At 39.2% G+C, this 288,358-nt stretch overlaps 9 protein-coding genes and 1 long non-coding RNA gene across 25 annotated transcripts; 3 read left to right on the forward strand and 7 right to left on the reverse strand.

The window, feature by feature from the left end:
- Positions 1–18,150: 18,150 nt before the first annotated feature.
- MYRFL (myelin regulatory factor like) lies at positions 18,151–53,430 on the reverse strand. Its single transcript, XM_063155875.1, is given in 26 exon segments — positions 18,151–18,344; positions 18,438–18,512; positions 20,562–20,670; positions 21,637–21,711; positions 21,976–22,063; positions 23,599–23,673; positions 28,062–28,226; positions 28,344–28,390; positions 28,513–28,584; positions 29,366–29,451; positions 30,152–30,215; positions 30,813–30,976; positions 34,362–34,471; positions 34,933–35,041; positions 36,023–36,223; positions 39,028–39,118; positions 39,689–39,799; positions 40,301–40,377; positions 40,836–41,031; positions 44,183–44,330; positions 46,161–46,252; positions 47,043–47,301; positions 47,392–47,459; positions 50,423–50,516; positions 50,519–50,615; positions 53,404–53,430. Coding segments are annotated over 26 exon segments (2,787 nt in total). The 3' UTR covers positions 18,151–18,257.
- Positions 53,431–59,627: 6,197 nt separating this feature from the next.
- On the reverse strand, positions 59,628–97,604 carry RAB3IP (RAB3A interacting protein). 7 transcript variants are annotated; one of them, XM_063155061.1, is made up of 12 exons: positions 92,517–92,546; positions 86,221–86,328; positions 83,966–84,238; positions 83,503–83,764; positions 76,616–76,711; positions 74,097–74,174; positions 73,517–73,720; positions 68,633–68,761; positions 66,313–66,425; positions 62,824–62,923; positions 62,650–62,719; positions 59,628–59,995 (listed from the first exon to the last, which is right to left on the reverse strand). In XM_063155061.1, exons 3-12 carry the CDS (start codon positions 84,211–84,213, stop codon positions 59,913–59,915), a joined length of 1,383 nt encoding a protein of 460 aa, XP_063011131.1. In that variant the 5' UTR covers positions 84,214–84,238; positions 86,221–86,328; positions 92,517–92,546; the 3' UTR covers positions 59,628–59,912. The 7 variants fall into 7 exon arrangements, with proteins under 7 accessions (XP_063011131.1, XP_063011134.1, XP_063011133.1 ...); XM_063155064.1 differs by lacking the exons at positions 86,221–86,328; positions 92,517–92,546 and adding an exon at positions 97,520–97,604; XM_063155063.1 differs by lacking the exon at positions 86,221–86,328 and having other exon boundaries at positions 92,517–92,578.
- A 5,681-nt stretch (positions 97,605–103,285) lies between these two features.
- Positions 103,286–127,895, forward strand: BEST3 (bestrophin 3). 4 transcript variants are annotated; one of them, XM_063155069.1, is made up of 10 exons: positions 103,286–103,549; positions 107,244–107,413; positions 109,074–109,168; positions 109,712–109,945; positions 115,106–115,260; positions 115,961–116,038; positions 116,456–116,608; positions 119,885–119,965; positions 121,262–121,413; positions 123,781–127,895. In XM_063155069.1, the coding sequence occupies exons 2-10, from the start codon at positions 107,262–107,264 to the stop codon at positions 124,685–124,687; spliced, it is 2,007 nt and encodes a 668-aa protein (XP_063011139.1). In that variant the 5' UTR covers positions 103,286–103,549; positions 107,244–107,261; the 3' UTR covers positions 124,688–127,895. The 4 variants fall into 4 exon arrangements, with proteins under 4 accessions (XP_063011139.1, XP_063011140.1, XP_063011142.1 ...); XM_063155070.1 differs by lacking the exon at positions 107,244–107,413 and having other exon boundaries at positions 103,289–103,549; XM_063155072.1 differs by lacking the exon at positions 107,244–107,413 and having other exon boundaries at positions 103,289–103,549; positions 109,088–109,168.
- Positions 127,896–129,176: 1,281 nt separating this feature from the next.
- LOC134417630 (cathepsin E-like) lies at positions 129,177–140,779 on the reverse strand. Its single transcript, XM_063155077.1, has 9 exons — positions 139,179–140,779; positions 138,824–139,001; positions 136,102–136,219; positions 135,482–135,600; positions 134,836–135,035; positions 134,053–134,175; positions 132,981–133,125; positions 130,464–130,562; positions 129,177–130,379 (listed from the first exon to the last, which is right to left on the reverse strand). The coding sequence occupies exons 1-9, from the start codon at positions 139,232–139,234 to the stop codon at positions 130,200–130,202; spliced, it is 1,218 nt and encodes a 405-aa protein (XP_063011147.1). The 5' UTR covers positions 139,235–140,779; the 3' UTR covers positions 129,177–130,199.
- Positions 140,780–143,740: 2,961 nt separating this feature from the next.
- Positions 143,741–150,190, forward strand: LRRC10 (leucine rich repeat containing 10). 2 transcript variants are annotated; one of them, XM_063155076.1, is made up of 2 exons: positions 143,741–145,383; positions 149,269–150,190. In XM_063155076.1, exon 1 carries the CDS (start codon positions 143,795–143,797, stop codon positions 144,629–144,631), a length of 837 nt encoding a protein of 278 aa, XP_063011146.1. In that variant the 5' UTR covers positions 143,741–143,794; the 3' UTR covers positions 144,632–145,383; positions 149,269–150,190. The 2 variants fall into 2 exon arrangements, with proteins under 2 accessions (XP_063011146.1, XP_063011145.1); XM_063155075.1 differs by lacking the exon at positions 149,269–150,190 and adding an exon at positions 147,980–148,364.
- On the reverse strand, positions 147,077–157,640 carry CCT2 (chaperonin containing TCP1 subunit 2). Its single transcript, XM_063155074.1, has 16 exons — positions 157,539–157,640; positions 156,724–156,798; positions 156,208–156,273; positions 156,003–156,114; positions 155,106–155,182; positions 154,281–154,393; positions 153,536–153,738; positions 153,239–153,339; positions 153,031–153,158; positions 152,515–152,618; positions 150,878–150,997; positions 150,187–150,315; positions 149,999–150,102; positions 148,880–148,979; positions 148,034–148,175; positions 147,077–147,391 (listed from the first exon to the last, which is right to left on the reverse strand). Exons 1-16 carry the CDS (start codon positions 157,539–157,541, stop codon positions 147,361–147,363), a joined length of 1,608 nt encoding a protein of 535 aa, XP_063011144.1. The 5' UTR covers positions 157,542–157,640; the 3' UTR covers positions 147,077–147,360.
- Positions 157,641–159,307: 1,667 nt separating this feature from the next.
- FRS2 (fibroblast growth factor receptor substrate 2) lies at positions 159,308–210,924 on the reverse strand. The gene is made up of 7 exons (XM_063155078.1): positions 210,878–210,924; positions 177,913–178,018; positions 175,479–175,570; positions 173,478–173,664; positions 170,286–170,444; positions 169,325–169,488; positions 159,308–166,997 (listed from the first exon to the last, which is right to left on the reverse strand). The coding sequence occupies exons 3-7, from the start codon at positions 175,542–175,544 to the stop codon at positions 166,047–166,049; spliced, it is 1,527 nt and encodes a 508-aa protein (XP_063011148.1). The 5' UTR covers positions 175,545–175,570; positions 177,913–178,018; positions 210,878–210,924; the 3' UTR covers positions 159,308–166,046.
- Positions 210,925–230,076: 19,152 nt separating this feature from the next.
- Positions 230,077–235,416, reverse strand: YEATS4 (YEATS domain containing 4). 2 transcript variants are annotated; one of them, XM_063155080.1, is made up of 8 exons: positions 235,332–235,416; positions 235,121–235,240; positions 234,485–234,551; positions 234,301–234,395; positions 232,805–232,897; positions 232,640–232,727; positions 231,828–231,899; positions 230,527–230,659 (listed from the first exon to the last, which is right to left on the reverse strand). In XM_063155080.1, exons 1-7 carry the CDS (start codon positions 235,380–235,382, stop codon positions 231,853–231,855), a joined length of 561 nt encoding a protein of 186 aa, XP_063011150.1. In that variant the 5' UTR covers positions 235,383–235,416; the 3' UTR covers positions 230,527–230,659; positions 231,828–231,852. The 2 variants fall into 2 exon arrangements, with proteins under 2 accessions (XP_063011149.1, XP_063011150.1); XM_063155079.1 differs by lacking the exon at positions 231,828–231,899 and having other exon boundaries at positions 230,077–230,659.
- Positions 235,417–235,528: 112 nt separating this feature from the next.
- On the forward strand, positions 235,529–240,789 carry LOC134417633 (uncharacterized). The gene is made up of 2 exons (XR_010027601.1): positions 235,529–236,159; positions 237,481–240,789. It is a non-coding gene; the product is annotated as an uncharacterized LOC134417633 (long non-coding RNA).
- A 5,851-nt stretch (positions 240,790–246,640) lies between these two features.
- On the reverse strand, positions 246,641–276,619 carry CPSF6 (cleavage and polyadenylation specific factor 6). Of its 5 annotated transcripts, none has more exons than XM_063155083.1 (11): positions 276,500–276,619; positions 265,795–266,004; positions 264,533–264,636; positions 263,651–263,796; positions 262,824–262,997; positions 261,226–261,730; positions 259,932–260,024; positions 258,820–258,935; positions 258,354–258,507; positions 257,568–257,759; positions 246,641–250,117 (listed from the first exon to the last, which is right to left on the reverse strand). In XM_063155083.1, the coding sequence occupies exons 1-10, from the start codon at positions 276,557–276,559 to the stop codon at positions 257,573–257,575; spliced, it is 1,749 nt and encodes a 582-aa protein (XP_063011153.1). In that variant the 5' UTR covers positions 276,560–276,619; the 3' UTR covers positions 246,641–250,117; positions 257,568–257,572. The 5 variants fall into 5 exon arrangements, with proteins under 5 accessions (XP_063011153.1, XP_063011151.1, XP_063011155.1 ...); XM_063155081.1 differs by having other exon boundaries at positions 257,568–257,762; XM_063155085.1 differs by lacking the exon at positions 259,932–260,024.
- Between the last annotated feature and the right edge of the window lie 11,739 nt (positions 276,620–288,358).

Raw genomic sequence — 288,358 nt, forward strand, 5'->3', positions numbered from 1 at the left:
TGTGGTGCCATGACTCTAAACACTGGCATGTGCTGCAGACAATTTGACTCACAGAAAAAAAGCTTTACTCCTTTACACTGGTCACGGGTTTGAGCAGTGGAAACCACCATTTTGGTCCATTTTCACAAACTCACATGAGAAGAACAGGAAGAATTACTGAATATCTTCTCTAAATCACATGCAGTTGTCACTACTGGTAGCTCCTGCATGACAGTGTCTGTGTCTCCTGAAGGTCTTTCTGGCATCTGCAATGCACATGTCACTGACAATCAGAACCAAACCAAACCTTCTTTGAGTCCTCTAAGACGAACAAGAGAAGAATGGGAAAGTATCCCAGTATTCTTCCTGGGAAAACTCTACAGAGGCTTAATTTTTATCACCATCATGGAGACTATGTCTGTGAAAGTAAGCAAAACAAAAAAAGGGAAAGGTTTGTCCAAGAATATGCATGTAATTTTCACAGCAGAGTAAGTCCTTGAGTCATGCAAAGGACTGAACTGTGATAAAGCTAGGCGATATAACCCAATTTTTCAGCTCTACATGCTCTAAATATTTCACATCTAGCAACATTTATGCATACTCCCAAAAGTAAAATGAGCATTATGATACATATACATGCCTGTTTGACTCATGCCTGGGAAAAAAAATATTTGTACATTAAATTGGAAAGCCCCACAGTCCAGAATATGGTTCCAGTATGAAAACAATTAAAAGAAAACTGCGCTCCAATAGACTATTGTCGAAGTTTGTCCTTAGCTGAAAGCAAATTCATGTTTAATTTTAAAGATTTGTCATTAGGACATATATATGTAGTAGTCTGAGCAACAGACAGGAAAGGGGATTAGATTTTGTTACTTTTTCTGGTGTTGCTTTTTTCTTGGTAGTTAATCCATCTACACACTTAACTCTTTGTACAAAAGGTTTTGTAGAATTTACTGACTTTATGCTCTTGAAGATTATCATGACAGAGCCAGTAACACAGAGCATTGTTTTGATGATGGCAGTGATGTTGAAAATCAGTAAGATAACCATTTCCTTTCCTGAAAGAACACACAGCTTTTATGAGCATTTTTAGAAACAAAATAATAACAGTAATATGGCATTTGAGAAGAATGCGGAATTCTTTCAGAATAACACTAAAGGACACTTAAAGCATGTTGAGATGCTGGAGCATGTCCAGAGAAGGACAAGGCTAGTGAAACAAGCCTTGAGGCTCCAAAGCTGGAGCACATGTCCTATGAGGAGCCTCTGAGGGAGCTGGAGTTGTTTAGCCTGAAGAAGAGGAGGGTCAGGGGAGATCTTACCACTCTCTACACCCACCTGACAGGAGGTTGTATCCAGGTGGGAGTTGGTCTCTTCTCCCAGGCAACCCGCAACAGGACAAGAGGACACAGTCTTAAGCCGCACCATGGGAGGTTTAGGTTGAACATCAGGCAGAAATTCTTCACAGAAAGGGTGACTGGGCATTAGAATGTGCTGTCCAGGGAAGTGGTGGAGTCATCATCCCTGGAGGTGTTTAAGAAAAGACTGGATATGGCACTCAGTGCCATGGTCTTGTTGACAAGGTCGTGTGATGTCATAGGTTGGACTTGATGATCTCAAAGGTCTTTTCTAACCTCATTGATTCTGTGATTCTGTGGGTTTGGGGAGAACAAAGAAAGGACTCAAGTCCTGGAAAGACAAATATGATACCAGAATCCAGAGTAGGATCCATATGGGATTACTTACACAACAGGACAATGTACACAAATACATCTGCACACTGCATTACATACTATCTTTTTCTAAATCTAGGAAGTTTTCCTGCTCTCTCATACACATACAATTTTCCAGACTGGTTATTACAAGGACAGAAGTCATTTAGGTAACTGTGCCAGGAAATCCCTCAGGAAGGATGAAAAGCAGGAGCTCTCTCTGCAGGGCCTCCTGCCTGGAGCCCTTTGATGTCAGCCACACGTCCCTGCTGGGCAGCAGGCAGGTACTGCACACGAGGGCCCTGTGCCAGTCCCACTGTGCATCCGTGGCTCCTGGCAGGGAAAGCTGTCATTCCCGGGCAGGAAAACCTCCTCTGCATGCCAGAGGAACAAAAGAGAATCACTCCTGGCAGGATGCGGCACAGGGATTGTTCAAGCACAGTGGATCCAGGTATCAGTTTGCAGAGTCAGAGATTGAAAAAGTGAGAAGGCAAATGACTGGGAGGAGGAGAGGGGACAGACAGATACAGAGGGATCTCCTCCCTTGCAAGCCAAATATACTGCTTTTGGCAAAAACATAATTAAAATTTAATTAATTACTAGGTAAGAACAATCTTAGAATCCCTAAAGGAAAACCTTGAGTTGTTCAGCAGGAATAAACCACCAAATTAATTTTTGTCAGCACTTGCATAATCTAGGCTAAGGCAGAACTAACATTAGACTTCAAATTCCCTGTAGAGCAAATCTTGCCTTATCCTAGACAGGATTAAATAACGATAAACATGCTTAGTTGCGGTATCACAAACAAATAGGTTTTCTGGTAAAATAAACATGGAACAGGTTTTATTTAGCTTATTTCATAAACCAGAACAGGCAACAAACTCAGAAGGGCTGCCACTGAACACAACCTTGCAGCTTCACTCTGAGATGGACAGGGAGACACATTGAATGACAAGTGAGAACATCTGACTTCCATGACCAGCAAACTCTTTTCCCCACAGCCTCAATTTCTCCTCCAGAAAGATGCAAGGTACTGTGTTTTCCATGTTTTTGAAGAGGACACAACAACAGAGTAAGGCAAGTTTGTCTGCTTGGCTGATGACACATAACATTGAAACCAAAAACTTTCAACAGTCTTAAGAGACAGAGGGACTCCCTATTGTGCTGCATGTGCCTTCTAAGCTTGGGCAACAGGGACTCTGTTCTAGTGTTTCACCACCTCATCATAAAGACCCTCTTCCTCCCCTCTTTAGTTTAAAACCATTACACTTTGTCCTGTCAGTTTGTCCCCATCTTCCTTATTAGCCCTCTATGGGTATTGCAGAGCTGCAGAAAGGTCTCCCTGGACTTTGGAGGCTTCTTTTGTCCCAGATGAATAACTCCAGCTCTCTCAGCTGTTCCTCACAGCAGAGCTGCTCCAGCCCTCTGATCATTTTCATGGCTGTAGTCTTGACTTCCTCTAACAGGTCCATATCTTCTGTGCTGGGGATCCCAGAGCTGGATGCAGTGTTCCAGGTGGGGTCTCACAAGAGCAGAGCAGAGCAGAGGGACAGAATCCCCTCCCTGGCCCTACTGGCTATGCTGCTTTGGATGCAGTCCAGGATAGGTTTGGCTTTTGGGGCTTCGGGCACACATTGTTGGCCCATATCCCACCTCTCATCCACCAGCCCCCCACAAGCCCTTCTCCACAGGGCTGCTCTCAATCCCTTCATCCATCAGCTTCTATTGGTACCAGGGTAATCATGGCAGTCAAATAAACACAAGCAGCAAAGAGTAAAGAAGTTTTATAAGAAGCTGCACACACATGTAAGCAGGAAAGGATCATGAAACTTGGTACACCTCATAGTACAAACTTGTAAATACTTCACCAGCAAGTGAAGCTGTTTTGGCTTGCATAAAAGCAAAACTAGCTGCCACTGCTTCAGGTATGAAATATTGCTTGCGGATCCAAGCCCATGTCTGTCAGATCAGTTGATACAGCTGGAAAACACAGACACAATACCTCCTCTGACCCCCAAGCCTCACCTTGCTCACATTCACTGTGGCGAAGCTCAGTGAGGTTCCAAGAACCAGGCACATGGGCCTGCCAGGACTTGCAGGGCAGCCATGGGACCTGGGCAATTCTAATGCCCCACAGTCCTGTGTCACAAATGACACTCCACTCCAGAGACAAAATAGTCCTGCCAGCCTGAGGGCTGCTCTGGACCAAAGCACCATAGCTATTTGTGAGGACCACGCTTGGACAGGGAGTGTTGACATTCCCTCCCCAGGGACACACCAGGCTGCTCAGCAGCAGCTTGTCTAGCTCAAGCCTGCCATCTGCACCCTGCGTGTGTAAATATGCCCTTTGCAGCTGTGCAGCCCCTCTGGATGTTTCACTGACCTATATTCCCACATGTACTCCTCACAGAGCAGCACCAGTGCTCTGCAAGCACCATTTCTTCCCCACATCACGGCAGCTTCCCACTGTGCCCACCCATCACCTTGAACACTGCAAAAAGGACCACTTCCAGCATGACCTCAGGCCTCAGACAAAAGCACAGCTCTTTGGATGAGAATTTAGGCGTCACCTCAGTTCTGACACGCTCCCAAAAGGAGTTGGAGAGATGAAGCAGCACAGCACAGTTCACCAGATGTACAGCTGTGTCTGAACAGCAGCGGGCCAATATGTCAGGCACTGCAGGAGCTCACTGAACAGGCCCATTAGCCAGAAAAATAGGGCACTCTGCCAATTAAATTATTAACCTCCAGGCGTATTTGCATGCATCGAACATACTCAGCTTTTTCAGTTTTACTCCTTTTGCTACACTCAGTGACCCATACATGTCACAGCACTCTATGTGGCTAGGAAAACATTTTTATAACGTTTTGTAAGTGAAGAATAGCAGACACTAACTCCTGCAGAATATCTTATGGCGAGTCAAGGGAAGAGCCTGGAGAAACGCCTCCTGACTCACCATACAGTGCTCTGTCCATCACATCACATTACAGTGTAGGGACATTGCTGGGTCTCACACACGCTCATAAAGTTGTACAACTACAAACAGACGTAGTAAGTATGAAATCTTAAATCATGTGGGATTTTTACCTAAGTAAATCGTCTCAGTTTTCTGTTCAGCTTCTTACATGGATGAAGTAGTATGCACCTTAAACCCTTCATCAGTCTCGCTTTAAAAAGTGCAAAGATCTTGCATTTCAAAATCTGTAAAAAAAAAAAAATTTAAATAGATAAAATAGATTAAAAAATAAAAGATAAATAAGAAACTAAAAGAAAATTTAAAATAAAAATAAAATAAAAATAATTTTAAAAATAACATTTAAAAAAATTTAAAATAATAAAAACATTTTTAAAATTAAAAATAAATTTTAAAATTAATAAAATCAATATAAATAAATATAAATAAATAAAAATAAATAAATTTTAAAGACAGAAATTATTAAATTAAAATTAAAATTAATGAAAAATTAAAAATTAAAAAATAAAAATAAAAATAGAAAAATAAAAATAAATAAATTATAATAACTAATTTAAAAATAAATTTAAAAGTAAAAAAAATAAAAATCAAAATCAAAATTCAAAACAAGTAAAAAGTAAATTTGAAAAGTAAAAACAATAAATAAAAAATAAAAGTAAAAATTTTAGAAATAGAAAACCCCTAAATAAGTAAAACAAATTTAAAAACATTTTCAAAAATTTCAAATTAAAATAAAGAAAGAAAGAAATGAAAAATAAGAAATAAATTTAAGAATTTTTAAAATTTTTTTAAAAATTATAAATTAAAAAAATATTTTTTAAAATGTAATTGTTCAACTTGCATGGTACTTTTTCCTTTTCCTTTCTGCTCTGAAGCAAATGCATGCTTCCAATCAATGGCATTCTGGGTTCTGTTGCATGGGGTAAATCACCCTGAAGTGCTATCAAAATGCCCAGCAGCAACACAGGCTCCAGGGGCATGATTAGATCCTCTGACTACATTTATGGTCCCAAATTTTTGACTATAGTTACAGCTGAAATAGTGACATTCTTTCATTCCTCAGGTCAAACTAATTCATATTTTAAGCATATCAAAACTTCTAAAATCATGTAATCATTTAAATCACAGCCATAGGTGTTTTTTCCCCTAAGTTTGCATAGGGGATGTACAGACATAAGCATGCTGGGGAAAGCTCTGCAGCAGGGAAACTCCTAAGTACAGCTCCCACTGGTTTTCAATGGGAATTATGCCCTTCAGTCCCACAAATGCTTTTGAACACTTACTCCACAATGCCCATCTTTCTTTGCAAGCTCCATGCCGAGCAGCGCTGCCCTTTGGCAGAATGTCTGACTGCCCTCCTGATGTAATGCAAATAGAGAAGTGAAAGAGAGAGACAAAACCAACCTTACTTCAAATCACAGAGCAGGGTTGTCCGTATTAATCAGTTCAAAATAAGAATATCAAAGAGCATTTTCTGTAAGTTGATATATTTGACAGGGCATTTTGAGAGGCTCAGGGATGCAGAAACAACTTTTATATAGTCAGAACAAAAGCAGCAGACAAAACCAGGTGTTAAAAAGCCTCTAACACTGCAGAGGCTCCCTTAGTGAAGTCTGTTTTGATTATCATATTTTAAATTCACACAGCTGTTAGGTGAAGAGCATCTTAGCCATATGCTCTAGCACCATCTAGCTTGTACCTAAGGTACTTTCTCCTCAAGTAGGGAAATGGTAAATTTGTCATAAATGTGTCATTTCCTTTAAGTATGACTGTCTGTGCTTCAGGTATTTTAGTTATTTTGACATTATAATCCAAATGAAAGCAAAGGTAATGAGTACAAAGCAGCCTCATACATTAAAGAGGCCCCTTCATGGATAAATTCCTTCAGATGCATCTCTTTCCATCTGTCAGTTTATCTGTTCCCTCTTTTCTGGGCTTCAGTCCTGCCAAAAATACATGTGTGTTAGATATTTCTAAAGTTTACACTTCAAATTTTGTTTGCCCAAGCAAGGTTTCTTAGAGGAACTCATTAAGAAAAGCAACAAAGAATGGGTCAAAATAACACAACACCAATTCTTATTAACAAAGGAAAAAGCACCAACAACATTGAAAACAGAGAAGAGTTGCTGTTCCTCACAGGCAAGGCTGAGGGTCAGCATTGGGAATGGCTTTTCTCATGGAGGATTGAGGTGGCTCCCAGTGGCCCTTGTGCCCCACAGAAGTCACCTTGATGCACTCTCTGGCTCAGAGCTCAGATGCAGGCAATGCAAGCAAGAAGAAAAACTCCAATGAACCACTTAACGGTGTGGGAACTGACGTTTAGAAAATGATACGTGATTGCATTCAATACTCGGGCTGACATAAGCTGTCCTGCCCAGATTCCCAAAAGTGAAACTCATACTTACAGAAACTGTGATAAGGACCACCATTAACCTGCAGTGGATGCCAGAAGACCTCTCCTAAGGAGTCAAGAGGGCTGTTCTTCTTTCCCTAATCCTTGATGGATATGTTAGGAGAGTTTTTACAAGTTCTGAGGGCTCACTAGTTACACTGCTCATCAGCAATATTTGTAGAGACCTTGCTAAAATTTTGGAGGGGGCTTCTAGCCGTCATGTCCACTTCTCCCTGGAAAGCACCATGGAGCTGAACACTCACTCTTATGGCACAGGTTTACACTGCAGCAGAGTTTAACAGAGGATGAGGCCTGCAGACAGCTGTGTGCAGCACCACTGGGGGAGGTCACATTGAACTGGTGCTCATGTTATCTCCCTGCTGAACAAGAGCAGACAGAACCTAATGCACTGTGTCTGCCATGGCAGCCCCAGGGAGCAGTCTCAGCTCCTCCACTGCAAAGGACTTTGGCAAAGAGCAGCCGGGGCAGGCATTGATTTTGGTATTGTTTCCATTTCTGCTGAGCCAAAGCTTCAGGGAGGAACTCAGCTGGTTAGTTTTCCTGTCAGCAGCTTCATGACTAAATTAGCCAGTGAGTTACAAAGTGGTGATGCCAAAAGTGCAGCAACACAGGGAGCCTGGTCATGAGCAGGTGTATCTGGAGACCAAGCAAAACCCTATTCTTCTGCCAAAGCTGCACGTAGCTTTATGTGTTTATGTGAAAATCCCTTAAGGCTGTCACTCAGCTTTCAACTTAATTTTGCAAACATGATAAGTCTCCAAGACTTGAGCCTTTCTAATACAAGGCGATGAAAAACGCAGGAACCAGGCTCAGCAGGGACATTGCCCTTCAGAGGGATTTAGAGATCCCCAGCTCAGCACTACACCAGGGCAAACCACTTCCAAGCACCGCATTTTCCTGCCTGCAGGTTACAATATGCTCACAGAGGCAGAAAGCTCATTACCGGCCCCAATCTAGAGGCCATCCTGCCTGGCTCGGTGTCGGCACGACCCGCCCGTGCCGCCGTGTCCGCGCACAAGGGCCCTGGGAGCGCCTCCAGCCCCGGGAGCTGCCGGGGGGAGCGGGCACAGGGACGGAGGGCGCGGCTCTGCGCCGCCTTTGGCAGCACGCAGGGATTTCACAGAGGATGCTCCATCTGTCACCGCGCTCTGCTGCAGAGCTTGACCTCGCTAGCACTGCTAGCACTAAGGAAGCCCCAGCAGATTAACATTTAATGATGCTTTCAGTATCAGCCCTTGCAGTTTTTCATCTCTCAGAGGGCAGACACGGAAGAGAAAGAAAATCGTATGCTATGTACAGCATATGGGTCTTCTTTCAGCCATCTGCTTTAGAATGCTTGACTTTGACAGATTCCAATTTTTAAATTATTTCTACTTCGAAAAAAAAAAATCTACATATATCTTATTCCAGAAACAGAGCATTGTTGCTTGTTGTATACCTAGACCATTTTTGTTTAGATTTGTATAACCATCATACCTAATTCAGTTTAAATAAGTAAACACAGAGGATATGGTTCTTGGTAGCTGTCTGAACAGAAGCAAGGAAACTAAACCTTGCCAAGACAGATGGATTAAATGAGATCCCCCATGTCACTCTTTGTTGTCTTGAAAAACACATATAACCACACGATTTAATGCAAAAATAAATCCATAAGGGACAGTAAAGTGAATCAGAAACACAGTTTCCATTCTCTTTGTTAAGCGCTTCTATTCTTGTTTTTTTTTCTGTATTTTCTGCTTGTGAAGTGTCCAGCTTGTGCCCTGTGCCCAGGAGCAGGTGCAGACAAAGCACCTGGAGTTCTGCTATATGTTCCCAGAGGCCCATCAGTGCTGCCTGGAGCACAGGCTGAAGTCAATAAGATCATCACAAGCACAGAAAATGTTGGAAAAACAAAACTGTGGTATGAAAGTTCACACAGTACATACTTGGTAGCATGGCTGGTATAGTATTATAGTAAAGTACAGGTTAGTATTTGTAGGAAATAATGACCTGAAAGAGGGATTTACATGAGAAAGTGTAGGGACAAAAGTGATGGAGAAACACAAAAGCCAGCAGAGAGATCCCAAGCCCATTGAACATTTCTGGAAGATAAAGGTAAGAATTTTAATTTTGGGATTATAGTTACCAAGAGACAAGTCAGTAGTCAGATCCTTAAAGGAAGTAGATCACCCAGGAAAGTGAAAAAACAACTGGCAAGAGGATAATTGGTACTGCTTCAGCCATGGTACTGTAGGGGAGAGCTAGATGGGAACACAAGAGGCTACAGGGGGAGAGAGAAGGAACTGAATACCACTACAGTCACTTCTGCAGCCAGAGTCCAGCTGTTATGTGCGCTTTAGTAAAGAGAATATATGAGATGGCAAAAGTCCAGTGAAAGTAAGTGCTGTGCAGTCATGAGGGTAAAAACAAGGCAATTAACCTGTTCCATGCAATAGCTTTCATAGTTTGTTTTTTTAGTAGTGCCCATGAGGCTTCAGCAGCCAGCCAAGCAATGCTCACCAGCACCGTACTAGCAATGAAGTTACCTCAACATGTTGCTAGTGCAAGTTTTTTTGCCTGGATAAATCAGAAAACTATTATCACTTCCTAAAAACATTGACCAAAGTAAATTGGGAAGACAGTCACTTTTTTGCAGCCAAGACCATCCAAAGGAAGAAAAAGAAATTGCTTCTTAAAGTTTAAAATTGCAAAATCATAAGGCGGCAGCAGACTCCCAAGCAGCCTAGAAACTGAGAATCATGAGTTTGCAGAAAGGGTGCCCAAGAAAGGCTTACAACACCTGCAATAATGTAGAGAACAACTCCATTCACAGATAGAGCTTGTGCTCAGCTGCCCAAGTCACAGCAGATCTGGCTCAGAGGAAACTTCATTCACCCTGGTATCTGGCAGGCCATGGCTGCAGCTATTTCCTGTCTTCCTGGCCCATCTCTGTCCTGCTCTTCTGTAAGGTGGATACCCCTGCACTGGTGAGAGACATGCTGAGCTGAAGCATATCAGAGTGAAAGAAAACCTTCTAGAAAAATCTGGGGCCTAGACTCTTCAACCTGCACATCTCACATCCCCTTGCTAAAGCTCAAAGCAGATAGCAATTGTACAAAATCCAAAAGGAAATTTACTCTGAGTAGTAAAAATGGGTGTTTGCAGTTAAATGCAGCTAGAGGAATAAAAGAGTAAAGCCTAACACAAAACTGAACCCCCTGCAGCAAAACCCTGAAGCATTAGTAGGCACTTTTTATGAGCATCATCACAATGTGTTGTTTCTGCCCCAAAGGTATGCACTGACACAGTCCCCAGCAGCAACAGAGCAGGGAAGGGAAGAGTGCAGCAAAGCCCTGAAAGCACATCTGTCTCCCTGTGCAACATTCTCAGAGTAACACCCTTAAGTGTAGGGTCTTGGTCCATGCATGGGTGGACCAAGACCCTACACTTAACTATTAACCATATAACCTTTATAACCACCACTAGATGTAAAGATATCCAAACACATCAGCAAGAATATTCAGTCTCTAATTAACACTGGGAGAATTCAGAAAATATAGATCATGTTTAGCTACTGCCTCATTTTGTTAACAAGAGATAATTGAAAAAATACATGCTGTAGTGATTGCCTAATCATCACATCAAATTTGTTAAAAATTCAATTCGCTGTGATCAAATAGTTTTTTACAAAAAAGCAACAACACAAAGAGCACATTACTTGTTTGGGGCCTATCTCGCCAAGTCTGAACTAGCATCCTTAGTGCAAAGATTTTACAGAGGAAGGAAGATCAAAAAAATGTCCCAGCAGCTTTTGGGCTAATTTTGGGCGTATCCTTCCTGCTGCTCCATCACTTCCAGTTTGAGAATTGCTCATGTCCCTTTGCTGTGCATCCTGAGGAATCTCTGATAGTCCCCCTTGCAGCACAACCCTGACCCCAACCATTCTCCCTCTATCATCAAGGAAAAGGTCGTGAGGGTCCACAGGAAAAGCTTACACGACTCTGTGCCTCCAAAATGCAGGATTAGGCCTACTGACAACAAAAGTCCTCTGTCATCTTCACCCCCCCAATGATATTCTCCTTATCTAGGTTTTCAGTGAGAAAATGTGTCATCCAAATGCGTAACAAATTATTTGTAAGTCATTTACCAATGAGCTTTATTCCAAATTCATGTCAAGCTCTGCAGATATAACAAAGTAGTCAGGACACAACTTATTTTAAGAATCAGCAATATGCTTTAGGCAGAAATCTCAACTTGCAAATATTGCATTCTGGCCCAGCAGATTTCCTTCTTGATAGACCATGACCTGGTCTATCATAATTCCAGGGCAAAACCATGAAGATTAATAAAAAGCAGAAAAAGGATTTTAATCAACACAGCCAGCTGGTCTGTGGTTTGGATTATGTTGTAGAAGGCAAAGTGTAACATTAAGATCAAATGAAAAATGCAAAGCACTGATTACCCTGCAGACTACCTACCAGCTAAATTAACATTAAACTCATATTTGCAAATCCTGTGCTTATATTACTGCATGTAGGCAATTGTGATACTATTAACATCAACCAGAAATTTTTAAATCTGCCTTTAAAATAATGAGTTTTGTTTCAAATTCTGTTCATAGAAGTCAGTTTCCACCAGTTACTAAGAATATGACCTATTTTAGATGTCATCCTTTAAAAGTATTGAGATGAGTTCCTTTTCTGGAGGGGGTAAAGCAGGACACAGGATGTCTGGAAAGCAGCAAATGACGGATGAGGAGAGGGAGCCTGCTTAAAAGCCAGGAGCAGGAAGATGAAGGCTTATCCAATAGAAGGGCATGCAGCCAAAGGATGGGATTTCTGGTCTGCAGAGGAGCAGCTCTGGGTGCCTGGGAGAAGGTGCCTCCTCCAGGACACAGACCAAGAGAGGCATCAGAGGCTGCAGCCTGACCACTGCTCCTCATCAGCAGATGCAGGCTGCTGCCAGCTGCTGTGGGGTGGAGGGAGAAGGGGGGAAACAAGCTGGCTGGACCCTGGCCAAGGAACAACAAAAGGCTTGTGTGCCAACCCCACATCATCCTGCCCCACCGGCCACCCAGCCCGCAGAGCACCATAGCAACCAGAGCTAAAATTGGGTCAGGACTGCCAGTGCAAAACCTGCCATTTGAATATAGGCTTGGCACTGAAAATATTCACTCATGTGCTGTTTTGACAGAGAACATGCTGTTTGGTGAAGCTGAGGAGGGGAGAGGAAACCGCTTATGAGGAAATCAGTGTCCAAAGTGTTGTGAGTGCATGACTTTTTTTTTTTTTTACTGGCACTATACCTGGACAAGACACACTAGGACTATCTGAAGTGCCATTACACATCTTGAATGTCACTGAGGTTCCAGGCAATACCCACAGTGCCCTGGGTGCATCAGCCAGGCTGCTCCTGACCACCTGCCAGCATGGCCCAGAAAAAAAGCAGGAGGGGAAGCAAGTCACTGGACAAATATATGTGATCTAGGGACATACTTATGCCTTGGCCTTTCCTTAGAAAGCACAGTTCTTTCTGCTAAATGCATGACTCATAGCCAGCAACTGCCACTCCAGGTATTATGTGATGGTTTGCAGATGTTAATTAAAATTATTCTAATATGTCCATATTAGAAGAATTTCACAAGTACTATGCATGCATAAGTATATGGTGTGGAAGTGTAACAGTGAAAACAGTTTCTTTCAATTACTTTATCCCCACCATACAGAAAAAAAACCTTTCATACTTTTTCTGGAGAAATATTTCTGTAGCTTAAGAAAGATATTGAATTAACATGGCAGAATCCAAACATTCAAGTTGAAAACCTAAATCTAGACTTAGTGCACTCCTCACTGGGCCTGATTTTTCTGAAGTGCTGAGCACATGGTTTTAACAAAACAGGACCTGTTTGATTAGCGCAAGACATACATAATCCTGACAACATCTGAGCAACTCAGTGTGCCTGATTCAGTTACCTTTACAACACTGACTCACTTCCAAATCCTCTCCCCCTTCATGAAGTAAAAACACAATTAGAACAGTTTTATTAGTGAGCAATGGAGGCATGAAGGCTTTATCAGTGGTCCCAAGTCTACAGAAGAGCAGGACTGCATCCCAGCCTCCTTGTGCCACAGATGTTATCCAAAGCTTTGGAGCTATGAACTAAAACTTCCCAGATATCCTGTTTCAAAAAGAAGCATCTCCCTTGAGAAACCTGGGAGACATTACTCAAGATTCTTTTGTCTGGAATGAACTAAATCCTGGCTTTTAACCCAACATCAAATTCACAAGCTGATATGATCAACTTCACTATTCTGCTTACTAATAATTTTAAGGTGTTGACCAATTACAATCAAATTTGACAAAGGCTCAGCCAAATTATGTTTCTTTAGGATGCAAAAGCCAGGAAGCTGAAAAATACAAAACTTGTGCCCACAGAAAGAAACAGGAACAATTGAATATTTCCAAAGGCAAGTAAGAAATCCCTGTGTGAGGGAGCATCCAGTTATACACCATCAGTGTGAGAAAAGCTCAAATCAAAGCCAATCCTTCCTTTTGCCTTGTCCAACATGTAGGGAACATGGGAGGAAGCAAACATCTTGAGGAGGAGCAATCCACAAAAGCCAGCAGAGCAGCTGGGAATTTAGCAGTGACAGACTATCAGTGATACAGGACACAAATCTGAAACACATTATTTCTCTGTAGCACAATTTATCTGGGACATTAATAGAATTACTCCAAGATGAAAGCAAGATCAGTAAATGATTCCTTATCATGAGTTTCCATCAGTTGTTCAAAGCTTCCAAGTATACTATAATGTCACATATAAAAGCCATGTCTTCATATAAAGTTACATGTCATATAAAAGTCTTACAGCACTGCAACTGAAAAATAATTATTAATTTTTTGTGTATTTTGAAAGTAGTTTCTATACCTAAAATGAAATGGCTTATTTAAAACACACTGTAGCACTCAAAATCAGGTTTGCATTTTGCAGATACATTGGCCCAGGTTCTGTGCAACAGATTTGTAGTTCAAGAAATCAGTGACTCCTGAGTGAGGGACTTCTTGTATGTGAGCAGAATTTAACCCAACAGCAAATCTTAATGAAAGTATTTTTCTGATTTTATAAAGCAATCTAAAATCCTAGAAAAATGTAGACAATCAGGACTTAATAAAAAGCTCACACCCAGGTCTTCCTTCAGACCTGTGCTGTGCAGGACTGCAAACCCAGTTTTGGGATTGCTAACTCTCAGGTTGGGCTCACATCCTCCCCCCAGGCAGCCTCCTCACTACCTACCAGGCATCTTCTGAACAAAAGAGTCACTCGAACTGAGCTGTGGTAAGAGACCAAAATGCCTCTTTGCTCACAGCTGTCCACAGATGTGCCAAAGGCCACCAGCAATTCCAGCTGCAAACTCACACCTCAGAACTGCTCATTCTGCTCCTCTGCCTTGTCCTTGGTTTCCATGAAGTGGCCATGCAGGATTTTCTGCCTTTTCTTGGCTCAATGCACTGGGCTTTGAAGTGATCTCTGGCTCTTATTTCAAATGCTGCTGCCGCTGCTAGATCGAACTCAGAAAAAGCACAGTGCAGTAATCTGTGTTAGAGTCAAGTAAAAACACGAAGTGCCACATCATGTTCTTGGTATGCACAGCATGGTTTGAAAGCCAGATCAGATGGCACAAGATCACCCCATTCTATCCCTGCATTTGCCTTCTGCAACTTACAGCTGTGACTTTCACCCAGTCTGGCAGTTTGCCTTGCCTCAGGTCCCTCTTAAATTAGGCAGACATATTCCAGTGATGGATATCTGAAGGTCTCTTACAACCACATTGTGGTAAAAATAGATAAGGGAAAGAGAATTTCCTATTCCAAGTAAAATTTACGTAAACCATTAATAATTCATTATTCAGCATTCACAAAAATTCTTTCAACTTAGAATGACCACTATTAAAAAATGTTGTAATTTTGTTACTGAGGACACAGAAATGGATAAAAAAAACCAACCCAAACCAAAAAAGCAACAGACCTATTTATTTGGAAAGGTCAATCCATACTTCCTTTGTCGGTACAGGATGGAAAATGCTGCTGGTCATATTTTCCCTGTGGTATTCTTTTCTCTGGTAGTTCTAGTTCAATGCCATACAAGGGAGAAGGACAGCAGGAGGCCAAGAATGTCACCAGTCCAGTGCTGTCAAGGTGTGTTCCACTTCCCCAAACACACTAAAGTGAAGGCTTGGCAGTTAGGGGAGTGAGAATCATTTCTAGAGCTTCTATATTTCCAGTCCAAAATGGATCAAAATCTGGTCACGAAGGTCAGTCACTCACTGAGTTTCTGGTGGGGCTGTGTCACAGTCTAACCCCAGTAAGCAGCTAAACATCACCCAGCCACGGTTCTTTAAACACCAAGTATTTAATTTCTGCAATGTCTTCCCTAGCTTTTGCCAAGATTGATATTTTTTATCTCAGATGTGTTAGAACACAGCCTTCATACAGCCACACCTTAAACCTGAATGAAATCGTCAACAGTACTTTGCTACAAACAAATTACAGGACTAGAGAACAAGTTGGAAATTCTTAAATGGGCAAACTGATGTGCAATTAAATCACCACAAGCTTTTTAAGAAATAAAATATGCTATCCCACATGCACCTCACCCTAGACTAATTACAGAAAGTCTTTTAAAGACAGGAAACACTTAAGAGTTTATATTCTCCTGCAGTGCTCTGAGCCACTGCGAAGGGAAATACAATCCTGAATAGTGTGATGAAAACCAGGTGGGCCTAAAATGTAGAGTTTCTGTTCAAAATGCACATGTTATCATCTGTGACAGGTTGACTCTACCCTCAAGTATGGACTACAAAAAATTAAAGGCACAAATTTCTGACTATTTTGTATCTAGGGTTCCAACACCAGTTAGTCTCTGGAATATTATAGAACACTGGTTTACACCACAAATTCTTCCCAGGAAAAAAAAAAAAGTCCACACCACAGAAAAACCCTTACACCTACATGGTCAAACAAATTAGTTATTTAAGGAAAATAAGCCAGACATTGCAATTGACCCCAACTAAGCACATGCATCTAAAAAAAATTCAGTGAGAAGGACATTCCTAAAGGAAATCCCAAAATAGCGACAAAAGAAATGCCAAATCAAGGCAGAGAAACAAATTAAACTCTCTCATCACATTGTTGGGCAATAAATATATAATTAAGGCACACTGGTGTTTACAAAGACTGTGGCAAGGTCTTTTTTAGACATCAATTTTTCTTCCTAATGTTTCCCTTTCACTGTTAAATAATTTCATTCAGAGGACATTTTTTCAAATGTAGCTTTCACATCATAAATCTTTAAAAGCCTACAGTCAGTCTATTATATTTAATTTCTCTTCTCTACACAAAAAAAGGATTGATCTAAACATACCCTACAACACTATTTACACTTTAGATGATTATTATATCTGATTTCTTTCTGAGCAACTAATGTAAAATTTCATTTGAATAGCTCTTCCTTAAAAATGTATTTCCAAAATATAAATAGAAAGAATTTTCCCATGCAGGTGTGTATACATACGCAACGTAGAAATCCATGAAGGCAAGACATTCTTCTTTTCAATATTTCTATTCTTTTATCAATCTAACACAAATCACAAACACCAAGAAAAAATATGACGTGAATTTAGTAGTAAATAGTTCATTCCTGTTCCAGAGGGGAAAAAAAACTCATTTAAATAGCAGTAGCATTGTTAAATCACACAGCTTGGTGGTAATGATGGGACTGCTTTCTGAAATGGAAACATTAGACAACTGAACTGACCTGTTGTGCTACATTTCTCTTTTAGAGTTTTGGTTGGTTTTGGTTCTGTTAGCAAAAAAATAAACGGATTTACATCTAAAAAAGGGCAGCAGATAATAAAAGAAGGTGCATGCCTATAGGACAGAAGCAGGTTTCCTTATTGCAAAGGAATAATATTTTTTTAAAAAGTAATTTAATCATCCTCCCATTTTCTGAAAACTTAAGGGCATCTCAGCTCAGCTGTTCCTACCCATTTGCTCTTGTCTACTGTACATACAATATCATATAACTTCTCTATGATCCATACAATAATTTTATTTACACACCTGTAGCAGGATGCTCTGTCTGGGATGCAGTGAAGATTTGAGCAATGCAACATTTCAAAGCTATCGCTGGTGAACTGAGTGGAGGTGTCATGCTGCTTTTGCTGCTAAATTACACAAAACCAAATCTGACTCATCAATTTCAAAGTTAAACATCCTGATAGTGAGGTGAAGGTGTGGCAGATATGTAAAGTATCCTTATCTAAAGATGCTGAGCTGACACAGCTGACTTCTCCATAACCATATGGAGACATATGGCTGACAGTGAGCCACTTATAGTATAAAGAGTACCACTTATATATATACTATAAAAGTGCCAAATGGCAGGGATTTCTAGCACACTCCTTCTTGGAGCATGTGTGGAGATTCCTCCCTTGGGTGGGATGACTCTTAAGGTGAGCTAAAGATGTTTGCCCACAATCATTGGTATGGGTGAGTAACATTGATCTCTACTCAATAACTGTTTCTTTTTTGATGACTTTAATACCGTTGCTTTAATATATTATCATATACTATACTAGCAGTGTTAGCTTTCATACCATGTAGTAATTCTGATTAAGATCTATTTGTCTAATCATTTATTGTAATAAATCATTCATTTTGGTACATCTGGCTTGCTATCCTTAATTCTGCATGACAAAATTGTACAAAGGTTCAATCACACATGTATAATTCCTTAGACTTAAACCATTGAACAAGTCTGGGGCTAAGATTGGATCCAATCACATCCAGACTCCTCTCTGAGGAGTTTAGAAAACCAGAGGTCATTCTGCACCCTGTGAGTCAATGGGAAGGCTTCTCTAATAAGCTTTGAAGCTCCCACTCCACCCACAATAACATCATATACTCCATTACCTCGTGTCTTTTTAGAAACAGTTTCTGGAACTGCAGAGTTGTTGTTAACACTTTATTTTTCTACTTTTTTTTTTTTTTTTAATTTAAAAGTGAAAAAACCCAAGAAAGTCCCATACAACCCAGAAAGAGGTTTAAAAAATATCCAGGATTATTTTCACGTCTCTTTTTCATATTAAGCGTTTCCTCATCTTTTCCCCAAAGAACAGAATATTTGGCAACATTTTAATTACACTGCCGATAAAAGTAGAAGTAATAATCAGTGAAAAACATTCCAGCAAAGTAACGGTCTGTTGAGCAGCTAGCAAAACCCTGCAAAAGAAAAATAAAGGAGGTTGATAGAGGAACTTCTTTCAGTTCAAGTGCTGTTTGTCTTTTGCCACGTTGCCATTTGCAAAGGCTTACCGGCACGGCCACGCGGAAGGAGTATGCGCTGTCATACAGCTTAGCTACGGGGAGAGCCCAAATGTGCTGCCGTCCCTAGGGGACAAATGAGACACAGATCAGATAACCTCATTCCAGGGGAAACTGGAGAGAAGGACAGACTCTGGAAATGTTTCATTGACACATGCAGTGCAAGGTCATTATGATATCGAGACATGATAACTACAGGCAAATGTATTTAAAGATCAAGTGCTGACTTTAAACCCTGCAAATGTGGTTTACTCTGATCAGCTCCACATGGAGGAGAACTGGCAGGCATCTGACTCCCAGCGACACTCAGCTGGCTCTGAATAAATGGATTCCCTCACTCATTTTCTAAGCAAATCCCCCAAAAATAGGGATTCTTCCTGATATGCCAGGTGACCCGAGAGCTTTAATTTGTAATACTAGCAAATGGCAGTTCTGCTGATTTTGGGACAGGAACTTTAGCAGTGCTCAGAAGACAGAATTTCCTCCATATATTCTAAAGATACGGGTAGAATCTTCAGTCACTATTTCAAAAGCAGATACCTGCAAGGTTTCATGCTAATTTTTATTACAGTGTTCTGCCATGCAAAAGTGAAACAACATATTTTGTACCTGAAATGTTTATGCTACAATGAATAAAACAAAATTCAATCCTCACCTCTCTTTCACCTAATGATCCATGGTAATTTACATTTCTAGTGTCTCAACTCCTTCATCTTTTTCTCCTCACTTCACTTTCTGACACATCCTCTCTGCTGGAGAAAATATGTTCACATGACAAAACTTATGTGGGGCTGGTGAGCCCAAATGATTGCTGTTCTGCCTTTTGGTAGGGAATAAGCCTTCCCATCCCTAGAAAAATCCTCTTAAAAGAAACCTCTTCAACTAGGCAGCATTTCTATTCTGAGTCACATCAAATCTGAATGCTCACTGCTGCTGGAGGCTAGTTAGCTTTAGTCTTTTCATGTGGATTTCAGGTTGACACAGGAAATCTCTTTGACCAGTTTTGTCAGTAAGCTTCAAGGACATTTCTGCATTGTGAAACTCTCTTTGTCTGACTTAATTTCAATTCTGTTAAAATTACAGCAGACAGGTCAAAACTTGGAAAATCTGAGCTCTTGGATGACTATGCCACTGTTACAAAGAAGCCTGAAACTTTTTGCAAAGACATTCGAAAAGTTGAGCAAAAAGTCAGCTGGAGGTATCCCAAGTGCTGTAATCTGATTAAGCACAAAAAAACAAACAAACAAAATCAATTAAAAACATGTTATGTATGGGATCACAGATCAGAATTCTGAAGACTCTTCTCCAAAAGAACTTGGAAATTACTTCCAAATTCAGAGATGTTTCTGCTACAATGTGTTCAGAAATGCTATTATCATTGCTTCTGCCTTTCCTACTGTTTTAGCCAGAATAGACATTTCTAAACAAACATTGACAAATGAGCGCCTTGAAGGAGGCCTGTATGTTCAGGGAACCTGAAGAAAGTTTAAAGCCTTCATCAATTTACTGGAGGTGTTTCAAGATTTGCAAGACCTGGTCACTAAATATTTTTTATTGGGAAAAGCCAACCTGTTTCACCAGATTTTATCCCCATTGAGGGAATCCAGAGAATGACACATAAACAATTTTGCTTTTAAAATGAAGAATTTTCCCTAAGGGATTTACCTTTAAGCTCCTGTTCACACAGAAATAAAGCAGAACACTACCATTGTTACCAGCAAATTCTAGACTTTAAAACTGGAATTAATTACGCGTAAAATAATAATAGAAGCCATAAAGTAGATGAGAGGTTGGAGAACTCCCCTAAAGCTCTCAGTGATAAATTACTCCCATTTCTCTGGAGTTATAATGAGTTGTAGTGGTGGCTTAGTCTGAAGTAGAATCAAAACTGTCCTTTCAGAGAATTATTGGACAGGTTTTTATAAAAGTCAGCAGAAAACTGACTCCAACAAAAAGACTGCATCTCATTATGGTCATGCCAAAGCCAGCCATGACTGACAGACTCAAAGTACCAGCATTTGGATTTCTAGTACTTCAACAAAGATCAGAATTTTGTAGCCATTAATTTCATAACAATTTTTCCCAAACCCCAGAGTATTGCTATACAAGTCTTACCTGTGTGGTTTCTTGGAAATTCTTCCTACTGTTTTGGCTGGAAGAATAATGGGAGCAATAATTTCCAAATGTGACTTTGCAGAGAAATATAATTAATGGTTCTGTGGTGCTTCAAGAAACAGAGAAAAATAAGGATAAATGACTTTATTAAAAATAAAATCAGTTATCAGTTATCCCAAACCACAAACCAATATTCAAAATACAGTCATACTCAGTGAAACTCTGTATATGATGTATTAATCCCTACATGAGAGTGCTATACTATTGGATTATAATGGCATGCATTTAAAAGACAAATTTTCAGTGGCTGTACAAAACAAGTAGACACTTCAGGGGTACTGTTATATTTCATCTTATTTGAAAAATGCAGATGTTTACAGGGATAACATTGAAGATCAAAAGACTGGACAAGTCCTTTGTTGCAGACATGGAAGTCATGAACTGTTGTGAAGCAGATTGTTTGGCAGCTGTTCTGGTTAGTGCTGGCCTTTCTCAGAATAAAACTCCAAAATAAATTACTTGTTCCCTCTGGGAGAACATGGTGGAGGTGGGCTTTTGAGGAGAAAAAGCTGCTGAAAGGAATAAGTCTGCTGCTTTTCCCTGCTGTAAGTCACAATTTTATGCAACACCAGAAGTTCCTGCACAAGAACCCCCCTTTCACAGTGTTGGCACAACAGTCCCAAAGAAGGCACTCTCTGGAGTTACTCATGTTATGTTCCTAACAACGTTTCTCTACAACAAAAGAAAACTCTGATCCCTAGGCGAGAGACCACAATCCTACCAACACAGACATATGTGTGTGTCCAAATGCTTATTAGGAGTGAAGCTCAAGACTTCTGGATTTCAATACCTGCAGCATCACGTGAAGTCTTCCTTGAGCTGAGAGTGGTATTGGACCTATGCAACAGCAAGGAATCTACCCAAAAGGTCTACACTAACAATTTAGTTGTGCACTACATTTTTCCCACTCCTCTGAACAGGATGGATTTGTGTAGCAATAAGCATCAGGCAAGAATTTCTATCAAATGAAGAACCACCGTTGTCTTTTGCATGTATTCCTTTTAATTGTACTTACTTTATTTCCAGTGAGATTTCTATATCCATGGGCGTGTATTTGTTAATAGGAATAACATAGCTGTAGTTTCCAGAGCTGAAAAAGGATGTATTAATACACATGAGATTTTGATATAGACAATATCTTCCCCAAAACATGGAAATTGCATTTAAATTTAAACGGAAAAAAACATTAAAAGGTATCAAAGACTACTGCATCCGAGAGGAAATAACTGTGAGCAGAAGCCAGCCAGGCAGCCAGGCCACAATAATGGTCTTTTATCCTACTATAACAAAATAAAACAATTATTGTTATTATTTTATTAAATAATAAAATAATAATTATTAAAAATTCTCTTACCTGCACTGCAGATTTTTACTACAATAGCGGTTGTCAATGCTTTGCTGAGTTTGCAAAATCTGTATGGAACTGATTGTTGTGTCAATCCCTAAAAATATTAAGAATAATAATTTTTTTCTTGATTATTTCTGAAATAATAGATAAGAGCATAGTAAAACTGCAGTTAGTCTACTGCCTTGACTGCCACTACAGGACTTGCTCCAGGTCCAAATGAGCACTCAGTTAAAAGCCTCTGGTTGATTACCATCATTCTGCCATTGCAGATAAGAACCTTGTTCAGTTTGCAAGGATGAATATCCTGGGAACCTAACATTGCACCATTTTCTTTTGCACAGATGTTGAAGGCTACTTTGATGGCAACCCAAGTAAAACTCAAATGTGTCAATATTCATTTTCATGTACTAGAAGTCATACCCATTCAAGTTACCATAAAGTTGAAAAACCTCATCTTTGTTGAGAGGAATAATATGGAATGCAACAAAATTTTTTCTAATTCCCTGTGGAAGAAAATTACCCAGCTTAAATGAAAATCATAATTTCTTCATATAATGTTGCCTTGAACTTGCAAGAACTTTGTTTTTTTGCAAGAGATTTGTAATATACTGCAGATAGATGATGAATATAGCCATGGTAACATTGTTTTTCCCTTAGGTAGACACCATGTGTCTGAGAGCGCTGTCCAAATCCTTGCTGAACTCATCTGAGGTGTGTGTGCACATGCAAAAAATCAGAAGGGGAATGATTTTTTCCCAGATCATCCCACTGGGGCACATCCCAGCAACAGGCAGAATCTGTGTTCTATTCCTCACCTGCTTTAAGTCCATGGTCTAGATGTCCAAGTCTAGATGTTTTATCATCCAAATATTGCCTATTCTTTAATCAAATATTTATTTCAAAAACCCAAAACCAAAAACAACCAAGCCTTAAAACAGAGGATCCACATAAACCAAAAAGACACAAGGCATAATCCTGCTCATACTGAATGAATGCCAGAGCATGCTGTTATAACATATGTAGTCAGCAGATACTCATCTGTACAGAAAAGAATCAATATTTTCAGCCCAGACTGGCTCTGACAGCAGTGCACAGTCACTAAAAGGGGAACCTGAAATCAAGCCAAACTTTCTGTGTCAAGGAACTTAATTTCATGTCCTCTGAAGGCAGTGTTAGGATCTGAAGGTAGGGATGGCCCCTTTGAGCAGCTGACATTTTAATCCCTTAGGTGAGATGAGGCAAACCCCAAGCACTTCCTTCACACTGTATCATGAGTTTCCTGCACATGAATATCACATTCATATCCTTAAGCACAAGATTTTAGCTCCTGTCAAGGAAAATGCCACTTGTCATTTTATTGTATCTGAAGCCAAGCCTAAGAACTCTCTAGAGAGGGTAGTCAGAATGTCTATAAAAACCTAATGAAGATGTAAGAATAAACTGAAAATTATAGTGAATCACAGGTTTCCTGTTGTTCACAGGAACTAGACTCACAAGTGGTAATTTTCTATAATGATGAAATACAGCTGAAACTTCCCTAAATTCCAGAAGCACAATTCAAAGCCTAAAAGTAGATCTTGAAAGTTATACAAGTAACCTTTTATTTTTTCATTTAAATATAGAACTTACAGTCATTTCCAAGATCAGGTCTTCCACGAGGTTTTTTGATGGAATCTCGTTTGGGTAACATGTCACTTTTGTTTTCTGTGAAAGGGTGAACGTACAAACATCACCAAAATCAGCCTTGCACAATTGTAACAGCAAAGTATATTCCAAAGTATACCATACATAACCAGAAGATAATTTTGTTAATTATCTCTTGAATAGATATGCATAACCACGAGAGAGATCTTTAAAATACAAAGCACCTCCATTCAGAAGAAGATATACACAGTTAAAATAAGTTTGCAGATAAGAAGAAACAAGTTTTTGAAATCTACAGAATATCAAAAACATTTCCAAACCATAGCCTAATAGAAAAGACTTCGTCACACACAGAGAACATCACCAATTTCTATAACAGAGAGCCAAGCTGAAAGTCAATATGCAGCCAGGCACTTCAGCACAAATCTGAACATAAAGCCACATCTTCCTTATTAGTGAGAAAATCGTGTTAGGAATTATAGGCATCTGGTATGCCTATAATTCCTAAATACAGGCTGTATTTAGGCATCTGGTATGCCTAAATACAGGCTGAGGGAACAACTTCAATTTTTGAATGTGTGTTGTAAAGATACTGAGGACTGAGCCAGTACTACAGTGAGAGGATGCACAACCGAACTTAAAAAGCTAATACATGTCTCTAACAGCATGATCACCATGTTCACTGATATCACCTCTGTAACTTCAAACATGGAACTAGGCTGTGTAATATAAGCTGATGACTTCTGTTTTTAATTGTTATTCTATTAATTTGCTCAACACTTGCCTAGAAAAGTGAATTTAAAAGATCTTTTGAATAACCATCATATAGTACAACCTGGGGAAGGCAAATGGCCCTTCAGACCCTTGGGAAATGGTCTAATGCTATTCCTGTGCCTCTATACAGCTTGCCAGCTAAGAATCTGTTCAGACATGTTACCAGGAAACTGGCACTGGGAAATCCTGATATTGCCTAAATTAACATGCTCCATCGAATGTCATTTCTAGAATACCAAAATACTCCATTACTATGTTTTCCAAAGGAAATTTTCTGATTTCAGAATGACTGTTTCATGATAGGAAGCAAGGATCAAAATGCATTATTACTGAGATTGAAGCGAGACAGCTGGATTGACCTTTTTGTTTTCTTATTCACTCCAGATTTGGATTTCATTTCAGTACTGGGAAGTAAGAAAATCCAGACTTTTCTCATGCTAGTAGGTTACCAAGAGCACGGAGCAACATTAAGAAATGGAATCCAAGGGCCCAGAAGCAATGTAATACAAAATCATCTTTGGGATTTTAATCTGTCTTGTGTTTTTTATAAAACTCTCATACTGCTGCCAGCTATTCCTTGAATTCATTTCCTATTTACTAACTCATCATACAGATCTACATGTTCTGCCAGATGTGGTGGTAACTGCTGCATTTAGCAGTCATCTGCTGTCCCATTTCATTGTACAGTTCCACACACCTAGTAAAATGGCTACTGAACACATGCAATCACTTATACAGTACAGTCATCTTGGGGCAGATCTAATAAAAGCCTGTTCATTCTCTCATTCCTCCCTTTAATTCACAAACTAATAGTCACACATTCATTTCCTCCTGACTTCTCTTAATAGTCCAGTTATGCTAGCAATGCATTAAACACTGTAATTTTGTATTTTCATTAATAGAGAGCTATTCTGTAGAAAACCTATATCCCCTAGTAGAGGTAAAAGATTGCTCCATGTAGATAAAATAGTTCAGCCCATGCTTGCATGGTAGGAATATTTATTAAAACTTGGAATTAGTAAACACCTAAAATTGTGATTCTTTTGCAGGTGTTGGAAGAAGGCATTAAGCAGTATCAGAATTTTGTACAAAAACCAGGACAAAGACAGATTTACTTCACTAAGATTTTAGACCGAGTCGGTAACCAGCATAGAACTTTATTTTCACTTGGGTTTTTACTCATCATAGAATTACCATTTCATTGTTCTTTTAGATATTGCAATCTAAATTTTGAATACAAGGTGCCAATTGAGAACACCAAGAACTACCACAAAGCACCACAGCAACCTTCAATAAATTGTAAATAAAATTCCACTCTTTCACATATAGTAACACTGAGGGCTTTCTCAAAGGCCCATGTGGGCTGTGAAGATCCAATTCAATAACAAATATAGAAGTACAAGCATGGCAAGAATGTAATGAGGAAAACCATCATCTTCAGATAAGATTAAGAAAAACTCATCCAATAAATGCAGTATCTTTTTTTTTTCCTCTCAAATACTCTATGGTTTTAATTCAAGTGAGTGGTAATATTCCATAAGCAGCGTGGGAAAAATCTACTGATGGTTTCTCATGGTGGTGGTACTTTACTATGAATCTGTTAACTGCCCTCTGAGGCTGACCAAAGTCCAGCAGGAGCTCTCACCAACCTTTTATTGTGCAGGGAGGGACACTGGGGAGAAACAACCAGTAAGGACAGCTCCTGGTTATCGGTGGCACTTAACATTAAGGGGAGAGCAGTGAGAACTAATGGCATGGAAGCAGAGAGCAGAACAGGCCCAAACACTGAAGGGTATTCACATTCCTCAATTCCACTGAAATCAATGGAAGTTCTGAAGCCTAAATCCTCCAGAGAAATCAGTTTCAAAAAAAATATGAGGAAAAAAAGGTCACATTAAGTTAGGTGACTTAAAGATGTGCTAAGTTTTTGTTTAATAATTTTTCTCTTGCTTATGAATGCTTTTGCTTCTACTTGAGCTTTCCAAACAGCCTGTTCATCAACAGCTCTGGGATGCAAAGGATTAGGAGCTACAATGAATGCAGTAGTCTGCACCCACAGGATTCAAGTATTGCATGTGGAGAAGGAAAAGGTCTGTAGTAAATCCTAAATTAGCATTTAATTTAATAGCAATTTCAAACAGCTCTACCTTTCCATGAATCAGACTAATCAGCTGATTCTAAAGCATCCACTTTTTATCATGATTATTCCCCATATTTAATGCTTAGCTTTTTTTCTGAAAACATTTTCCTTTTCATTTGTCTTGGCTACAGCTACATTAAACAGCTTGTTGGTTTTCCTTCTGTTTGGATTTCATATTGACATTGTTACCTTCCATCTGGGAATATATTCAGGTTCATTAAACTTGTGCAGAACTGAAATCTTTCAGTAGCATGTGTACTGTGCTGATTTTTCACTCTTGGATCCACTCTTAATGCTATTTGGAGCATAAAACCTTGAGAAGGTAATGCTTTGTGTTTATTCTTATCTTCTCTTTCCACCTAATATCAGAAGCAGCCAGCTGAGGACAGAAGGTTTTCATATTTCATTTTCATCCATCTACCATTCCCTCATTTATAAATGAGATTAATGTCTTCTTAATTAATCAATACTCTTTCAGGCTTCAGAGCAATACAAATCACTCAGGTATGACCTCTTGAAAGCTGTGCTGGGTTTTATCTGCCACAGGGCTTACTGCAGCACTGATCACAAGAATCACAAGGACCACTCAATACAGCTTGTCTGCAGAGTACAGAATGGCCAGTGGGTGAGACCCACTGAAACAGTTCATGCTCACAGTGTCACAGCAATTGGTAAAGCCTGCCCTGGCAGGCATTTGTACTTCAGAGGCTGAACTGCATCCAGCCCCAGGTTCACTTCACTTTGTCAACTGTGCAATTATTGCTCCCAAGGCCAAGATAGGAAGAGTGTGAAAGCTGGTTTAGTAACATTAACACTTGCTTCCAGACGCTGGATGTGTTAAGGACTGGGAGAGAGGAATATAGATTCCCACAAGTTATTAATACCTTTATGCATTAACCCTTTCTTATAAATATTGTAAAAGTTGTAAACAATGCATCTTCTCAGACACTATGCATACAACACCTGGCAGACAGTATCAGTAAAATAATTAATTCCAGTAAAAGTATTTTATTTTATAGAGCTCTGCCTTCAAATACTACTGTTCAAAATTCCTGTCTTAATAATCAGAGTTTTAACTGTAAGTTTTATGTTTCCAGGAAGTTGGCATTCTGTCTCTGCCCATGGAAAAGATGTAGTAGCACCACATTGTGATACAATTCCATTTCTTGGGGGTTTTTGCTTCTGTCAGTCAATTCTCTACTACCCCTAATCAACTCACATCCACCCGTAGCCAAAGGTCAATTAAATGGATTAGTGATTTTCCAGTTCACATCAAATAATTTACCAAGAATGGCCAGGAAAAACAGTGACAGCAGACAAGACACCTTAGGGCCCCGAATTCTTAAGGGTAACCAGACTGGATTTTTCAAAAACATATTGACTGCAGTGATGATTAGTTATATCAAGATTTTTTAAATCCTCTGGAATAAGCTCTTTTGTAGAAAGCTAACTACCTTTAAAGATTCTTGCCCCTTTTCCCACACTTTCCATACAGTCTCTGCTCAAATTATATAGAATTATATTTTCAACTTACGTTTTTCCTTTGCATTATTCTTTTCATAGCTTAGAGATTTGACTTTTGGTTGGTGAATTGGACAACAATAGACCTTGTCACAAGGTAAAATGCCACAGAAATTGACTTCAGGGATCCTGCTGATGGGCTGTGTGGTCTGAGAAGCTGTGCTCTCACTCTGTAATGCTAAAAAAAAAGCAAACAACAACAACAAAAAAACCAAAATATAATTCCCACAAAGGCTGCATACTGGCATTTTATAATAGCCACTTATGTGTATGCAGACCAGCAGAGAGACAGTACCTGCTGTGGTAGTAGAGGGAGAGACTGGAACAGGACTTGAGGTGCTGCTGAGGAAGAAAAACAATTCATTAAGAAATGGACATTAGAGCTGAGGACCAAAACAAATTGATCCACAGTCTATTACTGATTCTACTAATTTGAATTCACTAATGGTAATTTAACTACTTGCCTGTAAACTGGATGTTTTGCAAAACGTCTGTCATGAACGCTAAGTAAATATAGGCTCCATATTGTCAAAGCACTGTAGAAAGAGAATTGTTCTCTAGATTTACATTCATCTTTTATGCAACACAATAGGAATAACACCTTGACAGCATTGTGGGGAAATGCAGTCATGCAAGTATTAACTATCTGATCACTTTCCCTTCAGAGGGAAAAATTTCAGCTGAATTTAATGGGGTTTAGATCAGATACTTGTATACAGTATTGTGTTCATTATACTTGTATTCAACACAAAATACAGCCACTTTCCAACCTAAATAGAATCACACCACCAGTTCAAAGCACTCAGGTTGCAAAGAGATTGATTGTAAGCCACAAGTTTTTGGACTGGAGACAGAAAATGGCAATCTCAGGAGTCCAGAGCATACTTTCCTTTCCACAAGTCCAATGTCACAAGTTGAACTTCCAGTCACATAACTGCCCACCACAGTGGGAACAGTTTCAACTTCATTTCACACAACAGAATCACTCTGTACATCAGAAATTGTACTTAGGCACAGAATGATTGGATAAAACATGCAGTTTAGCACCTGTAGTACAAGCCACTGAGGTAGACTCAAGGTGCATTGTGCATGTCACCATATATTGTGACATGGAGAGAGATCAGTTGTGTGTCCATCCCATGAGTACCTTACTTTTATACAATGGTTTCAACTTTACCAAGGATATTAATTGTTAATTTTAATACATTGTGTTCTTCAAGTAGGAAGGGAAAAGAAGATGAAAAAGTGCTATATTCTTTCAGATAGGTAGAAAGCAGAAAGGAGAAACAAGTCAAATTGTTGCTAATTAATTTTTACCATAGTGCCATAATAGCAATCAAAGCTATTATAGTCACCCGGAAAATCCTCACGGAGCAAGATTCTTTGGTCTTTGATAAACAAACCTATGGTAAAAAAAGAGTTTGGTTAATTCAAGCGGCACATATCTAAGCTACTTCTTGTAGATTAAGAAATAGTACACTGGGTTGACTTTACATCATCCTTGTTTCTTTCATGATCACCCTTTATAGGGGTCAATATCTACAGAGAGAAAATTAAAAGGTCGCTAAGACTGTTAGTCACTGTGCTTTGTTGATAGTTTGGGGGCACAAACATAGAGGAAGAAAAGATAGCTAAAAATAACAGTTCCTTGTCCTTTCTTCCTGCCATTTTTCATACTTTTGAAATATTTAAAAATCAAATAAAGAACTCAGTAAGTGTCCAGAACTAAAAGCTCAGCAGCTTTCAGTATGTGCTCAGACCACATTAAAGCAGGACTGGTACAAATACAGAAGAAAGGCACTTTCCAAACAAGTATGATAATCTTGGGTGATGGAGCATTTGACTGTCATTATGTTATAAAGCACATTTGACCTTGCTCTTTAGCACTGGCAAAAGATAAGTAGTCAAATGAACATTGGTTCATATTAAAGGACAGGGCTTGGCACCCCAGGACGTCTGTCTTGAAAAAGGTCAATATATGTATTTCTTCACTCATATGATCCCTTTGAAAAGGGGTATCCACTTCCCATACCATGATACAGGCAAGAGAAAGTGAAAGCAAATCACAGTGAATGACTCAGACAAGGATTTCATTTCACTCACCTTCCTGGATTTTAGTGGGACTGATTTTACTGATGGCAAGAGACTATTAGCTCGACTGTACCTGCTATAAGAGACAAGATCTCTTTAATATTCAAATGCTTCAGCAAGTAATTAATGAAGAAAAGACATTTTTAACGTGTTAATGTCACTTGCTTTTGCAATTTTAACATTTATAAAGGGAAAGGCAGAAGTGTCAGCAGATTCATTTTCAAGGATAAAGGTTCCAGTTAACTCATTCAGGTGAATGCTCTTAAATGCTACATTTGATTTGGGAAGAAAGAAAACTTGGGGAAATTGCTTAGAAACAGGAAAAACTCATCACTTCCACTGAAGCATCAGTGAAGATCCTTTCTTGCAGAAGAAGCTCTGCAGATTTGCTTTAGAAGCAATTTTCCCAGAGCTGTTACTGGACATAATCTACCCTTTACTTTATGCAACAGAAGCTATTACAAAAATTACTGCAATTTAACAGCCATTTCAAAGATTAATTACATCAGTGACTAAAAACAATTTGAGACATTTGGGGTCTTTTGCATGACTTAAATACTGGAAAATAGCTGAACCCTACTGTCAAGCAAAATTGGTTTTCACTTCTATCACTTTAGAGATCACTTTAACAACTTGTGTGACAACGATTAGAGAACATCCCAGGCAGAGGTACCTGACTTTGCTCTCTTCACTGACTGTTGACTTTAAACTGTTGATCCGTTTCTGCCTGGCCAGTTTCCTATTCCACTGTTCCAATTCTTCTATTCTGACTTCAAGATTGTTTGTTAGTTTACAAAGCTGCTTTACAGCACCGACATTCTCCATAAAGATCTGATCCTGAGAAGGAAACAATGACAAAATTAGTAGATACATAGTATATTCATCAATCAGGTGTAACAAGCAGAAATTAGTGCAGAATTCACCTATATAAACACAAGTTATCTCACTGTAGATGGGATGCTGTATAACCAGAAAACCCTTTTGCTAGACATTTAATTTGCAGTAAATTGAAAATGAGGACTTGCAGAAAAATTTGAAGCTAAAGGGCTTTTTGTACCAAGAATTTAAACTGTATTTTTACCTTCATACCGTGTTGAAACCTTAACAGTGTGTTCCAACAGACATCTACTACTTGATTGTCAATGCTTTAGCTGAACATCGATTTTAGAATCCCTTAGTAAAATGTACATCCAACCATCTTCCTACAGGCATTAGGTAGGCTCAGACAAATCAGAGTTTCTATCCATGTTTTACACATAATATTAATCACACAGAGATAAGTGACACAGATTAAAAACCAAACCAGATGTCAAGCTGTGATTGCGTAAAATTTTGCTCTCCCCTTCAGCCTCTCCAGTCTCTTACAGGAATCTTGTAAGTTCTAATACCATGATCATCTCTGCAATTAAAACAGTTTAGACACCCTCCATTTACTCGTTCTGGATATTTTACCCAGGAAAAGCTTCTTATTCTCCTACCCCTTCTTATCATCTAGGTATCAATCTGCTGCTGGAAATGCCTTCAGTATAATCATCCAGATAGCATTTTATCCATTTCTGAGTCAAAAATGGTTCCACTGATCCACTGCAGGAGAAGAGTAGAAAAGTACTTTGTTTGCTGTGTGTGAAAGAATGGCTTTCTCATTCTAAAGTCCAACCAGACTGGTGCCATTGGATGAAGCTATTTCTGCAGTTAATGTTGCTGTGTTCCAGTCTAGTCAAGTTATGCAGAAGTAAGATAAAAGCAGTTTTGCCTTTCTCATTGTAAAAGCCATGCACACCTTTCTTTTAAAGGTGACTGCATCCCACAAAACCCAGACAGCATTTCAGGAAATCAGAATCAGAGCACACTATCAGTGGCAAGTCAAAAACTTCCTATTGCCACAAGAGCCCATCTAAATAAAAAGTGACTTCAAAATAATCTCTTGTACCTAGAACTGTGAAATCACTTATATGGACCCTTGTATCAATGATACACAGCAGCTGCCCTTTCCATTGTCTTCAAATCAAGCATGAATTGCTTCAACTAGCTGAGAAAATTGCTCTTCTCACAAAATGAAGGAACACTATTTGAAGGAAAAAACCTGATCAGAGTTTTACTGCCCCTCTAGTGACAAAGTACTGAACACAGTGTGACTGAGAAGAAAAGGTTCTGTCTCAAAAAAACAAATTGCATATAGTTGAGACATTTCTCTGGAAAGCAGCAGATCCTGGTTCAAATGTAATGTAATCAATTAGTTTTATAGAGATCAACAGCTCCAACCTGACAAAGACACACAACACCAGCCAACACCCTACTTATCTGATATAAACTTGGAATATGAGATAACAAAGTTCAAGGTCTCATCACCTGCCAAACTGAAAAAAAAAAAAGAAAATGAAGCACTGTCCATTTACTTTTCAAGCTGCTGAGCTATTCTGGAGCTGGGAGCTCCAGAAATTTAAATCAGATGTTCCACCTGAACAAGAAATGTTACAAATCCCTGCATTCAATATACATCTTAAAATGTTAGACACAGATCTCTCCTGATCCTGTCACCCCAAAGGTCATGGAATTGACCTTCATAGGCTCTGCCACAACTGTTAGGAGCAAGAGGAGAAAGCACAGATTCACCTGACCATATTAAAACACCAAAGTGCCTCAGTAATCTCAGGCCCAGATCTAGACAGGTAGTCAAGAAAATGTAAGTAACAAGTAAGCCATTGCTGTAACAATCCACTCCTGCTTGGGCCACATACACAGCAGAATCACATTCTACAGGCATGAATAGAAAGTAGGTATTCTCCATTTGTAGATCACATCCCTGGAAGCACTGGCAAGCACCCTCCAGAGAGAAGAAAGGGAACATGATGGGCCCAAATGGCAGTGCTGTGAAGGCACCTCTCAAGCTGGTGTTTTGTGTGATATTCCAGTAAGGAAGAGATATGAATCAAAAGCTCAATTCTCCAACCTAAACTTCTGCCAGGTGAAAAACCAGGCTACCCCAAAGAAATTTTGGAGGCATTCAAAAATGCAAATGATGCTACAGGTGTCATACCATATAATTGGAAGGCCTAAAGGGCAAAATTAACTTGGAGTCACCTACCATAACTGCTCTTCTACTAGCATAGAAATCAACTACAGGCTGGAACCCTGACCAAATAGAGCAAATTTTCTAAAAGTCGCTTTGTCCACAGTATTGGCAGAAGTGCTCTTTCCACAGCTTTATTCAAGGTATCTAGTTCATACTTCTTTTATATGGAATACAACCTAGAAGATTTAATTTAAATTATTTATAGCCTATCAAAAGATGACAAGTGACATGCAATATTTTTGTAGATATTTTCTCCAAGTTTGGTGGTGTAAACCTGTGTTTTCTATAGAAAAATGAAAGAATGCATTATGACAATGAATGCAGGATTGTGTTCATGGTATCATTCAGACAAGACAAGGTCACCTTTATCTAAAACCTCTCTCTTCTCACCATCAGCTGCAAGTGGGAAAAAGCTGGGAAATGGTCTTTGGCATGAACCAGCACTCAGCAGAGGGGCTGCCTTCAGACAAGTGCTGTCTGCAGCCTTGTGTGACTGGACTCTGTGACTGACAGTCCCTTGCAGTTGTATTTCCACAGAAAAAGGAGGAGAAGAGAGCACAGGACAACAATACCTCAGCAGTGTTTCCAGCCTATGAGCATGGTAACTATTTTGTGTGCCATTTCATAGCATATGATTTTGAACCTATAAAAAACATTTCAGATTGCCAAAAAAAAAAACACCCACACACATAGCTAGTGCTTGGATTTGGTATGTGGAGGTTATACCAGGATTAGAGTCAGGAAGTTTTTATTTAACAAATTGAATGCCATCATTGCTCATTCACTTGTGGAACACTTAATTAACTGAAACACTTAAGCACAAAATAATGTTTTGGAGTACCATTTGTTGAACCAATGCTATGAAATCACTATCCACTTCTATTCAGAAAAGTTAGGGCTTTTACTTTTTAACTGTATGTGTATATAGTATTTTAATCAGTTTTTAATATAGATACTTCTTGTTATTAAAAGATTCAGCCCTTTACTAACAGCTGGTGGTTCAGTTTTTTTCAGTGATTCACTGAACACCATTTCTGTAACACATGTGGGGGGGCTACAGCTTTTTATGGGGCACAGCATGTGTTCACAGCTCCCCACAGGAAAGAATAGTCTAAATACATATCCCCACTTTCTCCCTCAAGACCATACCTTGTCAACCATGAGGAAGTTTTCTATTTTTTCTCCATCATTACAAGCAACATCTCCAACTTCTCTAACAGCTTCAGGTAAAAGCCTCTTCACTTCCTGGGCTATTATTCCTGTTCAGGAGGTCAGAAAAACTAATGTCAGGAAACACACTGCCATACCTGCTGACCATTCTAAAAACTACAGGCAAAGCAAAAAAAAAAAACTATCTAGAATTTCACTGTGGTAAGAAAATCCAGGGTTTCTGGTTTTTTTTCTCCATTCCACAAAAAAAACCCCAGGAGCCTTTAAAATTCTCATCTTTCTGCGGAAAGAACAAAAGTTTGTAAGCATATACTTCGTTCTCATTAAACTTCTGGAAAATAAACTTCCCATCTTTAAGAATTGAAACAGACGTTATAAAATTACAAGCAACACCTACTTTTGGCATTTTTATGCCACAAGAGATCCACAACTGTGTGAAATTGCAGTAAACTAAAAAATGAGGATGAAATAGCAGGATATTAAAAGACACTATGGCCCAATAAATATCAGTAGGTGTTAATGAAAAATGGGAAGAGAGCTGATTTTATACCTGTTTCATGGGTATCTTTTATTCCCATAACAGATGCAAATTCAGGCTTGTAGTCATATTCCACCAGCCTCATTTGTGTTATTCTTTTCAACTGCTCATTTGTGTCGACCTAGTTGGAAAAATACCAAGATTTGCGTGTTGAAACATTAAGCATGGCATCTAGGACACCACAGAGAGCAACTGGCCTGACACAGTCATTTGGTCAATCATCACACAGAAAAATACAGACAATCTTCCCATTCCCCTCTACCAGAGCGCTATTTGCATTTGTACTGCCCGTTACCCCTCTGTTTGACAACTCCCAGCTTCCACAAAGAGCCTTCTCCAAAGTCTGTAGGTGATGGTTCTCAGAGCACAATGGCACATCTGCCCTCCTTAGGTCAGTATTCCAGCACAGCCAGGATACAAGAGCTGCTCTGCCAGGACCCAGGACATCCTTCTGGCTGTCCTGAGCAGCCAAGACTCCTGTCAGCCCAAAATGCCTGTGCTTCTGATTATGACCCGTGGAACAAGTTACCAGCCTTAGATGAAGATCTGCAAGCCACGAAAAATTAAGTAGAATGATAGTGAATTTATCATAAGGTGAAAAAGTAGATTTTGGGGTTTTCTAGAATGGAAGTTCAGGGGGCAAGATGGAGGGATCTGGGTGTGTCCAGCCTTTCTCCTTCTTCTTGGCCTCCATCTTCTGCTGTGATGTTGGCATTTTTAGATTGGTTTAGAGTAGAAGCTCACTGTCTAATATAGGTGATAGTATTGGAAAGTAATTGTAAACATTGTATACATAGTATTTAGCATAAAAAGATAACACCGCCCCAGGGGCAGGCAGAATGCCTCTGACTGTTGTGCTGAGTGGACCTTGGCAGGACAGGAGAAAGAATTTTATAGATAAGATACAATAAACAACCTTGAGGCCAAGAAATGAAGAGGCCTGACTCTTTTTCAAGCCCTGGGCTGGGAAAAGAGACTTTCCAAGTTTTCTTGGGGTCACTCTGACCAGCGAGAGATCCCGACAGCTCGGCGTGTGGGAACAGGGATCCATCCCCAGCGCTGCAGAGCGCACAGAGGTGCCCTAAAGGCTGCCCTGCCTCACCTCGCGGATGTTCTGCTTGGCTCGGCTGTCAGAGGGGTGCATGACTCTGCCCATCACTTTGGCGTTCCCGCAGACCACCAGCGCCTCGTCCGGCGCGTCTGTGTTAATCCCGACGCGGCCGTGATACGCGATGGTCTCTGGAGCGGCTCCTCGCTGCCACTGCACATCGCTGTCGTGCTCAAACTGCCCCGGGTTGGATGCCTGCAAGGAAATGTTTTCATTAAAGATACAGCATAGCATAGACGCACTGGTGTTTATTCTATTAGAAATACGGGGAAAATGAAAAGTCAGATCTTAAAAATTGAAATTGTATTCAAGAAGTTTTTAACACACTAACAGAAAAAAACAGAGTGGAGTTATTTCTAAGGGTTTCTGCTCACACTGCACCAGCTTCGTGCTTTTTTCCCTTGAATTCTACTTTATTAGCACCTTAAGCTAAATTGGCAATGTCCAAAGCTTTCCAAATTTTAATTTTAACATTGTACCACATAACCATTCTTTATCTACCACTAAATTTTAGCTGAGACTGGAAATCAGAAAAGAGAAAGCAAGGCAGAGATTAAACACATGTGATTCATAAAATCCTCTGTAATGCTTTAAATTATTGAAAATTTCATAGCATATTGAAAATTTCATGTCAAGGAAACTTTTAAAGAACACCAATAAAACAATAGAATGAGTATAACAAGAAAAGGCATTTTATTCCAATAGTTCATTTTGGGTTGTTTGTTGTTCTGGGTTGTTTTTTTTTTTTTTTGTTTTTTTTTTTTAATTTGAATTCAGGCCAACAATCATGATAAAAAGAAGCCAGGCTTTCACAAGGCTTTGCCAGCTACAAGGCCTGGCACTGTGTACTCACCACTGTTTGACACAATTAGAGCATGATCTGATAAGCCTGACAAGCACCACTCAGCTGGTAGCTTTGTTGTGCTGGAGTGTATAAAGGGCCAGAAGATGAGCTGCCTTTCCTCACAGTGCACTTGCATGGCTTTGCCACTTTAAGGTAGCCAGTGGCTGACTTGCTCTACCCTGCCACTGAAGCCCTGTTAGACAGCTAGAAAATTTCTTATTTTCCCTTCTATCTTTGCTGTTGATATTTTCATCACTTCAGACCCATCCCTCTTGATCTTTCTGACTTACTGCCTTCTTTTTTCTCTGTTTGAAATAGTGGCCAGGTTTGAAAAATTTCATTCCATGAATTCCTGTTCAAAACATGTCTCACATGCATTGAAGGAGCCCTCTTCATTGAAATTTCAAAATAATCTAATATTAAAAATTGTGGGAAAATGTAAATTTCTAAATCTTACATAAAAATATATATCTTGTAAAGTAACAAGAATGAGACCATTGTGAGAATTCAACAGTGTTCCCAAATTATTAATGATGTGATATCTGTAACACTGTCAGATCCAGAAAAAGAAAATCAGATGAAAACAGGATTGTGGAAATTAATGGACAAATAAAGGAAAATAACAATATATGCAGGAATGATGCAAACACACTGCTTCAGCATCCAGCTGAAGCAAAAACACCACAGCAGCAGCCAGGATGATAAAACTTCTCAGCCATGCAGAAAACTGCTGAACTCCACACATTGTTTTCAAGGTCTCTTCACAGCTCCACCCAGAAAGGAGCTCCAGGCCATAACACCCACCAAAACCTCACTATAACTACAGAAAGAGGGTTTATGGCACAAGAGGATGCTCAGATGAAGGAGCCAGGACTGAAACCATCTGAAAGCCCCCATCTTCCTTTGGAAACCCCTGAGCAACACCCCACATGCTGGAAATTTGCCCTTTTGCTCTCCCCAAACCCAAATGCTAAACCAGACCATAGTCGTAAGCCTAGGCCGATGATGGGCTGCCAAAAAGGATGCAAGCAAGGCCTGCACAAAACAATGCCAGGACCAAGAGCTCTTGATAGCCCTCAAATTTCTTTAGAAGCATCTTCCCAGCTCCACTTAATACACCAGAGCTTTGCTTGACTCCAAGCCAAAATGCTAAGCCTGCTCCTCTCCATAAGCCAAGGGCTAGAAAGAGTCCATGCAAACAAGAAGCAGCTCTTAAACAGACCCACATGAAAAAGTTCAGTGGACTGCAATCTTCCAGAGGCCCTCTCCATCTTTTGCAGCCCCATCACATGGCACCTTACATATTTCCCATCTTTCTAAGTTGTAAACTTAATACTCACTCTAGAAATAAGTATAACTCCAGACTATGCCCAGTTCAAACATTAGCCACCACCTACTGATGACAAGAAAAAGCTGCCAGGACTGAAAGCTTTCAGCAGCCCCCACCTTCTCTTGGCAGTCACCTTGCAATCCCACTCATTTTGGGAGTCTGTGTTTTCTCTCCTAACTCCAATTCTCCATAGCTCTTGTTACACTACAGATCTGGGGTTTTTCTCTTTTCTGAGTCTAACTGTAGGCTAAAGCTGAGCACTAAAAGAAAAAATTTCGGTGAACCAGGCAAGTGAAAAATAACAGTTAAGAGGAAAAGAGATTATTCTTCCTTTTTTGCTAATTTGAATCCTATATTACTACCATCAAATTGAGAGGTGGGACACTGTGGAAACACACTGGAAAAGTGAAGCTATGGGTCTTAAACTTCTTAGAGCTGCTTGACCTTCTTTCCTTCATTTCTTTTTCCTTCTCATCCTCCTTGGAAACTGAAGACTCTAGCTAATGAAAGCTTTTACAAAATTCCTGGGAAGTGAAGTAAATTGTTTCACTGCAAATAAAAAAAAAACTGGAAAAATCAAGATATTTTGTATTGGAACTCATAACAAGCTTTATTTTAAAATCCTTCTATAGCACTACATATAACATGTTTAATTTCTGATAATTAAAAGATAACATACTCATACAATATGCAACTGTAGATTTTTTCCTCAATCTTTTTTACTCAGTGATAACTTTTATCCCCAAGTATCATGACCCCTCAATCTCCTGTGAATATCAAAACAGTAAATCCTTTTACATGAAAGCAATACAAATTTATACCTACCCTCACAATGATCTTTTCAGAGACATTTGCAGATAGTAAGTAGAACTGGTCCTGAGATACAGCATACAGTCCAACCACCAGCATGAAGTATCTAATTTAAAATTGATTTAATCAAGACAATAATTGAAGTAATTCTTTCTCACAGAAAAAAATGTTTTAAATACAGCTATTATTCTTGATACAGAAAAAAGACAATGTTTTTTAAATGTGTTCTTAAAATATAGAATAATAAGTATTTCCTTCACTTTTAATAAATATGTTCTTACAAACCCCACAATCACTACAAATTAGCAAAGAACACAATAATTTAAATTAACAAATTAAGGTAATGAAGCTTCAAAGATGAAAGTCTTTCCTGCCTCAGAAGAAAATGGTCATTATTTGGGAGTTTTTGCTTCCTGATTTTGTCAGCCATTATTCTAGCTATGATTTCCTGAAACTATCTCTAACCACAAGGATAAAATTAGGGGTATTTTATTTGCATATCATTCTGTGACTGCAGAGAAAGAGGCTTTTAAGAACATACCAAGTGTTACAAAAGTATTACAGAATTGGAGAAAAACCACAGATCTGATGGCAGAGATTTTTCACAAACATTGGCTCCTTTCTAAAGCAGACCTTCTCTTTTCTACTTCTAACACACAGCTAGCTATAGCAATACCTCTGATCAGGATTAGGTTTCCCCTTTTTTCTCATATTATTTGCTGTTGTTTCACTGAAATGCAGTCGTCCCAGTGTTACTTTAGTTATCTGGTCCCCTGGCAGATCAACTCTAAAACAGAAAAGAAAACAAGATCAGGGAAGTTAATATTTGGAGATCAGAAGAACAAACATTGATTCTGCCAGTGAGTTAATAGCTCAAGAATGGCAAAGAGATGCTGCATGAGTGTTTCTGAGAGGCACTCCCCCTTAAAAAGCACTGTAAATGTATCTCCTGCTCATATAGGGCAGGAACATTCTGCCATTTTTTTAAGACTGAAAATACATCTGTCATACAGCTCTAAGCAGCATAAAAGAGTGTTTCTCGATGACTGTAAATATTTTGGATAGCCATACTTAACACACCTGTAAAGCTATTGAAAATTTCTCTTAACGAATTGTGACCAGGTATATATTACTACTGTGATTTTATGTGTGCAACCACAATGAAATCTGGATAAAAATCAGAAAACTGGCTTAGAGCTACTGTAAGATTTCAAGAAACAACTACTTCATATTTCAAACCAATCATACACATTGAAAGAAAATGGAATAATTTTCTCAAAAATCTTACTTTACAGGAGGAAAAGTTTTTTTGCTTCGATCTGATTGAGACTGTTCAATAGCAATTGTTTCATTTGGAGCTTCCACCTATAAAACAAACAATTTTCAAAAATGACAAGAATATAAAATTTTTCAACACATGAAAATTGAAATAGACATTAATAGGCAAATTGTGCCTAAAACAGTGAAAATGCATTCATTTCTAATGGAATGACATAGAAATCAATAGAGGAACTGACTGCTGATCAATTGATAATTGACATCTAATCTGAAGGCCCAAGTCTTTCTGCAGATGTAATTTGAAAGAGAAAAAAAAAATGAAAGTGCATTAATTTACAAAAGAAAAAATGCTTTCTGAATCCAGACTGTTATTAGCTCATTCCATGCTCAAGCATAAGTGCAGATATTCTATGTGAGAATAGAACCTATATAAAGTTATTAGATGTTCTTGGTCAAAAAATTACCAAGAAAAGGATTCACTTCAATTATTTACCTCATTACATGGATAATTAAAAGTAATAATCTCAAAGAGAAGACACACTTGCCTTAATTCCATAAGCTTTCAAGTAATACTTTTCTATTGGTTTCCTCCCCTGCTGAGTTTTGACATATTTTGGATGTCCAGTGATTCTAATATGAACTGTGATTTGGAAATGATTTTTCTTTTGGCACACAAAGGCATCATCTGTTGTTGAAAAATTAAATCCTTTATCTGTGACAATGTGATATCCTACAGCAGGTCTACAAAAACAAGGAGAAGAATGGCAACTTTAAGTACTGACATACTTAAGTGATATCTTGAGCTCCTTTCCATCTGATTTTTAGTGACAAACCTGGACTAAAAATACAATGTTACAATCACCAGTTCTACAGTATTTTCTTCTTAGACTGTCAAAGGTATGAAATGTCTCCTAATTCTAGTCTGAAATCCAAATGTTTGGAAACTAGAGGTTGAGAGGCTTGCATAATCCTCAATTACAAACCTGATATCGAGGAACTCTGTGCACCTAAGAGCACAAACCAACCTTTAGTGTATTCAATCATTCATTACAACAGTGCTACAAACCCCAGTCTGCAGCTAGTGCTCCAGACAACAATGAGCTAATGAGCCAGCAAGACTCCCCACTTTTTGTTTGGGGAGTGGGAATTTTTGCTGTGGGAATTTGCTGTTCACAAATTCCCACAGCAAGTGCTTCTGTAGAAGCTTCTGGGATTCCAATGAGGCTTTACTTAAGCTAAAAGAAAAGCCATCAGTACCAACCCTACAGTCTGACTTCAAGTTGTCCATCCTACTCTGGCTAAAGCAACTCTATTTTATTTCTTCAAAGGGCAATTTTTCACCCAAAGAGAAAGAGAATTATGTGTTTGTGATTCACAGTTAAGGAAAGGTATCGAAAGGTCTTTCTATTAGAGACAGCGAACTCACCATCCCAACAATGCTTCTAGTCCTCTGACTTAAGTGATGGATAATTCTGAAATAACTACATGGCAAGGTTCTCTTATATAGACATTGGCTTTTTTTGTTAATGAAAGTTTGATTATGATAATCTTGTATGATGATACTGAGAACCTCTCATTTACACAACTACTGAAGATGGATTTTCATTACTCTTCCATTATTATTTGGAAAAATCAAAATGTACAGACTTCATAGGATATATACAGACCTTATTATTGTTTTATAAATTATGAACAGAAGTCCCCTTTCAAACAACTATTGATTACCTCAGACAGGGAATAAAGAGAAGACTACTTTGGAATTACCTTGCAACTACCTCAAAACTACTAAGTTATGTGTTACTTAATATTTAAAATTATAATGAAGATTCCTACCATCTCCTCAAATCATCACTATTAAAGAAGTAAAACTTACTGAGTTTTTCCTACAATGGGTATTTTTAAATTTATTTATATAGAAAATAGTAGGGAAAGGAGTAGTTTTTCATATTTAGGTGTCAGCAAGGTCATTAGCTGATATTCTTTATGCAATTTCAGACTATTTTCCTACACACAGGAAACAAACAGCTTGAGAAGCAAAATTACAAACGCCCACATCTCCGCAAGCTGCAGTGTTTGGACCAATGGCTCCCAAAGAGCAATTTCATATTATAACTTTCTGAGTGTGTCATTTATAGTAAATAAGAACAAACATATATTTTATTCCTAGTCCACAAAGAATGATGAGTCAGACCAAGCAGTACATCGAAATTTGGAATAATTTTTATGTTGTAATAGATATTCCTGTCACACAAGCATCCCTACTAGAAATATGCTTCAAATTCCTCTTTCTATTCAGAATTTAAGTCTTCAGACACCTTTGGGACAGAGCACTACCAATATCAGGGGCCAAGAATGTGCCAAGCAGACAAAATGAATGGCAGAATTAATGGTAGAGTAACCTTTCCTAATTAATCCACCTCAGCTAACAGCATTTTTGTTGTGAAAATGAAATAACTAAAATGTTCAAGTACTGTATGAATAAAATGGAAAATAAGAATTAACCTGAGAAATACCCTTCAAATGGGTACAGCAATTTGAAGGCATGGGATCAATTCCTCTACGCTAAGGAATGAGAAGCATGTGAGTGTTTTGAGGCCAACAGAACACAAGATCCCTACTCAGAAAATCTGTGCAATGTGCTGTATTTACAGTGCATCTTGGAACAACAGCATTGCCATTGACCTCACTTAGAAGAAATACTGACTTCCTCTGCAAATAACACCTCAGTCCCCTCTCACAATAATGGCAACAGAGTGTGTATTAGGATATTCTATTGCTAAGCATCACAAAATCTTTGTTCACAAAGAAATGTGTCTGGAATCTTAATTTTAGGTGTATGGGAAGCAACAAGTAACTGGGTAGTGGCAGAACAGCAATCTCCCACCATCAGCACACAGCCCTCATGCAGTCATTGACTGAAAGTGCAACCAGGAGTTGGAAGTCTTCATTTAGAGTGAATGCTCATATCACAAATTCTGCTGGAGGTTTCTGGGTCCATCCAGCTCCCAAGGAGTGTAAAGGTCTGCTGTCCTGCTGTGTCAATCACAACCTGAGGAGAAGGGCAGTATGGGGCATAGTAAGATGTGCAATGCCCCTGTGCCCCTGTGCAAACAGGGAACATCAGTGTCCAGCAATGACACTGATACACACCCAGATCACATGGGACATTTTGGCAGGTTAGGCGAGAGGAGCATTAAAATATACTGTGCTATGTAAGTCCTATGTAGACAGTGACAAATATTTTGCACCAATCCTGAAGAACTAACCAGATGCTGTAGAAGAGGGTTAATTTGTTAAAAGGGTTCATATGCTAAATATTAGAATGGAAAAATCAGGGATGTAAAGTGAATTTAGAATTACGTTTTCAAGATCATGTGCCAAGAAAAAAATTATTTACAGTTTGATTAACACAGCAAAAATCTAAATCTTTGACTGAACAGCTGCATGTCACCCACATACCTATAATTATTAAGACTTAAGTTGTATGAGCCCAGAAGTAGTACTGATAACTTCTAATGTTTTCCTTTAATATTTTAGACCACTAGAGGGAAAAGTGCCATACGCTTTGTAATTACTTGCCCCAATGCATTTGACAAAATAAACAAATTTACCAGGCATCTTAACTCACTTTTAATTTGCCTCTAAATCCCTGAAGGGAAATCAGAAAAACTGATTTCATTAATTTCAACAGTGTTTCAAGTTCAATTTATCTGATATAACTGCAAGTTCATATTTCATCATACCTGTTATACTTCCTTCTCTGTTCTTATTTCCAATAAGAACAAGAGATGCCAAATGTATCATTTATTCCTACAAAACTACAACAGATAAAAAAGGGGGAAAAAAGGCAGAAGAAACTAATTTTTTTTCAAGTGCAAACATCAGTGCTTACAGTTTTTCATAATTAGAGTCAAATAAGCTGTTCCACTGAGAAGTTTGATATGGTTGCCATGTAAGAGCTTGACAGCATTTTTCCAAAGCTGCATTCTGTCCATCACTGTCATATTCTTGCACTTCAGCAGCATAGTCCTTTACAGTTGCTGTAGAAAGTGATAATTCAGTTATTTCTTTTGGGACTAGAAAAAAATCCTGCACAGACGTTTTTACAAATATATTTACATAAATGCACATATATATAAATCACAAATGCATTGCATGTATATTTAAATGTGATTAACCTTTGCAGTTATTCCACAAAATTGTGTTATATTCTCTTGCTTTAGGAAATAAATTTTTCAGCCTTCCTGATTTGCAAAACAAATGTTTGATTGACATGACAAGTAGTACTTTCTATTTTTTATTCTCTCCAAAAGGATGAATAGTTTCCTTCAGGGGAGGGGGAGAGCAGGAAGAGAACGAAAGCTTAGAATTCTACTGTACATCTGCAACACTGCAAGAAGCAGTTAAGCAAAATAATTGCATTTGTTTCCCATTCCCTCTACCACAAGTTTGAATTGAAGAATATACTACAGGAGGAACAGTTTTCCAATAGCAAGCACATTCACCACTACGTCTGGTCAATCTCCTGACTGCTTTTTGCCTATACATCAGAGAATTCTTTGATAGACAGGGTCAACCCCAATTCTCTGAGATATTATACATTTTATGAAGACAGAGGAGAATGTGATAAGAGAGACAGATAAATAGAGTGCAGTAAGGATAGAAGGAAATCTGTCATTGAGCATATAACTAAGATCCATCCACAGCCAGCAACAGCACAGTAAAGCAGTCTTCAGAATCACTTCAGGCCCAAGCTTCATTTGCAAGTCCCTGCTTCTGACATACAGCAAAGAGACAGAGATAGACAGACAGATAGATAGAAAAACACCACAGTAAAGAAATTCTCACCTCACTTCTAAATTATCCTCATGCCATTTTCACCCATACCTCTGTTCTTTTTCCAATGCATGTGTCAGTGAGATTTTATTAAGAACGACACCCAAAGAAAGCTTGTTTCAAAGCTATATATTTCAGTATTAAAAACAGCAAGAGCAATTTCAGATATAGAAGTGTCTGCTCGTCTTCTATTTTCAGCAGTTTACTTAGAGGACTAGTCACAATCAAGAAACACTGATTAAACAAAATCAAAAATCTTTAAACAAAAATATCAAAGAAAAAGCAACTTACTAAATCCAGCTGATACTTATTAAATGTGTTCCAAAAGGTTGATTTAATCCTGACAAATAACTTACTCTGAAGAAATAACAAGCCACTCAGATTTTTCACTAACAGACATGGCTAAAATTCCTCAGGTAAATTGGTCATTACAAACTAACCATTCAGAGAGAGCCTCACACTTCACAGAAGCTCATTCCTTTCTGTACATACCTAATAAGGTTTTTTGTATCAATCAGTATGATTTTTTTTTATCTTGATAAAACAATGAACGAAAGCAATATGGGCAAGGTGGGAAAGAGCATGCTGCTTTTACCAAGCTTGTTTATGCACACACTTTGTAGAAAACAAAACATGGAGTGAAGGAGATAATGGGAAATGGCAATTTCTTTGCTCATCCACCCCACTAATTCCCTGTTCAGCTGACCCAAAATTGTTTATTTGCCCAGTCAAGTTAGTGCCAAGCAAAGTAAGCCAAATATATTACCATCTCTGTAGTGGAGGTTCGCATATGGAAACAGGCAGAATGTTCTATCAAGAAAAGCCTCAGGAAACATGAACCTCTAATACTCTTTTCTCTTGGCCAAATAGAAATAAATCCTGGTTCTCCAAAAAGGTAAATTCCTCCAAACTGGGTAGTGGAGTACAGACCAATAATACCATTGCATTTTCTGAGCCAGCAGGAGCTGGGCTCCTCAAGTATTCACTCGTCTATGGCATAAAACACTAAATTTCCTCTTCACACACTTGCTCACCTTGTCTGGAATCCTGAGACTGCACCGGAGAATCAATCCCATCTCCTAGTAATTGGGAAAGCTTCCTTTTTTTGCTTGATGCTGCAGAAATACTTTTGTGAAAACACATGTTGCATTACTCCTTTATAAGTTTAAACATAGATATTACAGAATCGTAACAAAAGAACACCCAGGTACCTCTTATCTCATTATAACTGCACTGTCATGCAAATTCTGATTTGCTGAGGGAGGAGGCTGTTGGTGGGTTTTTAAAACAGAATTATCCAATTTTTTCCTTCCAAAATGTCTTCTTTTTTTTATTTCACATGAATAAAGAAGTTGATTCAATTTTAAAATTTATACAGTGCATCGGTGGCAGGGTTTTATTTTCATGACATTTGCATTAAAATTACAGATTTTATCTTGAATAATTTTCCTTTTTTCTAGTTAATGTTAAAAAACCAGAACATTTAAAATTGAGCATGCAGAACACATTTGTGGGTTAATATGGCACATAGTATACGATTGCTGCTTCACTTGCTTACATGGATATGAAAATTCCTTTCTCTTCTGCTATTTCCTAGAACACTTACAAGATCCTCATGCACAAATCTCTACAACAGGTATTGAAAAGCACCTCAATATTTTTATAATCCAGTTATGAAAAACCCATTGATTTCTCATTAGCCTTCTATTGTTTTAAAAATTGAAATGCACTACTACTTACAATCTAAACCTCAATCAAGGTATTTTAAAGAACCCTCAACCACAAGTGTCTCAAAAATGTCTAAACACTGCCATCCTGTGGAAAATCCTACACCCACAGGGACTTAAAACCAGTCTTAAACCAGTTATACTGGTTTTTGCATGTCTCACCCCTTGCATAAAAGCTCTATCATTTACCCAGAAATCTGAGAGGCATTAGGCTGGAAGTATGAATAATTAAAACCCGAACAGCTGGAGGATGTGGAATGATTCCATGGAGGCACAGCATTTTCTGTCTTCAGGCAGCAGCCTTGGGAGATGGTGCAAGGATACCCCGTGGCACTGGGGTCAGGGTAGGTCTCCAGGAACCTGCAGGGAAGCTTGCTGGGTGCCCTGACAGATGGGCATGGGAGAGGAGGCTGCAGCCCACTGGGCCACACAGCATCACACCATGGGGCTGAGAGAAATAAACAGACAACATAAGAACAAGGAAGGGGAGCTGGAGATCTTCCTACAGGCTTGGGAGAGGCCAAATTCATTCACCTACTTTGTAGCTGTGGTGGGGAACACGGTTCTGAGCCAGAGTCCGGTGGGGAGTCTGGCAACTGGCTTTGCCTGGGGATGAAAAAGAAATTTTAATTTCTTCTGGAACAAGACACAGAAGACAACAACAACAAATGCTGAAAGCAAGTGGAGGGGGACCACCAGGCTACTGACAAGGGTCATCAGGAAGCATTGCTCACCATGTTTGCTGGCCCTTCTTACAGGAGAAATGTCACCTACACTTCATCAGACCATCTCCTGTGGCTCTCTGCCGTGAAGGAAGACCCACTCCCCATCCCTTCTCACCCAAATCCCCCCTTCACAACCTGCTCATTTCAATCCTCCTTCCCATAAGTGGTTCTTCAGTTACCTCCAGGCATGTCAGTGACTCTCAACATATGGCCCTCACAAGGGATTTAAGCCCCATTCTCTCTAAACTAATGGTTAAAAATCTGTGGCATCTTCATCCCTCTTAAGGAAGAGAAAATCCTATGCCATCTTGCTGCCATTCAGAGAAGCTACAGAGGCTTCCTCTGTTACAATTAGGAGTAGATGGAGGTTCAAGAAATGGATTCTCAATCCTTTCCTATGAATTGTCAGCTCAAACACTGCTCTGAAGCCTGATCTGAAACACAAGTCTTAAGGTGCTTGTTAGGCTAAAAATGCAGCAGCAGACGAAGGATAACAGAAATCTAATGAGAAACAGCTCCTGTACCAAAGCTGAGTGTTCTCTTAGAAGCTGAATAAAATAAAATTCCTTGAAGAGACACCCTCATATGTATAAAAGGCGTGATCACACACACAGAGAAAATATTTTCAAGTATCAATGGAAAATTTTCACTCTATTGTTTCTACTGCAGGTTTTATATTTCTCAGTTTGGATAGAATTAAAGAGAGCAGTTTCATTTTTGGCTACTGCCTATTACTTTTGACATCTGCTTGAGTATTTCTTAATGGTATTGCTACTGGTCTTCTAACATGTTATGTCCACAACCCTGCATTTTGGGTTAGCTTCAACCACATGGCTCCTCTTTAAAAATCAATTTTAAAATTCCACATTAGAATATTCTTTAAATTCCTTCAAAATAGATTCTCTGATGCTTTTAAATATCATGACTACAACACTCTAAACCTTGTTTTCAACTTTGAATAGTTAGTAAATATTTCTTTTTTCTTTTCCCTGTGGGATATTAGATCCATATATACTGAATTCCAATTTGCTTTGTAAAATTTTAAAAGATACATACATAAAAGTCTAAAACTTTCCTTCTGCACATTCAGTTCATATTCTGGCTTCAAATGTTGCCTTGGTACTTGATTTCTGCTTTAAGGTACATTATTTCAGTAAAATAGAGAGAGATACTTCTAGGAAAAAGTATTTATGAAGTAAAGAGGTAGTAGGGATATATCTCCACGTTAGAATTTTACTGAAACTGATACTGTGCTTTTTGAAGGAAAAGAAAATAATCTGTAGTTTATATGATTCTACATTACAAACATAGTATATCAATGAAATGCCCACTCAGCAAAGGACATGGCAACCCTTTTTCTCCTTTCACTGATAATGTGGAAGGTATTACTGTGGCAAAAGATGAGGAAATCACATGGTGCTTCACATGTAATGTAAGAGAAGAATAAATGTAATGCTGATGCCCTTTCTGATGCAAGATGATCTTTAATGGAAATTTCAAGGTACATCCAGACCTTGGTGGTAACAGCACCCTTTTCATTGCACATGGCATTATGGAGTTTTGCATTTTGTATGTATATATGGAGGCTTTTAATATTTTTCTCCTTTGAAGTATTTTGACATGTCCCTTTATGATATTCTATTCTGTTTATGCACAAATTTTCTGCACTACAGAAAAATGCTTAATAATTTGACCTGTACAGATCTAATGATTCAGTAAATGTTCTTAATCCCATAAGTAACAAAATAGAACTCTAGTGTAAGTGTAAAATCTTGTTCAGCCTTGAAAACATAATAGTTTTACATATGGTTTTCTTGTATGTAAGTACTTTGTAGCACTGTAACTATAATATCTAACTTACTTAATCTACATAATAGCATATATATACACATATTTACATTTTGGATATATTTTAGGTATAAAAACAAAATAATAGCATTTTTAAGTTGTCATACAGGAGTTCAATAATCTTGTTAACTCAAAACACATTTAGTCACTCTAAAAATAAAAGTTATTGATATTTACATACAATCTTCTCTTCATTCTTCTTTACTTTAATACTGTGGGCAAAGAGAATCAATTCATTATTCATTATTTAGAGCAGGTAGGAGCCTATTTGGCTCACTTTAAGTAAACGTGCTGCTGAATCTGTCTAGAATGAAAACTTCAATGTTCAATTATTTTTAAAACATCCCTTCTTGCTCTGCTTCTTGGCAAGTGTGAGTGTCACCATATTAACAGTATTTTGCCTTGAACAACAATCATCTGACAGTTGTCTAGATGAAAGATTTGGTGTTTAAGTCTTTGATAGATGTATACTACATAATTTTCCATCCCTGACCATGAGCCTTCACACTATGTGTCCTTTGATAGTTTTAGTCTTAAAAGTGACTGATGGACAATTTCTGTTCTAACTAAGAATTAGGGTGAAAACAGTAGCTCTGCTTCCTTCAAACTGGGGGACTTCTGTTATTCTCTCAATTTACTATACAGTAGTCTCACTTTTATCACTTATTCTGTACATAAACAGTAAATTAGCACTTACAGGAACGTTAAAGTAACAGCTCTGCATTTAATGTCACAATTAGCTCAACAGTTGTGAATCAACTCAGACTTTATTATCACTCATTCCATTGAACAAGAAGACTACCATATTTCCATTACTGGCTGTAGTTCATTTTTTCTAAGTCCTCCTATGCAGCTTCAAGAACCTATGCCAAGATAGTCACAATCCTCTTGAAACTCAGATTGCATCACGGCATAGATAAATTGTTTTTATCTACTAATGAAACAATTCAAGACCTGCGGCTAAGGAGAGGAAGTACATTTTGTTATAATACTTACAAAGTTCCAAACTCTACGTCACTACTAATGAATTCTTCCAACAGGCTTGTATCTACCATGGGATTTTCCAAGGCTCCATGGACATCTTGCCCTAAGTTAAAAGTAAAAAAGGCAGAAATTCAGAGGGCATTGTCAGTGTTTTAGAATAAGTGATGCTACCAATGGTCCTACACGAAGGAAAACCAAATCTGTCCTGTCTCGTGTAACAAAAGTGTTATTCTTCTGGTTTAGTTACTCTGGGAAAAAGGATGATGAGAAATGCAGAGTAATTAACAATGTGCAGGGGCACTGCAGATGACAGTGCAGCACCAGGCAAACAACACGGAATGCATGGCATTAAGGCTTCAGGGAATTACTACAGCAGGAGGATGAACAACCCCAGTCTGCAATTGAGAAAAAGGGTTTTGAAGATAGTTTCCAACCTCTTTACATTGAGGTCTAAACAGTTTTTTGGACTGAAGCTCAGATATTACACAGATCCACTTGGTACATTAGTACTCGCAGGTACTGCAATGAATTTCTGATCTAAAATTCCATTTAAAAATCCACCATCTGAGTTTAAATAAAGCCCAAATAAAGCTTTTAAAATGTTTGATTGGTAGCTTCCTTTTATTGTAAAAATATCAGCCCACTAACACGTTAAATGTATTAGCGAATAGAAAAGTTCAGTACTTTGTCCTGTGTTGCTTAGTAACTGAAGGCTATAAACAGATTTTATGATTATAAAGTTTCCGGAATTCATGACAACTTTTGTAGAAAGTCAACGGGCACTCATTAAAAAACCCAGCCATGCAGCCCTACTCTGCAGGCTCCCCACCTCTGCAGCAAGCCTTCCATAAATACAGGTGTGGCCAGTCAGAATGCAAACAAGATAAGGGCCTTGATATTCCTGCTTGAGCTGCAAGTACTTCTGTCCCAACTCACACACGACACAATGGACCAGCCCACACAGTCAGAGATGTGAGGCTCAGCCTAGAGTCCGACACCAACCACGTCCCCCCAGCTCGGCAGCAGCATGTGAAAACACAAAAGGTTAATCTCTGCCTCTGAGCCAAGGAGTAGTCACTGCCTTTGGTGCATTTGCTGTCTTCTCACTGTACTACCTTGCAAAGGACACTTACCCTAATGTATCTTCATTTCCTTCTCTGGTGTCTTTGTCTGATACTGTTCCTTCTTGATCCAGTGTTTAGAAAGGACATTCATGCAAGCAGAATCTAAAAATCCACCACCTTGCACAGGATTCCCTCAATACATAAATCCTCATTGCTACTAAACATTTCCCAAATTGCTTTGTGGTTGTAGATTAATTTAGGTACTGTTTACTTGGTGTTGTAGCCTTAATTTTGACTGCCTTTCACTGGGGGACAGCAACTTGGAGGTGTGCTACTGATAGATCCTTGCATCTCAATTTATTGATGACGTAAACAAAACTGTCCCATGCGCACCAGAGAACAGATTCAATAGGTGCAGCCCACTAGCTTATCTCAGCAAACCTGGAACACACAACTTCTGGAAGCAGCAGCAGATCGCTCTGCAAAACCAGCTAGAGAGTGCAAAAGAGATTGGGTTTCCCTAGCAGCCTTCCTCAAACCTGTTGGATTCTCATCATTTCATTCTTCATGTCTGAATGTAAGGTCCCCTTACCTAGAATTATAAACCTTTCTCCTTTTGCTAACATAGTCCACAGGAAAATGATTCTCTTCTCCTTCTTTTACCCCACCTGTTTTTCCTGTTCAAACCACCAAACCCTCATGAAGAATGATATACTTTGATTACTAACTTGAGGCCAGAAGTCAAATACAAAATGTTTTTCCTGTACCATACAACCAAGAATCCTTTATTTTGACCAAGATCAGAGACAGGTTCTTTTGAATCAAAGAATACAGCTCTAAATCAAATATGGACAAGGCTTTTCAAGTGGACATCCCACAGTTCAGAGATTAGCTCTGTTGCTAAGTGATGATAACAGAAATATCTATAATTTCTGCTTAATGTCTCCACTTTGCATGAACAGCTAAATGGTGAAGAGGAGAATGAAAGAATAAGCAGTGCTGGGAGAGGAAGGAAGTACACACTAGGAAGACAGGCCACCACAAATGAATGTTTGCGACGTAGGTACACGGAAGAGTGGGCACATTTTGCTGCCCTGTAGAACTCTGTTAGTGTACTTTCCAGGTCAGTGGCATCACGTACTAGCATCTGTTTCAGCAGAGGAGGACCTCTTGAATCATATGCAAATTTATTTTAAATGGTGGCATCCATTTCACAGGCATTTGATCACAGTAAGTACTTACAGATATGGGCACCATGCAAGACAATCACTCGCCTGAATGTTACATGCTTGTGAGAGCAGGGAACTAACTGTGTGTATGTGGCAGGACAAGCCCTGCAGTGAGGCCTCTGGGAAGCACAGAACCATGTGCCTGGCTAAGAGCTGCTGGAGGATATGTGGAGTCAGCAGCCTCAATCATCAGCTTGGCTCTGCTTGCAGTTTAGTTTATGCTGCAATATGCCCAGAAGTCTCTGGAAGAGTCTGCACTGAGTGACACATTCAACTTTGGTGTCACTGTGCAGAGGACTACCAGCTACCCAACCAGCAAGTGAAGATGAAAGGACAAAGCAGTGCCATGGCAGGGGGTTCACACACAGATGTTTGCAGAACACACACTGCAGTCACAGCATGCATATGATTATATATTTTTCTCAATTCTTCTTAAGCTTGATACTTCTGTTGTTTTGTCCCCAAGTGCAAAACCTGCCAATAGTACCACTGTCTTCTCTTTCCTGTCCATTCTCACCTAGCCTGTCCCTAATACCCAGCCACAGGCTCCCAAGGAGAAATATGAATTTCAGCCTATTAATTTGGCAGCTACTCTTTGGCAGACATCCCCTTCTTTCCTCCAGACATGAGGCTCTCATCACTTGGCTCCTCAGCTTGACTCTGTGGCCCTGTGACCAAGTCTCAATCCCTGAAAACCTACCTTGATCAATTCTCTGAATACTTTCATGTAGCCTTATGTATACCTGCATTTAAATCGGCTGCCTCCTTTTCACTGGTATCTAAATGGAAAGTGAAGGATGGGGGACAGAGAAATAGTATTGACTAAAAATCAATACTAAACTAATAATTTCCTGACATTAGAAGAGGATGCCAGGAAGCTCCGGGCCAAGTCCAGCTATCCATAGTAAGATCAGTATTAAAATATCACCTACTTTACACATGAAACAATCCTTATATACCAGCTCAAGGGGTAAAAACAGCACAGAGAACATGGTCAGTGTTCAGCAATGCTTGTTGAACAGACAAATTCAAGCTTGCTACAAAGCCTTGCAACTTGAGGGATATGTTTCTGCTTGAGAAATAATAACTGATTTCCAGCTTAAGACACTTTACCATGAAATAAGTATTTTTTTACAAAAAGAGGTTTCAGCACTTGATGAGCTCCACTGTCCAGGCTTAATGGCCCAGCTGAACTTCATTGACTGACACAGAGGTAAGTATTACTTATAGGGCTTATAGGCCCTTCTTTCCTGGTAATGGACTCCAAGATTGGTTGGCATTTAAATTGTGTACAAAAGTCCAGCTCAATATGACTGGAACAGACCTGCTGTCATTGACACAAGCTGCAGAGCTACCGGTTATAAGTATAAACCAGATGCAGCCAGCCAGGAGGTATCACAGCCTAGGTTATTCAACTTCAGAAGGACCTGTTACTCCAAATTGTAAGGAACGAGTTTGTGTTAAGATACACTTTTTTTTCCCAAAGTAACATTTTCTATAGAAACAAATCTTACCATCAATATTTTATATATTTCATTTCATCTTTTATTCCTGTTCCAAACTCTCATCCTTCAAATTATATGTGGCACCCCTGAGGTTTTAGTGTTTTGTATTTTAAGGGCATGTTTCTTCAGTGGCTTCATTATTTACCACAAACTCTAACCCATGTTCCATGTTACCCATGCATAAGTATGAGTATAGAGAGAGAGCTGATGATTCCACTAAGGAAGAGATTTCTTTGGCTCACAGACAAAACACATGCATTTCAGACACCTCAGAGTACCTTACAACAGAAAAGACCAAGTTCAACAGTAACTAGGCTGACCTTCTACCAGATCTCTCTCATTGATAACATCAGCAAGAACAGATTGTTCTGCCACACACAGGTGGAAGAGCTAATCAGGAGCTCTGACCTTCCCTTGACAAATAGGAACTTACAGACTCTAAAATGCAGAATGTTTTAATTATAAATATTCATTTCAACAAGAGTAATAGGAAAAAAACTTGCATCAAAGATGAGATCTCTAATGTGCAAGTGAAATGAAACAGAAAAAAAGTGAAAACTTCCCAGCAACACTAGACAAAAGCCATTTACTTGAATGAGAAAAAGCCATGGTCAAATCCCAGAGTCATATCTAATCTAAAAGTTCTGTCAACTATACAAAGAAGTGATTGCCAGGAAAACAAACATTATCTCACTTTCCTTGAGAAAAAATCCTGTTTCAGACTGTCCCCTCCCAATACAGCAGATGCAATTTTGTCTTACTAGTGAGTGTCTAAACCAATATGGAAGTAAGGAGCTAAAGCACAAGGCAGAGGGGACTCTTTTCGTTCATGAATTTCAAATAATTTTACCAAGCAGATCTACAGATTCTTTAACTGCCAGCTGATGCGTTTGTACTCCAAAACTGAACCACTGAGGAACCCTAGCATCATTCTCCACTTGATATCACAAGATCCAGTTTTTCTTAGCCATGAAAAACATGTTCTAACACTGCTATGACTAATCACTGAGACCACCAAATCAACACAGGCAATTTATGACCCTTGCTTCATGAGGTTTTGCCTCATTGAGGTGTTACAAAGCCAGCCCACAAGCTGTAGTGCTAAGCTGCAGAGATGCCACTACTTGAAACTGACTTTATGCTCAGAAAACACAATCTCTGCTTGAAAAGAGGTTAATCCACCTCTCTACTTCAGCTTGCTCCCTTTTCAGACTTACCTATGGTTTACAAAAGCAAGACAGCCTACTCCATGCTGAATGAATGATTGGCTCTTGCAGCCTTGACACATATCCGTGTCCAGATAATGAAATTCAGCCATCTAACAGCATCACTGTGTGCTGTATGGCCTCAGCAGACCTCTGTCACATTCTAATGGAACAGAGCACAACCACATATTATGGAAGGGCCATCACATCCCAAAATGTTTTGTTTTTCCTGTAATTAAAAGGAATCAACAGGGCTTCTCACCCTGGCACACATTTCCAAAATACCTAAAAAAGAGCTGAGGTAATAATTATATAATTTAAAATAGTAATTCTTATTAAAGAGCTTATACAGCTAAAATCCCTGCCACACCTTCTACCATCCAAGTATTGTCACAAAAGTCAACAGAATCTAACCTATACTTGCCTAGAAAGTCATGTTTTCCAAGAGACTTCCTTAAAAATGTGCTTTTTTGTAATATAATTTGTATTCAACACCATTTTGATATTTAACTGGTATGCAATGAAACAGTTGGGAAAAAATGGAAAAAAAAATCATGATAAAAACAAGTATTATGCTGCTGAAAGCAAAGCCAAAAGAGTTTGTTAGCCTTTCAACTCCATGACGTAAACTAAACTTCAAGAACATGGTATGAATTTCCTACCACCCAAAACCACCACATTTGCTTGCTAGCAGCTCTAGACTGTAGCTCACCCATTTAAATTTCTTGGCTTAAATATATCTCTTTGATCAATTTTTTAATATCTTAGCTTGAAATTAAAATTTAAGTTACAGTTGCCACCTCTCACCCAGGCCAACAGAGGGGCAGGGAAAAGAATAACACAGAAAGCAAATCACAAGAGTGATTTTTCCCAAGTAGTTAACTTGGTAGTTTCCCAAGGTACTTTGAGATCAGTGAATACCTGCATTTGAAAACAAATACAACAAAAGCAGCTTGGAATAGAACAGTTGACATATTAAAAACAAAAAGCAAACTGGAGAGAGAGAAAAAAATAGTAAAAAAACCAAAGTAAAAAGCCTTTGAACACATTATCAGAGATAATAATAATAAATAATAAAATAAATATTATAATAATAAAAATGCAGTTTTATTATGGGATCTATTAGGAAGTGAATTGTGTAGTAAGAGAAAATGATGAAACTAATTGGACCAGCTTGAATAGAAAATGTCTTGGAGAAAAAGGCAGGACAGATGATCCCAGCCAAAAGACAAAAATATCCAGGTTTAACTCCTCAGAAGGGTCCTGAGGATACTGACACAATTAACATTTTACCAGTTACAATCAGGCCATTTCAGCTGGTGGAAAGAAAACCCTCTTTACCTGACATGCCAAAACTGAGGAGGAAGTGAGATCTCTAACCAGATGAAAATCACTAAGATTTCAGAAGTATTACACTGCAACAAGCCATATTGCAGATTTTGCTGGATGTGCCTTCCCTTTGGTATTCTGGCCAGAGCACAAAGAAAAAGGCACTGCAGCACATCTGTACTATTTGTAATCATTCTGGTACTGTCTTCCATAATAACTTAGTGTAAACACAGCTTTGGGTTTCAGAGCATTTTTTCTTCCTCCTTTCTTCCTCAGTTACCCCCAAACAATTACTGGTTTTGCTGACACTAAAAATTGTTAAGGCTTCTCTTGAAACTAGTCTTACCTTCAAAGAACTGCTGCAAGGCCTCATTTTCTCCCACCACATCCATGAAAAGCCAGTAGAAGTGTTTTGCTTTGCTACTACTTGAAGAGCTCCCACTGGGACAAATGTAGTCTCCTCCAGATGATTATGAATATGCCAAGGAATACGTCATGATTTTGTCAGGGATTTCAATGACTCTGTCTCAGCTGATTTCATTCCTCTGTAACTAGATTCAGGGTTATACTTAGGCTTTATGTAAAGGACTTAAACTACAAAAAAGGAGAATCTAACAAGGCTTTTGAGGCAATATGATATGGGTTCTAGCCTGTCAGTAAGTCTAATGTTCTCGTTTTAAGGACCTTTGGTCCCAGTACTAATTACACATGCGCAAAAAAATGCAGCAATAAAAATTACTTATCTTGTCTTTGTACTTTCACATAGGTCATGTAATTAGTACTACCAATAGAAGCGATAGTAATCAAAAATGCAAGAGCAAAGCCATCACTGGTAGGGAAGCAGAACTTCTATGCTGTTACCATTATAAAAAAAACTAACACATTAGCCTGTTTGTCGAAGGTAACACTGGAAAACATATGGGAAAGCAGAACATGGAACAAAGCTCTTTTAAGGCTAGCAGCAAACCCTACTACACTTTCTCTGAGTTCATCTTTAAACACTGAAAACCGCCCATTCTGTCACCACTAAGCAAACAGGAGAGAAATACTCAAGTGTTTTGAGCAGACATCAAAAAAAGGCATTTGGTTATGAACAGAAGTTCCAATGAAGTCTGACATTATGACATTTTTGGAAGTAATTATATTCATTAGACAAATAGTTGTCCAATTTTTACAAGCCCCAGGCACTCACAGTGACACAGGTTTCTCATGATAAACTGCTCATGTGAAAAAAATAGAAAATAATTTTGGATTAGGACATGAAGACAGAAGTCAGTCAGCATTTACAAGATGTTGATGTAATTGAGTCAGTCATTACTACTGAGATGCACTACATGGGGTACACCTTTGTACAAGAAAACCACCTCAGCATAGTACATTTTAGATACTACCATGTATTAAAAGGCCCCTTCTTTCTGCTTAACTATGCAACAGGATTTTGTTTTATAGTAAGTCCAAATGGTAGCTACTGGCTACCATTTGCCTACTGTTTGCTAATGATGGAAACCATTCTATCTCATTATCTAAACTAAGGATTAACAAGCATTTAGGAAGCATTTATGAGCCTAACATAAAAAAAAGTAATACCAATAAACACAGCTTGCTTTCTAAGACTGAGTAAAGCCAGACTTCCTTAGCATTATTGAATGGATAAACAATCCTTTAACAACTGCTGGTAGAATTATTCCAGGTTTCTACAACAGCAAGTAGTAGCCAGTGATGGGAATATTCCCTCAGTACTAAAATTGCCCAGGTTGGACCTACATACTCCATTACTAATAATATCTAGGTTCAGTTGTTTGTTTTTATCTTAGCATTGAAATGTCTGGTCAAAGCCAACACTTGCCAAGTGTTTTCATGTATATACAAGCAACACAAGCATGGTATTAAATTTCACTGCCCATTCTATTGACTCTTATGAAAACAGAGAACATTGCAGCGAGACAATGACAAATAGTGTTGGTTTTGTTCAGCACCAAAGAGATCCACTGAGATTATGCTTGTTAGAAAAAAAACCTGTATAAAGCTCACCTTCTAGTCAGTTTACCTGTCAAAGTTTTAATCTTGTGTGCAACTGATAAATAGTTGCCAGGACTGAGATCCAATGTTTTTCCAAAAAGGCAAGTCCAGTTCATACCCACAACCATGTTCCTTGTAACATAATAACTGTCTGCTTTCAGCTAAGACAATGCCCAGGAAAAAATGACCACTTCAAGTGCCAAAGAAGCACTTCCAACAGAAAAAGCATCTCTTAAGAGGCCAGGATCCTTGGGGGTTTTCTGACACCAGTTTTTTCACACACACAAATTGTAACATTATATGGAAATCATCATCAGCATGTTAAAGAAATCACATAATGGAAATTTCTGAGTTTCAAGAACAACTATGGGGGAAATTATGTATAAGACATTGAAAACTGGAAATCCCAGAAGACTGGGGGGAAAAAAGCTAACTTAAAGGAATGAAAAAATTCTAGTAAAAGAAAATTAGAGGGAAATAGAAAGTTTTTAGCAGTCACATATGGGTCAAAATAGATTTCTAACCAAAAAGCAAACAAGATTATTTTATTGTTCCTTCATATTTGAGAAGCACCCTTCCCTAAAGAGAAGATACTCAGGTTTATTGTGCTGTGACTCTTCGATATGTTTCTCTTCCTACATACATATTTTTAAAAATTGCAAGTATAGGAAAGCAGCATTTCAAACAATTCCATGTTCTCCCAGCTGTCTGTTAACTGTAATGGCATACATACATAGAGAGCTACTAAACACTGCAATGAAGAAAATACCAGGCATTTATAAAAGTGATTTTATGAAGAGCAAATATTTTGGAGTGTCCTACTGGGGAGGTTCACATTCTACATCACAAAGAACAGAAGACAGAGATTGTTTCAGATTAACACTTTAATCAGAAGATTTGTTTTTAAATGTAAATTACAATCACTAATACACCTGCAAGTGCTTACCACATTTGTTCAACTAAGTATTATATGTACGCATATACAGCATAGGTCAGTTTAAAACAATCACAGTACTTCTTAGTGCCATCTGCAAATGGAGAAAGATCTTGGACCCACTTTGTGGAAATAAATATCAAGTGACAAAAAGAGGTTCAGCAATTTTAGTTATGTATATTCAATGAAGTTCATGCACGCGCAAGAGTAAAAAGTTTTAGAGCTCTTCCTTGTAATAGCCAAGTTTTGCTAGCGACATCTCTCGTCTCAGCTGCATAACTTCCCAGAACATCTGATCCACTAAAAAAGACAAAAATATCATTAAATATACCAAATTCACATTTTATTTCAACTGATGTATTCAGGCTGCCTTACTCCACATAAATTTAGGGGAACTTCATAACAAACATTTGGTAAAACCAACATTAGTATGTGTAAAGGGAAATTGTATTCGGTTATGACACAATTTGTTTAAGCACATATTCTAAACATTCTAAATGAGAGTCCTATGAAAAATTCCTCACATTTTAGTTATCTTTAAAATGGAGAACAGAACTATATCAGTATTCTTGGCAGCTTCAATTAATTGCAGTTTCTTATTTAAGCTTCCCTGCCCCTTGAGTCATTTTCTGTGAAACTAAATGACTACAGAAAGAAAAAAGAGCTCGCTGAATAAGAATTGTTTCAAAGAATCTGCAATTTTACCTTTTATAATCCTTCTTGCTCCCTTTTTTCCTATAGTAATCTACTAGCAACAATAAATTGGGTAGGAAAGACCCTTTTTTCTTATCTCATCTGTATCTTTCTAAATGTGATAAGCCTAATTCATAGCCTAAGCTTGTAGTTGTCACAGCAATACAAATCAAAATCATGGGGTAAATAATTATTCAAGACAAAATTTCCATGCAGTCAAGATCCTGATGTAGAAGGTCTACAAATATCATAAACCTGAACAACAAGCACAAGGTCTTCCCTACCATAGTTCAAAACCACTTTTGCATAAGTGACTTCTGTCTTAAAAATTACATGGTGTATTAGTAGTATAGTAGCATAATGTGTATGCAGCACATTATACAGACAATTATGATGAGTGCCTACATTCCTGTGAATGTATTGTTGAAATCCTTACATAAAGTTAGAAATGCAAATGCTATGTTCTAGTGGTAAAGATGATAACTGAGCTGAAACACCAAACTTTGGGGTTTTTTTTACAAACTTCTTGGGAAGAATAAATCAGTCTGATAATGTTGAAAATATTTCATTACATGATGTAAAAAACCCATTAATTTAGGGTTTTTTAATCTCAATACAAAGTAAATATTTTTTAGTTGAAACTTCACAAGTCCTTTTGGTCAAAGTAAAAGCCTTTTGACTACAAACCATATTCAAACTTAAATAACACATTTTCAAGATCTTCAGTAATGCTAGTAAATCAGTAAAAATAACCACCATCTGAAGGTTTTATTAAACATAATTTAGTAAATAGCTGAATTTCTGGTGAATTCCATGACCCTTTAACATTGAAAATTAACAGCATTATTTTTTGTAATTAAGTCTATCTATCACCTCAGGTTAGAAATATTTGGGTGTAGCTAAAATCCTGAGCTCTTGAAATTTGGAAACATCAGGAAGAGATGACTATAGGTGAGGTAGGAAAGCAGGGCTAATTCTAGCCAAATTCTTGATGGAGGAAATCCACAGACACTTGAAAACTGGAATAATGAAATGCACAAACATCCATAAATATTACAATGTTAACTGGTTTACTTTACTTCCAAAAATGCAACTGAACTAAAAAAAAATTACATTTTCACAGTGAAAGCAAATATTTTCATTTACTATTGACATGGGGCTAATGACACTTTTTCCACTATCTGTGCTCAGTGCTTCTGGAAGCCTGAGTGATATCACCCGTTTCAAAAAAATTTGGACTGAAAGCTGTTTGGCAATATTCTTTGACCTGGACAGGAAATACAATTGAATCAACTGTGTGCAGTTTAAACACAGGTAAAATGGTCTTGAAAATGAAGACAAAGCTCTGCCTCCAACATGCAATATATTTTTAAATTCCAGAATCAAGTAACTAGGTGTACTGAGAATATGTTTTCACAAACGTCTTCTTTCATATGGACAGATCAGAACCACATAGCCCAGCTAAGCAAATTTCTGAATTACTGTGCAGAAACAGTTTAAGTAGGCAGTTGCTGGATATGATATTTTGACATGACCAAAGCAACTGGGTAACAAAGGTAAGGAACCCCCCCAAGCCACAGCCTGAGGCAATGGCAGCAACAATCATATTTCTCTTTTGAGGTGGAGGGTGATCAAGCCTTACATTTATAACCAGAGCCCTAATCAGGATTTGGCCATGCCACTGCAATGATCTCAATTCTCACCTGCACTCAGATGAATGATTACAGGTTTGCTGTATATATAAGAGGTTACCTGTTTACATTTTGCAATTTCACCCAAAATATTGTCTTTCTTGCCAGTTCCCCCTGAAAAAACAGTCTGACAAGAACAGCTGTCTCAACTGCCACTGCACAATACCAGAAGACATACCAAGACACCAAGCTAAAGAAAAAATGGTCCAGATCAAACCAAACTGAAGTTTTTGCACTGAAAATACCTCCACATTTTGTGACAGGAATTTGATTTTTGACCACTGTGTGGAAAAACTGTGACTACCTCCCCTAGTTAGATTTTATTTTAACATTGCTTATTGCATAAGGGGTTTTTAAATGAACCGAAAATCAATGTATTATAATTTGTTGTTTTAAAAAAGAACTTTATTGGAGAGTGAAATATCAACATATTCTCAAAATTACAACTATGACTAACTGATAACCTGTAATGTCATAGATAGCAACTTTGTTACACAGAGAGCAACTTTTAGGAACAGGCATTATATAAATGTCTCTTCATATAGGTCAAATATAATTTTTTATACTCACCATCTTGCTGCTTCAACAGTCCTTGCTGGATGTATCGAATATATGTAAAGAAGTTACACACAGAAGTGATCTAAACTCATAAAAATAATGGTGGTTAATGTAATTTTGTATAGAGGCATGGAAAAATAGTTAAATAACTACTATACAAAATTAAATAATAGTAAATCTACTTACCCTGTAACGACAGAAAGGAGAAATGTAGTAATAACTGCTTGAATCTCCTAATTTGATTCTATGCTTGCATGACTTACTTTGTCCACTGAGAGCACATTTCCTACAAATATAAAGGTCACATGATTCAATAAGCCTATCTGACATTAATGTCTAAACAATTGCATGTGTTTATGGTGTCAATGTAACTGCTTCATATTGGCACAGATAGATGTGTCTACTTCATTTTACAAGCTGCAATTATTACATTATGTTGTCAATTATTTTAGTCCCACAAGGTCTAATTTCATTTCAATACTGGTGCATTATGATGCCTTTTTTGAATTCCAAAACTTTCTTCAGCTCTGGGAAAGCACTTCCATATTCACTAATTTAAATTGGCTTGACAACTCTGGCACAGTGGGATTTCTTTAATTAACTCTTGATATGTCAAATAAACATTTTTAAAAGTATCAGTTGATGCCAACACTTGAACAGATTTTTTTAAAGTTATGCTTAATATTGTATTTCATCCTAAAAAAAAAAAAAACTCAGCCTCACAGAAGAGCAGTCAATTCTCTGAGATGCATTTTAAATCCAGTTTTGTATTTATGCCCAAATTGAAATCATATTTTACATTCAGAGTATAAAATCTTCTGGGACAAAGGAAAATGGGCTGTCTGGCAGTAATTCTTTCTGTTACCATTATAAAAAGTGAGAGTAAAATAATCAAATTTACTTCTGGTGTATTGCAACTATGCAGTATTCAGAAAAGGTCATTAGTCACCACAAACTGTTCCCAAAAAAAACAAGTTAGGAAACCAATGAATTTTTAAAGATGAGAAGAATTTGATTTATTCTGAATGTCTGTATTACAGCCTCTCAGATGAATTGGGTTGTCATGGCAACCACTGTTTCATTAATTTTAAAAGCTGCTGGCTCTTCTTTCTCCCATTTCTACCTCATGAAACTGGGGAGTCTAAGAACAAGCTGCCTTTCAAAAGTGAAACAAAAATTACTAAGCTTCTGTGGTTCTGAACAGTGGCTCATAGGCTTTTTTAAATTGCCTGCAACTGGTCCACAAAACCATGTAAAACAGGAGAAAATGGAAGCGTGTATACAATTTTCCACAGCAATTTATGAGGACTAACATCAGTTCATTGATACAAGAAATCCTAAAGTAGCTGAAGCAAGCTGGATCACAATTTCAGTCTAGCTTTTGTCAGAAGACAAACTTTCAGTGCTAGGAAAATAAAACTGCTTTTTTCTTCTGGTTACATAATTGCCTTCTCTGTGTTGTCTTCCATGACAGCAGTGAAAGCCGAGGGCTCCTGCTGGTGACTCATTCTGTGCTGTACAGCACACACAGCTCAGCACTTTGTTCCCCTTGGGCACAATGATGTGAATCTTGTGGGGAAACCCAGCTGCCTTTTGTTACAGCAGCACTCCCTACACACCATCACAGTTACTATTCACTAACTTCTGTCTATTCAGAACCCTTCTGTACTACTATCACAGCTTTCTGTCCTCCACCCCTCACTATGCTATTTGGGCTGTTACTCACTATTTTATGCATCTTTTTAACTCCACACAAATGTACAACAAAATGCAAAGGTACAACAAAATCACTTCTTTAAAAACATTACTCTGGCTTTTGTTATTGTTTATTTTCAGTTTGTCTATATTAAGTCACCCATTTAAGCCCATAGTTTCAATTAAAAAAGCATTTTGCACCATATAAAAATATAAACGTGAAACTGCTATGCTGATTCAGTGAAAACTGCAACACCTGTTTCCCGTTCAGTGCAAGTAATAATAGATAAGGCAAAGCACAACTACTGTAAAATTACACTTAAATACTGCAGATTCCTTACCTATTACTTATCTACAAGCAGCAGCACAGAACTTTTTGTTGGTACAGAAGAGTTGGAAAAGGGAGAGAAGAATTTGCCTGACCTTCTGGTATATGTAAAATAAGTAAGTTACAACTTATGCATTGTCATCCCAAAACATGAATCTCTATCTTGCCAAATATGTAAGGATTTTCTAAGTTCTGATTTAAAAGTTATCCTACACTAGAGAAAACAAGTTAAAAATCTCCAGAAATTTCTGAATGATGCAGGTGAGTCTCCCGTTTGGGTTAAGTACTTCATCACATCAAGATGTGGCAAAGTTGCTTGAACCACAATGATTTCAAATCCATTTGTCAGTTGTTTTTTAATGACACATGATTTGTTTCAGTGGTTTCTGACTGTCCAGATTCTCTACTGCTTTCATAGAACACAGATTACAGTGGCAGATCTTGGATAGGAATTCCCTACTCCTTGACTAGCTCCATTACTGGTGTAGGCCCTTTTGATGAGTGTGTTCTAGTGACAGGAGGAAGTTGAAAAAAATTTGAATGGTTGAACTTTGCAGACTAGAAGGGATCAAAGTCTAAGTCATAAAAGACACAAAACAAATTTTCATTTTATACAGCTTCTTTAAAGAGAAAATAAATAATTTTGAGATGCATCAGTTATAGTTTCTATTACAGTCAGAGGAAAAACAATTAAAAAGCAATGGCAATAAGAAAGAAAGAAATCTTAAGAGTCAGATGAAAACATTCTTATGAAAAGTTTCTATTATAAAATTGAACTCTCGCAAATCAAATATTACAGAGTAAATTGTCAACTTGTCCAAAATACTTCCAACAAAATGGTCAAGTCTTTCTCAAGATTTGGAAGGCTTCAGATTAATATCTAGACTGACCTTGCTTTCTTACTCCAACATCCACTAAGGCATCCTACAACCCCTTTCCTTCTCCACATAATCAAAGCCTCAGTGCCTCAGGCAAGTCCCTCCTACCCAATTTCAATGTTTGTATCAGCACCTGACAAGTCTTGCTTCACATTTCTCTAGGACCATTCCAGAATTTCTAAAATAACCTTCCTTCCTGTCATTCAAGCATACTTCCTATGTATTTCAGATTCCAGCTCTCATCCATCTTCATTCCCACTTACATTCCTCCTGCTCAAATTCAGAGGATCAACTCTCTCTATATTTCTCAAATATTTCAGCTACCTTTGTTAGTGTCCTACGTATGTCCTGAATTTTTTATGCCACAAGTACTCCAGATGTCATAAACCCAGCCTGTACTATTTCAATACCTATTCCTTTCATGATGCTTTCCAGCTGAGAGCCCCCAATTCAAAGCCATCTGGTTTAAGTATCAGAATGCCCTTCTCTGAAGAGGTGAATGTTACTTTCAGGGTCAATGCATCAAAACAAGCAAAAGTCAAGCTCTCCCCAGATTATAAGGTTTGTTCTATATTAGGGGATTTTTTTAAAGTTTCATTTATTAGTTGCTTACTTTCCCACAAAATTTGTAACAACAATTTTGAAGTCCTAGATTTTTAGGGAATTAAATTTAAGATACACAAATTTGACTGAGGTAATCAGTTGATAGCAGTTTTCTCAAGACAAGAGAACTCAAATGAGTCAAGAGTATCCCCCTGTGTCAGCTCAACATACTTTGGTCCCCCACATTCAACTGCAGAAGCTTTCACAAATCGAACAGGTTGCAAGCCAACAGGTTCAATGCTCAGAGTGTTGTTTTCAACAGCTTCCAGAACAGCTGAGGCCAACTGCAAGAGAAAATTAGAAAACAGTTAAAAACAGCTCTGCTTCATCCATTGCCTCAAAGCAGTGACATATTTCTTATTCTGGAAAGTTAAGACCACAGGGGAGAAAAAAAAAATATCAACTCACCAAACAAAAATTCTATTACAAATAAGATTTCGCTTTTACCATGAGCAAGAGGTCCCATTTCCAGGCTCATGTTTAAATTCTGCCCTACAAATAACCCTGCCTTCCCTGAGGCAACCTAGCTTCCTTTACAGCCAGGAATGTAGTAAAGCATGTTTAAAACACTAACTGTATTTCAGCCTTTCCTCATACACCCAAATAGCACATGTATTTATATATGCTATGCTCTTGTCAGAGACTGAATATCACACAAATTTTATTTTTATAAAATGGTCTGATTTTATTGTGCTCTATGAAAAATACAAAATTATGCTCCATACATCTTTATCTTAAATAAAACAAGGAAATGTTATGTCACTGTTTTCAGCTGAAGATAGGTCTAGCAAGGTGTTCAAAGAAGTAAGACTGAACAATATATAGAAAAGCCAGTTGCAACTTTCAAACACTAGCCTACTTAAAGGGCAACTTTGCGCAGGTTTTTTTATGTTCACTCCTTACAAGCAATCATAAGACACTGGAAATGTGACCATTTTGCTTGGTTGGACTGAACATTTGTCCAAGACCACCGTTTCAAATAATAGTAATTACTTGATTTAAAAAAAGGTGCAACTTACATTACTAATGAAATAATTTTGTGCCAAGGTTCTTTACCACTAAGTAATAAACGTATTTTTTTCTATTGCACTTTAATTATTTTAAGACCAGAATGTTACTATTAAAGTAGTTCATATGAAATACTCTTTCTGCCAAAAGCAGAACACTACACATACACACAAGAGGCTACTGAGAGTTAATGTAATACTTCAACCATTCACACAGCTGCAATTTCAATTATTCAATAACACAATACATGTGTAATTTACTGCTTGGTTTAACTGCACACTAGCATCAATAGCCAAGTAAAACAGAAGTTGGTCACTACCACAGCGTTTGGAAACAATAAATGGTGCAACTGACAAGTGCTAGAAGCCTCATTCTTCCCTTAAAAGGCAATACAAATCTACAGTACTTATATTACCAATGAAGAACACATTCCAAAATTAAGTCACTGCAAAAGACAACAGGATGGCCTACTTACATATACTGCAGAAGCAATTTAATTCCCATAGTAACCAAGTAAATTTTTAGTGGGAGAGGTTCATATGATGCTGTACACTAACCATAATAAACTGGTATACAATTGACTAAAAGACTGCATGTGCTTACAGCCAGCAAGTAACAGTAGATGAAAAGCACGGGAAAAGAACATAACATCCCCTGAAAACAACACATGAACATTATGAAGAAAATGTAGGGTTTTCTATGTGAGGTGTTTAATTTTATTGGGAAAGAATATCAATACTTAGGACTTTAAAATGTCTTGTTCTGATTTTAATAAAGACCTATGAATATGGTCCCTTTTCCTACTGACAGGTACCACAAGTACAGCCTATAAATGGTGCTTAAGGACAAAAACTCAGTAAAGCAGTTGGATCTGCAATCAGTTCCATGTTATTCCCAGGATAGGTGAAACTCCAGTATTTCCTCTGTATGGGTGAGTGTGTGGGAATAACACAAGGAAAAAAGCCTCCTAATTTGATTCCTTTAAAACCATATTCACCAACTTCCCCTGTTGAATCTTAAATCCCTAAGCCTAATTCTTGTAACTCAAACCTCTCCTCAAGAAAAGGCCCAGACTATGCTTGCAGTCTGCTTTGACTGATATGAGAGAAAATCAGTCCACAAAATTAAGTATCTTTGTCTCTACTACCCCCTATATAAACAAGACATAGAATACAATTTTTACACTCTATTTGAAGTATCAGGAAGAAAACTTCCATCCATTCCAACAAAGATCAGATTCCAACAGACAGGCATAACATTTGAAGAAGTAGACATAAAAAGGCCATATCTGGAAGAGCACAAATGGAATAGAATAGTGAAGAAAAAAAATGGTCAAACTTTAGGACTTCACTGTAAATTGCCACAGACTAATGAAACAAAAATGGTTAAACTTCATATTGAAAACAATATAATAGTCTTTTTGTTCCATGTAACATATTTAAGGGGAAGATATCAGTGAGCACATTTTGACCATTTCCATTACCTCACTTTTGGAGAAAGTTAAACATGGAAAAATATCTTCCCGATAAATTTTGTCCAAGAAAGGACATGTTCTGTCCATAGTAGGCTCATCCTTCCAAGACCTGAAGTCATTGTACAGAGACAGGTCAGCCTAGAACACACAAAAATTCATATATTTTAGTAACATAATTATAACACTAGTGTCAATCATTTGCAAACATCCACAGGTAAATAATAAGCATGAAAATGCTTTCTATTGTAATGGAAAAATTGAAAGAATGTGATGTGTAAATTGAAAGAATGCTATCATGGTTCAGCTATGAATACCTTCCTCAATCCACTTTCCTAAGCCTGTAAATTCAAGCAAATCAAAACATGTGATTTTCAATACACAGAGATAATGCCTTTACTGGTTACCACTGCACAATACCACTACAAGCTAATGACCTTTCCCCCATTTCCTATGCTTACAGACAGCTTTGAAATACTTAGGAAAAGTCAGAAAGCAGTTTCCATCTTCATGCATCTTCCTTAAAGTACTTTAGTTCACCTCCATTTATGTAAGTTAAGAAAAGCAGAGAAATTCAAAGAAAACAACTGCAATCCTAGACATCTTACATGTTCATGCTGCTTCTGACTCCAATTTGCTGCTATCCAAACACTAAAAGAAAACATACTAACACATTGAGTATTCTAAGAAAAGAGGAAGTCAAAGTACAACTCATTTAAAAGTACATCGTTATTCTTCACTTTTCCTCTTTATGTTAAAACTCTCTCCTACACCTCCCTACAACAGAAAGGCAATGATGGTTGCTGGGAATGATTTCTGAGCCTGCTCCCCCAACAGCTCCTCTAGGCAAAGAGGAAATGCTAAAATTACCTATTAAATCATGCTCAGAAGAACTGTATTCTGTGTTAGGAAAAGATAATTGTATCTTCTTTGAAAACACCCTGTTTTGTCATCTCAAGGCTGAGATCAGCTAGCAGCGGGATGGCACCTACCCAGTGTGGTGCTCCAGAGATGGGTACTAGGTTGTTATGAAAAATCTGTTTGCATTATGAGGCACTCTGTCCCACAGGCTTGCTACCCACTAACAGCTCGAGCACACTGAGGTGCTCCCAGAGCACATCATCTGCTTTAGGGTTACTTGGGAAAAGACATTTCATGGGCTCCAGGCAGAGTGGGGGTGAGTGCTTCTGACACGTGCTCCTAATCCAACACATAAAACCAACTCCAGTCCCAAAGGGACATGCAGCACCAGCCCCAGACTGGTTTGGACATTCTGCTTCAGCACCTTCAGTCTGCTGAGCTACAGCAGCCTGTACTCCTAAAACTAAAACTATTGAAAGGATGTACACTGCAGGAGAAAGACAAGCCAGGATGTGAATCTAAAATTTTGTACAATTAAAGAAAAGACAGATAAGATGGTGAAATGGGGAAATAGCACATACTAAAAGTTGATTTTTAATCCTATTTAAAAGAACAATATGCTGCTTCGAACCAACCTCAGTCTCTTTTTCATTCCCCCTGCATCACCCCTCCTGAGCTCTCAGTACTTTGCCATTCTTTTACATGTATGCTTTGGGGAGTTCTTTTCAACATTTGCAGGGGGTTTTGGTTAAACTTTTTTCTTTTTTTTCCTTGAAAAATAACTTACAAAAATTAGACTGGAAATTTTGTTTTTCATTAGAGCCACTTGCATTATGCTCAGGTACAATCAGGAACAACTATCTTAATTAAGCTAATCCATAATTGTTCTGGTTGCTAAGCCACCAACTTCATGGTACAAGTGCAATTCAATAGGTGTAACTTGCTCCCCAAAGGAACATTTCCCATAACTTAAACCCATCTCAGGTCTGGCTTTAAAATTAATACAATCAAGAGTTACCAGCAGAAAAACATCAATTTTTTACTTGTACTCTAGAATTCTAAAAATTAAGATGCATTTCTTATCAACTTGGTTATTTTCTATATTTACTCAATTTTACCTAAACCAACAGTTTATAACAAGCTGCCTTGAGAAGAATTGTTCAGTGACCACAGCCTGATGATCTTCATTTTCAATCTACAATGTGTGATGTGTATCTCCTCCCTGCCTTTATATATGGTTTCACTAGATCCCAGTTTTGATTACCTGAAATTAAACTTACAATTGAATGTAATAACAATTCCAGTTAAATTTTTTATGCTTTCATTACAGTAAATATGATATCACCAAAATATCTCAGCTCTTTGAAAAACTGTGATGCATTTATCAACATTTCTGGTGAGGCAGATACTTGTTTGAGATCTGGGCAGCTTATCTCAATCTTTTTAATACTGAAATTTATTAGACATGTTTATTTATCTAGAGCTTACTACCACATACTAGGAAATATTTCTCTGAGATGTTGGCAGCTTTCTAGCCCCACTGCAATTTAGGGTGGACAGTGACTCTCGAGGCTCTGTCTACATTCCACAAAGAAATCTGAGAGCTGACCATATTTACACCCAGCTCCATCCCACAACTCAAAGCTCTAGGTGGCAGACTCTGCAGAAGGCTCCAAATCTATTGGCTCAGGGCCAATACACAGCCCTGAGCAAGGGTACTCTTGACCCCCTTAGAAGTCAAGTCACTCAGAAGAATAAGATCCAAAAAGTAAAAACTCAGTGGCATGAACAAGCAAGAATGGGACTGAACTAGGGTTCCAGACCCAAACTCCAAGAAATGCAAAAAATTTACCTTAGAGCAGCCACAAATAAAGCCAGTAAACAAAATGCCAAAGCACTAGATAACAGGAACGGCTGGGAAGGCATGTATCCCCTGCTTGAAACAATGTCTTAGCTAACATGCCAAAGGTATTCCTGGTTTTTTTCACCCATTCTACATTCCATTAAATACTCTCACTCAGAAGAGAAATAAAAATGCTCAAGTCCCAGTGGGTGGAAAGCCAATGTGCTTCTTAGTGATTCCCTGGGCTGTCACTGGTAGGAAAGTCACCAATTTGAGCAGCCTTAGGCAGCCTTGAAGTGTCTCCTTATGCAGCCAAGAAAAAGGTGAATTAACTAAAGAAAAGCATCAGGCAGACTGGTTCTTCTGCAGCATGTGCTCCACAATCACCACCTTCTCTCCATGAGAAACTGTGGCAAAACAGATTTTTCTGGTCTCTTGCTCTTGCCCAACACTAAAAAATTTCATTGAGTCATGACCTCGGCGTGATGCTTACAAAGTAATTAGATTCCATTCCAGTTCTCCCTTTTCTGAAGGGCAACAAGGATTCAGTTTTAGTAAGGAAAAATCCTTGATACCACTGAAAGTGGGCAAGTAGGTTGCAAATAATCTGATTTTTTTTGAGTATGAAACATCAACTAGAAGATGCCTTAATTTTCTAGTAAAATATTTCTATAGTAACTTTCCAGTAAAATTTTTCTATAGTAAAATGGTGCCCAATACAAATGCAATTAATGGTAAAATGAAGTGTAAGGATCCAGTCAGCATATCATCTGTCTGACAATAGCCAGCAGCCACAGAGCTGGCTGAAGAGACATCTGAGGGGAAGGATAGTGATGTGTAATCTTTGACAGTCTCACAACTTCTAGCAGTCTGTAGCTAAAGAAGCTTTCCAAGCCAAATGTCATATCTATCTTCTATATATCTTGAGAGGCTTTTTTTTGGTCACTTTCCATGACTCTTTTGAACGTATTTTTAATCTTATTTCCTCATGAAAATATTTCATTAAGTAATGACTAAATTATTTTCTTTTTAAGTTCCAGAGTTTTCATTAATTCATTAATAAGTGTTCATCATTCATCTTCTCCATGTCACCTGAGATGGCAGAGATTTTTCTTCTACCTCAAGTATCTCTACACAGAAATCTTTCCATCAGGTTTGACCATCTATGTTACACTTCGAGCTATTTTCAGTGTCCCTTCTGGGATGAATATATCATAGCTGCATGTACAGAAACACTCTTACTACATGTTTATAGAGCAGTACAATACGATCTTTTGTTATTTATTCCTTTCCTAAAAATTCTTAACTCTCTGTACGCCTTTGACCATCACTGAACACTGAGATGGGGTTTTCAGACAATGATCAACAAGGATATTAGGTTTTTTTCCAGCACAATGTAGCTCTTTCCAAGAGCTTTCTTTTCCAAGAGCAAGCTTGCTATTTGCATTTTTTTCCTAAATGCCTCATTTCTCATTTATTGATTTTAGGATTTCATCTGCTGTTTTACTAACCATCCAATAAAATAAGCTCCTTCTCCACACTTTGGTCAATTTTTGCTACTACCATTCCAAGTACCAACCCCTTGCCACATTATTTCCCTAATTTCAGTGACATGAGTAGATTTAAAAAACAAGCAAACAAACCAACCAAAAAAAACCAACCAAACAAAAAAACTCCAACCCACACAAAAAAAACCCAAAAAACAGATAGGACTCGGGATTCCAGTGACTTAGCACCTGTTCTCTAATAAATTACTGATTTCATCTTTTCCCTGGCCTCTTTCACCCACTACTGATCTATAAAATTACTCTTCCTCTTTTCTATGACAGTTTATACAACCTTTATGAAAGTTTATGAACTTTCAGTGATGGATTTCATGAAGTTCACCAGGACCTATCATTTAGTTATATTGTTTGGTTTATTGTTTAGGGTTTTTTAATCACCAATTAAAATTTTTAATGCAATTTCAATATTTGAAATCTTATCTCATCTTCCCTTAATGATTTAAAGGTAAATCAGACTTGGAAAAATCACTTCCTCTTGGTATGTAAAGAAAGTTCTTTCATTAATGAAAAATATCTCTAAGATAATAAGCATTAAATGAAGATTTAAGATATACTCTATTTATTATGAGTAAAACAAAACAATAAAGCCAGTTTATCAGCAAAAAGAGAAAGATCCTTGTACATTACCTCTTTACAGTCTTTTACAATTGGCTGCATCATGGTAAGGTCCTGATGACTGCCACCCATAGCACTGCTTGTACTCTTGTTCCTTGCATGGCCTTTCTTAAAAGGAGTTCTTCCACCAGACTGGAATTCCTTAGTTGGAGATGTTGGTGAAGTAGACAATACGAGTGTTTTCAATGCTGCTACTTCAGCCTGCAGGACATCAATCTTCACAGGGTAGGGGGGAATAAAGTAATTAACAAACAAAAAATATATTAGTTTATAAATATGTTAAATCAATTAAAAACACCCCCAGCTATCTCGTTGCAAACCAAAACTTCATCTTCCAACAGTACTAACACACAGGTGCCCAGGCAATTGCATACTGTAGTAGCACTGGCTTCCTATGCACCTTGCTGGCTGACATGACACTGAAACACCGTGTCCGTGGGTGTTCGCTAAGAGTATGTAAAGCAACACAAAACAATTGAGTATACATTCTAAAAATGCATACAGGTAATCCTCTACCTATAGCTTTATGATTCACACTTCAGATTTAAAACCATGTGAACATACAAAGCAAACAAGCTGGGAAAAAACTCACCTTTCCTTGTGCTTCTTTTAACTGTTTTTCTGCTGCAGCTTGTTTGACATTTGCTTCTTTAACCATTTTGTGTGCTTCCTATAAAAGATGTTTAGCTAGTGTAAATGCTTCACACAAATTTATGAAAAATCCAACAACTAATAACATACTTTTGCTTCATGAAGACTACTTGTGACTATTAAGATGTGCAACAGTCTGAAACCAAATAGCTATGTTAAAAAAAAAAATCCCTACAAATCTATGATTTTTGATTCATCATTGGCCAACTATTTTGGGTCAAGAGCCCAAATTCAGAAATTCAGCAACTCCACCTACCCCACTGCAGCAGGAACAATACCTGTCATGAACACCAGGCTCCAGACACACTCCGGTGGCTGACAAGTTCCTTGACCCCCAAGAGAAAGACTCAACCAGTAGCAACAAAAGCAACATAGGCACAGTAGCACATTCAAAAGAACTTCTCCCTTGTAGCCAGAATAACCAGTTTCAGACAACTGTAAATTTCGGCATGAAGGAACCAGTCAAACTATGAAGTCTAAATTCTTGCCATCAATAAAAAAGACAAAACAACAGCATAAAAACACTTCATTATTTAATAAACATTTTTTAAGTAGAATGGAAAAAGCACGAATAAAACAATCCAAGTAAAGAAACAAGGCTAAGCCAATAAAGCATAAAAGGACTGAGGGTTTTTCCAATGTCCTTTTACCTCATAACTCTAAGCCTTTTGTCTGTATATTGTATTTGTTTAGGCTCTGATCCAGCAATTTGTGCCTATGATCAAATTACTGTTCTCACATGGTACTTACTGAAGGCCACAAAAATGGAAATATCAGAGCCAGCAACCAAATTACTTGGGATAGGATCCTTTTCATATCTGTAAAGCGCCTAGCACATCTGGACACTATATAAATAAAACAAAAAAGTTCATACATTGTCATACCAAAAGATCTGGCTCCCACTAGCATACAACACAGCTGTATAGTATGGGTTTGTAAAATTCTCGTATGTAACAAGACACATGCAAGAATGGGAACATACACATTTATACAATGTGTACAAATACATTTAACATTGACCATGCAGTTTCTGCTTAGTGATGGATCTTTGAAAGCAAAGCATGTCACTGTGCTATTACAGAGTAATAATGTAATATATGCACCCAGCTGTGCAAAACAAGTCTCAATCCTCCACTGGGATGCAGCAATATAAGCCCTAGCATATCCATTTATATGGCTGCTGAAATTAGTGGGATGCAAAATTAAACATGAATTCAAGGACTGCAGATCCCAGTGCAAAAAAAAACCTCACCACTGTGTCTTGTTAAAGCCTCTAAGTGAAAAGAAATCACAAAAGAAAATTTAGGGCAACATGCCTATAACAGTCTGGACAATTCAAACTCAAACTATTATTACTAATAAAATGTATTTCAAACATATTTTTACAAAGTGACCCACTGTTCTAAGCAATGCAATGTTATAAATAAAAAATGTCACCAATAATTTTCCTTTTACTCCTCCACAGTTACCTTCCCGACACTTTCCTCCCCCCAGCACACACAAGTATCTCTACTATAAAATACCCTTCCACTCTTCTATTTCTTTTTTTATACAACGGGACTGCTTAATATTTTAAGTAACCTTGCTCTACCAGGATGTACTTTGTAATTTGATTTTTGAATGTTTAATAGCACTTTTATGCAACATCATAGGCTTAAACACTTCTTCTAAAACATAACTAATGTTGTATCTTTATGCATACGCTGAAAGCCAATACTTACAATTCAGTAAATGTATAAATCATCCATGGATTATGAAATGTATTCTGACAGCTAAAGATACCACAATTTAGGCCCAAAGCATTCCTATATATATTCTTAAGATAAAATGAGAACTGATCCTACTACAAGTTATGGATTTAGCATTTTATTTCTGTGTAATACAATCTCACAATCTTTGCTGGTACTACTGCCTTTTCCTCAAATGCAAGGTCCCACTGAAAGTTCTGGCTTCTCACTTGGTAACCAGGTTTCATCCTGGTGCATCACTCAGCAGTAATGCTTCTTTTGAAGCCTGTGGGTGTAGCATGCTGCCAGAGCCAAAATTCAGAAGCTGAAAGCATGGTTAAGTTATGTACTTGCTACCTCCATTCATCTGGAACTACGTTATTTTTTTGTTTAGTCACCATGGCAACCCCAAATTTAGCTCTTATCTAGATAGCCTTATTGTCAGACAGAGAAGCTGTCTCAAAATAGTTATGCCAAAAAATAAGCTGATTTATTTCCCTTATTTTCTTCATTTTGTGTCTAGGCAGATTGACAAGCTCAATACAGTGTCTCGCATCTAATTGAAAAGTCTGCTGCTTTCTCTTAAGCCTCTACTTCCACACACCCAAGTCTTCAGGACACAAATCCTTTTATGCACTTATTGCAGAAAAATTCAGCATACAATACACTGGTTCTACATAAAACATCTGGCTCAGCTTCCCTTAAGTATATCACATGGAAGACTCCAACAAACCTCAAACAGACTAGCTGTAAGTTCTTCCAATTCCTGTCCAAGTTGATCTCGCACTTTAGAAAGCCTTTCACATTCTTCATCTTTTAACTTCAGCTCCTATGGAAAATTGAAAGTTATTTATTCTGACTTAGAGTAGTAATTTGGCCTTTTAAAGCTAATACCACAAGAGAGGGGGGACAAAAAAATTAAAGCAAATAATCAGAGGAGCATAAAACCTTTGCTACACAAAGCCTTTCAAAATAGTCATCATAACACTAAAAGCAATTAAATTAATGCTATGCATTTATAGCTATTTCTTCCTGCTGTACAGAATTATACCAGGGCAATCTAATGTATACCTAAGCTAAACACCACTTCCACTTTTTTTTTCCCCTGGAAGTATAAAAGACTGTATTCACATAAAATATAGATCAAATTAATTATTGGGACAGACAGAACACCAGTTCATCTACCCATTCCTTAAAATACGTTTAAAGTAAGCCTTTTAAAAAAAATTATTAAAAAATAAAAAAGCACTGGCTCAAAACAGTCTGCAATTCTAAACAAATCTTAAAACATATTTTACTATAAATACTGTCTTCCAAATATCTCTTTACAATATTTCTAAAATTGTTCTTTAATTATATCCTTGCCCTTGTTTATGCAGATTTAGAAATAAAATTAAAGCAACTTTATGAAATTCAAAATGTTAGTGTCCACCCCACTAAAATCTGAGTGAATATCTGACCATACCCATTCTTGCAGTAATATTTTAACACAGATTTGGCACTAAAATAGTGACATATGCCCAATCTCATCCATACTGAGGATAAAGTGGGGTACTTTGCAGAGAAGTAGAAAAAAGCTGACAAGAAATTTGAAAGAACATTCTTCTCCCCTTCTGTATCCATTAAACCCTGGGATCTTGCAGAAAGAGAAAGATGCAGAGATAAAGTAAAAGAAAGAAAAGTAGCCAATTCTGACCTTTCAAACTCTTTTTGGCCCTAGCTCCCTTCTCATCCCCATCCATCTCCTCTTTTTCCACTTCTCCCTGCCAAGAAAGGTATTACACTGCCACCGTTCCTGAAATGCAAGACCAAAGACTGTCACTAGTAGGTTAAAGATTTCAAATACAATCTAGCAATGATTTGCTCCAAAAACCTCCACAAGCCAGTAAAAAATAGCTGCCTTCAGAAAACTATGGGAGGACAGTCACAAGAGAGTCATAAAAAAGGCCCAAATTGCAGCTTCTTTGGTGTTTTTGGAAGGTGGTTAGTATTTCCTTCAAAGTCTTCATGACTGAAGAAATGTTGCATACAACTATGTGGGAAACTGCATTTTGCTTTGTAGCATGCTGGTATTAGGTCTTGCTCTCAATTTAGGCAGTAAAATTGGCAATACACTTTTATGTAAGGTGAAGGCTTCTGTTTGACTTCAGGTCTTAGACTGGACAAGAGTTTAGGGACTCTTCTGGAATCATTTAGTATCAAAGGCATTATTCTATCCTTCTTTTATTTGGTTTTAACTTCGGACATTTTGATTGATTTTTAGTCTAGTTTTTTTGTCATTTGGATTTTTTTGCTTCAATTTGCAACTATTTTCAGAGGTACCACTTAAATGATGGGGATTTTCCCAAACTTGGTATTTCTCAAATTCTATTCAAATCTTACTTGCTAGCTACTACTCTGCACACAGTGACCTATCTCTTTCTCAAAAAAAAAAAACCCCAAAAGGCAGCAGGAAAATAGCTACAGATGAGGCATGAGAAGGAGAAATGAATACAAAAAACTAAACAAAAAAAAAATAGAAAAAGAAAGACACTAAAAAAAAAAAGCGGGCGGGGGGGAATTTAATTATTTTGTGTTGGTTTAAAGTATTTTCCATATAAAGTATGGTTCTTAATCAGGAAAAAGAAGATTCTGAAGCAAAATGCTTGAAGCTCAAAAAAGAGTTGAAACTTTTCCTATAAATGCAGAGGAAACATCAACATTTCTTTTGGCTTACTTCCCTGATTTATAAGAACAATGCTACATACCTCTTAAAAGCAGATTGTATCAATATTCAGGTAAAGGGTTGTCAAACTAACAATGCAAGTAAAACAACCCCAGGTTCACCTACCTCTACTGATACACTACTTACTTTAAACAGTTACATTTTGCCTGCAACTGGAAAGATCAGGAGAGATTAGACTAAAATTTAGGGAGATGAGTAAAGTTTCTCAACAAAAAGACATCATCAGGCAGTCTACTATGCATGGCTGCTCAGCTGGATTTATCAAACACTACACAAGTTTCCATGACACGATTCAAGAGCAGCATAATGAAAGACATTTTTGTCAAGCAAATTTAGGTTCAGGGTTTTTAGGCAAGGCAGAAATGAAGAGTGCTCAAAGCAAAAAGCTTGGCAGTTATCAGAAACATTACTACTGCCTGTGACTTAAAGGCATTACTGGAGACTTCCCAGCCATACCCAATAAAGAAGCAGAAACGACAGCTCTGTGTGCTAGACTAACCATTCATGCTGCAGTCCTTTACACATTAGACTTCTGAAAAAGTAACTACATGAAGATAAAGAACTATTATAAAGCACACTACAAACACACTTACAGAAGGCAAGAAAAATTTAACTTCAAGAGAAAAAAATCTTACAGTTAAAAAAAGTCTCTATCAAAGGGTCATATTGTTGTTTATTTCTCTTTGATCTTCTCAGATTATGGAGTGGGTATTTAAAAACAACTGTGAAATAAGAATTGCAAATTACTTCTTCAAAACAATTCACACTTTACATCCTAGGAAGAAAATCATCCTACATCTAACTCAGCAATTTAACCAAGTCAGAACTAGATGCATAATACCAAGGAAAGAACGTTTTCTATAGATATCACCTCAATTCTGAACTGTGGGATATTGCTGAACTCTGAAGTTGTCAAAGAAGTATTTATATTAAATGCACTCCTATTTGACTGGTCTTCACTCAGCACACAAGTTTAAAAAGCTACATAAAAATCAGTCCTTTGCAACCAGATTCACAAGGGAGTGATCTGATGTGACAGAAGATCCAGAATCTCCTTGCAAACTTAGCATAATTTCACAAGCTATTGAATTATCTTATGGTGTGGGTGAAGATGTTTCCATTTTGCTTTCATGTAGTCTTCTTTCTACTCTCCTGAGAAAATTTCACTGCTTACAATGCACTGCAATGGCACAAGAGGTGTGGAAACTTTCATCAAAGACAGCCAGAAACTGCTAGAACACCTCCAGAGAACCAAGACACCTTGAACCATCACAAGCCTGTGGCCTTACAATTCAACTGGAAATTGATTCTAGAAAAGATTGAAAGCATATGTTTCAGTACAGTTCTAACACACCCTCATTTTTATTGTTAACTTATAAGAAAACAGCAGAAATTTTAAAACATTGAATAGTACTGTATAGTACTACTGGAATTCCTGGGTAGTTATTGTGAAACTGTTTATTATTAATCCATGCAGATTTTAAAACATCATGTTTTACAGCAGACCTGAAGACATGAGATTTGTTGTAACACTCTGTTTGTTTCTGAGATGAAAAATGCATACAGAAATTGAAGCCTTTGAAAGAAAATTCTAAATTTAGGAATCAGGCTCTCAAACTATGTTGAAATTTACAGTACATTCTGTACTATCACCGCTTTCACAAGAATTACTGTATTATGGGAAAACAAATCAATTTTACTCTACTAGGAAAATATAATTAATTCACATTTTACTACAGAAAAATCAAACATGGTTTTACTTGTTACTAATTATACAGATCTTACTCTAAAAGATCATGGGAATCATGGAAACCAAGCACGTTGTTACTATCACCTCTGGCAGACTGCTCTTTCCCCAACAAAGAGGGCTAAAACATCTGTTTCTTTGACATGGAAATAGTTTTGGGTCAGATCACACAAAAACTCAAAAAAAAAAACATGACTATGAAATGCTAAAGCTCAGAAACTACAGGTAAGCTACCTAAAACACATGCAGTATGCTGGTTAATTCAGAGGAAAAGCAAAAGATATTCCCTTGCAAGGACTCCACTAAATTTGTGTTTCCAACAAGTACCAAGTATGAAATGTATACAGTGATGTATCAAAATATCATCCCTACTCTCTGGAGACTCTGCTGTGCTTGACCTACAGTCAACAACCACAGTGACAGAGCTCAAAGCAACATGGAAAATATATGAAAAATACAAATGCATAGAGACATGAGGACATAAGGTCCCAGGCATTACAATCACTGAGTCTGTCAACACCTTCTCCATTCCCTGATGCTGCTTTGGAAGATTAGTGAAACAAGAAGGGTTCAGATGATCTAAAGCAAACATTCATCTTCACTTTTAGAACATAGCCAGAAATTACCACTTCAGTGAAAAAATAAGCAAAAAATTATCTGAATAGTCTGAGAGATTGAAAAAAATCTGTCATTTTAATTAAGAGAGCATTTGAAGGCAAACATAAAATCGTAAATGCCCCATTAGTACAGAATTCAGAACTGCTGTTTACCTCTGACCCAGCCTTCCCTCCCAATCTTATGACATGATCTGATGCTGCAACTAATCTAGATTGAAGTAGAAAGTGTATTTTCTCTCATCAAGACACAAACTTTTGAAAGACTTTTTTTAACAATCTTGCCAGCAACATCTTTCATTTTAAGAAGTCTATAGTCTTAAGAAATCCAAGGCACACACAAAGCAGGAAAAAAATAATACTTATTCTATTACTATTACTGAATAATTTATTCAGGAACCATATTGAAATGTCTAACAAATACATGGCATACATGCATTATCTAATATAAAAAAAACTGACAGCACTTTTAAAAAGAAGTTGCACTCCAAGCAAAGGGAAAAAATTAGTGGATTCCTAAACTTTAAAGTTTCATTTTCCTTTCTAGTTCCCTTTCTGATCACAACTGCAACAAATTCAAAACAATCTTTAATGTATAGTACAATAGCACACAGTTTGAGCAGGAAATTTGGAACAAATGAAAAATGCAAAATAGCAAATTTGCATTTACTTTGTTCACTCTCTGTAGCCTGTAAAGCTTCCAGGCTCAATAAGCTTCAAGTGCAAATTGTAATTCTCATTTTTCTCACTAGTAAACAGCTCAGAGAATTACAGAGAATTTAAAGCCATTACACAAAAGACAACCAGTTACACAAAGACACTACCTATTCATTACATCCCTAGAGGTCTTGAACTGAGCTCTCATCAACAGAAGTGAGTGTGCTTGGAAACAGAAGTTTAAAGATTGCATGACACATGAATATCACAGAGAGGATGCAGCACTATGTGAACAGCCATGAGTTTTGGAGGAAAGATACCAGAGATGAGTTAGGGATGGGAAAAAGTAGTCCTCATGCAGGAAGAGGAAGAAAGTGGGTATAATGGAAGGAAGAGGTTTGTGGTTGTAGAGTCTGTACAGACCCCTGCCATGACTAAGCAATTCTGAAACAGTGCAAGGTTAGAAAGACAAGCAAAGCAAGTTACCTCTCCAGTATAACACTGGTAAGAATCACATGAAGAATTGAGAATTAGCAACAACTCTGACATCAACAGTCACAAGTTAGTGCTGAATTGCTTCTGTTAAGACCACACAAAGAGCTTGAAAACATATAACATGCAGTTAATTATGTCCTAGCAGCCTTCATGCCACTTCCTTAAGAACAGCCTTAACAAATTTTAGAGTGAAATAGGAAACATTTCCATCTTTAAGAGACAAAGTGGTATACATTGGAATAAGATTTTTAGATCATTCCAAGATATCAGCAGCAGATCCAAGTTGTGGTTCTCAAGTACATGAGCTGTAATTTCATACACTGTAAAGAAGAGCTTTTCTAAAGTTTGGATGTTAATTTGTTCTTATTTTGGAGGGTTCCAAGTTTAACTGCTAGGATTATATATTCACATGCAAGGTCCTCAAGTTTAGCTCAGGTAAATGTTTTCTTTCAGTGGCCAAAAGCTAAGCAAACACACACATTAGCAAAGGAAGCCACTACTCAGCAATACAACAGAAAAAGCAATGTCTGAATCCATAGTTAAGGTTCACTATGACAGTAATGATGACTGCATTCAACAAGATAAGGTAACAAACAGAGGGTAGCAAGTTCAAACACAAGATGAGCTTAAACCTCAACAAGAATGGAGTCACCTAGAGGAGGAGAAAGGGCACAGATACAAATAGCACAACATCTACTCAAAAACTTAAGCACAGAGAAATGTTAAAATGATAAATAATGGTTTTGCATTTATATAGCACCATCCATCCAAACAAGACAAAGCGCTTTACAAATATTAATGAATTGAGACACAGTGTCTTCAAAGGTATCCATATTCAATTTGAAGTGTAGTGTAACAGTACTCTAAAGAACATCAGAGGCATTTTTACTGCTTCCTTCCTATGCAAGCATTCCCCTATGAAACACTTCTGTTTCTAAAGCATTTATGAATTCCATGACACATGCTACACTTTTAAACTCTAGAGGAAAGAAGACTCGAAAGGTATATAATCAGTGTCTATAAATACTTATTCAGTAACAACAGAATGACAGAAAACTACTCCTATTCTCAAATGTCAGAATGAAGGAAAGCCTACATTTCAAAAAGAGGGTGTGTTTAACCAGATATTGCAGCAAAAGCTTCCATGGTTAAGTAGCAGCAGCAGCACTAGAAAAAAAAACATTATCAAAGAATAATTCTAAGACATCTGTACTGTCTTAGAAAAGTAGTTAGAAAATTTTACATAAAATAATTACATCATAATAAATCTAGAAGAAATGAGCAGACTTCAAATGCACCTTCTGGCCTATCTATCATTCTGCAATATTAGAATCACTTGTGAAGAGAGAAAAAGAGGGAGGAAACAAGACAACGAACCTTACCCTCTGAGCTTTTGCAAGTTCTTCTTTCAATCGCTCATAGCCCTTTTCTCTTACTTCCAGTACAGATGGGCTCCGTAAGTGAGATAAACTGTCTGTACTCAACCCAAAAATATCTTCATTTCCTTCAGCAACATCTGCTACTGTAGTACCCTGCAATAGCTCTCTCTCCACGTTATTGCTCTCCTTCCTGGCATTACTGTGATTGAATGACCCACTCTGGGGTCCAGAGGTAGAACAAAGTACTGTGTCGGTAACATTGATGCTGTAAAGAGAGCAATATAATTTTTATTTATATAATACATTAAGAGTAAGTATTTTAGAAGTGGCAGTAGTGATGTTGAATATATAATTGTGGACACAATATTGCAATGTTGTAAATAACATTAAAACTATCTTTAACGATGCAAATAGTTTATATGCAACAGACATCAACAATTTAAATAAAAAGACACTTGGCATTTACCTGACACCTGACACCTCTCCACAATTCAGTTGTCTGGGAGATGAATAAACAGGTTGTGTAGGAAGGTCAGAAACATTCAATGCATTGGGTTGGATTGGTGTGGACACAACAGAAGGATGTGGTCGGTAGATTACGCTGGGTGAGGTAGTTTGTTCCTGAGTCCCTGGCTCATTTACGCCAAGAAGATCTGGTGTAGTAGGCGAAGCGAGGTTCACTTCATGAAAGCCTTCCAAGGGGTCACTGGCCATAATAAAAGCCTCATTATATGAATCCCTAAATGAAATAATCACATTATCAGAAAGCAAACAGGAAATACTTAAATATATCTGACAGCTATTTGAATCTTAAATACGTTCACTCAAATGGGTTCAGAATACTTTGTGATAGAATAGAAACTGTGAACTACTCCAGCAAAAGTACAAACTTCAACCACCAAAAATGTTTTTTCCCATCCACTGTACTGCTGAGTCCAGAAGATCTAACAGCAGATTCTGTTATCCCATCTAAATGGGATGATGAAATCAAGAACATACTCTACATCATAAAACAACGTCATTCTTAATATAATCTAGAGCTGTTTCATATCAAAACAAATATATTTCATTCATGAAAGAGGGGCAGATCTGGGAATCAGTGAAGAAAAGAAAAAATTTTAAACCTAAAACTTCCAATTTTCATCTCAATGAAGCAAATAATCTAGGACAGAAATCAGTGAACCTTTATATAAATTACAGTCCATAGTGGTTTTGGCTCAATTACACATCTGATCTTTGAACAGTTAACTGAAATGACAGACTTTGCTAATAAGATTTCTCATGAACTATGATGGCATATATTTAATACATCTCATGATTAAGTGAACAGACAATTGTGAACAAGTATACCAAAAATATATTATAGGTTAAAAGTACTATGAATTGGCAATTCCACTGACAATCTTTCAATTTATTTTTTAATTACTATGGTTTTCATAAAATCAACATAAAACACGTACAACACGTTTACAACACGATTTTTACAAGTCCTACTTCCCAGCAATTTCTGAGAGATTACAAAAATCTTAGCATAATTCAAAACTGTATGTTGGAAGGAGTATGAAGAAATTTGTGAAGGAATTACTTAGCACTGATTATTCACTGCAAAAAAACTCCACCTTTTCCATGTTACATAAATACAGAAGAGAGAAAGTGCTCAAAAAGTTACCTAATGTGCAAAAAAAATCTAAACAAAATAATACATATTTTACAGAGAAAGTTTCCTGGATCCTACACTTGAAAAGACAAGGCAGGAAGAAGATCTAGAAAGATGATGGTGATAACCATGAAAAGAGGATGCCATCACCTTACATGTACATCCACTTCCTTAGCTACTTCACAACACACACAGGAAGACATCAAGAACAGAATCCCAAAATTACATATGAAGTAACATTTTAGTTAAATTAAGACTTTCTAATCACCTTAAACTCAAAGACCACTATTCAAAACTGTTCTGCATCTCAAGGATTGTGGTGTGTATACACCAGTGTGAAACACAAAGCTTTGCCACATCAGCAGGTACATGTGGGAGAAATTCAACCATTCAGACAGCAAGAACATGTTAATTGCTCAAAAAAAAGGAAAGGTAAAAAAATAAAAGAAAAAATTCACCCTCCTCTAAGAAACTTAAGAGACAAAAAGGACCCTACATGAACAAAAAGGAATGGTTTTGTTTCGGGCTCCTTTTCTGCAGAAAACTTTATGCAGAAATTTCTTTTATTTTGAACTATCAAGAGCAGTTGCACAAATATGATTTACGCAGAAAAACACTTTGGGCTTTGAAGCTTTCCTATAACAGACATGAAAAGCTTATTTTTGAGTAACTTTGGCAAATACTGCTGTTTGTTTCCCCTACAGTTCTTAACTATTAGAAGCCTTATAATTACATGCTCTACATGATGATAAAGCCTGTTAAGAAGACAAATTAAAATGAAGAAACTGACACAGCTACAGGACATTTCTTCAAAGTTTAATTTCAGGAATGTTTTCAGCTCTACAATGCAATTATTACATAATTGCTTTACATTTAATAAACTAAATTACTTTATAGTTCATCACACCAGCTGAAAAATATCCAAGTCACAGATCTTAAAGTCAGGGTCACATCTACACAAACATCAGTAGATGTGACCCTGACTTTGAGATGTTCCCACCACTGTCCTCTTCTTTAACCAAGCCAGCCACACCCAGCACCACTACACTGGCAACAATACCAACCTGCCACTTAAAATTCTCAATTTTTTGGATTCCAGTCTTCACAAAAGACACAGGCTCTGAACATGGATGTGGAAGGGCTGTCTGGATGCCTTGTCTTTTCCACAGCACCTAGGAAAGTGCACCCAAATCCACAAAACAGAAGCAGAAATTGAGACCCACCTGAGACTAAAACAGGAATACACTTTTGCCACATACTCCCTGCTGTTGACTAGTTTCTATTTCAAGTTTGAAAGATGTTAGTCATTGCTAGTTATTCTTAAAACTCACAGTCTGCCTTGATATTCAGCAGAGATATCATGGAACTTCATATCACCACTGGCTGAACTTTGCTATGCAAGGCTTTTTTCAAAAACCTTTTTTTTTAAAAAATACTACTTAGCCTTTTCAAAGAATAAAAAAAGGCTCAAGAAAAGCTTATTTATTGTTGCTTTCATTTATTTTACTATTTCTGTACAAATATTAGGGCTGTCTGTTTGGAGCAAATACTTTAAGTACACAGAATAAGCAACAGGTTAAAAGATGCACCATTCCATATATACCTGTGATAACTGACACAAGTTTGTCTGTATTCTGAAGCACAGAAGGACATGCTGGCTCACATAAAGAAAAAAACAATTGAAAGCCTACTTATTATCTTTCAAATATTCAAATGCACTTCTAACTGTCCCTCTGGACCACCACATCAATTTATCCTGGCAAAATAATAGGTTCAGGGCATGGATGGGAGCAATCTATCCTACCTACATGGTCCCACTCCTCTGAGAAATGTCCCACCCAATTCTTTTCTACAGCTTTTCCACCTAACCTGCCTGTATCCTGCAGTATTTTTAACAGTAAAAAAAAAAAAAAAAAAAGAAAAAAAAAAAAAAAAGAAAGAAAAAAAAGAGCCCAAACCAAAAAGATTAGGATATTTACAAGACTATCACTTAGCTTATACATTAAATATTGACCTCAGTCTAAACAGTAAATAAATCCATGCATAACTTCTCAGCTATCCAAAAACAAGCTATTTCTGATACAAGAAGTACAGTTTTAAAAGTTATATAAGTTATTCCTGGAAGAGCTGAAAATAAAGTCCTTCAGCTATATTTTTCCCATAGCCTGTCAAATGGGCACTCATAAGCAAACCATCTGTGTAAAACACTTTCCAGTCACAACTTTTTTCTTTCCTAAGATTACTTCTCACTAGGCAGAAGCTGGGTACACCACCCAGACAAGAGAAAGGAGCCCAAATTCAGTATCTCAGTTTCAAGACTCACCAACACCATTATGAAGACATGTTACACATTCATGAAACCAAACACAGATGCAAAAAGAATCATATTTTCATTTTAATTAACTTGGTTTGAGAGTCTTTGTTAACAGAGCAGCATTCTTTGAATGTGGTTGTAAACCTAAAAGCTCTCTCTTGGGAAAGAACTTTTCAAAGCAGTGGTAACCAAAAGGAGAAGAATTAAAAATGTACATTAAATTTCAGTGCCATTGAAGATCAGAGGCTTCCTAGAGGCTTGCAGGAAGGATTCCTATAATTGACTAAGGCAGCAATGAACAGCCTTGCTGTGAAGGAACACGAAGCAAATGGTAAGCTGAGAGCTTCACTAGGAGCCAAGCTGACTGTGTGCAAAAAAACCACACACTGTTGACACAGCACTCCTTAGTAGTAATTCTGCTACTGTGAACAAAAGCTGATATTCTGACATTTCAGGGCAGGACACGTGTTAAATAAAATAATTAATTTTCTTAGTAATTCTTCTACTACATTAATATAAGGTGAATGCTTGGAATCACATTAGTGCCTACCAAATATGATTATTTTTTTTTCTTAGGTGATACTATGCAATTAGCATCACATAAAAAAGTCAAGTACTGTAATAAATCAGGATGAAACAACAAAATAATTCATTTCCTTATGCTTTCATCAGGAAATAATGCAAATTTGGAGGGAGCTGACAAATGTCACTTTTTATTACCTCTTCACTGCCACACCTGCACTGCTGACTAACCACAGCTTCATGAGGAAACTATGCTCAAATCTGTTACTTTGTCTAATAGTAACTAAAATGTACTACAAAGAAACCAGTTCAACAACAGTTGGTTTAACACTTCCTAAAGCTTCTAACAGAAATTGAGAAACACAAACATTTTTAACAGCAGTCAAATCAAAATACTTAAATTAATTTTTCTGTTATAACTCTAAGAGAGGTTTAACTACTTGTCTGAACCGAAGCACTCAATAACTAAATACTAAAAAGGCCCCTGAAAGGCAGTAATTTATTAAGGTTTGTTTCCTTTTGAAAAAAAAATTGTTGAAAATCACCTACCACAAACTCTGGAGTTTGTCTTTCACAGATTGCTTTTGAATACCAGACACTTGGAAGATAACAACTCTGAACAATCTCCTGATTGTTATAGTGCATTTAAAAGCAATGCCAACACCAAACATTTCACACACCAGTAATCTCATTTTCAGCTTTAATAGTAAAAGAGTACAATCATAACAGAATGGCTACCTGCTCGAGTAGGAAGGAAAAAAAAAACCCTAAAGGAAAAAGTTAACACCTCTAAACATTTACACCAAGAGCAAATTCTGGTTAGTAGTCATCAAAAGAATGTGCCCATTAGCCAGTGTGGTTTAACCTCCACGCAGCACACCTCTAATAGGTAACTGAGTCTCAGAGACTTCATTTATTAGACTCCAACACTTGATTCAGCTGATTTGAGAGGGGTCTGGAAAGTGGATTTTTCCTCAAAACAACTGCCATTAGCCCACCACTGGGCCTGCATTCTTCTCAGTCAGTTTAGGGGGAAAAATTTTGAAATATGTGGCATTACCAAGCCTGGAATGTAATATATTTTAAATTCCAAAGAACTCAGTAGGGAATTAAAAACAGTGGATTAATGAACACCTTTTAAAGAAACAGTTCAGTTAAGTACTGCTACTTCAAATCTATCAGATGCAAATAGGTGGTTTCAAATTTAAATTGCTGTAAGGCATCTGCAGGCAATAATTTCAAGTTCAAAACTAATTCAATTACATCTATCCAGTATAAGATATTCCAGAGAGGTAGACCCAGGAAAAAGTGTGGGACATTTTCTTCCTAAACTGTTTTGTATGTAAGCTTAGCCAGAGATTTCAAGTAAGTTTAAATACCATTATCAATGCCAGTTGATTGCATGAACACAACTCAAGATTTGGCACAGGAATTCCATTAAGGTTTGCAAAAAAATAATTCCCAGTCCTAAAATCTTGCAATTGTGATAGAAATTTCTTCTCCAGGAACCCAAAACAAAGCTTTTTCTTTTATTTGGTTTTTTTGAGCCAGTAAGATATGAGAGAAAAGAAAGCACTGGACTATTCCAGTCTTTACATATTCTACTTTTATTTCATTTTCAAGTGACCCCACCCTATGTATTTGCCAACAAATGATAAAACAGGGCAAGACAGTAAATTGAAGGTAAGGTGTAAGTTCAGCAAGTTTACAGAATTTAACAGCTAGCAGAAACACACTTGGTTTAAGGTGAGAATATTTTTCTACTGCATTCCCTCTACTGTTGCCATAGAATACTATGATGTGGGTCTATTTTTACTCTCACTTTATGCATTGAAAACACTATTTTGCACTGTTTTAAAAGAAACACACTCTACTTGATAGCAGGATTTTATGAAGTTACAAGGATTTTTGTTGAGATGAACTGATGATTAAAAAAATCTCTTTCCAAAAACTTTTCTTAGGTATATCTTCAACTAGAAAATTATAGGTACAGACAGCAAGTGTCTCTCTTACAGAAACCAGCAGCACACAAGATTCAATGACCTATATTTATGAAGTGCTTGTGAAACTTATAAATAAACATGGTTTAGAGGCTGGGAGATAGTACACCTCTTACTAGAGTGAAAAGCCAGTGCTTTGCAAAGGCAAAGAATACCACGAACTTTCATTGTAAACAAACATTCAAAGAATGCTGTTCTGTTAACAAAGAGTCTCAAACCAAGTTAATTAAAATGAAAATATCATTCTCTTTGCAGTTCCTGTTCTTTTTAAAGCAGAGCCTTGTTCTGCCTTATCTTGGAAACAATTTCACAAGCCCATCTCAGGTTTAAACCTGATCACAATGACTGTAGTGTCATTCTTGCCAAGACTTGGACCTAAAGATCCTCTCGTTTTCAGTTAACACTGAAAATATTCAGTAAGTAAACTTGAACCTCAGCAAAATTATCATGAATTTCCTGACATTGTACCTGCGAATGCATTTAAAGAAATATTTTCTTAATTTATTAAAAAATGTTTAGTGGATTAGTGCTAATAAAGTCTCTAATACAAGTCTTGAAGGTTATAATAAGACAATATTTTACATGGCATACTTAAAAAGGTCTTAAAAATAAAAATCCAAAGTACACATCTCCTTTCTGAGAAAATCCATAAACCTAAGTGGAACAGTGAGTGACCATCTCATTTGGTATTTTACATGAATTTTTAAACCAAATCAATAACAGCTATGAAGAAAGCTGCAGTCTATAATCAAAATGCTTCTTGTGACTGTTCTGTTCTCCTATGGAAAAAAAATTCTCCTTTTAAATATAGCATAACAAGATGGATATTCCAGTCGCAGCTGTGAGGTGCACTCCCATTTGTTATTTATTAAAAGCATAATGAGAACAGTAAATTATTTATCCTTCTTTGCTCACTAGGTAACACTAACCAAGCACAACGGATGAATGACTGCCAAGAGACAAATACAGAAGGCCAAACTTTAACCCTTCCAAAAACTCATTTAACAGATCTATAATAGAAACAACAATAAAAATATTAAAGCAACTAGATTTCAGGTTTTGCCCTACAGTGAGGAATACAAATATTTGAACAGATGGTAGCTGCCAATACATACTTCTAGTCTGAATAACCTTACATCTGCTTCAAAAGAGAAGCTGATAATTTCAGTTATAGCAAGTCTATACAAGAGTAATTATTTTATCTATTTAGACAACTGTTTTTGAGGCTTCCTAAGAACATGCTTAAAAAGGAATGCAGCAAACAAAGCAACCAACATAAAACTTAGTATATTATCTGCAAACAAAACAGACCACACTTTCAAACTCATGAAAACACTGTAGCTTTTTGTCGGCAAGACAAATTCTGACGGTATCATTAAAGCTTGGTCACTCTGTTCCCTTACTTCCAAAGCCCTGCGACCCTCGGGGAATTACTGGAGCATCAGCACTCTGGCAGCACAAATTTCTGCACAGCTCATCGCTTGAAGTCAACTTGTACCAAAATTTACTTTCTGAGCCTTACTATCCAACACAACTACATTAGAAATTAAGGCAAAGTCAAACATGCTACCTAACTACTTCAGCTTACAAGACCAGTTATCGGCGACTTAAGTGTGGCCCTCAATATCGCTCGACAAACCATAAAGAAAACAACAAAAGCTACAGGCGGGCGCAGCCCCCCTGTCCCACAGCGCAGAACGCCGCTCCGCTCCCTGCCCAGGCTGCTCTGGCACCCTCGAGGGGGGCGAAATCTGCGAACCCCAAAAGGGGCCCTGCCCCGCTTCTCTCTCTGACCCTTTCGGCGCTCTCCCCGATCCGCACCTGCCGCCCCGCCGGCCGAGAGCTGTGGCGGCGGAGGCGAAGCGTTCAGCGTCCAGCACCAGCTCAGCTTGTCCCCGCATCCCGCCTGCGCTCGCCTCGGTCACCGCCGCCGGGCCGCCCTTCCCCTCGGGCCCCGCACAGGCGCGACCCGGGGAGCCCGGCAGCTGCTCCGACCCGCCGGCCCCGGGTACGCCACGGCTCTTTGTCCGCCGCCGCTGCCACCGCAGGAGCAGGTGCTCCCGGCACTTCCCGGGGTGACCCCTGAGAAGTACTTTTGCCCAGTTTTGCCTTCGACCGCGACTGGACTCGGGGACAAGCGCATCCCTGCCGCCGACTGCCCCTTCCGCGCCCACGCAAGCCCCGACGGATCCGGGGACGCCCTCCCGCCGCAGACGGGCACAGCGGCATAGCCCGGGCCGTCACCCGTCCCCACGTTCTTCCGGGAAGAGTCCCACAGCCGCCACAGCCAGCCCGCGCCCGGGCACGGCGCCCCGGCTAGGGGCAGCGCTCCCGGCGGCGCCTGCTCCGCCCGCCTGGGCACAGGCTCCCGGAGACGCGTCGGCGGGCAGGTGCAGCAGCACCAGCGGGGAGCCACAGCCCGGGCAGCCACCCCACGCTCCCACTGGCGGAGCCGGAGCCGGAGCCGGGGCTGGGGCTGGGGCTGGGGCTGGGGCCGGGGCCGCGCAGCCCCCGCCGCACGTACCTGCCGAGCCTCGAGAGAGGAGCGGCCGCCGCCGCCGCCGCGTCCCCTCAGCCGACCTGCGGGGCCGGGCCGCGCATGCGCGGCGCGGCGCAGCGCCCGCAGCGGGGCGGGTGGGGGCAGGTGTGCGCGGCCCCACTGCCGCCCCCTAGCGGCGGGGCGGGGGTGACGGAACGGGGGTGAGCTCCGTGAGGGGAGCGGGGCGGGGGCCAGGGAGCGAGGGGCCCGGGCCGCGGGGCCTCCGCTCCTCACCGCGCCCCAGAGTCAAACACTGGAACATCGCTGCTCCTCACGGACAGGCGAGCACACGGCTGTCCGACTCTGAGCGTTCTGTTGCCGCGAAAAACACAAGGAAGTTAATAATTCTGTGTTTAATGGTATGCAGTAACAAAGGCACGGGATTGCACAATTGAAAATGAGAAAATGAAAAATATGCCAGGTGGTTATCCAGCAATTTTCATTCATGGGGCATGCCCTGCTCCAAATCAGTTTCCAAGCCTCTCTAATGTATTTATAATTTCATAATTAAAGACTGAACTGTACACACAAAATTTCTGAAATTAGGCCATGTATAGAGCTATAAAAGGCCTCACTTGCTAAGGAGAGGTGTTTTTCCATCCCCAGTAGTTTGATTAAGAGCAATTTTCTATGCCTCACCTGGGCTCGCCTCAAGCTGTCCCCATTGCCACCCTGACACAAGCATGGAACTTAGCGCACTTGAAGTCCCGGTCTGTACTGTTCTGTGTGTCCTGTGTCTTAAAGGTGATAGGCAAATGTTATAAAGCTGCTATAAATAAGACTCCATTTCACCACTGGTCTGATTACAGTGCCAAAAATGACAGCAGTATTAGCTGGACCATGTACTTTCCTTGCTTTTAGTGCAGCTGAACTGAATTGTGCGCTGCATGGTGAGGAACTTGAACAAAAACTAAGGTAAATAAGACCTTGTCCCATACATCAGTTAAGGAATCTAGGCCACATTCCAGTCAATAATTGAAACTTTAATTATCTTGACAGCTTTCCACTGAATGTGAAAGAATCCTGCTTGGCCAGTCCTGCAGGACATAGCCACAGACAAATAATGTTCTCTGTGGCACATTCCTCATGGCATCCACCAAGAAAAAAGTTCATTGAGAACAAAAGATTATGACAAAGGTGATGTCCAAAAGCAAATGTATCAATGCCATTCCTCATAAAGTAAATATACAGCGCCTATAAATACTCATATTTTCTAAATTATTTTCCAGTATGTAAATCTACATGGACTACAATGCGGCTCAGGCAGAAAAATGGCTACAGAAAGTCTTCATCTATACCTTTTCTGGAAGAAATCTGAAAACCAAGAAACCAAAGTGCCAGAAGTGGAATATTCAAACAGCAGTATAACTTAAAGTTTGTTATAAAACCCCAGAAGAGCAGAGCTGTTCAGTATAAGGACCTTGAACTTTAAATTATTTAATTTGCTAATATTGACATGAGATAGAATCCAGGCAGTGCTGTCAGAATACAGGTTTGACAAATTAGAAGATGCATCAGAAATGTATTAAAAACATGATTGCAAAAGAGAGACAAGTGGAATCATAAGTTGAAAACAACCTATTAAGACATAATAAACCAACAAGAGTCTATAATTAGGATCTGTAATCCTATAGTTCTTAATCCTGTACAATGACTGTGCTTGGCATGACAGTCTGCTGTCTTAACCAGATTAGACATCTTGCATTTCAAGAAATAAAAGCAATACAATTCTAAAGATATTTAACTGCTAAAATTAATCACCAACACAATTATTTTGTCAAAGTACTCCTGAATTTTGCTGTAATACTTTAAAGAGTCGGGCAGCAACAAACCACAGAAAGCATAATTTACATGGTTAAAATTAAAAGCTAAAATAAATTGAATAAAAAAATTGAATTAAATCCAGAGTCATAAATAAGAGAAGGAGTCTTTTGTGTGGGGCTGGGGGAAGAGAAAAAGATATTTTAAAAGAGTATTTTTATGCAGGAGCCCTTTGCTCCTTCCTGAGCTGCACATCAGTGTCAGGGCAGGGCTGCTCCTCCAGGCATCATGAACTGAGAGCCAAGGTCACCAATGAGGGCACAGCCAAGGGCAGAGCCAGGTGGCTTTGCCATACACCAGTGACCATCACCCAAGGTGAGATGTCAAATCAAGTCCAGGATGCATTCAGGAAGTCTTGTCAGGAAAAGCAGGAGGCAGTACTGCAGACATGTGTGACCTGTGTGCAGACCTCCACCTGTAGTGTAGGTCTGGGGCTCATCCAAGGAAGAATCATCCAAGACAGACTCACACAAGACAGTATGGTTTGGCTGTTTGTTTTGAGCTCCATAGTGTGGTCAAATGCCCCAGATCAGAAATTCCCATTCTCCAGCTAGATAGAACACTGAATAGGTATCTTGGCACAGGCTTGGCTGGAGCAATGTATATACTAAAAACTGAGTCTTGACTGAGTCTTGTGTAGATTCTCTCCAGTCATACTAATGGAAGGTGTGATAAAAATCACTGCAAACAGTTCCTGCACTGCACAGAGTCCTCCTGAGCTGCAGTTCTGTCTGTCAATGTCTTCTGTCACATTGAACCATCTGAGAGACTCTATCTTCAAATGTGGTTGTTTCCTTTCCTAACAGTTACAGTCCACTCATCCTAAGAAATCTGTTTCAGGGAGGAGAAAACAGAAGAGACAGGGCTCTCTGTTGAAGGCAAGGATTGCTGCAGGACTTCAGAAAAAACAAGTGTGCAGTTTTTCTTTGATCTGAATTTAGTTAAAGTTTCTCATCTCCACATAGAAGCGCAAATGCCAGCTAATGTAAGTTTTCCCCCTACAGGTTGGGAAGTGTTAAAGAGATAGTTGTTCTCTTTGTAGAAGATGTTTAAGTGTCTAGTAGGGGAGGATGTCCCAGCAATGTCATGGATAAATAAAACAAATAAAATTTGAAATTTCACTTTCTACTTACCTATGGTACTTCTTACTTGTTTATTTTATTACTTTTTAAATATTGAATGAACTATACTTATTAAACTGTACTCCCTTTTTGTCAAGATGTTACAAAACAATAAACTCAAGAAAGCCAAAGGATAAATCTATTAATAGCAGTCACACATGCATTGAAACCCCATAGTACAATGAAAAAAAAAAACCAAAGAATGGTCCACTATATACAAAAGAAGGTACAGAGACTGTAAGCCTTACCTATTTTAGAAATTCTCCCCCCATTTCTACTAGCTCAGCTGAACCAGTGCTACAGTACTGGAAACTGTAGTTCCCCACTCAGGCACATTTCTTCAGTGTTTAGCTAACCATTTTGAAAGCAAATCCAAATGGTACATTAGCATAAATAAGGTTCCAGCTTATTGGAGCTCTAAAACTTCTCTTTATGCTGCCCTTCCTGTCCAACTAACAGAATGTTAAAACTGGTGAGATCTGTGTTATTTTTCAAATCTACCCACTTAAAAAAGGCCCAGAATGACAGAAAATAAGCAGGATTGATATTAACTGCTCCTGAAGCTCTTTCTCAAAACTTCCAATGGTGAAAGACAGAACAGCCTCCCTAAGCAGTACATTCCAGCGCAGAACTAACCTTGGAGTTACAAGTATCTTCCAAAGTCTAACCTCATCTCCTGTGCTGCAGTATAGAGGAGGTAACGAGCTTATCTCTGTGAATACAGGAAGCAGAATTCAGGGCATTTGATAGTATCATTTATACCCTCAGTTTCACCAAAGAATAAACAATTATTTTAATCTTTCCTCGAAGGTGATGTTTTTTAGACCTACAATTGTTTTTATTGTTCTTGCTGGGTATCTTCCTGTGGGTCTTTATCAGAACAGTGCTCAGTTCCAGGCACAGCACTCCAGCTGGGGTCTGATGAGCACTGACTTCAAGATATCACACATCTGCTTATACATCCCACCAAAGATCCTTTGTTTTTTCTCTTCTGGCAGGAGAACAATGCTTAACCAGGTCTTCTCCAGCTTGTGTATAACCTCACTAGTGAATTTTCTTCCATGTCCATTGATTCTTACTGAATTCTAATCTTGTTCTGAAAAAAGTTTAAGATCTTTCACATCTTGCAGATTTGATGATAAGTGCACTGTCTATTCCATCAGCCAAGTCATTAAATAAAATACTGCATATTATCAGATCCAGAATGATCCTCTGAGCTGAGACGCTCCTCTTGAAAAACTGACCTTCTAAAAACCTGGTTTGAGCAGGGTTTTCATACCCATCTTGTATTTTTTTTACAGTAGTTTATGCTGGACAGCATGCCTCTCCCTTTCTTATGAGATGTCACAGGAGGGAATTTCAAAAGCCTTAGCAAACTCTGTCTGTATCACACATATTGATTCTGTCCTATTTGTCTTCAAATGATGTGCTCAAATCATGCAAGAAATATGTTGCAGCATCAAAACCTCAAACTGCTTTATAGTCTTCACCTCTGTTACCAATGTCATCAACTCTGCAGTCCGTGCACTAAATTAATGTAGAAACAAGAACTTAAAATGATGTATAAAAACGAAATACTCATTAAAGCTCTGTATTCATTAATTGAAAGTCAAGACTTGAATACTAAAAAATATTAACTTCGCAAATAAATTCTTTTATACACAGCATATATCTATACACAACTGGCAGAACTCACTGACAAATAATAAAACAATGGCACATTCTTTACTGATTAAAAAAAAAAAAAAAAAAACAATGTTAAGAGAATACACAGAAAACAGCCCAACCAAGGAATGTAGAAATTAATAAAAATATACATTCTTCATTAACTATTAAAATGGCAAGGATTAAAAAGAAATTTCTCCTTCAGGCACGTTAGATTACAATTGCCCACTTTGACCGTAAGACTGATTCTGCAAACAAGCTGCCAAACTAGACAGATTCTACTGTTGAATATGAAATAATAATGCCTCTACATTTTTTTGAAGATGCTTATAAACTTAGCAGTACTAAATAGAAGAAACATAACAACTGAAATGGGCTTACCATCTTATGTAAGAACTGACATGTGGCTTCGTTTATCTTTAGAAGCAAGCCAGGGACGGATCCAAAGTGTGATTAAAAATAGTACAACGTGTTCATCCCTAGTTGGAAGACAGCAGACATAACAAACCTGAACTCAAAAATCAGAAAATAAAAATAAAAAATAGATTTTCACATGGAAGTTACCTTTCCATAAATCCAAACAAACTTTTAGCCCCAACAAACCTGTGGTTAAAACTCAAGAATTCTTTTACTTGATGAGACTCCAGAAACAGCTCCACAAATACTGAAAATAGAAGCAGTGAAAGGCACCAGGGAAGAACTCAGGAATCCTGTGTTTTCTTCACAAGCCTGCCTTGGACCTTGGTACCTTCCCTGTGCTTTATTTTTTCCATCTTCAAATGAAATTCATGAAACTTCTTCCTCCTTCCCCACAACACGTACGTGATAAATTTTAAATACTTCTTCAAAGGTCTTCATTCTTTCATACTGAAGTTACTGTGAAAATTCAATATGTGGCTTTAATGAGCTGGTTTTTCTTTATTTTGCTCAACAGCACAGAGATTCAAAATCAGGCTTCAGTCAAGCCTGACAGTTATTGCTGAGTTGTGCTCTATGAGCCCTATGAGGTGAAGCTGATCTCATGTAGAAGTTTCTACAGGTACCAAAGATTTATCTGTGTGATAGAAATACCATTTTATTCACCTTCTGTTTCGAGTTACCTAGTTGGTACAGGCATCACTCCACTGGGCATAGGAATGCGTCCCAGTTTAGAGTGGCCTTTTCTTCTCCTTCTCTTCTTCTCTCTTCTCAAGCTCAACACACTCATGATGCCAAGGCTCTGCAAGTTCAGTGCAGGAGAGAGGCATTTCTGAAAAGCAATCTGAGTTCTTTACTCAGTAGATGGTAAAAAATGCTTAAGTAGTATTGAAACTAGAGCAGTTTCAGTTGCACAAAATAAAGGGATTACTGTTACACTTCCCAAAGTGACCTTAAAAGTGCTAGGCCTCCCGGGAGTTTAGTCTCCAGTATCATATACATCTCTGTTACCTTGATTGGAAATGTTCTCTCACACTCACCGTGGTAGGAAACATTTTCTGTCACCTCATTAAAATAGTCAAAGCATGGATTTACCCAGAGGAGAGTGAAGGATAAATTCCCCAGCTAGCACCATTCAATGCCTGTGCATGTTCTGGGCCAGGCACTGGCTCAGCAGCAGCACAGCAAGCAGAGGGTTTGTTTCATCTGCTCTTGGCAAATTGATTGAACCTCATGTCTGGGAAACAACGAGGCTTTAGGTGCTGTTCAGGCAGTTTTTCTAAGTGAAAAGGTGCAGAGAGCAGAGAATGAGAGGATTTGTTGAAATTCAGGTGGAAATGAGCAGACTTGCTGTCCATAGAAAAAGGTTAGTTGTTTATCTCTGTTGGTTCACTAAACATGTTATTCTTTTTCCTGCATGCTACGTGATCTTTTTACACTCTTTCTGGTTTATTCCCTCTTAAGCAGTATCTTAAAAATGAACAAATGAAGTTCTGAGGGAAATGTGTGGCATTGAACTATGCGAGGGAGGAAAGCCAGAGTTTGCTTTAATACAGGACTGGCAGGACAGGCTGATGAAGGAAAGTCCTCAGCTTCATCCTTTTCATGTGTGTATTACTGCTGCTTTGAACACCAGAATATATTATTAGGGTTCTTTGAAATAAAACTAATTAAATAAGATAAAACTCATGTGAGTTGTTCCCTTTACAGAAAGAAATTGATGATGGTTAGCCATCTCAATGTAATCATTTTTTATCACAAACACCAATAATCCTATTCTCACAAATACAGCAACAACAATTCCAAATTCTTTCCAGGCAATAAGTAACAAAAAAGAACTCACCTTTTCTAGACACATTTCCCTGGAAATGCTTTTCTGTTCTTAGTTGTTTTCTTGTTCTTGGAATCTCTTCTGTCTTATCTTTCCCTTTGTCTCTCATACAAGCAGATACTCTGACAAATCTCTCTGCCCAAGAGACAACTCAAGAAAATCCTTACAAATACCATTTGCATTTGCCGGTACCATGACTCTAAATTTTGGGTTGAGGTTCTCTTTAATTTGAACAGAGGAAATGAAGGGTGTACTTTCTCCAATCAGCTGCCACATGGTTTAACCACACCTCTAGCAGTGTTATATAGGGTGAATTGCTCCACAGTTTTGTATCGCTCATCACTGCATGGTGTTGTTATCTTAAATAGTGCACTAATCTGGATCATCATTCTTGTAGGTGGATTTTCATAAACACAAACCGAAATATCATCCTATGAAGAATTTCTCCAAATAAGCAAGGCTGTCCTTGTCAAATGGTAGAAGCAGAATGGCTCAGTTGTACTGTTATGTGTATTGCCCATTTTTACATACTATTTTTATTGTTGTTTTGTTGTTGTTATTATCTTTCCATGCAGGGCACATGGGTCATCATTTGCTATTCTGAGATGTAACATCTCTCACTGAAAACCTAGGCCATTAAGCCATAAAGAGCATGAGTTTTTGTGGCTTCCAGTGATACCTCAAAAATCTTGACTAAGAGCGCAGAAATGCCTATTGAGCAAACAACGATGCATTATTAACTCTAATATTAATATATTAGGTGAATATTTGTGGTGCAAAATAAACATTTAAATGGGAGAAAATATTTGTCTTTCTCTAATTTAACTTCCTTAGAAATGCAAGAGATATAAGTATTAAGTACATATTATGAAGCACAGACTATCAACTATCAGTACTCTTCAATGTCCAGAACAATACAAAATTTTGTTAAGATAAATTCTTCATTAAAAAGAAATTACAGTTTTGCAGCATCAGCATGTTAAAAAAAGAATGATTATGCAAATGGCTGTGCAATCAACTGCATTTTTAGGTAAGTAAAGAAATTGTCTAATATCTAACATTTGATAATGTGCAAGAAGTTTTAAAACCCTGGTTACATTGCAAAGTACACTGACACTTCAGAAAAGCCAGTTCACAGAGCAAGATCAAGCACCTCTCCTTCTGTGATTGCCTTTAACCATTTAGCTTTCACTTAAACTGTGCTAGCGTGTATTAAATAACCTGCCCAGATTGTTTCAGATGAACATCATATGGAGCACTTTGGAGGCATAAGTCTTAAGTCATGAGAAAGCTCTCCCAGTCAGTCCAGGCACTGGCTTCTGAATCCAGTTTCTGGACACCTTATTCCTGGGTGCCTTGTTGATCTCATCTTCTGTCTGATGAGTCCCATGGTGACATCGTGTGTCTGTGCCTTTTGCCAATAAAAGGATTGTTGAGGCTGATAAGAGTCACAGTAATAATATTTCTAATAGCAAACTCAGCACTGCTGCATAACAAATGATGTTTATTTCATTACAAGGAAGTTGCAAAGCATAGTATTTTTGATTGCAGTTTTACAGTACTCAGAGAATTAATCTGTCAGGACAGCAGGCTTTATCCTGCAGACAAATTCATTTGTAATCCTCTCAAGTATTCTACCATGTGACTTCAGGAGATAAAAGAGCCTCCTTTAAAGTATATTTCCATAACCCACATTGAGTGATGCTAAGTACAGTGGTATCTCTCCCACTAGATTAACTTCTAATTATTGCAATTTTTCTCATGAAAGAGACTGTTAGATAGCACAGCAAGTCTCTACACAGTCATTCTGTGGGCAGAGGACATTTTATGTTAATTTACTGATTTATTTAAGACAGGAATTCCAGCAGCAAGTGACAGTAAGTAGAAAAGTATAGCAAAACTCAATATATTCTCATTTGAGAAAATCTGACAGCGGATTCTTTAATGCTGCTCTCTTCCCAACACTTAAATTATTCACTTCCTTTCAATAAGAAAAGTCTTTCATGTTGTTCAGATCATATTTTAGCCTTTTTTTATGGCATTTCTTTGGATATTGGCATTATGTGATGTTACAGATACTGAAGTGCTTGCTTGAAGCTTCACTAGCACATGATATGTATTAATGTCTCTTCCAGAAATCTTCCAGTATAAATGGGCTGAAAAATCAAGAGAAAAGAGAAGTCAAAAATCATAAATATATTAAATAAGTTTTATTTGCTAGATTTCTATCTGTTACACTCAGCTGTCTTGTTAAACATCCATGGATGATACTAGCAGAAACCTGTCTAGTTACACAGTGCTAAAATGTTTTTTTTCTCTTGTGTGTGTTCAAAGTACATCAAGAGAAAATTAATGCAAAATACACCATTATCAGTGATCATTAGTAGAACTGCATATAGAAAGGGACTTCTGAAAACTTATTTTTGTAGATGAATGTGGATGAAACTACATTTCCCTAGAGGGAAACAGAAGAAGAGAGGTAAAAACATTGCCTATCTTTGGAAATATCCGACAAGGAAATAGGGACACCTTAGAGATAAAAAAAGGAGTACTTCCTACAGAACCAGTCCCAATGGAGCTACACAGATGGAAACCTGTATTTATTTCTGCCTCTGAAAACACAGGAGCTCTAAATCTCATGTCTTCTGCAAAACAGCTCAGAGCCAGTAGAGCAATCTCAGCCACTCCAATCTGCAGGAATACTGAAGAGCCGCCAGGAAAACCACCTGATACCCCCTGACACATAGAGGTGCTATTATTTACCGCTCAGTAAGACCAGCAAACTATTATGCTCAGCAAAGAAAAATGTTTTAGGTCTAAGTAATAATTTTCCCAGTGACCTTAAAATATCCCTGTTGTTAAGAATTTTCCTTGCACAGGGCAGTCTCTGTAATAGGATCAGGCAGTATGTTTCTCCATGCCAAGTCACTGAATGCTAAAATGATTTGTCATCTTTTGCCACAGGCCACTGCCTGACACACACATGCCACAGTCTAATATCTCGCCTGCTTTGACATCAAAGTGTCTTTCTTCGGCCATTAACAACAAGAGGAAAGGTAAACAATGGCAGAAACTTCCATTCTTTCTGGGAGAGTTTTAATTAAATAAAAGGCCTCAAATAGCTTAATGTGACTAAGGCAGGGGGGAAAACGTTTCATCATAAAATGAATTAAATCTATAAATCTCGCTTATTCTCTTCCCCTGCATTTTTTTAAATTTACTTCACAGTCACATTATTTCATTCTCTGCTGAAGTTTATGACATTATATGATATCTCCTGGGCTTTCACAGTCTATCACCTTTTACAGCTCATGCTTAATGCCATAGGTCATAAAAGACAGAGTTCATCTCATTTTACAAAGGGGAAAAGGGAAAGAAGTCCTATGTAAAACCTCCAGTTGCAGAAGGATTTTCATGTGCTGAAATATACAGTTGTGAATAGGTCCACTGAGTCTTTTCCTAGCAGCAACTCTGCCTGTTTTGAGGGATGAGTGATTTCTACAGCATGCCCCAGAGACCTGATTTCCCAAATCATATCAGCAAAGCAGAAAAGCAGCAAATGCTGTGGTCCAGGGTGGGACCAAGGTGCAGCTGGGGAACATTTTCAGGTTTCGTGGGGTTGTCTCTGGTCTTCCTATTTAGATGTAGTTAATCAGTGCTATTCATTGATGTGTCTTCACAGGACCGTGTTAGAGACATATCACTTTTCAAGACAAGTCTCAGAGCAAAAAGCTCACTTCTTGTCCATCCCATTTTGGAGGAAATAAAATTCAAAAAAACTGTATGTGCCAGCCAGAACCATTGCAAGATCCTTCATTCAAATGAAAGAGGTCCTTCCGATGGCAAGTGGCGTTATAATTATAGACTAGAAAAGAGCAAGATCAGCAGCTGCTGCTGCTGCTGCTGCTTGCGTTTGTTCCCTGTGTAACTGACAGGACAGAGTACTTGGCAAAAACAGACTTCCAGAAGTGGAAAGACATTTTAACCCCTGTTCTTGTCAGTCCACTCCTCTCAGGGCTCGGCAGCAGCAACCCCTTGCTTCAGGTTAAGGGAAGAGCAAGGTGATTTTTGCAGATCTGAAGGGGACTTGGTTAAGGACGTCTGAGAAAGAGGAAGGGTCCAGGATTTGCCTTTGGGCTTGGATTGCTGAATCAAAATAGCAGGTCAGTGGATACAGCGTAAGCTTAATATGTTTTTATACTTGGCTTAACTCAAATCTCACTTTCTTTTCTATGCCGTAAACTAAAACATAAGGTGAACAACGACAAGGGGTAAATCTGCATAGAGGTACTATTTATTTATATATTCTGTAAAGAGCCTTTCATGGTCAGTTAGGAAACATTGATGGCTGTTATTTTGTATTGTGGTTTCTCTCTGAATCCTAATGCATCCAGAAATTTTCAGCCAGGCAAAAATCCCATTTACAATTGGGTTCAGTATTGACAGAGAGGACACACTTATATTTTTAGCTGTTTATGCCCAAGGTCTTCTAATGATCTTTTGCAAAAGTGGAATAATATATTACTCTCATTTCAGTTTGTGCTTGAGAAAGTTTCAGAAAGGAAATAAATACTGAGTAAAAAAAAAAAAAAGCAGCATCATAGATATGAGTCAAGGTCTCTACAGGCATCAAATGGGCATAACTTGTGTTATGTCCTCAAAACTCACAAATCCATACCAGCAAAAAGCCTAACCCTATATCTGCTAATGAATTTAAGGGCAGCATGATAATTAGGAATGTTTTTCATTACACTGGTGCCTGTGGTATCTGATCTAATGTACTCTGTCCTTCTTCAGCCCTGGCCAAAAGAGTGCTTAGGAAGGAATGTGCTGGGGGGAATCGTTATGCTTTGCTCTTCCTGTTCATCTCAGTTTTAGCTTTTTAATTTCCTGTGGCCATAAGTAATGTAGGAAGGACTCTCTGCCAACATGCTGCCCATGAACCAAGGGCTTGGGACCACTCTGCAAGAGCCAGAGTCAGCCCAAGGCTTTACTCCAAAACTTCCTGTTGCAAGGGGAGGCCATACCTAAATGGTTGTTGTTGTTGTCAGAAAAAAAAATAAACCACAAATGCAGATTTAAATTTCTGTTTGCTGTGTTGAGAAATCTAACCAGACAAACGCAGAGCTGTCTTTCATAGCTTTGCATAGTCAAAACTGTTCTGTAATCGTCTAATCTGACCTAATGTACATTTTAAGACATTGAATTATATTATCCTGAATTATCCCTATATGAACCCAATGATAAATGTTTAGGAAAGCATTTGCTTAGCAAGAGGATAAAACAGAGCATACAATAGGCAAGGAAAGGAAACCAAGGCACCAAATTTCTGTAACAGTCTTTGCCCCATTTCAGAGGCAGAAAGAATAAGAAGGGGCATCCAGTGTCTTCCAAGAATTTCTGTTCAGAGTCAAGGGCATTGAGTAAGGTGCTAAGAGATGGCTGGACTGTGATTAAATGAAATATAGTTGCTGCAAGCAGAGAAATTGCATTTGGTGGATAAAAATCTTCTCCCAGTCTAATGCATGTGGAAATATTCTTAATCTTGATTCCTGTTATTACTACAGCACTGCATTTGTGGCCAAAACCAATCTACTAAGCCTTGCAAGACAGGATTTGCTTCAGGTCTGTAGAGAAGGTAGACCCACTTTGTCCAGCTTAGCTACTGACCAGTTTTTGGCACTTTCCACTTTCTGATAGCTGGGAGACGGAATCCTTCCTGAACCTCCAATGCAGAAACTGAGAGTCATGTTTTTGACACTAATGGCTGCCTTTCTGCAGAGCTGCAGAAGCTCCAAGGGTGTTGCAAGCAATCTTTTTTCCTCTGTGGCCCACTACAGATGCCCAGATACCAGGAGAGACTAGCAGAACTCCTCAGCCCCTGCCTGTCTCAGTTATGTGAATTCTTCCCAAAGGTCATCTTCTGTACTACAATTTGCCCTCAGCCTAAAGATCCTAAACAAGAGGATGACTGTCTAGTCCTCTGTTCTGATATTTGGCTGCCCCTACTGTTAGCAGTTTATGTTTTGTTTCATCCTGCATTTGTCTAACTTCATCCTCTGATTGTAGCCCTGTGTTGTGCTGAGGGTCTGGGTTCCTGCCAAGCTACAAGCCCTCCCTCTATCAGACATCTTTCCTAGATCCAAGTCCCTGCTGGAGATTTCCCACTGGCGATTTCCATTACAAAGCGGATACTAATGGAGAGATAGAGGCACACTTGTTGGTGGCATGGCTTAGGCACATACTCCACACATCAATGGGCAAGATCTAAAGGCTCCTACAATAGTTCCAGGAAAGGCAGTATATTTTTAAGCATATTATTTTACCCCATTCCTCCCAGTCACAGATTTCTTTCATTGTTCATAAAGTCCCACTTTTGCTGGAGAATGGACATCTTTGCCTCCATTTTCTTAAGTATTGCATCCTAACCACAAGATTTTTTGCAGACAGGACTGCATTTCCATGCATGCCAGTCAGACAAGTTGGCTCTTGCATTGAACTTCTTAGAGTACAACAATGACAACAAAAAATTTAAAGGTCTGTGCCAAGGCTCAGGAAAAGAAAAAGTACCATCTGGATTCTAAAGACCAAAACCCATGGTTTTTTTTTTTTTGTTTTTTTTTTTTTAAGAAAGAAAAAAAAACCAACACAAAAAATAATCTTCAGCCCCATGCTGTCAAATATCAAGCAATCATTCTGCAGAGGAAAAGAGGCAGCCTGTCAGCAATACAAGGCATATAGTGTCTTTTCCCTGCTGAGTCCCTTGGTGACTAAAATAAAAACTGGCACATTTACAGGTGAATTTTAATGGCTTACATTATGCTCTGCATCAGAGACACAGCCAAGATGCACAAAATATTTGTCATCTATTAACTAGGAGTTCAGGTTTTTCTCCCCCATCCCCCCAATATATTTACTACAGTGGCATCACAAAAATATAGACAAGAATAATATTTGTGATACACAGTAACTTTCTTGAGATTTTGTGATTGTCTTAATTACTCTCTTTCTTGCATGCTGTATAAAACTGTTTTCATTCGCATTTGAAGCTAGGATTTGTTTTGTAAGCATGTGAAAGTTCCTGCAGCATCCCCCTGTACTGGGTAAGCAAGTACCAAACCCAGCACAAAGTATTTACCTGTGTATTTTCAGTTGTACTTTAATTACACTGTGTCTCACACTACCTACCTGAGCAGCCTTAGGGCTTGTTTTGCATGGCAATGCAATGCTGAAGTATTGAGGAGCAGTCTAGCTGCCAAGGGGAGAAATAACAGCATTCCCCAGCCAATTTCAGCTGCTGTCATAATTGTTAATGAAAGAGGCAGTCCCCAAATCTCATTTGTTTTTTCAATTATTATTATTTCCACAACCAATTAAAAATACTGGCTGGGGATGTACCTGCATTTGCGGAATTTAGCTTCACTGCTGTAACCAAGAAGTTGAAAATTTTGAAAAAAATGTCAAGCAAATTTGTTTCCTATTCTTTGCTCACACTAGAGTGGAGCAAACTGAGTATAAGCAGAGAATGCAGAGGTGTAATATGTCCCAGCCACTGCCACCCAGAAAGGTGGCCACATTCAGTGCTAACTGCTGGGTTTGGGTGGTCGTAGACATAGAGCCCAAATACAGCCTTGCACCAGTCAATCTGCAGGTCTCAACAGGGCTTGTAACTGCATGATTTTTATTTTTCCCTCTCTATAGATATATGAATACAAACACCACGTATTTATGTACACATATTTTATATGTTTAAATTTACATGTATATCCATGTATCTATCTATACAAGGGTGCATTCAGGTTAGGATACGCTGTCTAAAATGCTGTTGGTGTCCTGCTTCTCTTCTACTGTTTCTAGGCCCAGCCTACCACGACGATGACAGTCACTTATTCCAGCAAAGTAGCAAATGCCACTTTCTTTGGATTTCACAGATTACTCCTAAGGTGGAAAGGCAGCATCTACAAATTGCTGTACAGAGAATTTATTGTTTTTGCTACTCTTTACACAGCGATAAGTGTATTATACAGGTACACTCTTTCCAATTCACATCTCATTAAATGTTATGCTGAAGTTTCAGACTTCCTAGAGTTAGGCTGATGAATGATGGGGGGAGGTTACTCTTTACTTATTATCTTTTCCTTGGACATTTTCCAATGTGTTTACCTTTCCATGTTTGCTTTAAGGTTCCAGAGGAAATATGTAGAGTGTCAATACCGTTTATCATATTCAGCTGATTGTACTTTTAGCCTAGCATTGAGCAACCATCCTACTGAAGTTAGAATAAATAAAAATTAAGAGCAAGCTTAGGTTATACAGCTTTTGTCATTCTGACATTGAGCTGTCAGTTGTGAGAGTGCCTCCCTGCCTTAGATCAAAGGTATAGACCTTTTGTTCTCCCTGCAGAACTCTGTCTTTGGTTGCTCAGTGGGAATTTAACAACACTCAGAGGTAATCATTTTGGAGTGAAGTTATATAGCCAAGAAAAGCAAATTTTGCTTCAAGCTAGGAAGGCATGCAAACTTGATTTTTAACCTTCCAAAGAACCAAGTAAAACTGCATGGAAGCCAGACACGGTTATTATCTGTGTGTCACCCAGCACCTGGCACGAACATATTACAAGAAGAATTGCTTTTTTCACCAAGGTGTGAATTAAACACCGTATGACAGATGCAATGCATCAATTAGTACAGTGGAACTTTTAATTGATGAAGTACATTACACAGAAGTATCAAAATTATGGTTCAGTTCTTACTGTGATCTCTAATTAGATCTCTGGTTTTTATTGGAAACAAGGAGAAAATGAGCTTCAGTTTTTCTCTGATTAATCGCTATTTTTTGTTCAGTAATCTATATCTGTAAACAAAGAAAGAAAATTATAGCATTAATATGTAAAGGAACACCAAAGTCTCACAGTTATTTAAATTAATCTAGTTTAATTGAAATGTCAGGCAATTGAAGACCATGGTAAATACACCACAGAAAGCTTTCTATATGTGCTCCAGTTTATTGCACAATTGTAAGCAAAACCCACCAAATATTTGTTACATTTGTTCCATTTATAAGAAGTCAAAAAATAATTGTAATACTCACCTATATAAATAAAAAAAATTATACTGAAGCTTGTTGTATTTCATTAGACACCTTTTCCTGTGGGCAGAAGCTACTACCGTGGCCCACTTGGTATCATTTGGTGAATATTTTCCTGATTGCAAAATACAGTTGAATTTTAATCTTGTGGAAAAGAAAAATTTCATAGGAGTAAGAATTTAAAAACTGTTGCAACAATGTAACACTTTCAAATCAGAGGAATTTGATTGGTAATCTTTTGCAATTCAAGCAGACCTAAGCATTTCCATTAAGGAGACTAAGGTCTACTTGCAGACTTAGAGCTTGCTGTCATCTTTGGTCTATATGGGACAGCAAAATTTTCCAGACATATTGATCTAATTAGTAGTACCATTCAGATTAGTCCTGAGAAAAAACTACAAAAACCAGGGAATAATACTGTTCCTCCAGCTTCTTTAATACTTGCCAAAAGTGTTTGGACCTTTCCCTTTAAGAATTTGCTTGAAGGCATTAGCCAAGGTTGCTCCCCAGTGTACATATCTGATTATTTATACATGCTTGCACTTAGTAGCTAGTGCCAGAATATTATGGAAGGACAGATACATTTTATTTTTGCTGCAGATTTTTTCTTACAGGTAGCCAAAAACGGTTCTTTGAAAAATTATCAATTTACTGTGACAAATATGCTGAACAAATCCCAGTAACTTTTGTGCTTGGTAAGTACCAGATAAATGTGAAATTATTCTTCAACTATGTCTCTGTTCAGGCATTTTGCGAATGTTGGTGCATGGAAGCATTTCAGAGCTGAGAGGCATGTGGGAGGTTAGAGGTTCACAATAGTCATCTGCTTCCAACACCAACAGGACTTCTCAAGTTCAAGTTGTTTTTGTCACATCAACGTTTAAGCTCATGTTTTTAATATACTAACAAAAAAGGTTTCCATATATTTAGATCATGCCCACTTACACTGATACCTTGTACGTGATCTCCCAATGAAATAAATTTTCCCTGAGTTTCACTACACAAGAGGAAATTTGGAAATTCATGGGTATAAGATACTCAGCTGGAATGTACTGTTACATTGCAAGGTCCATTAAATAATTAGTATTTATTGCATCCTGGGTTTTGACATGTCTTACTGCATTTATTCTGGGAAATATAGCAGCTTAGTGATATGAACAACACTCTGCAAACTAAAATTAAAGTACCTGAAATCCTGATAGGCACTGATAGGACTTTTTTTCCCTTCTAACCCTCAGGGTTCTATGTAACTTTGGTGGTGAATCGCTGGTGGAACCAGTTTGTGAACTTGCCTTGGCCGGATCGTCTGATGCTGCTCATCTCCAGCTGCGTGCAGGGCAGAGATGAGTACGGGCGCTTGCTGAGGAGGACTCTCATGCGTTATGTGAATTTAACATCCCTGCTGATCTTTCGCTCTGTCAGCACAGCTGTGTACAAAAGGTTCCCCACCATGGACCATGTGGTTGGAGCAGGTACTGCCCTTTGCCTCCCCAAAATTGCTTTCCTTTCTCTCAGAGGTGGGGGCTCAGGGAGGGAAAAAGCCAGTCTCATTTTTTCTTTCCTGTGGCCCCATGGGTGCCTCATACTAACCCACCTCAAAGCAGTCACCTTTTTGTTAGTGATTTAGATGGTATAACCCTAAGAGTGCATCTTTAATGTTCTTAAAGTCTTTAGCAACACTATAGAAATCAAACTAGTTTGACAGTCTTATGTGAATCTGCTTTCAGACCCCATGGAGGGGCCTGCCTCAAACACCCAGGCATATGGAACATCCTCTAAAGTACAAAAAACTCAAAGTTGCAATATAGTATGATGTAGTACAACAAATGGTGACTTGTTATATGGCATTGCCCCAATGTCTGGGATATAACTTGGTCTGGTGTATCAGAGGCTGATCTCTGTAGGCACTTCACAAGTACAGCTTTATCCCAATTTTTATTCAAGTAGACTGCGTTTTTAATAGATTGCACATTTTAAGTGTTGTGATTTACTTAAAAAACTCCTCAGCCCCGAGGGTTTTTTCTTTGTATTGAAAAACTTACTTTAAACTTAGTTTTTTCAATGATAACTAAACTAAGTATTAAACATGTCTTTGCTTTCTGTTTCTTTCAATAACACAGTGAGTGTAATGATGGTGAAGAGAGCTCAGTCGTGTAACACTTTAATTGTCTCTCAAGAACTGACTGCTCAGTATTTAAAGGCAAGGTGTGGCACTGTGCCTTCTGACTGGCATGGTCAGTGGCAGAGGCAGAACAGCAATGCAAAGACGTGGGGATCTGTTCCAAAGGGAAGTCATGTTTTCTACTGAATGTCTTGAATTTCTTAAAATTATTCCTTTGGCAGGGATTAGTAAGCAAAGTTTTAGCAAGTTAAAATATGCAGTGTAATATACATATACACATTTAAAATATGTGAGAGAAGCTATAGATATTAAAAAAAATGCCAGGCAGAATGCACCAATCTAACTTAAAAAAAACCCCAAACCATTTAGTAGAATTCATTGAATTTTAAAGCTCTCTTCCTTGTGTTGTGCAACAAAACTGTTTACCTGAGCCAGTGAGAGGTCAAGGAAGCTTCTGTCACTGTCCCCAGCAATCTGCTTCTATTATGCACTGGAAAATTACAACATTTCCAGGCAGCTAATCCAGCTCTGCCTCCCTATTGCTAAAGACAATCTGTTCCAAAGAGACAGAATGTCACAGCATTGTACCAAAATTGTAGACTGGAAAGCAAGTTTTGATTGTTGGTTTTTATAACAGTGAAAAATCTTCTACTATAAACTGTGTATATAAGTATAGACAGCGTAGTCAGCTCTGCATTCCGGCACTTTTTTTGGTAGATTTTAATTCATATTGTGCTGCAGAGCTTTTATTGATGCAGTATTGAGCTTTTCGGGGTACATTTTGCTCCTGTTAATATCCATGACTTAGACAATACTCTGCAATCATCCCCTCCCTAGCTCCCTGTGGCGTGGCATATCAGACTGCATGGGAAGGAGACATTTAATATGAATGTGAGCAGCACAAATCTGATACTTACAGCACAGTCATCATTGAAACAACTTATGATGATTTTGCATTTTGCTGTCAAACTGTGAACTGCTGTGACATAACTATTGCTACACACTTCTCTTTTCAGCAAATGAACTGCTTAAATTCATATATTTTAAATTTGAGAACAGTGCCACAATGATCTAGTCTGACTCATCCATAACACAAAGCACAAAAGCAGCATCCTTTATCATGCTGCAGTTTCTGACTGAGCTAATACCTTCTAGGAATGTAATCAGCCCAGATTTAAAATTTGGATGGGTGTACTGGAGACTACACTGCATCCTAGGTGACCAGACATTCACAACAGTAAACTTGCTGTTGAAGAGTGACAACTTATTCTCAGCCTGAACTTACACAGTGCTATCTTCTGTTCACTGGACTTTGTAAAAGTTTGGGTCCTTCTTTATTTTTAATTAGAAGAAAGCATATTGTTTCCCTCAATAGTTACCTGTTAGCAGACTGCATAAAGGCTTGAATGAAACTGAGGAGCTGCACCAACTGCAGGCTCTTTCTATAGGATACAGTCTTGAGTGCTGGACCTTCCTCCTGACTCTTTTGCATGTGTTAACACTCTTTGTGGAGCTGTAGACAGTAGGTGCATGTGGATTCCCTCCTTTATGACGCTGACTGCTGGTGTACACATGCTGTAAGTGTCAAATGCCCAGCAGCTGTCCTGAGCACAGCAATCGTGTTGGCTGCAAGGTGCAAGGGGGAAGCTGGAACTGTTAAAAACAGAGTAATGAGTGAGCAGCTGAGCAGAGAGCACCCCAAAAGAGCTGATGGGAAACACTGAAGAGAAACATAAGGTGTGAGCTCAGCAACAGGAGTATCTATGGGTGGCTGAAGAGTGCAGTCCCAAATCCTCTACTGGAAGGAAGCACCTAAATTAATCCTTTCCCACATAACACAGAAGCAGAAAATGAAAGTTTTATCTACTTGATCATGATCCTTCTTTTCAAACCACTAGTATTAAAAATATTTAATATGAATTACCTGAACCAGTCTTGTCTCAAGCCATTGAGTTTTGACAGGAGAACTGAATACTCTTTGAATCACTCAAGGGAGAGCATGAGTGATTTTGTCCCAGCCAGGCTTGTGTTCTCATCAATAATTTTCCTGTAATATCTCTTTGGCTGACAATGTGATACTGCTCATATTAGTATCCTTTGATGGTTTATTGATTGCTCTCCATGTCACTCTTCTGAAACTTTCACAAGGATTCAGTGCCCTGTCATTCCTTAGGTCATCCTTTTCATGATCCTGGCACAATGTTTGACAAATATTTCCCATTTTCTGGAGCTACTTCAGTCTTCCAATGCTGGTCAAAACCAGTATTCTTGTTTATAGAGTTTCTTGGTTAATTCTTTGAATACTTCTAAATAAAAATAGAATGACCATATTTAGAAACCATGTAATTTTAATAACTGAAATTTTATATCCTCCCTTATATTTAATGGAATATAAAGTGTTTCCTTACCACTGCAATAACAGTGAGCTATTCTTAACTGCATGTTGTCTGTGATGCCAGCAGTAAGAGCAATCCAAAATTAGTATTTTCTGCAATAAGAATAGTAGACATTATTAATATTAATCAAAGAGAATATTTAATCAATATTAACATAAAACTTCAATGCCAATTTGAACTTTATAATTTAAAAAATCAGATTTTGTTGAGCTTTCCGAACAGAAGGTGCCCAATTTCAGTGGAAAGCTGAACTGATCCTTGCTGTTCTTTGTGACCCCTTCAGGCTGAGTCTTTCCAGAGCCTCCAAGTGACTTGCATCCAGTGTTTACTCCAGACTCAATTTTTTGTTTTTCTGTCTGTCTGTTTCAGCCTGATAGACACATGTTTTCCTGTCCTGTAATAAACAGGCTGGCTGGACAAAAACTAAAGGCAGCCTGAAAGACTGGCTTTTAGGAGTCAGGAGCCATGACTAGCAGGTTAATTTGTCTGGTTGCCTGATTATTTCTGTGAAGTTAATTATGAGAAATGCAAAATGCCCAGGGGACTTTTAAAGGCTTTATCTTATTCTGTTCTGAAATTCTATGATACTGCATGAGTACTGTCTCTTGCTGCTGAATATTTCCTCTTCCACAGTGTTTTCTGTCCTGTCCTTGCCTTTCTTCTCAGTAGTTGCAGTATTTCATACCTCCTGCGTAGTCTTGTTCCAACTGTACAATAGTGGCATTTTCCTCAAAAAGAGAATGTTTAAGATCACTGTGTTTAGCAAATCTCCTCTAACTTAATTCACATTTCTATGCATCACAACTGAGTTTATGTATATTTATTTGTTTGCTGTGTCATGTGTCATTAACTATGTTAGCCATAGTGGACATATTCTTAGTTACTCATTGGAGTCTACTGTCAATTCTCTTACTGAATTTTCAGCACTCAAACTTGTAATTGGTTGGCTGGGCCCCCTGTTTTGGGGCTGTCATGTTACTAACGTTGTCTTGTTTCAGAGCTAATGTCAATACAACAAAAGAAGCTTTATACCCACATGATAGATGTCACATACCTGAGCAAAAACTAAGATCCTTCAAACATGACAATTGCCCCGATGCCAGAAAATACAGGATTTGGAGAAAGGAAAATGCGAATTCTCTGAGGTTGTTTTTGTCAAAGCCTGGGTGGAAGGACAGCAGAGCAGAGCTTTCTTCCCCAGAGGGGTAGAGGTGCTGCTCCAAAAGGCAGCTGCTCCCTTGCCAGTCCCAGGCAGAGATAGGCTCTGGTGCAGGATTTGTCACACACAGCCCTGACTCCCTGGTTATGTGACCTTGGACTTGCTTGCAGCAGGGGGAAGCAGGGCTTCACAAGGCAGGAGAGCTCTTCAGGAAACCTAAAACCTTCCCAGCTCCCCAGCAAGGCAAATTGCCAGGCAGAGAGCATCTTCAGCTTGCAGCCCCACAGCATGTCCCCTGGCCCAGTGTCCCCTTAGCAGCGGGATTTCTGTGCTTGACTCCCTCTTCATCACTTTGCATGCCTTCATAAGCCCAAAGAAAACATCAAACAATCTGTCAGGGAAGTGTTTCACTGGCAGAAGGCACACACTCTGTTGGGCTTTGTTTCACGCATGCACTTGTATCCTCTGTTGCTTGCTCACTGCTTTGCAGATATAACAAAAAATTATCAGAATCAGAAGGTCATGTAACAGCCCTTACAATATGTCCAAATGCTTCTGAAAGCTATCATTGGTGAAAAATGTTTCTTGACTGATATGTCCAGTTTCTTATTTTTCTGAAAGAAGCATATGAAACTAGAGAGTAATTTGTACAATTCCTAGTATTCTATGTATCTACCATCTGTCAGCAGTTAGATATAAGAACTCAATAATAATAAATTATTGCCCATATTGGTAAAGAGGAATTTAGCATAGGTAATTAATGCAAAAAGAAGTTCTTTCAAGCAAGATCTGTCCTGAATTTTTTTTAAGAGGAGGTTACTAGTTAGAATTATAAGTTGGGCTTAACAGAGTTCTTTGCAAATAATACATAAACAGATAAAAACATACTCCAAATGTATAGAATCATAGAATGGCATAGAATAAATGAAGGTTGTTTTGTTTTTTTGGTAAATAGGTTTTATGACAAAATATGAAAGAAAACTTTTTGATGATCTTAAGTCTCCCCACCTGAAATACTGGGTCCCATTTGTCTGGTTTGGAAATTTGGCATCAAAGGCACGAAAGGAGGGAAGAATTCGAGACAGTGTGGATCTGCAGACACTGATGAATGTAAGTAAAAAAAGGAAATCTAGAAAAAACTAATTTATTGTTTTTGAAATTGCTATGTTGCTTTTCACTTACATAGTTGGTTTTATTTAGTATGCACAGATCTCCTGTGTCATCTAAATGACCTTACTCAGGATTTATCCCACTTTTCTTTGTGTACCAATGCACACTTAAACACACAGCAGCATTCACTGGGATTCTTTTTAATATGACTAAGAAGGAATTGCAAAAAGCAAAAAATTGATAAGTAAAAAATTATTGTAACATCACTCTAAATTTATACTTTTCCCATTGCTTAAAATATGAGAAATGAGAATAATTTGGCATTTTGAAGATTTTATTATCAGCTTCCGAGAAGATAATCTCCCTGAATATTTCATTATGTGGTAAAATATCATTTTTATGATGTAATATAATCTCTTTCATGTATCACTACACTGTGAATAAAACAGAAGCAGAAGATGAATTGTGAAGAAATACGAAGCATACTAAGCACTTCAACTTCATAAAGTCAATATTCAAATGGGGTGCTGGGTACAGTTATAATATTAATTTATATATACTTTACCTTCTTTTCTCCCTGTCCTTTTATATGTGCAAAAATAAACTGCAACAAAATATTTACAATTCAGAATTGTATCCCATGCAATTTTATTTTGTTGTGGTTTCTTGTTGGTTGGGTTTTTTTCTTTTTGCCTTTTAGGAGATGAATAAGTACCGGTCTTGGTGTAGCCTTTTATTTGGTTATGACTGGGTTGGAATTCCACTGGTCTATACCCAGGTACTGAGCTATTATCCTGTAGAAAGTTCAAAACACAATTTCCATTAAAGGGGGGTTGGTACAAAACATTAATTATATAAAACATTCATAGTCCCAACCTGAGTCTCTGAGATACTGAGCACTGGTTCACTTGCACAGGATCATGGAGGCCTGGCTAACTATTTAAGGCATATTTAATGCAGAGATGTTTTGAAGATCTTGTGTAATTTGGAAGAGGGGAGGGAAGCACTGAAATGTTCTTCTGTTTCCTGCGTGTTCTTCCTGGCCGTAATTATTCCTGTGGCCTCTGTACTTGCAATACCTCCTACAGATTTATAATTTATATGGCAAAAGGCAGACAAAGGCCTTTGGGTGTGGGTTGCCCTGTGCATAAGATTGTATTGGTTCATTATTTCAATGAAGTTCTGTTCTTTGCAGGTTGTTACTCTTGCAGTCTATACCTTTTTCTTTGCCTGCCTGATAGGGCGTCAATTTTTGGATACTGACCAAGGGTACCAGGGGCATGACTTAGATATTTACATTCCAATCTTCACACTGCTGCAGTTCTTCTTCTATGCAGGATGGCTCAAGGTAAGCTGGTTTTCTGGACAGGTGAGGGGGAAACCTTCCCTGGGGGGCAGGTCAAGGTGTCAGATCTGTGACACATGTGTAAAATCCCCAATGAATACTGAAGTTACACCAGAGGTGAATTCAGCCTGAAGTGCTCTGTGGTCATATAGAAATATCATGCAATGCATTTTTAATTCCACCTGACAGACCATATGGTAAGAAATGGTGGTGAATCTGAAAGAGCCCATTTTAGTAGCACCAATGCCACCACAACTCCAAGGGAGTATTACTCCCACAAGGTCTCAGGACTTGAATTATAAAGTGACAGAAAAGAGAATTAAAAAACATTTTCTCCCACTGCAGAATGGAGTGGGAAACTATGGCTGCAGACCTGTCATCAGCTGAAAGGGACTGAATGATAATTTCTTCTTATGATCAAAGCTGGAAGTATCTGATGTTAACCTCATCAGATGCAGGCAATTGAAGGTCCCCAGTTCCAGAAGGCTATGAAAGAGTGACAGACAATATTGGCTAGAAACCCACTGCATAAAAATGTTCATTAAGAAGAAGAGTTGTAGAGGAATTGGATGCTGCCCATCAGCCTGTTGATGACTGCTAGCTAACATACCACAATCAATCTGATTGTTGAGTAATTAAGCCACATACCTCAAGGTGGTTCTCTCCTCTGAAACAGACTTGCTGGAAAAAAATTTTCATTGGGGTCCATGTCCATTAGATTTCCTTCTGTGTTTATCAATCATGGATAGAAACATAGAGCTAACTTTTCTGTTAGAATATAACTTTTCTGTTAGAATATAGATTGAACACAATTGGTCATATACATGCCTTCCCACAGCCAACTCTGAAGGGCAGAGTAGAGAAAACAGCACACTAAGCTGGCAGATTGTGAGGAAAAGTAAAGTATGTGCAGGACAAGCTACTCTAGTGTTGTGTCCTAGGAAATGAGGGGGAAAGGAATTTTGCTGCATAGGGACCAGCCTGGATGGGAGCAGGACAAAGAGGAAGGGAGGCTGTACAGTGAAAGCAGCAAGTTCTGAAGAAAAGTGAGGCTTTATCTGTAGGCAGTGTCTTCCCATTAACCTAGAGGGTTAAAAACTGTAAGCTGTTCCTCTTGACTGCCCTGCTGGTGTCCCTGAAATGGGTTTTCCTTCTTCAGCACCCAAGGGTGTTTATAGCATCTCCTCCTATAGTTAGGCTCAGAACTTCCAGCCACCTCCTGACTGTGGCAGGTATGAGATGCCATTGTAACTGAAAAATATTCTGCGTAAGGAAATGAAAGAGAGAAGAAGAAGTTTTTGAATGTTAATTTAATATCAGCAGAATTTCCTCAGACTGGGGGTTCATCCAAACCTTCCGTGCCCCGAGTCAGGATATTTTTGTCTTGAAGGTTACAGCCAGTTTCCTGCTGAGAGTGTTGGACTTTGGCTGCCAGGCACCAAAAAGGGCCCTGAGGTATTGACTTGCAGTAACTTGGCAATTCCTCAGAAATAATGGGTAAGCTGAGCTCATTCCTTGGCCTCAAGCCTGGTCTGTTATACCTATAATAAAGGGCCAAAGTTTCCCATTACATGAGACACTTCTAAATCCCCATTTTCTTTACAAGGACAGATGAACTGCCCAAATACAGAGTTTAGTTGTCCATCACTACGTTACTTTCTGGAGAATAATGTCATGTCTCACATGCCAGGACGAGGTCAGCCAAAAAAACCACCACCACTGTTTGCTCTGTCCCAGTCCTCACTTTTTTAAGCTCATGTGATAGGTTTTATGGTGGACTTTTGGGTGGTGGTCCACTGGCTTACATGAAGCTGATCCATGTCTTCCCTGGAGAGCCACAACACAGACTGCGTTCTGGTTCCTCCCTTTTGCAGCACTTTCATAGCTGTACCCAGAATTTAATGCCATGTGAATGAGTGTGAGCAGAGGTGACCCCTGTCTCCTTTCATTGCTCCCACCTTACAGGTGCTTTTGTAGTGTTAATCTACTCAGCAGTTCTTTTGTTGTGTGCCCATGCTGGCCTGGGAGGAGGTGGCCTCAGAGAGCCAGCAAGTGCTTATCCACAGGTACAGCCTAGAGGCACACAGAGGAAATATGCAGGGAGCAGCTGCCTTACAGCTATAAGTTATTTAGACATAGCTGTCCATGGTGAGGTCAATGAACAGCACTGTTTAATCATACAGTTGCTTTACTCATATATATCCACATTAAACCAAGGACCCTTCTGCTGCTCCTGTGCATGGCCCTGGTGATCACAAGGAAGGCTTGGAAGGGTTATCAAGAATGCCATCAGCTTCAAAACCAGGGCTTAAAAAGATAAAAAGAAGGAGAAAAGAATGGAGGGGAGAGGATATTTAATGTTAGTGTACCAAGAAACTAGGAAATAGAGAAGCACTCTGAATTTCCTACATTTTTTTTTCTATTTAACCTTTTTTTCCCCTCCATCAGCAGTATGTGCTTACTCTCCACACAATGTACTTTAGTAATCATGGAGTGGGGGGTAGTCTCTGTGGGCTTTTTCACTGGATTTGGGGAGCCAGAGAGAGTACCTATCCAGACTAGCTCCCCGACTAAGGTACCTCACCACAAATGTGTCTGAGCTCACTGATTGTGTCCTCCATGGGATGAGCTTCTGCCCTGCAGTTTAACCACCACAGGTACACAAACCCAAGCCAGCAGGCTGAATTAAAGACAGGTTCTGTCTCTGGGATTTGGCTAGCATGATGCAGAGTTAACTTGAGTCAAGTTTTTTGTATGCTGCTTTTCCTCAAAAGCCCTGGAAGGTTGCCATTGGAGTTAATGCTGATAAAGAAGTAAGGGCTGAGGGCTGAGGTGGAGAGATGAGCCCTACTCCCTCCAGCAGACTCCAGCTGCAAGGCTTGGGAATACTGACCCTATGGACTGGTGGACTGTTGCAGACAACAGCTCAATAACAGAGCCTCTAGCTGCTAAACCATTCCTTTAAATGAGCCAAAGCCAACAGTAAGGAAAGGTAATGACTATTGGATGTGACAATTACCTTGGCCCAGACATGTCTCAGTTCCCAGCAGGCCAGCACTGACAATTGTGATTGACAGCACCAGCGAGGCACAGAGATATGAATCTATAGTGAAAGCAAGCTGCTCCTTGGCTAGGCTGGCAGAACAATCACACAGGAGCTCAAGCTGTGATTGCAAGTGACAGGCAGGGAGGGAGAGAAAAATCCAATCCTACTTTCTCTGCAGCAGTAGTCCTGACATGGCATGCCAACCTCTCTTCACTGTCTCGTTTTCTTTCCAGGTCGCTGAACAGCTCATTAATCCGTTTGGAGAAGATGATGATGATTTTGAAACTAACTGGTGCATCGATAGAAATTTACAGGTTGCTGTTGTTATTTCTACTTCTAGCTTTACCATAGGTTATCATTACATCTAATGCTATGTCTTAAACTGAGGAATAAATCAGGGCAACAAGTGCTAGCAAAACATATTCTTTCCCTGAAGGACCACCTGTGGCTGTGATCCACAGAGTTTGTTTTCACAACCTAATTCATTGTGATTTTGGTATTTGGCCTTTACAATGCCTGACTAAACATGCAAACAGCTGACCTTAAATTATAAAACCACTCAATGCCTGGAAAAACATGTAATGTAGGTCAATCCTGCAAAATCCAAAATTCATTCCCACATAGCTAAGAACAAATTTTGGTAATCTGAATGTCTCGTGATTAAAATATTGTATATGAACCTTCCTTTAAAGAGAAAGGCAGCAAAAATAGTAAAAACACTAAGCAGGGCCCTGAACTAATAAGCAGGGCCAGTAGCATGACTCATGTTGGAATATTGCTGTCACCCACAGCAGTATCTGTGGTCAGCACAGGAGCCAGTGTCCCCAGTCCCAGGGGCTGTGAGATGACAAGGGCACAGTTTTACCCCTGATTCCCAAAGAGCCCTGGCTCTTTTTTGCCGTCAAGGAGCTCAGAGACATGAGGAGGTCACACAGCACCTTGCTGCTCCCCCTGCATAGAGCCAAGCACAGGGCTGGCTGAGCTGATGTTGGACTCCAGGAAACCACATCCCAGGAGTTAGGGGGAGCAAGGGCCACATAAACCACCAAATTAAGCAAAGTAACCAGAGTAAGCCATGCAGGTATGTACAAGAATGCGAAAGGACTTCACATGGACAAAGATGCTCTCTGGCTTAGCACCATGTCAGGATACTCATGCTACTGTGCCTTAGAGCCTGTTGTGTAAAATTTATTAGAAGAGTGGTCACATACTTCATTTGGAATGTCTTAAAATGGCAACGAAGCCTATCAGAAAGATTCTTGACCTCTGGACACTCCAAGGAGCACATGTGTCATTCTTTACACAGATTTTCCATAGCACATCAAGGATCACATCTAACTCATTATACGTGTGGGAAGGACTTCAATCTGGCACAAATATCTTTGCAGTCCAGAAGATTCAAGTTATGATAAAATTTATTCTCTCAGGAGTATAGGCAGATATAGGGGGTTTATTTTGTAATACTGAGTCTCTTCTAATGGCCAGGCCATCATACATAGCTTATGTTAAAGGGTTTCCGAAAGAAATGTTGACCCAGGGAGTATAAAGTAGACTATTTCATATACTCCACTATGTTGAAAGTGATATGATTTATGCGAAAAAAATTTAAGGTTTCACTTCTGGCTGTGGATGAGATGCACATGAACTTGCCAAGGATGGAGAAAGATATTTACTGGAATGATACCTCTGCCCGCCCACCCTACACAAAAGCAGCTGCTGATTACTGTATTCCTTCCTTTCTTGGATCAACTATTGAAATGGGGTGAGTGGCACTAAGGGTCCTTAATGCCATCAGAAAGGGCACCACCCCCACGGTCTGCATTGGCTGGCAGACAGCCAGTGCAGGGATGTGGGCTCTGATGATACTTCCAGCAGAGAAGGTGGAAATGAGAAAAGAAATTAGGAGGGAGTGGACAGGCCAGTGATGGTGGGAGGGTGTCTCCAGTGGTCCATGTGTTCATCCAAGCTGTGCATGCATATCTTAAATTGTATAATCAATAAATAGAGCATATTTGCAGGGAGGGTTTGTTGATAGTCTCTGAACAGATATGTTGATAGTCTCTGAGCACAGGATGATACCTGAAGACAGTGACTGACTTATCTTAATGATACTTGCTTTTCTACTGCTTCTTCATGCATCCCCAATTAGCAAAGCAGCTATTCCTTTGCTCATTTAGTTAGTAGATGACACTTGAAATCAGTCCAGATTTTTGTGAAGATCAACAACAAATCATCTTAAATGTTTTATGACTTTTTATTGACTAATAATCCTGGCATGGAAGTTGAAATGGCCAGATTTTGTGAAGGTATTTATTTGCAGAGATCAGCAAAGGACAATGGTTACAAAGAATAGAGGGTATGGGATTGCCCCCTGTTGTCAGGATCTATATGAGGAATCTGTGACAGGCCAGTTAGCTTAGAAGCTGTTAGTTTAAATACTTGTGACATGCTGTAATACAGACAGATCAATAAGTGTAAATACCATCCTGACTGACAAAATACCAGGCAAGTAGATGCTCTCATGTGAAAACCCTTTTAAAAACTTTACAGAAGACATTTTTTTAACTTTAAAAAATATCTCAAGATATTTATAATTTTCCCATCATTTCCCACCTTTATAAAAATAAAATGTCTTTAATTTTTTGTTTAATTTGGCTTTAAAATTGTGATTTTCTCTTTTTTTTTTCTTCTTATTTTTTCATTTTTGCATGCATTCTACTACAAAGGACAATGGTTTTATCACGCACAGCCTTTTCAGAGGTTATTTCCGTCTGGAAAAAGTATAAAATGGCAAAGAGAAAGGTAAAGAAGGAAATAAAAAACTAAAGAAGAAAAATTCATAGAATATAATTTATTTTAAGGTAATTTCTAGGGGGAAAGGTGGCAAAGAAGAAACATCATTAAGTCTGCAAACAATTTTTTAATAAAAAAGTACTTCACACAAAAAACTTAAGGAAGGAGAAAATGAGAAATAGCTCCCTGATAGCTCCTGTGGAATGCAAACAGCTCTGATGTGTTGACTTTTTATTAATTATCTTCTCACGTGAACCGTTTCTTTGTTCATACTTCTAAAAATTATGGATAACTCTTATGCAAACTTCAAAAACAAGCTCTAACAATTCTTCCAAGTCCAAAGCAAATATATAAAACTTGAGCCCAAACCCAAAGTCTTCTCCAGCCACCACAAGCTAACACCTGGAACAAGTTGCCTAAAGAGGTGGCAGGTGTCCCATTCCTGTAAACACTCAAGGCCAGGCTGGATGGGGCCATGAGTGACCTGATCTAGTTGAAGGTGTCCCTGCTCATCACAGGGAGGCTGGATTAGCTGCCTTTAAAGGTCCCTTCCAACACAAACTATTCTATGATCTTCACAAATGCTGGATGAAGTTCCTCTGTCCCTCCAGGTTAGAGCTGCCTGCCTGTGCTCCATGCCTCAGATTTGGCCCAAGTCCCTTTGCCATTCTTGTCCTTAGGCCAGGTAACTGGGCCAGTTTGGCTTGCCCCGACTGCACTGTCAGTGACGTGCACTGAATTCACTGGCATGTGCAGCAATAGTTGTTCTCATGAAGCACCAAGGCTGTGCAGGAGAAGAGTACCAGGTACAAGTGAGACCTTCAGACACACTGTCATGCCCCAGAAGTAAGTGAGATTTGGCCATCTGAGCAATTTCAACCTTTTTTAAAACTGTTGTCTTCTGCTTCCAGCAGTAGTTTTTTCACTGTTGCTATTTTTCTTGAAGGATTCTCCTGAAAAGGTAACTACAGCACTCAGTAGGGTTCCTTTCTCCCCTTTCCCTCACCCTGAGCACAAACCTAACCATGTTAGAAGGTTAGGCCTAAGAAGGCTGCAGCTCAAATATGAAATGGTGCCAGATGCCTGGCTGGATGCCCTCCCAGCCTGGTCTGTAGGGGAAGAGACATCTGGATGTGGAGAGTTCTTTGTGTGATCTGGCTGATTCAAAGGCACAGACACTCTTTCCTGGCATCCTCGTCTTTTTCTTCCTTCTCTTTAGGGACACACTAGAGCCTTGGTTCCTATGTCTTGGGTCCTATGTCTGAGACAGAGGGATAAATGTGTATTGATGCTTCCTATATTTAAGTGACATGTACTACCTGGCTTTACTTGGCAGGCTGGCTGATACCGAGTTTCTCTATGGGGAAGAGTGGCCTTGGGAAGAGGAGAAACACCAGAGACAGTATTCAGTCTTGAGAAGAGTCAAGAGGTTTCTCAGTGTCCATGAGGGTCCTTCATACCCCACTCACCAGCGCTACAGCCGGCAGACGAGTGAGAATTCGGTGTTTTTCCCAGCTGATGAAAAAGGGCACATCAGACGGCTGCAGGAGATGCACACAAGAGGGAGGCACTCCACCTTAAGCTTCAAGAGGAAACATGAAGGAGTTAGCAGAAGTAACAGACTTCATGGTAGCCGAGAGCTAGGACCCATAACAGAAACCTCCAGGAACGAGGCACAGTTTGGTGACAGTGACACCTCATCTGACACAGCCAGGCCAGTTCCTGAGGTCATCGTTTCTGAAGCCCAGGAGATTAAACCTGATGTGCTGGACAAACCAGAGCTCCCAACAGAGCGTTCTGCAAGCATGCCAGAAGAGAAGCTCCAAAGGATCATAGCTGAGGCAAATGTGGCTCTTCTGAACCAACACTTTTTCCCCCCAGAAATGACTCCATACCTCTCAAGTTCAGAGGTGCATCAGTCACTTCCTAGTGTGATAGGAGAGCCCAAACATGAGCCCCAGGTTAGTAACATAGCTGGTCTCATAACAGACCATGAGAGAAACCTTCAGCGATGGAGTTTACCAAGCTTCCATAGTCCTAGTACAGCTTCAAATGCTGATCATGATCCACCTTCAACAGATTCTGGGACAACTTCACCACAAAGGACATTGAGCGATGGAAAAAATGGTACTTCTGCTTGTGCTCCACAAACATTTGAGATGCAGGACTTATGGGAAAACCTGGACAGTAAAGAAACAGCCATAGTAGAATTTTCTAATGAGGAGAGTGAAAGAAAACTTTGACCAGTCTTCCTCTGGGTTTGACTGAACTTTTTGTCTTCTCTTGAACATGGTTCTCACACAAATTTGCTGAAAGTGCAGAAGGGCAGACTCAGTACTCAGACAAGTTATGAACAAAATGCAACAGAGGATTTGGGCACCTAAATAGGAGGCCTTGTGGTGACATATTTTAAGCCACTTGGTCACTGGCTTGAAATCTGTGACCCTGTGGGAAATACATTTACAGAGAGTACTGGGAGCCTCAGGATGTATATGGCAGTGAGCTGTGCAGACATAACTAGAGGAAACACTAAGGTTTTCAGAAGAGTGGGTATGATTCTGTCTACTTGGGATATACACTGGACTCTGCTGCCTTTGTCTGCTCCGTCAGCTTAAAGTTCGTGACATCCCAGTAAGATCCACCAACAGTTTTGGTTTCTACTCAGGTGACTCAAAGGCAAGATGTGGGCTCAGTTCCTCTCTCAGCCTGGAGAGATTCAGCCCATCATCTCTCACTGCCTGGAGGAACACTTGAAAAATCAGGCCTCACATTTGTGTAGGACAGTATTCTGCCCCACGCCTGATGAAGCTATGCCACTAAAGAGTAGAAAAAATAAAAGGATTAAATGTTTAATTTCATTTTAAGTAATGGAAGGTGCAAAATAGCTGACGGATATGGTACATCTGAGCCCTGGAGCACATATGTGGCATACCCAGTGACAGTTTATTGTAAAATGAGGCTCCCAGGCAGCTTCCCTAGGGATGACAGGGCAGCAGCACTCTCTCAAGAGGTGATGGAGCTGAAGGTGCAACTAAGCCTAAGACTTCACTCTTGTGGAGCTCTTCAGCTGGAAGTGCACAGGCTGTAGTCATCCCAGGCAGACAACAGTGACCCATGACTCCTACCAAAACTGGTCTCCACTTCCGAAACCTCTCCCTCATTCCCATGCTAACCAGATGTACCACACACTTTCTTAATTAACCCAAATCTGAGTCAGCATTAGGTGGCTCCTGCTGCTCCAGAGATGACCAAGCCACTTCCCCAAACCTGCTGGTAGTAACCTGGCCTTTCAGCTATCACTCCTGCAAAAGAAGTCTCAAAGAAGGCCAGGAAAGCAGCCACAGCTCCTTGGGTTTAGCTCTCAGCCATGTTTACAAAAGTGCAGTCTGGAGCATGTTGCCAACGTTCTCCCTGTGAGTAGAGGACAGACAAGGGAAAGACAAGGTAGCTCAGGGACTGAAAGGACAGAGAGGGGGTGACCAAAAGTCGTGAGTCTGCAACAACCAGCAAAAGCAGCATGGACTGCACGGACAGCAAGTCCACCAGCTCTCTTGCTCAGAAGGCTGCGCTTCAAAAAACAAACCAGCCTCTCTGCTATAGTAACTGGTAACACCAGTGGCTCCTGGGAGACTTTAGGACTCTCTGGACCTGGGAAGGGAACGAACAGACCAGCGTGCTCCTGCTCCTACAGCCAACAGCTTAGGTGAGGAACCCTTCTAGCTGGTATCACATACAGCAGGACCCTATCTCATCTGGGTAGGCTTTGAACAAAAATCAACTGCCCTCCCCACTTGTACTTCTTCCAGCTTTATTTCAGCCTGGAAATTGGCTCCTGCTGCTGTTTGTTAGGCACAGTCTGAGCAGAGCCATGCTCTCAAACCCTCCAAAGACACTAGACAACAATACATTTGATTGTCCCCTCAGTTCAGGAAGCAGAGGACACCTGGCCCAAGGAAGCACTGTTTAAACTCATATTATGTGAATTCCAGTTATGCAGGAAAGCCATGCACAGATTTGCCAGGCACCTATGGAAGGACTTCTTCACACCATGAGATGAGGTGACACTGGTGTCTGACAGCAGCTTATTGAAATTTGATCACAGTTTGGAGCCAGGCGTTCCGGTGCAACCTCACACTTGTCACTCCACAAGTCTTCAGGCAATTCAGGTTGCTATGTTTAGGTTTGACCAATAAAATGAGAAACTCTGTGGAGTGAAATTATACAGCAATAAACAGCACCTTAGCCTAGCAGTCCAATTTTCTGAATGGCCCTTATGCAGCTTGTGGAGGCATTCCCTTTTTCCTCCTGATTCCCTCCTTCTTGTAGCTGAAGCCACACTTTTCAATTGAATGTTTCTCAATCTAATTGCAACTGTCAAGGAACTTAATTTACCAATGTGCTTAAATAATAATAAATGGCTAATTTTAAGTACAAATAATACATTTTAAGGACAGCCAGACAGCTCCAGTCACACAGCTAGAAACAAAGTAAAAGTAACTGCTGCTTTCCTCTATAGCACTTTTGTCAGAAGAGCAGTACAAGTTTCTGGGGAGTTTGGCCAGACCTGTATAAGAAGGGTTTTCAGCAGCTGTGAAGGAAGCCTGGCCCACAATCTAACTCTCTCCTCACAGTACATCAGCTTGAGAAGCTGTGATTCACGCTGTACAGGAACTTAAGCCAGAAATTAGAGATGACTTTTAAGTGTCCACCACAAATCTGCACTGAGAGTCCTGTCCCACCATACCTGCTCCCTCCAATCCTTCACACAGCTCCCACCAGGGCTTAAGGTATTGGACCAAAATGCTCTTTGTCCCCAACCCAGACATCAGCTTGTTTCATCCCAGCACTGCTAAGCGTGAAAAGCCTTCCCAGCTTCTCATCATCGAGCTCTGCTCATCTTCTTCTCAGCCTGGCTGCTGCCCAGGAGGCACACTGCTGCTTTCCACCAGAACATCATCATACCTCTAATCAGCAATGATTTTGCTACCTCTCCCACTCACTCTGCCAGCACTCCCTGACCTTGCAACAGTGCTCATTATCTGATGGAGGCTGAGGGTGCCACACAGCAGCCATTAGGTAGGTAAGAGCTTAATTAGGAAATACAGCTCTGAAGTCATGCAATGCAATCTATAACACAACCCAGTGGGGCAGCTCCAGGTCAGCTACAGCAGTCTGTTCATTGCTTCTAGAGAAGCTAGCGCTGGGATGAGTTACCAGAAAAACTTCCTCTTGTCATTTAGCCTGTTATCTCACTTGGGCAAACATCAGCATACTCTGACTTGTATTAAACTGTCTTTTGGGATTATGTGCTCTCTTCCGCACTTCTCTCAGTAAGCTGTTTGCCTTAGCATGGTAAATGGAGTATTTTGGCAAATCCAACAATCTGCAATCCATGTTCACAGGTATTAGCAATCCTGAATTATTGCATGAATAAAGGCACTTTGAAACACACCATAGTCCTGGTTTTACTGAACTCAAGAAGAGTTTGACCTGACGTGCAAATCAACTTGATGTCTACCAGGAACAGCAAGGCACAGAAGCTGGCAAAGTTAGACAAGGATAGCACAGGGCCAGGATAGATGAGTAGGTCAGGGCAACAGTTTGCTCCAATCAGATGGTGTTAACCTTGAGCAAGATCAGATATATCAGAACAAAGAGAGGACTAACCCCTGTGCATGCTGCCTGACTTTACACCTGTTTCTAGGACGTGTTCCCACTCTGTACTGGAATTCATAGAGCCAAGATGTCAGTGCTGGGAATGACTGGCTGTGGGGACATGTCCCAACACCCTGAAAATCTTCTGCTGTAAATAACAGATCTCTAACTCTGCAAACTCATATTTATGGAACTGTATGATACATACTGTATGTATAATGGAAATGTACCAGAGTGTTAAGTATGCTGTGTAGTAGAGAAAACAAAAATACCCTGCTGCTGTTAAATGGGGGATGGGGCTTTATAGATGTTTGTTTGTCTTGGCTCATGACCAAACAAATGACATTTTCTAGACAAATAAGTTAGCTCATGGTCAATCCACTGTTTAAGAGTGACATGGACAAAGGGGAATCAAGGCAAGATTGGCCTGAAATACAGGGTAACTTCACACAGCTCAGTCTCATCTGCAGAAAGAGGCAGCTGGCAGCAGAGTCTCTTTTGCTAGAGGTTGATAGCCTGGATGCCAAATGTGTAACACAATGTGGCTGCAAATAGAGAGCCATGGAAACAGGCACCAGGGAGAAAGATTATTTCATAGTGGAAGGCAAGATCAGTATTTAGAGATACCTGCAGGAAAACCGTCCTGTTTTTGTAATCCTTATTGAGTCTTACAACTGAAAACTTAAAATCTAGGGGCTGTGATTCCACCAAGGCCAACAATGGATATTGCCTTTGGTCTGTGCCAGGCACATCCAGACAGACAGACAGCAGCAGAAAGTGCCTGGGGGCCACCAACCTCTGTTCCAGGGGCCACCATGGGGCCAGTCTCCACCTGCCCATGGCTCTGCCCTGCTGGGAAGGTGCCCATGCCCATGGCTGGGACTACAGACATTTGCAGGCTTTAGGAAGATACAAGCAGCCCCAACATGCCAACATACTTTTTATCCTCCAGGACAGAGAGCAACCTGAATTTTCAATTCTTGTTCCACCCTCAACTCCCCTTCCTCCCAACACTGGAACCACTGTAAAGAAACATTAAATGTAACTGAAACAGCACTAAGGTAAAGCAGATTTTGCTTGGTAAAGTTTTATTCATATGTATGGGGGCAGTATCAGCTTTAGCAATCCGAACAAATAACCCAATGGGTAGAATTTAGGTGACTCTTTTGCCAAATCAGCACAGCTACCTGTGGCTGTTCCATCTGAAACTCCTGCCACTGCTGACAAGAAGTGGCTGAGCAAGGGGCAGTAGATGTGTAGTGCTGGTGAGCGGGTCCCATAACTCATCTGAGGGGGAGGAACACTGGTATCCCTTTGCACGGGCTGCACTCTGGGTTTCTAATGTGAATGGATGCTGCTCCAGCTGCTCACACTGCCCAGGGGGAGAGGAGTCAGGCACTAAATGCAGCATCTGACCTCAGGCACAGACATCACATGCTGAGACCCAAAAAAGGAGAATTATCAAGGTATTATGAATCCCAGGGAAAAAGCAGGTCTGAGAGGTGGCGTAAGGAGCAGGAAATTGTGCAAGGAACAGTAGCTGAAATTAGTGGTGATGCCACACAGGCATCAGTCAAATTCCCTTTTATATAAGCTGGTTGGAGCAAGCTAATTTAAAGAGAATTTCCATGGCACTCAGGAAATAAAGTTGAACAAAACCCAAACCATGGAAAATACTGATGGAAAGGAAAGCTGTAGGAAATTAGGTGGAAACTAGTGCACAAGAAGAAAAAAAGATAGCCAGACCAGGCACGATTAGGATTAGTTTTCCCCACACACAGCTGCTGTCTTTTCAGCCTGGCACAGTTCAGCATTTTTATTCTTCCTGATCTTTTGCAAATCTGAGTGCTGACTGGCTCTGCTGCTTTATCCTGAGAGCTGTAGTGTCCATGAGTTACTCAGGAAAAATTGTTTCACTGATGTAAACATATATAGATATTTAACCAAACTATATCGTCTGGGACAAGGATCACTGCAAAGTCCTTAAAACTTAGAGAGGAACAACACAATGTGCATTTAGGTCCAGAGTTGCAGTAAAAGCTCTTCTTCACACATGTGTTGAAGATCATTACATTAAGACAGAATAAATGCTATTACAGCTCAGTAGTAATCCTTTCTGTGAACAGCCTTTGCAAATCCCACTCTGTCATTCCCACGGTCAAAAACACAGTAAAATGCAGACATGAAGACATCTCCTAAAATCCAGAGCGAGCCTGTGCGAGTGGGGATGTCGAGAGACTGAAAGCCACTCATGCAGAAGGTTTGGTCATCAATAGACTCCTGGAAGGGAAAGCACAGGTGCCTGCAGCAGCCTGCTCCATGCCCAGCTCAGGGAGTGAGGAGCAGGCTGCTGCTGACACTCACCTTTATGATGTAATGCTCTGCTGCCAGCCTGTACTCGCGGTGTCCGATCGTGAAGCTGATGTGAGGCAAGCTCGACAGTCTTCTGCAGTCTACGAGAAACTGGGAACAACGCACTGACTGAGATGGGATTGCTGTCTTTCTTCAAGTATTGCTCTTGGATTCAAGGCTTTTAGAGTAGGTAATAGTGAATTTACTACAGAGAAACAGCATCAGGCTGGCTGACAGCCTAACAGTGCCCTCCAGCTTTCGTGTACTCAGTCAAACCAGCCCAGCAGCCCAGACCAATGCACCCTAGGGACCCTGGGCTGATGAAAATCCTTGCAAGTCCCAAGAGAAAGGAGGTGACGGGGCTCTGATATCCTCCCTGTGCAACTCAAAGGCAAAACTAAGCATGTGAGCCCCAGTCAGCCTACATCAGCAAGGTCTGCTGAGCAAAAGCTCTCCAATGCTCTGGCCTTGACAGGACAGAGGGAGCTGCTCAAGCCACAGAGGGAGCACCCTATGGGTGCAGTTCACCCCAGGTCCTCCCACATACCATCACTTTAGGGGGAAAAAAAGCTAGTGAGGAACACAGCACTTTGTGCTTATACTTTGCCCTGGAGTGGGATTTAAAGAGTAGAAGGACAAAACACTGGCACAATCATTAATGTACATAAATAACATATTCAGTTACAGTAACAGAGAAGATAATTTCCTGGCCTTTCTAGTTATTTCATGAAGAAATTGGTGTCAGAAACAGAACTATAGAATGCTCCAAGTCCCAGAGGAACCTTTGCTGTAAACTGTAGTGTTTTAAGTCATGTTCTAGAGGCTTCCTAGAAGGAAAAACCTGCTTTTTGCTGTTTTTCAATCTATTTTATGAAAACATAACCCTACATCTTGTGCACACTTACCAACTGTTATACCATTAGAACAAAACAAATCATGGGACAAGGGTACAAAAAGCCAGTAAAATGATTTGTAGGATACAAGAAGCAAGACATAATTCTTTTACATAGCTATTACAGAATAGTACATCCAGAACAAATCAATCCTTGCTGAAAAGAGATAGAAGTTCTGGTAAAACCCAGGATGGATACACTCACTTTTACTGGGATAAATTTGAGTAAATATGTGCAGTCTGTCTGCGATTGCTAAAAATCTGTCACAGAAACTCCTATTTTTAGGATGATTTTTGTGAAATCTGAGATACCAGATGAATGTCCTCAGGTCAGCACTGGTGTATATATGAACCTGCACAGCAATGACCCATTCCTTGTTTGTATTAGGCCAGTATAAGTACATTGGAAATATAGATTTTATCTGTGTTAGCATGAACCATTATAAAATCAACTTGTTATCACAGCATACTCTTTGGCATGTATCTAAAAAGTTGAACAAAATCAAGATTAAAGGTTTGATTGAGAAAGAATCAGGAGCCTCAGGAGCTACACAGAGGTAGGTCACTGCAAGTCCTCCTCTTAAAAATGAAAGTGAATTAAGAGTCCACTTTAGTCTGCCCTTTGTCCAGTGCACTGGGCACTTGCAATACTCTTAATTTTCTTCCAAGAGTAGCTTTGGGTCAGGATCAAGACAAACTGAGATTAGCTCAGTTGGTTTGAACATGGTGCTAATAACATCAAGGCCATGGGTTGCATTCCTGTACAGGCCATTCCTGAGAGAGGGACTTGATGATCCTTGTGGGTCTCTTCCAATTCAGAATATTCTGTGAAATGCAAAGTTAACAAAAGCCACACAGGGTTTGTTAACAAAGTTAACAAAAACTCGGTTTTGCTTGAGCACTGGAGCTGTGGCAATGCGCTGGTGACCTGTGGGAGTCAGCCAAGGGCCAGCAATAGGGATGGTAAAATAAACTGGGTGTAAAATAAACTGCTCTTTCCCTGAAGGCAGGACAGGAAGGAGTGAGGAGGAGTGTCAGCAAGGGAGATGCAGGAGCAGCAGCAGGGAAGAAAGGAAAACCAGGAAAGGGTCAGTGGGGTAAGGTTCAGGAGGAAGAGTAAGAGCCAGCAAGCCTTGTCCTGTACCCTGCAAGGAGCCAGCGTTGTGAGTGACACTGATGTGCATCCCTCCCAGGAGCTCTGGCATGACACCAACTGCTGACAGTGAGGGGCCCTGTCAGTGAAGCCACTGTGGGGCTGTCATTAAAGTACCATTCCCGACATGGCTGGCCATCAGCACCAAATCCCTCCTGGCTGGGAGAGCCAACAGCTAGAGCTGGGACCTCAAAAAGACTCTGAGCTTCCAAAAGAAAATCATCTCTCATGCAGAGTACAGATCCATTCCTCAGTTCCCATTATTTCCTTACACACCAGTATAGAAGATAAAGTCAACATTTAGGAAAAGGACTGGGACAAGGCATACAGGTCAAAAGCAGCTTGGCTCAGAGCTCAGTGCTGTCCTGGAAACAAGGCCTTCACTGGCACCTGTCCAAGCCATCATTTCTGTTATTTTTCAACCCTTTGCATCATATACCAGTTTCTCTTCCTCTCTAGCTGTTTTCTGCTGCACAGTTTTTACCTCTCCAGTATTTGATGGGCTTGCCCCAATATATGCCTGCAATCGCCTGATTTGTGCAGAGGGGCCGGTGATAAGAGAAGTGCCCGAGTCAACGATGGCCTCGCAGCCGTGGGAGCAAAATGCCACCCGGCCCTGGATCTTTATACTGCAAATGAAAAAAGAAAAAAAAGCAGATTCAAGCAAATGGCATATAAACTGTGACTGAAACACTGTATTATTGCTAGCTAAAGTATCAGAGTATGATGAAGTTAATCCCAGACAACAAGTGACAGGACAAGAGGAAATGGCCTCAAGTTGCACCACGGTAGATTTAGATTTGATATTAGGAAAAATTTCTTCACAGAAAGCATTGTGAAGTGTTGGAACTGGCTGCCCAGGGAAGTGGTAGGGTCACCATCCTTGGAAGCTTTCAAAAGATGTGTGAATGTGGCTCTGGAGGACATGGTTTAGTGATGCACTTGGTAGTGGTGCTGGATTGACAGTTGTACTCAATGATCTTAAAGATCTTTTCCAATCCTAATGATTCTGTGTTTCTATGATTAAAACTAGCTGCCAAGCTTTGCTAAAGACAAGGATGTCTGTGGACCCACTTTTCTCTCTTGAGACTCGTACAACTCTAACCATGTGCTTCCTGCTGACGAATTTGTCCTCACTCCCAGGTATGTGTTCTCATCAATTTAGGCAGAGTGCTAGAGGTGGGACAAAGGAACACTGGCTACTTTGACCAAAGTTAGCAGGACAGATGAAAGCAGGACCCAGAGCTGGATTCTATTCCTGGGTGCCTTAACCTCTTAACTGAACAGTCCACCAAGACTCATCTTGACCACTGGTGTATCATATTAAAACATACTAACACGCTCTCCCAGATACCAGCCACCCAGGTCACAGCAGAACTAACAAACCCCAATCTCATCCTGGGGAACCCCTCTTTGAGGGGCTAGAACACTGCAGCTGAGCCCTCCTGCTCCTGTGCCACCAGGTGTTTCTGTCTCTGGGGGTTTAGCTAGGGAGGTGAATTTCACCAGGTTTTTTATACATACATACATACATACATACATACATACACACGTACTTGTTCATGTGTATTTGCCAGTAGCTTTTCTCAGTGACTGGGACCCAGTGGATTGAACCTTTGTAGAGAGAATGGTCTATTCCCCCCAGAATCAACTCACCGCCGTTCTCGGTGTCATCTCCTCTGAAAGCAGAAAACAGGTTAACACAGGCATGGGAGAGTGCCAGTATGCACAATGAGATCACACTTCAAAAGCAAAAGTCAAATCACAGCCCTTTCTTAATTCAGACAGGGATGGCTGAAAGGGATTACTACTAAATTATCACTGTTATGTTTTCCAACTCATACCCTCCAAACAATCTCTGAGAAGACTTAATGTGTACACCAAGGTAGGGATGGGGAGCAAGCTGAGCCAGTTGCTGCTCTCAGCTCAGAGGAAACACTAAAGAAATAGGTGGAGTTGCAGCTGGCTCCAGATTAGGGAACAGATTTTTCTGAAATGTGGCTATTTGCATGTAGCACAGCACTTCTCCTCATCTGCATGGGCCAGAGGGAAACCTCTGGCAACTGACATGGTGAGTCTCAGCTGGGAACTTTTATTTATGACCCGCTCCAACAAAAATAAATCTCTGTCCAAAAAGTCATGGTCCTCTCCATGACATTTTTTTTCTTTTCATGCTATAATCTTCAATGTCAAATTGAAAACAAAGAAACAACACAAAGTATCAAAAAAATGGGGGGAATGTCTTTCTAGGGTTGAAGCTTTATACAGATGCACAGTTGTTTCTATCAACAGTTAAAATAGATTTACTTCATTTTAGCAGTGTTATTTTAAAGACAGACCTTTTCAGATAGAAAGAGAAGACTGGCTCCTCTACCAGCTGCTGGTTCATGATGCTGTCAAACACAGGCAGAGCGTTGCCCACTGCTAAGGAGGGGTAGCCTAAGCCCAGAACACCATCAAAGTGGGCTAGGACAAAAGTTGTTCCTGGCTCGAACACTGACTCGCCAAAGTCCTGTCCCTTGATGGAGATGTTACTTATCTGTTTGGTAAAAAAAAAAGAAAAAACCATCAACCAGGCAAAGAACAACCACAACTGACAGTAATGACACCACCAATAACAAGAAATTAGCCATATTTCTGATCCATATCAATGCATTCATTCAGTTTATAAACCCTGGCTATCTTTGTGTGGCTTGCATCAACATAGCACATGCCCATTTGGCAGGTAGGCAGCAATGATTCCTTAGAATGCCTTAATTATGTGGCTGCTTCTTCATTAGCCCAGAAGACAAGTAGAAATGAAAATTAAAATGTGATGCATTTGTGTTGGTAGCCCAAAGCTGAAGCAGAACCCACGCCTCTCAGCTTGGTGGGACCTCACCCTGCCCTTGCCTAAAACAGGGAAGGTTTTCCAGGGCAAGGAAACTGAAGTGCCCTGCAAACAGCTGATCTGGAGACTGACAGCCATTTTTGGTGGACACTCACCTGCAGTGTGTCTCTGCCAGCAATGCCCAGAAGCTGTCCTGAGCCATACTGCAGGGAGAAGGCTTCCCCTCCATGCTCATATGAATCTGACTTGAAGGACTTAAATTTCTGGTGTACCCCTACACAAAAAAAAAATGACACCTCTACACTGAAGGGAGGTCCTGGCAACCGACCCACTCCCCAATGCAGAACAAAATGAGATGTAGGAGAACGAGATTTTTGCTTCTCTCAAGAGAAAAGTGCTGAAGAAGTACTGCAGGCACCTCAGTTCCCCTGCAGACATACCAGTTTTTCTGTACCTGAGAGATAATTTTGCATTTTAGAGAAAAATTAAAACAGAAATGGCCATTCCCACCTTTGTTGACAGGTCTCCCAGGTCTATTTTCACACCTTTTACCTCATGGTAGGTGCAGAGGAACTCTGGGCAGATGCAGCCGGTGCCTGCCCTGGCTGCCGTGAGGGACAGAGCAGCAAACTGGGGAGAGGAGAGCAGCCCTGAGGGATGCTCCAAACCCTCCCCTTGCAGATCCCTGCTGCAGGCAAGCATTTGGGAAAGGAGAACTGGGCAAGGTCTCTGCAGCCAAGCCAAGAGAAGGGCCAGGGAGAGCACCATTTCTTACGGCAGGCCTCGCTGATGCAGTAGGCGGACGGGACCCAGAAGTTGGAGGAGCCGGTGTCGAAGACGACGGTGAAGCTCTGTGGCGGAGTCCCCACGCTCACCACCCCGTAGTACTGAGCCTGCGGGAGGAATGAGGCCCTCAGCCCCCGCAGCCTCCCGCCGGCTGCTCTGGGGAAGAGCCGGGATCAGGAGCATCCCACAGAGCTCCCTCAGGGCCTTCTGTGCAATTCCATTTAAACGGGAAGGCAGCCACACGGAGCGTGTCTGGAGCGTGATGGAGTCATTCTCCTCTTAGGCCTCACAGCAACCGCCTTCATAGGATACGTCCTACCCTGAGGCCAAATGTCATTCTGAGGAGCTACAGTAATCACAAACCTATTCTCAGCAATCTCCTTCATTGGACAAACACTAGTCGAATGAGCCTGAGGTGGATTCTCTGTTGATAACTCCACACTAACTCAATTCTTTGCCCTTTGCTTCCTCCTCCCATTCGTCATCGTAGGCCTCACACTCGTCCATCTCACCTTCCTCCACGAAACAGGATCAAATAACCACTAGGCATCCCCTAAACTGTGACAAAATCCTGGCAGATCCTAGGGGGTCAAATCAGCATTCGTATTGGGATAGTTTTTCTGAGTCGGGTGTTATTTGGGTGAGTCAAAAGTTTAGTGCAGTTAAGAGGATGCTTAGGGTTAGTGATAGGGCCAGTATGAATAGGATTATGTTTATTACTCTTCTCTGGGTTTAAAGCAGATTCTAAGGACTGGAAGTCAATCGTAATTAGTGTACTAGAAGAGTAAGATCCTCATCAGTAGACAGAAATGTAGAGGAATAATCATACGATGTCTACGAAGTGGCTTTGAGCAGCAGGTTTTACTGCAGCTGAATGAAAAACATGTGGCATTTGTAAAGCCTTTTAAGCAAATATTCAGCTGGGTTCCCTATGGAGTCAGCAAACCCTCTTGCACTGGCTTCAGAGGTGGCAAGGTCACCCTCAAGATGAAACTCTCACATGACCACACAGACTTTCAGGCTGTTCCTTACTGATGTCAATAAGAAAACAGTGTTGCAAATCAGAACGGCCTGCCTCTGTCAGCTTCAGAGGGTCTGAACAGGGGCACAAACACCGTCTTATGTGGCTGCCCTTTTTCCTTGTAATTAGCAACTATTGTAGCAAGTGAAAAACTATTGTGCTGCACAAACTGTGCCTGATGTACTGGACAAAGTTCAGCCAGCAGATGAAGAAACCACTGACCATCCCTGGATACCAATTGAGACTGAGATAATCTGTGAACACGTGAATGCTGGAGTAAAGTGCTTATCCACATCCCGAATACAAGTGTCTGAGTGCTCCTATCTGGCCCTGGAAGAGCACTTCAGCATTAAGAGACCTATTTTTAGGAAGAGGTATTTCTGGAATTCAACCACAGATAGAAAAGCAATAGCTAGTGCCAAACTTTTTTCAGTAATACAAGTATTTGAATATGTACCTTCAAGTGCACAGTTGTTGATTAATAAACTGATGTTTCTGACCCCAGAATAAGCAGTCTGAATGACACAATCTTGAAAGGGCAAGCAAGCATGCCATTTAAGAGAGCATCCAACTATACAGTAGGATTCTATTTCTTCCTGCATTAAACAAACCTAAGTGATGTTCATCAAAAAAAAAAAAAAAAAAAAAAACAAAAACAAAACACATACAACCAGAAACCCCACAAACACACTGCAATAAAACCATTCCTGGTGCTACCTGAATATGCTGGGGAAGTGGGATTTGCTTTGTTGTTTTGAGATTTTCATTTATCCCTCTTTGAAATAAGCTTTAGAGCAGGTTGAAGTGTTTCAGTGTCCTTTGTTGTTCTTCACATACTTATTTCTTTATTCTTTATGGCCTTTAAGTGTCAGTAAGTTCTTGCTGAATGAATTTGGCCTTCCCTTCGATTCCATTCCCTGTTCAGGTGAAGACTTCACATTTCTGCAGCTTAGTTTCCCTTCAGATAAGCATAGCAGAAAAACCAAATAAAACAGAAAACAGAGACCATCCAAATGGACAAAATTCTAAAACCAGGAAAGACAGCTTACAAAATGGCAGACCTGCTGACTTGCCTGTCTGACATCCAGAGAAATAAACATTTTTTCCTTTTTCAGTTTAGATGGTAAATCCTCCAAGGTCAGTCTCCAGTATTTAATGCATATTAAACTCCAGAGATAAAAGCAGAAAAATAAAAAACTCTACTTAAGTCTTTATCATCACTGATTTTTGATTCCACCTGATCAAATAAATGAGATTTGGGGGATTTTTTTATAAGACAGCAGCATCCAAGAGTCTGGTAAATAGAACATGACTAAATGAAGCAATCAGATTCTGCTGTGAAAAACCCTGTAGTTTGCCAAGACTGATACAGGCAAACCTCCCATATTTCTTTGGGGACCCAACCAAGTCCACTACAGATCTGTACAAAAGTAAAACTTGTCACAGGACTACCACTGCTACTCTACATCAGCTTTCTACTCAGGTCCCATGCTATCCTAGATCTAGACATGCTTTATTTTACAGATTGCAACCTGTTTTTTTATGATCTAATATTTATAGCATAAAGCAACAAGACACCACAAGCTCTATAATTTCATTGACAGACTAGATTTGAAATGTGCTGGGAAAAGAACCCTGCCTCCAGTAGAATGATGAGTCCTAATGATTGCATTACCAAAACTGTACTTACATTCATGTAATCATACAGCCTTTCTGAAGCAGTTCCTACTGATAAAGCAATATCTGCAGGGAAACAATGCAGATACCTCCGGGCAAAAACATCAGGGTGGTGATTCCTCCAAAATTCCTCTAATTCTCCCTTTTCCTTCAGCTGTTTCTTGATAGATTTGAATCGAATCAAAGGGATTCTATGCAAATAAAATAAACACACAAAAAAAAAACTGATTGTCCTTTCTAGAACTGTCATATACTCCATTTATTTAAAAAAAAATGTTTCTTTTTTGAAACCTCAAGTAGCAACAAGCACAGGTAACCCATGAAGCCACCTGAGATCCATGCCAGTGAAGGCAGAGGAGTTTTCTTACCGTTCCACAGCCACGATGAGCGGGATGTAAACCACTGCCAACAGTCTTGCCCTCATGGCTCCAAGAGGTTCAGAGTCTAATGACACTCCTTTGCTCACAAGTCCCTTTTTTATGGCCTGCTGTCAGCTGAGGGCTGCTCGCCAGGTCAATCAATCGCAGGAGGTCAGTGCTTTGGCAGAAAACTGATTAATTTACCCTCAGACTGGTTTGTGCAAACAGTGATGTCCAGTGGAGCTACTCAGATAACCAGGGCACAGTCTAGACCAAACAGACATTTAACTAACAATCCTTAATGTCTTTTACATAAATATCATTCATGGGTTGAATGTGGCTCCTGCTAGAATGAGAAAGAGGAAGCTGTCCAAGCACTTGCTGCTTTTCAAGCTTGCTTTAGTGAGATGTTGCTCAGAAGTGCTCAATGCAGAGAAAGAGGACATAATATACTATACATCCATTTCCCTTTTGCAGGAGACATTTCAGCAGGGCTGAGAAGACATTTGGTGGGCTTGTGACAAGGCACCTCCTAACAGCTGAAGTTTAATTCCCTATCTGTGAGAGAGTTCCAGTCTAAACATAAATGTGACTGTCATGCCATAAAATGGATCTTCAAAGTAAAAAACACAACAGTACAATACTGCAACATACAGTAAAAACCTGCAATAATTTTGCACACATTTCAGCAAGACATTTGGAAGAGCTCTCTTGGATTTATTTTCGGGCAAGTTTCCTGGGGTTAGTGGCTCCCACCCCTGCAGGTGGGTTCAAGTCTAGCCTGCAGAGAAATAATGGTGTCAAAAAGAGGCTGATTTGGCAGAGCACAACCCCCAGCCTGTCAGCTGCCCAGGAGGAAGCAGAGCACTGAGTCTGCAGTTTACTTGCAAGACTTCTTGAATCTTTCCTCTGCAGAAGAAAGAGCAGTAAGCAACCACATACTGCAGCCTAGCACATACTAAAGCTAACTTTGAATAATCAGCCATTTTTGTTCAAAAGGCTATGGCAGGATGCTGGGAAAAGAGCAACCACTTTTTTTTCTTCGCAACACACCATGTATTTAAAATAAACTGCTCACTATGCAAAGGTGAACTGGAACTAAGGAATTCTCCCAAAAGAGAGCAGATGTGCAACAGCACAGCAAGGAGTGAATGTCAAAGGACACAGAGGAGGCAGGAGTTGTCATCTTCTGCTCCAGCAGCAATGTCAAGAAAAAATAGCAGAAAAACCCAATCACACAGCATTTGTGAGCCAAGAAGGGGTCTAAATGCCCATCACAGACTTCAAATAAATACAAAGTAAACAAAAATTGCTCCTTTAAGTCAGTTCCCTTGCTATGTCAGACTGAGTATGGGGTATGAGAGCCTTAAAATCAATAAGTTTAGAGCTCTATTTATTAGTTGCCCCAGATTTTGAAATACAGTTTGCTTTTTCCAATGTACATCCAAAATTGTAAGGACTAAAAAAACACAGCAAAGGCTGAGCCTGGTGTCATCACACAGCAGCAGGCAGAGCTTTGGAACTGAAAAAGCACCAGCATCTCTATTATAATATCTTGCTTCAAAACATAATAGAATCTCAAAAATGCATATTTTCTGTTGATTTCTATTTTTTTCAATTATATATCTCTGAGTAATATTCCCCACTTCTCCTGAACTCAGAGATTTTACACAAGTTATCAGCAAATGATCACATTTTCCGTCCCACAGTCATCCCAGCCACTGAGCTGCAAGAGCTGGGTGCTGGAAATGGGAATAGTGAGCAAAGATTTGTGAAATCTAGAAAGAAAAGGCATTTCTCAAGGAGTCCCCACCTGTCACTTGATGCACAGCAGAGCAGATGTCATGCCCTTGGGTAGGGCAGCGCTGCTTTGACAAGAGCAAGACAATGTCTGTGCCGAGTGCCTTTATCACTTGAACTTTTCCTCAAATGCTACAAATGCTTCTGGGAAGTCGATAATGTTCCTGTTGGAGGGCACCACGGTGACTTTGAAGACATGAAGCTTTCAAAACACCGTCTGGGTCTACTGTGAGGACTGCCTTTGCCTTAGTGCCTCCACTGAGTGGCTGATTCTCAGAAAGAACACGATTGTTCATTTTACTGCAAGTGTAGCCCTTTATTAATCCATGCACAGAGGTTATTCTTTCCCAAATTCTCTGATCTAACTCTATGTTCCAAGCAGACATTAATTTAGCTAACAGAGGTACAAAATGCAGCAACAAAAGGTCATTGTGACCTTTTTTGATAAGCTGAAATAATGATTAAACTACAGTGCAGAGGATCCCTAAGAAATAGTTATCTGCGGCTTAAAAGTTCCATTAAGGAGAAATAATTCAAGTAGAAAAAAAAATCCATATCCATATCTGCAGACTTAGTACTTTGCTAAGTTATTTGTCTACATATGGATTATTGAGAAAAAATATGCCTAAACTATACCATTAATATAGTCTTAGCTATGCTCTTGTGTTGTTATGATTAGTAGGTTATCTGAAAAAATCTGTCTAAAAGACAAGGCTTTGCTGTGGATGTCTATTCATTATTAATTATGCCAAATGCATTTGGTTTTCCACAGCTTTATTCTATAGTGCCTTAAGGGGAGGGACGCTCACCTTCAAAAGGTGCCACGGCTGTTTAGAAATGAAAACAAATACAACAATCTGCTGACATATTCCCCACAGTGGTCCTCTGACAGGCCACAGAGCATCAAAGCAGTAAAGAAGTGTCTAAAAGGAGATTCTGATGCAGTGCAAACTGACTTCTTGCTTCTGGGATGCCATGCACAGCACATCCCACCATCAGAGAGGGAACTTTCAGGCCCTCTATTCCACAGCACCACCACAGATGACTGTGCCATCATCTTTGTTCTCCAGGCTTGATGCCCTGCCCAACTTCTCCATCTAAAACTGATTTATGGCACTCAGGTCTCAGCACTGACTGCTCTCTTTCCTGTTGCAGTACTGTTCCCCGGGTGCCCTGTCTATTGTTCTCCTCCATACATTTCATAGCATCACTGCTGCATAGCACAGCCACTCATGGGGAAAAGACTCACAAACATCCTATAGCCTATACCCAACTGATAGCTAAGAGCTGCTTTACATTTGAAAGCAAGTGATAGTAGAGAGCTCTATATAACTAGATTTGACCAGAAATCCAGAAGCCACATTAAGTGGTGCCTGCTCCTCAATTTTATGTTTGCTCTGCTTTTCGTTTTTCAAGAGTGTGTGGCTCTCAGCAGTCACAGATTTTGGTAGTATGGCACCTAATACCCCAAAACCAATTACAGATTGTTCAAAGAAAGTATACTCCCTAAATTATGGGAAGTGTGGGAAATTACAGCAATGAGCTGTAGATATCAAAGCAAAGAGCCAAGTGGTGAAAAGGCTATTTTACCTTAAAACACTCTGCCAGCTTTCACATCCAAAGTTCATGCCAGAGCTATGGCCAACACACGGGCAGAACAACCACAGAATGGGTTGGGTTGGAAAGAATATTAAGGATCATATAGTTCTTACCTCCCTGACATGGGTAGAGACAAATGAGTACCCAGGAAAGCCTGAAATAGCAGAAGCTCAACATTTCAAACTATGCAGAGGTTCCTATACATGGGTATGCTCCCAGAAATTAGTACTGAACAGCAAAATGGATGATGATGTGACTAGAACAGTTTACACTGTCACATCTAAATAGCCATAACTTTTCAAAATCAGACTTACTTCACTCATAACAAGTGAGAATCTTGATGGAATCCATGGGAGTTTCTTGACAGGTTTTGGTACAGACACAGCTGGAAAGCAGAGGGAGAACAACCTTGGCAATTTGTGATAGCATATTACATTGAGATTCAGACAAGGAGTAAAACAATGTAATGAACAAGGCCCTACAGACAAGAAGTAAAATGTAATGAAAAAGGCCCTACACAATCAAGAGTGCCAGAGGCTATAATAAATACCATTAAATTAGGAACATAAACAGTAGAACCGCTCAAGATAGTAGTTTGCCAAGTATTTGTGTTAAAGCTTTAAGATAAGTACTGGGGTGGCAAATTACACTCTGAAATCCATGTACTTGGTGCCTTTCAAAATACATCCCTGAAAATGCCACTCATCTTGAAAGTCAGTCAAGTCTTGACAGGTATTTTAAGCAACAATTTTATTATATCCGACATCTCTGCTGAAAGTTTCATGAAAGTTAAATATCTAAGCTTAAAACTTCAATCTGCTGTGGTGTTTGCTTTCCCAAGGCCATCCTTGCTGTCTGCATTGGCTACACAGACAGCACAGCTGCAGCAAGAAGTGAGGGACCAAGTGTGACCCTAATTTTGTCTGGGGCAAAATCAGAGAACATATAGAGTGTGCAAGAGGAGGAAAGAAGGAATACTTTCAGGGGGAGGGCGAGCATGTGGGAGTCTGGGTGAGAGGGGGAGACCTGGGCCCTGAGTCGTCCTGCCTATAATCCCCGTCACCAAACACTCATTCAGTTATCAGAAGCATTTCAGAGCCCTTGAGATTAATGGCTGGTGCCATGTAAACAGAGCCTTATATTGGGAAGAACGAGTCACCAACAAGCCAGTGTGCAGCAGGAGACCGAGGCAGCCTCCTGTCCCTCGCAGTCCCAGCCATCCCGAGATGGGCAACAGTTTGAAAGCCATACTTGCTGTTGTGCCCTCTAACAAGTGCCAGAAGTACCTCCTAGAAGACCTAGAAGAGATGCCAGTGGATAAAATGGTCGATTTGAGTGGCAGGCAGATGAGGCGGCTGCCTGTGCACATTTGCTCTTTTAGGGAATTGGTTAAGCTGTACCTGAGTGACAACAACCTGAACCATCTGCCCCCCGAGCTGGAGCAGCTGCAAAACCTGCAGATCTTGGCACTGGACTTCAACAACTTCAAAGCACTGCCCCTAGTTGTGTGCACGCTGAAGCAGCTGTGCATCCTCTACCTGGGCAACAACAAGCTGTGCAGCCTGCCCCTGGAGCTCCGACTCCTGCAGAACCTGAAGACGCTGTGGATCGAGTCCAACTGCCTGCAGTACCTGCCCGAGGTGGTGTGCGAGCTCAGCCTGCTCAAGACGCTGCACGCGGGCTCCAACGCCCTGCGCGGGCTCCCTCGGCAGCTGCAGGGCCTGCAGGAGCTGCGCACCATCTGGCTCTCAGGGAACCTGCTCTCCGAGTTCCCGCCCGTGCTCCTGGACATGCCCTTCCTCGAGGTCATCGACGTGGATCGCAATTCCATCCGCTTCTTCCCCAGCCTTGCTCACCTGCCCGGCCTGAAGCTGGTGATCTACGACCACAACCCCTGCAGGAACGCGCCCAAGGTGGCCAAAGGGGTGCGCAGGGTGGGCAGATGGTCAGAGGAGAGCCCCGAGCCCCGCAAGCGATCGGGGGCGGTGATAGATATCACGCTGGACGAGAAGCCATTGCTACCTCCTGCCGCCAAGGCCGAGCCCGACGCCGAGCCCTGCTGACGCTCAGCTGCCCCTTCTGGCCAAGGTGGCAGCGCACTCCCGCCGCCGCCCAACCTCTACCTCTCCCTTGCTTGCTGGTGTCCAGGGAGCACCACACCGCATGGCAATCTTAGGAGTACGTGCACCAGCTTGGAGATATTGTGACAGCACAACTCTTGTACAGACACCTCTCTGTCTTTGTGCAGCACCCAGCACCCTCCATAGAACAGACTCCTTCTGTCTCTCATGCTGAGATCACACAGTTCACAACAGAGATAAGACTCAGTTTAGATGTTTGCCATGGGGGGATTGCATGGAGCACATATGGACTTGCTGCTCCTCACCCATGGGCTCACTCTTCTCCCTTCCACCTTCTTGAGGTGTCCCAGCCCAGCTGAAACCCACTGCTCAATGTGATCCCCACAGCTCTAAAGCAGCATTGGTCTCAAATTACTTTATCTGAAACAGCAATACCTTGAAGGCTTCCCTGTCTGCTGAGTGGGAAGTGGTAGCAGAGTCCCGGCTGCACTATCAAGAAAACAGCACATACGTACAGGGGGCTCTCCTCTTTCTTCCTGCAAAATTTGTGACAACTGTTTCATCACTGCTGAGCAGTATTCAAATGATGGTGAGGAAAGCTGTAGGCTTTGGTGCTGGGTTTTGTTACTGACAGTACTGCCTCTAAGGACAACTGTAAAGGAAAAGTTTTCATGCAGGAGCAAAGAAGAAAATCAAAGCCTGACTAAAAAGGAAAAGCCACAGGAGCTGCAAAGGTAAAGTTGCATGAATAAAATCCAGGCCTGTGAGCTGTCACTATAAGCTTGCACATAATCTGACGAGACAAACTTTACTCAGATGATTTCAGCTGGGTATTTCTCAAGCTTGCAACTTGGAGCAGTTCAGATCCCCTAAAAATGCACTTTTTTCCTAAGCTTTGCTTTAAGTGAATAATAGAAATCTGGCTCAAAGTGACATTTTAAACTTTATAGACTCCATAGCATGGTTGAATTAGGTGACAGGTTTTTTAACAAGGATGGAAAGCCCTTGGTGGCACACTCTGAGTCTGTCTCACCAGCACAGCCTGCAGAAGCAGCAGTTGACTTCCCAGAAAAGGTTTGATTCCATGCCAGTTCGTGACTGTTTAATGTCATCTACATGCTTGAAAAATTATCTGGAAATACATAGACTCTGCTAGCACTTGTTGTGTTGTAAAATGAAGTCCAAATTTGCATCTGGCTGGCACCCATGTAGTGTGCTCCTGGTGAAATTAAATAAAAGTATACTAGCAGCTTGCCAAGTTAAAAAGTCCTTCTTTGGAATTAACAGCAAATTCTTTATCTAATCTTGTTCCAACAATTTCTTCCTACAAAAAGGAAAGCAGGACATGAGTTAGGGATGCTATTCTAATAACCAAAGTCACTATTTTATACCCCACGGAACTGAGCTGGTACTGTATTTATCTGAGGGGATGGGGAAGAGCATGCTTTCACTGGCTTATCAATGGCCTGTGTTTCACTCAGCCCCCACCACACAGCACTGTCACTTCTGGAGAGCTGAAGTCTCTGTCAAGAGTTAAGGGGAGGATTCTGTAAGCATCTCATTTTAAGAAATCTAAGGCAGAAAAACCTTTGCACACATACTTGCTTACTTCAGCTTAATCTTTCTGCTTTGGCAGACTTGCCCTGCTGTTTGTTCACTTGCAAGGGCCACAAGGTCACAAGGCCTGTGGGCACCATTCTGGGCCCCCACACAGACAGGGCCCCTGCTTGTCTGTGCTCACACTCCTCACAGGTCTGCATGCAGACAGCTGCAGGCATCACAGGCTTCCTTCCAGCCTAGGCACAAAGAAACCTGCCCAGTCGAGAAACATGTTGCCTTTGCAGCAACTAATCGAACAGGAAAGTGAATATGAAGACAGCATTCAACAGACATGAAAGGCATGGGGCAGAGAGGGCAGGAAGTGAACATTTAGGCCTATTTTCTGCTAAGTGTCCACAATTTTAAGTGTTTGTAAAGTCAGCCCAATACTTTACAGATCAACACTCAGACTGTTTAGTCCAGAATGTTACTCTCTCTCTCAAACTGCATGTTCCTCTCAACTCTCCTGAGCAAAATGTAAAATTTGTGGTGTAAAAAGCTGTAAGATCACTTAGTTGTAGTTCTGGGCATTGACTGAGGTTCCTCATCCACTCACTCTCTTCCATCATGAAAAAAAAAAGAGTAATACTCCATATCACTAGAAAAAGATACCATCTAACTTCAGAGCCTGTTTCTAGGACCCCAACTCAAAATCTATGCAGCCAGGACTGGAATACACCACTCATACTAACACAGCAGGTCAACACAAACAAGCAAGCCACAAGGGCTTAGTCACTCCCTGAAGCAGCTGAGGCCTGAGGCTGTGCACCACAGCTCTCCTCATGGATCTGCCCTTCCTGGCTCTACACAAAGAAATACAACTTTGGGGAATCTGAATTTTTTTTTTTTTTTATTACTGTGTATTTTAAGTGGAACCTGGAAGGAACAGAATGAATAGGGTTGTATAAAACCCCTGGTTTATACACCCCTGAAAGTGAATTCTCCCACACAACACACAAAAGCTCCAGTAAGTAAAAACCAACTGAAGACAGTGCCATTGATGGAGATCCGTTTGTCTCAAGCTTCTCTTCCATAACCTCACAAAAACTAGACCATTAAAAAAAATTACTAGGTGAGATCTGGTCCACACATCCTCAGGTACTGAAGAAAATTTAACAGGGGCGATGGTCTGGTACACGTTTTCTGGGGAGAAAAAGAAAAATCAGAAAATTCCCACCACACTGATGCCCATCAGCCCCTCCTCACCCACTCCTATTTTTAATCTTTAGTTAGTATTTCATGTTCAGTGACAGCTTTATCTCACAGCACAAAAAACAGTACCACCTCAAAGCTAACACACCACCCATGACCATGCTAAAAAAAAAAAAATCTTTTGATTCAAAAAGCAGTGAAAACTACCTGGTAGCAGGCCCACCTGCCTATGAGTGGCAATTCTTCTCAAACCTTTTAACAAACATGTTTCTGTTTTAGCTGCAGATTCTACCTCAGAAGCAGCTGGACATTTCACTATAATTCTTGCCAAAGGCAAAAAGAAAGCATGATCCCTTACATTTTGGTCAGCCACTTGTGCAGATGTTTAGTGGTGACCCAGGATTAACTAGGCGTTACTCAGGCACAGCAATTTAAGTTTGCTGATGGCTCTAAAGGCCTGATGATACTGCTAATGCAGTAAAATTATCTAATATGAACACCAGCATGTCACATGTCAGGTTCCCTTTCAAGTACAGCATTTTTAGACCAAGACTTTTCTGCACCCTTACTCTTCCACAGAAGGAGGTTTACTCTACACCACTGTGACTGACCATGCAGATACTCTGATCATACCTTGGTGCTGCTTTAATGATGTCATCTACGCGAAGAATCATTTCTGCTGCTTCAGCTGCACTCAGCAACACCTGTCTCTTGACCTGGAAACTTTCTGTTACTCCCAAAACTGACATGTCCCCGATGACACCCTCTTTCATATCTGGAAGAAGAAACACATTAAGAGGCGTTTTTTTTGGTTTTTTGAACTCAACATTTTTTTAAGGAAATTGCAAGAAGCTGAGAGCACAGTAACTTACCTGCTCAAATGAGCTACACTGATAGTTAGGGAAGTATTAAATAAAGTCTTCTACCTCAAGAGTCCTGATTAAAGCCTAATGTTGCAATTACATATGAGCACTTGATGATAATAACTGTATACACTGTGATGAGGAGACAAGATCCCAATAGGACTCTCAGCACTATGTCCTCAGGTACATTAACTTCAGGGTTCTTCTCTACCACTCTGTGGAGGTTGTTCAGTTAGGTTTTTTGGGGTTTTTTTGGGGGGTGGGGGAAGGGGCAAAAGGAAGGATGTTTGGTTCTTCTGGGTTTTTACTGGTTGCTGGTTTTAAAACAATGATTTTATTTTTAAGCTTCCTATAACTAGACTCAGTGTAAGGGAAGTGTTTTTTAGAGGTGAGAACCATGCATTTAAGAAATGAAGGTTTTCACTCTACTGTCAAAAGCATGATAGAACAAAAGGAATATCGTGCTGTACACAAAGTTCTATGCAAAGCAAACAAACCAACGTACTCAGATCTCCCTGCTGAATATGTGTGACAGACATACATGAACAACTTTAATGAGCCCAAAGGACCTGGCCAAACAGCAATTCAAACACAGAAGTAAAACTCATCCCCTTACCCAGTCCATAAGTAGTCTTCCCTTCACTATGAGCAGCTCTGAGCTGAGCAACCAAATCAGCACTGTCATAGCCAGCATTATCAGCTATTATTGTTGGGATCTAAGGGCATAAACACAGGTTGTTTTTCATTAACATAGGGATTGATTGTTAGCAAACATGAAACATACTTGGATGTTATCAGTTTACAACTGAATTTCAAGAAGATGCTTCAGAAACATGCCAAATAATCTGTTTACTGTGATAACTAAAAGACCCAAACTACCTCTCTAAGAATTTCAAGACTCTGTTGTAAGAAAGTACCTATGAGGATAGAAGCATGTTAGCAATTTGTATGCTCGTTTTACATGGACAGAAGTAAAAAACCAATCTTGTCATTTTATCATTTCAGACACAACTGGAGAAATGTTTTCATTTTAAAAGCACAAGTCTGCTGGTAAGCATTAACTACCTGACCATTCTGTTCACTGTTTCCATGACAGCAGTGCAAACTCACATGCACTGACTGAAGAGATAATGCCAAGTGTTACTATGCACTTGAATTTAATTTTCTTGGGAGAAAGGTTTTCCCTAATTCAAATTGCAGAAAGCAAATTTTTTCTCAAACTGACAGTCTGTTATCACAATTCTATTCATGTTTCTTGTGACACACTCATTTCCTACTAAGATGCAATCTCCAATGCAAGACCAGAAACTTGTAGCTAGTGCTAGAGTATGAATACACTCAAACAGCACTAGAGTATCAATGGAACAGAAGGGCTGCTCTTTTCTAAATCAGCTGTCAGCTACCTAAGATGAGATTTTTATGTGCTATTTCTGCAGCACTTCTAACCAGCAGGTAAGGTGAGCAATAACCATTTAGAGGAGGGTTAGCATATGAACATTTACAAGCCTGTAACATGCAGAATTATTAAAACACCAGTACTTTTTTCCTAAGATAAAAAAACAATTTCTTTTCAAACATCTTCCCTTTGTTTATCCAAGATGTGCTGCTAAAACTTCACTTCTTTACTTTGGACAACCAAAATTTTTTTAAAGTGAAGCAAATATCTGATGTCACAAGTTAGTAAACTTCATGAAACTTTGTGTCTTAGCCCAGCAATATGATTAAATAAACCTACCATTCGTAAAGCCTTAGCAAAGGACTCCATTGCAACAGACTCTTTGCCAGGTGTTCTGACAGCAAGTTCTGCAACGGCGTTAGCCATCAGCATCTCTGAACAACCTATTCAGTGAAGACACACAGATGTTACACATCCAACCTTCAGTAATACCAAAGTATGACAGGTACATAGAGTCTGATATTCACCTCCACCATACACAGTTCTTGTGTCCTTCACAGTCTGGGCCAGGACACAGAGAGCATCATGCAGAGACCTCTCTGCTTCATCCAGAATCTGCTGGGTGGCTCCGCGCAAAACTATGGTGCAAGCTTCACCTAGAAAGCACACATGTAAAAAGATTAAAAAGAGAAACCAGGACACAAAATGGGCTATCACAAAGCATTTACAATGGTTTTGCCATCACTGGAGTCAAGTTCTGTATTACTTAATTTTGGGAACAAAAGCAAACATGATGACATTTCAAAGACAGAATGAAATTATGTGCACAGTGCGATTGCTTTGGTTCCACAACACCTTATTTAATTTAACCGAAAATTAATATTGCCTCATAACTCCTTAAAAATTAGAGCATTGGCATTTACTAGAACAAGCTCTTTGACACATTGCTCCTTTTCTTGTCAAATGAATTTCCAAAAGCAGAAACCTTGATTCCCATCCTTAAAAATGATTTTATGTTCATTTATGTAACACGAAACATCCACAGTTTCAACCATGAAACTGTGCAGGATTTTTACTGAAAAGCAAGGCTTTAATAGAAACAGTTACATAAATCATTACAGAATTCCTATGCATTACTGGCAACTAGCCAGTAATGAACAGCACTAGCAGAGGGTTAACACAAATGTTACAATACACTGCTAGTGATAAAACACTTACCCATTGCTACTCCAGAGAAATGAATGAGTTTATCTTCTCCAATCATGACTTCTTCAATAAGCTTGCAGCTTCCTAGTTTTACTAGCTCAGGGTGATCAAAGGTTGAAGCAATTTCACCACCTGCAAGTGTAAGATCATAAAGAAATCAGAGCTCACAATGAAAGCATCCTTTCAGGCAAGGTCTAACCAAGGGGGGGGTGGGGGGTTGGAAAAAAACCAGTCTTCATAATTGCCCCCAAATAAATTTAAATTAAAATTACTGATAAGCCAAGACTGTCTCATGTTAGCATGTGGTACCAGAAAACATCAACCAATGCTGATAAATCCTTAAAACACCTGTTTTGTTTCACATCACACAGACTAAAATGCTTGTGAGTTGTGTTTGATAACAGAATAAACACTCATTTTTGCTAGCATTAAAATATCAGTATGTTTCAAGTTTACACAGTATTTACTGATTAAGTATTTATAAAATACTAAATGAAGTCTCTTATGCTTTAAAACTTGAGCTTGTGACAGTATTCCTTTTGCCTGCCTGATGATGGCTGAGAACCACCATTCTCCTGCATGGCAAGTCTCATTCCATGCTGCAGCAGCAATACTGTGCAGGATCTGTAAACTGCTGTATCATAAACAAAACAAGAGCTACAACGACCAAAATGTCTCTGAACACAACATCATTCTAGTTCTTGTTCCAGTTCTTTCCTCTTCCTATTAGAAAACTCTTTACATGTATGCATTCCCCATGTGTGTTCAATAACCCCACAGTAGCTTGCAGCACTGTGTAGTTGCAGCATCACAAGAAAAACCAAGACTTGGAGCAGAGTTTGTGTATATTAAAAACTTGTCCTTTTTTCAGCTATACTATTCAAGCCAGAGTGGTCTGAGAAGGCCCATTTGCTCTGCATACAAAGTCTGCTTTCAATTTTTTCCAGAATGTAAGCAGCGTTCCTCTCAATCACGCGTTTCCAGTGTCAATGTGCCTACTAACACTTATATGCAGTTGCTACTTCAGTTTTGCTAAGATAAACAAGTCAGCGTCTTTTCCTTTCTCAAAGCAAATTCATCCTCCTGATCACTTTCAAAATCAACTATGATGTCCCAGTTAACTATCTATTACTTCAGCAATGAGAATTATCTGAAGCATTCCAGAGGTCTCATTTCCATTAGTTACTAAAATCACACTTATGCTGACCATTACCCAAAATATCCAGGTTGTTCAGGTTATTTGAGATCCACCTCAAGTCAAAAACTCAGGCCCACATTTTTAACAAAGGATGATTCCTTAGTCTTCTCTATCATTACAGTCAAACAACAGCCATTTAAACCAATTGCTATCACAGAATAAAGTACTGTTAGTATTAACTTGTGGAGTTATTCTTTCTGTTGCTAAGTTTCATCGTTTCTTTAGAAAACAAACATCAAAATCTTATCAAGCAGGAACTTAACTGAAAATATTTTTAAAATATGAAAGGTTACCAACTGGCACTAACTTGCTAAATTGTTTCCCATGTTTTGCATTATGATCCTTTATTCACAGATGCTGAAGAAGTATGTTTAAGTAAGTTCAATGTTTACTAATGATCAGACAAATAATGTGCCCCTCCAAGTTTCATACAACAAAATACTCTACACACCTGTGACAAGAGCCAGACGTTCTACACCTGCAAAGTCTGCATGTTCAATAGCCATGACACCAGCAGCTCCAAAGAGATGTTCAGGGTAGTTGTAGATCAGCTGCCTAAAATTACAACACATCTCACCATCTCACACAGAACAAACCTTTGAAAATAACACAGTAACAAAAGACACCAGCTTCTCAGTAGCATGGACACAAGACAGATTTCTGAAAGCTACCAAAGCAGTCAATGGATGAGGCATCTGCCACACACGGAATTTTACACAACACAGAAGCAAATGTAGGGACAGGAAAACACACAAAGCTAAGGAAAAAAAGAAATCAAACTATGTTTTTTGAAATATCCTTTCTCTGAAGAAACACTATCACACTAAGCACAGGCAGCCATATGCTTTAAGGTCTTGGTCCTTTGATCCTAAGTGCCTGCTGGGCACTTAACTGCCTATTCTAGCAGAATGAACTAGAACAACATGGAAAGTAATGTAACTCTCCCTTTTTCACAAGAAATACATACCTGTTAATAAAGCAATTTATTCCATGTTTAAGAATACGATCCACTTTCTCCTTCATCTTTTCTTTTTCTGCCTGTTCTATTTCTGCCACTTTTGCTGTGGAGTCAACTCTAACACGAGAGCCAAAAATCTAAATCAAAGAGAAAAGAGCTCAGTCTCAAAATTTCATTTACAAAAACACAGTTTCTCAACAGTAGTTCTGTCACATACCTTAATCTTGTCTGTATCCATACCAGTATTTGCAATAAGAATCTTTGCATTTTCAATTCTTTTTGGCTGATTTACACCAATCTTCTTGTCAAGCAAAAAGCCTGTAGTAACAGAAAGGCCTTGTAAAACTTCAAATTAAAAAAGGAGAGCAATTACTAGTTATTACAAAATCCCCCATCTTTAGTATTCAATTTAATAATAACGTAACAGTGTTTCATACAACAAATTTACATAGATATGCAACCTTTAGCAGCTTTGTTTCCCAAGTGCATACACAATCAACTCTCAAAGACTTACCTTCATCTAAGTAGGAATCAGCCAAACTTCCACCAAGTTTCTTAATGACATGGATAGCCTCCAAATTACCAGAACCTTTCAACCTAAGAACAGCTTCTACAGCTAGCTTGACAAAGTGATCCTTGTGGTGAGTAAGTAATTTTGAAGAAAGAGTTGTTCCCGCGATGTTCATCAAGTCTTCACGGAACTTCACTTCATCATTACTACAATAAAGAGAGCTCAGTTAAGGTGGAAAGTCTGAAAGCCTTAACTACCACCAGCTCCCACCATGAGTCTTGGCCCACTTCTTCAAGCCTGTATCTCTAGATGTACCATATTTTCTTTTGAGGAATGCTGCACAGAATCCCTCCAATGTCCCAGAACACAACCTTCCACTTGAAATACAAGTTTTGTTAGGAGAATTTTTGCATTCAGCTTTAGAAAGTTTGTGCTCTCAAAGTGCTGGGCATGGGAAATAGTTATATTTAAAATGTGAGTACAAAATCTGAAGTAACAGCTCAGATCTTTGTTCCAGGGAGCAAATTACAGCTTATATTTAATTTCTGCCCACAAGTAATTTTGAAGCTTCTTTAACTCATTAGCAAAAATACCCAGTATTTTTTGTCCCAACTGTTAAAATTCAGGAACTCAGCTTTCCCACTGCTTTAATAAGAGTGAAGAATTTACCAACAGACTGTAATTTGCATTGATGTTTTGATCTTGAGTAGTTTTTTATATAAAGTTACAGCAAATGGGCATTACTAACCCATGATCCACAGCTGCTTTCAAAAGTGCCTCTCTTGAAGCCTTTGTGGCTGCTCTCCAGCCTGCAATGATGGTCTGAGGATGAATCTTCCTTGCAATCAGTAATTCTGCCTCCTGTTTAAATGAAATCAATAATTATTTCCCCCCAAAAAAGTATAGTGACACTAACTAGAAAAGACATGTTCATTTATGGATGCAATTTAAAATGTAATTGAGAAAAGCTATCTTTATTTTTCTGTGGAACTTGGCAAGCTGATAGATCATTCCTTAAGATGCTCTTGATCCCAGTTACTGGCCCTGAGATGATCAGACTTTCTGACACAGCTCTGCAAGGAAGAATTATTCATTTCTCAAATCTCTTTCATAGTGATTTCAGGTTTAGAATTTGGCAGTGTAAGTTCTCCCACAAGCATTAAATCCATAGAGAGTTTAAATGAACAGTATGAATTCAGGCCTTGAGCAAGGAACAGAATTTAGCAAGATTTTTTTCCTATGGAAATGGATTTCAGAGGACTGAGACTCACAACCAAGCAGTGCTGCACATTGCTCAGTGCGATTGCCAGAAAGTGAGCAGTAAGAGTCAACTTAAAATACTTGAGAGTTTATAAAAAATAATATAAGGAGTAATAGTCCAAAATAACACCCAAAAAATGATGGTGCAATACCTAAGGGCTGTTTTTTTGCCCCCTATCAATTTCACCAGCAACAGAGCAAGCTATTCCTTTCAATGCTATGGGAGGCCTTTACAAAGACAGGATAACACACCTCCTACTGGAGGCACCACAGAAGTACACTGACAAACATCTGAAAAAACAGAATACATCACCCTCAGTAATTCAGCTGCCAACACTGTGACAGATGTAGTTCCATCGCCAACTTCGTCATCTTGAACCTTTGACATATCTGAAGAAGGAAAAGACATTATTAATGCTATTTTTCTCATCCATTAATTTGGACAAAAAACCAGACCTTACTCTTTGTGTAAAGAGGGAACTCTAAAAAAACCCCAGAAAAACAAGAGATGCAAACAAAACTTGGCATCCTCCAAACTCCTGCTCTTTATTTGTAACCAGTTTCAGCCTGGTGATGGTCAGGATGCTCCCCTGTGTTCCCCATCCTAACAATGGTTATCAAAAGGACAGCTGGATAGAAGCTCTACGGTACAGATACAGGATCAGAGACCATAGTAACCAGGTCTGCTGCATGAACTGCTGATAAACTGGGCCACAGCAAACACAAAATCATCAGGCAACCTGACACCCAAGAGATAAGGCTCCTGCTTGTCACCAGTAGTGGACCAGTGGCACAGTAGAACAGTCACTCACAACAGTAAACTCTGTACAGAAGTACAGTGCCCACTGAGTGCCAGAGATTTCAATCTGGGAGAAACACAGTGAACCTCTGCTGCTGCACAGATTTCTGTTCCAAATTTTCCCACTGCAAAACGAGGGGTATACAGAGTCTTTTGTCCCTTCTGACTCCTGGGACAAAGCAGGGTTAAGGGAAAAGAAGATAAAAAAACAGTTCTGAAGAGCAGCACACACCATAATTTTACTTTTGCAGAATGCCATAACTCTTGCAGTACCCTGCCCTTCTTACCTCAGGATTTCTGCTCCCCCTCCCTTCAATTTTTCACAGTATTTCAACAACACTTTTCTAAGAACAAATAAAAACACCACAACAGAGTTACAAATTAAGAAATATTGAGCCTTTAAGAACTCACCAACCAAGACCTTGGCAGCTGGATTGTCAACTCCAATAGCTTTCAGGATGGTTGCACCATCGTTGGTAACTGTGACAGAGCTGTCTCTCCCGGTACTTAAAAGAATCTTGTCCTACAAGATGTGAGATTTAGCATACTGCTTGAAAAGGCACTGTGACTATTAAAGCTAAATTAATGGGCATGACTACCCATGCAGGTGTCTTACCATGCCTTTAGGGCCCAGGGTGCTCTTGACTAGGTCACCAATGGCAATGGCACCAACAAAGGATGACTGAAATGAAAATAATATACCTCAGGGAACAATTTATTTCTACTCTAGTACAAGAATTATACACTATCACATAGCTTTCAACATTTTCACCAACCCTTCCACCTCTTCCATGGAGGCTTAGCTGAGCTTAAGGCAAGCTTCTTAACTGCTAAATTTTGATAACCAGCTCAAATATACCTAAACCTCCCAGAAACCATAAATCTGTCTCAAAGCCAGAAGAAATGCCATCAATCTTCTGAGCTCCAGTAAAGGTACTTAGGTTTTGACAATGAAGAGTTTCTCTAATTTTTAGCATTAACGAAACTCCCTTCTGTTCACAGACATGCAACAAGAAAAGTCAGTTACAGACAGAAGTTCCATATCACGGTATAGTGAAAGTATTTTTAGTAACAGAAAAGACAAACTTTAATTACCTCAAGTACTACCAGTTTCTTAGAGAATTAAACTTACCAACCGAGCTGTTTCTGCCTTCTCTTCATCTGCACCTGCCTTGAAAATGTTCACAGGAGCAAGGGAAATGGATGCCTAAAACACAGTTAATGTAAGAATATTGTTTTAGCTTCAATAAAACTATGCGTTCTAAAAGCAAATCCCCAACGCTAACAGCTTAAACAATGCTTTTTTAATAAAATTACTTCCATACCCCATTTTGTTGTGATAACAGACATGTTTAAGAAACAGTCAAAGTTCTTAACCATCTGTCCCGCAATCTCGCAGCGCAGCGCAGGCTCCGAGGCCGAGCGCAGAGGGGGCACACTGCAGCGCACACCAGGCCGCACCAGCCCATCCTTCCATGGCCGTGCGAGCGCTGCTGCTCTGCCCGCCCGCCAGCCGGCCCTTCCCCACAGCCCGACGGCAGCCACAGCCAGCAGAGCCGAAACAAGTCTATTCACTGCCCAATGCCTTCAGCGTTGTGATACCTGAGCCGAACCCGCCCTTTTTTTTTTTCTTTTTTTTTCATATCAATGCAAATTAATCACAGCGGTAACCAATACACGCCTTTAAGAACCAATATCTGCAGAGCCCCCAAGGCCTTAAATGAAGAAGGATTAAATACCCGCACACAGGTACCACAGCTCACAGAGTCGCCCCGCCCCGGCTCCAGAACCTTCGGGGCCGCCCCAGTCCCCGGCACAGCGCGGGGAAACGCAGGGCGCGGCCTCCAGGCCTCGCCATCCATCCCGCCCGCCCGCGTGGAGCGCAGTCCCGCCGGCCCCGCCGCACCCCGGCCCGGCCCGGCCTGGCCGCCGCCGCCCGCCGCTCACCATGGTGCCGGTGCCGCCGGGAGCCGCCCGCCCTCCTTCAGCACAGAGCAGCGCCGCGCCGCAGCCCCACGAGCTCCCCCGGAATGGCGTCACTGCGGCCGCCGCTTCCGGCGCGCGCGGCCTGCTGGGAGCCGCAGTCCGGCCCCGCGCCCGCCGCCCGCAGCGGCTGCGCCTGCGCCCCTCGGGCCGGGCTGGGCTCTGTGCCCCGGAGCCCTGCGGGAAGGAAATTGCGTGCGCTGGAACGGGCTGCCGCAGAAAGCGAGCGTGCCCCATCCCTGGCAGTGCCCAGGGCCAGGCTGGATGGCACCCTGGCCGAGAGGAAGGTCCCCGCCCATGGCAGGGGGTTTGGAGCTAGGGGATTGTTCGGGACCCTTCCAACCCAAAGCCATTCTATGATGCTGCGGTTCTGTGATACTCCTGGAGGTCAATTCTCGGACAGGTCAAAAGCATTTTTAGTTACTGCGTGTGGCCTCCAGCGCGCTTGTCAGCCCATCCCCGATGGCGGCTGTTAGGCCTCGGCTCCAGTTACAAGTCATGAACAGGAGATGCCCAGCACAATCCCACTCCATACGCTGCAATTTTACAGAAAAATTGGTGACTGTTCCCCTGGCAGCTTTGCCAGTGTGAGACTACACTTAAACTTTGCTTTGTCGCTGCTTTTCCTCTACACAAAGCCTGTTACCAGGTCATACAAGGAAAAAAACCCAAACCCAACCTGTATTATTTTGTATGACTCATCTTCAAGATTTGATTCCAGCTCGTATCTCTCTTCTTGCTGCTAGGTACTAAACTCTTGGGATACATGGAACGTTGTTTGTTCTAGATTCAAACTGGACAGAGACAGAATCCATCCCAATGGAGACAGCAAAAAAAGAACATGACTAAAACTCTGCCAACTCTCACCTGTATTGCTAATTTTGTCAATACCTGGTTAGTATTAGTTCTTGAGTGTGTTAGGCCTTTCGTCCTGTTTTCTTCACAGAGTTAGATACACTTCCCTCCACACCCTGTTTTAAAACTAGACTACTAATTTAATTTAAATACCTAGTTTTCATCATAGTTACACCAAAAACTATTTAAGTTTTGGCTAGGGCAAATAATACAACTAAAACAATGGAAACCGCTTCTCTCAGAATCACAGCTTTCATAAAGATGTGCACTGAAGTAATAATTCATGTTAATTCACATTTGCTGCTACTGTGGTGAGTTGGGAGAAAAAATATTATAAAATGCTTCAGACTTATCCAAATTATGGCCTTTGAAAGATCCAACGCTCACAGAAAAACTACAGCAAATCAGTGAATTGGGTTTAAGGGGCTTTTGACCATTGCTAAGCTATGCTTTACAAAGCGTAAAGGCAGTGACACCAGACAAGGAAGAACACAGCAGCAGTGCTGGTTCTCCTCTCCCAGCTGTGCCGTGCCCTCACCCCTCTTGTGCCAAGGGCAATTTTCCAAGTTGCACCGTATGTGAAGAAAAAAATGCTTCATTAAAAAAAAAAATCACAATCTGCACGCATGACAAAGGTGTGACAGAAAACCAGCAGAAATGAAACAAAGTCTTGGAGATGAATTTACAGACTTCAGAGCACCATGATCTGTTTTGGGTTTTTTTTTACTACTGAGTAATGAGTGGAATAGGGAGGCAGGGAGGAGGGCAGAGAGAGGTACATGAAGCAATGATTTAAAGAAAAGCAAAAAAGATTATACAAACAAAACACAATACAGTGACACTAATACTGCAAATTACTGAAGTAACCCACAGACAACTTTTAATGTAAAATCAATAGTTTATTGCCATGCTACAATTTTTTTTTTCCAAATGAAGTTGGCACTGGTAAGGGGAAAAATGTACATAACACATTTTTTTAAAAATGCACATTTGGTAAGCTTTCTCTATAACAACAGTTTAAAAGAAGTGAAATTATTATTTTTTTTAAGATTAATGTGGAATGGCATAAAAATACACTCTTTCTGCATAGTATAAGAAATACGGAATGTCTGTAAAAACAAATTCACTGAACAGGGAAAATTACTTGAAATTTTATAAACAATTTGGCAATGGTACTCCCACTGTTTAGACTTTTTTTATATAAAAGAAATAAAAATCTAGAAAGCTACCTTTATACAAAGTTGCTATATTTATGCCTTTAAGTAGGAAAAAACATTTTATAATGCAAATTAGGACATACAATAATCTTACAATATGATACAATGTAATGACAAGAAAGGAACATACAACATAAGATTTTGGCCTTTGTAGAAATGTCTATTTCTGCATTTAATAAATGCATTTGTGGCACACTGGTGACTACTGTATCACTCCTACCAGTCAGCTTGGACGCTAGTGCGGTGCGTTTGGCCGGGACACAGACGCTTGCAGGAGACCAAAGGTGATGCTGCAGGGAAGCCAGACGTGAGAAAGGCAACGTGCCTGCCGCTCCAGCCATCTGGACTGTGGGACACCATACAACACTCTTTCCTCTCATACCAGAGCATTTCTTATACATTCAGGTCTTACGTACCAAAGTCTTACAAGTGAGAACATCCGTGTTTGCGATTTGGCAAAATTTCAAAATACAAAGTTAGTACCAAATATATAATATATTATATATAAAATGTGGGTGTATGATATACACACATATTCCAATGCAAAAAAAAACCTGCATTATTATGGAGTTAAATTCGCTGACATCCGTTCCTAAATAACATTACCATTAAAAAACAGGTGTAATCCTCATCTTTCACACGTTTTAGAATCACTTCCTCTTTCATACACAACAGTTAAAGCAATATATATGCAACGATGACTAAGAAATCAAAATTCCCATAATTATCTGAACTCTGACCACAACAAATAGGATTTGGTTTTCAGTACATGTAATTAAATATATTTATACTTTTACATCCTTTTAGACCATTCCTGAAGAACTTGACCAAGCAGTTCCTCAGGTGTAACAGAGCTGTTACACCAGCAGTACTTGATCTTGCAGGAGCACATCCAGTGGCCCTTGAAGTCAACAGGAATCATTTCTTTGTCTTCAAAGGACACTGCATGCAGACCGAACAAGCTCTGGAAGGGTCACCCCACCTACAAGTAAGATTTCCTGATGACATCAAAGCTCCTTGTCAGACTTCCTTTCCAAGTGCCAAGGAGCAAGAGCGGAGCAAAGGATGCTCTGGGCTCCCTGGGTCACTTGGCAGGCAGTGCTGGGGACAGCCATGCACTGCACAGCCCCAGGGACTGGCAGGGGGAGCTTCACCGCATCTTCCACACTAAGGCTTCTCACGGAAAGCAGGGAGCTGCTTCCCACACTCCTCACTTGGCAATTCGGTCACTACAGGTCTCAGACAGGAGATCTGGCTGGGACCCCAAGGCATTTAGTACTTTGTAGACACAGAGGAAGATGGTCCCTGTTCTGAAGGGCTTGAGCCTATTTTTTATTGATAATTTTTACATAATGTCCTTTCTATATACACATATTTGCTACATAAAATAGAATTACACCAAAGTAATGGATATAGCGGAAAACATTGTCACAATATATGTATATTACCACACTAAATAATTACTAAAACTGCAAGAAAAATTTTAAAAATGCCCTTCATAATGTATAAAAATATAGAAATGTCCAACACTTGTTTCATCGACCTTATTTCTCATATTCTATTTCTACCTGTACACCTACATACTTCCAAACAAAATACTGCGTTAATCTGGAGTAAACACCGTGTTAGGAAAATATCCTCATAAGACATCTGACAGACTTACTCACATACCTTACAGCATAGCACAAGAAATAATGTATACATGGTCAGAGTTGCAGATGCTAAGTTGCTCTTTTTTTTTTCTTCTGATTCACTCATCTTGTCCAAAAGAGGAAGTAATTCCTAAAGATTGTGAAAGAACCTCAACATGACTTCCTTTTTCATAATCTTCTGTAAGAAGGACATCAGCAAACCTGACTCCAACTTAACGCAGTTTTTTGTGGTGGAATTTCTTCTGGATTTTTTTATTTTATTTATTTCTTCTGGAGTGTATATGAATTAAAAATAAAGATATAATAAATGAACTTAAGTTTATATCAAGTAAATACTGTCAAATATAAATGCCTGAATTGCTACCTCAAGGAAGAGATGGGAAAGATCATATCATTAAATTCCAAAAACACCTAACTCTATCTATCACAATGAAGGATCAGACTCCTCTAGGGAAATAGGAGAATTTCAGATTTAAGTCCACTACTAGTTTCTACTCCATTAGTTTCATCTTATTTGCAGCCATTAAATAAATTAGTACAGTGCAGAAATGGAATTTCACCATGGATCTCACCTTACATGAAGCGAGGAATACTGCTTAAAAACAGACGTCCAAATCAGATACATCATTGTATGCTCAAACTACTGACATGAAGCAGAATTTCCACTCTTACTTCACCCACAGTGAATAAGAACAATCTGTTCTCTCTTGAATCTCTCTCATTGAGAAGCGGGTAAATATAAAACAAAAACAAGAACAACCAGATTTTGAGCCAATGCACAGTGTTATAAAACCAGCAAAATCAACTGCTGATCCGTCACTTATAAAAAGCAGCCCTGTTTTGACATTGGTTTGGAATTTGTACACTTTACACATTTCCATGATCCTTTTTACACCCAAGCCCTAGTCAGAGGTGCAAACACACACAAATATCCAGACATCAAGTTGAGGGGAGCGGTGGGGAGAAGGACATTTTATCAATTTATTATATGAGATTTCTACTTCAACACTTATATTTTCTATAAAAGCTCTGAAGACATTAATAGGAACAGTGCTTCAATGCACATCATCAGATTCAACCCCTGTTAAATGCAGAATATACTTATTGGGGGGAACCAAAAGATGTTCTAATGAGTGTCATGGTTTTCAGAATGGTCTTTTTCAATATTGTTTTAGGAAGTTAGCAAAAAACACCACAAAAATTAAAACAATTGGTCCTCCTTCTGACATGATTTTGAGGGAAAGTTTATTTTCCTGACATAACAATGGAATAAATTCTCATTTCCTGTATTTCTAGCACAATATTATGTACTTTTGGTCACTTTTCTGTTTTCTTTAACAACTCAGTTTCCTTGTTTAAAAGATACAGTAACGTATGTCTTTCTCAAATCATTGTACTAAAGGAATACCTACAGTTAAAGGTTTCCCCTTGTTAAATGTGTTTGAAGGGCAGCAATGGACTGCACATTATGGATGAAAAGTAGAATTGGATGGAAATGCTACCATTTTTACAGGACCTAGTTTATGTAAACTTAACATGCCACAATTACTAAAGAAAATGGTTACATATTTCTAGTTTCTCAGTCTATACACCTGTGGGCCCAAAATAAATATGATCTAAATACCATGGAGAGATTTCAGCTGAAAACTGAATCCTAGATTACAGACACTAAATCTAACATCACAGCCTTTAAAAGAGACTGAATTGAAAAAATATTTACCAAGTCTCAAAGGGTAAAGTGCATTGCAACTGCATCTACTTCAAGGGGCAGAAAATAAGGAATGCTAAAGATGAGTAGTGTGGGTGACAGGGACTACCCAGCATGTTTGGAGTGTACACAAAACAAGAAAGCATTATCCCACCTGTGAAAGCTAGCAGGTTAAAAAGTAGTTCTGGAAAATATGTCATCAGACTTCTTAATATAATTAAGGCTACAGACAGTTGAAATTTCAGTTTGTTCTCCATTCTGGGAACCAGAGCTAAGAAAACATTGTGAAACTTGCAACAGTGTAAAAAATTTGCTCAGACCATTCTTTTTAGCTGAGACTACTCAGAATAATGCATAGCACAGTGCACTGGAACTAAGGAGGGATATGGCTGGTTGTTGAAATTTCAGCAGGTCACTTATGATCTACCCAAAGCCTCTGCTTCCCTATTTAGTAGTTAAGAATATTATTACTTCCCTGCCTCACAGGTGTGTTTTAAGGGTCCAGTTAATTAGTCCAAACTATACAGATGAGGACCATATATTGCTAAGCAGCTGGCTAGATCAAACAGGTTTGCCTCAAAACACATGCAGCTCACAAATTTAGTGAGCTATATGCTAAGAACAATAATCACAGCAGTATTATTAACCCAGCAAGTGTTTTGCAATACATGGTAAATTCTCTTCGCTACAGACCAGGAGGTCCATAAGGTGAGGCAATGGCAAAGATGTGAGGGAGCAGTTACAGAATCACAGAATCAGCAGGCTTGGAAAAGACCTCTGAGATCACTGAAGCCAACCTATGACCAAACACCACCTTGTCAACAAGACCACAGCACCAACTGCCATGTCCAGTCTTTCCTTAAACACCTCCAGGGACAGCGACTCCACCACCTCCCAGGGCAGCATATTCCAATGCCTAATCGGCCTTTCTGTGAAGAAGTTCTTGCTAACATCTACCTGGCACAGCTTAAGCCTATGTCCTCTTGTCCTGTTGCTGGCTGACTGGGAGAAGAGACCAATGCCCTACCAGGCTACAACCTTTAAAATGCCTAGCTCTAGGTAGTCTTTACCTTCTTGAGTACCAAGGTCTCCTCACAAGTCAGTGAGTCTATCACAAGAGTATGCAGAAGCTGACCATTAAATAATTAATAAGGTTTTTTATTAAAAAATCTCTTTTAAGTTCCTCACAATGGTCTCAATGACTCTCATCTTTTACTTCAGCAAATTATGTTTTTTGTCCATCTGGTATTTCAGTACCATACAGTTTGTAAAGAATAATGTAAGACAGAGTGAAAAGGTGGCCTGATGCCACCTATTGGTATGGCAAGAGACATATTTCAGGTGCTGCTACTACTGCTGCCACTACTAAATGAGAGAAGACCAAAGAAAAAGGTTGTAGGAACAGAAATACACACCAATTTAAAAGACAGAAAATAATTGTAGTTCGGTTTTTATAAAACTTCAATTCAAATATTGCGAGGAGACCCTTAATGCTTTTTCAGATCTCCAAATGGCTTTTCTTGCATGTTTTTCCTCACAGTTCAAGGGTTATTTTACATCATACCAGCTCACACAAGTGTCAGTTCCTTTGCAATCACAGGCTCAAGAGCAATCTCTTCTGCTGCTAGTACCAAGGTGCACCTGCAATACTGCCAGAATTCTAAGATTATTCAGACTATTAATAAACAAAACAGGAAAAAAAAGTCTAAGGGTGCCTCTGGCATATTCAACAAACAACATTCTACCTGGATGTACCTGTAACACTGAGCAGCCATCATTGTAACCAAATTCACCAACTGCAAAAGGAAAACAAGTATGCTCATAGATAATACTACCTTCAGATAATTTACTACGTATCTTTTTAAATTAAAGTACATTATCACCTATGGATGCACATTGCTAGAACGTACAACTTCCTATAAAGAACTATCAAGTCCAGTACCCTGCCTCCCATGTAACCTGTGTTTGATGCTTTAGAGGAAGACAATAACTGCATAATAAACCTTTCCAGTTGTGCAATAATGCATGCTGCTGGAGAGCTGGGATATTTCTGTCAGGCATAAAAAAGTAGAACACTGGACGAAGACAACCATTTGACCTTCAAGAGTCTTGCTTTGTCAAAGGCAGAGAGTAAGACAAACACATAGATGATCGTGGACAATTAAAGCTATGTACAAAATTTTGACTTTTAAAACAAGACATTATGGAACAAATAAAAAGGAAACACACAAATGCAAAGAAAAGAAGGCACACTGAACTAAGAAATGACAAGAGAGCCTTAATTCATACAGCCCACCTGTGAATTCCTTCACAAAAAACCCCAAAACTCTAATGAGATAAAATTTTCAGATTTCAGAGGGAATTTGATATGTCACTTGTAATTCTATTCCAACGGAAGGAGCTTAAGGTTGGTTTTTGATGTGTTTATAGCTCTGATCAACAACCATCAATGGGACCTCTCAAATATCACACAAGTTAAGAAAACTGTCAGGAATTAGAGGCCTTCTTGCCCACAGACAAAAAAGGTGTAGTGTTTATATTCCTTGAGATGAACCAATATATCTTGTGTATGTCAAACTGAGTGAATTAACATATTACACACAATTCATTCTGGAGGAACCACTTCAATGAGGAATGAACGTCAGATATGTATATTGAAAGATTAGGTTTACCTGCTAATAATGCACATATCAAGAGGCTTTAAAAAGTGTTATAAATGCCATTAATGAGTATAGGCACCAGACCAGAATATTTATAAATTCAAAACTGGCATGTCACTCAGACTCTAATCAATTAAAGAGGCACTGTGAAAGGTGGTGATGCTGCTATGCAGTAATTACTTCTACTGTAGAATGAAATAGTGTTACCTAAAATGAATACTTGCTCTACATTAATTCCCTTTAGTAAGACAAGTACATGAAGTATGCAGAAAAAGTTCTATTAGTCTATAAAAGGCGTTAGTGTTAAGAAATGCAAAGTACTCGCATCTTCAATTTTATAAACTTCACAAAAGGTGCAAATGATTCAATGCTCCCCAGGCTCACATGGGCAGGTCAGTACTGTTATGTCTAGTTTTCCTAGAAGTACCGTCATCTCGGGGCAGTGCTTTTTGCAAGCTCGACATAGCAGCAGTTCTTTCAATGTCTATCACAGCATACAGCTCTGTGCGCCTGGTTGGAGTCTGCGGAAGTGGAGTGGTGGGGGTTTTTGGAGTCTGAGGGTTGTCAGAGTCACTACCACCTTCCAAGTCAACCTGTATATAGTTGAGCTGCCTGTGTTCTAAACTTGGACGCCTAATGTCAAAGTTAAAGACTGTTGGGGTGCAGTCCCGACGTCGTGTAAATTCTACTTTATGAGCACTTGCTGGTACTGTTACATTCTCTGTATTGACATAGTTATGCATTAGATCTAGGTTATTGTGGTAGCCATTCAGAGACGGGGTCTTTGGTCCTAAACTGTCATCTTCATCTCTGCTCAGCTTCCGGGCTTCCCAAACAGGAGGCAAGGATGGCAAGTTCTCGTAGTTCAGCAGCGCAGTTCTCCTCTGAGCAGAGTTGTTAATGTTCTGGGTGTCTGAGGTACTGGTTGATGTCAAGCGACCTCTCCTGACCCCTGAGGCACTAGGGATTGATAACCTATTTATATTTTCATACACCAATTTATTAACAGATGGCGTCTCTCTACGTTCATCACTGTCGTACCCAGTGTCCCATTCAGTGTTGTTTGTGCTGCTGCCACTGACTTGATCTCTCCCAAGTTGTTCCAGTTTCTCTCTTTCCATTAACTGCCTTTGAACAGGTGTTGGTCCTAAAACAAACTTCACTCCTTCGGGCTCCAGGAGAACCTGAGCATCTCTGTCATCAGTACACATCTGATCTTCTTTCGCTTTAGTTGTTTCAGTGTTTGAAAGCTTTGATTCCAGTGGCACATGCACACTTGATCGATTTTTTCTTTCCTCTTGTACTCCAGTAGTGTTTACGTAAGTGTGCACCTAAAAGTTAAAGAAAAAAGAAGAAATTCAAACACTATTGTGCCTTCCCCTCCGCCTCCAAATTTATTAGCTTCTTAACTCCCCACTCTTCTAATCTAAATACCTGAAAAGAAAAACTTGTGTTGGCAGGTGTTTAAGAGCAAAAGTCACCTCTCCTGCATTTTGCTGAACTGTAGTCAGTTTTAGGTTTTTTCCCTGAAATTTTGTTATTATTTATGTTAATGTTCCTCTAATGAAAAAAAACCAGAATTTATATCTTACACCGATAATTATTTTTATTTGATGTTTTATCTCAATTGTGCTCTAGTTCTAGAGTTTGGCTCTAATCAAGGCCACCTTGGCTGCTCCAGCCTAGCTCATAACTATACCTGGGCAGATCACTGAGAGGTCTACTTTGTTGTCCCTTACCAGTGAACAGCAATTACTTTAGCTAAGTTTATGTTCATAACTTCCACACTGCAAGGAAATCTACTGTCCATAGAAGGAAAAAAAAAAAACAAACAAAAAGAAAACCACAGAGAGACCTAAGAAAACCCTCGGTCTCCTGCCTTGTGTACTACTCCAGGAACAAAAAGAGAGGTCGAGATCTACAGGAAGAACTATCCATTTTGTCTTCAAGAGCCAACAGCCTCCTAAGAATAGGAACTCGTAGAAAAATATACAATTCCATATGAAGTGCGGCACTCAAAACTAAAAACAAGGAGGAGTTGGCACCGTATGTCACTAAGAAAGGCAGAGATACCCTCCTAGGTTATATCCCTCCAATTTCCACAGTGGATCAATACAAGGCTGAATGGGAAAGACTGGATTCCTTCTCTAAATTTTAATTCTGTCTGGATATCCAAACAGCAAAAGTAGTACTTTACAGCAGCAGTCTTGTAGCTTGCCAACCTCTCTGTCAAGCTCTGCCAGCTGAAGTGTCATTTACCTGACTCCTCCACTGTTTTTTTAAACTCACTGACTATTCAGTAACTCCAATGATAATACCTGAGCTCTTCTGTGAGGACTCCTAACAAATCCTTTCCCACAAGACAGTTCACAGCCCTCTGCTCTGGCTACCTTCTCTGGTTTCCAAAACTGTTTCTTGTCACACGTAAATCTTCCTAAACCACATGGCATTTATAAATTTGACTGTCATTTTCATCAGCAACCTGAATGATGAGAGAAGCTTTCAGTTGCCAGTTTTCAGTCTTTCCAGACTGGCAGGGTTTCCACTGAGAGGGATCTCTAGAGCCTAGAGAACCAACCTCATAGAAACCTTATGAAGTTCAGCAACAGCAAATAGAAGATCCAGTGCTTGGTATGAAACAATACCAACAGTACAGGCCACATACCAACTGATTGAAAACAGCCTTGCAGCAAAACTTCAGGGATCCAGGTGGATGGTAAGCTGAATATGAGTCATCAGTCTGCTCTTGGAGCAATGAAAACCAAACATGCACTGGTTTGTGCTAGCAATAGCACAGCCAGTAAGTTAAGGAGAGTCACTATTACCATCAATTCAGCTCTCACAAGACTGAACCTGAGCTCCAGAGTAAACAACAGACAGCACCAATCTGAGGCTGGTGCATTCAAGGGCCATGACTAGAGCTGGAGCACATGACGTACAAGGAGAAGCTGAGGACACCATCTTAGTTCCATTTTAAGAGAATGCAGGGAACCACCTAATAGCTATTTTCAACTACCTAAAAGAGAAAGCAAAAACATAGCCAGACCTTTTTTGGGGATGTTTAGCAAAAGACCAACATTAGATGTAACAGGCAAAAATCTGATAACATTAGAGAAACATTAGAGAGAAATGATTTCACAACAGCAGTGGTGAAACACTGGAACACATGGCTCAGATTCTGTGGAATCCCCTTGCCCATAGTATTCAAAACATGGCCAGGACAATGGTCTGTGCAGCTTTCTCTAACTTAAAACTTTGATATAGAGACTGGAGGTCCCTTCTAATGCAAATTATTTCATGACTTCTATTTGGCAAATAGAAGACTTACATATAAAGAAGCCTTTTGACCAGGATCTCTCATTATAATATACAATTACTCATGTTTAAAAATAGTTACTGAAATTTTGGAAAGAGTATATATAATGCAAATACATACCTTCTCTATCTTTTTTTTATATAAAATATAAATTCCTCAGCAAGCCATTCTACAAAGTATCATTTTAAAGAGGCAAGGCAAACACTTTTCTGAGGCAGTTAAAATTCTGTAGGAATACTTTACACCTGATACTGAGACGCAAGTGAAAGCCAACAGAACAATCATTAGGAAAATCTGAAGCAATGTAGAAGCTCAGTTGTACAAAGGGAAAAGAACACCCACTTGCTCCTCTGCTACAAGTAAAGGATGTGTTGATTCTTCACCGACAGAGGGGAGGCGCGCGCTGCCGACAGAAGGGTGTCTGCTGGAAGGGTGTGATGAAGCATCTCCAAAAGATGGGTATCTGGGATAGCCGTTGGGTAAACTTTGTGCATTGAATCCAGGAGCTGGTTCAATTAGAAAACAGCCAAAACCATATTGAAATAGAACATTTTACTGTATATGAATAAGATACTTTACATCTTAAGTTTAATTTTCAAAAGAGAAAGTAAAATATGTAAAACAATATTAAGCATTCACAAAGCTCAATTTTGCTTGGAGGAAGGAAATGGAAAACAGAACAGCATCCCAGTATTTACCAGAACACATTTATGAAGCAGCCACTGAAAACTAGGTGTATTACACACCCAGTAAACTCCCTCCAACTTCTCTTTCCCCCACTAACATCTCCCCCTGACAAACAGAGACTCCTTTATCAAAGCTTCCATTTCTCTGAAATCATCAATAAACTGGAATTCCTCGTTTCAAATATCAAGCCATCTGCCTGAGATTTCAAAAATACCAGAAAATTTTAGATAAATACTTCACTCATCCTACTCAGAGCAGAAGAAAGATTCCAAACCAACTGCACATGTGATTTAAACAGTATTTTTTCCCCTAATCAAAAATTTGAAATCTTGCCCAGCATTAACATTTCTCTGAAATGCTACAGGTAAAGCATGTTGACATATCATAAAGCAATTCAATAGGTGTATTCATAAGTGTTCTTATGCAACAATTAAGTTCCCAAAACTTACTTCTTGAAGATAATCCTCAGCAAGTACCTCGAGAGAATGCATTACTACCTCGTAGCTTTAAATTAGCCTTCTTTTTAATTACTTAAAGATTAAATTCAAATCAAATGCTATTTTCAGCTAATTAAATTACATTCAGGTATGTCATCTGACAGTAGAACCATACTTACTGGTAGGTGTTCGAGGGGTTCTTGGTACTTCCAACTCAGTTTGATGATTATTCCTTTCTACTACTGGTTCTTCTACCACATTTATGCTGTTATTCTGCATTATCTCTTGTAACATGTTAAATAACTCTTCTGCCCGGGCGCACTTAAAGGCAAAGATTCCTATAAATACATCCAAAAGAAAAATCAAAACCCTGTAACTCAGAAACAGGCCTTACAATATATATAACTTGCAAGGAATAGAACTGGAATCCTCATAATGAAAACCTGTTAAAGAAGCAAAAGTGTTACAAAATTTTTATTGCACCAAAACACACAAAATTACTGTGACAACCTTTAGAGTGGTTATCTAATAGAAGAATAAGGTTCCCATGCACCAAAAGTTAAATAAGAACAGAAAACCAATTCAGTTAGGAGCAAAAATAAGTTTTGAGTGCTAAATGAGGGGAAAAAACCAAGTTGGTTTTTGTTTTTTTTTTTTTTAAAGCTAATAAAAAGGATACCTGTTAAATAAATATGCATTTAAATACATTAAATTAAACTACAGAGGCGCTACAAAGTTGTATTTCCTAAATCAGATTTCTATTAAACTACCACAAAAATAAGATACCTGCACAACAGAAAAGGATTTAAACACTGGATATAAATTCAGTTTCTTTAAGAAGACTAAAATGAAAAGCTAGTAAGACAAACTGTGTGAAACAGACAGTAACAAACTAATTGCTTTAGGCTAAAGGATAGACACAGAACACAAAGTTAGCAGCAATACCATGTATTTTGCGTGTGTATTGTGCCACTTTGCCTTTGAACAGCAGGGAGTGTCCCAACTTACCCTCACCAGCAAAGGCGCAGCTTTGGGTTATTCTTCCATTGAAAGCATGAAGTTAAAGTTGACACGCTTGTTAAACGTGGGTGCAGGTGCTCATTTTTTAAAGTGAGTATTACAATCTTAAAACACTCTTTACTGAAAAGTACCTACCTATATAGCCACTTCTGCAAGTGCAGTTATATGAATATGCTGGCAATTACTACCATCATATATTTATTTAGGGATGCAGAGCTGTGACAGATCAGAACCACCAGAAATGCTTCCCATGGCAGAAGTTCACACAACCCCAGCTGGGAATACACCAAATGGGCTACGAGGAACAATGCTCAGCTATTAATATGCAGCTGCTGCACTGAATAAGCTTCATGTTTGCAACACTGCAGCTATAGAACTTCTACTACTCTATGTCACTGACCCCTAATCCAGCCATGTACAATAGACCATGTGTAATATTTTGTATATTTCTGAACATTCACACTGGATATTTGAATCTTAATGAACAAAACCCAGAATTTTTTAAAACTCTAGGTTCACAAACTTTAAAAAGTTTCTGAGAAATTCAGCTGCCTTTAAATACATTCATATTAAATGCAATGTGAACTGTCACACAACATCGTGACATACCAACTTCTCCAGGTTTTAAATTCCTAATTATCTGTTAGATGTGGTTCAAAGACGTGTCTGCAAGGTTTTTAATACCTAGCACAAACTCAATGTTTCACCATCATTGCTGCTCACAGCTTAACAAGAGAAATAACTTGATATTAAAGGAAAAACAGAAACAAGAATACTGACTAATGTAAGAAGTTGCTGGACAGTATTCAGGGAATTCTCAAATGAAAAACTTGGTCATCCCATGAAGTGAAGACGAAGTTTCGCAACTGTGCCCACAAAACCCACTGTAGGTCTCAGGAACAATGTTCCATTGCAAAAGGGCAGCAGAGAACATTTTCTGCCAGATTTCTTTTTTCCCAATATTCACAGGATTTTAGTATTACATAAGGAAGGCAAGAAACAAAAGAGGGAGAAAAGGGTTGCTGCTTACACAGCCTGCTTAATCTCGTTATTAAAAAAAGAGGAAAAAATTAGAAGGAAAGTGGAGAAGTCAATTAGACTTGGTGTAAGATTCTGCAGACTTGCTAATAGACTGTAGAGGACAACCTTCAAATTAGTATTTCAATTAAGTATTTTTAGTATGTGTTTTCAATGTTCAGAAGAAACAGTAAATTCAACTGCAAAACACATTAAATTTATTATCTTCAAAACAAAGTTTATTACTTTAAGAATTATGAAAATTTAGTTTAGTATGGAGTATATTTCAATGTTTGAAAATATCTCCATTTCTCATTAGGAGATGAACTGAGAGTGCCTTTTAAACTCCCATTTTAAAAAAATACTTTTCTTTTTTCTTCCTTTTCCTTTGCTTGGACAATGAATATTGACTAGGTTTATATGTGACCCAATTCTTTAATCTTTCTGACCTTTTAACAGTAAAATGAAAAAACAAAACCTGTGATTTCTTAATATCTAAAATTATTGATAAGAACACTGGTAAATGCCAAAAATCCAGAAGAACATTGGAACTTAACTTCACAACATATGAATGCATAAGAATTCCAAGCACACACAGCTATTTCACAGTAGGAAGATGCAAAACAAGGCTGAGAGCTCAACAGAAACAACTCAGTCCCTCAGGGACTGCTGCAGGGAAGAGAGAAACACCTGAATATTCTCAGAGGGAGCCAACCTTGGCCAAGGCAGGCATGCTCTGGCTACTGGAAAGGTAACCATCTTTTTCTGACGAAAGCCACTCAAAAAATAATTGAGCATAGCTGAAGTATACACACCTCATACAAAACCATCAAAATTTGAGAATTATGTCATTGATATTAATGAAAGTGGTATTTGCTTTAGGAAGAGAACGAAATACCAGTGCATTACTGAAGACAATAATAAGCTGGGGCCATCCTGTTCATATCAATGCTCCAGGCTCTTAAAACCTTAAAAATAGAGAATTTGTTGAATTCTGAGGGCATTCCTTCAGAGTTTCAGATTCTACTGCCTCTCCTGGACGTCAAGTCAACCTCTGAGGCAGGAGAATTTCCCTGTCAAAACCACCTCCTAAGTTGACCAAAAGAATACTCACATAGAACCTTGAAGTGCTCCAGACCTACAAATGCCAAAAAACACGTGCAACTCAAATCCTCATTTTACCAGAAGACCATTCCTCATAAGGTAATTTTTGTTCCATAAACCACATTCACATACAGAACTATAGCCTTTATAACTCTTGCCAAAGGACTGGCAAATATCTTCCAACATCAAATAAACTTGCAAGAAGCTTTATATACAAAATTTCCACATACCTTGTCCAGTTTGACACCTTCGACCACTTTCAAAAGAGAAAAGATTTGAGTCATAGCCATAGCGACGGAGACAGAGGTAGTGCCATTTGACAGAGTCCCTTTTGCGGGTGTACAAAACTAGTTCTGTATCTGTAAGTTCCATTATGCCAGAACCCAGTTCATTACCATCATCATCCACATTAATAACCTATAAAAAAGAAGTTAAAAAGCATTAGGTAATTACTCTTTTGAGAGACAACACCATTTTTAATACTCTTAATGCCTGGCTGGTAGACTTCATCTGTGCTATCGTATTAGTTACAATCCTTGAAGTGAATGTTTAAAAAAACCCAAAAAAACAACTTCCTAAACTAGTTTCTGTGCTATCCTAACCCAGAATTTAGAAAATTAAAATAATACTTATTTAAAAACAATACAAATGAAGCTGCCTAACATTACTGTAAAATCTGATGAGAAATTTAAAGTAGAAGAGATTTGTAAGTTAAATATTTTTTGAAACTGGCTTTATGTACATATTCTAGTATTCCCACATGGATAAGGCATACCTCAGATAATGGAATCTTTCAGAGCCCCATTTCTGAAAAAAAATATTTGCTTTGTCATATAACTCTGCTTACAGTTGGGAAAAGGAATGAGAAAGGGTAAGTGGCTCCAAGATAAAGCTTCCTTCACGTACATGTATAGCCTTGCACTGCGCTGAATCAGCCAACAGTTTTAGACATTTTGTTGCCTTTTTAAAGTCAACAAATAATTCAAATACCTTATAGTTATCTTGTGTGAAAAAATGTATATAAAGCTAAACTCCTGCTCTTTCTGCTTTTAGGCCAGTTTTGAGGTCATCTGCATCCTTTATAGAATTTGGACAATACATATTTCCCCTCTATTTTACCTTACAATGCTGCTTTTAGTAAGATTCTTTCTTAATCAATAAAAAAGTTACTGAAAAAAAATCCCTACGGAATTAATGTGACTCCTTAAAAAATACATTTTCAACTTGAAATCTAGTTAATTGAAAAGAATTAGGAATCATTTCATCTGCCTGTGAGGCTTATGCCCATTTTCCTCATTTTGCAGATTACATTCCTTCATCTCTCCCTCCCCTACCCCCCCGCTAAACAAACAATAGAGAAATTCTACAAGGAGAAAAATAGGAACTAGTTACATAAAGTGATGCATAAAGAGCAAGAAAACAAAAATATATTTTATCCTTCAGCTTTCTTAACTGATAATATTAAATATTTCCAGAAATTCCCATGGCTTTAAAGCTCATTTTATGGTTGCCCTAAGGCAACACATGAATCAGTTTTCACTATGGAAGCATTAAATTCCTTTGTCAACTCACAGAGACAGTTTGGAGCACAGAAGCAAATCTGACTTGTGTGACCTATGCAAAGGCATGTTGACTTACAGTCACTGACTTCAGCTGCTTCATGCTCAACATGTCAAGCACATGAACAAGTGTTCACAGGCTTATAAATTCCAGAGATTTTTGAGACAAAAGGGCACATAGAAATAACATTTCTCCACATAAAGGACAAAAGTTTTCAAAATGTATAATCAGTAGCGACCTTCAAGTCAAATCAGTAGTCCTAAAATTTTCTATTGATGATTCCACATTCAGGTTCATAATCACACTTCCCCAAAAGCTACTGATTCCCTTATGCTAAGGACTCCTTTCCTAAGTAACCTTCCATAGGCAACACTCCTTAGCTGGGCTCTACCAACTGAAATGGAGACGGATGAAAATCACACGCTTCTTCTCTTTCCTGAAGATCCAAACTGTCCTAACAAGCCTACCCTGTCTAGGGAATTCCTGTCACTGCTGAGAAGAGAGGGTTTCTCAAAGGCACAAGAGAAACCTGTAGCCACAGGCACCTGCAACTGCAGTGTTTCAGCTGTTCAGAAATTTGCACTCCATTCTCATTACTTTTTTTTTAATCACAGACGTGGTCTGTAAGAAAACAACAAAGTAGTTCACAGCACATCACACCAGCTGCATACCTTAAACTTGTTTCGGTGGTTATCTGGGACAGTTTCTTTATCTGGACAGCTACAACAGCTACCCATGACTTCTTCAGAAGACCATCTGATCTCTAAAGGGGAAAAAAAAAAAACCAACAAAATGATCATCTAGTTGAAGTAAAAATGAAGTATCATCAACAAACAAGCCAATGCAAATTACTCCGACAATTCTTCATGATGAATCTTCCAGTCGCATTTAATAAAAAAGTCAATGTAGATACTACAGATATGATGGTTTATTTGCATTTGACAGTAAGGAGTGGCAACACAAAGCTGTTAAAGTCCTACCAGTAACTCACCTTGAGGTTACTACCAGACAGACTCATTTGATTTGTCACCTTAATTCCCATGGCAGCAGCTTGGGGGAAAAACAAAAACCCAACCACTTACTGTGCAAGATTTTAATTTCCTAAACCAGACTCTTACACCAGGCAGCTACCTAGATTCCAGTTCCACCTAAATGAGCACTCCCTGGCTCAGGAGCACAGCACTAGAAGCCCTGGGCTGTAGCAGGTTACCAAGCACCAGCAGAGCCCATATGGCTGCCCAGGCTTTGGCAGCCCTGGGGTTCCAGGCCTGCAGGCAGCCATGCAGTAAGGCTCTGTGCTTCCAATTCAGAATATTTCCCATATGGCAGTGTATATCAAACTATGTAATCAAAGACATGGGAAGGAAAAAAACCCACATTCAACACAAATATTTTAAAACTCGGGATTTCCTTATTTCTGTTAAGTTCTATTTGGATTAAATTGTGTTACACATTCGTTTTAAAACAGTAAAAGGTGGTAACACTGAACAGAGTGGCAAAAGTAATGAAACAAAAAAAAACACCTTGGTATTTTTGGTATTTTCATTTAAAGACTTCTGTGTGTATGACAAAACTTTCACAAAACAGTTTAATAAAATGTTCACAGAACAAAGTCTCGCAACTGGCTGTTTCATCCTCTACCACCATGAAAAAGGGGTTAAGCTTCACATTTCTTAAATACAAGAAAGTCTGACAAAAGAAAACTTAACCCATATACATAATCTTTATATTGGATAAGAATTAAAATTTCCACTACACAAATGAAAAATCCTGGAAGAGAACTATATTATGTCAACAAGAGATACAACACTAGAAATCGAGAAGAAAGAAGACAGTATGGACTGATAAGTTTTCCTGACTAGAGGGAAAAAATCCTATGTTATCATCTTAAGAAAATCATGACTTGGTTTCTAGATAGACATTTGTATTAGCATGCAGCAGTAGTATTCATGTAGCTCCTTACTCTGCTAAGGGGTAAGATGCAAAGTATACAATGAAGAGCAGTTAACTTTTCCACTTTTTTTCATCAGAAAAGCCACTCAAAAGAGACTCCTACTCTAGAGACTGTATAAATCAGCCACCAAGAATCCCCTGCAGAGGTAACAATACTGCTCCAATTAATCCACTGATAAAGAGGCAAAGTACCAGACACCTATTCAAAATCATGATTCTTTAATGTCATTTCTGTCCATAACATGAAAACATGCATTATATTGACAAAGATTTCTTCCCCAACTCAAAATAAAACCAGGCATTGCTCGTTTGCTTCTACTGCTGCAGAGAGAAGCTATGCTACACACAAACTTTTTTTTTTTTTTTTTTCCATTGTGAAGTTTTGAAAATTTTATAGTGGTAGTAGGAGCAGTAATAGTTGTTCTTTCTCTTCTGTTGAGAAAGGGAGCTACAGGTAGTAACACCTGATCCTGGTTCCTACCCTGGCACCCCTCAGTGCCTCACTACAGCAATGCTCAGATGTCCTTGTCAGCCTCCTGCCACGGTGCTGTTTACCCTGGGAATCCCCTGCTATGAGGAGCAACAGGTGACAACAGCCTCAGGGCAGATTAACAGAGAATACTCTGCTCCATACAATGTAGTGGCACATGCCTCAAGCAGCCTTAATAAATATGCATGCACTTAATAAAGCCCAGACTTAGACCTCCTCAAATGTTTTTTGTAGTGAAAACAGAACTACATAGCTGCATGCTGTTAGTATTAGACTTTCTATGCATTCAGCATGAAATAACTGACCAAGTCTGTTGAATACAGGGGCTGCTTCTTTAAAAAAACTTAAAAAAAAAAAACAACGCAGAACTTAAAATGCAAAGCACTTTGGAGAAAAAAAAATCACTAGAGTTGCAAGAAGAAAGCTGTAGTATATTGTGTATATCAAGATTTTTGAAGCACAGCCTCTGTACCTCAGGAACAACAAAGAAAGGGTATGTAATCAATAATCATACAAGCTTGTTATTTTGTCTCAAGTATGCTCTAACATTAATATTTCAGAAAACCAAGAACTGAAATGCTGCTTCAAAGGAGAGATGTGAACAAAGGCTATGAGGAAGAAATTAAACAGCTGGGGAACTGGCAGAATTAAAAATCACTCACCTAGATTTGGCCATTAATATTCCCAGCCTCTGCTGCAGCATCAGGGCTTCTGTCATACTCAAAGTGTCATGCTGTCTTGTCACAGAACTAATCATTGGACCTAGAACTAGAAGGGTAAATAAAAATAACATTTTTTCTCTTGTTTTTGAGATGACAGTTAGTAAACTAAGAAAAAGACATGCTTTTGTTTATAATTATTTTGCAAGTATTATGTCAAGCAAGGTCTTCACGATGTTTTAGATAAGACTGAGCTCAGAGTTGCCCTGGTATTTCAATGCTATGGAAGAAATTAATCCAGCTCTCCTTTCTGCAATGCAGCCTGTCACACTGGGGACTCCATTCATTCTCCACTCACTGCACAGCCAGTTCAGTGTGGAAATGACAGATGTGAAGCTCCCGTTATCCTCAGTGCATACCAACCCAACCCAACCCAAACCACAGCAGACAAACAGAAAAACATGTACAACTCACTCTATTTAACTCCCTCTTGCTTATCCTACTGAACATACACAAATGCTGACTTGTATGGCTAACACATCACCCTTTCTCTGCTTCCCTCATGATTCTTGCTCCATGACACCATAAATTGCTTGCTTTTACTTCCCCACCTCCTGGATTATTCTCACACTAGCTATCCACTCACATCTAAGACTTAAAGCTAACTGCTGCTTCCATCATGCTAACAGCTGGCAGTCTCTGTTCTCAGTTTGTAAAATTGCCAAACAAGCACTTGATGTTTCCTTTGATGCTGCTTATTAAACTCAATAAAAGGGCTAATTTCTCACAATAATACTTTATTATTATGTCTATGCAAACTTCTTTGAGACCACTGCAGCTTTGCTTACACATTTTTTACTGCAATTCTTTGTATTCATCAGCTGTCCCCAGTCTTGCGCCTGGATTAAAAGCATCTTGGCAAACCAAAGCTCTCTGCCTTTTTGCATAACATCACATGTAATGTAGTCCTAATTTCCTTCCAGGTCCTAAGCATGATTCCATCAGTTGCAGAATCCTCTTACTTGTGAAGGGATTGTGTAAGAGATTACCAGAAATTCAACACTGGCAAATGCAAAAATAACACTCCTAGCAAAGGAGCTCTATCTGTTAGGAAAGATCAGTCACATAATCATGCTGTCCAATGGAAACTCTAGCTGGACAGCTATCATAAAGCAAATGAAACATAACTGTTTGGAAAGTCTTAAAAGTGCTAAACCAAAAATACAATTCTACTGTGTGAATCCATAGTGTAGCCACAGATGTAGTAATGTATGCCATCAGGGCTCCCCTGTCAAAAAACACAGAGTAAAAGCAGAAATATGCTACTTAGACAACTCAGCCTGAAAAAAGGAGCACACAGAGCATGAGTACAGAATTATAGGTGACAAAGAGAAGATAAATAAAGCACAACTATTTTCCAAATGCAACTATCAAGGAACAGCAGTTGACATTATTAAGGGGGGGTTCAAACACATAAAAGTTCTTTCTTGCACATTATCTGTAGCTAAGCAGATCTGCAATGTCTTGTGGGAATGAGTTCCAAAATGTTAAAGATTCAGAAAGTAAATTGGACAGATGCAAGCTCCAAGAAGAACTTTTAAACTCAAGGATGTCATATCTTGCTCAAAAAGTCTCTAAGGTGCAGATGCTTAGAAGGGTCTTAACGAACAATCAAAAATGTTCCTTCTTACTACTCCCTTCCCTATATATTTACTATTGGCTCTCAGAATTTACTATATACTGTCAGAAACAGGATACTGGACAAACTGATACTTCAAGTGTAACCCAATAAAGCCATTCTGATTAACATATACGGATGATCAACTCAAATTTGTGAGCGCTCTGCAATAAGATATTTAAAAAAGGAAATAATTAACAACTTATACTTAACTTGAAACTAAACTCTAGATTTCACAGAGGTACCAAAAGATAAACTTATTGAACTGCTTGCCAGAGATGTATTTTTGCATACAGTTGTGTACCTATCCCTCTGCAAGGTCAAGTTTTGGTTATGGAATGACCCCACCCAATCTAGCTGGTATTATTAAACTGTGGTTTCAGTCAGGTTAGATTTCTGCTGGCTTAGCATACCAAATCAGCTAGCAGAGAGTACAGCAAGTGCCAGAGCCAGCTAGGGACAGAATCACAGCCTTAGTCTCATCCACCCAGTTTTCAGAAAAATTAGCCACTTTACTAACTACTGGGATTGAAGTTTACCAAATCCCCTACTAAAATTTTCAGAAGAAGCAAATGGAAAGAGGGAGCAGAAAACCTGACCCACCCACTCCGGTGAAATCTTAGGAGGTAGTCATTAGAAAAATAATTAAAATAAAAATGTTCATAGACAAGCTATCCTAATGCAGGTATGTTTGCACTGGTCTTTATCTTGGTATTTTTCTAGCACAGTTTTAAACCTTTTACATGGTTTGGCTACCTAAAGCAGAGTAGCCTATTTCAGTTACCTAAGAATGATTCTTAAACAATCTAAACCAAGTTTTATAATTGATTAAATAAAGCACACAAATTTGCAGTACCTAACTTCTTTTAAATGTAAAGCAATAACAAAATTCTCCAAACAGTTGCTTCCAATCACAAGTTGGCTGTTTATTCAGTTAGGGACTTTTTAAAATTTTCCCAGATTGCAAAATATTTACCCAAACTTAAATATACAAGAAGTAGACATTTCCACAGTCACAACCCTAAGTTCTGTCTACAATGTCAAATTTAGTAGCTGTAATTTCCCACTCACAAAGCATGAGTGATGGCTGGGTGCAGTTCTGCAAGGAGGGGGAAAGGCATGGAGGGTATCTTCTGCTTATCCCTAACACATTCATTACTGCATTGCCAGGTAAAAATCCCAGGCAAGAGAAACCAGGACCAACTCATCTAAACCTTGTTAATGGGAGTGAAAGGAAGGAACTGCTGTAACTACACTAAGATTTATTACTTGGCTTTGTGAAGTAAAACGTGGCTCTTTCCCTCACAGATTAAGCAAGGCCAACAAGTTATGCTAATCTCTCACAAGTCAAGGAAGACAAAGCATCAGTGTAAACAAGAACAACACAGTCAAAAGCTTGCAGATATTCTAACACTTGCAATTCTGCGGTCTCTCCAGGCTGGCAATGATGAGAACAAGGCATGTATTCCCCTCACACAAGAAAGGCCACACGGACACGCTGCTATCCTACTCCTCATTTGCTCAAAGTCACCCCATTCAAGTCAGCTCATGGTTGCAAAGCTGATCTAAAAGCTGATTTTAGCTTAGTCCTGAGTGCTCTGGTTGCAGAATGGAACATTAACTTCAGCAGATATTTTCTGTACACATAAATTCCTCTCACAAACCTCCTAAAAATCAGGCAGAGAAAGAACCCCAAGCCATAGCACACCTCAGAAGAGGCAGGGAGAAGCAAGGGTGCCTTGTCTGTTCACCCATCTTTTGCACAGTCTTTTCAAATTAAAAAGTGACCTTCCAAAGCACTAGCTTGCCACAGTGCTAGGCCCTCTGCTATGTCTTTCCATTTAGTCATATGTCATATGTCATTCCATTTAGAGTCCAAACATAGGCTGTCTAAACTACATCTAAACTAGACAATAGGAGTAAATATCACAAATAATGTGCTAGACAATTGAACACACTGAAAGAGGCAAAACTAACTTGGATAACTTTCTCCCAAAGTTCAAAATTCCTGGCCCTCAAGAATTTGGATGTTGACATTTCTAGAGGGATTCAGAAAAGTATCCCAAATTTAGTATTACAGCAAGCATCAGCACACCTGCCCATCCTGCAATCTCACATTCAAATTGCAAATACTTGAAGAAATCACAGCCAAATCCCTACAGATACATTCTAACTCACTTTCTCATCTCCTTTTCTGAGCAATTCTTGATGTCAATGGTTTTTCTACAGCAGGTGACAATTTCACCTGGAAAGTGTTGCCTCAGAGATTAAATTGAAACTGAGAGTATAAATCTGAACATTTCAGGTTATTCATAGAAAATTTCTAAGTAACTCATTACATGCTCTCCTCATGAACCAGAGTAGTCACTACAGCAAAGTGCCTTTCAGCTTTCCACACAAAAGAAACTTTGCATGAAAGTGTAAGACAGCAGACAAATGAGATAAACCAATTTCACATATAAGAAAAATGTTATTTAGCAAGACAATTACTGTTTTATTGGCATGCTATTCATTTCAGAATATAGATGAAGGATGCTGAATGATAGTGCAGTCAGTCTTTTGAATTTTGCTGGTAGCTGAAAACTGCCCATTTCACAACTGGCTAATGCAACCAATTAAATGGATAACCTCTGTACCAAATGTGATATACCCTAGGTCTTTAGAGTTGTGATGTAATCCATGCTGGTAAATTCTAGATGATTTAAGAAACCTGGTGTCCTACTCAGACTTAAAATAACCTATACTTTGACCTTCTGTTTATTTTGGCTAGCACATCTTCACTGCCACGAAGCCAAGTTTTTCAATTGGAAACAAAATGTTTCTGGTACACGGGACTCCCACGTACCAGACCTCACATGTACATAAGAGATGAAGCACCAAAATAAAGCTAGTAATTATTGAGTGTGGCCTTAAAATCCAAGAGCTTTATTTCCCCAATGGTCAAAATAAGAACTTCTTGGCTTTATAATTACCAAAAAGCAAAAAAGCAACATCTGTACATCAGCAAAGATTGACTTGAATGTTTGGAGTCACAACAGACAAAAGAGGTGCCAAAGCTGGAACGCTGGCCCATGGAAACACAGGGGTTTAATGGCATATGAATGTTCAGAAGAGCAGGGAGAAACCCCATGAGAAATACAGCAAAATAAGCACAAAATGCCATCATTCAAATCTACTCATCTTCTTTCAGGTGTTCTGGAAGGCTCTTGCCTTGCACAGTCTGACAAACAGCAATGTGACAACAATTCACACCCAAGAAGCAAATGCGTTTTGGGGAGAACGAGGTTCAATAGCAAAGCAAACTGAACCAGGGTCAGACATAGTCCTTGCCCTTCATCCACCTGGCAACAATTACTAAGAAAATTAATATTGAAGGTGCCTCAGTACCTTAGAAGGATGAAAAAAGCAGTACTAACAAACCATAGCAGAGTTAAAAACTACAATGAAGGAGATCCAAGAAGAAACTAAACATGCTGAGAAATAGTGCTGCTGGCTGCAATTAGGGAAAACAAAGTACTAAGGGTTGAGGTGAAGCAGCAAAATCTAGTTTGTAACTTTGCTTATGCTAACAGGTGGAGTTTTCACTCAATATTTTCATTAAATGAGCATGTTGTCAGACTTATGATCAAAACACAGCAATAAATGTACACCCCTTTTCTCTCTTTAGCTCTTTCCAAAGGAAAAAAAACCAAAAACAAAACAACAAAACTGACATAACCCAAGCTAAACTGTAAAAGCTTTCTGGCTCCAATGAAAACAAAATTATTGCAACCACACACCAGCTTGAGCAGACCAGCTTGCCATTTCAGTGCAGTGCCCTCAGAGCCTCTTTGAACACGCCCTGAGGAGGCTGATGCAGGATCACACCAGAACTCGCCCTCTCAGCAGCATTCCTTTGCAGCACCTTCTGCTGCTGCCAACTGCCTGCTCCTCAAACTCACAGACTTTTTTTTCCTTACTCCTGCTTTTTAACACTCAGATCACCTCACAACTTGACCTATTTTGCTGTATATGTTTCCATATATTTGGATTCAAAATGAACAACTTTTTATTTCATATTTATTAGAGCCATATAAAAATAGCCAATATCATTTAATAAAACTAAAATTGAATAAAATGAAACACTGGAGCCTTGTTGTTTGTTTAAATACAGAACTAGCAACTGATCTTGAAGAGTCATTATGCAAAAATTTGAAATGGTATGCTACTATTAAATTAATTCTTTACAGTTCCCTTTAAAAGTGATCATTTCAGCAAAATGCTCAAATTTAGGTGAGATAGTTAAACATTTGCAGGAACACTGTTCAACAGTAATTCCTTAAAAAAACCACATGCTCATTCTGACAGAAAAGCTTTTATATTCACCACAATTACCACAGAAGTGAAGATTAAAGACCAGGTCAAGTAGCTGAGCTAAGATGAGCAGAGAGAACTGCAGCAGGCAGCAATGTTGTGCCAACCCTAAATACTTCATGGCGCTTAAGACCAATTTACATAACGCCAATGCTACACCTCTCCACTTTGCTCTAGCATGACATTCTAAGAACTGCATTCCCTTATCCTGAGATGTGGTACCCCCATACTTAGGCCTGTCCCAACGCAATATAAAGGGTAATCACACATTTCATTCAGGTACTAGGTTGGTACAACTGCTCTATTCAACTAGGGCACATAGACACACATACAGCCTTAAAAAGGAGTTTCAAATTTTCACCTCAGTGCATTTTGAGAACTCTAGGTTTTTAATGAACATGAACAACCTCAGTGCATTTTGAAAACTCTAGGTCTTTAATGAACATCAATCTTGAACAGGAACACAAACACTGTTTGCTTTACCATCCCCATTTGTCCCTCTGAGGATGTGGGACATCATTGCTTGTTCTACTCTTTAATCACTCTCCAAAAAATGATCCTCTTACACCAAACTTCCAGAGAAACAAGACTTATGTTTTACTTGGTATCATTTTTAAAACAACTTACACACATGCAAATATTTTCCCATTTCTTAGTAAAACAATTTCTCCAGATCCACACCACCATACTGTTTCCTGTGAATGTCTGCCAGATTAACTGCATCCTTTTAAAAGAAATAGCAGAACACCAAACTCCAAACCATGACATTAGGTTAAACAGGCAAGCACTATAAATTATTTTATTCTTGGAAAATCTGAATCTCTTTTAAAACATCCTCTAAGAAATAGCATATACTGAAAGCATCATTTTTACACAACAATAAACCAGCAGAAATGGGACTGAAGTTTTAAGAGCCGTGCTATGGCAATGCTTTTTGGATACAGGATCAAGGAGTAAGGCAAGGAGATGGGAAAATATAGTGGAAGGCTACAATAATTAAGTAATAGGGCCAAGGAACAAGAGAGAATCTAGCTTAATTCTTGAAAAGGAAGCCTGACTTGAAATTGTTTAAATAGTGAGTCAGTTCTCCAATATTTAACCACAAATGCCTTGTACAACTTGAGGCCTGCTACTCTTGCCAAGTCTTCAAAAGCCATTGAAGTGCCAAATCTTGTCATTAAGTAAATGGCATTGAGTTTATATTTCGCAGTATTTTAATCCTTGAAATATTGTTTGTTCAAACATTTCAGGAAGGTTAAAGTTCTGCTTTCATGTTTTTGACATGTTTTACACACAATTTTCTAATACATTAATAGAAACTACTCTGGAAAGCCTACGAGATCTTTGTTACTGAAATCTTAAGCAGATTCAGCAAGAAGTTATCAAAGCTGAGACCATGCCACTGTGTTTTATTAAAATAAATAAATAAACAAACAAACACAGTTTGTATATCATTTTAGTATGTATTCTCCATACATGCCCTTCTTCATCTATCCATTGCTTCCACTATCAGCAAGTTCTTAGCACTTGGATACAGGGAATCTGGCCTTACCTGAACATCAAGCTTTTATATATGGTTTTTATTTCTTGGAAAACTTACAACCGAATCCTCCCAAGGTCTCATTAAAGCTATTAAAAAATAGCTTGCCTTCTTTAATGACCACTTTTCCATTTTCCACACAGAACTCTTCCCATCACTTCTGAAAGGCTCACAATTTTCTTAGTTCTGTTTACATATCTCCTCATGTGCTTCTCATACATTTTTTTCTTCCCACTTTAAGGAGACACTCTAATAATAATTTAAACTTACCTACCCTGTGGCCCCATATCACTACATAAAAGGGAAAGATTAACAACAGCTAGTTAAACCTCTAAATCAAAACTATGCAGGTTGGTCACTGAAACAAAATCCACAGTCTTAAGGGTATCTTTTGTCACCACTGAAATGCATCTGCCAAAAAGCAAGTTTAAATTAAATTCATTTTATTTGTATTCACAGTGAAGAAGAGCATAAAAACATTTAGTTAATGTAGCTGATTTGCTACATCATGGTAACTTGATTGAGTAGAAGTCTGTCTGTGCTTTGGGCTACACCAACTCATTAAAATTCTGATTATTAGGATGTGCATGGCAGATTTAAGTAAAACCCAATTATAATCACATTTTTGAATCCAAGCAATTATTTTCTCCTTTTGATTGCTGAATCTCTTACAGTCAATTTTATGTCATTAAACAACTACCTCTTTGAGTACTTATTTGTTAGTGATTTAACATCCTCCCCACTAGTCAAGTTGATCCATGCCCTAAAAATTATTCTTCTGTTTGAGATGGGAGCTAGTATATACTAGTTTGATCTACCTGTACAATGGAGAGCAAAGCTTCATGAAGCAAAACAACCTTTATTCATAGTTCTCCATAATTACCACAACTAAAAGGTCCACTTCCTTATATTATACTTCCATGTGTTTAAAAAGCTCCTTTTAGGGTCTTATAAAATGTGTCCTTCTTGATCACTGCTGAAACACTACAGAAACACCTGTATTAGCCTACTTCTCTCAATACAGAGCCCTACAAAGATAGATTCTGTTGTGGATGATTTACATCACATTTGACAACTGCTGTTCAATGTTAAGATCAGGCACCATTTTGTTCTAACAAAGAATAAACATACCTTTTTATAAATCCACATTGTCTGCTTTGCATAACTGTCCTTTTAGTATTTTTTAAAGCTATAAAAGTACTATTAGGAGAATATGTATCAATAGAAATGTGGATGTTAGCACATGCATGTCAATATCCACACACCAGAACAAGGAGCAGGACAAAGATTAAAGCTTAGCTTGCCCAGATAAGGAAGAGCACCATTCCCACAGGAGTGCTCCCAGCAGCAAGGCCTGATCAGAACAGCCACCAGTGGAAGAGCCTGCAGCTAATACAAGTTTGCATCTTACAGTGTATATTGTTCCTTTTCCTGTTACCATATCCCCAAAACAGATTACTGACACATATTTAAGACATATGAAATAAATAAAACAGAAAATTAACAGATGCTCCTCCTGTGACTCATGGAAGCTGAAGATTGAGAAAAGCATATCACAACATCTCATGACGATTAAAACACATAAAAGATCATGCAAAAGTCATTCTGACATTGCCAGTCAATAAAGATGCCAGAAATGCCATTAAGATTTTACAGCTTTTTTCTTGTCCTGTGTCACAACAGATGCTGGCTAAACCACCTTGGCACAAGTCTGGCTGCATGGTGAGCAAGTGGACACAAGAGTGCAAGCAAATTAAATCTGTCAGAGAATGCATCTCAGGTAACTTGAAGTTCAGAGAAACAAATACCACCTTGCCCTCCCATAGGATCTTGCACTGAATTATGTTAAGCCATTCTTCCTAAAAAGATAAAACTCAATATCTGATTTCTATGATAAAATAACTGTCATAGAACCATTGGTTTCACTACAAAGTTAGCCTGAGTAACCACTTGCTCTCTTTTACTTTTCAACATAAGGAATTGTAATATGAGAATGAACATATGGCTTGCAAACACAGCCACTATTTAGAATGCCTCAATACCATCAACTGTGGACCTCATTATTTGCTACTATTTACATAATTAATTTTTTTTCCCTGGGTCACCTTTTTGAATTTCTATTACCAAACTCTATCTTTATTTCCTAGAAGAGTATGGCCTGGGAGGACAGGATTTGAGATGGTGGGAAAAAGGAAGGAAAAAACCAATCTGATTTTCTTCTTCTTTATGAAAAATTTAACTCCTCCCAAGACATTACTGTAGCTTAATCTTCATGCACTTTACTGTCCCATATATTTAGACTGAAAGACTGTTTGTACAGTGAAGGTGCCCATTTTGAAGAAAGGATGTTTTTAGTCAACTCTGTGTGTCACATGACATTTAGAAGCACTGGGACATTTGACTACACAGAAAAATCACATTCTCTTTCCTGCACTGAAATGATTTCCTACTGTCATAAGTGGCAGATATTTAAGGATAAAAAACAACCTTTACGGTTCTTCATTTTCGTAACACATGCATGTTTTCTAATCAACAACTATGATGCCAGAATGTGTGCACTACATGCTCTCACAAAGCAATCATATCCAAGATTTGGATTCCTAAGTACCTATGAAGACTGAATAAGCAAGAATGACACAACTAGGCTTAGTTGTGTCAACCTCCTAAGTGAAAGGCCTAAAGAAGTGCTCTGAACTTTCCCAGCACAGGCACAGTAGCCTTAAGTTTCAGCTTCAGACTAACTTCACACACCTTCTCTTCTTGGCCATGGGGAATTCCAAGCACTGCAGTGTGTCAAATATCACCTGAAACACTGTAGCCTCAAAGCCAGCATACAGATGTTTTGTTTCTCTACAACTGCATTCAGTGGGGATCTCTAAATACAAGTTCACGCTGGCTATACGTTTCTCTATTATTTTTGTGCCTCAGTCTTTTGTGCTGCAAATTTCTGTAACTTCTAGATAGTAAGAAAGAGGTTGATGTAGTTTAAATACCACACTAAAACTCCAAATCCTTTTGCATATGGAAATAAACTGATTTATAGCTAGCATGAACAAGCTTGCCCTTGCCCATCCATTTTGTTAGCATCTGATGGCTATATTGAATGCCCATTTTCTCTCATAAAGAATTAATTCTAGAAACTGCTGAAGATGCCAAAACTTTACTACCATTACTAACCATGACAACATCAAAGCAGAACCCACAGCACTCTTTGAAAATGCTATCTATAAATTACACAACAGGGTCTTGTCTTTACTTGGGACTGAAGTCTCCAAAATTTACCCTCCACAGCTATACAGTTTGTGGTTTTTTCTGATGAACTTCCACAGTGGAAAACATATACATTTGAAGCTAGGGGGCCAGCATGTGTACAGTATTCTACATAAATTCTTCATATTTATATGATTCTCTCACAAATCACTACTGAAACTGATCACACTCTGTGACAGCATATGCCAGCTGTGCAATTTAATGGATAGTGAAGTAGTACCACTTGGCAGAGATCCTTAGCTTATAAGGTCCAAACAGTAGTTCTGCTGGTAACTTTTTATTATTAAACTTCAAAAAGGCCTTGCAAGCAAGAAACCAAAACAAATGGAATTCTGAAGCTCTGAAAACCCTGCAGACCTCCATGTGAGTTGTTGATTCTGAGGCAGTATTGGCCAAAGCAGACAAGTTGTCTCCTTTATGAAGAGTCCCTATTCATAAGTCAGCTACCATCTCCTAAACCAGCAACCCTCAAAATGAAGCTCACAATCTCAAGGTTCATTTCATCTTCCCATCCCTCTTTTTCTCTCCTGCAGTTCAAGCAGCTCTTTGCAGGAAGCAATGGAGAATTGCAATGGGATAAACTGACTTATGTTCTTCCTCCAGCTAATACATCTCTACCTATATGTACGTAAAATACCATTTATTTCCACTGAGAAATAAAATACAAAATAATAATAAAATCCCATAACCACCTGAATTACAGCTGTCTCAGGTTTTCCTTTCCAGAAATATTTTTTCAGTTACCCATCACTTCCAAACATCAGCAGGTCACTCATAACTGCTCATTGTTTTCCTTGCTCAGCTAGTTTTTTTAACCTGGACCAGCTTGCTGATCAGGTTCACCACACGAACAGTCAAACACAAGTCAGGGGCTGGCACTGTTTACACCCACAGCACCACAAAGAGAAATGTTCTTTGAAACCCTGCCTACAGATACATCTTTGTAGCTACTTATTCCATGTTCCAGTTAAGTCATCAGCCAAATCTTACTGTCCATGAAAAGTCACAGAAAACCTGAAACAGAAAGGACAGAATAAAGAAGAACTCAGATTTAGGCAGGTTCTGTTAAACAGAATAATTAAAAGTTATGGTTCTGACCAATCCACGGGACATGGAACTTAATTCTAAAGCAGTTCCAGCAAGCAAATTGGATACCACTCCAATATAACAATTTTCCAGAAGAGGACAGGTAAGTTTAGTTAGATAGTTCATTCAGCCAACTTGCTGTTTCAGAGTATTAGAAGTCTGCCTAAAGAGGACACAAAACCCAGTTATCTGCAGATGCTGAAAGTACAGCCCTTTGTGGGTAAAAACTCTGCAGTCTCTAGCAAACCAACACCACTTGTTTAAAAACATGAAATGTAATATGACTTGGCACAAATCCCATTTAAATAACAAACCCATAAAGCTTGCTGGCACTTACTTAGAAAGGAGTGGAAAGAAAACAAAATCTATTCTAATTCCCTCAATTCTAAGAACTAGATTTGTATTTTAAATGTAGTACTTATACATGACTCAACATCTTAAACTAGACTTCAAGTACAGAGGAATGCAAGCTGAAAACCAAATCCAACAGATAACTGACTCACTAAGCCCCTTCTAGATTGACTCTCTAGGTGAAAACTCAAAGCAGTAACATATATAAGTACTGATTTCCTTTGTTATATTTCTCTACTCCAGCTTATTAGCACTTCTGCAGTGAATATATATTTTACCAGCTTTTTTGAAATAAGGGAAATTGCTTCTTACCGTTGTTAATATTCAAAATCCTGTAAAGTAGTTACAGCATCTTCTCATTCCCTATAGCACATTTCAACTGCTCAGAGAAGTCCAAGGAATGATACACAAAAAGCCTAAACCAGCTAAACTGAACTACCACTGTCCACAGAAGAGACTGGCTTTTACTAGTTACCATAACAAAATACAGTTTTATTGTGTGAAGAAATGCAGTTATTTTTGAGGTGCTCTCTTGTGTGTAAGAGACATCGGATATTTCCAGATTCCTGAGCTGTTTTATCTTAAACAAGTTCTATGATTAGAAGTTACAGTTAATAAATATTTACACAAAAATTTATTGGCTACATGAAAAAAAAAGTTTACACTTTAGTAAACTTAGTTTACACTCAAGATGAGATAACTTGATAGAATGTTTAAAATGAAAAAACCTTTTAAACCATTAATTAGAGAAACTACCAAATAATTAAACACAGAATAAACACACGATAATTAATGTCTGCAGTAAGATGACAAGAAAACTGGTGGAGCTTTGATGTCTTGAGCTCCAAGATCAAGGTTAAAAAACTTTCTGGAAAAGTTAACAGGTTGCAATAAATGGGTGAGATGTAGTATCTTATCAGAACACAAAGGAGTCAAGATAGGTTCATGCATGCTAGTCTTAAGCAACTTATAATAAAGAATAAACACTGGCATTAAAAAATCCAATCAAACAAGAAAAAAACCCTTTCTCCAATACTTATTGATTTTCAAAAGCAGTTTCAGAATAAAAGCTACATTTGAACTTTGTGCTGAAATATATTGCCAGCAAGAACTAAATTCTAGCATAACACCGTGACATACTAGACTAACATAAATTACAGAAGCAATTACTGAGGACCTTAAAAAATGGAACCATGGAAATAAAACCAATAAACACCCATATTTTGAAAGTATGTGGATGTTTGAATAGAAAAATGACCATGTTTGCTACGTAGCAAAGCTACAAAGTCTGAAATGTAAACTTTAAGGTTTCATTAATGTAACTGGTACTGTTAATCTTTTATAATTACTTACTTTGGTATATTTTATAACAACTTTCACATATTCATTAAAGGAGAAAATGCCACTGGACTCTCTAAGAGAAGGTTTTCCAATAGCAAACAGTACAGGTAAGATTTTTATATGACAACTGATTCATAAAACATGATTACCCAACAGAGTGTTTGTTCCTTTTCAGTCTACCTCAGTTCCTTTTTCCTGTCTTTTCTATAGCATTTCATCTTCACATACACCTCTGCTGGCAAACATCCTGAAAATAACAACTGACCCTTTTGTACCAACCTAGGGGGGTTCAGTAAATCAGAAGGGTGATCAGTATTAATCACCACACTGCCAGTTATTCTGTCCAGTGGAGACAGCATGGTATAGAGCCAGGTGTCAGGACCTGAGGCAACTAAGGCCAGGACCTTTTGTTTCCAGGACACTAAAAAGAATCTCTGTACAGCTCACTGATGGTCTTTCCTATGTTGTTGAGAGGTTTTCTTTCTGTGACAGTCCTCATCTCAATTCCCTGCATCCTCTCTTCTCAGGAAACCTCATCTCAAGTTATCTGCCTCTTCTTCCATTTCCTTCGTTCAGCTCATCCCTAGCTCATATTTGGGAATTTGCTAGCACCATTGCTGTCAATCTACAATCACTTATAAAATGTAGTTTTCTTGTTTCGCATGCCTGTCTTAACCCATTTAGACTGTACTCTAAAATACAGTTGGTAATACCTGCCCTAATATTCACACTGCAGCTACCACAGGAGATGTGACTGCAGCTGATCATTACACACAGTGTAACAGACACAAACACTCTCAAGTCCAGCATCAGCTCCTTTGCAGGAAAACCTCTACCAGTCTAAACTGGTGCCCTTTTTATGGCACAGCTATCTTGCTTTTTTCTGTTCCCATGCAATGAAAATATTCTGCATCCAAAACTGGCAATGAGCAGATTCATTTCAACTATGTTAAAACTGGTATGCTTATAACACAGTGTAAGTACCTTGTGCTTCATCCTTAATTTGTGTACAAGTTATGAGGGGGTTTTGTGGGCAATTCCACACTTACAGAGGTATTACCTGATATTGTACTGCTTATAACCTTTCTAACCCTAAACTGTGAAGACACCGAACACACATTTGATTGCTACAGGCTTTTAAAAGGGAAAGAGTACAGTTTGACAGTAAACTTAGCTTAAACAATGCTTCCTAAGAAACTACAGCTACACCTTATTTATGGTCAGCACAGTGATGACAAATCCACTTTTTAATTTTTATCTTTAAAAACTTTCTCTGCAATAGTTCAAGAGACAAGGGAAGAAAACATAATGGTGGAAGACCTTGAAATAAAGAAACTTTCAAGACATGCTGTACCAATTAGCTTACGTTTCTTACAAAAACTGTGTTCTTGGAGATAATACAGCTAGCAAGTCCAAAGGTCCATATTTAGGAAACACAAACATGTCCTAAACATTTTTAATGTTACATATTAATGGTATTTAAAATATTTTCTGTAACTGTTTTTAGAGTCTTGCTTATACATACTAAGGTGACAGAGGCACCCTGTCACAGTCTCATCTTTCCCTTAAACACTGAAAGCTGTATAAAAGAAAGCCTATGAGGCAAAGAGAAAAGGTGAGTGAATAGAACATGTACCCATCAAACATTTAAAATAACTTACTGCCTGGCAAAAAAAGTTGAGCCCTTATCAGTATGGATTACACTGTAAATGACCAGTGAAAACTTTAATGAATCGTCTTTAGGAGGACTTATTTCTACCAAATGCACAAAAATTATCTCATCAATCTGCCCAAGTGGTCCAACAAACTTGCAATTTTGGATACAGGCATGTTTGGAAACACACTGGCAAGTATACTTGACTAGCTAAAAAAACTTTGATCATTACTTGTATTGAAATATCCATTAATTACCTACTCCCAAAACACACAGAATTACTCCATTTAACAGCCTCTAAAGCAAGAAGTTCAATCTTTACCCAAACTACACAATAAACTAGCAGAAAGATGTGATCATTTGTACTCATCAGCATGGTGATACAGATGCAGAGTCCCTGAGCATATCGTTTCTCTTTTCCAAAGCTTTACCACACAGCAGAAGCCCCAGTTTCCCAGTGTCACTGGTTTTAATCAGGGCAGATTTTACATGTGGTCTCACCATACATAAATCCAGTATTTGCTCTCCTAACTCTGAAACTGCTTGTTGGTCTTCACTTCATAAACAGGAATAGCCTCTTTGAGTTTTCTATAAACTTCAAGGCACCAACTGCCCACCTGTGCCTCCATCTCACCACTGCTACTGCTGCCTGTGCTAGCTAGATAAATCCTCCCACCTCTAAATATCAACACAGATCTCCAAAAAGTTGTACCAGATATTTGAGAACTAAGAGAAAGATTTTGCACTAAGATACAGTCCCCTCAAACCACCACTTAAAAACAACCAGACAAATTAACAACAGCTCAGCCATGTTTATCACACTCTGCATTTTCCCATAAAAAATTACATATATACACAACATGAACTATTAAAGAATGCCATTAAAATTTAAATGCATTTTCCACGTCATCCCTTAAATTTATTCCTTAAAGTATTTTCCAAGTCATTCCTTAAAAGCCTCATCTTCAAATACCAGAAACTGATGCTTCCAAATTCAAAATACTGAAGTGGTCTTGGTTATTTAGTCTATCCAGAAAAAGACAGGAGTACAAATAGCAAAGCCAGATGTTGTTAATAACATCTAATTAACACCACAAGGTTCCTACTGATTCACTGCAACCCCAGAAACCTGGAGTTTCTGGTGTTTTCATACAACCAGGATAGATAGGATGTTTCTGGGAAGAACACAGAAAATAAGTGAACAGCTGTGTCTAATAACATCACCCACAGTCAGTAAAGCTACAAGTTAACATTAAAAAATTAAGTTTCTTGTAGTAATGTTTCAATAATTCTGAATTTAAAAGTCAGGAGAAATCCCAAACAATTGTGCATTTTAATATATTCTGCACATCCAATGACAATACTAATCTAGGCAAAATGTACCCAGAAGTCCAATTATTTTGCAGGCAGCAACAAGTACTTAACATGAAAAGGAAATACAAAGGTTAAAAGAAAAGTGTGTGTTTTCTACTCCTATAAGCTCATGTTAATAAGGGCCATCTTTTATGTCAAAGGTTTGAACATTACAACTTTCAAACAGTTGAAACTGTGAAAGCTCTTTTGACTTTATACTCAAGATTAAAGCTAAACTTCTACAAGTTTTGAGTTTCTTTCATTCTCTTTCATAATCAAAAAAAGAAGATCCCACACATGACATTAAATGTGTCCAAGAAGCCATATTTAAGTACATGTGATACAGGAATGAATACGAGGTAGGAAGAAGGACATAAAAAAATTCTATAGACAGAAAAAATCAGCTGTATTCTACTGAATATAATTTTCATTATAAGAAGTACTTTAACCACAGTGCTTGATTTTAGTCACATAAAGAGAGTAACTTAAGGTGACAGTACAACTTTAAAAGGAGAAAAAAAAGGCCAAAATAGTAAATATTGGTAATCAAAAAGTTGTGTAACACTCACGAGAGATTAAGCTAGGCTGTTCTATAAATTTTTACACTGCCAACCTCTGCTTGCTTGCCTGAAAAAAAACCCCCTAGTTTCTTACTACTGTTGTGAAATCACAGGGAAATCCAAATGACTCAATACTAATATTTACATACCTCTGTCCTACTCCACTTCTTCTTCTTTATATGTTGACACTGAAGCTCAAAAATGCCAAAAATAATTATTTTTAAAATTTGTAATTTTCTCTACTGCAGTTATGTCTACTAGAACTGACATAATAACAAGTAAGAGGTAATAGCAAAACCCATCTCTTTCAAAACCAATTCTATGTTTCTAACAAGGGTGTATCATTTCCTCACGTGTATAGAAAATAGCTGTATTTTCATGAAGTAGTGTGAAGCTTTCCTTTAAATTAAAAAATCATTGTGAGGTGGAATTTATTAAATTAACTGCTTTTCTTTCTAGAATGCTATTTTGTGCTCCCCTCAGCTAATCTAAAGGTGACAGCAGCTGAAAGACATGATCTTTCCTGCTCTGGCCATATTCTAATTGGCCAGACAAGCTTCAATCCCAACTCCTGCACTGGTCTTGCAGACCAAATGACCACACTGTGACCAGAGCCAACAAAAGGAAGGCTGGACCATGATGCCTAAGGAGAAATCAGATCCTTATTTTTTCACAGCAGGTCACACTTCAACCATCTTAAAGCCCTCATGAAAATAAAGCTTCATTATAATCTAAGATGATACTATTGGAATTTGCTAAAATAAATTAACCTGTGTATCACTTCTACAGAGCCCTACAGGGAAAAGGAACCCATCTGTAGACTGAAACTGCTCTCTTTTAACATAGGTTATGCAAAGCTAAGTTCATATAAAGGCAAAGTTATGTGCAAAGTGTAAATCTGTTTAAAAGTTGGGAAGAGTTTTATACATACAAAGTACAGTATTTCAGTTGCAACACCATAAATTGTACTGATAAGGCTTATTAAATCTAGACTTATACACACAGCTTCTTGGTATTCTACAACTTCTAACAGTGCTATTTCTAACTTCCATTTACATTGTAAGTGTCAAAAATTCTGCACAAATACAGCTTCAAAAATTCCTAAATATTCAAGAACAGCATTAGTAACAATTTAGCCAGTACAGATTTTGTTTTCTTAGAGAAGTGCACTTAATTTTGCATTTTGTTTAACATAATAACACAAAACCTCATTTAAGTGTACAAGTTAAAATTAAGCTCCTGACAGTTAAGCTGTTTCAGCTGACTGATGGAAGTCATTCCCATCGTTTCTCAAGAAGTCAAATACGGATATCAAGTTTTAAATTATACTTTACATAAACACTCAGCATGAAACCTCTGGAAATTTGTCATTTTCTAAACCTGATCACTAGAGTATTCAGCAAGCATAGCTACAAACTGAAAGATTTTTGTTCTCTCATCTGCAAAAGATAAATAGGAGAAAAATTAATTCAGAGCAAGAAAAAACTTTAAGCCTTCACATTTCACATCTGATTTCTAATGACAGTGCAAGATAAATTATTTGCTTTCACCTTACACTTACTGCTGCCCTAGTTTACTGAATATCAGTTTAAAAACTTATTCTACTTGGCTTTTAACTTTCAAGTTAAAAGGACATCTTTGAAATTATAACTATGTATTGTCTGAAAATATTTTGGCACTGGCACAGAATCTGCAAAGAACAGCCCAAGCTTTAACTTAATTATCCTTTTACAAGAACTGTGGTTTGAGAAAATACAACAACTTCGTAAACATAATAATCACTAAGAGTAATTGCCTTTGGCAGTAATGTCCCAAAGCAAGTTTGGATGTCCAAGATAAACCATGATTCCTATTCTTTCTCTCTGTACTTTTCAGTTAATATAAAAATTCAAAAGCAAATGAAAATGGTGTGTCTAACACTGTATAAACAAACAAAACGCAAGTTTCTGTCAGAGCAACACATTACCATCAATAAATAATGAAATCAGTCAACAAGAGTATGTTACAGAAACTGCAACCCAACAATAAAATCTGCAAAAGTTACATTATTTTCTAGAACAGAAATAGAAAGGAACTGATGGAAGTTTAGATGCAGTTACAGAAGCAGTGTGAAATAATCATTATGCTACTTACAGGGTACTTTAATCCCAGACACACTATCCACTTACTGCAACCCCTTCATATATACTGGAAGACACCCAAAAGCACAGAAACCACTTATCCCTGCCTAAAAATATTGCAGGTATTTTGAAAGTAATTTAGAACTAAGAAACATGATAATTAGCTAATGTTAAGACAGTAAAACACCATAATTCAAATTCATTATGTAACAGGCAAGATTAGGATAAATTAAAGCAAGCACACAAAATTCCTGAAAATCAAGCTTCTTCCAACTGATTTCAAGTCTCTTTTCTTTATCAGTTCCCAAACAATTCCCTGTGCTGATTCACTGCCTTACCTTATCTTGCCCAGCTCCTACAACTTCTGTTTTAACCCACCAACCTTTAGGCTGCTCACCTGTGCAAAACACTGCAAGTTTTCACAAGTCCAGTTCTACATCTGAATTGGATGTATTCCCTCTAATAGCTGATCATTAAAAGAAGTTAATTATTACTGTGTTTGTAAACATATGGGCTTTGATACCACTGTACAACAGCAAGTAAATTACTTGACTCTGAACATTTTCAATATTAGTAAACTAACATCCCTACACTCCTTTGTAAATTCCAACCCATTTATGTTGACTATCAGAATATGCAGCTCAATTTCTGCACATTACCCCCTAAACTACAGCAGGAGAAAACAGTTCAGTTCAGTTGGAAGTCAATACTGTTTAACAAGGGAGTTTTAATCTATATTATTTCAGTCATCCTATATACACCTGTAATGTCTCAAGTGAGAGGGATGCAAAATATAGTGCAGCAGGGAAAAGAAGCAGTTAGAAAACCACAACAAGATTATATTCATACCTTGCTTCTGCTGTGCCAGCAAGTAAAAGCCTGTAGTATGATGCAAGGAGGGCTGCTGTCAAACTCTGAAACCTGCCTAGTGCTGCAGGCTGATATAAATTCTCCTACTGCAGCAGTGACTTCTGCAGGCAGCCCTATTACACCTTCAAACAGGACCATGAGCCTGTTAACTTTGCCCTTTCTAGCAACCCCACACAACAGCAGCATGAATCAATTAACCCCAGTGGTGGAATTTTTCTGTTATTCAACCTAAATTGCATTAATGCTTGACTGCTGAGGCAATACATTCTGTCCATTACATTCACCGAACTACGACCAAACTGCACAGGACAGATTTGTATGGGTGTGTTAATGCCATTTTTGTAACTTACTATGTATTGAAGCAAGAGCTGAGTTGTTTAACCTCTAGCAAACCTAGGCTTCCTTCGTGGTCATCAGATAGCCTAGGGAACCAGAAGCAATCACAGGATTCTAAGAACTCAGTCTGCTACTTGTGTGGTACTGTACATGACTCATTTGAGAGTTTCCCTAGGGAATCTTCTAAAGTGGACACTTATCAGAAGTCTCATTACATTTTTAAGTGTTTAAAATCTCTGCCAAGTCACTACTATAGACTTATGCCATCAATTGTGAAATATGACCTTGGCTGAAGCACATCTAGTAGCTTGTTAGTTAAAAAAAGTACTAAAATAGATTTATAAATAATGCTTAAAATCCATATGAAAAGCTGCAATGCACCACAAAACCCACTAGAACAACTCATTACATTAGGCACAGGTCTAATGTGTGCCTGTGAATGAATACACTTCATAGAGAAGCATTTACAGTTTTCTTAGATATAAAATGAAGTTCTGGGAAGTAGCAACCACCATCACCAAAAAGCCAGCAGATAAATTCACTGTACTCACTAGGTGCCAGCCCCCCACCAAAATCCCCACCTTATTCAGGAGACAAACACTGAGCCACTCACAAATCAGCTGCTAAACTGCTGCAGCTTACACACAGCCTCTTAAAGCAAACAAACAAAAAATACCATAAGGCCGTACTGTAAACTCATTTACAAATAGTTTAACCATGTGTGTGCAAGAGGATTGCAAAACAAACTACAGAAAAAAGTGCACTACCTGCCCCCAGATATGCCACCAATATATCTGACTTAAAAATCCAAACCTACTGATATCCAGTTTAACTGTTACCACTTCACCCCAGGGTACAGCTGCTGGGCACAACTGTGCTATTCAAAAAAATTAAAAATATAGTTAGATAAAGGGGAATGATCTACTCACTGTGCTTCTGCACCAGTACAAAACTTTCAAGTCTTGGAAATAAAGTGTTTCTATTAAATATTAAAAAAAAAAGGCAAATTACCTGGTCCCAAATTACACAATATTTAGCAATGATCAAAAGAAATCCAGCTTCTAGATTTCTGTGATGTTTGCCAAATTTCCATTTAACAATGGTTTTACTTTCACCACTAACATAAGAGTAATATATTCACAAATACAGTTTTGAAACCCAAAAAAAGTTTATTTAAACTCTGTTATTAGGATTAGTCTACCAGCAGCTCGGCAAATAGCTTTTAACATACAAAATTTAACATCAAACATTTTTGGTTACAATTTTTGGTAACAATTTTAATTGCATTTTATTCTTAACTCCAGACTTGTATTTCATAGACAACACTCCCTTATTCTTTCTAGTTTAATGTTCTTTTTACCTGTCACTATGAAGTCACAATTTCCCACAACTACCCGCTTCAAAACAGTTCATTCACACTGGAAGGTAATCAGAGACGTGACTCCACTGAAATAGTCTGGTATTGGAATTAATTCATAGAAAGCCCTTGCAATGAATGTCAACCAAGATCTCTCAGAAATCACTGTCAGACCACAATATTTACTGTTAGACATACTACTTAAATAAGCCACACAGTGTTCACCACTGCCGGACTTTATCATTCCATCAACAGAAGTTTTCTGTGATACTTCCTTGTTTGAAGTCATCATCATGGAAGGTACATTTCCCCGGTACAGCACACTCAATAAATGATATTTCATACAGAATAAACCTAAAGTGTAACTACTTTAAAAGCTCACTAATACAGTATGATAGGACACTGCTCACTTTAGAAGTCAGCACCAATGAAATAGTACCACTGCATCCAGTCACCAGTGCAAGAGCTGTCTGACATGTCACATAACAACTGATTCCATCTCTACTTATCAGCATAAAGTATCTCCTGGTAGTCACCATTTAATCACTTATTTAGAGCTTTCCCCAGAGTACACCACTGATCATTAACCACCTTAGCCTGTCCTCAAGGCCTCAGATGAACATGTTTCTTCTCTTCAGACATCATCCTACAACTTTAAAAAAAATGCTTCCTATGGAGAGCTTATAACCAGTAAAGCTAAACTGATATGGTAATGGCACAATGAAACCTTCAGAGAGGTAGTTTTAATTTGATACTACTGACAATGTTTAACTGCTTTTCACCTTGATATGAAACTATTTTAAAACCATACCATTTACAATTAGTAAGTTACATCCATGTAACAAATCAAATTCTATACTACAGCTGAAAGAAGAAACACAAACTCTTCAAGAGGAGTAAATTTATATTTAGCAGACATACATGAAGTTGTGCTCTATGGGACTAGTGAATAGGGACTTAACAGAATAACAAGCTCTAAAGCAGAAAGAAATAAATATTTATTAAGCAAATGTACTGACACTTAGGGACGAAAATCATTGTAAAAGAAAACACATTTGTGAAGGTCAGATGATAAACATAACACTGTAGGCAGAGAAAATCCAAGACAAATAACTTGAACTTTAGATTTTGAAGAGCACTTTGCTGCACTTTACTAGTAGAAATATTTCAAGACCCTAAGTGGCCATAAGTATCTAAAAATAAGAGTCATAATGTACACTTAAACTCAAAGAGTCCTACAGAAACTAGAAGCTTATCTAAGTTTCTGGTATATGTTGTACCTCTGAGACAACACACACATTGCTCTAGAACTAAAGAGCCACAGGACAAGCTGGAAATACTCTCCAAAGCTCTGTTATCAGAAAAAGTTCTGGAACTTAGGGAGGGAGAATCTAAGTGCTGCACAAGAAAGGTTCACCTCTCCACTGAAGAAAAAAAAAAAAAAAAAAAAAAAAGGAGGAGAGAAGAAAACACAAAGAAACAAAATAGCTTGTCTGAGGTCTATGTAGCACCTTCCCTTTTTCATTTCCTCTATACATTCTTTTCTAGTCCAACAATTTTTAGGAATGGAGTAGCAGGACTGACCAATTGGCATGTATTACTCAGAATTTCTCTAACTATAGGGACAACAATATTGTTAATATAATACTAAAGAAATACCACAAAGTTCAAACTTAGGGAACACTTTATTGGACTGGATTTAATATTAGCTTGTTTGCTCTTTTTAAGAGCTAAAAAGTCTTAACTAAATACCTTTTAACAACAAAAAATAACATAATGGCATCCTTCCTAGCAAAACTGCAAGCACAGAAGAAGCTCTTTCAGGAACTGAATACCATCACCTAAAACCTGTACAGCAAATGAAGAAAGAGATAGCTATCAGAGAGATAAGAAGGCAAGCATTCACATTCATATTGAGATCTGAATATCTGCCAATTAAATGCTTTTTGTAGCCTAAAGCAGTGGACAATTATTTAAGAATTTAAGTCTTTGTCCAGTCTGGCTGCACAAATACTGTATAGTCTGACAGGAAACATTCAGCTTACTTTAGTATTAACCTGAGAGAATTAACACTAACTCTCACTGTCCTAGTCCTTTTACATTTATGGCAAAACAAATTGATCATCAGCATTACATTCTCAATTTCAAGCTACAAAAGTCTACTCAGCAGATTTTAAGAGAAGAAAACATAAGGCAGCTGCCATGACACAGAAGAAATTCACAACAATTTAACTATACTATACTAAAACATCTCTAAAACACATACAGCAAGCTACACATTAAAATTTATTATTTTATCTATTATAACTTGTTTACTTTTTCATGATATTACCAGCCAAAAAGCCTCAAATTACAAGTAGCCACAGCAGTTTACCTTTCTCCAAAATAAATCCCCAAAAAACATCACAAGCAAAATGCAAAACACAAGCCACAGAAACCTTGGGACCAAAGTTTCATGATACATGAAAAAATATTTAAGAGTGACTTAGCTTTCCTTAATAACCAAAAAAAGGTATTGCCTCTGTTAATACTAGCATTAGTTCTACAATAAGTCAAGTATATGACATAGCACTTAATACTACTCCGATTGCCAGATTAATTCAATTCTTATATTATTTCAATAAAAGCTGCAGATTATATCTGCCTCACCAAAGAAATCTGCAAAGTGCAGAAAACAATATTTACTAACTGAAATCACATTTGATACTAAATGTCCACAAAATATGACACTGTATTTATTCACACAACAGATTTTAAAGCATGCCACTGGTGCACTTTACTCCAAAGTACAATCACTGGACAAATGAATCAGATTTAAAAGACGTACAGCAATATATATTTCCCAAGTACCTATAAGAAAAGATCTACAGGTAACATGTATGCCTGTCTGCTTACATAGTTTAAAATGTTATTTATCTGTATAAGCAAAGACACAAGAAACTCTAATATCCAAGAAGAAAAGTCAGAGGTGGAGTCATTTTCTCTTGTAATAGTATTAACATATATAACATCTCAGAAGTTTTGTAAATCAAAGTATATGACATGAAACATGCATAAAGACATGGGGGGTGGGGGGAAGAAAAATACAGATTCAAGTGCCAAAAGTAGCAAGGAAAAGGACTATGATGCAGAAATATGAGACATGGGTCTTCGAATTCAAAGACAATAAGCGAGCTTTAGTTAGATGAGGAAAGTAACAGACTACTGAAAAATTGTAGCAGCTGTATTTTGAACAGATTGCACAGATAGGAATATCAGCAGATGGAGAAGGTACTTGAAGTACTCCAGATGGCAGATACAGAAACTTCATTTGCAAGGACAGAAAAAGAAAATGTGGTCTTGAAAATGTTATTTGGACAAGGAAGGAGTGTATTAATAAACATGACTGTGGACTCAAGGAGAAGGAGAAGAAGAAAGGGCTCCTCCCAAACAAGTGCCTCCCTGGGTGAGGGAGGATTAGTACACTGTCAGCAGCACTGCAAATGGCAGGCAAATGAGTTAAGTTTGAGAGAGAAGATAAAGAGCTCTGAAACATTCAAAATATTTATGATGATTAAAAACACTTAAATGAAATGCAGGACTGAATGAAGACACATAAAGAGCCACAAAACTCTACAAAGCTTACAGCAACCGAAATATAGGAGATGCAGAGATTTCTGTGAATGTTGCACGCTTTGGGGTCAGTGGGAAGAGGGTACAGATGTGGGAAGATGCCTGCAGCAAGCAGCACCACAAAGGCAGGAGAGGGTCAAGGCTGTGACAGCCAGGCAAGTTTCCCTACATCACACATCCTCTCATTCCCACAAACCTAAAACAGCTTAGTTATGCATTTTATAAAAAGCCCAACTACACTTTGAAAATTTAAATAATTTTTAATTGTATTAATGGACCACCTGACAGATGCACAACAGCAACTACCTTCAATTACAATTTTTGTGGTGATTTAAAAGCAAGACTTTATTTTATTTAAACTAAAAATTGTGTTTTAACTACATGCTTCAATCAGTGTGGAGTTACTGAAAAATACAGACAGCTACAAAGTAGTCTAATACCCTCTACTTGTAATGGTGGCCTGAAAAGGCTAAACTTGTAGAGTGACATCAAGGGGAAAAAAGGTTCCCTTATGTTTCATTAAGATTTTCTTAAAAGAAAAACAACAACTGTGCTTTAAAGGAGTAATTCAAATAGATTTTTAAAAAAGAAATAAATAACAACCCCTACAACAAATGCTAAGATGTCAGAAGAATCTTAACATACTTCCCTGAAGAAGTAGCCCTCCCTGTGTTTGCTTGGTATCTTAATTTGCCTTGGGTTTCAAAACCCTGGGCTTGCCAAGAGCTATTCCATTCAAAACCTCAGGAATTCCATTACTAGTTTTCAGCTAAATTAAAGGAAAATAGAAGCATTCAATGCATGGCAAAAGTATGCACAAAGTGTTTGTTGATACTCATAAACAGACTGAAAAATTCAGCCATGTCTGAAGGATAACTGCTGCACAGTCAATTCAGTTGGGCTCTGCCATGCTGCTAAGCAAAAAGCTACTGCTGTCAGCTCAGACAAGCTCAGCATAAGACTGATACACTGCTACCAAGATTGAACACAGCACCAGATCATTCATTTCTCACTTCAAGTTTAAACAGAAACCAAATTTGCATTTCTGCAGGAGAAAAAAAGGAAATAGTGAGAGTTCCCTCTTTAAAGCAACTGCTTCAACATCTCCATTAGGGAAAAAATGTCTCCCTATCCTAAAGCATGGCAAAATCAGTCAACTCTCCACCCTATCAAACATCTTGCAAGTAATGAAATAGAGACATTTCATCTCAGAAATTCGTCGAGTATTGTGCTGATTAATATCTTTCCAATGTCCACACAATTGAGTCTCTTTCAAATCATATTTTATGATTCTCAGCAAGCGGTATTGCTACAATCACATTTGCCCAATAAATAATGGTAAGAATGAAATGTCCCCACCTGCATATTGTGCCAGCTGTCAGTCATACTATCACACAAGAAGGTAATATCCCTGTGCAAAGCATTGAAGAAAACCTTCATGAAAGACAAATGCTTCACCTGTGTCAAGGAGTGCAATCCCAGCAGATACAAACCAGCATGCAGTTTAACTTCTCTGGCAGTAGTTACAGGAGAACAGTGAAAATATCAACACTCTCTTTTAAACTGCAGCTCTCATGAGAGATCAAAGATCTGTATCTTGCATTAAAAACACAGGAATCCGGGTATATGGGATAGAGTTTATTTTACCCATCCAAAGGCAGGAAATTAAAGCAACTTTTGACCATTGAGTCAGCAGCACCCAGTTCAGATGAGGGTTTGCAGTAACCATCATCACTGTGAGAGTGACAGCAGCAGCAGCTCAACCCTGCCAGGAACAAAATCACTACAAAGAAAAGCCAAGGAAAAGAGTCAGTTCTTCAGACTGACAACATGGGGCTGTAGTCTATCCTGACTTGGGCATACAAACAGGAAAACTATCACTTTCTCAGAAATGCCAACTGCCCATAGTATTTCACATTTGCTACAAGCACACACAACACGGTATTTGTGAATGAGATTTTTCACAACAGAAAAATAACAAACACACATACAAGAAATAGGTGAATAACAAAATATGCTTGAGCATTTTTTCTATAAGATACACATTTATCATAAATAAGGGAAATAAAAAGATAAGCTTAAAACCTACATTTGGGGTATTTTTTAAATCCTGGTCCAAAAATGTACCAACACAGAGGTGTTTCTATCTACAGCCGAAACAGGACTTAAACATCTATTAAAAAAAAAACAAAAAACACAAAACCAAACAATAACAAAATAAAAATAAAAAAATCCCCAGTTCTGTGAGAAGAAACAGCAGGTCTAGTAATTGGCTGATTCTAGAAGCTGAAGTAAATAAAGGCCATCTAGCACGGTCAGATATGATTGCAATGCCATGCAACACCATGATTTTAAATTTGCAGTGCCTGAGAGGAACACACTGCCTAACACAGATACTAGTACTACTTTGTTGACTGAGATTCAAGCAAAAAGTTCAGGGATTACCCCAGACTGCCTGAGAAGTCAGTGACAGATTGCATATCACTTCTGTGACAAGGAGCTTCTCATCTCACTACCCCACATATGGACATAAAAGCATTTTAGGAAAAGAACAAAATAAAACATGAAATTAAAGTACTCTAAGACATGAGAGGGAATCACAATGCCATTTCCACTAATTAGAAAAGAATGCATATAGTCAGTCCCAAGCATGCAATAATCATGAATTTTTACTGTATAAACATCAGAAATAAGTTATTAGTTCTTTTTACTTAAGCCAAGAGGTAATTATTTCTGTTGTCATTTGAAGCTTGAGGGGAAAAACCAAATTGTGGAGAATCCCATAGTTGCAGGAAGAGGGAACTCAATAAAGAGTGAACTAAATTTGCCATCATGATTGTTGCCACCCTGCCAGATACAGTGAAGATGAAGCTTTGAAAAGTACCCTGTAGCTGGAGAATACATGACATACATAGTCAGGCATTTGTATGCACACATATTTATATGAGAAAGCACCACACACCTGTTTATCACCAGTTCAAGTTTAAAAAAAATCATCACATCTAGCACTGATTACACAGAAGGGCCAACAACAAAAGATGATGTTTAAGAAGAGAAAACTGAAATTCTATTACAACTGCTGTTCTACAACTCATACACAACCAAAATACCATTTGCATGCTCTACATGAAATTACACATCTCTGAACAGCAGCTTTCAGCCAACAGTTCCTCAAATCCTTTTGATAAAAAACAGTAGCAGATAAAAATAAAACCTGTTACATTTTTACAGAAAACGTTACTTAGGAGCTGCAGATAGGTCATCTCTTCCAGCAGCAGCTACTGCTCAGTTAGTCATCACCACTGAGCAAAGAGAGACTTCCACCCATACAGACTTGCAACAGAGTGAATCATGTAAGAGCACACTTATCCACTTTGGGAAAAATTAATCAAGGTAACTGACCAGCAAAGGTAGGCCGAGCTAATACTGTCCATTTAATGGCTGGTTATGCCTAAAGCATGTAACACTGCATATGGCTTCTCTGGTGGAAAGGATTATCACACCTGGTAAACTACAGAACACAAGAGGAGACAAATGGATGGGGGACACTCTATCTACAATTTTCAAAGATATCACGGGAGAAGAAAAAAGATAAAAATCAATGCCTATCCATATCCTGAAACATTAACTACAAGCTCTATGATAGGCTGAACAAGACAGATTTTGTAAACCACTAACCATTACAGTTACTTAGGAAGAGAAGTCACAGACTGCCTCCCCAGAAACTGTGTGAGTTATAATTTCTATCTTACATCAGCCTCATAATTTTCATAGATTTATTCTGTCTCTTTAGCTACTTTTTATTGCAAACTACACTGCCATTTTCTTAGTGGACACTGATCACTATCTCTCCTTATTTAACTCTTTTAAATTTAAAAATTCAATATACATGCCAAAGAAATTCATTTGTGCAGTAATTTGATGAGCACCAGTTGTATGAAACAATAGGTACCAAACAATTTTTTTTAATTGGTTACTATACAAAAGGCCAGATTCCTTCAAAGCACAGAATGAAATCAGACACACACTACCCTGATTTAAGGGGTCTTAGATGTAAATATTCCCACGAACCATATCCAAATGATGTCTTGAAACCCTTAATGCGGTACCATCTTAACTCCACAGAATTAGGCCAGTATCAAATATACTTTAGACCAGCATCATGTGTCACTGTCACCAAAAGAAACAGACACACCCTGCTCCCCTTAGTGCTTGCTTCCATCCCCATCTCTGCGCCAGCACAAATGTTTGTGCAGCAAACTGATCCAGCTCCAAGCGAACCCTTCCCTGCCTGCCCCTCCCCCAGGTTAGCTCAATCCTCAGCCCAGCTCTCCACACAACCATACAAGTATTTCCTGCACAAAGGAGGAAGCAGCAGAGCAGGGTGGAAGCAAACAGGGCCATGTTTTTCAATGGTGGAGCTGGTCTGTGCCAGCTGTGTGCCAGTGCAAAGCAGCAGCAGCAGCAGGTCGAAGGCTGGAGTCCCGCAACACCAACAGACCTGTCTGCACCAGCCTCCCAGCTCCTGCCCTTCCTCTCTGGGATCCCACTCCTCTGCTCACACAGCCACTGACAGCTGGGCAACTGCTGGGCGAGCTGGTTCAGGGTGCCAAGTCAACTGAAAAATAATTCTACCAAGAAAAAAAAAAGTTGCTAATTTTTAGCCAGTACAGGTTCATGAACCAGTTCCCAGTGCAATCCTTACCAGCACAAGGAAGGAAGAGAAGGAAGGAGCTGGGAAGGTGGGAGGTCCAATTTTTATCAGCTTGGGATGCTGTGGAAACACTCAGACACCACCACATTTTAAATTTCAACTTGCCTGTGCAGCTGAATGTGACTATTTTAATCAATTTTTTACGAAGATTAAACCTTATTCCAACCACTGCAGGAGCCTAAGCAGCCATAGTCTCCTTGGGCACAAGAAGCAAGAAGTGAGACCAGTTCACTACATCGACCACTTTTACCCTTCATATTCAATACAACAAAGAGGGAGCATTCGTTTCTCTAACTTAATGATAGTTTTACCAGATAATTGTTTTAAACATCACTGATTAAGTGACCTCAGCTATTTGCATAAGAAGAACATACATGGAATAAAACAACTGCAGTCATGTTAAGTATTACCTTAACCACAGTTTAGTACTTACAGGGAATTGAAATGGTTCTGGTGATTTAAGTCATCTAACAAACCTCTCCACCCAGGAGTGAATTTTATCCATTGTTCAGAAAGTTGTTTTGGTTAAACTACAAGTCCCAGTGATCACAGAAATGAACAAAATCAATTTCAATGAGGGCATAATCAGACACCTAATAAACATGGATGTAGTTACTTTCAGGCTAACTTTTGAACGTAAGTAGGAATACAGACTGTTAGCAACAATCTTTTTAATTTATAAACAATGGGATTTATAACTGAATTGTTAAAATTAGCAGAGAACTATTTCCATGCAAAGTGAATGTATGTTTATGTTCATCCAGTTAACAAAGAAAAGAAATATAATCATATCAACTCAAGAGATAAGACCTAGCAACATTACAGCTCAAGAACTGAAGTGCAGAATCAGATGCTTTTTCCTGAAAACCAGTTTTCCCAACTGCCATACATTATATTTTCCCAGTTAATGAAACTCTCTTACAAAGCTAGATTCTTCCCTCAGACTACAGTAGCATTTTATAAAATAACTGATCTTCTCCTTAACAGAAATCTCTTGTATGACAAAAAAGTGTTCCAAAGTACTCTGCCTATAAAAATTTTAGAGAAGAACAGTTCATTTTTACTACAATTCACCACCAACACTTGAGAGAAGACACTGAACTGGAAAGTGAGCAAAAGCCTGAAAAGCTATTTAACCATATATTCATACAACTGCTGGGACACTGTTTCAACATGCATTTTCAAAGCATTCTTGACATGGAGGTAAATAAACTCAGGGACTCTCTGTCAAGGAATAAGGTTCTTAATTTTGTTCCCTTCAGTGGAGCTAGAAGTTGGACCTGAACTGGTGACTTATACTGATACAGGTTTCCTTTCAAGCAGGCATGGACAGGTGTGCTGTTCAAATGCACTTGCTAACGAAGGAAAACAGACAATGGACTTCCCTGGCAGTTCTGCTGATTTCAACCAAACACCAGAATGCTTATTGGATCTGAACCCATATATATCTTAATACCAAGCCACTTTTAACAGAGTAATAAATCTTTAAAAATTAATTTTTCATTTTTCTAAATACAAATACACTGTAGAATTAGCAGAACAGATTAAATGACAGGTCCATGATACAGAATTACTGCTAATGTTAACACCATCTAAGATTTACTCAGAAAACTCGTTTTGCTCATTACGCTGAACATCACTTTGTCACTAGGCCTTAAAGGTAAAAAAAATCCAGGATTATTTAAAAGTCACAAATAAAATGCTTGTTAAAAATATTAGTATCAAACCACAGTTGTCAATTTTTCCAAAAAACTTACTAAAATCTATCTTGATTTCTACACTATTTCTTCATTGCAATAATAGCAATGAACACAACACAATCCAACAACATCCCTAGTGACTTCTAATTATGATTATCACATTTTATGCAATGACTTTGAGCAAGATGCAGTGACCAGGAAGACGAAAAAATATGTATTTTTCTTCCAAAATTCCAAGTTTAGATGAGCACTCAAGCCAAATCAGCGCTGAGACACCTTTTGACGTCATTGTGTCTTCAGATCCATCCTTGCTACATTTACAGGTAACGCTATGTCAGAGGAAGGGCAGTTTAAAACGCCGAGGAAGTGAGCTCGGCATGGCTTTCATTCATACGCACAGCACCCCTTCTAAGCCGGCAGGATCCCCTCCCCTGGCAGGCTCTGTCTGCGGTCCCAACGCCCGACCCGACAGAGCTCTCTGTTAGTGCCGGGGCTCGCACCTCGAACGCCCCCGGCTTTGCTCAGACGGGGAATAGCAAACGTCCTTATCTTGGCAGGCATGTGACGGACACAGCTGACCTAGAGGAAGGTGCGAGGGCTTGACAGGTGACACCAGATGAGACACCAGCATCAGACACGCCGAGCACCGAGGAGGCGGTCAGGCAGCCGGGACCGTTCCCCGCGCCAGACCTGCCTCCAGACAGCCACAGCAGGGACAAATTTATCGCCTCGTCTTTTGTTTCTAAACTCGCACTCGGCTCGTCCACCCCCGCTCCCGCCCCAGCCCCAGAGCAAGGCAGCGATCCCCCTCCGTGCCCGGCCTTCCCCGCCCAGACACAGCCGCGGGCCGGAGCCCCCCGTGCCCGTGGGGGCCCAGCCGCCACCGAGCTCCCGCGCCCGGACCCGCGGGGGAGGAGAAGCGGGTCCTACCGCGGGGCACGTCCCAGCCCGGCTCCCGCGGGAGGAGCCCACACAAGGGGCTGCTCCGGGGCCCCACTGGGAGGGGGCGGCAGCGGAGCCGGCCGGGCACCCCGCTGGAAGGAGCCGGGGAAGGGGCGAGGAGCAGCACCCACCTGGGCCATGAGCCCCGCGCTGGCCGCCGCGCCGGGCCGCCTGTGACGGGCGAGACGGCGGCCCCGCGTCGGGCCGGGGCACGGCTGCGCCTCCGACCGCGGCAGCGACAGGGCCGCGCTCTGGGCCGGACCCTGCCCGGCTCCGCTTCCGGAGCGCGGCACGATCGCCTTCCGGGGCAGCGCCGGGGGAGCCGCGGGGCGGGCGGGGCGGCGCTCCTGGCACCAGCACCAGCACCGGCCCCGACACCGGCACCGCCTGGGCGGCGGGGCGGCCGCGGGGCTGCGCCGGGAGCGGCGCGGGGGCCGGCGGAGGGAGGCGGCTGCGAAGCGTGTCTTACTGGTTCCTCAGGTTTAAAAAAAAATCATTAAAGCTGTAATTGCACGCAGAGCTCTGGGAAGAGCCGGCTCGGTTTGCCCTGACTGTTGTAGCACTCGGTGTCACGCTGTTACTTTGGGCGCTGCCGCGGTGGCTCCTCACCTGCAGCCGTCGGAGCTGGGCTGCGTTAGTAGGGTTGCACTGCATGCCACTGAACGCAAAGGCTGGCGCTGTGCTCATCAAATCAAAGATACGGCACAATTGATGCGGGAAACAGGAACCAGCGGAGGTGCCACACCTGTGCAGGTTTGTGGAAACGCTTAACACTCCTGTCAGCCAGTGCAGGAAAACCCACAGGTTTGTTCGACCTCTCGTTACCTCCGTGTCACCGTGTCCCCTCTTTACAGCCCGATGCGTGCGACAGGTCTTGGACCAGAAGACACCGTGATCTACAATGAATCTTGAATGTGTAGGTTTTGTCCCAACATACACAGAAACGCGCTGCTCACAGTCAGAGCAGCCAGCAGCCTGCATGAAATTCAGCTTTGTCTCTTCTTGCTCTCCACCTCCTTTGGCCGTAATCGAACTTCTGAACTCTTCACCAAGCAATGCCTTGCTCCAAGTCGCTTCACAGAACAGTTCCGTCTATGTCTCTGACTTTCTCGGGAGTTGTGCACCTTCACTTTTGACTCTGTTTCAGTCAGTTCATGATAAGGAGAATAGAAAGTGTTGCTCTCACAGTTGCTCACTTTCTTCCCTTCCCTGGACAGTTACTGCTTTGTAGAAGACATGTTGAAAGTAAATGGATCACAGTACTCCACCATCCTAAGATTCATTTAATCTGTAGGTTGTGTGAGAGCTGAAAAAGCTGAAGTCCATGCAGAAATTTTCTTCAGATGGACATGCTAGAAAGGTGATATAGTATATATAATACCTAGGAGGAAAAGGGTGGAGAGAGCACAACTGTGGTTTAGCATTTGTACCAATGCAGCTGTTGGCTCCTGTGCATGTGAGTCAGGGCCCAGAGGATGAGATGGATAAAGCCGAGAAAATGGGATTTTCCTATATCTGAGTCATATCTATAATAGGTGAAGTCATGTAGCAAACACTGTCATCTAACATACAGTATGTGCTCATATGCCATGAACATAATATACAATGGGCTGCAAAGCAATAGGCTGTTCTTAAACATCTGCAGGATTCCTTGTGACCTTCAGGTCACAGGACTTGCCTTAAGGTCTGTTCAGATGCACTTGTTGATCCCTATCTGTGAGTGCACATTCAGCTAAGTATTGTGCCTTGCATTTAATCCTTAGTCTTTTCAGCAGTGTCTGGATGAGCAAGGAACAAAGTTTTGATGTGTCTCTTCTTCTGGGTCATTTATTTATTTTCTCCTCTCTCTAGCCTTCACCACAGCTTCACCAGTTCATTTAAATTGCTGCACTTTAATTGTGTCAGGATTTGTATTAAATTAGGATAGCACAGTGTCTCTTTGACAGTCAAGTTCAACATCTTCATCAAAGGTGAAGTGCTGTGTTTGTTCATGTGTGCAATTGGTCATCCTTACTGTTTACCTGAGTGTTACTTTACCTAGCTCACTCAGATTTACTGACAGAGCAATTCAGTATTTCGATACTGGCGCTGCACTTTGTGGCTGTTCTAGATCTTTCTCCAGGGCATTTTCTTGCTTCTTGAGACCTTGCTGTGTTGCATTCGTGGTGGGAATTTTTGTTCTGTTGTTGCTCCTTCTCATTCTCACTACATAGATGTTTTGGATCCATGACATGTTTGTTGCTGCTGCTATCTAGAATAATTTCTATCATCCCAAAATGAGATTATTGCAGCTCTGTCCAGATGCTGCATCAATTACAAGTCTTTCAAAGATTAGATAGCTGCTTCCAGACTTTTGTAAATTATGAATTTTTATTGCTTCAAGTCCTTTGATAACATCTTCATTTCTATTAGATCTTGCTAAGCTTTCTTTATGTCAGCTTTGAAGTCAAAAGCCCTCTGTGTTGTTTCACTATAGCTCACATTCTCTCTTTTTAAAAATTAGGTGCTTCTACCATCTTTAAAGCTTTTCCATAAATATTTCATCTGTAGATAAAATTTGTAAAATTATTATTTGGTAACTAAACTTTTCAAATTGTTTGCTTCAGCATTTCTTTATATGGTATTATACAGCTACTATAGGGTGTGCTAAATGCATGGCTTTTCTGAGGCAACAGAATTTTAAAATTAGGTTATATAAGTATTTTTGAAAGATTCTTAGTCTTTTAAGAGGAAATAAATTTTAAGTGCATCAGATATAAGATAGATTGTATATCCAGAAGTTCTTATTGCACTGTCCTAATGTATTTCAGTGTTGATTCAGTGAGACCATTCTTGTTCCAGATCCTGAATTCTTACAAGATGATACCTGACATGTTTTGGTGCCTTTTATGATGAAATTTGGACTCTGCAGAGCAAGTGCTTTTGCCCTTGGCCTGTGTTGATTTAGGCAGTATTCAATTCTGTAGGCAGAACCACAGTCCAGTCACATACATTTTAACAACAGGTTTTTTCCCCTGCACCGGTGAGGCCTTGCCTTGAATCCTGTGCCTGTTCTGGGCCCCTGACTGCAAGAAAGGCATTGAGGTGCTGGAGTGTGGCCAGAGAAGGGCAGCGGAGCTGGGGAGTGCTCCGGAGGGTAAGTCATATGAGAGGGAGCTGAGGGTGTTTAGCCTGGATAAAAGGGGACTCAGGAGGGACTTTATTGTTCTCCACAGCTACCTGAAAAGAGGCTGTAGTAAGGTGGGGGTCATCCTCCTTCCTCATGCAGCTGGCCTCAGGACAAGAGGAAATGGCCTCAAGCTCCACCAGGGGAGGTTCAGGTTGGACATCAGGAGGAATTTTTTCATGGAAAGTGTTGCTAACCATTGGAATGGGCCAGCCAGGGAAGGTGGTGGAGTCACCAATGCTGGAGGTGTTCAAGAAGCATCTGCTCTTTGTGCTATTGACAAGGTGGTGATTGGCTACAGGTTGGACTCAGTGATCTTAGGGGTCTTTTCCAACCTAATTGAGTCTGTGATTTATCTGATTAAAATAGTGTTTTCCTATTTATTTTGTATTCTTTCTTAATATCTGTACCTGACAAAGAGAGGACTCTTAGGGAATGGAATGCCAGATTCTGCATACTCTTTCTGCAGTTTCCTTTCACATGCTGTTCAGAGATTCATGGCAACAAACTTCTCAAAGCCATGAAGTGGAGACTGATATCTCTTTTTTCCAAGAACTTTGGAACTTTTTGCATTTCATGTGTAGTTTGTCTTATCCTCAGGGAAGTCTTTTCTGACCAGTATGAGACATGTCTACACCAGCACAAAGCCTGGATGTGTTTTTGGAGATGAATATGGACTCAGATCCTTAATTTTCAACTATAACTTCTACTCTTGCAGTGAGCATAGGAGAGTATACAGTTTCTCTTAAAAATAAAATCATAGCAACAGCCTCATGACAAATCACAGAAGTTTGCAGTTGCTCTGTTTTGTAATACAGAAGGCCTTTGCAATTCCTGTAGGCACCACCTAACCCAGCTATAGATGAGGGCTGTTCTGTAAATACTCTTTCCTGGTTTATGGCTGCTGTGAAAGCATGTTTCTGGTTGAAATGCAGTGCAAAAGCTTGTGCACTTTCTCTGCTACCTACAGTAATTGTATTCTGACACACACTTTCCAAAATCCATTTGACACTAACAAACCCTTCTTTTTAAATATTAAAACCCACACGTTCAGACTATGAAAGCATTTCAGAAGCTGGAAAACAAATTTACAAAGGGAGAAAGTTGGACTTAGTGTGCTAGCTGAGCAGAATAACTCCAGTCACATCACATTCTGCGTGCCCTCATGTGTGGCATGTTAAATAGAATAACCCTTTGTATATCACATCAAGAAGTTTTTGTTTTCACAACCAAACAAACCCCCCGCATACAGTAAGGGCCATACAGCAGCTACTTATAGCCAGATCCTGCCCTTCTTATGAAAGCACACCTCTACAGTACAGTTAATATTTGGGGTTTTTTTTCAGAAGGAAGTGCAAGGTTGAGCTAGTTAAAACTAGTCGTTTACTGCTTCATTGAGTATTGTCATTAGTTGTGATTTCACTTAAAAGTGAAAAGAAAGTACAAATCCAATAGTAAATTAAGGTGTCTTGCAGTTGAACATTCTAATTCCCATAGTGATTTTTTTCCTGAAATGACTGCTGGAATATGACAAACTTTCTGCTCTCACAGGGAAAAGTGGAGCAGACCTGGTCATTCAGGAGTTCTCCAGATGGCTGCTTGTATTGTAATTTGGTTTTCCTCAGTTTTATAAATTGTCTTGTGCTTGTACAAATAAACCACTAACAAGGTTAAAGGATCCATGTGTTCTAAGTAATATTCTATGAAGGACAGGGTGGTTGTGACAGTTGGTCAGTAAACTTTTAAAGATAATACAATGAGTTGCAAAAATGTAATTTTAAACTTAGGTATCTCCTCTGAAATACCTAGTCTGAGCTTGCTGTCTGAGGTATTATGTGGTTTATTCTTAGAGATGCTAGATGTTTGGTCCTTTATCATTTGAATATTGAGAGCCTGAAAAACATCATTGAAAGTGAAGCTGCTTTTTGGGCCTCACAGGTATATATACAGTATATATAATTCAGTTCTTCTCACAAGTTAATGTTCTGTGTAACCAAATTGAACTGGTTTCATTTTCCTAAGAAAGGCTGTCATATGCAGTTCCTGTAACTTCTTGGTGATTGTTTCCCTGGAGAGCCATCAGTTTGTTGAATGTACACACGTCTGTTTCCAGGTTATTACGCCTGCAATAAACAAGTGGGATATAAATCTAATTAAGGGCCCCAGAACTGTGTACACTTGACTGTGTGCTATGTACAAAACAGTGTCCAAAGAACACCATCACAATGGCAGACTTTCACAAATAGGCAACTTGTGCAGCTGTGTTTTTGCCTTCCTTGTGGACACCAAGTATGATAGAATTAGGTTGCCAATCATACAGCATTTTTCTATTCTGTGCCTTTTGGGGGACAAAATAGAGGCCTCTCACAGGAGGAAACAGCTGGTTATTTTAAATCTCTGCATGCAGCAAATGCCCTTTGCCTTATTCATTTAATGAGTAAATACTTAGATATTCTTAGGACATTTGTCATTGTGTTAGTTGATACTTCATTATCGTTAGTGGAATTATGTCTATGCTTCTTTGGCAAGAGAAGCAATAGACTTTCATTTTGCTTACAAGGAAATGTGGGTTAAGTCTGCAGCAGGTCTTGGTACTGCACAGCTCAGATTTGTGGCAGTGAACATCGAATAACCTTGCTAGTGGGTGAATTCAATTGCATCTGGTTCTCTGTTTTCCAGGTTTCCTATGTGGTATGTGAGGGAAGCAAGTGCACAAACGGGATCACTTGGGATCCACTCTGAAAAGGATGCTGGCTAAACTTTTCACTGTGAAATGACATCTATGTGGCTGAAGTCACAGTGGCTGGGGAATAGTGCTGAATAATCTTGGCAAATGCTGGGCTTGTGTCAGTTGTGCTCCATGAGCCAGTATTACAACTGCTATTGGAAAACTTGTGGGTGGACTGTGCACCTTTGTCTCAGCCATGAGAGTGCTAATTCAGGAATGTTCAGTCAAGTCCACACTGCAAGTTCACAGCCAGGACGCTGACAAACACTCCATTCTGCCAACACAGCAAGCATTTCAGTGTTTCAGTGCAGAGGCAGAGCAGGCAGGCAAGGACAGATGCAAAACTTAAAAGTGTGTCCCTCAAAATCTTCAAAATAACAGAGTTGGAAGGACCTGCTTGCTCCACTTGGAGCTCATGTCAGTGAATATTTTTGCTAGACATCTTTTATGCAGAAAGTGCATATTCAAGGCTGGGGGAAGCCATCCTGTCCTTTTCCTGTGGTTCAGTGATTAGAAAGCCTGAAATTCACCTGTGGGAGATGGTGGTTTCATTTCATCCTCAATCTGTGAACTTATAAATTAGGGTTTTCCACAATAATTTATAAGTTCACAGATTTCCACAGAGTGTGCTACAGCCATTATAGAGTTGTTATAGCTTCCTTCAGCTGTGAAATCAATCCACTGAAATTGTTTAATTGATCATGTGGGCTGAACTTTTAGGAATAGAATTAGCTTGCTGGAAGGTACATGTGAAAGTGGTCAGAGATATTTTGGGAACATTACCAAAGAAAGAATTTATGGAATGCAGGCACTTTCATAGCTGGAAAACAACTGAGTGAGAATTTTTGAGACAGTCACTTCAGATTTAAGGAACATAAGTGTTCGTTTTCAGCATCTGAGCCCTCTTGTTGGAATAGTCAGCAGGAGTTGTCTCAGGTCATACAAGCTCACCACTGACAGAGAGGTGGGGTGAGGCTTTAGCATACAGACAAATACGTCAGACTGTGGAAAAGTCAACATGGGTTTTCGTAGATAGAGGAGCTTTGTCATAATTATGAAGTTCTTTGACAAAATCGACAAACTGATAAACCAGGGTGATACATTCATTGTAGTGATTTCAAAAGAGCCTCTGGCACCGTCTCTCAGCCGTGCTGCTAAGGAGTACTAGCTGTCACAGGCTAGGAAGGAAGCCTCTCCTGTGAATTAGTAACTACCTGAAAGAGAAGGGTTAACAAGGTAGCAATAAATAGTCATTTTTTACAATGTGGGAGAGTAGATTGTACTCCCACAGGGATTCATGCCGGGACCTGCGCTAGTTAGCATACTCAGAAATGGTCTTGGAAAGAGACTTGAGTAAAAGCAGCAGCACAGTTTGCCGCTGATGCAAAATCCTGTGCAGCAGTCCACTACAAAGCTGACAGCAAGGAGCTTCAAAAGGATCTCCTTCTGCTGAACAGCATGGGTGTTGGACTAGAAGTGGAAATTTGGTCTCTAAATGTAAAGTAATGCAAGCAAAACAGATAAAGGAAATAAAAGCAAAGCAGTGCATTAGCAGCTAGTAAAATGAATGGAATACAGTGGCCTTTGGTTCTGGTATTCCCTAGCCAATGATTTACAAAAAGCTGAATATGTATCAAAAATGATTGTGCTGTGCTTGGCCTGTTCTCTCTACCCTTCACTGTTTAGTCCTGGTCATTAAGTCCAGAAGTGATACTTGTGTAGCCTGATGCAGTATGGCCATTTGGCAGCTAATATAGGACAGACACACTGAGATGGTCAGAGGGCTGGGAAAATGGTGTATTGCTTCAAGGAGGCAGCTGCAGGAAGAACTTACTGCCGTTGCCCTCATGGAAAAATGTGCCAGATTCTTCTCAGAGGTGCACAGTGATAAGCTGAGAGGGAATGGACACATCCTGCTAAGTTCTGCTTAGATTCAGAGATTTATTTATTTCTCTTTATTGTTCTCTTTCTCCCTTTCAGTCTCTCTCTCTTTCTGTCTTTTTTTCTATCCTGAAGGTGGTCAAATATCGTAAGATGTTGCCAAGAGAGGCATGTGATCTCCTTGCAGAGAGATACCCAGAGTCTGACTAGACATGTTCCTGAGCAATCTGGGCTGGCTGGCCCCACTTTGGGCAGTAGCATGTCCTAAGTGGCCTCCAGAGGCCCATTGCAACCTCTGGCTTCTGGCTTCTTAAGGTGGGTTCTTACCACGTGCTTGTGCCCTAACTATACATTATTTCAGATGGCATATTCATGACAGAAGTGCAATGTATTTGCTCTAGGTTAACAACTACATATTAAAACTCAATTCAAGAACACTGTGGGGCTAAGACCCTTTGGATTTGGCATGAACAAAGCAAGAGTGAGCTATGGTGCTTTCTGTCTAGTGGCTTGACAAAGTATTAAAGTACTTTGTAAAATGTCAACAAGAGGAATTGATTGTCAGGGTGCAGCTATAGCAGGAGTCAATAAGTGGTACTGTTGTTTGTCCATTCTTAAGGTTTTTACTTCCAATGTCTTCTTTAAACAAATGACATAATTCATTTGTCAGACACTGAGTGATGGGGAAGAGTTAACCTGGCATAGCACGTGCTGCCATGTGACACAATGTGCTTGTATAGGTACACATTCTCTGGATCAAACCTGTCTCCAGCAAGAGAGTCAGTAAAAAGATGTTCTTCACCCTGATATGTCTAACTGGGCTCAGTGCTTCTTAGTACTTGGGCTAAGATCTTTGAAAGGTGAGATAATGCTGTTTGTGGCTGACTGCTTCTGTTCAACACCTGGAACGCGCGGCATGAACAAACAATTCAGACTACAGCAACAGCCAAAACTGCCCATCACTGTTTTCTCCTGTGATAAGAACTTTTATTTCTAAGCTGAAGATCCTGCCACAGCTCAGCAACTTAACAACTGTGTATTCATCAGTAATACTTATGGAATAAGCTGAGTCCTATAGTTTTAAAAAACAAATGTACTTCAACTTAATTACAGTTAGGCTTGAATAAAAATTAAAGGGTTTGCATGTTTGTTAGTCTGTATGTGGGTAGAAAGGCAGTGAGGTTAAGATAATAGTCTCAAAAATGTATTCTCAGAAAACATTTAAAACCACAGCAGGGTGTGATTGTATGCAAATAAGTATTTTTGCAATAGCAGATTAAACACCTTATGGAATTTGTATGGAAAACTGCATGCTTGTACTTGATGTGAAGTATGATTAAGCACCAGTGTGTGGAGTTTTTGCCTTTGGTCAAAAATTAAGACAGATTTAAATCAATCAATGGTTTTTTCAGTCTTTTCACAGTGTATAAGTAATGAATGGTGTCTACTAGAGAGAAAACACAACTTTCTCCTTGGGTCTGCATTGTTACAAGAATATATCCTGCTATGGTTTCCAATCAGTAAATGCAGGGCAGTAGCAGAAAGTCTGGTGATAACATGGCAACAGGATATGAGACAGTGAGGGAAGAAAACTGGCAAATGGATGTAAACTTTTATCTTATTGTATGTTTTTTTGCATCAGCTTACAGACAGCTTTTCATGAATGGGTGAATGAAGCATTTCAGGTTCCAGGACTACATTTAAATAAACTTTTTTCATGTTCAAAGATTGTTAAAATGACCCTCAGGCAACCCAGTGCCTTTAGGGGCAGCAGGTAACTTCTCAAAAAGCTATCCTTAGCAGTAGTGGAAAGACCTGCATTGTCACAGGCAGATCATCTCTGCTCTACTTGGTCATTTGCATAGCTAAGGGACATTAAAATAGGCTTCAGTGTTAACTTCTAATCTACATTACATACCAGAGTTGTGTATCTGCCTTCATGAAACTCCTTTCTCTTACACACAAATTAGCTGCAATGCAATGAGAGTGATACCATGGCTTTTCCTAGAAAATTGCCCTTTGCTATGCTCAGGAAGAAGTTTAAAGGAACATTTAAAATTGCAACCTGAATTTTGTTCTCCTAGAAGTGATAGAACTGATTTAGCAAAATCAGATATGATGGTGATTGTTTTAATCCTGTTTTTCCCATCTTAGTAGAAAAACTAAAATTCATTACTTCAAATTAACTTTTATATAAATAATGACATAAATTGGACTCACTGCAGTTTCTCTGGGATGGATATAGTACTTCAGGAAAAACATAAAAGCTTCTCTGAAGAAGTCAAATTATCATGTTGAGAAACAGTAAAACACACTCTCTCTTTTCCAAAACAATTCTGCCTACTAAGCAATAAATCTACAGAGGGAACCCAAGCTCACACTGGCAGGATTACGCTTCTGCCTCTTAATCATAATTTGTTAGTGAAAGCAGTGGCCAAAGGAAGTGCAAGGTCAGCTGTTCTGAGCGCTGGTAGAGCAGGCTTCACTCTCCCTCGTGCATGTGCCATTATCCCACAGGCTCCAAAATCACATCTGGACAGGAGTAGCTGAGTAGATAACTAAGCATTGTAATTTTTACAGACAGGTGAACCCTGGAGCACTGAAAGGTATCACCTACCCTCCCCTGGAAGGGTCTCACCCCTGCTTGGAAAGGCTCGGTTTTTGAAGCTGTTGCTGAAGTACTGGTCATACCCCGATGTTTTAAGAGAAGAAAAGCATAAATGGCAGGGTTTTTTTAATTTCTCCCCATCATATTAGGAGTGGGCTTCTTCAGGAAAAAAAGAAACTTATTACCATGTGGGCAGAAACCACCAAGTGAAGGTAATGGGCCATCCAAAGTGATGAACCACTCCAAGCCCTTCAAAAAACAACTTGTAAGTTAGAGTTGAGACAGCCAATGTAAAAGTCTGTGGAAATAACTTTGGGCATGTTCCCTCAGAAGAGGCATAGAAGAAAAAAAGGTGACTTGTGGCAAATTGGTAATGAAATGTAAAGCTGTTTTTACACTGCCTCATTTTGCAGCCAGCATATTATTTCTCTTTTAGGACTGCCTAAATTCACACATAAGCCAGTGGAAGCAAACTACATAATTGCTTGAAACAAAGGAAATAAAAGCAGACTTGTTAATGTAATGATATTTTAAGCAATAATTATTTCAAGCAGAAATAATTAGATTTCCCTTCAGTAGCATATAATAGCTTACATTTTAAGGCAATTTAGGGACAAAATCAAAATATATACCAACATGATTTCCTCATGCAGAAACAAGTACGGGGAAGAGTCTGAAGGATAGAGACCGAGGAAGCCTTGCTCATAAGATTTTTCCTGAAGCAGTTTGGTTCAGGTGGGACTAACTAACTCTATTAATAGAGATTTGCCCAGTTGTGTTTGTTATTCCCCACTGCTTCACTGCTTGCAGGAGGAGGGAATAATGACAGAACAGTTTTTGCTTTAATAAAGCATTTTTTAAAAAAGTTTTGTGTTTACATCAAAGAACCCCAAAGAAACAGGCCTTCAAGATGAAGTGAAAAGGTGAAGAACGTCCTGCCTCTTGGGGAAGTTCATTGCACTGCTAAGGAAATTTCTGCTCCTTGTGATAGAGAGCTTCATTATGTCAGGAGAGCCAAACTGGTAACTGTGGGCCATAGATGCTCTTTGGATGGGCTTTTCCTTCTCTCTCTGCCACACTCTTGGCCTTTCCTGAGATGTTCAATTAGTTGCTGTTTGTGTCAGAGCTCAGGGTAGACTGCATATCCTGGTTTTAAATGAAACCCACTCGTCAATGCAGACCATTGTGAAGCAGCCTGAAGTATTTGGGGTTTTTGTTCTGCTTTCAAAATTGGTGGGTATGGAAATTTTGGCAAAGTATGAAGCAAGATGCTTAGAGGTTTTGTTCTTAAGTTGTTTTTTTTTTCTCAAGGCTACTTAGTTCTGTAGCAAATGTGCACCCACTTCAACCCTGAAACATCCTTTTTGCCACAAATTGCAAGTTTTCAGAATATTTTTGTTCTTTTTCAATCTCTCCTTTTTTAAAGCCATAGCAACATTTTTCATGCAAGTGACTTCCTGGAATACTACTTCTTTTAAAATAAAAATAAGTCTGATTTGTTAAAGATGGTGAATTCATAGACAGCAGTTGCTTCTCTTACCCACTATAGTCAGACCGGGTTGTGCTGCCACAGGATGAGAACTGTACTGTACTGAATGCTTCTTCAGATCAAAGTGGATGAAGGGTATAATTTTAGAGCTGAAAGACATTGCTTACATTTTGAGTAAAGAAGTGCAATTTATCATACCACCCATCCTATATTGCCCATTCAGATTGCAGGCCTTCAGGCCTGGAACTCTGCCTGTGCATTTTACATGTGCAGTATTCTCAGGATACAACATAAATAATAATATATCATCAGTGAAGGGAATAGCCCAGTGGAGCAATCCACAACTGAGTCAACCTTTCAGATATTGTGGCACAACGCCAGCATTACTTCAAAAACATGTCTTTTTTCACAAAGTCAGTCAAATGCCTAAATTAAAATCCCACTCAATTGCTTTGGTCTTATCAGATAAAGTATCTATGTGTTCATTTAATATGCCTCTCATGCATTTTATCTTTGTGCTTCATTTAAATATGAGAAGCAAACACATTTTATATAGTTGTTATTCTCCAATTACTACAAAAGCTTCTTGGAATCTTTGATCATGAGAATGTTATTTCAAATCCAGTTCTGTTTCACAATTACGAAGTGTCTTCACTGAAGTTAGTTTGGATGCAGTTCTAACTCCAGTAGAGTAAACCACAGTCAGTCCTCAAAAAAACAGGTATGACTATGGAGCAGTAAAGAGATCAGAATGAACCCAAATAACTGAGTTGATTTATGTGGTGGTGGGGTTTTTTTAGACAGAAATTCCAACCAAAGCTGTAATGGTAACAAGAATCTGATGTGAAACACCAATGATTTAGCATTACATGGCATTTACAAAATGTTATTATTAAAATACAGTAGATCAGCAAATTTTATTTTTTTGGTATCATGGATACTAGGATAGAAGTTCAGCCCCAGAGTTTTGGTTTCTTAGGGGTATTTTTACACAAGGCCAGAGACACGTGATGCAGGTACATAATGACTGCTAACCAAATTCAACAGCCTGGAGTGTGCACATCTATTCAATGATCGCAATGTTCAGAGCTGTCACACAAACTGTCTCTAGATTTAAGTAAGACTGAAGCTAGCACTGTACAGCATCAGTGCCAGATAAAGCTTAGGAAGCAACAGCAGCAGCAGCAAAACAAATTACACTGCTTTTTGTCTTACAGATTGTTTCTCAGTTTTTATTGAGTGGTGAAGTAGCTGTAGCATAGAACTGAGGATGGAACTTACCGACAGCAAATCTTTTAGCAAATGTGTAAAATACAATGCAAAAAATATTTTTACTGCAAAGTCAACAATAGGGCATGCAGTAGCAATGGGTAGGTGACAAACTGACAAGTGTTTTGTTTAAATTTGTGTTTGAATTTGTGCATAGCGCGTCTTCAGATTTCCAAAAGCCTTAGCTTAATACCTGTAAAGTCTTAACTATCATGAAATATAAAATATTACTAAAGTGTCCTTTCTACTATTAAAATGAGGCTTTTTCATTTACTGATTTATTACCTTCATTCACCAGAGGTCCAACTGAAATTCAGTCACTTCACAGGGATCGAAGGTCAGGTTTATTTAGTGAAGGACCAAGCATTTCCATCTCCAAACACAGAGGCACAGCAATTGCAAGTGTTTAGTACCATATGGAGTCAGATTAAACTGTGAACAAACTGTTTTCAGACAGTGAATCCCTGAAGAGTTTTACTGCTTTTCCATTTTAAAATACGCATGCTCTGTCAGCCAGTTTCAAAAAGTAATGATTTTGTTACTCTCTCTTATTCATTCCCCTGAGGGAAAAATTAATACTAGAAAGAATTCACAGCCTTAGAAAAGTATCTTCTTTGTTCTCAGCAAAATGCACAAGGACTAGGACTAATTTCTTCTTTACTAATAAAAACCAAGCAAAACTCCCAACACAGTTTAGTTTAAATTCAGCCAGACTGTGTTTGATATTTGAAGTTGTAGACTCCCGACTACTAAACAATGTCAAGCGAATCTCTCAGGATGCAGCACTAGCAGACCCATCAGTGGTGGGACCCTCCAGGAGTACAAAGCACCACCCAAGAGGAGCAGCCTTGTGGCTGGTGACTTGCTGGCCTGGCAGCTGAGCACACACCAACTCAGCCGTGACGATTTTCTGTCCTGGTCCCAGGCAATGCCCGTCATTGATCTTCATCCAACACTGCACCTCCTGGCTGCTGCTGCTAAGGACTATGCAAAGAAGATTCAGAGCAGCCACAAAGCTTTGCAAAGCAGCAGATGCTTGGTTCATTTTAAAAAATATGCAGTGGGTGCTGGAGTTCGGTCTGTCTAGTTTAGTCCTGTGTCTTTCTTCACCATGCAAACACACTTAACCTGTAGCAAGAAGGAAAAGAAAAACCAGTTCCAGTTGTCCAATATATGTATATATACACATATTTATTCTACAATCACTAAAAGGGTGTATAACTTCCAAAGGTAACAGGAAAATAATTCCATCTAATTTAGACTTATGCGTTTACTAAGGATTCTACTCTTTCCTGAGATGATTTTTTTTTCAGCTTGAAAAAAAACATTCCATTTGTTTCCTCTAATGCCCTAACCACTACATGAGGTCATGCTTTTTCTTGCCTGTTCCCTGCCCAGTGTCAGAGAAGTCCTGCAGGGCTGACTGTCCACAGCTCACTGAGGGCAGCAGCACGGCAGAGTACTCTCATGGTCTCATGGTGAAGGACTAAAACTGAGTGCTGCAGTTTTCCTCAGGAATATTTATCCTACCAAGTAAATGCTTCACCTACTACATAATCTTCCATAAAGAAACCAGGAAATAACATCAAAAGTTAACTGCAAGCTCCTCAAACATAACTTCTCAACACTCTCCTTTTTACCTGCTCAAAGTTCAGGTGGATTGAGACCTGAATAGAGCTTTAGGTGGAACACAGTTATCACTCTACTCAGGACAGTAATTAAAACAAAAATAACTTGGATTAATTCTTATTTTAAAAACACAGAGATGCTTTTTTAACATTCTAGATCAGAGGTTAAATAAAATGTTCAATTTGAAAAATGCTGGTTTGTAGACTGAAAAAAAGTGAGATTTGCCTGACATTGAAGAATTAAGATATTAAGAAGAAAATAAGATATTGGTCCCTTCAGGTGAAAAATTTGCAAAGCAGAAGCTAGTAGTAGATCAGATTAAATTGGTTTTCTGTCCTAAAGTACAGAATTCCCTACAAGTGTGGGGGAATGAACACCTAATATAACAAATGAACACCTTAAAAATACAGTCATTATTAGGGGCAGAGTATGCCAAATACTGTATATTGCAATGTTAATGAAGTTATTTTTGTGGCCTAATCATTGACATTCAAGAGATTTTTCCAATGAAAATCAAGATGTAAATTTTAACTCTGGATATGTATTAGCTATTTGCGTGGGCAAGACTGTTTCACTAGAAACTTACACGACTTCATGTGCTAGCTTAAAACATTTTTAAATGGAAATAGTATGAATATATCCTAAGTGAATGTTACATAAATCCCAACTGAATATATATCACACATTAATTTCTCATTGCTGCTATTCTTTTCTGCCATCCTAATTCTCTTTTTTCCCCCCTCTTAAGTGAAACTGTTCTTCCCTGCACTATGCAGGAAAATTAAAGTTCCAACACACTTGGAAGCCAAAGGTGCATTTGTAGTATTCATTAAGCAGTAAGCAGCCAAAGAAGTGTATTAACTTTATCAACATTAACTTGATAAAACAACAAAAGTAATTACTTTTACTGGTGTAAAATCCTGCAATTGAGTGCAAGCAAAGTATCCAGTCCAGTAGAGTGCCTGAGTTATGTTTCATGCACTCATATTGTCACACAATCTTGGCCGGAAAAAGAAAAAAAAAAGAAAAAAAAGATAACAACTAAACTAAAAGCAACTCCAGAGATTTGTATTTTGAAAGCTCCTTCCCTTCCCAAATGGAGAAAAATTCTAAACACTCATGCTTTATTTTGTGCTTCCTGGCACGGCACACTTGATTTGTTGGCAAGGCTGCTGAACAGTTCTTTAACATGCAAGAGATCATTTGGTCACCTCTACAGAAACAAATACAGGTGTTCTCATCAGATGACCAAGTCTCAAAGCAAATGAGATTAACCAAAGACATCACAGATCTACTAAAATCCCAGTAATTAAACTGTTGTAGAGACTGGAGAATATTTTGGGCATACCTGCCACCTGGTGTTTGGAAAACATCATGTCTGAAAACAACCTGAAATGCTCTTAAATCTGTATTCTCATTAAGACACAAACACACATTGATGTATTTTATATGGATGAAATGCATAAGCAGCAAAAGGTTGGTGTAATTACCAGCATCTGTCTAGAAAGAAAATGAAGACAGTGCTTTAATGTTTCTTCCAGCTCCATCTCTACAAAAATTCTTTAACTGGATCTACACATCTCCTGTCAGATAATGGCACTCTGGTGAGAAACATCCTGGGCAACAGCCTTACAGTACTTCACAGTCTGACTGTAAACTACAGCATGCCAAACCCAAAGAACTGACTTATATGAGATGGAGCTAGGTAGGAAAAGGGCTAGTGATATATAGTACTGGGTACTGAGTAATGAATCATTGTCTGAAATTACTGTGATGAGTATTAATTTGTCTTACCTAAAACATTTAAAATGCCTAAGTCTTTATAGTGGATGTGGCAATGACACTAATAGTTTTGTTTACTTGATATTGATGCTCACTGGTAAAACTCAAAACACTAAGCATGTAAACTGAGATAAGCCATGTTTATCTTTACCCAGCAAAAGGTTACTTCAAGTGGTGGCTAAAGCTTTAGTGCACGCAACTGAACAAATCCCTGTGCAATTCAGTGACATCAAACTGTACTTATAGCACATTGAGATTTTTGTCTCCTCCTCTGCAAAGCAAGATGTAAACACAACTGTGTTTCCCAATGGTAACTCAGGATGAAGCCACAGTCTAAGGTCAGTCTCAGCAATATAAACAGCATTTAAGTTTGCACCCTGGCAAGCACAAATTGGAACTATTTTTCTGGAATCACATCTTCGTAGGGCTGCAAAAATGAAGCCAAGTGTAGCATTTGGGTTTGTCTTTTTCTTCAAGGCAATGGAGGTCAAATGCAACTGTGTCCTGAGGTGCCCCACTCCATCTCAGTTCTAATGACTTTGAAAATGATACGCACTAGAAGATCAACATTGTAAATTTACTGTGCACACACACACTCCTGGCTGTTTGCATCAATAACTTTCAGCTGCAGAGCACATGGGAACAAACATAACCTCTCAGCTAGCTGGGATCCATGCCGCTCTTGAGGATGGCTGTGCATGGCCAGGAGCTGGATTCAATCCCTGTGGCTCCCATCCAACTCAGGACAGTCTGTGACTGAGTCTATGATTAATTGTCATTAACTTCTCCCAGAATTTAGTTACTGTCTAATACAGGGCTCAGTTGCTTTCTCAGCACCTGAAAAAAGTGTTTTCTAATGAAAACATAGACCCTAACACAGAACTTTGTAAAGCAGAAGGTGCTCTTCCTGTTGTCTATTGACTGACTACTCAGCAGACAGCTGTGTTAGCAAATTAGAACTATTTTCTTATTTTTGAGAGAGGAGTCTAATGACTCTTCTAGGATCTTTGCAGAGAGTGCAAAGGAGAAGAAAAAAACATTACAAAAAGTTGAAAGAAAAACTGAAGAAAAAAAGACCACTAACTCCAAGCAGAAATTACATCAGTGGTCTAGTATGCTGATGGCTACTAGCAGTGGAGCCAAGATCATTGCTCCTGTATCCTAGGAAACTAGGCTGTTTATTGGATGTAAACAAAAAAAAAAAATATTTCAGGCTCCCACAAAGAGTTGGATTCAAAAGGTACATCTCCATTATTTTTTGGTCAGTTCAAGTCTGTTTGAGCAGACCTGTTCATGTTAGTCACAGCTCCTGCAGGACCTCCTTAATATTCCATTTGAGTTGGTCATCATTACTGTTATTTTAACTGACAAATATGAAAATAATAATGTTGTATACACCAAAAATTGTGATTTCCATTCCCATTTTTATTTCAGCATGCACAACATACTGTGGCTCATGCAAGTCTTATTCTCAGTGCACAGCTCTGAACATGGCACTCTTCTTCAGCTGCTGCTTAAAAGGAAATTGGCTACTGAATAAAGAAACCAAAGCACTTAGGTAACCAAAAATTGACAAATTTGGATATTCTACACTGCTAGGAAGGATCTGTCTGGATACCACAGTACAAGCTGCTCCTCAACCTATCTGTATGCATAATACCATAAACCAAGAATGCCAAGTAGCTGTTCTTAATGAAAACCCTAAGTCTACATACTCAGTGATGAAACTTTCACTTTACCAAGCCATGTAAAAAGCAATATCATCAGTTGTTTCAAATATGAAGAAAGGAGTGCTTTGTCCTTAAAGGATTGATGAGATCAGGTAGATTTTTCAGGGAAACTCTTCCAAGTGACTTAAGAATTATGTGGCAAGGCTTTGGTAGTGAGGGGGCTGTAGGGGTGGCTTCTGTGAGGAGCTGCCAGGAGCTTCCCCTGTGTCCACCACAGCCAATGCCAGACGGCTCCAGGAGGAACCTGCCACTGGCCAAGGCTGAGCCCAAGAGGTTACTGATTTAAAAAGGGGAAACAAAACCTGCTTGGGCAGGGGGAACAGGAGCAGAGAGAGTGAGAATGTGTGAGGAACAGCCCTGCAGGCACCATGGACAGTGAGAAAGGAGATGCTCCAGGTGCTGGAGCGGAGATCCACCTGCAGCCTGCCAAGAGCTCACTACCAGAGCAAAGGGATGCCCAAAGGAGACTGTGATCCCGTGGGAAGCCTGCGTTGGACCGGCTCCTGTGGCCCCTTGGAAAGGAGCCCACACTGGAACAGGTTTGCTGGCAGGACTTGTGACCCCATGAGGGACTTCATGCTTTGTGAAGAAATGTAGCCTGTGAGCAGCTCTCCAATTGGAGGAATTAATGGAAGACTGCCTCTTGTGGGAGGGACACCAGGCTGGAACAGGGAAGATTGAGAGGAGGAAGTGGCAGAGACAATATTTGATGAAGTGAGTGTAGTAGAGTACAAATACAAAACAAAACCCTACAAAACAGTACTGAAATAATTTGCTGCTTCCCAGCATAGTCTGTAGCATTGGTACATTTGTATGTGTTGAAGCAGCTTTGGGGCTAGAAACTCTAACCTGTGGATATTTAAAATCCTGTTTTCAGAAAGTGTTTTCATGGTGCTGGTAACAGAGAGACATGCCAAAAATCTCTGTAACCAGACTTAAAAAACTTGCATACCTTTGTATTTCAACCTCTGCCTGAAATCAGAGTATGCTACTTACAGTAGCTTCCTTACAGATGTTGAAGCCCACAGCTGGACAGAGACAAAAAACATTAAAATAAAAAACTGCATATTTTATTTTTAGCTTTAAAGATGCATGTCTAAACAATCAGTAGAAAAAAAAAAGTAAAAAAAGTAAACACCAGCATTTTGTAAAATCACATTGAACTAATACCAGACTTAATACAAAGTTTTCATACACGACTCAAATGCAGTTTTCAAAGAAAAAGTAGTCTGGTCTTCAAGACCACTTCCACTTGAAAAAAATCGTTAAGTACCCACAGATTTTAACTATAAAACAAGGATACATTCTTTCTTTTTTCTTCCATTTATGGAGTTGATTGCCACAAACTTCAAACATTTGTCAGTGAAATTCTCATAGTCTCAGTTACAGAACTGAAGAGAACTCATACAATTCCATGACTGAAGTCTTTCCATTTTCAGTACACAGTCAAGTCAGCACTTGTCACATATCCTTAGACTGATCATCTTCTTCAAGTTTTCTGATTTCATTCTTTAAACAGTTGATGGTTTCACGACTTGCTTTTAGTCTTTCTTTAAGCTCAGCAATTTCAAAACTAGTCTTCTTTTTGGCAGCTTCAAGCTTCTCCCTGGTTTTTACTTCAAGATCTGCAACTGTGGCAGTGATAAAGAAAAAAAGTATATTTTAAGTGCCATGAAATTTGCTTGTTTTTTTTTTTTTTTAAACTGAAACAGTAATTTGGATAGCATTTGTCCTGAAAGAAAAAAATCTGTTTCTGTTAGCTTTAGAAATTCAATGCTTGTAATCAAAATGGTATCCACATAAGAATCTGGATTTTAAAAAAGAAAAAAAGTTCGTTTTGCAGCCTCATTCATCCCTCAGCCCATCAGTTTTGCAGGTAGCTATACAATTAATAAAATAATTTTCTACATTTTTTTTTAAAGATTAGGTGAAGAAAATAAAATCTGACATGGTGACAGCAAATACATGGGAAATTATAGAGAACTATGAATACGTGGTGCCCAGTGACAGCACGCAAAGCCACAGGCCCAAACAAACATGGGAGGTTCCCTGTGAACATCAGGAAAATTTTCCTGTGAAAGTGACCAAGTGGTGGCACAGATTGCCCAGAAAGGTTGTGGAATCCCCATCACTGGACACATTCAGAAGGCATCTGGATACAGTCCTGGGGAGCCAGCTGTAGGTGGCCCTGCTAGGGCAGGGGAGGGACATGATGCACCCAGAGGTCCTTTCAAGCCTCCACCGTTCTGGGTTTCCTTCTCCATGTAACTGTAATCATTTTCTATCTCTCACTGAACTTTAATTCAACAGATCAGAAAGTTTCAGTTATGCTGCCCTGCTTTAATGAATATCTGACATCAAGTACCTATTTTTTACTATTTTTACATTCACAAGTTTTAGGACAAAGATGGTAAAGCCAACAAGTCTATGAAGGCTGTGGAATTCACTCATATCCCATACACTACATAGCTGTAGGCAGTGGTAAATATTATCTGCTTCATTAGTACATCTTAAGGAAGTATTTATACAAGGAAACCACACTGAAAGTTTCTACCTACTGTCTGGAGAAATATAAAAAAAATTTAAATTAAAAAAGTTTAAATTTGGATGTTTTTATCCATCATATTATTAAATATTTTCTAAACAAAAACTGTAACATGTAACAATAACAAAAAGCCACCTCAAGTCTGGCTGAACTGAGGCAGGAAATACAAGTAGCTCACATATCCACAGAGCTAAGCAGACATAAGGCAAATAGCAACCCTAACTTTGAAGAGCTTCAAATTCATAATCACTCACCATTCTTAGCTCTGCTGGCCAAAAACTACATGACATTTTTTGGTAGGTGAACAGAAGGCCAGGTGGGGTGGACTGCAATGGATTAATGTTTGTAATCAATAGGGCAGGATTTTGACTCAATAAATACTACATCTTCTACTCTCAGAAAGCAAATAACAGATGAAATATAGAAGACCAGAACAGAAATAATCACTAAATGCATTACAACTTATGAACCAATGGGTCTTTAATTTAGTTTCCTTAGTTCCCTTAATATTTTTGCTTATATTTGGAAACAAAATGGATAAAAAGGACACAAAAACCATTAGGCTGTACTTAAGGAGTATGTCTGAAATTACCTACATGCATAGTTAAAGAAGTAGAAGGGAAAAAAGAGCTTTCAGACACTACTCTTTGTCCACAAACAGTTGCTGCTTTGACTGAAACATCACTAACTGTTCTGTACTTCAGGCCTTCAAGTGTGACCTTTGCTTGCAGTGCTGAACAGAACTGTACCATAAGGTGGCCTTCATTTATCCTCTGTTTTAATTCATTTCAAAGATGTCAGACTAGGTGTAGTTCATGTCATCACTCTTCATACCAAGTAATTCCTAATTCCATTTTTTTTAGAGCCATAGGGATAAGAAAATCTTTAAGTTTTCAGGTAGGTATTACTACCGTTGCAAAAGCTGAAGTTAAATTTAATGCAAAATCACCACCTTTTTGCAGCATCCAAATCCATTGTACTGTTACAGCCCCCCCCAAAAATACATTAAAAGCGAATCAAACTACTGTTATTTCTAAAGTTTAAAATATTTTAATTTTCAACTTACACTCTGTTTCATGTTTATAAGCACCTAGTGTTAGCTGACGAGACGTTGTTAACAGCTGCTGCATCATTGCAGTAGGGTCTTGAAATATCTAATGAAGGAGAAAAATACATGGTATCACTAATACTCTTCAAAATAAAGTGAGGATTACATTAGAAATGTTCATACCATTTCATCATAGAATTCAGAAACTACAGTTTTCTTCCCCAGAATGGCATTGGTATCCGACTGAAAAAGCTTCAGCAAGTGATATAAAGTTACCTATTCAAAAGACAGAATTTTATTAGCTTAAAAATTGTAGTGAAATAAAAAACTTGTTCTACATATCAACAAGTAATAGTTGTTCTTACAAAATAATTGTATAAGATTTAAAAATGTTTTAGGAATGCAAACATAAATGTCATATAGCTTCAGCAGAATTGCTTTGAATTTAATGTTAACTTTTAAAACATGCCAACTACCTAAAGGCCTCTTGAGACTTTAAAAATGTCTGGGAAAGTGGTTTAGGACTGGTATATAAAAAATACTAATACCACCATTTCCAAATAGGTGATTTAATTCAAATTGACTTTCTCAATTAATCAGTTAGAAAGTGCTTTCTGTGACCTTATCCTCTATTCTTGAGAAAACGAAGCACCAGGGAGGCTGTGAATCGCCTTTCACTGAAATCTCTCTTTCTGGGGTTACTCTTCCATCCTTGCCCTGCAAATGGCAGGGTGGGGAGAGGACTGGAACCCTCTGTGCAGCCCTGAGGAGCCACTGACCAGCTGGCCGGGGAAGGGCACACACAGCCCACGCTTCTCCCCCTCCACAAACAGGCCCAGGAGCCGCGGTGGAACAGAGCAGTACCCGACTCCCCCTGGGACCTCCGGGAAAGGAAGGACGTGACAGGCTCCCAAACTGCCTTCCAAGAACAGCAGCAAAGAAAAACACCCGACCAACCTTAGGACAGCTTGGTCAAGCTGTGAATGGAATTAATGAAAGTCAGGGTGCTACCGAGCCCAACAGCACGGGAAACCCGTTGTTACCAATCACCACACATTCCAGAAAAACATGAAATTCATTCCACTCTCATTCAGCAAAAAATGGCCAAAAAAAGGATTGTTCATGTGACAGAAGGAACTCAATCCTTCCCAAAATAAACATCCTTTTCCCTAAAACAGAGTAATCAACATTCCTACTAGATCTGAATAAACAAACCTACAAGATATGACTAAAACACAGGAATGAAAGAAAGAAATTAATTCCAGCACTTTACACAACTACAGAGTTTTTTAACCTGGTCTTAGGCAGAGATTTATGCTAGTATAGTAGCCCTGCTGCTTTTTCAACTGATTTTGATCTGACAGAAAAAAAAAATCAAAATACTTTAATGCTAGAACTTGGAAGCTCTGTGGAAGAGAAATCCTCAGTGTGTGCTCAACCCAGGTAATGTGCAATAAGTGGAAACATGTTAGTAAATGTCAGAGAAGCCAAGCACAGGAAAAGCAGCCATGAATACCAGGAGTGTAGCATAGAAAGAAGAAAATGTGACCAATCCTTAAATTATCTTCTACAAGAAGAGACTTTTATTACAATAAGACTTATTTTGTCCAGCAATTTCCTAGAGCTGTTGGCCACCATAATTAATTATTTAAGCTTTGTTAAAACTTCAATGTACTTACAGGTCTTTCATTTGGATCAATGAAAAATATCTTAATGATTATTTCAAATTCACCCCAGCCTGTTTCGGTGATTTCATATGGTGGTTTGGTAACAACTGCAATAGGCAACACAGAAGTATTAACACCACGATAAAGTCGGAACAAAAGCCATATCTAGGAACAACTGCTGAAATGCAAAACCCACCTCTTAAAGGATTACCGTAGCTTTCATGCAACTTGAATTGAATTTTTTTCACATATGCAGACATGTCCTAAAACAGAAACATTGTTATTTCTGATTATTATTATTTCAGCACACCAAGCTACTATTCAGTCATCTATCCTATGCGCCTACATTCTTTCTGATTTTAAATAGTATTTCTTCTGACTTTAAGCACAGAAGGAAAGCAAAGCAGTAAATCTAAAAATTAGTTCTTGCACACAGTTCTCTTTTAGTGTTTCATCCCCATGAATGTTCTCCAGTCTTCCCCTACACTGGAAAGATCACTCCAAAAAACATAAGTGGAAGCACGCCTTTCCCATGGTTTTCCTTTTTGGAAACCCACCAGCCTCTGCGCTTTTTCAGCTTACAGCCAAAGACCCTCCTGCCCTTTCCTCTAATCCCGGCTTTTCAAACCCCCACGTCCCGGTGCTGCTCGGCAGGGAGAGATCTCTAACATCCCGGAGCGCAACCCTTACCCCAAGGCCATCACCACTAAGGCACGGCCCAGGTGCCACATCCACAGGCGTTTTGCACATTTCCGTGGATGGCAGCTCCCGCTTTCCCAGCCCGCCTGTTCCAAAGCCGGAGCAGGCTTTCGGGGAAGCGGCTCTGCCGTACCTCGTTCCGGTACGGCTTCACATACACCGTCCACTGGTGAGTGTGGCCATCCTCCTCTCTCTTCTTCCCAAAATACCGCGCGACGTTGCCGTACACGATCGGCTTCACGATGGTAACGCCCTAAAGAAAGGAGCACAAGCGGGCAGGGCGCGTTGAGAGGCGCTGCCGTACCGCGCCGCCCCCCGCGGCCCGAGCCCCGCCGGGGCCGCACCTTCACCCTGCCGCCGGAGTCAGGCCCGAACTCTGCCATTCTCTTGAACATATTGCCCGGGGGCGCCGCCCGCCGCCGCCGCCGCCCGCGCCCGCCCCGCCCGGCCCCGCCGCCGCTCCCGCCGCCGCCCCGCGACCGCCATCCCCCGCGGCTTCCGGGGCGGGGCCGCGCCGCTGCCGCCGCCGGCCGGGGCGGAACGGAGCGCCCGGGAGCGGGCCCGGCCTGCTCCGCGGGAAAGGCACGCGTCCCTGGACCGGACCCCAAAGGCGCCCCGGTTCCACGCCCTGCACAGGGACACCTTCCGCTACACCGGGGGCTCAAAGCCTCATCCAGCCTGGCCTAGGAACGCTGCCAGTGATGGGGCATCCACGGCTACCCCAGCAACCTCACAGGGAAGAATTTCTTCCCAGTATCAATTTAAAATCTGTCCTCTTTCAGTTTTAAAGTCATTCCCCTCGGCCTGCCACTACATGCCTTTGCAAAAAGTCCCCCTCCAGCTCTCTCACAGGCCCCCGCAGGTAGTGGAAGTCTGCTCCGAGGCCTCCTCCAGGCTGACCGCAGCTCTCTGAGGAGATGACTCTTTGTTGTTTCTTTGTGGAGCTGCTCCGTGCCTCAGCTGCACCCTCTGGTCAGCACAGCTCTGTCTGTCCCCGTGATGGACTGGAGAGCTCGCTGGACTCTTCTGGGGAGCAGCAGCCAGACCCTGCCTGCAAACCATCTTCCAGAGCATCCCCCCGCCCCTCCTGTGGCCATCCAATGCCTGTGACATGCTGGGACTCCTGGCAGACAAGAACACAGTGAACATCGTGCTTAGCCCTCTCTCAGAAGGTAAAATTTCCTACCCTCTTGCTTGTGTGAACTAGATTGTGTGAACAGCACTGCTCAGCTCTGAAACGTTACAGCTGTTTTCATTAAAGCAAGTTGGCAAGACTGGCAGCTGGGCCAGTCTTTTACAAGTGCTCAAGGTCTGTCTTCAAAGAAAAATTTTCTGAGGTTAATCTAACTTCTAATTGGCTTCTGTGGAAGACTCTTTATTCCAATAACAAGATGAACAAGAAGGGGAATGGTGCAGTTCCTGATCTAGAGAAACCTTTTCCTCTCGACCATTTCTGCTTTAGTTTTTAAGGACAGAGGAGTAACCAACCTTTGTTAATGCGTCAGAAAGAGAACGGGATTTAAGAGCATCAAAAACTCCATCAGAAGCTATCATATAAACCCTGTTAAGTCCCCATCTGGAAAAGAGTGCACTTTTCTGTTACAAGTCTATACTAAAATGGGTTGGGTTGGGAGGAGCCTTAAAGACCATGTCAATCTTGCCCTCGCCCCTGCTGTGGGCAGGGACACCTTCCACCAGAGCAGCCTGCTCAGAGTCCCACGCACCTTGGCCTTGAACACTTCCAGGGCTGGGGCATCCAGAACTTCTCTGGGTAACCCATTCCAGTACCTTACCACCCTCATAGCAGAAAATTTCTTAATACCTAGTGTTTCATCTCCTCTGATAGGAAAAAAAAAAAAACAAACCTGGAAGGCTAATACACAGGAACAGGGCAAATTGGTGTCAACACCATGTGCCCTAAAGAAGGCTAGAGTCTCCTTAAACAAATTTGTCAAAATAAAGGTAGAGAAAATATTAACTAGCTGTTGCAAATGCCTTAGGGGCTTGGGGGTTAAGTAATATGGGAAGGGAAATAACAAGAGGGTGAGCAGTATCAGCACAAAAATGAGATTAATATAAACTAACCAAGAAACAACTCAGGCAGCAATTTGCTTCTGTAACCCCTGGAGCATGGGAGGAGCAGGATACTCGTCCTGTAAGAAGTGCAGGAGCAAACACCCCAGACAGACCCTATGAGATTTTAAGATAAAGCAAGGAAGAACTTAAATGATGCAGATGCCTGCCCCAGGACAAGACTGAGCTTCGTATCTCAGGCAGCATTTTCCAGTCTTTCTTGCTATTTTGCTTTCTTGTGTGGCCTTGCAATGGAAGGCTAAAACACACCCACACCATTCCCAACCTATTTTTACTCTAAGTATGGCCAATTGTAGAGATATAGGTTGATTGAAATAATTAAATTCCTTTTTTAAACCTGATACAAAGATTTGTTCATCAAAAGAATGGTTAATGGATTTATTATCTAAACATTCACAGGCCTGAATGTTATTACCAAGATGGAAGCACATTTAAGAAAAGAAGTGGCAGAACTGGAGAAACTGGCACTGGACACGTACCCTGTGGCAACTGAAATAAAGGAAATCATCTCAAATGCAGAAAGTTTCAACACACTTACTGAATTTCAGAGTCAGATTGTGACTGTGGAGGAAAACCTTTGTTAGAACACGTGGAATGAGAAGAATCTGCATAACAAGATGACATAGGAAAGACTGGAGATGGATGGGATTGTTTGAACTAGACCACGTTAAGCAGGTTCCCGGCTGTAGCGAAGGGCTGGCAGCTCCCTGAAGAATCTAAGTGCTGAAATCTGCTTCTAGCAAAGTGTTTTTGGGAGCTGCTGTACATGATGTGCCTTCATGCTGTAACTGTTGAGCCCAGCCTGTGTCCAAACATGCGGCTTAGGTGAAGTTTGTTCATATGCTACTGGTGTGAAAGGAAAGAGCCACATACTGGGAGCTGGCTGCTCCTCAGAACTGAGCCCTTTACCTGCCAGCTGTCCTCAGATGGCACACACAACACTGTGATACTGGCATACACAACAAATAAATAAAGAACAACTTCCAACTCCAGATTCTCAGCAAAATTACCAGGTTCCTCAGCATCTTTACCCAGGTCAGGTCATTCCAAGATTTAATTCCAAAATTCTGAGGTTTAATTTTCCTCTTTTTTTTTTCTTTTTTTTTTTTTCAAGTTCAAAAGAGTTGGTTATATTTTTATTCTTTGTAAGGGGATTACACACAATCTCATAGGAGTTGACCTTGCAGAAGTGTCACGTGAGGCTTTCCTCAAACTTCTTCCAATCCTGGGAAGGACAAACTGTGTGGGCAAAGAGACCACCTGTCCCAAGGATCAAGTGCTGCTGGAGGGAGCACAAACCTGGCTATAGCAAGGAATGGTATACCATCATCTCTCTCACTAACCCTGTTTTAACAGACTATTAATTTAATTTGATGGTAACGTGGTTTTGGCAAGTTGCTACTTTATCCCCTAAATAAAGTTGCATTTTTAGGAACCTTCCCTTCTTCAGTAATGTACCCAAGTGCCCCTCAATTAAAAATCTGAACTAGCTATTGCTGTAATTATAACCAAAAAAAAAGGAGATTATATAGTAGACGTTTTAATTTTATTTCTAAATTCTTTTTGAGTAAAAGGCATAAAACTAATTTTAAAATATGGTAAATTACATAACTAAATGAAACAGGCCGGGGATAACCAGGAATTAAGAGGAGAGGCACAGTAGGAATCCGACATGAGAAGAGAAGCTTATTTTCTGAAGTATCATACTGTTAGCACTGTGAAATTAACACCAGGAAAATTTTCCTGGACTCCTGCTGAGATGGAAGCCAGCAAGCAGATAGCTTTAATCTTATAGAGAATTTACTCTTACATAGAGAGGCTCAAAATGCAGCTTTTAAGAGCTGCTGATAAAACATTGGCCTTCTCTGACTTTTTTTATTCAAAGTACTTTATGTACTCAAAAAAAGAACCCACCAAACACCTCAGACATTATTTTTAACAGTATCTTCTGCAGGGTTCTGTTAGCCATTCTACACTATTCACCATTTTCAATACCCTTACACTACAGGTCTTGGAGAAAGTAGGGGCTATGCTTCATCTTGCAAAGAATCCAGCCTAAATCACTTTCAGGAAAGTGAGAACTGCAGTTTTAATTACATAAAGGCTCCAATTAACTTTTTGAGGCGGGAGCCCAAGTTCCTTACAACTTGACCCATGAAGAAGGATTCTGTTTGGCATGAATGGTCTCCTTTTCTATCCCCTCCCACCAGTGTGGAGCTATAACACATCCAAGCAGAGCCATATATTTTTTAAGAGAAGCACAGGCTGCAGATTGTAAAAGGTGGCAAAGGTAGCTGCCTGTTAAAAGAAGTAAATGGCTACAGGGAAATGGGACACCAGCAAGCCTCAGAAATCAGATTTAAGTATAAGGGTAACCATTCTGAAATGCAGCAGCTCCATAGAGGTCACTGCTCCTTCAGAGGCAAATGCTGCCTGTTCCACAGGGGAACCCACCCATCTTCAGAAGGGTTTTAGAGATGCATTCCACTACAGGCAACATTTTATCTCCCTGTGTGGACAGTATCTTTTCCCAGTGTCTTAGCACCAAAGAAAGGTTTCTAAACCTTAAAGTATTTCAGTAGCAGTGCATCATATAGGGAAACACACACAGGAAATTTAAAAACAGTGCACTCAAAAGGCATTCAGACAACAAACAGGGATTTGGATTTTTTTATGAGATGTCAAGGCAAGGAAAATAGAGGTTGTTTATTTTGTGGAAAAGCAGAGTAAAAAGTGACTGCTATCTTCGTAATTTTAGGACAGTTGAGGATTACTACACCTCGTTCTGCTGACAATGCAGACACAATTAATGAGATTATTAATTAAGTGAATAGAAGTGGGGTTTTTGTTGCCACTAGATGGCAGAAAGAGCCCTTTTACACTCTTTGATCACATCTACGCCATTTTGAAAATACCCTTACAGGACACCTAGGGGCCTATCTTCACCACTAAGATGCCGAATAAAAGAAAAAATCTACTCAATGATTGCCAGTGCTAAGTAGATTAAAGTAGTTTTGGAAAAAATGCTCAGCAATATATAATTTTAAAAACCATCTGCTTACACTGGGTCCTTTCTCTAAAGCTGAGAAGCCTTGTTTGCAAAGAAATTAATTTCACTTCCCATTTACACCAAGTGCACAGGATTTACAAGACTTCCAGCAGTACGATGGGAAGCAAAGTGCTAAAAATTTTCTGCAAATTGTTCACAAGAGATGCATAAACAGGTTCAGATTGAATTAATTGAAAAGAATAGCAATCTTCTATCTGCAGCAAAGAGCTCTGTTTCTACTGGGCTGCATTTGTTTTTCACACTCTCTCGAGGAACAGAAAGAATGGAGAAAAAAGCTAGCATATTTTTGATCAGTTCCTTGAACAGCATACACTTTTATGCTTCAGCATTAAGAGCATGAGCTGATCTGCATCTGTTTTCTATAATATTACACATTATGTTACACTGTGTCACTTCTCTGATTCACTTCAGGCTCAAACTTAGTAATTAAAAATCTGTCCAGCAGAAGAGCTGAACTGCACCAGCCCTACACCCTCACTCATCCCAAGGACAGCACCGCATCTCTCAAGCTTGCAACATCCTTGACAAATGTGCTTCATTCCCCAGCTGTCACTCCACAGCACAGCTTCTGCACCTTTCACAAAACCCTCCTTTCTCCTCCAGGCTAAGAAAGGAAATATATTCCCACCTTGCTCTCACTTTGGTCTCTGTTGTCTCTTTTGTACATCTCCCACCAAGTTACTTTTCCTGGATGCAGAGCAGGCTTATCATCTCCCCATTCCCAGCCATTTACTTACATTTTATAGAAGCCATCACTTGTTTTTGTATCTTCCAAGAGATAAAATAGCTAAAAAATCAATGTGACAGGTAAGTTTTCCTCTTTATGCAGTTCCAGTTCATCTGTCCATCTATTGTGTAACGAAGTCTCCTGAGCAGCTGCAGCCTTACCTATACTCATAGAACATGAATGTGCATTAAGTAATAAATTCTTCACTATGTCTGGAGTAATCTCTGTTGTTAGTCAAGATACATGCAGAAAGTAGTATCATGCTTTAAGAACTTTAGGATGTGCTAAAGCCATTGTCAGAAGTGTTGAGTGTGCAGACTATATTCCTTTAACAAATGTGCTATGCTGACCAGGAGGTTATCTTTACAAAAATGCTAACTGGGCAAAACTTTCTCAATTGACTACTTTATATCGAGGACCATGACACTGCAGGCCTTCCAGGGGACTCAGCTAAATCCCAATGCAAAACAGAGGTCCTGGCCCCTAAATTATTAAACCAGTTTTTCCTCACCTTGTGTGTTGTGATTTGTTTTAGTCGTCCAGAATTTCGGGGTACAGACACTCGGGTGCCTGCACCGGAACTTCATGTAATAATGTTTGTAAAAAAGGCATCTTTGTGATCATGAACTACACACATACCTCTGTCTTCCTTTACTCAGTCTGCACTGGACAAACGTACCTTTTCTAGCTTCATAGACCGCTCTGTTTATTTGGGTGTTTGATTGGCTTTCTGCTGCTCCTCTCTTTTGCAGCTTACCATTTTTCCTGGACAAGCTGCAGTATTATTAAACTGTCTGAATTATGAAGCAGGAGAAAATTAAGACAGAGAACAGCACTAATACTCCAAACCTGAGCATCTCTTTCCAGCCCAAACAAGGGTTAAAAAAGACACTTCCAACTCCTTGCTCAGTGCCTGTTTCCCTGAAGGTGCTCAAGATGTCTCACTTCCATAGAGACAAGTTTTTAAAACTAAAGCCTCTCTCTGATCAGTAACTCCTGTACTGACAGTAAACAAAGCAAAATGCCAGCTTTGCAAGAGAAGAAACTTCAGTAGTGCTTTCAGTGAGGCTGGTGCAGAAGAGTCGCAGCAGCAAAAGGGAAGACTTCTTTCTGTAAAAACATCTGTAGAACTCAGGTGTCCCACTGCCTGGGATGCAAAACCCTTAGCAGGAATGCACAGGAACTGCAGAGCTTCCTCACAGAAAAAGTTTCTACAATCCAGTAGTCTCCCTTCAAATGCTGTTAGTGTAACAACAGAGGGCTCACAGAACTATTTTAGGCTCCCCTGCCAAACCTCACAAATGCCTTCCACCTCCCTCTCCTCCCACATAACTAACAGTCAATGTAAGGGCCACACAGTGAGGTTACTCTGCTAACTGCTGCCATGTTCAGGAACAGGTTTATCCTGGTGCGGGTGATTTTGGGTTTTTGGCATTTTTATTTTGCTTCCAACTGTCAGAGGATGTAACAGATGGGAAGAATTAACTCTCTTTGCTGAGGTGGCAAAGAGGAGGCTTCTGCACCAGATTCCACATTGCTAAGCACTGGGGACTCTCCAGTCGGAGAGAAAAAAGCAAGGACAATAATCTGAAGCCTGGATTCCACCACGATCTCTCCCACAGCTCATCTAGGTCTCTGGGACTTTCAATCTGCAGCAGTTATTAAGAAGATCCTGAAAGAAGTTGGAGGGAAGCTTCTTACAAGCAGAATAAAGCAAGAACATTTTCCTAGTCAGCATTATCAAATTATTTCTATGTCTACAACACAAAGGATATTTTCCCTAGAGAACTCTCATGGAAGAAAACAAACCCCATACTAGTTACATTACCCCGTTCTCCAATACCATTTCAAAGCATACCTTGATGGTCCTGTGTCCTGGTTAGCTGACCTACGCTTGAACACCTCCACAATGAACTCATCCACGTACTACTGAATCCTCACTGTGTTTATCTTAGAGTATACATCCCATGTTTTGGGGGACAGGATGCTTTACACTTGTCTCACATTTCAGCAATAGGAACTGCTGAACACCCTAACTGTGGAGAGCCTGGTTCAAACATGGCTTAATGAAAGAGGCCATGAAGGTATACAGCTGATGGAAAAGTAAAAGGCAGCTGTAAAGCAGCAGTTCCCAGGCTTGATTTTGTAAATAACTAGGTTCTCAGGCACCTTTTCTATAAACAGCAGGATTCTCAGACAGTCTTCTCATAACAGTCCTTGGCTGCTCTGGGAACAGATATGAAGGTTTTGAGAACTTTTCATATCACAGTGAGAACACTAATTTTGGTTTCAATAAACAACCACGGGTATTGTAAACAAAAGGAGGGGTTAGAGTTTTCTCTGTAACCTATCGTGAGCTCGGATTTTGCAATATGCATGAAGTTAATTAACACTATTATAAAAGGTGACTGATTTGATCAATAAATGGAGTCGATGCTGATCAACAAAGATGGGTCGTCTCCCTTCACTTCAACACCTAACCTGGAGGAAAATTGCAGGAAGATACCTTCAGAATCAAGAGTTCACAATGATTTCCCCCTCTGCTCTTAACCCAGAGGAAAGCCTGGAGTCCCCTAACCCCACCAGCCACAGCCCAACACCATTTCCATCTCTGTCCAAATTTTCACATGGTCGTTGAAACCCAACACCATTTCCATCTCTGTCCAAATTTTCACATGGTCATTGAAACCAGGCTACAACACATAATCACGTTAAGAACTCAGGTTGTTACAGTGAATTCTGACACAGTACAGTAAACTCAGTGGCCAAGCTGGCTTTGCCATCCTATGGTTTGCTATTTGGACAAATAATGTCTGAGCCCTTTAGAGCAAGTGAATGCTCTTTCCATTACTGTCGGTTTGGAGCGATGCCCCAAGAAATTCAGGTTAATTTTCTAATGAACATTTTGTTTTCTCTAAAGAGACCTGTACAGTTCCACATTGGGTTTAAACACAGTCATGAACGTTTGTTCTTCCAAGCCAATTAGATTAAATTTTTTACCTTTTTTTTGAAACTCTGATTTTTTTTCTGACAGGAACACCAGCGTTCTCACATAATCTTACCACTGTCAAATGGCAGAGGCTCATCACATGCCAAAGGTGGAGCCAACAACATAGAAAATGATACCAGTAATCTAAGATGGTACAATGGATCTAGCTTGTTTTGTGCCAGAGTGAATGAACTTTGACAAGTATTATGAATATGGAAGTTCACCACTACAATGGCACAGTACGGCAATCAAGTGGCTTTGTGTTTGTAACACAGTGATGTGTTTTATGTAACACAATGTTCTGCTTTAACAGTTAAAATATTTGCCCATGTAACCCCAGTATCAAGAGTAGTTTTAAATCATCAGAGGATGGTTACTGTCACTAGTACCAAACCAGTATTTTGCACGAAATGAGCTGACAGCAATTCAACCTGCCATACAGCCGCTGTTTAACACTCACATGCTCTGCAATGATTAACAATTGCCAGGTAAAGTCAAAGCAAGAAACCAGATTAAAAAGAGAAAGCCCACAGCTCCAAACATTACTATACTGATGTTGGAGTCTGAAAATGTAATTTTAAGAGACTGAAATTGCTTTATGTACATGTTTATTTTATTCCCTTTAGTTAAAAGACTTCATGTGGGGGCACTGTATTTTACAGAAAAATAAGGTTAGCTTAAAAAAAGTCTGCACTACTCACTGGTGGTAAACTCTACAAAGTCCAGATAAGGATAAGAGCTAGTATAAACTATTTCTAGATTCAGAAGTAATTACAGCACAGAATCTAGCTGTAAGTATCTTAGAACGTCCACCCTCCAAGTTTTAAAGTCTGAAAACTTGAGAAGTCTGGCAATAATGAGAATTGCGAAGAAATTAGACAAGCTGAAATGAAGACAGACAAAAGTATTTTTTAATATAAAAATGGTCTTTATTTCTTCAATACAAGGTAAACTACTATTGCAGTTTAAGACCAACACAAAAGTTGGACAGCAAATTGCTTAACAGTCTCCTAAAGGCTGAAAAAAAGAAACCTATGAAAGCTAAAAGTTGTGCAATATTTCAAGTATAACATCTAAAAAAATGTAATTATCCCTAAATTTACAGATTATTTAAGTACCTCTGCTGAAAATGTATTGAAATCCACATTTGCTAGGATACCATCTTACCTTGCAGAGAAATAGAGGTCTCCAAAAAATGCAGTATTCAACAGACTCTTTGGCCTGCCAGCATCAGGGAACTGTTTACTATAAATATAAAATCCTTTGGAGTCAGGCATTCTGACAGGCATCCATTTCCTTACATTTTGCAATGCAATTCTGCATTCCACCTTGGACAACCCCCTCCTGTATTTCAAACCATTTCTTGAATATTTACTCATATATCCTTGTGCAAAGCAGGAACCAGGAAATGGAATGGTACAGGAAGACAATACAGCCTTTTGTTTAGAAAGTCAGCAGTGCTGGTAATCATCATAAAAATGTTAGAGTTTACCAAATAGGAATGTATTTCACCTTCAAAACACTTGGCTTTTTTTTTTCCTTTCTTTATTATTTTAAAAAAGGACAACTGCAGTAGTAAGGAATATGAATTTGCAACCACTTATATTTATAAAAGCACACACATTCCTCATTTTCTTACATATGAAGATCAAAGGAATGTTTGTTTCATAATGTGATAATAATATGCACAGTTTAAAATATTTTCTATTACAAAATACTGTGTACAAGAGGGTGAGGCTGAAGTCTATTGAATATACTCTAAAGTGTTATTACTGAAATTATGTAAAAATCACATTACATGGTACGAATAGATAGGAATTTTTACAACTTAAATGCTCCATTCCATCAGGATCAAAAGTATATGTTTACTATTTTCAAGAGACTTCTGTAAAATTAGTGTATTTTGAAGATTTAAGCACAGGCATATGCATCATTCCAGAACCCACTGCAATCACTGGGGCTACAGAAAGGGTTCATGAATTAACAAAAGTATTATATATAAATGGAATAAGGAGCTTTATTGCATTTTGTCCAACATGGGGGAAAACAAATCCGACACGAACATCAAACTGATGAGCTTCTATGCCCCAAACTGCTCCTTAGTAAATTTATCCTCTATAGCTAAATGGAAATCTAAAAATACATGGGATGTCAGACCTTAATAGGGTATGGGGAAGAAAGGGGAGGAAGGCAAAACAAGTACAAAACCAAGAAAACCCCAACTCAACACCCCCATCCACCCCAAGCTAGTCTGAAGTATTAATTGCAAGGCATCATAATTGCAAGAGACAGTATTTCTGCATAAACATCATGATTCATCAGCATGCTGCAACCATTATGTTCAAGACCTGTGCAGTCAATTACCAAAATAATTTGAATCTCAACTGAATCCACACTGTTTCTTTTCTATATTACAATCCTTATTTTAGAAAGAATTCAAATTAATTCATATTTTTATATGGACACTGGCCTGCACTTTCCTTCTCTAAAATCTTGAAGAGTTTATATTTCAATGCAGAAGCAATTTAGTGTCTCAGATCTCTGAAGAGTACCAGTCCTAAATGTGCATGTTTTATATTTAAATCTACATGACTGACAGTATCTTAACGAGCATTCTATCAGGAAATTTAAGGCTGTATCTCAGTTCACACAAGAACCAAAGACAATTTTAACAGGCTATGTATAAAATTCTATAAATAAAAATGGGAGCAATGTCTGTTTAACCTGTACACAAAGAGCAAGTGGACAAGGAAAGAAAATCAGGAATTAGGTATTTCTACAAAGAAGGCCATGTATTTTACTAGAAACACAGATGACAAGTATATACAACATTTAAATCTCCAATTATCCACATACAACTAGGAAAAAAAACCATTTACAAGGGTTTGTGTATGCAACTAAACAATAAGGTAAAAAAATACAGTTAAAAAAACTAAGCCTCACCAATTTCAAAGGAACAAAACGAGAAAGTACTCAGTCCATAAAGAAAAAAGCTAATGTCTAAACTTAATAAAAATATCTTGTTTAACACAAAAAACAACAGCTATCCAAGCTTATAAGCCACACTGTAAATAAAAATCTGAAGTTCTGACAAACATTTTCCAAAATGCCATCAGAACAAAAAATATTGGCACAGGAAGCAAAAAAGGAATGAGGGGAAAAAAGAAAGACTGTACAGTTTCCAAAATGCTATGTTGTTCTTCTTAAGTACTTTGACCTGTCAAAATGCATAATCTTGTAAAAATTTTACTTTAAAAAAACCACCCTCTACTTCTAAAAAACAAACAACCAAAACAAAGTCTGTTGGTAAAGCACCACCACCCCTAAGTCACTACTTATTAGTTTTGTCTTTCAAGATAAAGGACATAGCCTTTAGATAATATTTTCAATGTTACTTATAAACTCAATATTTGAAAAAAATTAAGTATTTCCTCAGAGATGATTTCATCCTTTCATCAGCAAAAGGAAATGAAATACAACTGAATGAATATTAAACAGCAGTAGCCATCATGGCATCACCACCATTCAGCAAGTTTTCAAACTGCCATTTCCTGCACGTGTACAGAAAATTGTAGGAACCTTTAGTAAACCAAGACTTGGTAAAAATTCTACTACAGATCCAGTTACACATGATGTACATTAGGCATATTCCTTTTTGGTGTTTATCAGGGTCTTTGGATTTTTTCTGTACGCTTTTTTGTTTTATAAAAAAAAAAATCTAACAAAGGAAGCTCACTACAACAAGAGAGTATTACCTAAAATGCAACACAGTACATTTATCTGTTAAAACTAAGAATCTGGAGAACAGGCAGAAATAATGGACTTCATACAGGGATCTCATCTCTCAGGTCACAATGGTCATTCTGTTTAACTTACATTATTTACCCCCTGCTATTCTCTCCCTGCTATTTCCATTGCCAGCAATGGAAATATGTGAGTGAGAAATGACAATCTATGTAAAAAGAGCAACAGTCTCAAATCTATTTCAATGTGGACTAAAATATCAGTTCCTACATAAAATGCTTGTAAACGTTACTTTTATTTTAAAATTTCATATATCTACGCAATGGAACACTACTTACCTGCTGCTTTTCCAGTATTAGCTATTCCCCATTTAACTGCTACAGGCAGGTAATTTCTTCCTTGAAGTTATTACACACAGTAGTAAACAATGTTTTTAAGTAAAGAAAACAAAGTTACAACAGTACTGTTTGTAACCAATACCTATTCACAAAAAAAGCAAGAAGTGATTCATGACTTGCTTGATACAACTTTCAGTTTTACAAAATATTTAAAGGCAGTTTTCATTTTCAAACAGGATTAAACAAAGTCGTGAAATATCTTCTCAGAAGCAAATAGTTCAATTAACACCAGTGATCCCATGCGTGAGGAACTGAGGTACACAGTTTAAGAAAAAAAGAAAAAGGGGCGAGTCTGAAGCTGTAGCCAAGTGCAACAGCATCAACCTGGCTGCAGGAAACCTGGTTCAATAGTAGGTGCCAAAAATATTTGAGCATTTCAGGCTTATGCAAAACTTTAGCAGTTGCACAAGCTACTGGCCCCAACTCAGTAAAGCATAAAAATCACTCACATATGCAAATACAACACTTAAAGCATATGTTTACATTTCTTGAAATCTATGAAATATAAGCACATGCTTTATACGCTCTGGAAAACCAAACAGATTTAAATGCTTTCCTGAACAGGGTAACATTTTAAGTCAGCTGTAAAATCTTCAAAATTGGTAAAAAAGAAATCAAGAGGCTTCTAAGAGTTGCCTCTTAAAGCCATCTGAGGTCTTGAAACTTAACTTAAAACATTAAGTGCAGCTATTTGAACGAATGACAACTCCAAGAGTGTGTCTGTTACATAACATTTTACAATAGACTAAAAGCGAGCCTTTGTGCAAGGCTGACTGAAATGAAGCTTTTGCAGCTTTTATGAAATTTGCTTGCATTTGACACTTGATGAAATTTAAAACAAATTCTTTAATTTGATGCCTACTTTCACTGAGTGCTCCATTAATTTGTTTTTAGGTAAATTTACAAAACCTCATCTGACAAATTTAATCAGTGCCATTTTTTGCTAAAGACATTTTAAATATTGCCCACTGGTGAACAAGGACATACAAATGTACCTTCTCTTTTATATGCACGTGTGAATAAACCCCAAAGTATTAAAAAAATACCAAACCCATGAAGTCATAAAAATGGTAACATCTTGTTTCTTCTGGCACATTTCTAATATACAACTATGTACAGACTGCTACGGTCTTGGGGGTGGACAGGGAACACACACAAGCACTATTACTATAAAACTGTAAACAACTGCAGGATTTTGGGTGTTTTAAACCTAACTTTTCTACTCCTTATTATGGGCAGTTTAAGTTCATATGAACAGTTGAAGTTTATATTAACTCTAGTGTCAATCAGGATCAAGGCTGTATGAGAGATAAAAATTTCAGTGTGCTAAAAATCACAGACCTGGGACTATCTCACCTCAGAACAACCGACCACAGAGAGCTGCAGTTTTTACAGTTTTATAAGTCAATTAGCAAATTCACAAGCCACCTAGGTAAACACTGCTAAAAAGCAAAACAGAATTAAAGATTTCACTTAACCACCTATTTTTGTATCAAAATTGAGTGGGAGAGCGCAACATTAGTATGTTTAACTCGCTGAATCCAAGATTAGGTTGAGGCATAGGCAAGAACTATTGCGATGTTTCTGAAGACAGCATCAATGTTTTCATTGTAACATTATCTTTAAATATTGCTGAACACATGACTTTCCCTGAGGTGTAAACATCAAATAACTTGAACAGCTTTACACATCAGCCCCATTAAACAGTTTATTACAACACTACATCTACTGTAATCAGTGGTGCTGTGTACAGACATTATATGAACAGTTTAACATGAACAAACTACTATAAAAACAAGCATTTACTTGACTTTTTTTCAATTGCTTGCACATTATAATTGCCAAATGTATATAACCAGTAATAAAGTTGCAAAAGCTATAAGGTTTAAATCACACAGATTTCCCTCAAATAAAACAGTTAAGCAACATAAAAAAGTAAAAGAGCTACTGGTTACCATGTATGCAGATTTGCTTTATTCAGATCTATTCCTGTTCATATTATCCATGAATCCTTACAGGCTCAGTTCAATCACATGAAGCAAACTGCTGGACAAGCATCTTTCCTTGAAGAATGTATCTTGTCTTGCACGCTGTTCCTCTTCCTTCAGCTGTAATGTGTCAAAATTTGTGATGTAGATTTTGCTACTCCCCAAAACACACAGAAAATTGTTGGCTTATCTATACATACACAACTCGTGCATCTACTTCACCGTGATGTTAACTAACATAAAACACCCAGAAGCAGTAGCTACTCATTTGAAGTTGTTTTCTAATACAGTAATTAAAAATAAGATTAATGCTGTTGAACAACGAAGTTGAAAGAATATAAACTTCACAGTTAAAGTATTGATGATAAAGAAATAACTACTGCTTCTGTGTCTGACTGCCAAATTTATATAGAACACTTCCTAAAGTATGCATTCTGCAAGAGTAACTGAACAAGAATTTAAAGTAATTTTACCACAATTAGATTTTTACATTTTTACCTGCCCACTTACATAAGTTTTAAGATGGTTTGACAATTAAGTAATTAATTGATTATATAATGAAGTGGATGGCTCACAGCTCAGTAACATTTAAAAGCACACAGAATCTGACACCAGTACTTCAAAAGACTAGTGGCAAGCTGGATGGGGTTCACATCTAAAAATACACACTTGCAGTTATGCACAAGAACCCACTTTTCAATTAATACAATGTAGATTTGCAGGTTTCCTCACCTCCTTGCCCTTGAAAAAACCCCAAGCCCTACTTCCTGTTCTCATCTATTTTGGCAAATCAAGGAACCACACAATTCAAAGTTAATTACTGTAAAAGTTCACAAAATACTTGGGATAGTATAATTTCATACACTGGATTTCAGTTGAATTCCATTACAAAACAATTAGCTACCTTAATTTCATTAATAATTCACAATTTCAACACTCAATTTCAAAATAGTTTCAATCAAGTTCTTTTAAAAACCCAACACATTAAATTATTCATTTGAAAACCAAGGCATTTAGAGAAGCAATTTCATGAACATGCAACAGTACACAGCTGTCAAATATTCTTCTATTAGTACAATATTTTCAAAGCTGGGAAAACTAAGTATGCAATTTTTCTTCATTTCCTCAAAATGACTGTTAACAATAACTTTTAAAAATTCCAAAGTATAACCAAGTATATCCTATACACTATAGTATGCACATAAACTAATCCCGATCAGTAAGTGAAATGTCTTCTCTTATTCACAGATTTTGTTCCCAGGTCCTGAATGCATCAACAACTACTTCTGGGAAAGTTCCTTCCCCAGAGGCCAGTGTTTCCATGGGAGTTATGTATTTCTGAAATTAATTAGTAGCAAAGTGACAAGGTGCTACCTCCACAAGAAAAACACGTTGGGAGCTGTGAGCTAAGTTAGCACAAACAGAAAGGAGAGAATCTCAGTTTTCTAGTGGAGAAAAAGTCAGCACTTGACAGCTGTGAGACTGCACATCAGAATTTGCTGCTCTCATCATACAATTGCTGCAGCCAGAATTATGGACCTTGATTATGTCTATGGCAACAGTTAACAGATCCAAAGCGCCCTATATAGGATTTAATACTACCATAAGAAAGCTTCAGTTCCTGGGAATAATTTGCTATTATCTGTAAAGGTACTTATGGATCTACAGGAACTTTAAAGAATGCACAGTAGAGTGAATTTAGGATTAATGCTTTTTGGTATAGGGCTTTTAAGATGGTCAGCGCCACACTGAGCCTTTATTTTTAAAAACATGACCAACTAAAATCCAAAGTAGTGTACATTTCAGTTCCAAGTATTCTGCCACTGTATCTTGGCAAAACTGGAAACTCCTGTGGTTCCAAAAAGAAATAAATCTGTATGGATTATACCTGCATGCTCAGCCTTTTTCAGTATTCTACAAGCAAGTAGAATATTGAAGAAACAAAAAACCTTTTAAAAAATTAAATCTCTAGTCAGTATTTCTTGGCATCTTTTCCATCTGCCTCAAGCTCATACGTAAGCTATCTGTCCCAAGCATGTGTTAGATTTGTACAATTTAACACCAGACAGCAATCATTTTCTCAGCATTTCTAGCAAAATTTACCAACTCTATCCAAATTTCAGACTTAGGTGTTGAATGGAAATTTTGTGGTTTAAAAGTTAGGGGTTTATGCCAGAACATTGCACAAATGAAATCCCAGAACTTGAGTGATCAAATATTTCTATATTTATGCAAGATGCAACTTGAGCACTTTCTTACCCACAAAAACACATTCTTACAACAAAACCCCAGTAATTTCTTATATATATATATATCAAAAGCATCTTGCAATAGCAGCTCTAATTTTTCCCTTTAATTCAAATTATCCAAACATTCACATAAAAACTTTTAACAGCCTTTAAAAGTTTGAAAATTCTACAGCAATTTTAAAGCTGTATATACATACAACCCTCAAATTTTATTATAGTAGTTTATTTTCAGAGATTGGATTTCAATCTCACATGTTCACATTTCAGTAAAATGTACAAGATACATTTGTTATTATATCCTAGACGCTCCTACGAATTACTTCATGTAATTTTCCTTTATTTTATTCTATACATGAAGAAAAAGAAATACACAAACAAAAAAATCTCAGAGAAAATACCAGCTTAAAAGCCAAAAATTTCTTTTTAATTTAACCTACATGCCAGAACATCACAAAATACCCCAGATATTCTGATGCTTTAGCTGTAACATAGTGAGCAAGAAGGAATTTCAAGCTTGGCTTTCTATTTGTCTTTCAGCATGTAAGCACAGATACTCATGTGGTTCTGATCACTGTACACGTACAGACTATTTAATCAGCACTAGCATCTTCTCACATTTGTTGCCTGTTACCCCCTCTTATTTTGAGTGTACTTACCTGCTGTCTTTGCTCAGTCTTAGTGTATAATTTAAGATCAACACAACAACAATTTCATGACTGTATATGAATAATTTTACATGGGGGAAAATCCTCCTAAACTAACTTAATTTGTCAGGTATCTTTCTTCTATTATCCCAGCCTATCTATTCATCAAAACTAACTGATGAACAGAGAGGTGCGTTCAGAAAATTCAATCTTTAGTTTACAGGTTAAAAAGATATTAATTATTAGCAAGTATTTTTCACATTCATATATGAGGGAGAGACAAAAAGGTAGATCAAGCTGCCACATGTGTCTCTTCTTTTTTTTTGGTAAAAAGAAATCTTAGTTCTCAAACCACAATGAGCAAAAGTAAAGAAGTTTTTTTTTCATTCTTTGAAGAACATTGGCAAACCAACATTTTCACTACTGTATTTCATATGCATAAAAGTTTCTTGGGGAACTTTTCACACAGATCACATTTGTCAAAACTAACGAATTCACAAATAAAGAAGCCCAGGATATGAGGAAAAAAAAAATATAAGTGTGTCTACAGACACCTCAGAAGTCAGTAAAATTACAGCAACATATTTATAGAAAAAAGTAATAAAAGTTAATCATTTGAAAATAAGTGGCATAAGATATTCTGTTCATTTTTTAAATCCTCGTTTCACCGTCAAGAAAATCAATTCATCACTGAACATTAACAGACAAACTCTGTATTTCTGCAAAGCACCAGAGTAATAGTTAAAACAGATTTTAAGAAGCACATAAACCACGGTCATTGCTTGCCCCTATTCATGTTATGCTGGATTGCAAATACTGAATCAGATGCACAAAGCATCATTTCTCTGGTGAATGCTAAATACAGAAGAATAGTGCCAGCCCCACATAAAACACACAGTTAAGAAAAAAAGAAAGAAATTAGGTAAACAATATTAATAATAGTTCAACACTGAGACCTGATATAATTCTAGACAGGTATATATACCCAGGTCTTGAACAATGTTACCACATGATTCACTTAATATTAACTAGAACCTTATTATTAAAATAGCCTATTAAAAGCAAGCATTTGCCAATTCATTCCAAGTTTTCTTAAAAGGCTAATTTCATACTTCACTTGATGTTTAAGTGGTTATTAGCACAGTTACAGAACCGTTCCAACTTAGAGAAGCAAAAATATAATGAATACTATGTAAGCCATCAGTACCACTTCCCCTCCTACTAACACAAAAAAATCTAACCATGTTATTTCTTCAATCACTCTAAAGCTGAAAGTAATTTCAGAGTGATCTGAGAGCAGAAGAAGCATACAAGCCTCAAACTTCAAATTATTTTGCTTACAGTGGTTTGAGAGCAGAAAAATCAGAGAGTAAACATGAAATATGGAGTACAAAGTCTACATACATATCAATTGTTACAATGCTGTGGTTTTGTCTTTGCAATTCAATCCAAATCCAGTTTAAATAGGAAATAATCAATCAACCCAGTAACAAAAACATAAAATGAAAAACTTAACATTCAGCAGTTATAGAAATTCAGACAGATTAAGACTGGGACAACGTATCAGCTAGAAATACATTATTGATTCTCAGTTAAAAAAAAATTCTGCCTAACAAGTCAGGACTCATGCTGATGAAGTTACATTACTATTCTGTTTGTACACATTAATTCTGCTAAATATCGTTCTATTGGGTTCTCAGTTTTTTTGATTTATACAGGTTAGACACTTGTCTTAAATCCATTGTTCTCTTTTATTATTTAAAAAAATAATATCTTTTATAATTATATTTGCTTTCTATGAGCAAAGGCAAGATGTTCCAAAGAAGTTTAAAGTAATTCAGGAGAATGGGTTGTCAATGTACATGAAGTTTTACTCAAGTGAAGGCACAAAAATCTTGCAACAATTTGATTTTAAATCATAAAGTGTACAAACAGAAGTGTAAATACCTGATATGGTACAACTAAACTTTTTAAAGTTTTGCTGTTATAAACATATTTTGTATGTTATTCCAATTTAAGCCATCTCTATAAATGTAATACAGAACAAACAGAATTTCACTGTTCACAAAAGTTTTCACAATGGACCCTCAGAATCCTTCTGAACTAGACGTGTAACATTTTGGAAAAAATGCCAGTACAGTATCACAGTCATGACTATAGGTACACAATAAAGGAGAAATATAAGTGCCATTCATAGGGTGCAGGCACAGAGGCAACTTCATGTTTTCTGGCAAAACACAGTAATATGGGGAATAACTCATTTCAGCACTGTTGATATTTATTAAATGACTGAGTGTTAAATCAGTTTATGAATATTATTCAATGTAAAAAATGAAACAAAAAATGTATGGGAACATACATCTTAGTGAAAATGAAACATACAAACCAGGAGATAACTGTATTTCTTTTATATGTGCGTGTGTGTGTATAAATATATAAAAACAAAACTACAATAAAGCTCTTCTTCATTAAGACAGAAACAAGACAAACTGTTTACAACTTAACTTAAATTCCAAATGCTTTACTTTACATGTAGTATACTAAATTTGGCATTTAAATCAAGTTCTTAGGACCTATTTTCTTTGCACAAGGGAATCTTACCAAGTCCTCCTTTTGAAAGAAAAGAGAAATCCCAGCAGACAACAAAGCTGAAGGATCTTGCAAATATAAAGCCCACCTGAACTGAGACTGAAATCACAGTCACAGTGCAAATTATGCTTCAGAAATTATAAAATGCAACCTAATGCTGTTTGACATATATTCTTGGGGTAAGAGTAGGAAATCTGTACTTGGCACAGTAAATCTGGATCTATGTGCATAACACTAAATACACAAAAATCAAAGCTAGATCAGTAAATTATGCCAAGGGTTAAAAAAAATTATCTTTCGTTTTTCATTCCAGGCTATTAGCCATTTTTAGTATGCTTTACTCATCTCCACCAGAAGGAAAACACTCTGGAAATGTATCCATTACTCAGCTCAATGGTTACCTCTATTAGTAACAACTATTTGCAAATATCAAAAATATGCAGCTACTATAAAAGGCAAAAACCCAGTTCAACAAAAGAGATTACATTTACTTTTGTTATACCTGTATTTTTACATTCTCTTATTTTACAGTTAAGAACCAGAGTTGATATTTTTACTAAATTCCAGAAATATTTCTACCAATCCATTTTTAATGGCAAAAAGTATCACTAACAGAAATATACTGCCAACTTTATTTCAGCTGCCATGTTTCACCTTCCTATTTAAGCCTTTGATTCCCCTTCTTTAAGTCTGTTATTTCTTTTTGTGTCCCCTGCTGGTACATGAACCTGAAACAACATCCCACTTAACTCTCAACACACTTAGAGCATTTACTACCATAATTTGTTCTCTCCCAGAGGAGTGGCAGTGACAAAAAAAGCCTGACTGAAAAACTAACATTTAACACATACAGAACTGTGTTTTCACTTAGGACTATACTACATTTTATTTGACTTTTGTAAGTTTTGCTCTGTAACATCTATAAATGAACTCCCATGAATAAGAAAACACATGCAAATCTGGAAACTAAATCTGAAGTTAAATGTAAGACATGGAAGCTGGGCAGACAGGCACGTCTACAAACTTCAATTTCAGTGCAGATGTAGTGGAAGTTCTTTCAAGAAGAGAAAAGGCCACTGGAGAGCCACTACTAGGTATGATTGGTTTTTTTCAATTGTCAAATATAAGGAATCATGGGAATTAGGAATCAACCCTAAAAGTGGTACATTATATAATGTCAACATTTTTATGTATTTAAAGCAGTGCATTGAAAAAAATCATTGTTTAGTGTGCTACTCTAGCTGTCTAGACATTTGATGCATACAAGACTTCAGATACATGAAACAAAAGAGCGTGTTAGTTTGTGAACAACCAGAAAAGAATTCTAGTGTTACATATTTGTTTACTAGTCTTCAGAAAATGACTTTACTACCAGAAGGGGGACGGACTGAAAAATCAGGGTGGTGGGCAGCAACTTGTAATAAATTGTACTGAAGGTTAATACCTGGATTTAGCTAGAAAGCAGAAGATACTGACAGGTCACATTTCATAACATAAAGAGCAAAATCTGGTTATATTTCCTGAATTTGACTAAAACTCACCAGGAAAAAAAATAAAACAAAAGCAACACAAAACAAAACAACAAAACCCACAAAATCACCACCGCACCTGTGCAGGGACAACTGTATGGACACTGAAATAATCCACACACAATCTATGAAGGGCTAAGTGCTACAGTCTTTACAGAAGTATAATTTAAAATACAAAATTAGTATTTTTAAATACAATTAAGAAATGAAACTGTAAAACTCATAGAATCTTTCAAGATTACAAAGAGAACAGTCTGACTTATTGCCTTTTTAAGAAGTGGTTCAATCACGTTTCATAAAAACTGAGAACACTATTATCAGCCAAAATAAGAGAAGTGGCATGCAGAATGTAGAAGATAATTGCAAAAATACCTGCTCCCTCTCAAGATGAGTTAATTACCTGTTATTACTTACCTATGTTCATGTCAGGTGCTGCAAGAAGAAAGTGATTCAGTACATACTGAAGGATATTTAAATCCAGACATGAATGGTATATATAAATCTAGAGTGGTTATTTTAGTAAGTCAGTGAAGCTCAAGAAGACAAAAGAAATGCTCACCTTCTTTAACGGTGACGATATTCTCTCTCTCTGTCCCGTTCTCTGTCACGATCTCTGTCACGATCGCGGTGCCTCTCCCTCTCCCGGCTCCTTTCCCGGTAATAGTCATCGTGACGGTCTCTACTGCGTGATTTGTGCCGCCTACTTTTTTCTCGTGACCTACTGTGGTCCCTCTCTCTGGATCGCTCACGTCTTCTAAAAGAAATTACTTCATTAATTTTTTTCTTCAAAATATTTGCCATCCCCATGCCGGTTTTGTACTCTGCTTACGAGTACGAATTTGATCAAAAATAGGTATAAGGGTAGGATCTGTTCATTGTGACGCAGGTATGTTTTTGTATATAACATTAAAGATGCCCGGTACAAACAGTGGTGGCTAAGAACTCAGTTACAGGTAGTAAGGGGCTCCCACTTTCTAATGTAGCAAGGAGAAGTCAAAGTACATACTCAGAATGGAGGATGACTGAAATCAGATGGGGGAAATGCACCACATATCAAACAATCACTACAACATGGCTGCTAATCTGCATATGGAAAATATGGGCCAAAACCACTAAATAAAACTAAGAGTTAAATTGAAGTTAGTCAGATCAATTTTGAAAAGAGGGTTAATTAAAAGGCAGCTTTCCTAGGTTCAGGAAATCTTTATTTGGTTCCTTCACACATTTCCTGCGCAACTCAGCAAATCACTGACTTCTTACAAGCCTTAGTTTCTTCTGTGTAAACTAGTCCTGCACCACACCTTCTCTTTTCTAAGTAAGAGTAGATGGACGAGGAAAGTTTTACCTGGATCCAGAACCATAAGACTTGGACTCAATTCCATGAAGGCAGTCCTGAAGAGAGCTAATGAGTACTTTGCAGCGATCATCTGCAGATACTTTGGACTGTTTGATTAAGGAAATCGCAGTTACCAAGGTCTCTATAGCACTTCCATAGTCCCCTGAAAATCATGTAAGATCAAGATCAGAAAATTATGCAAATTAAACCAGATTTTTATCTGTAACAGTATTACCATTTTGCATCTAGACAATTTACTCTAACACCAAATATTAAAATACTGTCCTGATCAGTACTCAGAAGGTTTTCTTAGAAACTAACAGAAGCACAGTACAAAATCAGTCATAAGTTGTATCTACATTCAGCATTCTATCAGGAAAATGTGGCTTCAGCTCTTTCAGATTCCTAATTTTTAAAAAATCCTATAAATTCTTTTCAGTTGGGTAGAATAACAAACACATTGAGTTTTACTAACCAGCACTGGCATCTGATACAGCTCTTGAAATGGCACTGCTTGAGATTGCCCTATTTCTATTCATGATTTCTTCAAATTCTGCTTCACTTAAAGGTGTCCTCGCAGCATCCATTTCTCTGCAAGCAATAAAACTAGTATTTAAAATGTTAAGGAGAACTTCAGAAGCTATCATTGCAATTTCAACAATCCAAGTTTGCAATTTTAAGCAGTGACAAACAGAAAAGAAAGCAGGATCTGGGTTTGGTTTTGGTTTTTGTTAAGGACCATCGTTACAATACAAAATCCTGAAAGCTTAAAAAAAAAAAAAAAACCAAAAATACCCCAACAAACCAACCAAACAAAAAACCCCAAAGAAACAATTAAGACATGGCTGTATAAATAGACTTTTTTTTTGTTCATCCCATCTATTTCAAACATTTGGCAGCACTTAATATTGTGCTTGACAAATATTTACAATTTTCGCAAAATCCTTGAAGGTACATAAATAGATATTCCCAACTGAATGGATGTGGAAATACATGTACATAGGCAATGCAGCTTTGAGCAAAATTAGAGAAAATTTTCATAACAGTACTGGAATCAGAACTATATGATCCTGTTTCCCAGATCTTAACTAAGACCAGAATGCTGTAACTTTTGAAAAACATATAGAGTTATCATCTTTAAAACACTCAATTTTCTGAATGATAGGTCAGCATTTTACAGCAATTTTTTTTCTTAAATTTCTGGTCAAGGTACTCCAATTTAATCTCCCTACTAGTCACAGTAAGGAGGAAGCAATAAAGCAGAATCCTTGTGCTCATTACACTTCAATTATCAGCTACCTATACAGGGTTTGCAAAGTAACAGAAGTAAACCTAAATTTTCCCAAAAGTTTTGCAGTGTCCTATTAGCCAGTCTCTGTGTCACATAGAAAATTTGGAGAAATGTGTTAAGAGATAAATGCTGAGACTGTCAAACTGGCCCACTGCTTGATATTTCTAGAACAGTGTTAGTTCTTCTGGTAGAAAGAAAATGCAGAATAATAAGCAATGCTATCCTCTTAATTGCAAGAAGTGGAACAAGATCCTATAGCCAGTTTAGCATAAGAGGAAATGTCTAAAAATTCATACCTCCCTGAGTTTTGAGTATTATTTTTCGTGTGCCTCCCATAGAATGGAATATGTAATTTTTCTCTTATGGACATGTTATTTCCAGTGAAACGCCTATGATATATAATTAATGACAATTTAAATAGTTATGGATGATAGCTTCAACATTATTAATGAAAATACTGGACAGTAAGTTATACTGTCCTATTCCCACTCCTTCCCTCCCCAGACATTCTATAAACTGCAGACAACCTTGATTTAGTCCATCAAAAAACACCCAACACCTTATATATTTTAGGCAATTAAGCCAAATGCTTGGATTTCTATAGGGTTTTTTTGTATGAACATCACATGTACACAAATGCTTGGGGGTTTTAAACTTTGCGGTAAAAAAAGAATCAAAGCACAGTATCTTTGCAGGAAACATTTTAAGCCAGAAAAGTGTGTCTCATGCTAGCAGTAAGATTATTACTGAAAAATTCAAATCTAACTATGTAAAATCGTCTCTTAGAATTTATGCCAAAACTTTTGACAAATACAAATATGGTGAAAATCAAGAAACAGCAGCAAGACAGAGATGCTTGAAATCACAGATGAAAAAGATGTTTCAAACAAGATGTGAAAAACTTGACAAGTCAAGTCAGGGACTTAAGAACTCTGTCACAGATAGGATTAACCACAGGAAAAGCCACTGCTACAAACACAGCAAGATTGCACCAAATGAGCAGAAACATCTTGATAGGAAAGGAAGGTAAAAGTCTTGCAGTAAATTCACACCTGGCTTTTAAGACAAACACTAAATTTTAATTAAATTCTGAAGAAAAAAGGGACAAGCAACAGTGCTGTAAGATGAAAATGGTATGACCTCAACATATGCACATATTCAAAAAGGAAAACTCCAGAGCATTCTTAAAAGGCAGCCTGCAAAGCACCATGATACAGGTAAAAGTCAGAATTTCGAGTTAAGACAGAAGCACAACCAGAAGCTGCTGCATAAGAAATGATATATAAGTTTACATGTAGAACACATGGAATGATGACACTGCCAAATACAGCGAAGACAAACAGTTCAGAGCTGAAAAGGGAAGTGAGATTACTGGTGTTGCATTTCAGGATTTTCCTCCTGCTGCAAATACGCTTCTCAGATTTAATCCCTTGGAGAAGTTAAAAGGGGCAAACTACAAGATCTGTGGGATCCTTTCTGGCCCTACTTATAATTGTTCCTAACATTTGCATTAAAAGGGAAAAAAATCAAATGCTTCCAACAAGAGGAGTAAAATCTGCTACCCAAACACATTAGACAAAAAGAACTCACCTTCCAGGTGGCCCATAGTCACCTCTGTCATATGGTGGAGGTCGGCCATATGGGTCTGTCGGAGGCGGGCCCCGGCTGTCTGAAGTGGGTATGCCACTATTGGCAGGTGGGGGGAAGAAAGCTGGATTCACATGTGGTGCTGGTGGTGGAGCACCTGGCGGTGGCCCAGGGAGATGTGGAGGAGGAGCAAGAGTCAGGGGTGGCCCAAGAGGGCCAGGTGGACGAGGGGGAAATGGACCCGGAGGTGGAGGTGGACCCTGCTGAGGTGGTGGTGGACCTGGTGGTGGCCCATAGCCTGGAACTGGTGGTGGAGGGCCTGGAGGAAGTGGCCCAAGTGGAGGCTGACCAAAAGGCTGTCCTGGAAACAGAACTGGTGGTGGTGGACGATCACCACGATTAGGAGGTCCAGCTAATGGAGGTGGGAGGACCTGACCAGGTGGTGGAGGGCCTGGTGGGCCTGGTGGGCCAGGAGGACCTAAGGGTGGACGTGGGGGAGTTTGTCCAGCTAAAATAAAAACAAACAAAAAACAACAAACAAATAAAATTGAGTGAATAAATACAAAGAAATAAAATTCTTCAGTTTGTTTTTTTTTTTTTTCCCAAAAAACAATTACAAAAAAAGAAACCAACCCTTCCTCCCTGAACACTGTGCAACATGTCCAAGACATGCATACTCCTGCTTTGGGTCCAGTAGTTTAGAAAATTTTTAGCTTATTACAGATGTCCTGTATCTATCGAAACTAAACATCCAGAGATATCTAAAAAGAACAACATTAACTTGTACACTGACAACTCCCCTCCTCAAATCACTTAATCACCTGCTGTTGTTTCCAAAACCCCCAAGAAGATTACGAAAGCTAGAAAACATTACATCTTACTGCAGCTAGTCATTCATGTGGGGCTTAAGATAAAATATATAGTAAAAATATGGGAGAAGCTGTACTGGAGAAAGTAATGTAATTGCAGTATCCAAACATTCCTTTAGATTCTCAGCTGTTTTTTCAATTTGACTATGTCCCTTGGACTGTTGGTAGACAATCTATTACTGAATGACATTTACTAAAAAGCACGTCAGCTGAAAAAAGAACTTCATGGCAGTGCAAACCTAACTGTTGAACGTATTTCTTCTATATCAGATTCCTAACTAAACATGAAGATCTCCTCTTCAAATTTCTGGTGTTTCGAGTGCCTACTAACTGACCACTCAGTGGGCATGAATCAAAGCTGAATTTCTGATCATATGCAAACTTGTACTACAATAAGGAAATCAGTTGCTTTACACTCCTCAACACAGGCAATTCTGAGCACATATAGCAAATCACAAAACTCAACTACCCTACACTGAAGCCAAATCTACTTGCTAATGTATATTGACATAGTATAAATAATGTATCTAAAAAAGCTCTGGCCTTGCTACCAAATTTACTAGGTCCAACTTCCTCTTGAATATCAACAAATGAACAGTCGAGTCCTACAATCTGGCTGTAAACACTGATTATGGCTCAGTACTGAATTGCCTTGATCTTAATCATTTCCCAAATAAGTATGCCATATTGAAACACATGTAAGATTGGAACTCCATATATGCATAACTGTACCTGGGAAAGGTGGTGGTGGCCCTCCTGGCCCTGCTGGTCCAGGGAATCTGTCTCCACCTGGAATGGCACCTGGAAAGCGGCCCCGACCTCTGTTACTAGGTGGAAATGCTGCTCGTGAGCTTCCTCCCGGGGGACCAGCTTTACCTTCCCCAGACATCTGGCCAGACTGTGTGGCTGCAACGGCAAAGCAAAAGTGTCATTACATCGACCAAAATAGGGTGAAGTGTTTCAACCCTTGACCTGAAGTTTTATGCAGTGCTAAAGCATGACCCCTTATGAGCACCAACTTGCTCCCTGTACCCAAACCCAATGCATTTGGGAAGGAAAACACTCTTTGCTAAAATACTAAGCCTCATACTAAAGGAAGACGATTGGAGAGACTGCCAATCCTTCCTTCCACGAAGCCCAACACCACACTGAGCAACACAAGACATGGTGCTAAAGTACAGCATGGAACCTCTCTTCCCCATTCTATCACAAATACAGACCATCCACACATTAGAATTCAGTCCAGTTTGTCTACAAATGTTCAATTTCTAAATGCTCTTGAGCTTTTTTTTTTTTTTAAATAATTATGTCCACAGGAAATTGAGAAAACATCCACAGCTGTTAAGACAAGAGTTGCACGAAGCTGCAACCCTCTGACAGAATGCAGCAGCTCTTCAGTGTATGAAGCGATTTCTTTAAACAAAGATAGAAGTTAATTTACCTGGACTTTAAGTATTTTATGGCTATTTTAAACTGTGTAGAAATTACAAGATGCTGGGCTAAAAACCTGTCATTCTACTTTTTCTGCTTTTCCAAGACAGCACTTAAGAAAAGCTTACTTTTCCTTGACTGCATTTCAAATTGACTCAGAAACTGTTTATTACACGGAGTTACAACAGGATTCTGCCCATGCAATTCTCTTTTAGGCAACAAATCCATCAGCTTTTTGGAGGATGCTTCCGATCCCACACCCACAAGGGCAAACCTGAAAGGAAACAAAAACAGTTACACCACAATTTGTTCATCTTCTGACATCCTGACATCTCATGAAAAAGATTACACACAGTAAGCAAAGGAATACTTGACAACTAGACACCAACACAGGTCTTAGTCCAGTTTTCAGAACAGATAAAATAATTTATTCTAGGACATAAAAGAAGGAAACAAAACAGCAAGTACAGGATGCATCAAAGTTTATCCCAACAAAGGCAGCTTTTTGGCAGAGAATCAACAGACTACATAATGAATTCATATGATGAAGTTATTAAGCATACACTCATACACTGTGCTCATTGCTGCCAAAGATGCAGAAAGGCACATTCATGCAGTGAAATTTAGGTTGCCAGTGAAAAATGGGCTCAAGCAATTACTTTAAATAGCAAATAGAAAATAAAGATGTAAAGAAAGATTGAATAATGAAGGCTGGGGGAACAGCATTTGCACTGAAGAAAAACAAACATCACCACCAAACCAAAAAAAAACATTTAGAAATAGTCTTATATGAAGATTATCAATGAGCTTCAACTCACAAAATAATGAGACACACAGTACCATCACAAAATTTATACCTGAAACTTAAGTCATTAGTATGAAATTGTATGGCAAATCATTTCTGGATCAATAAGCTAAGATGAGCAGTTCAAAGACTGACAATTATGAAAATTGAGAACTCCTTCCTCTACCAAACTTCAGTCCACATATAGAAAAAACCAAGTTCTTACCCTTTCGACTGGCCATTAGCACGGTTTTCAAAAAATTTTATCTCCAAAATGTCATTTACCCCCAGTGAATGAACTGCTTCAGTTAAGTCTTCATCTGTTGTCCACTGAAAAATATTTTTAATATTCAACTATGAGAGCTTATCTAAAACACCAGGCAAAGGGCAACTAAATTTTCCATGGATTTTTGAGTGTGTGTGTGTGTGTGTGGGTGTGTGTGTGTAATTGATCCAAAGGAATATTTTATTCATGCTGTCAATATATTCTGACTCTTGGAGCAGTCATTTTCATCTTACAATTCAACAATTAGTTCAGCTAATTCACGCACATTTTGCTGATTCCATTCATGTACTTCAAAATGGGACAACTTCAGTCAACAGTCAGGTCCTTTACTTACCCATTAGCTCCTGAAGTACTGTAATAACTAATGAAAAAAACACCCACAGTAAGAAATTATCAGAAATTAAAAAGAATTAGTTTTTTAAATTTATCTTTAAAAATAGAATTTTGCATATGTGGGCCCTGAAGAACTTGATTTCATGTAACCAGATAAAAGCTCAACTTAATTCAGCACTGACCAGTCCTTGCACTGTTTGCTTTACTGCAATTGATTTTAAAGTACTTTCATTCTAATAAAAGTAATTTTCCTAAGGGCACCTACAGTTCAGTGAGTTATGATAAACCTGTTCTTCTTGGACAGAGAAATAAGCCTCAAGACAAATACCTGAAAACAGTTATGCTGAAAGAGTCACTGCCGATGGAAATGGCCTGGAAAAATGTGAAAAGTAATTTCAAGAAAATCCCAGAGCAACCTCCTTTTAAAATAAAACCTTCAGCAAGAGTTTAGGAAAAATTTGGCCTGTTTAGTAACCTTGAAATGTTTATAGGCATGAAGTATTTAACAGTTTAAAATAGTTTTCTTCTTTCATTTAGTTCTCTGAAAACCTTAAGAACACAGTAGCACAAATATGCTTTCATAACACTTTAAATGTGACAGAAACTCTCAAGTTTATATTTACTGAAGACTTTCAGGATTTTTAAGACATCACAACAGCTCCAGACAGGCTCTCTGAATTTCAGGTAAAAGGAAAAATGATCTCACAACCACAAATGAAAATGGAAGAAAATCAAACCAACAACAAAAACAACTGGGTTGTGATACACATAATATTTCAAATAAAACATTTTAAAGCAAAAAATTTTACAAGTAGTTACATCCATAATTAAAATCCCTGTCTACAACTACACAGCAGTAAGATACTTACCCAAGTGAGATTTCCAATGTACAAGGCAATTCTCTTTCCAGTATAGGTATAGACAACATTTGGTGCAGCTCCTTTACCTACATCATCCCCAACAGATGGCGGAAGAGAATCCATGTAATCACGATCCTCTGGAGCATCTCCATTATTTGCAGATGGAGAAATTACATCATCATATAAATCAATCTGATCATGCCCACCATATTCAGCTTCCTAAAATAAAAAAGACATCTTGATTATAACTAATATTACTTTTAAAACTTATTGAAGCAAAAGTTGTGATAACTGCCATGTTCCAGAGACACAGTAAGTCTGACAACCACCTACAGAACATCCCTGTTGAAAAGCTAAGCACCAGTTTCCTCTACAGCAAAACATATAAAATTCTTATGACACTTACTACATTCTAAACCTATGTGGAAAAAAATACTTCTGGCCACTGTTTTCCATGCCAATACTTTTGCCCTTGTAATATAAGCAGAAATCAAAAAATCTACAAACCCTACTCCCAGAATTGTACACATTAGAATGCAGAAGTTTCATGCTTTAATCCCAGATTGCAATTAAGTACCACACAATTGCTTACTCACTTCTCCTTCCCCAAACACTCCATGGGACAGATGAGAAAAATCAGAAAAAAATAAAATTCGTGGGATAAGAAAAGTTTCAAAACTGAAATAAACTGCCTGTCCCTGAGCAGTGATCAGCCTCTTCCACCCAACTCCCACCAGTTTATGTACTGGGCATGGCGCTCTTCCACCTGATGCGCTCCTATAATACAGCAGGACCCATCAATAAGCTAGGTACATTGCATCTCATTTTGTGGTAGTTTATTATATAATGGGCTCCCTCAGCATGTGTTATCTCCTCCTCTGGTGACATTCTGACATCTTTGTCTTTTAGACAGTCCACGATCATTTCCAAGATTCTTGGGCAACTGGGATATCCTATTTGAGTTCATTATATGGTCGCTGCAACCCATTTATTTCATGTAGCACCAGCTGCACGATGTGAAGACCACCTCCCTTTGAACATGCAGCCCAGCCCTGGCAGTCACTGGGGAGCTGGAGGAGCTGTGCTTCAGCACCAATCTCTTCCAAAGCAGCTCCTTGATTGGACTCCAGTATCTCTTTCAGCAGGAGTATAGGAGGCTCCAGACAGTCAGTCTCCCCAGGTCCATAACAGAGGGCTGGACATGGCCTGGAGTCTCTCCTGGTGCTTTCTGTCAGACACTGCAGGTAGGGCCATTTGCCCTGGCTGCAGTATAGAGCACTTTTTTACATCTTGCCCTGCCCAGACTGGCCTGGGGGCTGCTGCATGAACTATGTAACATTTAATTTGTTCAAAAGCTTTTGGTTGCTCAGGGCCTCATTCGAAATCATTCTTCTTCCAGGTCATTTGATAGAGAGGGCTTACTTACAATTAGACTGCAATCTGGAATATGTGCACTCTCCAAAAACCCACAACACCTAAGAAAGCTTGGGTTTGATTCTTACTAGTTGGTGGAGACATTGCTGCTGTTTTGTTGATCACATCCACTGGCATCTGACAACATCCATCTTGCCATTTTATTCCTAGAAACTCAATATCCCATGCAGGTCCCTCGACCTTACTATGTTTTATGGTAAAAACAGCTTTTAGAATAATTTGGACTATTTTCTTCCCTTTCTCAAAAACTACTGCTGCTGTATGGGCCCACATGATGATATTATCAGTGCGTTGCAGGTGTTCCAAAGCTTCACCCTGTTCTAATGCAGTCCGGATCAGTCCATAGAATTGGCAGCACTGTGTTTCCACCCCTGGGGCACTGGATTCCAGGTCTACTGGACATTCCTTTAAGTGGAAGTAAATTGTGGCCTCTCAAAGCTATTGAGGCACATTAGCAATGTCAGCTGTGGCAAACCACTTGGCAGCTTTTACTGCAGCTCATATGGGAGTTCCAGCATGCCCAGTAGGGCAGCACTCAGCCACAGTGTGACTTCATTCAGGCCACCATAGCTCACTGTGGTTCCCTGTTATCCAGGCCATATGGTCCTGCTGATCACTGCTTGATTCTCCAGCTGATAAATCAGCTTGTGAATGGGAACCATGGAGTCTCATTGGTGCAATGCTGCTGCTGGTGCAACGCCATGGTAGCGACCAGCACCTGTTCTCTGACCTTCAGCAAGCCCAACAGAAGTGTCCTCTGAGAGAACAGGCAAGGCAGGCAGCTGCTTAACTTCCTCCACTTCCAAAGCAGTGGTACTGAACTGGGTCCTTTTTCTGGGTCCTTCAAATACCCTCTCCTAAGTGGAGAGGGTCCAGCCTGTGCCAGGGATGCACAGAACCTTCGGGCCAGACACAGACACTGCCTCTGCCAGACGTTCCTGGTCCGGCTCACTTCAGCCTCCAGTTTAGTCAGCTCTTGGGTTCCCCTCTGTCTCCAGAAACAGAAATAGGTTCTGCCCCTGCAGAGCTGGATGGCATTGGGGTACCCTGTGCACTAGAGCCTTCCACTCTTGTGGGCCTGATGTGCCAGGCCACAGGATCCCTACACTCCTGCAAACCCAGCATGAAAACAGCATGCTCGGACAAGTTGCCACAAGGATCACAGGCACTGGAATTCTTCTGGGTCTGTGGGTGAATGCACACTGTCTGGGTCATAACAAAGGTACTGGATACCTCTGTGGTGGCCCTGGGTGACAGGGAGCATCTTCCTTGAAGGGATGTCTTTCCTTCACAGGAGTCACCTCCCGAAGGCTGAGGCCCTTTGCCAATCACCTTGTCAATGCCCCTTCCTTACAAGGTGATCCCAGCTGCCTGATTTCCCTACCATGATTCCAAGCTACCAGCCCTGTTCCCCAGCATCCCAGCAGTCAGGTGATCACCTGGGTGATGGCTGAAATCTCTTTGCATATCCCACAGCTCTCTCAGGGACAGGGACTGAGTGGTTCCCTCTTGTTCCACCTCTTCCTCCTGCTCTTGTGAGGGCCCTGCTCTGTTCTCCTTTGCTAAACAAACTCTCTTGTGTCCATTTCTCCTGGTGGGAAGGGGTGACTGATACCAGCAGGGCTGGTGCTCTGGGGCAGCTACATCACCCACTGCAAGGGTCTGAGCACCTGCAGCACCTGCCACAAAGGCCTGAGTAGCCACAGTGCCTGTCACAGGGTTTGAGTAGCTGTAAAGAGTTGTCTAACCCTAACCAAGACCTGGCACACAATCATGATTCCTGGCAATAGAGCCACGTTTCAACCTCCCAAGGATATTCAAAATTTTCAAGAGCTACTGTCATTAGTCTGGCAGAGAAGGGGAATATGTAGGATCATGACTCCCCCACAGGTTAAGTCTCAGAGGATGAAAGGTAAAAGGTGTAATCATTAATAGTTTACACACTAGATAGATCACTCACAAAGTACAAAGATGACAGCAGAGCTGAGTACAAGTAACAGATTACTTTCACAACCAGCAATTCTGTAGTATCATATGCTAGTGCTCACAAGATCATCAAATGCCTTCGGTTAGAAGAAACCTTAAAAATCATCTAGTTACAAGTCCCCTGCTGTGGGCAGGAACATATTCCACTAGACCAGACTGCTCATGTTAAAATACAACACAACAACATCAGACCAGTTCCCACAGGTGAAAAACAACACAACAGGGAGCACACACTGGAAGTAAGGAGTTAAAGGATGGAGCTCTGATAATAAGCAGAATAACTGCTTGACAGTTGAGAGCATAAAATCAACATTGTGTCCAACAACTATTAAACTAATTAAGAAATGCTTAAAGCAATTTTGTTCTAGCATGTTCTGGTCAGATTTGTTGTTTTCTCAACCTGTCAAGCCCCATGATGGGTGATCAAAAAAGGGCTATTGTGCTTTAACTCCAGCTGGTAACTAAGTGCCACACAGGCATTCGCTCACTCCACCCCCCAAACTCTGTGGAATAGGGGAAGAGAATCTGTGAAAAGGTAAAACCCATGGGTTGAGACTGGAACAGTTTAATAACTGAAATAAAGTGAAATATAAAAACAGTAATGGCAATGATGAAAAAGACAACAAAAAGGGATGAAATAATGCACAAGCCAGTCAAGTGATGCATAACCACTGATGCTCACCACATGCTGACCAATGCCCAGTCCATCCACAAGCAGCAACTGCCCCTCTGAGCCAACTTCCATGAGCTCCCTGTGCTCTCATACCTTGCTGCAGAACAGAAACTGCCTCCGCCAGGTTTTGGTATCGGAGATATTTCAGCACCCACTATGAATTTGTATCCAGAAACTCACAGAAGCATCCTGGACAGAATAGTTCAAGGTACCATATATGGCAGCTAGAGATAACCAAACTGGACTCCACAAAACACAGGCCACAAAGGTGGAAATGCTTGCTATAAAGCCAAGATATGCACAACCATGATCAGGATAACCATTGTCTCAAAAATATAAAAAAATTATCAACTACTGCTCATACAGGGAAAGTGTAACTAAAACAAATAATATAATTGAAAACAGGTAAACTGAATTTTGGCATTGTGAATCAAGCGCATTTAATCCTCAGTAAACTGCATCGTCCCCATAAACTTCAATAGAAAAATCTCTCTCTAAAGGTAAGCTTATCACAATTAAATTAAGGGTTTCATATTTCACCTAGTCTATCCAGTTCTCAGTTTAATTCCTCCTACCATCATAGCTAATGAAATCAGGTACACAGAACTGCCTGAGACAGGCCCAAACATGACATCTTACAGCTAGATTAAGGTTGATGTCACAGGGCAATTAAGGAAATCCTCTGCTAAATGTACAGTAACTCTAGTCATCTATGTAAATGAATGATTACTTCAGGGAAGTAGAACTTAGTCTTGGTAGACAGATGCAAAAACACAATTACCAAACACAGCAGATGTATGCACACTAACCTGTCTCTCTGAGGTCAACACTGCCAAAACACCAGAGTGGGCAGCAGTCCACAGCTCTGCTGCAACAAGAAAGCGCTTTGAAACAGATCATTTGTATCACACAGGCTTTCAGGTCTCCGTCAGTGAAGAGAGAGAATTATTAAGGCAGCAGAGTCTGCATGTAATTGAGAGGGGGCAGGGCAGGCCCAATAGCACCAGTGTCTTAATTTAAATAAATAAGGACACAAGAGAAAACCTGATGTTGTTCACTAGAATTTCTTCTCACATCATGCTGGTTTTGCATCCAGCATGGAATTCATTCACTTACCAATCTGTCAGAGAAGTGTGTGCTTTGATGATTAAGAATGATCTGAACCAGCAACTCCAAGTGTAAACAGAAGAGAGCTGCCCTGGTGGATGTTGCACAAGATGCAACAACCCTTTCTCTTTCATACCTGTTCTGTGAAACTTACCTAAACACACCCTTCCTTCCCAAATGCAAAGGAGGGAAAAAAGGACAGGAAGTGTTACTTCCCTAGTCTCAGCTATTTAAACAAATACTCTGCCTGTATCAGGAACCAGTTCTGACCTCTTCCAACTTTCTTAGTTACAAGAAGAACATCAAGCATGAAGAGAAATTATTTCTTCTCAATTACTGTAACTCACCATCTTGCAGATAAACATGCTAAGAAACAAAGTGAGCACTGCTGTTCTGGCCCCCTCTAAAACCAAATCAGACAGCAATGCATTTCCAAAGCCTAGGTTTTAACTAGACCACAGTCTGAAATACTTCATCATAAAATCAGGACTGAATTCCACATTCTGTGCTAATAGGTGGTATTGGGTGAAACATTCCCATATGAAAGCCATGAACACAATGAACTTCACTGTCCAGAAGGGACAAACTTAACATGTTATTTCTTATTAGGAACTTAGTGGTCATGCTTCCCTGAGCTGCAGAGAACCACTTACTTCCTTTACAAGTGCTGTTTTGGAAATGGCTTCTGTTGTTATGTAAAATTTCTTTAAGCAGTCCATACATCTGTTAGACTTGCCTTTTCTGCAGAACTTTGTCCAATTTAAGCATTAAACACTAACTGACACCTCCAAAAACACATTTAAAAATCAGCGACGTAAATAAAGTTTCATTAAAAATATTTACTGTTGCTTCTGGGGAAAAAAAAAACTAAACTATCCAGCTTTCCCCTTACTGTTTTTTTCACTCAAGTTAGCATATTTGTGGTCAAAAACTCTGTAAAGTTAGTATCCTCACTTTAAAAAAATAAATTTGTAAGTCCTGAAGAACAAGTTAAACACATAAAAATCTTTCTGGTCTTGATTAACTGCCTGAACATAGAAACTGGAACATTAACAAAAAAGGAGGTCTTTGATACATCTAAGATAGCAAACTGCCTATGGCAGAAGTGGACAAGTTTGTTAGGCCACAGGATTCACATTTCCTGCACAGGCCCAAATGCTCTTGGCCCCACAAAGACACAGCACTAAAATTGAAGCAACCTAATCCCTTGTAACTAAAAATTACAGAGTAATTACAGAGTTACAAAGAATAACTAAACAGTCAAAAGTAGTCAAAACTACAAACAAAACATACGTAGTATCACTGTTCACATTAAAACAAAGTGAAGATGTGCCAGATAAGAAGGTCTGAAGTTTTTCTGCAGTTTGATATTTACCAATATACAGAAGTTACATCTTCCCAGGGCCCCTTTCAGCAGAACTGACAAAATGCATCTGCCATCACACATTGTGGACATATTTTATAAGACATGCAGATCTGCCAGCTTATGTTTTTTCTGACCAGGACAGCCCTACTGAGCAGACATTTATTATACCACAAGGTGTCCATCCCCTCTCATGATAAGACACCTGTCTTTCTGATATGAAGGCTGTTCTTAATAACTGGCTTTAACTGGCCACTAAATGCTAGCTTTTATTAATTATCACACACAAAAGTATTCCTTTGTGTTACAGATCTGAAGATGGTAACTAACACATTCCTAAGACACTGTAGTTCTCAGATAATTACCCTCTTAACCGCTATTCCATCTAAATCAGTTTTATTATCCAGTTACAAAATACAAAGGGAAGTCTTTCATCTCTAATTTGTTAGCATTTAAATATCAAAATAGAACACTAGAGGCATGTTTAGACATATCCACAATGCAACTACCCAAGTTTACTCACTAAGAGTATAAACCAAGCAAGTATCTTTTCCACAGCGCTAAAATATGATATGCTTAAATTCTTTTGTATCCTCTTTCTGATCAGAAAGATTTTTACATGTGTACAATAAAAGTTTTTACTGTTTAACTACATACATGGAAAGGACAAGGACATGTGGGAAAAAGCCCTCCAAGCATGAAAATGCAAATCTGATCAGAGCATCAGGGAACTTGCTAACACATGGTCAAATGTTCATGACCATAAAAAAGCAACTCAGTTTGTTGGGCAAACTGGCAGGCAGCCTCGAGTCAGACCCAAACTGGCCTCCTGCACAGGCTCCTTATTACCTCTGCACCACACAGCAACATTCTCGGGTTTTGTGTATAAAACCACAGCCTCATGTTTCCTAAAGCATCCCAAACTTACTGAGGGTGTTCTGCCCTTGAGAGAAGGCCATCCCCAGCTACTGGTGTGCAGGTAACAGCTCTAACGAGCATCACAGACCTCCCTCTCCTGCAGGGCAAGCTGTGCAGCATGGAGGGAGATGCTTAAGGTAAAACAGTCCAAGCAATACCTATTTCTAACAGGGCACAAGCAATGCATGCACTAAGTACTGCATTTATGAGGCTGCCATCTCAAAATGAGATTTTAAATAAATAGATAAGACTGCTGGATGGAGAAGTCAGCTTAGAAGAAAAAAATGAAAAATTACTCAACCAAGTTCTCCAAGAAAACGAGAAAAAAAAGGAAACTGCAATTTAAACAAAAAATGTATTCAGTCAGAGCCAAATTGACTAAAGCTGTTAGCCCAAGGACAAAAAATAATATATTGATGAACAGTAAGTTAATAAACGAGTAAGAGGCAACAATGACAGACAATTGAGCTTCAGCTGGAATATGAAAGATGCATTTTCACTCAAAACATCCAATACCAAGTTAGTCAGCTCATTGCAATCAACACTAAATACAACCCAAGACAGTTTACAGCTGTCATGCATCTTAGCCAGCCTGTAAACCCATGGCTTTGTGGTCTTTATTTCACCTTTATAACCTATGGTTCATTTAGCACTAATCAAGCAGAACCTTATCTTCCACCTGCTTGGAAAAAAGGCATTTAAAAAATCCCAGAATAGCCTCAAGGACGAGCACCTTGAGGTGTAGAACAAGACAAAACAAACAAGGGAGGTTTATCCAGTCACAAGTCCTAAATGAAGGGTTAACTCCAGATGCAAACACCAGTCTTGTCCCAGCTTGGGTATAAATACAGTTATGTACTGCATACATAAGAACAGCAAGCTTCACAGTACATTTTTCAGTCCCTGTTACTGCCAAAACCAGTGGAAAGGGTTCTATACTCCAATTTAAAAATTATTATTAAGTCGCATTAGTGTAGAGCAACAAAATCAAAAAACAAATTTATTTAAGAGATAAAGGCAGTTTATTTTACAAATATGGTGTTTGTAAAATGCTCTCTACATAACCAAATTAATAATGCAAATTACTTTCTCCCTTTTTTTATTTGTCATCTTCACACATCCACAGAATTATGTTCCATCTTATCAATTTAAGCTGTCAGCTTCAAATCAGGAACAGCATTTCATGAATAAAAGTTTCTATGCACCTTTTCTCAATTATGTCAGAACTAAGAGGCAGTAACTAATACAACTTGCCTTCTTTTATATATGACAGAAGGAAATGGGAGAGTGCAGAGGCATCGATCTCTTACAGTAGAACTTTTATATTGTCTCAAGACTTGCTCAGTTCAACAATATTACTTTAAATAGAAAGTCACAGAAATGAAATTTGGAAAAGAACAAACAGCAATTTTGGGGGGTGTGTGACAGAGAAAAAAACACAGAAGAAAACCTCCTAAAACAAACAAACCAACCCCTCAAATTCAAGCTGATGGAAAAAGGGCCCTAGCCTCTTCTCACCTTTCTGCCCTATATTTTGCAAGATTTATGAACTGGAACAACAGACTGCAGAAATGCAAACCCAAGAGGGAATCAAACGGGGTGAGTACAGTGAAAAAAGCAAAAGGTTTCCCTGCCTGCTGGATTAAGCTAAACTAAATTATAACAAGACTCTCTTCACCCATACCACCATGGTTATAGAGAATACCAACAGTAATTATGACCTGAGGAGAGCAGGACCGAGTGAGTGAAACAGTGCTGGAACAAAAGTGATGGGGATGATCTATCTCTTTACACTATATTTACAGCACATAACTATTCTACTCTCAGGGCCTCTGCACATGCACACACGAAATTACACAAACAATACCAGATTCAAACGAGGGGTTTTTTCCCTGAAAAATCTGCTTTGTTATCGGTTTTATCTAGAATCGACTAAAACAAATTCAAGTTATCACAGAATCTCAAAAAACGAACTCTTCTGCTGAATTATGTCTGTCCTAGAGTTCATTCCTGTTTAAACTCATACAGTGGGTCTTCAACTCTAAGGAAGAAACCTTCACATGCAGACAAGCTAAGAGCAAATCAGCACTTTCCATCATCTCCTTTTAGCATGGCATTCTTTCATAGTATACCTTTATGAGATTATTAATACTTAGAATTACTGTATTAATCGATATCTGAAGAAATAATTTGCTGAGAAAGCTGCAAGTTGCTAAGAAAGTTACATACTACCTGTGAATTCCAAAGCCATTATTTATTTCCCAGTTTTCTGCAGGGCATACAGCTGGGTCCCGTAGGTACGTGAAAGTGCAGTTGTTCCCGGTTATTTATGCTCTGGGGCAGGAACAAAGCAATCTGGGGCAACTCAACCTGGAGAAGTGCAGCACTGGCTAACAGGACAGATGGTATGCAAAACTGATACAAACACCGCGTTTCGGTAAGAAAAGTTGGCACACGGCTATTTGGTAAAGATATGGGGCAAAAAAAAGAGAAAAAACTAGAAAAGTGGAAAAACTAGAAAACTACTTATAAATCCAGTGAAGTTGTTTATTTCATCTATATTTCCTCAACAAATATGAATTCGTCCTCTAAAAAAGGCTTGCGCCACTTTTTAAAATGGACGACAATAACAAGCAAGAAAAACAAACAGACAAAAAATAAAATACAAGAAGCTGGATAGTTTCTCCAGCGATGCAGAATAAAGCCGCACGAGTTCCGCCTCCCCCGCAAGCGCGGCCGAGAAGCAGCCGCCGCTCGGCGGCTTTTGATTCATCTGCGAACAATGGCAGCGCTTCCCCTCGGCCGCCGGCGGGAAGGGGCCGCTCTCCCCGCCGCATCCGGGAGGGTCCCGTCGGCCGAGCGGGCACGGGGGAGCCGTCTGGGGCGGCCCCCGAGAAGGGAAGGCCGAGAGGGAGGAAGGCTGGTAGGGACCAAAAAGCGAGGGAAGGAAGCAAGGAAGGAAGGAAGGCGCTCGGCCCCCCCGCCGGCAGCGGCCGCCTCTCAGCGCCAGGCGCGCTCTCCGCCCAGCCGGGCCCGCCGCCGGCACCCGCGGCCCGGGCGTGAGGCCGCGCCCGCCCCGGCCCCGCGCAGCCCCGCGCTCGGCGGCGGCGGGAGCGCCCGAACAATGGCGGCGGCGCGGCCGCCGCGCTGAGGGCCCTGCAGGCGGCGCGGCTGCGAAGGCGGGCGAGGGCGGGGAGCGCGGCGGAGAGGCCGCGCCCGCCGGCCGCGCGTACCTGGTTGAACTCCTCGCCCACATCGGCGTAGATGTCGATGTGGTCCACGCCGTCCGCCATGGTCCCACCCGGGGCCGCCGCCAGCCGCGCCCGGCTCCCGAGCCGCCGCCGGGAGGGGGAGGGAGGGGGCAGGCGGAGCGTGGCGTCACTTCCGCGGCGGCGCAGCGGGGCTTCCGCCGCCGGCGGGCAGCGGGCCGCTCCTCCCGCCCCGCCCCGCCCCGCCCCGCCCGCCAGGGCCGCCTCACGCCTCGGCCCGGCCCGGCCCGGCCCTGCTCTGTGCTGTGCCCTGCTCTGCTCTGTGCCGTGTACTGCTCTGTGCCGTGCCGTGCCGCGCTTTGCGGTCCGTGCCGGCGCTGCGGAGCACAGGCTCCTGTGCCGCGCACAGTCCCAGCGCGCTGGGTGCTCAGCAGCCAAGGAGCGAAATTAGCGGCTGTAACATGAGCACCGCGCTGCGCCTTCAAAGAGGGCAGCGCTGGGCTCCGGAGCAGTAAAACGAGCGGAAAGAACGCAGAACAGGCGCACCCCGAACTGCATTTAGCCAGGGCTATACTGTGCCGCTGCAGAGCTCTCTTTTTAACATCACAAAGTGAAGATAATTAGTGTTAAATCAAGCGGTGTTCTTTTTTCGGTGTTAGGTTTTTTGTTTGTTTGTTTTTGTTGTGCATTCAGAGCTGTTAGGGTTCCAAGACAGTTTCAAATTAATTTTGAATGAATGCTCTGTTACCCAGATCGATGTTCAAGCTCCAGGTGATTTTTAGAAACAACATCTCCTGGTATATGAAGCGCAGTGAACATAATGCTCTACATAATAGGTTATGTTCTGCTTTGTACATTATGTTCCACATCCAAAAATAAACCTGCTTTTTATACTTTATCACAAGCTGACTATAAGAAGCCTGTGCTTCTCAGACTGAATCAAAATAATGTTAAAACATCATTGCAATGAATAAAAGTGTTATTTTTAGTATGACTCAAGTTTCTTCACAGTGTGTGGATCAGCATCCAAAGTGTACTGGCTTCATCTTGGGTCCTGGGCCTGTGTGCAGATCATCTCTGTCTATCTTGCAATCCCACACTGCCGTGCCCACGGAAAAGAAATATGAACAGACCAAAAATAGCTCAAAAATTAGAGATCCAAAACAAAGGATGTATTGCGGAGCACACCTGCTGACAGTCTAGATATATTTCAGGTATGGAGATGCTTGGGTTGTTCCTGGTGTTCTTATCCAACTCATGACATGATGAATTTATCAACTGCAGATCTTGTGTCATTCCTGCTGTAAATTCCAGAAGACAGAAATACTATATTTAAGGGGTTTTTATTGGAGTTTCTAGGTTAAACAAACTAGCAGGTTGTGAGCTCTTTGGTAAAGTTCAGTGTCACCTGAAAAAAAAATATTTTAGAGGTGGTAGTTAGGAACAAAAAAACAAGACATATTTATTGAACTTCTACTGTTAGTTGCAGTTATGATTGATACTACTACATTTGATCACAGGTTAGAAGTACATCTTCACATTTATGAATGCACAAGTTGCTGGTGAATGAAATGATTGATTGGTTTTGCAAGGAGAATCCACTCTTGTGGATTTCTCACAGTCCATGCAGATACTGTTAAAGTATTGAGATCTGATTGGGTTCACATACTTGCCTAGTGGTGAACTGATTTAGTGACTAGTCTTCTAGAGAATAAAGTGAAGCACTGTGACAGTTACCACTTCTGGACATGCTAAATAAAGTTGCTGAAATCAAGAAGTGCCTTGCTGTCCTAATGATCAGATTAAAAAATAACAGCAGATAGTAGGTCATATGCAATGGAATGTTTTGGAATGTTTTGTATGCTCCTGAGTATTACCCATAGATAGTTTGAATGGGCAAGGAAATGAAATGTGAATGAAAAAGTCATCATCATCACCTCAGAACCACCTCAAGGATTACCACTGGCATTTGAATGATCCCATCTGGGGCCTTTGAAGAGGCAGAAGACATCAGAAACTGCTGTGCTTGTTGTGATAATGAAGGATGATCAGTGAAGCCCATGGACCCCCGTATGCTGTTTCATCCTCAGGGAGCTTATCCATTTTAGAGCCTTCTTAAATAGTTTGACTTGCTAGATTTATTGTCCACAGTCATTTACAGAGTATATTTTGATAATTTTTATTCTTGTATGTGTATTACTGAGCAAATCCTGTAGGCAGTGTAGGAGACTAAATATTATGCAAGCTGTTCTATTTATTTTCTGTTGTGTTTTCATTCTTTCCATGAGTAGACTTACTAAATATGTCTTCCTGTGGTCATCAATAGCTTCTTTGTGAATTACTGTGCCTCAAGGGAGCAACTTCAGAGTTGATCTACTCCAGTGAAAATATTAATGCTTTATGTATTGTACACATTTAAATTATTTAGACAAAATGTTGCTGTCCTTCACCCTGTAAAATTCAGGAGGCTGAGGTGAAGCGTGGCTGGAAACAGAAATGTGATCATGAGAGAAAGAATTTTTCGCAGTACAGCATGGTCTTGGAGAAGTGTCTTCATAAGTTTTGTTGGGGGCAGCAGGAGCCCCCATGAAGTACTCATGAAGTAATTGCACACCTTCCAAAGCCTCAGCCCACCAGGGGAACAAATGGCAGCAGATGAACTGGTGTCTTCCTTCAGTTCTTCTTTCACACCGTGGGATGTTCTGTCACTTGATGGTGACAGCTGGAGCTCCCTTAATAGCAAAAGAAGGGGGAAAAGGGACTGTAACAGTTCTACATAAGAAAGTAGCCTACATGTCCCTCTTTCTCATGGATACACGAAGGTCTATTTATTTGTATATTGTTCCTTTGGTCTCTTGTGCTGTTAATGATGCAAATTCAGATATAATCCTCATTTTGAACATTAAAAGCAGCAGCTGGTTCTCTGAGGACCTTGTGACACACATCTTGTTAGCTAAGAGAACTCTCCATACCTTCCTCTTCAAAGCATTTCAGACCATTTTCTATTAGGATGTTCCTGTTGCAAGACCAAGGGGAGGAGAGCTATTTTCCCAGCCTTTTTGTTGTATGCGATTATCTCAAAAATATTTAAATGTATTACTTTAGCTAAGAGTGGCAGAACCAGTTTCAATATAACAGTGCTTTTTAAACATTAACCTATTTTTGCCAATATCAACATGGCAAAAATATATATTTATATTTTGAAAAATAAATTTATGTAGAATTCACCTGAGGAATCAAGACTGAGAATGGTGCAGGAACTTTCAAATGGCCTTTCATTTCAATATCACCATAAACTGTTCATGCAGTAATGTTATAGGCAACAAAGTGAAAATCTAAGTTATTTAAAAGGGCTGTGTTAATCAGGATAGTACTCAAAATCGGAGGAGACCTCAGCTTAGTTGAGAAATGTAATGTATGTTTTGTTATATAAACTTATGTCCTAGCTATGTCAGTCCAACTGCAATGAATATGTTTTGTTTCTTTACTTGTAGTCCTGAAAGCTTTGATCTTTCCAAATCCTCTTGGAGGTACTCTACAGGCCCTTTTATTGTTTTTCTCCCAGTAAAATATCCAAATGGTGAATGTCTGTACACTCTAAGCTATAAGAAATTGGGTTTTTTCCACTGAAATGCTTTCATATATAAAATTCCACAGACAGAAAGTGGGAAAAATTGTTATATTCTAAATGAGATGGCAAATAGGCACCAATCTGCATATTTGCTTTCAGAGGCCAAAATTTCAGGTTTTGTTAACTCTTGTGTAACTGCAGGCTGACATGAAAAGAGACAATTGTGTTCCCAACAAAGGTAGCAACAGGCTGTGCTGGGAAAGAGGGAATATTACCTCATCTTTTGGTTGCAGCTCACAGTTAGATTGGATTAAGTGTAATATAAAACTGCATCCAAAGGGCATCTACAAGAACTCCTACTGACAGAGCTATTGTAGGAAAATAGCTGGCATTATTCATTGCTGGCTCAGAGTTGTCTTTTTATAGGTATTCAATTGTTTTGGGATCATACATGTGAGCACTGTGCTCCATCTTTTTTCCCCTCTGTAAGTGTCTGTCAGCCTGCTGATTCTCTTGGTTCAACTGTTCACTCCCTGGTTCAGAGCCAGGTTGAAAATTATTGTTAATCAGGATATGATTTGCAAATGGTATGCATATTCTAACCCTCAAGGCAGAAAAGTTTATTAGAGAAGGTAAGTATAGTGCAAAAGGTGATAATAAATTCAATTGCCTCATTTGAATCCACTTTCATATGAGCTGCTAATCAGAGGGCTCAGTTACCTCCAGAAAAGGTATGAAATTGAATTTCCAGCTTAATATCACATCCTATTTTTTGAGAGCTTCACATTCCCTTGTTTAAAAACCTGTCTCTAAAATTTCATTTCTACCCTTAAGATTGCCACTAATCTATTTTTCCCTTCTGCACTTCAGCTCCTCTTCTAAATTGCTTGAAACCTCCTAAACTTGTTAATGGCATTAAACACATCTTTCTTTCTCTGAACTGGCTGTGTGCGTATACAAATAAAGGAACAGCACCACGAAGACCACTTTAGGATGTTCTTTGATATTTCAAAGAATTTAAGCTCAAGGATAACTTTGTTACATAGTTTCTGTTTACTTCTGATACCAGGAGTCACTCTGAATTTGCATAAAATCTTCACTGTTCACTCATGCATTGTGCATGTCTTAGTGCTTTGAGCACAGGCTGGCACAAGTCTGTTCTCCAGGCTTCGTCTTTGTCAAGCTGAGCTATTTAGAGATAGAGTTTCAGTGAAGAGAACCTTACTCCATAATATTCAGGTTTCGTCTTTTTTAAATTTGAACGCTTCCAGATTTCAGGAGGGGTAGTATCTGTCATTACTGTGTTATAAATAAGCAGAATGAGTCTGGAACTGGAATTATTCAAAGGGCAGGCCAACATTGTCACTCTGGCCCTGATCCACGTCCCTGCAGCTCTGCTGAGCCATGCTCACATGAGCACTTGGCAAGGGTGACAGAGGACGTGCCCCTGCCTGTGCCCTCTGCGAGCTCCTGCTGCAGGGACAGGATAGCAGGTCCCAGCCCCTATCCCACTGCTGGATTGCACCAGAAAAGCTGCGTGTCTCATTTGTGGCACCAAGATTTTGAAAGAGGCGTTCCCATTTGTGCCGCTGACATTTCCAGGAGTGGCTGTGCTGGGGTGGGGCAGGGAGGTGCCGTGGGGTGGGCTGGGCTGTGCCAGGTACCTTTGCAGAAGCGCTACAAGGAACAGGGATCACTCTCATCTGCAGCTTTCACAGGGACCATCCTGCCTGCAGAGGCAGCAGAGAGGAACAGAGGGTCGGGTTTTCCTTCCAACAATCCCTAAGAGTGCCAGGAACATGAGGCTGCACAGGTAGCAAGGGGTTTGGTCCTGAGGATACTGCAGAATAAATAACCATTGTAAGTCCCATGGCAGCTTCTTTCTGCTCTACAAATCAGGGACTCACCCCAGAGGAGGAGCCATCACCATAAAACAATTGTGTGTGCATTGATTGCAGTTGTTACAGAACAGAAGTTTAGATTTAAACACCACAAAGGGAAGCAAAAAAGCAGAATATTAATTGATGAAAGCCATGTGCGCTGTTGGGCTGATACCATCAGGCTTACTGTCAGAATACTTGGGTGTCACAGCAAAGTTATGGTTTCCCAGGCCATTCTCAAGGACTGCTTCAGCACTTTTTCATGGATCTGAATAGAACATCCTTTTGCCGTTAACAGCTTAGTGGCAGAAAAGTATTCCTTATTCTCAACAAGGTTAGTTCTTTAGGAATTTTAAGAGTGTCTTAGGAATAAAAATTTTGCATATGTAATAATTGACTTCTGGCATAGAAGGTCTCATTCTGAATTAGCACAAGTTCATTTTGAGTTACAGAAAATACACAAAATACTCATAAATACTCAGCATTTTCCCGATACTTTAAATCTGAACTAATTATATAATTTACAAGTGCTATGATTTATTCATTAACTCTCTCTCTGTAAGTTAGTTAAGAGTACCATGACACTTATTTTAATCAAAAGGAGACATTTGAGCTCAAATTTCCAAAGTACCTATTGAATTTGTGAGAATCAGACATCTAGAATGTCAGTCATTGCAGTAGCAGCAGTAGTCAGGAAACACTGGTGAAGTTTAGCATCTTTTTATACTTGAGTTGCTCAAAATCAATGGACATTTTAAAAAATATTGTTTTTCTCTTCCTGCAGGTGTGAGGTCACAAGATATCATTAATAAAGAAAAAAAAACTAGAAAATTTCAGAATTAGTGGAAGAACACCTCAATCAATGAAAACATTCACCCAAAAAAAATCTAATTTGACTAATTTAAAATGCAAGTAACTAAATATAAACTCGTGGTTTCTGCCTGGAATCCATTTGGGATAACTGAAGAGGAGCAAACTAGGAGAACAGTTGGGAATCTATTAGAAGAAAGATCTCATCCTAATATTAATTTGATACTTTATTGCAAGAGAAAAAAACAGTTCCTATAATTGTGATCTTGTTTCATATGTGTGTCTTTATTCCTTTTCTTTATTTTCAAGTAGAAGTATATAATTTTATTATGAATTGAGCACATATATATTAGGAGCAATGGAGAAATTCACAGACAAAAATAAAAGAAATTGTATCTGTGTTTCAGGTAGGAGTTATGTCTCTGTCAGACATTTTGCATTGAATTAAAAATCAGACATGAAAAGATAAAAAAAAAGAGGAAAAAAAGCAAGACATATCAGAAAATATGGGATTTGTCAGCTAGATATAAAATGGCTCTAATGGTGGTGTCTATGGCAACTAAAAATGAATGGCTCTGAAGATAAACTCAGTAATACTTTTTAGCAGAGGCAGTAAGGTTGCTGTCTACTGCCACACACCCCAAATAATATTCTCTGCCCCAAGGTTGAACACGTAAAGATTCAGTATCACCAACATACACTTTCACGCAGATGAACTGCAGCAGCTTTTAGTTGGCAGGATTTCATCCATGGTAGAGACTCAATTGCTCTGCCCTGAGCAGTAAACAGAGCCCTGGTTTACTGAGACTCGGTGATTTATTTTCTGAACCGATGCTCACCAGTGCTCACCCATCTTTTAAATTTCCCAAAGCCAGCTCAGCAGTTTTTAACTCCTTGGAATGACGTACCCTTTCTTTAATGTGAGTTTATTACACATCATTGCTGTGGGACTCACAGCACCCTTCCAAGAGTGCTCCAAGCGCTCAAGGGGAGACTGCCACTGGAGGAAGGGGAGCTGGCCTTCTGCAACCCCTCCTCCTCTGCCTGCACCTTCCCTGTGTGCAGTGGCTGGCTCATGACACAGTTTAATCCTGAGCACCCCTGACTGCGTGGGAGAGATAAAACTTTGGTAATTCTGGGTCCCTCTATCCTATTATCAAGGCCCTCCCTGGCCGTGGTATCGCAGAGTGTGCCACACATGCTCACTGTTTCATGCAATAGAAAACCTCTCCTGGGAAGCTGCAACGTGGCCATCCCATTCTTTCAGACTCTTTGAACTGAGGAAAAGCAGACAAAAGAGCAGATATGACTTGGAGCCACAGTGGTGCTATGTGTGAACTGTTCAAGGGCCAGGGATTTGTGGGGAGGAAGGAGACATTCTCCAGAGGGGACCAGCTGTAAAGAAAGTAGCTGCAAGTCCCCCTGCACTGCTTGGCACTCTCTTAATTAGCAGTAAAGTCCTGGCTTGTGCTGACTGTGGTGAACTGGGTCACAGCAGTGATCTGACTCAAAATGGTGAAAAGAATAAAGCTGACATGAGGCTTTAGGATCCTTTGTGTGACTAGGTGGGAGTGGTGAGGGCTGCACACACAAGGGTCTGGGAAGGGCAGAGTGACTTCTCTCAGTAGTGATTCTGGTTTATGGTTCCAAACAATAGTGAAAATAAGGCCTTGCTTAGCACCTTAGCTTGTCTGTTTTGTTGAAGTTTTGTTGGGCTTTTTTCCCTCAGAAGTTCTGGTGAACTGGCTATAGCCAGTGAAAAATTATTTTTCTTTTTCCTTCGGGTGCATGTGCTATAAACACGTTGAACAGAGGATTTTCAAACAGGAGTGCCTTCAAGCAGTAACATATTTCACACCAGCTTACTAAAAAGCCCAATGTCAAACCAGCTGATATGGAGTTAAATACTGAGGGGAAGCCCCATTTGAGACACAACCAACTTGCATCAGTCTTTATATGAGATGACCTCTCTGTGAACTACAGCACCATGTGTTTTATTAAGGTCTGTTTTCCATTGCTCAGTAAAACTTCCAACATTTACGTTCACAATACAAGTGAAAAGGAGCAGGGTGCACAATGCAGTTCACTGGAAAGAGGGAATTAACCAGCTGTAAATCTCTGCAGCCTTTGCAGTGCCACTGTCAGCTGCCAAAAGCTCTGAGGAATCAGCAGGAAGGGCAGGCTGGTTTGGAGAAGTAGAGAACAAAGAGAAGGGAGCCCCATCAGTCTAAGACACAAAGCAGTATAGTCTTGCATTGAATTTGATGTTTGGTGGTGCAACCAGGTGCATTTTGGATGTGAATTCTCCTGACTTTATTTGGAAACAAAGGTGTTGAGAAAATATGAAATACCATTTGGCTGCAGGTTCAGTAAATTAGTAGATGTGGTCTAGAGTATGAACAGAAATCATTAAAATTATGATTATCATGCAAAACCTCACTTTTCAGGGTCATAGTTTCTTTCTTTGCATCTAGAAAACTAAAGCCTGATACAGAAATAGTGCTAGCACCTTTTATTTCATTCTAGTATGTGATGTATTTACACATTTGCATGAGAGTCTCTGGAACATAATTACCTCTGATTTAATAAACATGTAGAAAAATTAGATGATTGCATATCATTGATTACTCTGCAGGGCTGTCCAGACTACAGCAGCACAATGAACATGGGCAGCAAAATCTGAGCCGTGTGTGTACTGCGCCAGTCCTAAGAGCTGGTTATGTCCCAGTCATGATACCAACATGCCTGAAAGATCTCTGAAAACTGCTTTCTCTCTGCCTTTATCTTGCTTGAATCAGAGGAACTGTCTCTGACTGACATCTGTCCTTTCAGTGTGTTCCAGTTATCTACAAGGTTTCCATGCCCAGTTCTGTCTTTGAGATTGCAATGTGAATGTACTGGAATATTTCATGTATGCTCATTATATGGAGCACTGGGATTCCTGTGTATGGAAATCTACAGCTTTGCATTCCTGCTCTGGCAGATGGGCACAAAATTCGACTTTGTGGCCTCTCTTTTGATAGGAAGGTATTTAAGATTAGCAGAAAGTACATTCAGTGGAGTAGAGAAAAAAGCCTTCTGTTTGGCCATCCTGAGCTCTGAAGCAAGATTTACACACCCTCAAAAATCTTTATTGTAGTTTATATGTCTGTCCTAACACTGTATTCTAACTTTTCTGTTTTAACTCTGAATGTCCTTCCATTTATGTTCATAGATGATATCACTTTGAGTGCTTGTAAACGCATAGATTGATTTGATTACAGTTCCAGTGGAAAAAAAAAGAGAAATAAGCTCAGGAGAGGGAAAGTTTAGAATAGATCTGGACTCTCTGTGTCCATTACTACAGTAGATGGCACTGTAACTTAAGTCAAATGAGTAAGTCATGTGGACTGGGGATCTCACAAACCTCTAAATAGTATTCTTTAGGCAATTTTAAAGAGCACTCCAACATGGAGTAAGGATCAGGCTTTTGGCATGTATCTGTGTTGTGGCTGAATTCTGGTTTTAGATTTTTCAGGTCAAATTGTTTCCTTAGGAAAACTCTGAATCATGCATTTACATAACAGTTTTTTCCATCTGCTTGCATTTCTCAACTCAGACAGTTGTTTTGTTACTTTTAATATGTCACTTGAAAACACATGCATCTTGTTTTCTTTATTAACTTCTGTTACAATTTTGGGCTGTTACCAACAACATACAACATGATGATCTAAACTTGCTATCTTGTTATTACTGACTGAAACAGTGATGTCTTGCTGGAAATTGTGAGGATAACATCCTGGAAAGATACTGCAAGCACTTGGCATTTACACATTAATAGGACTTATCTGATCTAGAATTGTATATCTGACTCTATATCCCTGATACTGGATCCCAAAATTGTTTACTGATTGGGCTCTCATAATATCCCAAGAGGTAGGAGAGCAAGTTTATTTATATTTCTAAATAGAAAATGAAAGAGGAGACCAGATAACTTTACCTCATTCACACAGGGACTGTGTTAGAGAGGAGACTTGCATTATATATGGAATGTATCTTAGATATACATAGAGCATATTTTGCTTCTGCATATCCTATTTGAAGAAAACTGTGCACTTTACACTATTTTGGTTATTCAGATGTTTTACAGAATGAAGGCTTGGTGTAAAGTGATTGTTGCTGTTAAGCCATATATACTTTGGAAAAGCCTTAATGTTTGATATCCAAAATAAAGATTGTTAGACCAACCTAAGGCATTTGTAGCTGTTACTAAATCTCTTTCTTGTTACTGATCTTTTTTTCTGGTGTATTGAGAAAAATCATAGAGCTGTAAATAAATCAATTCTCTAGCTTGATAATATATTTAAAAGACAAGCTGAATCTCTCCAAGGGGCAGAGGAAGAATTCCACAAGAAAGCGTAAGAGATGTAAATCTTCCCGTGATGTATCATTTTATTGTCCAGTGTATACAGAAATACAGCTGTGGCAGCTACTGCATTCCATCAGGGTCATCACTTTCTTCAAGATAATTTTAGTTTTCTATGGCCCTTTGTTTCTTCACTAATACAGAGCCAAGATAAAACCAGATCTTGAGGTGTAAGTTTTTTTCCTAGTGTTCAAAACGAAATGCAGAAAGGACTCCAGTATGTTTTACCATATTTAGATGGCGTCTGTATGTCTGTGTTCATCAAACAATTATGCTGCTGATAGTATTTCCTATAATGCAAGGACATGGTTTTTTCTAGTATAACAAAACGAATTTTAAGACAACAACAACTAAATCTGAAAGTCAGGGAGAACAAGATATTGCTGTCTTAGGAGTACTATTAATTTGGCAAAGACTCACAAAGCCTTTCCAAAAGCTGAATCTTCTGTGATTCATTTTCACTGGGGTACACCAGATTGCCAGAAAGAAAGCGGAGAGCCCGCTTCCATGAGGAGAAGGAAAATCCTCAGAACTGTTACTCATAATGTATTTTTTGCTGAAGACTGATTTATTTTTTCCTACCTTGACACATAAACAATCACAAAGGAAACCTCAAATGAACCACTATTCATAATTGAAACATAATTTGACACAGTAAACAACAGGGGCTGGATAAGATAAATACTTGAAACAGTAAAAGAATTAATTTAGATAAGTACAAACTGCAGGCATGGATTTTGTTCCAAAAAGAGCAGTTACCAAGGACTATTTTAAAATAAAAGATTGCAATGAAAATCTTGCAGGAAAATATGTCCACTGTAGTTTCACAGGTGTCATATACTTCATATTTAAAATCTTTGCATAATTATTGGTAGTAGGCTTCCAAGAAAGATTAAGTTAATTAACCTTCAGAGGAGCCTTACTCACTCCATTGACAGGGGGCTCCTGAAATAGATGCTTTAATTCAAACAGTGTGAATATTCTTCTTGGGTTGCTATAATTTTTAAAATATATTTCATTTAAACATCACATATATAACTTGTTTATCAGATGGTAGAGTTACATCACTAAACTACAAAGATTTAATAAAAGTATAAAAATCCTTAGCTCCAGGGTACTGCTTTAACTCCAAATATTTATAGTTTATTCTAAGCCATTAATATACATAATTGAAAGAATAATCTTGAAAATATATTTTTATAATAGTGGTTGTATTA

Source organism: Melospiza melodia, chromosome 4 (genome assembly GCF_035770615.1).
Source record: "Melospiza melodia melodia isolate bMelMel2 chromosome 4, bMelMel2.pri, whole genome shotgun sequence".
Classification (NCBI taxonomy): Eukaryota; Metazoa; Chordata; class Aves; order Passeriformes; family Passerellidae; genus Melospiza; species Melospiza melodia.

What these genes read in the sequence shown, in the direction of transcription:
- RAB3IP (XM_063155064.1), bottom strand. Translation starts at nt 84,213, where the DNA reads ATGGCCAGTGACCCCTTGGAAGGCTTTCATGAAGTGAACCTCGCTTCG. An exon ending in AACTTGCAAAAGCTCAGAGG is followed by an intron (nt 76,712 to 83,502) that starts GTAAGGTTCGTT and finishes AATTTTCCATAG; the next exon opens with GAGCTGAAGTTAAAAGATGA. An exon ending in TTACAGCTAGTCTGTTTGAG is followed by an intron (nt 74,175 to 76,615) that starts GTTTGTTGGAGT and finishes CATCTTTTATAG; the next exon opens with GAAGCACACAAAATGGTTAA.
- BEST3 (XM_063155069.1), top strand. Translation starts at nt 107,262, where the DNA reads ATGACAGTCACTTATTCCAGCAAAGTAGCAAATGCCACTTTCTTTGGA. An exon ending in GCGATAAGTGTATTATACAG is followed by an intron (nt 107,414 to 109,073) that starts GTACACTCTTTC and finishes TTTTTGCTGCAG; the next exon opens with ATTTTTTCTTACAGGTAGCC. An exon ending in TCTATGCAGGATGGCTCAAG is followed by an intron (nt 116,609 to 119,884) that starts GTAAGCTGGTTT and finishes TTTTCTTTCCAG; the next exon opens with GTCGCTGAACAGCTCATTAA.
- LOC134417630 (XM_063155077.1), bottom strand. Translation starts at nt 139,234, where the DNA reads ATGAGGGCAAGACTGTTGGCAGTGGTTTACATCCCGCTCATCGTGGCT. An exon ending in CTGCATCAGCGAGGCCTGCC is followed by an intron (nt 135,601 to 136,101) that starts GTAAGAAATGGT and finishes TTTTTTGTGTAG; the next exon opens with GGGTACACCAGAAATTTAAG. An exon ending in GCCCATCAAATACTGGAGAG is followed by an intron (nt 130,563 to 132,980) that starts GTAAAAACTGTG and finishes CGTTGTTCCCAG; the next exon opens with TTTCTCGTAGACTGCAGAAG.
- LRRC10 (XM_063155076.1), top strand. Translation starts at nt 143,795, where the DNA reads ATGGGCAACAGTTTGAAAGCCATACTTGCTGTTGTGCCCTCTAACAAG.
- CCT2 (XM_063155074.1), bottom strand. An exon ending in AGGCAGAAACAGCTCGGTTG is followed by an intron (nt 156,274 to 156,723) that starts GTAAGTTTAATT and finishes TTTTCATTTCAG; the next exon opens with TCATCCTTTGTTGGTGCCAT. An exon ending in GAAGACTACTTATGGACTGG is followed by an intron (nt 148,176 to 148,879) that starts GTAAGGGGATGA and finishes TTCTTCTTCCAG; the next exon opens with ATATGAAAGAGGGTGTCATC.
- FRS2 (XM_063155078.1), bottom strand. Translation starts at nt 175,544, where the DNA reads ATGGGTAGCTGTTGTAGCTGTCCAGATAAAGAAACTGTCCCAGATAAC. An exon ending in ACCACCGAAACAAGTTTAAG is followed by an intron (nt 173,665 to 175,478) that starts GTATGCAGCTGG and finishes TCTTTTTTATAG; the next exon opens with GTTATTAATGTGGATGATGA. An exon ending in AACCCCTCGAACACCTACCA is followed by an intron (nt 169,489 to 170,285) that starts GTAAGTATGGTT and finishes TAATTGAACCAG; the next exon opens with CTCCTGGATTCAATGCACAA.
- YEATS4 (XM_063155079.1), bottom strand. Translation starts at nt 235,382, where the DNA reads ATGTTCAAGAGAATGGCAGAGTTCGGGCCTGACTCCGGCGGCAGGGTG. An exon ending in CTGAATTCTATGATGAAATG is followed by an intron (nt 232,728 to 232,804) that starts GTATGAACATTT and finishes CTCCTTCATTAG; the next exon opens with ATATTTCAAGACCCTACTGC. An exon ending in TTATAAACATGAAACAGAGT is followed by an intron (nt 230,660 to 232,639) that starts GTAAGTTGAAAA and finishes TCACTGCCACAG; the next exon opens with TTGCAGATCTTGAAGTAAAA.
- CPSF6 (XM_063155081.1), bottom strand. Translation starts at nt 276,559, where the DNA reads ATGGCGGACGGCGTGGACCACATCGACATCTACGCCGATGTGGGCGAG. An exon ending in ACATTGGAAATCTCACTTGG is followed by an intron (nt 264,637 to 265,794) that starts GTAAGTATCTTA and finishes AATATTTTTCAG; the next exon opens with TGGACAACAGATGAAGACTT. An exon ending in GCCACCACCACCTTTCCCAG is followed by an intron (nt 261,731 to 262,823) that starts GTACAGTTATGC and finishes TTTTTATTTTAG; the next exon opens with CTGGACAAACTCCCCCACGT.